Source organism: Melozone crissalis, unplaced genomic scaffold (genome assembly GCF_028551555.1).
Source record: "Melozone crissalis strain CALT ecotype California unplaced genomic scaffold, PUWL_Pcris_2 ptg000013l_1, whole genome shotgun sequence".
NCBI lineage: Eukaryota > Metazoa > Chordata > Aves > Passeriformes > Passerellidae > Melozone > Melozone crissalis.
The window spans coordinates 1312060-1600417 of NW_026535791.1; the positions used below are offsets into that span (position 1 = coordinate 1312060).

Here is a 288358-nt window from a genome sequence, read left to right on the forward strand (position 1 = left end):
AATACACAGCACAAAGTCATTAATTTTGTTTTCAAAATTTGATCAGAAACTGTAAATTGCACAGAGGATAATTTGTGGTAGAAATTGTCAGCCAAGATTAAAATGCATTTGAATGAAGAATAGGGACATGCAATCAAGTATGTTCTTAAGGAATACACAAATATCTTGAATTTTGTATGCAAATGCTGTCACAATTCTGAGCCTTTTTTATAAATATACAATTATAATTGTGACAGTGAACATCTTGCATTTCACTGTTATTCCCAAACGCAAAATCTCGGCGCTCAGGAAAACTGTTATGAATTTATAACTCTGCCTAAAAAACTTCAAGTCTGTGAATAAATAAATGGAGCTTTTTAAAGAATCCATAATTTTGCAAAAGGATTTTTCTTAAAAAGTAGATTTTTATGCATTTCTACCAGGTACCTTCAAGCAGAGAATGAGCCTTCTTATTTCTTTGACAGTAAAAATTTGTAGCCTTCCACTTGGTGTCACAGACCCACCAAAACTCACAAATAATCTTTATGGAGCTATTTATCCTTCATTGTTGTACCTTGTAGTGATTTTCACTCCATCTCACAGTCAGTCCCTGAGCAGCAGAGTTCCTGTATGTGTCCCAGGACATAGGAGGACCCTAATATAAGGGGCATCCCAAAAATAAACATCATAGTTTATTGGTGGTTAGATTACTATTTCATACTTATACAAACAGCTATAAGTCCAAATCTACCCAAACCCAGCAAGCAATAGAAAATTTTTCTTCATTCCTAAGTGCTCTGTTTAGTAATAAATGTATTGGTAAGATTATGAGTGGCTTATTGAATATTTGTGTCTGTCGTATTTTGGCTAGATTGTTTGAAATCCAGAATTACAGCTGAACAGTCTTCCTCTGCGTTTGAGACAGCTCCTGTACTCCTTTTGCATGAAGATAAAGGGTGTTTTAGGCTGTTTACTTGCCTGTATGACCCTGGGCTTTGTCACACTGTCTCAGAAAAGACAGCTCTTCTGTAAGCAGTAAAAAAGTGTATTTTCCCCAGCAGTGTGTTGTTCATGACCACAATAAAGTCATCTCTGTGGGATCACATCAGTGGGATCATATGGAAGTGCCTGTCTCTCATCCTCACCTTCACCCCCTGGTCATGGCTGATGGCTGATTCATCAGCCATCTAGATATGGCTCTGCCCTCAGTTCTTCAAGAAGGGTGTGTTGGAGTCTGGCCAGCAGGTCTGGCTGCCCTGTGCTCCGCTGCCGTGCCAAGTAATTCCCATATCATCACGGGCTCGTACAGGTTTGCGTTGTTCCTTGTCTGCTGAGAAAAACTGAACTGAAGTGGCTCATGTCTCATAAAACTGGTGTAATGGAGTAGCTAAGCAGGTTGGTCAACTCCCAGAGATCTTGTGTGACTAAACAACTCTTTACAAACAATCATTCCAGAAAAACTTCACAGCACAGTGACAAGAGCAAATGGAGGTATCTGGAGAAAATGGTACTGAGGGCAGTTTACTCCAGAAGATGAAATGAGAAGTATGGTCTCTACCAGGAATTATTTCCAGGGGACTGTGAGCAGCACTGAGACCCAGACAGGGAATGTGAAGCAAAACCTCTCTTAGTAGAGATTAACCACCTCAGGAAAGCATGGCAGTGAATAAATACCTCATCTCCATGACAGGGACTCGGGTATATGAAATGCGACATTTAAATTTGACATTTTGGTCAAATAGAAATGGTCAATATAAGTTGACATGCTCGGAAACATTTGAGGAAATCTGAGGAAAGAGGTAACAGCACTTTTGGCTGGGCTGTGCCTGGTTGCGCCTGTTTTGAGGACAGAAATCACCACTCAGCCCCTCTGGGCAGGGACTGGGGCAACATGCTGAGAGGAGTCCAGGAGAAGACTGTGACACAGACACCAGCAACGGGGTGCAACAGGGGTGAGGGTTGGGTCAGGCACGTTCTGCCAGGGCCACTGCTGGAATATTGTGTTTGTTTTGTAGCCTATAAAAGTCACTGTTCTCTCTTGCTCTTCACCTACAAAATGAGGTAAAAAAGAGCACTAAGGGTCAACTATTGATTTTCCTGTCACTGAAAATTGCCTCTATTCTAGGGCTTTGCCTAGATGTCTAAAGACAATCTGTGAAATTAAGAGTTGAAGCATTCTTCAGCAACAGGACAAATAGGAAGCATAAATACAAAATCTCATTTCTGCACACAAAGAGCACTGTTCCATATTTTCCACTTTAGAACTTGTATTTTTTAAGACTTACTTTTAAAAGAAGTATTTTAAATGTATTACTTTTTTTTATAAGTAAGTTATATTTAATTTATATAATCACCTAAATGTAATTGATGGGAAACTGCAAATTTTCATTAAAATAATGGGAAACTTTTAATGAAGAAACAGAATTTCTATTATTTTCATAATATTTGAACTTAAACTTGTTATACTTTGATTAATATAATAACAAAATTTCTGTTATTTGTTTAACTTTAACATAAAACTGAATGTGCAAAGAATGGTTGGGCTTTTTTACTTTTTTTAGACCATACTGCAGTCAAGTATCATTTTCTTGAAAGCCGGTTCATTTAATTCCACCATTTTTTCTATCACATCTAGGTACCTTTCCAAGTATTCTTCTTAGCAACTTTGTCAAACAATGTTTCCCACAACTTTAAATTTAAACATTGTATGCTTTTAGACATTGGTTTCTCAACAGTTTTCTGCAAATTTGTCTCGTTCTTCTGCAGTCTCTGGTTTCTTCTACACAGATATATTGTAATTATTTTTCTCAGTGAAACCCATTAGCACTTTTTTTTTCTTTTTGTTTTTCATTCTCCCTAATCAGTTCTTTCTCTTAGTTCTGAGCAGGTAAAAACAGGATGAGCAGAAAATATTGAGCTCTGTTTGCTCAGAATTTGCTATCTCAGAGCTTTAACAGAATTAATTCACCTGTGTATTCCTTGAGGGAATTAACATCCCCTTAGCTATGCTCTCTCACTTGCACTGTAACTGGACCTGTTTCATAATTCATAAATGACTCAATATTAACTGGTCTAGAAGCTGACTACAGTGTCAGTTCTCATGGCATAACTTCTGACAGAGCAATTGCTGCTAGACCCCACATTCACAGAGCTTATGTTGCGGTGGCTTTGGGTACCCTCACTGCAAGGGGGTTGGGCTGGATGAGCTTTGAAGGTCCCTTCCAACCCAAGCTATTCCATGACTCAATGATAATGCTGATCCATCTGAAATTTCTACTGTTTTGTGCGGAAGGGTCACGTAAAACTACACTCTGTTGTCAGTTTCTGCTACTCAAGATCTAAACAGTGAAGCTGCCTCTGGTATTCCAAAGGGCAGGCTGGTGATTCTGACTTTAGTTCTGGGATTTTTTAGAAGAATATAGTTTTAGGTATTCTCACCACCAAAAGTGCTTTTGAATGTGCTCATTAAGGAAAGGAACACAAGGCCCCAGATGCTTCTTAGGACAATATTTGAGAGCATAATGTGTCTCTCCTGCACTGCCTGCTCTCAGTATCTGATCTCAATAACAGAAACAGGAGATCTCAGTATCCCTATAACAGAAACAAGAACGCATGAAAACACAGATGGTGCATATTTAAAATAGCCATTACTCCTGACGCAGTCATTCCAATGTGTGCTCAGATATGGAACATTATAACACTATTGATGCATCCAGATGCATTTTACCTTGGCTTTGAAGGAGCTTTTCCCCACATCCCTGAACAACTATAATGCTTTGAGAGCTCCAAAGCTCAGCTAATAATGAGATTACCCAAGATTTTTTTTTAATTGTCTGCCCTCCCAGACATGTCAGGGTGGGTATAAGCCCGTGTGTGAGAGGCAATCCATACCCAAGCATCCATGAGGGTGATGGGTCTGAGGTGATGGCACAGGCACTGGCTGATGCTGTCTGCTGTGAGACAATCTGCACAACAGTGGAAGCACTGAGCTGTGGCTCCCCAAAAACTGCTTCACATGCCCTGCTCCTGTTCCTCTTCCTGTGCAGAGAAATGAAAAATGGGTAGGCACTTCTTCAAGAAGAGAAGTCAAGAACACCCATGTGAACTTCACTGAATACCTCAGACACCATGAAAGACAAGCAGTGAAGGCTGTACAGATGCAAAGCATTTCACCAGAATCAGTGGGGCTCTAGTTAGTGCAGTGATGTGGGCCAGCAATATAAACTGCAGGCTCAGCACCTTGCTTAGGCAATATTACCATGGATTTGTCCATGCTACCGCAGGTTTTCAAAGCAGGTGATGAATGAATCTGTTCAGCAGGGCTCAAAAATTAGCAAAATGAAGCCTAATTAAGATATGGGACACATTTTCGCAGGAAAACATGAACGCTGTAAGTTTAGTTGGGAAATGTGATTATCCAGGATTATAAAAAGCAAAAAATAACATCTCTAGTTTAGGAAGTCCCAAAGCTTCAGATTGTTCAAATGTGGATGCTTTCACTAGTCCTGGTAGCTGTTAGCTGTGCTGATAGCTGTTAGCTGTGCTGATAGCTGTTCTTAGAGCAGGAGATTTGCTGAGATGTATCTTTGGTTTGAGCCAATACAAATGTCCTAATGTGTATATGCAGAATATACCGAAATGCAGCATATACAGAAATATGCAAAAAGTTAATCAAAGAATAAAAGTAAAATTCTGTTTTTCAAGACATTACTATCCAAGACAAAGGGCAGATGGAAAGAGGCAGATGGAAACAAAAAGGAATCAGTAACACAACATCAGTCAAGATGAGTGTCATTAGATCATTGCAGCAGCAGTTTTGCCACTGTAAGTTTGTTCCTGGCAATAGGGCAAGAAATGTTTTGAGAGGAGGTTTGGAGAAGATAATGAGGCATTTCTACCAGTGTTTACAAAAAAGCCCTCCAGAATGTGAAGATTAAAATCCTCATTTTCTCTAAATTAGGAGTTAGGGATTTCACTTTATATTTTCATATTTTAAATTCCTGACAAAAATTCCAATTACTTTCCATTATCAGTGTTCTATTAGTCAAGATTATGAAAAAATCTAAGTAAATGCCTTTTCCTCGCCATTACAACTGTGTATATTTACAGGTCTGAAGGCCTTTCAAAGCCTTGCATGCTTTAGTGTATATTCTATGACATGTGGGCTCCAGAAAAATTTGGTGTGACAGTTTCCAGCCTGGGAATCAGGGACAAAGATGCATCTCTAATAGTTACTTAATGCACTATTAAAATATGCTTGAGAGAGTTGAAAACTAAAAATCCAATGCAACAGAAGAGGGAACAGATGATATAACAGTCAAAACCACAGGAGGTGAGAAAGAAGAGTTGATGTGGCAAAGCCTTCACTGGACTCAGGGATTCCTGAGTCCCTGTCTCAGGGGACCTTGAGACAGGGACTGTCCTGTCCTTGCCCACTTGCTTTTCCAGAGTGGCTTGTGAGGAGATTTACATCTCCCCTCCAGTGAGTCTTCTGTGTGTCTGTCTTGGTTTGGAAAGATGGGTGCCTGCTAAGGGAGGCAGGAGCCTCCCCTGAAATGGGGAATGTTAACTCTCTCCCTCTGCATTGCTATAAATTTGAAATTAAGGGGCTCTCAGGCAAAAAATATGGGAGCAGGAATAACAGTTCTTTATTAGGGAAGAAAAAAAAAAGATAAAATAAACAATGCAGTAAACCAAAACAACACTGACAGAGTCAGAACATGACCTGACACCCTGTGGATCAGGGTGTTGGCAGCAGTCCAATTGGAACTGTGGCTGCAGCCCTCCTGGAGTGTCAGGTCTGGTTCTGTTGGATCAGGGATCCTGTAGAAGGGTGCAGTTTTCCTCTGAAGATCCAGTGGAAGAAAACAGATGTTCCTCTGGGGAATCCAGTGGAGAAAGTCATGCTGGTGTTCCAGAAACTCAAGATTATAACTGGGTAGGAATGCTTGGCTCCTCCCTCCGGGCAGAGCATCTCACAATGGGATGCTGTAGTTCTGATCAGTCATGCAGTGACATTCAACAGCCTGTTATCAACAGATGTCTCCTCAGAGGGAGAAGTGGTTGTGCAAGAGATAAGGAAAACTGCCCACTTAACAGAAGACAACTGCCGTACAGATGGCAAATAGAATACCGTTTGCTTGGCAAACCAGGATAGTATCACATGGAGATTAGATTGCTCCCCAGACAGTGACCTCAGCTGGGTACCTGCAGTGGCCCACCACCTGCAAACAAAGTCCTATTTTACTCTTCTAATGTCTGTATGCTGGAGGGTAGTGGAGAAACAGTGGCCTGTGTGACCGGTACATAGGCAAGCAGGACTCCTCTGTCATCTTCCTGGACTCAGGAAAGCTGAAAGAGGTGGGGAAAGCAATTCAGAAATACCTCACCTTCAGCACTCAAGGATCCCACTCCCACCCACGGCTGCAGAGGAGACTCAGCCAGGCTTTGCTGTACTTTCCATCTGTACTCTCCACACGCAGCTTTCCAACCTCTGCTGCTTCCTCCCCAAGTCCACAGTAGGCTTAGCTCTGTGTACAAAGTGTACTTCTATTTCTGGTTCATCTTCCAAATATCCTCATTAGCAGATTAAGAATCATCTCATTCTAACTTGCTCTTTATGAAAGTGAATCGCTACTTTAGCTGGATGTTATTCATACTGGAATCAAGTTTATGTCTTTTTAAAGGGAAAAGTTCTAGCCACCCACTGAGTTACCATATTTCATGCCTAGAGGATTCATCAAACACCTGGTGATTTTTCAGAAAGGGAATGAAACCTATGTGCATTTTCATCAATTTGGAAGGAAAAAATCCTAACCCCAAACAGTTGAAAATCTGAGTGCCAAGAAAAAAAAAGTCTCAAACCATGAGGAAGTTCTTAAAATACATGTTTTTGCAAGATTCTGGTTTTAGACTTCTGAAAAAATTTTAGAGACATATTCCAAATATTTCTCCTAACTTGAAAGGTAAGAAATCCTAACCCATTTCACCTTGTAAGTGAATTCACACCTTTGCTTGTGTTACTAATGTTACTATTTAACAGTATTAATGTGACCTTCCAGGAAGCAGGTGTACACTTGCTTCACTTAGAAGAAAGAAACAGAATAAAACCCATCTTGCTTTATTTCACTCCTTCAGTTTTACAGCCAGGATATTATGCAGCCCAGTAGTCTATGATCTGACCAGTAGTGAAATTCAGAGCTAAAACCCACCAGTTATACCCAGAGAGACTTTTGGGGGCTGTTCTGTCCCATTAAGCAGGATGCTTTAGCAGAGCTTCTCTTCACACCTGAAAGCTGTCCAAGCCTCCATGCTTCAGTCCCTGCATGGAGCTGTCACTCACTGCTGGCAACAGATCCAACAGGGCACATTGCATGGATAAAGCTTCTTGATATTTCTCCTTGATCTGGCAACAGATCCAACAGGGCACATTGGATAAAGCCTCTTGATATTTCTACTTGGTCCCATGAACCTTTCTCATGTGGTTTGTAGAGTCCGTTTTCTTTTCCTGTCTCATGATGAACGGCAGCAGTGATTGTGATCTGTGATCCCTTAATGATCTGAATTTATGTTGACTGCCTCTTACAGACAGGAGGGTTTTCTGTGAATGTAAAGATACTTTATGAGTAATATTTGAAAGTATCTTGTTACTTCATTTTTACTCCAGTGTTTCCCACAAGTTAAACATTAGATAAACTCCACCTTGTTATGTGCTAACTCATCAGCAAATTAATGCCTCTCCAGTGGTTGACAGGGTTTATCAGTCATCTTTTCCTATGATTTGTGGTTTTGAATGTCAGAAATGATTGATTTTGGTGCTTTTCCATTAAGGTGTTCCAAACATTTTGCATATTAATTAGGACAGGTAATCTTGAGAAAGATGGAGTCACTCCTCTTTTAAATGACTTTAATGGACAACTGAAAAACAACTGGACAATCCACTGCACTTCTACATAGTGGCTCCAGTCATTAGTAATCCTCCCTGTTAAAGATGTGTATCTCATTTTGACTCCAAATGCATTTGCTACAGCACCTAGCTATTTCATTTCATAATATGGGCAAGACTGGAACCCTCACAACCCTTAGCTCCTATTTTGCCTGCTAAGGTATTTAGAGATAAGGCTTAGTCGCAATCTCTTTTCCCTGTTTGATAACCAAAATTTACATTTCTTAATTTACATTCTAATGCAGCTTAAGGTCAAAAAGTTGAGGCAGCAGGAAAGGCTCTAAGCTGCAGGGAGTCATTTTCCCCTCAGGCCAAGAAAGGGAACAGGTCCATCTCATTTTGCCTAATGGCTGTGCAGGTCTATCTATTTCACAGGGAAGATAACCATTGCAGTGCTGCCCTCAGTTCGGAAGAGGATGGGATGGATCACAAAGCAAATACTTGGGATTCTAAAGGCACAGTGGTGCTACTGAGTTTTTACTATTATGACAGCAAATGATAAGAAGGGCAAGAAATTATTTTATTCTGGCATAGTATTAGCAGTATTAAGGAAAAAAGTTAACTGACAGTAGTATTAACTTTCCCTTTTCACATCAGGGAAATAACAAGAAGAAGCATCTTGGGACTGAGGTCATCACACTCAACCTTTAAATTAGCTGTAATTTTCTATCAGTAAACTTCCAGTTGCAGAGATTATGTAAAAAGTGCAATGTTTTCCATTGCACTGAAGTCTTTAAAATGAGATTAGGTGTCTGGAAAAGAACACAGAATTCTTTAATTTGACTTCTGTGAAAAAAATACATACACAGATTACATGTAGAGGAAATGAGATAAGATATTTGGAACAATAACTTGGTGTCAGACTCAAGAAGTACAAATAAGTCATTCCACGGCATTTACAATTTTTTAAGAAGTCAGGAGCATGGTAAAGGATGTGGTACTGTAAGCAGCATCCAAGAGACAGTCCAGCAGTGTGGAGGAAGCAGTGCTTGGAGCTGTTAAGATATCTTTATTTATTCTTAATTCAGATTGCAGTGATGTTGGAGATATCTGTACAAAAAAAATTTGTTTTGACTTTAGTGCTTGTGATACCATAAAAGACTCAACTACTTTTTAAAGAAAAATACCGTAATTATTATTTACAATTCATTTTCCTTGTTATTACTTTAGATGATATACTTAGATTCCTCTAATTGCTCAAATTCATACACATTATTATGCTAAATTTTACATTAAAAAATAATCACTGCTTAGGAAAATTACTGTATTCTTGACTCCTGTCATATACCTGACATTACTGGTACATATTCTCAACTTCTTAAGGGTTTTTTCCTGCACTGGTTTCTTTTTCTCGGTTACATCTTATGGCAGACATACAGTAAGAGTAGGCTGTGAAAATTTCTGTATCTGATCTAGTAGTTTTCATTTCAAATAAATAAAATATAGAATAAACATTGTTGTGGTGCAGTTCTTGGTATTCAGAACTGATCCATGAAGGCAGTGCAGTCAAATTTTAATTGCTATTTAAGAAGAAAACAGAACAGTTGCTCTGTTTCAGGAGTCTAATTCCAGGGCCTAATTAGTAGTCAGTTAGTTTGCCCAAGTCCCACTGAAATGCAATTTCTCTTTTACAAATCCATTGTCCTCCTCAGTTAATGTCAGAGGCATGGAAGCCCTTCTTGCTTCTCAGTGATCCCTAAATAACAATGTTCTGTGTAAGAAAAAATAAATCTGTCTCAGTTCCCTAAATTTCATGTTAAGCTTTTTAATTTCTCTCTTTTCCCCCTCTTTACTCAGAAGTGCACTGTGGCCTGTGCTTGATCTACAAGTTAAAGATTCAAATCCCTCAAAGTTTCTTTTGCCTCTTGAAAACCAGACATCCAGTCTTTGGCAGAATCATCTGTCTGCAAGGTAAAACATCTTCAGCAAGCCCTCAATTTTCAAAATACTATACAGCCTTTTAAACATAGCATATCCATTAAAATAAATTCCTGAACCAAAAACATGCTCTTATTGTCAGGAAACCTATCTCCTTGAGTGATTATTCTGCTACACCAACCTGCTACTCTAATTCTGCTATTTGATGCATCAGAATCACCTGTAAATGATAATGCACTCACTGAATGTATTATTTTCCTGTCTCCTTTCTGTCAACACAAAGTGTTTCTTACTTAGTTTCATCTATGCCTTTTAAGACTGCTGCTAATATTTGATACTATTTTGTTATGCATTATAAATAAATTAAAAATATACGGTGGTAAAAATCACACACACACATACTCAGATACGTGCATGCCAAAATGTGACCTGAATTAAAAACCAAAAGGCTAACTCTCCTGGCCTGTGACTGCTTAAGGGCTTTGGGTGCTCAGTGCAACACTTGTTTGGAGAAACCTTGGTGTTTAGTGCCTGCTGTGCCAGCACTGAAATTTAACACTCCAAAATGTCAGATCCTGCACGTAGAACAGAGTAACACTGGGTTCATGTGGAGCTGGGAGAGGAGTGTCTGGAGAGCCCTTTGGAGAGGGGCTGGGGGTGCTGGGGGGCAGCAGCTCAGTGTGAGCCAGCAGGGAGCCCTGGCAGCCCGGAGGGCACAGCCCAGCCTGGGGCACAGCCCAGCAGCAGGCACAGCATGTCCGGCCATGGGACAGTCCCAGAGGATGGGATTGTCCCCCTGTGCTCAGCACTGCTGTGGCCTCACCTCCAGGACCATGTGCAGCTCCGTGCCCACAATTTCAGGATGTGAGAGCCCCTGGATGCCTCTGAAGGGGGGCAACAAGGCAGGTGAGAGGGCTGCAAGGAATGGCCTGTCAGGAGCAGCTCACCTGGGGCTTGTCTAGTTGGAGAAAAGGGCTCTGAGAGGAAACCTCATTGCTCTCCACAGCTTCCTGAGGAGGGGACTTGGAGAGGGAGGTGCTGAGCTCCTCTCCCTGATATACAGTGGAAGGATGTGTGGGAATGGTTCAAAGCTGCAGCAAGGGAGGTTCAGGACAGACGTTAGTGAGAATTTCTGTACCAAGAGGATGGTCAAATACCAGAACAGATTTTCTGGAGGTTGAGTCCCTAAACCTGTCAGTGTTTAAAAGGTATTTGGACAATGCCCTTTATGCCTTAATGCTTTATTGTTTGGTCATCCCTGAAGTGTTGAGGCAGTTGGATTAGAAGTTGTAGGTCACTTCCAATCTCCTCTCCTCTCCTCTCCTCTCCCTCTCCCTCTCCCTCTCCCTCTCCCTCTCCCTCTCCCTCTCCCTCTCCTGTAACATGTTGTCATGTAACCAGTGTGAGGTCTGCATCCTGCACTGTCCCTATGGACACTTTTTCTCCCTGTGACTTTCCTGTGGGACACTTTGCCACATTCACTTGAGGTAAACCTGCCATAGGAGGAGACATGGCCATAAAGGGTGTGACAGAAGCATCACTGATGTTCAGGCAGAAAATTCAGCAGCAATATTTGCTAGGCACTGACTTACTGTAACAAGCGAGACAATCCTCTATCCTGAATTTGTATTATCAAGCTCAGCCTTTTTTTACTGTTCAGAAAATCCAAGCACTTTGATGATGTCACTCCCACCTTCCAGATCATGACAGCAATTAAGAGAAATTCCATGACATGAGACCCACTTCTCCCTTAGGGCATATGAGGGCACCTGGTGTGCAGGTGAAAGTGAGGCGGGAATTTAAAGACTAATAAGAATGTAGAATCTTACAGACTGTAAGAATGCCATCCTTCACCTGCATTGGCCAAAGCCTGAAATTAAAAGAGCATTGAAAATGAAAATGCTGAAAGGAATAAATTTGCTTTTTGTGTTTTGCCAGGCACAGGCTCAAAGCAAAATGAATGCACACTTGTGAAAGAACAATTGCTAAAATCAACAGCAAGACTCTGATTGTCTTCATTGAGCCCCCAGTAATGCCCTTTCTGCTTAAAGATTTGTTATAAAAATAAGATCTCTGCAAATGCATACAAATAAGGTACTTGCATTGTATTGACTTAAAGCTGTCTCAGAAAGATTTTCTTTTGAATCTGAGTCCTGATTATAATTACACTATACTTTCACACTGCATTTATTTCTGGTATAGCATCATTGTCATGACAACCCCAAATTATGTCAATATATATGCATGTTTAAGCTAATTCTTTATTAATGAATAAAAAAGAGGAAAAAATTAATCAAGAACAGGGCTAGAGAGCACTGTCTATGCCATATACACAACAGAACATTTGTACAAATCTCAGGGCATTTTTTCCCAAAGTTGCAATAAAGGGGGAAAAAAATCATTATTTTTCTTTTTTTTATTCAGTCTTCTTGTTTGATTTATCTGTAGTCCTAGAAGGAAGCTTGGCTGATGTCAGCTGTTTTACAGCAGGTCTGGACTTCACTCATGGGGAACATAATTTTTCCTTTACACTGAGCAATCAAATTTGCTCCATTTGTCTCCTGCAGCCAGACTTGACCAAGTGCCCTTGCTGCAGTGCCCTTGGTCAGGAAGAGGTACAGAAAGACAAGGTCCGAACTCAGCATTTATGGCTCAGCAGAGATCCAGGAGCTGTCACAAGGAGATGAGAAGGAGCCCCCTTTCACCTTTTTGTTCATGTCTTGCTCCCCTCCACCACCAAGGAGGCGCTTCTGTCCCCAGAGATGTCCACAATTCTCCACTGTAAGCATTGAGACTGACAGACCTTCCCTGCCTCTTTGTGCTGATTAGATGAGATGTTATTGACCATCAATGCCCTTAAGAGCACTCTAGAAAATGAAATGGTATCACCATTCAACTCCTTGTAGGACTAGCTGTGAGAAGGGCCCTTCTGCAAAACTGGATGAAGCAAAATTTTAATCTTGGTGTAGGTTTCTGGGGGCTATCTAGCAGTCTTGCAGACCTTTCTGACTCTTAACAGAACAGAGAAAAACATATATTTCATTATTATGATTATTATAGTGATAATAAATAATAGCAGTTAATAATAATGATGCAGTCAAAATATTATAAAAGTTGCTTTTATTGATTTGTGAAAATTAAAACATTGACCATTTACCCAGTCCGATTTTGTAAAAGCCAGTTTTATTTGCCTCAATAAAGTGGCTAAAACAGCAAGTAGGGGATAGTAACTACAAAAAACTGGGAGGAAAAATCAAATGTCAGATAAGAATTGCCTGAGCAAAAGAATGTAAAACCATCTTTTAAGTCGTGGAAAGAGTCAAAGTAAGGTTACAAAGGAAATCTTAACATTAATTTTCCTATTTTTGTTGGTTTTTGATTATGAACTAAGCCTCCTCATTGCGTCAAAATCAATGGGAATTTTGAGTCCTACCAATTAGTCTGTGGGTTTTCTCTTCTTTTTTCTTTGTCTCTGTTCATTTGTCATATGATACAATAGAATGTGAGCATACTTTTCTGAACATCATTTATGCCTAATAGAGGGAAAAGGATAAGGCTAAAGCAAAAAGACCTCTCAACAGTTATTTAAGGGTAGAGAAGCTCATAAAATAGGGAAGCATGACAGCCTTTCTCTACGGCTCTGAATAACACCCTTGCCAAGATAAACCCATATGGATTGGACTGATTGCAGATAGCTGGCTTTTCAGCACCATCTGCATGCTGCGGCAGTCTATGGTTCTAATTATTTAGGGCTGTTATTCAGGCTGATAAATTGTATGAAGGATTTTGTTTTCCATCAAGTCATTCTTCCTTCAGCACTGATAGCATCATAATTAAGTAGCAGTCAGTGGCTCTGAATGTGGATAATTCATATTAATTATTTCTAATGAACAAAACACATAGAAGGTGTTAAAAATCATCCTTAAAACAGAATCTTTTGCTCTGTGTGCTGCATCCACTCCCTCTGACACACCCTAATCAGACAAAAAGCGGAGAAGGTTTTGCATGTTTCAGCTTTCCTGCTCTGTGAGCTTTGAGCCTGTACTCTCTTAACAAAGTTAAGTGTTCCAGGAGCACATGGACAGAAGAAAACCTGGACAGAAGGAAACAAAGACGTGTCAGGGCCGTAAACCAGCAGTACTTACTAAGTAGTCAATTTATCATGAACTGCACCATGCACTGAAAATCAGCATTTACTTTGTGATAGAGTACTTACTGCAAAAATTATTAGGTTATTCAATGCCAAATACACAGAGGACTATTAGTTCCATTCAGCCTTCAAGGGCACAACACAATAAAGAACTGGGAAGTCCAGAGCTGACCAGTTGCCATCTCCCAGTCATGAAAGTACCAGGCATGAGGAGTTTAAAGCTATAAAAGACTTTCCACATGCATCATGTCACAATAATTTCACTCAGCTTTCAAGGGCCATTTAACAATCCTTCCTTATGAGGTAAATATTGGTGTTTTCTTCAAACCTAAACAGACAGACACTATGAGATGTCACAAAAGGGTCTGTTTGGCCTATAGGATCTATGAACTCTAGAACTGGATGGTAACATTTTTCTGCAGGGGGGTTGTTTATACAAAATTGCACTTTAGGAGCAATATGTGCAAGATTGCCTTTTAGGAACTTTATAGAAATAGTGGATTTACTGACTTTTTCAATCTCGAATAATTCCTGGTTTTAAAATCTATCACTCACTAAGAAGAAGACAATATGCCTTTGGAGAATGTATGGCCTAGGCTCCTGTACCCTTTTAGTCTAAGTAAACATAATGCTTCTAAATTTTGCTCTGCTTATAAGTATTCGACTCAGAAGAACATATGCATAGGCTGTTTCTGTCCCTGATTCAATCTAGAAAGCAGCTCAGGGCAGTGAGTTGTATCCATATTTGTCATATTTACATTTATTCAGTTAATTCCACTGGAGAAAATGTTGTCTGTATTTAGCCCTTCTATTTAAATTTGATCAAACTGAATAATGCTGGATATTATGTGGTTATATGGGCTCATACTCTAAGGCCATTAAATATAATGTATTAGATTACTGAACAACTGCAGCAAACAGATTTGAAGCTTACCATTGTAAATTGTGTACAGTTTTTTTTCTACATTGTATTGAATGACAGTACCTTCTTTCTTTATGTAGGTGTGAATCTTGTGTTTCTGCTATTTTTGTACCTGATGCTTATCTTATCCCCTGCCCTGACTGAAAAAAAAAAAAAAGGAGTTTAATTTCTTTCTTATTTGTATCTTTTCCTCCACACAGGTAGTTTGGGACTTTAAACCACAGACTGTGTCATCAACTAACCTTCATCTCATTAAGCACGTTCCCAAAGGATTGCTTTGTTCTGCAAAACACATTCCATTTTCCACCTTCATTAGCAAGCTGCTAAATATTCTACTTTATCACAAGACTGGAATGTATAAACAGATGCATCTTCCTTTCTTCCTGACTGTCTCTTCCAAACCTGTTCTGGTACTCCTCAAGAAAAAGATGGATTTCATCCATTTGTTGCTGATGGTTGGCAGAGATATAAGACAATAAGAAAAATAGAAAATGAATTCTTTTAAAGCAAGAGCTTGTATGTGTGTAAATATTGCATCTAGGGCAGTGGGAAAAAGCAAACCACAGTGGCAGTTCACCATGACTGTAGTAGTGTCAGAGGTCTGCAAGAGTTTCTCTGAATCATCATGCAGAAGGTTTCTCTTCTTCCTGCGGGACATTCAACATATTCTCCTGCACTGTGACACTTTCCCCTGCAGTACATAACATCCCCTGACAAGTTTCAGTACTGCAGGTAAACAAAAGTTGTGCCAGACTTACTTTACATAGGAAATGAAGTGATGAAAAAAGCCCGGTCATCTTCCATTTTTAAGTTAAGGGAAGCACTTCCATTTATTTTTAATGGAATATAGATCAGACTTCTTTTTTTTTTAAAACAAAAAGATTTTTCCTCTCATTGAAAGTCAAAATTACCGTATCTATTGTGATTAATGCTAAAGTCTGTGTCTGCTGGAAGGAATTCGATGTCTGACAAAGCATAGTACTTGACTGAAGGATAGATCTTTGCTGATGGGTTTGGGTGGATGATGTGTTCCATCTCCCAGTTCACAGGCAGGACCCACTATCAACTCCTGGTCTGGTGGCACTGGGAAAAGGGCAGCACTTAAAGGATGCCATTTTAAACAAAGAATTGTTGAATATAATAAAATAATAAGAAAAATATCTTGTTTGCATTGTTCAGTAACCCTCCAAATCTTGTGGCCTGAGAGACAACTTGAAGGATCTGTAAAATAAAGATGGCACTTATGCCTTTTGATCTTTTCCTTATACTTTTTTTTATAGCCTAAGTTTCTCATAGCCCTATGTCCTTTGGATGCACATCACTCACATTGCACATCTAACTGCACATTGCCCTGCACTTGCAATTATTGCCCAATAACCTCTGTAGATGAAACTCCTGACACTTAGAACGGACAGAAGCAAGGCTTGATCCTTATCTCTCTCTTCTTGCTTAACTAGAAGGTTACTGAAGCTTCTCCTGGACATCTGATGAACAGAGGTGGTTTCTGGTCTTGCAGCCCAAACAGCTTGTATGTCTGTGAGCAGCCTGCCTGGACAAAGGGGTGCTGGACACTATCACTCACTCCACTGGGGGACTGGAAGGCATCACTAAGGGTCCCAAGCACAAACAGAGTTAACCACAGAAGATAAGGAGAATGAGCTGTGTGAAGTATAATAAATGTTTCCATTTATTCCTTTATTAAGAAAGCTCTTGGGAAATTCTTTTTGATTGCTTGAGGCTGCCACTTGATTCAAGGAAGCCCACTGAGCCTTTTGCTATCAGGTTCATTTTAAAAAGCATTTTGCTTCAACAGTACTTCAAATGCTTTATTATCCATTTGCATTAAGCATTACAATGAGAAGGTAAAGCTGATTACGCCTCTCCCGTGCACTGCAGATTGGCTTGGCCTTGTGCATTTTAATGGGCTCATTGTGCTGGCCTCCCGTGGTGGCCACAGCTCCACCAGCGAGGGGAGCAGGGGTCTGCAAGTTTTCCTTCTATTTGCAGATTAATCTGTCTTGTTACCAAAAACTGGGAAAATGCTTGCTGGGAAAAGGAGACATCATTCAGGAGATGGGTATCTAAGTACAAGCAAAATTTGTTAAGTCTCAGGCTACCATCCTGACAGCAGGGGATATGAAATATTACTGCCTGTGAGTTAAAAAACAGTGGGGCTGGCTCTCCACTGATAGTCATAGCACTTGTGACCCTCCGGATAAAACATGCTTTTACTGCAAGGAGAACCCACCCCACAGTCACATCATGTGCCCCCTTATTCCATCAGTTTCAAAGCAATGAAAGCCAAAAACCAAAAGAACCTTCAGTGAATGTGTTTAATACTTGGAATAACTTTCTCAATAGTGAGTTTTGACAAGTTTTATCTTCAAATCCTGCCTCTTTTTGTCCGCCATAGATGATCTGCAAATGGTCAAACCAAGAGATTTGGGGATTTCCTAGCTGCAGCCCAGGCATATTTAATGGGAAGCTGACCTTCTCAGGCTGCAGGGAAAGGGATCTCAGGTCTGTCTGCAAGGGCCTTATGTGTGTGTAGCTGCACTGCAGCCTGCAATGCAGCTCAGAGGAGGGGAGATTTGGTAAAATTTGTGAACAGGAAAATATCCTCTGTGAGTGCAGAAAGAATGCACACAGCTATTACACAGGCTGCACTGATTGCTGTGCTAACAGTGTACCAAACTTTCTTCATCTCCTTTTTTATTTAGAAATAAAATTGCTGCATTCATGACTACAAGATTGTAATTTCTCAAAGCAATCACAAGAGGGTTTTTTTCTTTTGTTTCTGCATTTTCTGTAGCTGCTAATACAGTTCTTTTTTCTTAGGTAAACTCATATATCCTTTGCAATGTTAAAAAAATATTTTCAAAAAGCTTTTTGATCAGAATCAAGTGAATGAGGTAGTATCTTTTCACCATATTGCTCATTGTTCTTTGGTGCAATGTGATTGGATCAAATTTTTGTAATAAATCATAGTCTTAGTTCACCACATTTAGTCTTCATTTGCATGCATTCTCTGAGACTTTTCTTCTCAAAAGACCAGAATTTTTTCCCATAAGTATCTTAATAGTTTATAGATGTGACATACCTGATAGGCCTTCATGTTACACTTGTTCCTTTGTATCCATCAGAGAGTATTTTCTTCCCTTCTGTGAAATTTGCCTTAGCTCATACCACTCTCTTCACCTGCTGAATGATGTCAGTGTTTCACTGCCACACACTCAGACCAGTATTTATCATCTCTAATTTGGTATTCCCTCCTTCCATACAGTATGACTGCTCCCATTTCACCATGACATCTCATTTAATTTTGTGTATTCAATTTATCAAATGCCATTTGATTTTAATCACATTTTGTGCTCCAGTCTAATACATTCTGATTTCTTTTTATCTGCTGTTCAAAAACCAATTTTGAATATATTTTGTTTCAAAACATTGTGTGCTATACAATGTCTTGCATGTAGTGCTTTCATATTTTTTCAGAAAATTCAATATAAAGCAATGTGTTTTAAAACACAGTCTCTCAAGTTCTCTTTAACTGTGTCTGAGTGCAGATGTCTTTTGAAATTAAACATGCAGTATGAGCTAAAAGGCTAAACAAATATCTCATATTCTAACACCAGACATTTTCCTATTGTTTTAGTAAGAAACAGAGGAGGAGAGTATATTCCAGTGTGTCTGACTTTGTTGGGGGGGATAATAGTACTGGGAACATAATGAGACCTGGTGACCAGTAGTAGGGGAATATCTACTGCTCTTGTTGGCTTCTGTTCACACCACTGTGGTCAGAGTCTTCTCACCTGTGAGTAGTACAGGAAAGAAAAAACAAAATTTTCTGTTCCAATCTGTAGTTTGCTGGCAGCATCTTAACACATAAGCTAAATTATTCTTATTATTTCTTCTGCTATGTGAGCTGGGGTTCAACTTTGGTTAATCTGAAGTAATTTTGGTCTTTCTTTTCACAGAGAACCATAATAGAGTTGCAGTTGCTCACACACCTGGAGCCATCAGCTGAAGCCATTCAGCTCTCCCTCTGCTCTGCCATGCACCCTGAGGCCAGTCCTTGCTGCCAGGTTTTGGAAAGCACTCAGGTGCAGCGAGGTGTGGTCTTAGGTTGAGAGTCCAGCCAGCAGGAGGGGCAACCAACAGCCCACTGCAACAGAACGAGCACCCCTTGGCGTCAGTGGCCTCGGGCTGTGCTCACAGCGGACGGAATCGCTGCTATGCCGACAAGATAGAAGAGTCTGGACACTCGCTGGGGACTGTCAGATTTACTGTAGAAACCAAGTGTCAACCAGGGAGTGACCCCAAACAAGGGGCGTAACAGGGTTATAAAGGGGGGAGGTATTCAAGGGAGGGGTTTACAGAGGACCAATAGGGGAAGGTAAGGGAGTGAACCTAAAATAATAGACATTAAGGGAAAACCAATAGATACAATCTAAGGGAGGGGCCCCGGAGCCCTAGCCAATCATGCCTCCCCGAGAAGAGAAGATTCTGGTAAACTAGGAGGAGTGAGGAGTGATTGACTGGGTCCAGGGAGGAGAAACAAGTCTGCTTAAAAGGGAATGAGGGGAGGGGAAATTATATAACTTAAGGGATTGACAGTAACAGTGGTGGGAGTTACTAGGGCAACCGAATAACTGACAACATAATGGCGGGAAAAACTGGTGAGGGCAGAACCATTACAGAAAATGGGGGAATAATACAGAAAATAGGGGAGCAATTAAACAAACTAAAAGAACACACTACAACACTCAGGGTAGGCAGCTCACACTTATTCAAGTAAGTCTAGCACTGGAGGACTCCAAATATGTTCAACTTGCGATGTATACTAAAGTGCTTTTCCTTGAAACTTTGGACATCTGTTATTCTTGGTGGAAGGACCTAGGTTAGGATATGTGCTGAACAGAATTAGTTTTTTTCCAAAGCTAGGTTTATAGGAAAAAAATATACTAAGAGTAAATTTCCATAATATTTTCAGGTAAAAGAGCTGAAACAAAAATTTTCTTGAATTATGGTGAAATTTCACCTGAGGCACAATGAAGAAGCAGAATTGAGAAGAGGGAGTCTGAACAATAGGAAAATATAATCTATCAAAAGTGCGGAACAATCTGTCAGGAAAACATTAGTCCTGGTACATCCATTATGGAAATGAAATTTGACAAATAATCATTAGAACTACACTGTGTAGATCAATCCTTCTCTGGCCTTGTGGGATGTGGTAAACCTCAGACCACGGGTAAGTTCTGTTTTCAATTCTCCTTTATTGCCTTCCTTCTAACTTAGCATGAGGGATGTGGGGAGAGATGGATTCTTTTGCTGTTTGGTATTTCCCTCAAACCCTTTCATTTTGTGAACAGTTCACATTGAGGTGGGAAACAGTAATGTTATTTTACATTGACACAATACTTTCTAAACTGAAGAATGTTTCAAGCTTTGAATAGCCATGCACCACAGTTCTATCTCAACAAGATGCAGTAACCTTGAGCACTACTGATGTGGGAAGCCACATACAAAAGGTTTCCTCTAATATTCTGCACAGCAATAAGAGATAGAAAGTTACTGCAGCCTGTGACAAAAGGACAGTTCATAGCTATTGGGGCAGTCTTGTGGCTAGGTACAATCCCTTCAAAGTTTAAAAGGACACTCATGTATGAATGTCTTCAGTCTTTAAGACAGACACATTACTGTGGTACATGCTAATCCATTTCTCCATTCTGCAACTCATTTCTCTGCTTTGTTATCTCATATATAATTTAGTTGGGGTTGTTTTTTTTTTTTTTTAACTCGTTATTGAAAGACCAGTGGAGTTAATATATGACAACAAAAACCTTTCAGAAAGGTCATATCTTTCCTCTACAATATTAGTCTTGTTAAAGGGGCAGGGAAGCATCTAGATGAAAGATGGCCTTTCCCACAGAGCTTAAAAACAATTATGATAAACACCATATAGGTATTGGATTTTGTAAATACTTATTCAAACGGAAGCTTTTACTTAGGGTAAGGCATGAACGAAAGGGCCGCGTTAGGACCTTACCTAGCTGTGCAGTAGAGTGTGTAGTCGAGACAGAGGAAAGGAGGAGTCTGAGAAGCCAAAGGAAACTCCAGGGACTTTCAGTGTCGCCAAGATCGGGTAGGATAGATGCCCCCTCTAGTGGATTTCACTTTAGAAGAGAGGAAATCTGTCTTCTGGAGGCATGGTGCAGGGACAACAGGAATGCTTCATGAGTTATAAAGGGGAAAAAGCATCTGAGAAAAATAAGTTGTTCTTGGACATACCTGAGTAATATAGAAAGGGAAAATACATTTTGAGTGAATCAAAAAATAAAACTCCAAGCTCCCAAACTCTGCCTCTTCTGTAACTTGGCTGTTGTCCTGAAGTGTTTAGCAGCACATGGATGAAACAAATGGGGAACAACTGGGAAATACTTGGTCTGTTGCAAGGCTAGAGAGATTTCCAGAAGGCCTGAATGTGACTTTGTTGTGCTGTTGAGGGAGGTGTTAGTAAATCACCTTTCCAGCAGTTTCCCCTCCTCTCAGGCTGAAAAGATAACTGCATTAAGTAGCCTAATCCTGCCTCTGTAGAAATCCCATTTTAGCCAGGTTCTCTATGTGTATTCTTACAGTCAAAGGAAAGGATGTGGGATAGGAACCATCCTGCATCTGTTCCCCTCATATGTTTGCTGAAGGGCTGGAGAATATGGGAACATTGTCACTGAATGGCAGAGGCTAAGCTGGGCACTGGACAGGTCAGTCTGTGGAGACCTAGCAGTAAAGTCATAAACTTTTCCTAGAGCTGTCCCAAAAGATAAGGAAGCAACAGTCAGCAGCTGAGAATAAAATTCTTTAGTTCTTAACTCATCTCCAAGTACTTGCCTTATCCTCAGGCTTCATCCTTGTCAGTCTCCATTAGACTCCTCTCTCAGTCTTTGGATTCTCCTTGAGTCTCCAAAGGACCTCACCTTTCCTTCCCCAGCTATTTCTGGCTTTCAGTCCAATCATTCTATCCATCACAGATCTGCTGTGTGACCAGTTCCTCTTTCCAGCAGCACAGTTTCCTGATGCCTTTATCCACCTTTAATATCCCCTTTTCAACTCCTAAGTTTCTTAACCAAAATTCAAATACCAGTTTATCTCTTCTTTTTATTAGATCCCACTTCTTCCTCCCTTTTCCCAGTGCCTGGGCAGTCTCCATTTCAGTCTCCCCAACACCACAAAACCAGAACCAGTTTTCTTACCACTTCTCCTACAGATATTGATAAGCTTTCTGCTGCATACACCCCATTTATACAAAATGTCTGAAGAGTTTAGAAACCAGCTCTAGGTTTCATCAGCTGAGAAGATGCATATTGCAGGCTTGAAAAGTGCAGAGTATGGCCAAATGTGAGTTGATACTGGCAGCACAGAGTGAAGCACTTAGCTGAACAAGGCAGGTCTGCTTCAAACTGCAAGTTGAGAGAATTTCAAAGTCAAGCTCATCTGATGTATTTCTGTTGATTTCAGGTAAGCTTCAATGACAGGCAGAAGCCTCCTTCAAAATTTCAGCTCCAGTGGTTGAAGGGTTGAAAAACTCCATGTACTAGAAAACGCAGCAAAGAAGTAATGTGAAGAGTTGCAAGCCTTGAAGTAGAATCTCTGAAGAGGAGCTGCTATCCCAGGCTGCTTGATCTCACAGGACAGGAAATATGAACACCTCTCTTGACATGTGGAAGTTTTTACACTAAGTCATGCAATGCCACAGAAAGCATCATGCAAGTCACTTCCACTCCAACCAGTCTGGAAAATCTATTTAGTGTGCTTTTTCCTAAAGTCCAGGCATTGAGACTGTCAGGCCACATGCTAGTTGATAAAATTCTGCCTTTTACTATGTTTTTTAAAAAAAGGTAGAAAATGTTAGATGATAAATAGAACTTTTTGACACACGAGGAAGGTCACCTCTTCATACTCTGAAAATGTTTATTGATCTGTTGATTTACTGATATTGCATGTTGGCAAATACATTTTGTTTTGAACTGTGTTTTTCTGATATTTTTTCTGTATTTAACCTGTCACACATACACATTACTTGAAAACATCAAATGCAATTTCAGATTGAATGTAATTTTGATTGATTCCAGGTAATCAATCATTTCTGGCCTGGTAAGTTTTATTTAGGAATAAGTTTATCCCTCTAAGGAAGATGAAAACATTGAGGAGAAAGAGGTGAAGAGTCTGAAAACTGGACTGGTTTAAAGGCCAGCATTTCCCATGCTTCCCATCCCTCAGTGAGAGTAGGCAGGAAGCAGGAAAAAGGGTCAGTATATTGCCTCTGGATGCAGCTGGAGAGGGCAGTGGTGGAGCTCTTTTGGCACCAAAGTTCTCTTTGCAGCCACTTTGGCTCAGCAAGAGCCCCATCTTCTGGCTCCAGATCAGGGATTCTGCCTGATTTCACCACTTCTCTGCTTCCCCTGTCACATGTGAACTTGCAAGCCCCAAGCAGCTACACTGATCAAAGACCATTTTCCTTGGGTATCAAACCAAAACTCACATTCTAAGATTATTGTCGCCCTGGTTTTTTAAGATTTTCCAAGCCTTCCGATGTTGACATTCTTGTAGCGAACTTTCTCACACACTTTCTGTAAATAACTCATTGTTTTGCGTTCCTTTATGGAAGAAGAGAAAGTTGATAGACTGTTGGACTGTCCAGTGTCATTGGAGATGTGGCACTGTCACCCTCCAATCCACTGTCACTCTTAGAAAACTGTAATGTTAGAGTCAGAAAATAAACTTCCTTTTTTTTCTTCACCTTGAGAACAGCAGTGTGTGCTTGTGTTCTTTCGTGTCCTGTAGCACAGATTATTATATCTGTTATTTTTGAAAACTGTAGATCAGATCCTTCAGCCCATCTGTTAACCTTCCAAACTGTGAGCTACATTAATGCATTTCTTTGACTTTGAAGAACTCCACAATAATCATCCACTGTGAAGGCTGAGCACTGCTGGCCCCTGAGTTCTTCGTCTCCCTGTGCGGAGGATGGGAAGGATTGGGAACTGAAGATTGGTGCTCTCAGGAGCTGCCAAGCAGGAAGGGTCTGTAAGGGTATTGTCCAGAAATGCCACAGGCAGCAGATCTGCAATGATTATCTTAATGACAGGCTCTGTTATCCAATTATCCTTCAGCTCAAAGGGGAATTAATTCCTCAAATTTTTAAGGTTTCTCTCACAGGCAGAACAAAACATGAATTATATCTGTCTGGACTCCCACACAATGAGCCACATTGCTCCAGACTCAGGACAAAATATCATTAGGCTGCCAATTAGACAAAAATACTTTTTATGTGGTTACTCCAAACCTCCTTGGACAGTTCAGTCAGAAGCCACTGGCTAACTCCTAAATAACCATGAGTCCCAAAGGGCAAATCCAAGACAGACATCCCTCGTGAGGCCATTCCCCCTCAGAGGGGCTCTGACAAGACTGAAGCCCTGCTGTTCCCAGCCTGGCTTGCCTCACAGGCTCATGGCTCTTTTGTCACCCCTCTCCTGACTGCCTCAACAAGTGCCCTGCTAACCTGGATCATCCTTTGGCCTTCTTGTCAACCTGATGCTTAATGCAGGGTCCATAAGGCAGGTCTGAGAGAATCCAGCCCTTTGTAACTCTTTTCCAGATGTGTTGTCTTTCCACATCAGCCAGGAGAAGTTATTTCAACTAGTATTCTTCATCCCCTACTGCATTTCAGAAAACTGAGTGCCAGGTAATGGGGAGGAAAGCGAGAAAATTGAGATGCTTGGGTTTTGTTCATGGAATTAAGCTTCTGCAGAGGGACTAGAGTGAGTGGTTTTTAAGGAAAAGAAAAGAAAATGTCTCTAGAGCTCACCTCACACTGAACTGCTTTTCTAAGGCTGACTTTGCTCTCTCCCGAGGGATGATTTTTCGCACTAGATAGCCAGTCATGCTTTTTCTTGATGTGCATTGCTAGCAATGGCTTCCAAAAACACTTTCTGAGGCATCAGAAAAAGCTTTTTTTTATGGCTGTAGTAGACCAGTTATTCAGTGGACTCTCTTTAGCTCCTCCAGAGAGCAGGCATCTGCTGCATGCTAAAAGCAGTGTACAGATATTGGGAATGAACAGAGAACAAGAAGTCCCAGTAAAGACACTCAAAGAGAAACCTGTCACAGACTCGTGGGTATGGCTGCCACTGTGTCTTACCATCTCCAGGTGGAAAATATTTCCCCCCCAGGCAATGAAAGGCCCAGAAACAGAAGTGGTCATACTGCTGATGCTCTTCTATATGTAGCTGTGGATACCATTCACAGGTTTTGTATCAAATGAATCTGCAGTGGCAAGAAAAAAAATTCAGATGCTGGCAGAAAAAGTCCGTAAACAACTTGTCTAATAAATCACAGCTGAAATGCTGCTCTCCAGGGGTGTAGCCATGGTCCCAATAAAGGATCTTGCCTCATGCAACCCTTTGAAGGAAACTTTTTCTTTCCAGAAACTTTTCTCACTAGAAGCTCAGTTCAGAGTTAAAGGAATGTTTCCTCAATTTTCCACAAATTATCAGGGAATCTTTGCTGTCTTTCATCAGCACAGCATAAGTAGTTTTTTCCCTTTTTGTTCCCTATTGCTCTCTATTGCATAGGGGAAATAGAGAAGCACACCAGTTTCTCTGGAATTCTTGAAATATTTCACAAAGTTCCACAAAAACAACAGAACAGGAATGTCAGTCTATTATTGCTCTGTATATCAAAACATCACACAGTTTATCAATGCATGAAGACATATATATATATGAAAAATATAAGTGTAAAATATATAAAAAAGGACCTTTGAATTTCCACTCTAAAATCCATTGGTTTTACTTTCCTAATTTAATGATAATGAGTTTCTATTCAAGACAGTTGTAGTTGGAAGCTTAGAAAATTCAGGATCTAGCTACATTTTGCAAACAAAATATGTGACGAGAAAAGAAAAAAAAAGGCAAAACAAAATACCACCTCCTCCAAAAAAACCCCAAATGACTTAAAGCTAAGGATTTTTTATAAATTGTCTTACTTTTTTTTTTCCTCAGAAAATATTCTGTAAATATAAAACTGAGCTGATTCCTTCTGATCCCTTTCTAGTTATCTGCCCAGCCATGGAGTTACTCTACTATTGTCTGCTCAGATGAAAATATTCTCTGCAGCTGCCTGTTTGTGCTTTGTTGGCTGTACTATGTCTAAGGAAAACCCACAGTACCCAGGGTTAGAAAATGCAGGACAGTTATCTCCTTCTGCCCTCTGGCCACTTATGTTACCCTTTTTCAGGGGAAAAAAGTCCAATCTCATGATTTGGCTAATTTGAGTTCCCTTTAAATGGTTCAGTCTCTAATGACTGAATGACACCTGCCTGCCAGTGTGCTGAGTGAGGAGCACCAAAAGCCAGGAGTCCTTTCCCTAAGGCAAATAAATGACCCCCAAATACAAATGGGCTTCTCACAATTCCCTCAAGCTGCCATACTTGCAGCAGAAGAGGAGGACCTTTCCACATCCCTGTACACCTTCTTTGTGCAGAAAAGCCACACCTGCTCTGTGCCAGGGCAGACTTGGGTGAAATTGCTTCCACACCCATGATGCATATCCTTCATGGGTTCAGATGCTGAGAACCCCCAAAACCCATTAGGCTTCAGCATTCTGTGCAGCCTGCCTCTAAGAGGGGCTGAGATTCCGTAGTGTGAGTGGGGATAGCACTGTAAATTCTTCACTCTGTGAAGAAACAACACTCCCTTGAGGGAATTAGTAGGATTTTCTGTTGTTAATAATGTGCTCTTTACTTGCGTTTGTACTTTGGTACGAACTACAGAAAGCACAGCTCTGCTTTTACATTTTTACAGAAAGAGTTTGGGCAATATCCACCTGCCTCCCACCATCTAAGTTTTTATAAGTTTTTAATAAGGAACTTCGGCAAAACTCTTTCTTGTCAAAAATCTCACTTTGCCTGGATCAGCAGGTGAAATATAATATAATTTCTACAGCCTCATGGTGTGTTGCATCCCCCACCACCACACCTCACACCTCCCCCTTCCCAACCACACTATGTTCTCAGGAATGCTTGTTAGGACTCAACTTTTATTAATTGATGAAACCTGGGCAGCTCCCTTTGAGCAGAAACACTGTTGCCAGAACTTCTTTTGCCTAATGAGCTTCTTTTCTAATAATTGCCTTGAGACTTTTTATTTTTCTGTCTGAACAACAGAGTAAGATAACTTCATTATTGAGCTTTTTGAGAAAAAACTCAGTAGTTACTGACCCAGATTGTGGCCAGGATGGAAATTTACTGACAACTCAAGCATCTTGAGACCCTACAAAGAGTGGTCCTAAGTGAGGCCCTTTAACCTGAACCACTGTGGGTACCATACTCCGAGTGGGCTCCTCCTGGAGCTCACCAAATCTCCAGTTTGCTACATGCAGATGACTGCTGCTGAAAGCTGATGATGAAGCCTGAGCCCAAGTCTCCACTCCGTGGGGTCAACTCTGCCCGTCGAGAAGATGCAAAGGCTTCCAACATAAGAATTTCACTGAGCTCAAGGGGAATTTTTCATAGGTACCTTTGTACACACTTCTTTATGTCTGTGTGCATGCACATTAAGAATGTTGCATTTTTAGATTAATAATTAAATTTATAAGTAAATATTAAAAACTGTGTTAAACTTATGGTTAAGTTAGATTTATGGTTAAATTACTGTTACACTTATAGAAAAATCTATTGAATCATTTCGCAAGTGGTAGATTATTTAATTGATTAAGTGCTGCTGTTATGGTGTGGATTGGATATTGTTATGATTTAGTGTTGTTGAATCCTTTAGACCTAAACTGCTGATCCAGTCTAAGTTTGGTAGGGGGGGTCTATTCTAAACCTTGTGACTCAATGGAAGAGCCTCCCTTATTCTTTTCTTTCCTTACCCTTTTTATTTCTGGTGTCCACATAAACCATTGTAGACTGGTTTTAATCTGGTTTCTCTTTGTGTGCTTTATCTACACAGTAAGCAATAGAGTGAACCTTGCCATTGAAGTTCCTCAAATTTGTATTAAACTTGCTTTTGCTGATACCCCACCAGTAATACTTTTAAAGTGACCTAAACCACTCATTTGCAGCTTCTCACCTCCAGACTCTCATGTCCCCCCAAGGCTAAAGGAGAGCTCTGTAGAGGCCTGGGGACATGGACACGAATAAATTTACACAGGGGTTTGTAAACAGATTCTCCTGGCTGGTCAGTAAGCATTGAAGCCACCCCTGACTTGCAAGGCCTTCTTTCAATGAGAAAAACTCAAAATCTTCCCTTAGATCTCGGTCTTATTTTTATAATAGATTCTTGAACTGGGATAATCAACCCTCAAAGAAGTTCTCAAGTGAACAAATTTTCTTCAAAGCTGTTCTTTCTTAAACATGGCACATACTCCAGCTCTTTGGACTGGAACACTCCAGTTCTTGGGGCTGGTTTCAAGGAGAACTGAAGCTGTCTTTTGTTCCAACTCTGCATGGGAATATCTCAGCTCTGTGACCTCCTTAGTCATCAGTCCGATCCCCATAAATTTTTTGTTTGTCCTATTTATATGATCTGGTTTTCATTGGTGTACTTTGTCTGCCTTTTCAAACTTTGCACATCCACAGCATACGTGTCAACATAATGCTGGCTTTCAGATAGGTTATAATGTGTTATTTTCAGCCCATGGGAGACTTCACTGGTGGAAAACCCAGTCTAGGTTAACTGCTGCAGCACGTTTTGTCTTCTCTATTTCTCTGCAGTTCTGAGCAGACTAATGTGACAGTCTACAGGTAAGCACAGGACAAGTAACCAAAGTTTCTTGATGGGACAGAAGAACTGGGAATTTAGAAAATTTAGTCAATTTTGGACCTTGCAGAGGATTTGCAGATAAGGTCTGACAGGACACCAAAAATGGTATGATTTTTAAAAGCTGGCAGCAACTTGAGTGTACAGACTGTATTTCTGTCAGGCCTCATAAGCCCTGTCCAAGAAGATGACAACACCTTCAGTCCTGAGTTCCTATCTGAAAGCCAGCTCCAACGCTATCTGTGAAGGTTTTTTTGGGTTTATTTTGGTTTCAAAACTGATTGTGTTTTCACACAAGTAGCAGCTCCTGGTGTACTTATGTTATCTGACAGTTTTTCATCTTTCTTTTCACTGGTAAAAAGTAAGTCTTAGCCTTTCAAGGTAACAGCTGCAAGTTTAAAACTAATGGAGCCAGAAGGTCAATACAATGATCAATTATTTATAGGTTCTTTGAGTTTATCAAACTGGAAGGTTACATCAATGAGTTTTAGTTTATGACCAACATTTTTATTTTCTCTGAACACTTTTGTTCCACCCTTTTTATACTGAAGCTATGAAAGCTGTATCAAAAATCACATCACTTTAGGAAATAATTTTATGGGATTATTTCATTCTTGTGCAGGGTCCATTCCACGTTTTTATAAAAATGCTGGCTTTGAAACAGTAAGGAGAAATACTTAATTACTTTAAAATACTTTGTTACTTTTCTGGAAACAGCTTTCTTTTATCCCCTGAGGGTAGTGCTTTGAGAAAGGAGGAACTTGTAGGGCGATTTAAGCTAACAAAGTCTTCTTATCCTTTCCAATAATGCAGGCAGAAGAGGGACTTTTGTTGCCACTGTTGTTCCTTTGGAGGAAAAAAAGGCGCACAGAAAATGAAGAGTAAACATCCAGATTCTCTGCACTGTAGATAAAAATGAATTCATCAATCCGTTCATCAAAGAGCTCTGACTCCACATTTGAAGGAAATCAGCCTTGCTCCCTAGCAATTACCCAGAAAGTGACACAGTGACATTTTCTTCCAGCAATGACATCCTCCATTACTGTGTAATGCATGCAGTGTGGGGCTGGATTTGCATATCATCAAACATTCCAAGAGGAAGAGTGTTATCTGCCACGCTGTCACAGTTGCCTGTGTTTTGAGGCATTCAGAGGCTATCTTTTTTTTGAGGTCCTAATCATGGACTAAATATGGGAATATTCCCTCATGGTTATTGTCTAAATGTTCCAAGACAAGCATAAATAAATGCATCTTCTGGACCAAACATCAGGCCTTACACATTTTGTGATCTAAAAAAAAAAGCCATAGCGGACATTCCTGGAGCCTGCAGTACAAGGTTTAAAAACTGAGATTAAGCTTAAAATAAACAATTAAAATATTTTCCATATGAATTTCTTACTCTTATATCAAGTACTAAAGTTTTAAGAAGTACTGCCAAACTCTGTGAACATTTAAAAACTAGAATTCTACTTTCAAGTCAAATTACAGGAAAAAATTTAGTGAGCTTTGGTGACAGCTCCACTGCAATGATAGCTGTTCCCAGTATGGTGTTATAAGAGCTACTCACCAAATTTTGTTGCTGTTGACAAACCCAAATTTCGGCAGCAATTTTCCTAAAGCTCCCTCATCTCTTCACAAAAACATCAATGTCAGTAAGATAGCTAATAATTTCACCAGTCCTTACACGTTTTTATACCCAACAGCAACACTCTCTGAGTTATATTCCACATATCTTCATGTAGAGTAAAAAAGCAGGAAGACAGAGGAGAATGAGAGAATATTTATTGATGGTGTGTACACAACAACAACAACACCCTCTGAGTTACTTTCCAGTCAACCAGTGAAGGAGAAACATCTTTCCAACTCTTTATCTAGACTTGCAAGAGCTGCTCATTCCTGCACCTCACTCTGCTGTGTGTTCTCCCTGAGATGACCTCTATCACACCCCCTCCCACCCACTCTTCCAATCTCATTTAAAAGCTATTTAGCTATGTCTCTGCCTAGTTACTCAAGTCTCTTTCCATTATCTGCAACTACATGACATCTGCTGCCCCCTGGGCTGCTTGCCTGAAAGGCAAGCTAATGAAATACATAGCTTTTAAGGGTCAGCAAACATTTTTTGTCATAATAAGCCAATTTATTTAATGGAAGTTGATGAATCCATCCATACATTGAGCAGCCCCTGCAAGGTTTTGTAGGGAAAATACCATCTTTCAACACAATGTTAATAAGTGACACTTCCATCAAGTATTAAAACTACATTTGCTGAGACTACTCTACATGTCATAGTCAGTGAAAGCAGTGTTTGTTCTTAGATTTTTCATATTGTTCCTGCTTTCAGCCTATTGTAAAAAAATCCCCATCACATTCTCTGGTTTTTGCATCTCTGTATTGATCAGTATTCTGTTATTTGACATTATCTACTATGCACTTACTGCCATTATGTGTCTGCCAGCAATGACACCATGCTTATCTAAAATGTTACTTGCAATCTGGATTAATGACAGTTCTAGCATCAAAACTGACTGAAAATTATTTTCAAGAATGCCTTTTATATCTTGGGTCCCTCATTTAGAGGTGTTTGAAATTCAATGTCCGTGGTGTAGGTCCCACTGTGTTCGCTTGCCTAGTGCCGACAGCTGTGTTCAGGTTGGGCAGCAGGAAGGTGAGACTGCTTTTCATCTGCTTCCACTTCAGCATCTGTGAGTTGGACATGTTAGTCAGAAAATGCTGCTCTAGGAAAAACACAGGTACCAACAGGAGGATGCCTGAACAAGTGAATAGGCACATAATGAGCTGTACTCTTGTACTCCTTGTTCTTTCTCCAGCTGTGGTGGTGGTTTTGCACCAGTAAAGTGAATAGAGGTAGAATGTGGGTGTGAGCACTAGCCTGTTGTCATCCATATGACTTAATTACTACTGCAGTACCTGAAATTAATTTTTGCATTTATGGAAAGAAGAGGGAATAGTGACTGATAGGAAATTGATAGGGAGAGAAGGCATGAAATATGACAATAAGGAAATACATGATTTTGTTAAATGTGTAAGGACAACTACAAAGTTCTCTTTTCTCTAAAGGCCTTAAGCACTTCTACACAGTGCTCTATATTTATGACAATAAAATAATTTTTAGAAGAAGCATTAGAAACGTCACCTATCTCCCTGTATATGCAGATATTTACACTGAATAGTCCTTAGATTATTTTTTGAAGATTTGTCAGTAGTTTTTAACAGTGGATAGAAGCCCACTGGAGTTCTGTCCTTTGAAGATAATCTGAAAATAAAATTTGTATTTTTCGTGTTTTGCCTTTTAAGTAGAAAAAATTACTCTTAGCTCCCTGAGTTCTTATCCATATTTTAGTGCCTTAGCTGCCTCATCTCTGCAGTTTTGCAAAAATAATTTTAGCAACAGCTGGACCCAAGATCTCACCGGAGTTGTCTCTTTTAGAGGAGATATCCCACTCTCTTCTCCCAGGCCTGCCAATACATGTTACCAGTTACTAGTGTCACTTGCCAGAGTGCCAGTGATCAGGGTCAGGGTAAAAAGCAAGCTTAATTTGTTGCCTCTGAGTTGATATCTGAAAGAGAGTAGGAAACAGCCCATGTCCTTGAAGTGTAACTTCCTCACTACAAGGTGTGCAAAAAGCTCAGTGCTATCACACGTGCCAACATGTCCATTGCAGGCACTCACAGCTATATGAGCTGAATCCCAGCATGACTGATTTGTGGATCTGCTATTGTTAGCTGTCAACAGAGGCCCAAGTATGTTATCTCAAAATATTTTCCTTATGCCAAGATCGCGAAATGTACTGCATTCTGCCAATATTCAAAATTAATTTTGCTTCTGGGAAACTTGAGCATATGAGATGCTTACCAATTAAATTGGTTTTTTCCTCTTTGGAGGTTCCCATGAAATCTGGAGCTGTTTAGATTTGACACTAATTCTAGCACCTGAGACATTCCTGCCTGTGAAGTCGAATTAGATGGTGTTTATAATTCATCACTGTCTTCCTGAAGATGGAATCTCATAAACATTTGATGGTAGTCTTGGAAGTCACCAGGTATATATGACTAGCATAACAGGAGTGGAGAAATCAGGCTTCTGAAATCACTTAGCATTACTATCTTTATCTAAAACAAAAGCAAACTTTGAAGAAGTAATGGATGAGATTCCAAGTACTTCTGGGCAAGAACTATGCTTTTTTAACCGTTACTATGAGATGAGAACATCATTGTAAAAGTTTTGGTTCTTTTATCACGGTGGGCAGCCAGGATCTAATGGGAGATCCAGGACTGTGTTTGACACCATTCAAGTGCATAAACAGAAATGATTCACAGAGACTAAGCTGCCTGTCATTTAGTATATTTTAGGCATAATTCTGTTGCCATATAAGACTACACCATAGAATTTCAAATATGATTAATTTAATAGGTTGCCTTGTGACATTTGTATGTTGTTTGAGAAGGTATTATTCCCCTGTTTTGGTGAGCTGGCCAGCCAGTGTTTCTACCCTTGAATGCTTCTTACTGCGACCTTTGAAAATCTGCAATCAGGGCTGTAATGGGAGATGATCACTTGGCAGGGAGCAAGAAAGGTACTGATGAAATGCTAGAGGATTTAAGGTCAAAGAGAACAACCAGTTTCTTCCAAAAGTGGAACAAGAGGAAATGCAAAGATCTATAGGCCAGTTAATTATGCAATTAATAGACAGATACAAAGAGAGAAGAGCCTGAACACTTAACATTAGTCGTTAAACAAAACCAGAGAAACTGCTGTAATTGTTGCTCAGATAAAAACTCTGCTTGGTGATGGGGACATAATGGCAATTTCCATTACATGTGAAAGGTCAGTAATAGCAACCAAGGGCCAAATTCCACAGTGCTCTATATTTATCATTGCCCTTTTTGTTCCTGCAATACGAGTGAATTTTGCATAAATTTGTCTCATTACTCTAGACCCCATTAGGAAGAAACTCAGCTTTGGTTAGAATAATAGAAGGGGATATTTAGATTTGATTGCCACCTTTTAGAGTCACTGCAAACTGGTAGGTATCCATTTAAGCTGAGAGAGGGTAAAAGCCATTTATTTGCTTGCTCAGTCCTGCACTTTGGGTTAGAAACAAAGCCATTGTATTGGGGTTGATTGACTCAGATTCAGAGAAGGCTTGCAGAGGGCTCTCCAGGAGATAACTCCAAATTCAGCAATACTTCCTATCCTTTGGAACAAACCTAGGAAAAAAACCCAAAAAACCCCCATTCATTGATCAGAACTGAAATGAAGAATATTCTCAAAGACATTAAATTAAGGGATGAAATACATTATAAAACTGGGACCTGGTCTTACTTTCTCCAGGAATTTAACAAGCTAAGGCCAATACTGAGGATAAATGTACTGAAACTGTCCCTTTCCCTGTTGTCAAGTTGCTGTCATACAACAGCAGCCAAAAAATCCAATTTAATGAGCTTATGGGAGAAAACTAACCCTTATCTAAATTTTTTATTTGGACACTCTCCTGCCTCCCCCCATTCATTTCTGGACGTCTTTCAAATTTATGAGTCACTTTGTTATCTGTGGCACAGTAACTATCATGAGAACATCTTTTTGGGGCTTAATATCATCAGGAATGTTGATGTGACATTTGGAGTTTTTTTCAGACCATCCAATCTACTATGATTAATAGTCTTGCAACTGCCTTTATTCAGGACTTTTTTCCCCTGGGTTTTTTGTTCAGTTTGCTTGTTTTTTTCTTTTAAATAGAAGGTACTCCTTCAACTAATATAAGCTTCAGATGTTTAAGTGTTTCAACCCACCCTGATGCCTGATGTTCTTCCTCCTCAGGTGAGGAGGAATAACTCAAGAAGTTCTTGTCATTTCCCTTTGTTGAACTTCTTGAGGACTCATGTCTTCAGGAACACGGTTTTCAAATCAACAGGTCCCACACCTTGTGCAAAATGGAGTATAGAAGTATCCCCAAAACTGCTTAGGAAAGCAAGTGGCTGCTGAGCAACAGGGAACATAGTCCAGTTCATAAACTGGGTAAACTATTTCTGGAGAATCAGGGATCTTCAGAGGGAGGATATGGCCAGCCAAGACTTGGGCCATAGGAAGTGTCTGGTGCTGCTGAGACTGGGAGTAAGGGTGTCCTACCTGCTGGGAGCACACTGTGGCTGAGGAGCTGACTAGCCACCTGCAGCAGCTGCCAGAGGAGATGAGCAGGTTTAGCTGCATCCAGGAGGATTAACAGGATCTGTACAGAGACCCCAGAGAGGCAAGAGGCTGAACCTGCATCGCACCACAGGAGGGATGTCCAGAAGCTCTGAAGGTTCAGGAGTGGATGACAGAGATAGAGGAGGGTGGAGATATGAGACTTGGAAACAGAGGAAGGCTCCTACTCCATGTGCAGACTGGCAAGGACAGGTTCAGTGTCCTGGGAAGTGACAGAGAGCCCCTTCAGCATGAGGGGCTTCAGATTTGGCCAGACTTGAACCAAGCATTTGCACTAGGAAGCAGCAACAGGTGAGAGTGGTTGGAGATTTCCTTTTGAGGAGGACAGAAGCATTCATCTACCATCCACATATATGTGATCTATGGGTGATCATAGATCAACGCAGCACAACAAAACCCCTGATCAGCAGAGGAGCAAGAGTTTGCATAGAAGAATTTTAGAGGAAACAGGCAGCAGTGATGTCTTAGGCACCTAAGCAGTCTAGGGGCTGTGTCTGTAGACTGTAGAATAAGGAATCTGTGTTTTACTGAGGTGAGTTTCATGCAGCTGGTATCCATTTAAACACCCAGCAGCACAGGTCGCAGTATGCTGTCCTTCAGATGCCTTTTTCCCATGTGTCATCAAAGTAAGTGGTCATGCCTGTGGTGTGGGCTGTGCAGCCACGCTTCCTGGAAGGAGCTGTGGGCTTCTCCAACACACAAATTTAAAGATGTTCTCAGAATAAGAAGGCTATATGCTAAAGGTCACATCATGTCCTCTTTCTTGGCTCTCCAATGCACACCAGACAAATCTCACAAAACAGCACAATGTATTTTTTGGATTTTTAGAGCTGAGGAATGTGACTTGGTTATCAGTGCAGCCACAAGCAGAATGTACAAAAGCCCTGGGAACATCTTGGAGAAATTAATTTATCAAGGGAATATTGAAGTCATAACAGCTCCCAAGGGACTACCAGTCAACATTTAAGACTTTATACTGTGATTAGCTGGTAGTGAGGATGGAGTTTAAGCTTTTGCTCTTCCATCCAAAGTGCACAGCCCTTTTAAGCAAAATTGGTCTTCATATATGTCACAGGAGTATTTTCTTTAACTTACTTTTTTTAACTTTCCATTCTTTCTTGGAATGGTGCACGTTGCATAGTTTCTCTGTAACCATGTTAGCTTTGTTCACTTGAAATTGATAAGGAAAATTGCTCAGATGGTTTATCCCTTCCTGGCAAATACCTTTCACAGGATGACGCTAAATAGTAAAAACTGATTGATTCCTCTTCTACCCTATCTGGGTAGGGTATTCCTCTCCCAACCTATTCACATTTCTGTGAAGTGCCTGGAAAGATTCCCATCATTTTTCAGGGAACCTGGGCTCCTAAAGAGCTGTAAGGAAGGGGAATCGCTTTCAGACTTCTCCTGTTCTCATAGCTAATGCAGAGACAGATTTCTACAGCTGCTGAACACACTGCGCAGAGTCTGTGAGCCTCATCGAGTCCATTGCTATTTATAATAGCTGTTGATTATACTCCATGTTTCTCCCTCAAGGTCCCAGAGGACATTGCAAACATCTGGTTGAACAACAATCCCTAGATCAGTGACTGTTTCAATCCAGCTGCTACCAAGCTGAGGCATGACAACTGCTTAGTGCTTGGAGGCAGGGAAAAATGGCATCTTTAATGCTCAGGAGGAGACCTGCTGCTGTCTCCTGCGCATTTTGAAAAATCTGCAATATATTTTCCAGGATTCCATATAGCAAATACTTCAGATGGAAGAGCATTTCTTAAAATCAAAGTGTTCATAAATCATAGAAGAATGACTGAAGTCTATCAAGAACCTGAAATAAGGCACCTACACTACCCATGGGCAGTGAATTCATGACTGATTATCTGTTCACCTGTGACATTCTAGTGAGAAAGCACTGACCCTGAAGTATGCACTCAGATGAACCTGCCTAAGTATGCACTCAGATGAACCTGCCTCTCCTTGTTGGGGTGGCCTTGTATGCAACACTAAAACTCTCATCTTTTACATGGCTCAGGATTCTATCCAGTAACTCCTATATTCTTCTTAGAGTCCTTGGTTGAGGTCTTACTTTTCGAAAGTTCTCTTGTGCCACTTTCAAGTTTTCCAGTAACAAAAACCACCCCACTGCAGCTGATGCATTGTCCCAATAATTTATTGCACTACCTTTACAAGGCATAGTTCATTCTTGCACTAAATTTGGTTAATGTCTCAGCCATGAGTGCACTGAGTATGCAATTTTGAGACACTGCATTTATGTGCATAAATTTGTTCCAATAATAAACTTTTTGTATCTGGCTTGCTTTATCTAGGGAAGATATTACAAATCTGGTTTTTTTTGTTCTAATTTATAATGTGTTCTTGGAGTCCTGGTGTTTAATGAATGTAACACTTTGAAAGAAAATCTTTCCTAGATAATGTGATTTGTCTAGATTAACTTGTGTCCATGACTAAAGCTCCTTCCTTTCCTAACATATTTGAACAGATTTATGGCAAGTTTACTATGTCTTTATAAGTAAACTGACGAGAGTCCAACCTTGGTCTCAAGCACATTGCATGACCATGTGTGCTGTTAAATATTTAGCACTCTCAATGGCGTGAGTTTGGCGTGAGCAAATTGGTCCCCTGCCACTGCCCCTCAAAAAAAAAAAAAATCAGGGAATATTGATATTTCAGAAATCTGAGGGTGGGCAGGCAGGAGTGGGATGCCCACAGTGCATATTTGTTTTCAAAGTCCCTGAGATGCACTCAGTGAGGCCTCCCTAGCTGGGTGTGCAGTGTCAGCTGTGTGAGGACAGGCAATGCCTTGTTGTTTCATTCGCAGACTGTAAACACAGCTTCTATGGAAGCCTAAGTAGGCATTATGGAAGAAGTCATTAGGAAGATATTCTTCACTGTGAAGGCACTGGAGGAGGTTGCCCAGAGAAGCCATGGATGGCCCATCCCTGGAAGTGTCCAAGGCCCAGCTGGGTGGGGCTTTGAGCAGCTTGGTCAAGTGGAAGCTGTCCATGCCCATGGTGGGAAGGGTTGAACTAGAGTGACAACTAGGGTCTCTTCCAACACAAATCCTTCTACAGTCCTGTGATTATGGCAGATGACAGATGTTTATTCACAAAACTATTAGGTTTGTTCAGAAGGAAGGGGAAGGTCCTGACATCCTCAAGGGGCTGAGTACCTGCAGGCGATCCAGAAGAGCTGGGGAACACCTGTCTGGAGCTGTTGGGTGGCTGGTACGGAGCTGTAGATGCATAGATTATTTGTCCACTGAATGAGCAGTTGTCATATGCCTAGAGGACAGCTCCAGCTCCCTCCCTGTGTGCTCAGAGTGCCTCACATGCTCTCAGTGGCTGGGGAATCCCAGCTGTGTACGCAGCAGCCACAGGGACACGTGCGATTCTTGCCCTCTATAATGCATGTTGACAGGATGAGTCAAAACACCCATTCTGCTTCAGCGCTGTGCTTTATATATAACACCCCATCAGCTGTGTGCAGGAGACATATCCACAGAGGTATGTAGGTGCCTCACCATTTTTAGAAGCCAGACTCCCCCAGTTTCACAGGGAATACATATCTAAATGTCTTTGTAATATGAGTAAAAAGGTCTGGAGAGAAAGTGGCTAATATTTTAAAACTCTTCCTACTCTCTCGTTGTTCTTTCTCTCCTTATTTCTATTGCATTTTTCTTACATTACACAACATTATTTTTTTCTGAATTTGAATGAGTGTATATATTATGTTACTGTTTTATAATATTATTGCTAGAGGGATTATTTTGGCAAATGAAATTGTCCCCTACGTACCAAGATGAAAATATAGCACATTTTAGAATTCATCTGAGTCAGATTTAATTTCTTGACAAGTTGTATGTTTAAAAAAAGTTATTTCATAAAAATTAAACATAGTGCTTATTCAATCATCTGTTGCAACCATCTGCTGCTCATATATTATTTTGATTTATCATCCCAAGCCTGATAGGACCCCATCCTGTCCCCAGAGAAGTCAACTGCAATTTTATTATTCCCTTCACTCAAAGCAGGATAGAATCTTCATTTAACTTACTACTCAAGGTGAATTATAATGTAATCTTCTTTCACTACTCCGTGGTTAAGAGATTATAGATTCTACAGTAGTGGCATTGTCATACTGGAATTTTTCACAAGTTCTCTTCAAACATAGCATCCCTGTCACAAACATTTTTGCAATTGCCTATAGGTTAATAATATCTTAAAATTCACAAGAAAATGTAGCATTTATGTACAAAGATTTTGAAGTGTACTGAGTTACAGCCACTGATCCCCTTAAGATGCTACTTATTTGGCACATCAGCCACCAGACTAATTAATGTTTCTTGAATAGGTATAGTTGGTTTGCATTACATTCAGTTTCCCTGAAGTATATTATCTTTCCTATTCTTATATCAAATAAACCAACTACATATGACATAGTAATAGGAGTTTCTAGCTGCTGCCTTAAAAATTTATCTCTAATGTCTATACAAACTATTTTCCTTAAATCCTGTTATTGCCGGCTGCACTCTAAAATTAGAAATGAACACCTTGTGCTTGCAAGTGCAACCTGTTCAAATATTTCAGATAAGACACTTCAAGACTAGCTGCTGATTTTCCTAATAAAACAGCAGCAGGATGTTTTCTATTTATAATTTTTTTTAAAACTCTCAGTCATATGTACATATGGTCTTTCTATACAAAGAAGGATTCTTTTTGAAACGAATGAAGCAGTACTTCAACTATCCTTTGTATGTATGAAATACAACCATGTTACAGACATACATACACACACTCCTGCCTGAACAGATGTGACAATTTGATGTCCATATAAATATTTTTATTTTGACAGCTGTACAACATACTTTTCCATGAAGCACAAATATTTGGCATTTCCTGCATTGTGAGACAGCTTTTTGAGGAAACAAGGCACTTTTAATCGCAAATATAGTTTCAGCCATGAATTCTTAACAGCTAGAGGAGCTTGATTATTCACAGAAATATTTATGGAAGTGACCAAGGTTAACTGTGAAGAGGCAACTTTTAAAGCACTGGGCCTAGATAAAATCAAAGATAAGTATATAAAAAAATGAACACATTAAAGCACTTCTATGCCCCTTAAGATATTAAAAATTACTCAGACATCGGTACTTTGTACCTTCCTACAGCTGGAAAAATGAAGTTGACAGCTCTGTATAAATTAATGGCTATTCAAAAAGTTATTGCAAAGTACACACAGACAGGTTGTGGTTAATGCTCTGAAGTCTAAGGGTATGTGGCTAAAGCTGATGTGGTGTCAAGTGAAATTCTGTTTATCTACCCTAGGGCAGATAACACTAATAATTGTCATCAAGTGGTTGTGACCAAATTATGGATCTCATCTTGAATGACAGGAGCTGAATTCAGCAGGTTGCATATAGTATTTGTAAAATCCTCAGAAAGAAGATAGCCTAAAACAAAGCAGATGCATCCCAGTTAGGAGAAGGAGAGTCATTATCTAACAGTGTGGTTTGGGGATCCCATGGAACCAGCTCAGTAGCTGCATTTATCATGCTCAATCAGATATTCCATCTGCATTTCCAACTCCCTGACCTCTCCCTGGGCAAACTGTATCTATAAGTGAAGTAATTGAAAATTAAATGAAAAAGAACTCAAATGGAAGTAAAAATCATAATGATTTCTGAGTTTGTTGACAAATCCAGACAAAGGTCACTGGGCAGAGAAAGGGGGAACTTTTTCATTCTATACAAGTCTTTGATCCTTTATGGCCTCTATCTAAAAAAAGAGAGTTTTATTTACTGTTCCAAGCAAGCACTTTAAAATAAAAAAATCTTTTGAAAAAAAACCCAACACAATCAAAGCAAACAAGCTTGTTCCTCCTACTTAGGATCCTGCTTCTCATCATTGAATGTAAAGAGAAGACTGATGATTGGAAGTCTCTGGACCTGCAAAGTGAGGCATCTACATCTTCACAGAGCACAAAATTAAAGGTTGACACTTTCATAGGTTGTTGGAGATGCTACCTGTTTAATTAGGTTGGAATTAGAGGTATTAATGGGAGATAATGTACTTTATTGTTCCCTAATACAAAGATACCAATTTCGATTCAGTAAGCCTCTACCCTGAAGTGTGCTGGAAATAGGGAATGCATACTGCAAAGGTAGTTAAGACTCCCTGCATTCCCAGCTCTGCATGTTTCCCTGAGCACAAGTTTTTATGCCCTTGAAGCACATTTCTGACAACAGAGAGGAAAGGAAAGTGACTGAGAGAGCATGTGTTTGCCAAGATAAATCATGTCAGACCAACCTGGTTGTCTTCTACAGTAACGTGGCTGCGTTTGTGAGCAAGGAGAGAGCAGGAATACCAATCACATCAACCTTGGCAAGAGTTTCAGAAACATCACCCCCAGTGTTCCAGCATTCATGTTTGGACACCACAGCCAAGCTAGGTGGGTAACTATATGGGTAAGAAACTGGATAGGCAAGCTAATCAAAAGAAACATAAATACACACTGCAACAAAAGCTAGGGCTGTTTTTAACTCAAAAATAGTGTTTTTTTCTTCAGGTCTTCCCTTTTTTTTCTACTGGGACATGAAGGTGTGTCTGAAGCAGTATTTTTCTGAGGAGAGGTTGAGGGAGCTGGACTTCTACAGCTTGGAGCTATAGATGGCTATGGGGGGAATTTAACATCAGGCACAGTACCTATGTGGAGACCATGAAGGATATGTAGCTGGGCTCATCCCAGCCGTGCAGGGTGGGAGGACAAGGGACAGCAGCAGTAACTGAAGCAGGAAAGGCTTGCCCTCAATATAAGGAGAAACTTTTCCCATGAGAGGGCAGTCAGGCAAAGGCACAGGTGTTGCAGCCTTTGTCCTTGGAGGTGTGCAAGCACTGGCTAGGAGAAGCTCTGAGCAGCTTGGACTGGCCCCAGAGCTGAGCCAGCTGCAAGCAGGAGGTTGGACCAGGGACCTCCTGAGGCATTATCCCTGCTGGAATTATCCAGTGATACCATCATCCTCCACTGTTTGACATACAGAGCAAGGCTAAAAGGACTTTTTCTCTGATGTGGTATCACCATTCCACTATTCTTCACTAACAAATTATTAAGAAATATAAGGATAAAGGTGTTTTTTTAAAGTATTTTCTTCTCTTCCTTGGTTACCCAATCCATGTATCTTATTCCATATCTTTCTACCAAAATGCAGAAAAATATAGCAATTAAATGTATTTTGCATCAATCACTTTTCTAGGCAATCCCAAAACAAAAGTTAGTTGTTGTAATGCGGTTTTCTTACACATCCTGCCAGGTGCTTGCTATTTACCCTAAGAAACTGTGTTAATAAGAATACGTATAGAATATTGAGAATATGTTTTTATTTCTATCAAGAAAATAATTATATGCATTGCTACCAAACTATTTGAGTAGCAACAGGTATACATAAAAGGCCAGAATAAAGTGTCTGATGGTACCATGCTACCAATGGCTGAGAATTAGATACAAGCAACACATTCTTCTGATACCTTTACTCAAAAGTTTTAAGCTTTTTGAGATCTCCTTACTCCATCTTTAAAAAACCAACCAAACAAAAAAACCCACCAACAAACAACAACACAGAAAACAAAACAAAAAACTGAAAGGAAAAATCCTTCAGGCAAGAGAGTCACTGGCCTGCTGCTTGCTTTAAAAAAGCGTAATTAGAATTTAGCAACTGTGAATGAAGAAAGAATTGAAGCCTCAAATTGCTATTCAAATGTCAAGAAAGGCTGGGTGAATCTGAACTTTGGGCACATTAGGTAAATGAGACCTGGGGGTTGTTTAATCTAGGACAGTGGGAGCTATAATCATTTCTGTGTAAGTGGATGCAACTTCATTTCCATAAATGAAGCCAGAGCTATGCTCCTCCCAATCACCCTCTACATTACAGCCTATGTTAAATTGATGTGCTGCTTTTTATTTCCTGTTTTCTCTATGGTCTTGGAGAAAGATTTCATTTTTATGGGTGACACACATTTCACCTAATTTTGTCTTTTAAAAGTTGGGCATCTGTCATAAAATGCATTCATTTTATAGACAACAGAGATTATAAATAGAGCAATTACTTTTTTCCTCCTGCAGTGTAATGTAATTGTGGGACTGTTGGGGAGCAGCAAGGACTCAAGCAAGCTGCTGTGGACCCTCCAGTCTGACCTCCTTCCACCAGACACTCCCACTACAGTTCTTGGGTGACCTGGCCTCACTGTCAGTTGTTCCCAACATTGATTTTCCAGCTCTCAGCAAGAAAGCTGTGCACTAAAAATTAAATTTTTTTCCAGCTTTTTCTGTCTCAGCCCACAGAAGATGTTTTAACAGCTTTCCCATCACCTTTCCAGATGGATTCTCCTGCTCTTAGTGCCCAAACTCCAGATTTTCCTTTCCAAAAGGGTTATCTTACTCCAGACACTTTTAGAGATAGGTTTAAATTTCAAAACATCATGTCAATCAGATTTTTTTGCTTTCACTTCAGCAAAAAATCATAGAATTAAAAAATAGTTTGGGTTAGAAGGGAACTTTAAGGTCATCTAGTCCAACCTTCCTGCCATGAGAACACCTTCAACTAGATCAGGTTATCCTGAGCCTTATCCAACCCAACCTTGACTATTTCCAGGGATGGGCATCTTAACTGCTCTCTTGGACACTGTTTTAGGGCTCCACCACCCTCATTGTAAAAAATTTTCTCCTCTTATGCAAACTAAATCAACTGTCCTTCAGTTTAAAGCCATTGCCCTTTGTCCTGTAGCAACAGGCCCTGCTAAAAGGTCTGTCCCCATCTTTCTTGTAAGTCCCCTTTACATATATGCTATTCCTAATTTAATGGGAAAACGTGTCTGAAGTGCATCAAAACTCTCACAGAATAAATATTTATCAGGCCTGGCCACTGATCCTTCAGATTTCTCTCCCTTCCTCTGTATTAGACATTAACAAAGGAGAAAAATTTATGTCCTCCTTTTCCTGCTGAGAACCTGACAGTCCTCAACAGAAGGCAAAGAAACACTGGGGACAATCTGTTGGGAATCTATTACAGAGTCCCTCATATAAAGAATGAAGTGGATGAAGCTTTTCCATGAGCCACTTGGAGAAGTTTCCCAGTGCCAGGCTCTGTTCCTCAGGGTGGAGTTCAACAACACGGACATCTACAAGTGAGAAAATGCAGGACTGTGCAAGCAGCACAGGAGACATCTATTACTTCCTTATGCAAATCCCAGAGGGAACAGTCAGGATAATGGTCTACCTGACCCCTGCTCCTAAGCAAGGGATAGCAGCTGAGCCTGGTGGTGGCCAATGGCACAGCATGAAACTGAACTGGAGAAATGCACTAACAAGGCTGAAGTCTGGCTTGGAAAAGACACAGAGTTGGTTCCTACCAGCCACTTCAAAGTGGAACCACTTTTCCAGGATTAGTCAGTGCATGAGATACTCCAAGGCAGTCATGTCACTGAAAATCACTGCATGTTTTCCACCAGCAGGCATTTATCCAGGCTAAGTGGCACTGGCCTGTCTCTGAGTTGGGTGCAGTACTTTTCTCCTTGCTGTGTGAGGCAGCCATGCAGGGGTGCAGTTATTAATGTCACAAACATTTCTCTGAGGCACAGACTGCCTTTCTCTCCATGATTGTACCATCACTAGCCAGATAATAATATTGTCGGGCACCAGCTTGTTTGCACCTAAGGAACATCAGAGATGTGTGCTACATATATGTACCATGCCATGTCAAACAGTTATCCCTCTAAAGCTTTTTTAAAAAAACCTTTTCAAGCATTTTTTTCTTTCATGATATTTTTATAAATCTATATCTAGATAGATATCTAGATATATTTAAAAGCAGCATACCATTAGGCCATTACCTTTTGTGCATCACAATTTTCTCCTCTTAAGTGTACTTTCACAGTGATTGAAGTTAATGATTGAATCTTCTGCTTTAATTACATGTGTCAGAAGTAATTTATCAACAGAGAAGTAATTAATCTGAGCTTTAATAAGCAATAGCTCATGTGATCTGTAAAGGAATTTTTAATCTGCTTTTCTGGCCCTTGGAATTCCCAAGGATATTTTAGACGAGATTGAATGAGAGCCATATTTTCTTAAGTTATTCATTACAAGTTGGTTTTTTTTGATGTAGCTTATTAAAAGTGGTAATAAATTAAGATATTTGCATAAAACTCAGATATAGATACTTTTTCTCAAAACACACTTACTCACACAAAGTGTTTTAGACTGCTGAACACCTATCAACTGAAAAACTTTTCAGCAGAACAATTTTACCTGCAAAACAACCAACAATACTGCTTAGTGTTATAGTAATTTTTATTTGCAGAAGTGAAATAAGAAAGTCATCCCTTCAAATTTGAGATAGCTATTCCAAGCTGTAAGGTGGTCTGATTCACTAATAAAGTTAATGATAACATTGCAATGAAGACACAAGGCATTCAAAGAAAGCCAATAAAATGACAAAGTTTAGCAGGATTACAGCTTTGTTTCACCAAAAACAAATAGGGCTTTTGGATTGTAAAAGACTAATAAATCAAGTGTCGCTATAACTCACATATGCCTTTAAAATAAATGTCATCCTGCTAGGAAATTCAATAAATTTATAATAAATTTATTGAATTTCCTATATTCAATAAATAAATAAGTGCAATGAATATAACAGGGATAATTAGTAATGCTTTGCCAGTGAGTAGATGCATTTCTTAGAACAGTGGCCTACGTGTTTAAACATTTCAGTGTCACCTTAAAGTAAAACCTTAGATTTGGCTGAAGGAGTATTTTGACAAAGAATTTCTAACACTCAGCCAAACTATAGAACATAGTTTTATATCGGTTGTTTGCTAAAAACACTTATAAAACATGCCTTCCTTGAAACTGCTTGTCAAAATATGATATTGAAATTAAAAGGACACCCACTCTATGGAAATATATGAAAGAAAGATGATGATGGAAAACATAATTTTGTAAACGTGCTCTTCAAATTTATGGAATACCCATTTAGATTAAATCAGACATTACAAATGTAGTTGTTCTAATGTCCTCTTAAGTGGGACATTAGAGCATAGAACTCAGCATACTGAGTTCTATACATAGTTTTTCATGGTGTAATAATATCTTTTTTTTTCTGCATGGTCAGATGACAATGAACTAGTTGATAATTGCTTGCATAACTACTAAACATTTAATGAAGCTTAACATTAACAGTTATTTACACTGAGATAGGGCTGTAAGTAATTCACTGTTTTCCATACACTAGTCTCATCTTTTAAAAATGCCAGTCACCAACCATAAGCAGACATTCCATGCAATTCAGAAAGCAAAACACAGTGAGTAGACAGCAAGTAGTCACTATTTCTACAGAAGTGGAAAAAGCAAAAAATTAAAGGAAATTTATCTGTGAATAAGAAAATCAAATATGAAAGAATGACCAGACCCTCCCTCAGAGAAAACTACCGCAGGTGAGAAGGGGGTAAAATCAGATTGCAGTGCAGAAATGCAGAAAATACTGGGGTGCAAATCCAGGCTCAGCAGGGTGGTGAGTTCTGCTGTGAGAGCAGGCTTGACTGCTGTAGGATTTGTCCCATGCATTCCAGCCTATCCTCATGTTATGGCAGATCACACCACATCGTGTCTCCTTGTCAAAATATCACCTGATGTTTATAGCAGACACTGTTGTGACAAACTCCTGTGCACAGTTTGCTGCATAACCATCCTTGCCTTTTTATTACGCGCTGCCATGTGTTGTGGCATGCATGGCCCAGGCTGTTCCCTCATCATGGAGACCACTCTAACCAAGACTGAAGAGTCAGGGAAAGCACTTTCACCACATGTGGGGTTTTAAACAGGATTCAGAGATCCACAGCATGCTCAGTTTGGCTTCTAGAGCAAGTTGCTTCTTGGGAAAGGACAGAGGAAAAATTGTTTCCCTCTGAGGAATCTAACATTGGGATTGTTCCTCTCTTCTGCTTTTGCCGGCCAGGCTGTGCCACATGCAGCCACCAAATTTTAGAATAAACAAGTTGATTGTCCTCCACAGCAGAGTTGAAACTGTATTCTGCACAGACACATCAGTCATTCCTATTGCTTAAACACTGAGTCTGACTGCCTTCAAAACAAAAGATGGATGTCCAGAGGAAGCATGGTCTGTCAGAAACTTCAATTGATTCCTTCATGATGCAAGGCAGCCTTTGTCTAGCCTGCCCCAGCCCTGTCTGTGCACGCCCTCACACAGATAACAAGGCAGCATTTGACTCTGGGTTTCTCCCAATTTGTAGACACTGAGGCTGTATCTCCTCAGATACTCCTCAAATCCTACCCAACACCCTCATTTGCTCCAGGATTTTCCTTTCTTGTCACACAGAAGCACTGAAATCAACGACTTCTTGAAGCATTGGCAAATATCACCCATTATGAAACCTTGCTGAAAGATCCAAGGATTTCAATGTCCTTTTAAGGTTGTCTTGAAACAACCTTATCTTAATCTAAGGACAGTCCTGGCCAGGGGGGTGAACCATACAATAGCCAGGTTCCTTTGGACACAGATTTTCCTTTGGTCCTGTCAAGACCAGTTTTCCTAGCAGTCCTCAATATCATTTTCATGTGTATTTCTCTGCTATTTTAGCCTCTTCTCCTCTGTGATATTTCACTAGGATTTTCAAAAACATGCACAATATATTTGCCTTCACGGCCTTTTATTGTGCCTGGATGGGGTGGAAAGGGAAAGCTCAGAACTCATTTCATTTAAAAATTCAAGCCAAGAGAAATGGCAACATACCGTGGAAGGTGCTGAAACGGAGGATACTTTCTGCTCAAGTTTACACATTTCTAATATTTAATGCTATTCTTCAGTAGTTTAGCAGGACATTTTAATGTGTTCACTGCCTAAATTGGGGTATTATTTAGATGCCTGAAGAATGCTGCTGTTCAGCTTGGTGCCAGGTGGCAAAAGTACTTTATTATTATAATACCAATAATATGCTTCAGTTTTTCACACTTATGCATTGAAAAAGAAAGAACACGTAAGATGAAAAACAATATAAAACTTCACACATATTTAAGATAAAGCAAACAGTGCTTGGTTAAACTGCCTTTTCCCACTTACTGCCTATGACTTTAGTACCACAAGACTGCAAATTGCTGCTTTGGGAGAAGATGATGTCATTCAAATCTGTACAAATACATGTATATATATATATATATATATATATATATATACAAACGGACCATCTTTCAAAAATCTTGTTATCTTGTTGATTTTTTTCCCTTTATCTCTTTTTCTTTCCACCATATTTTGATGGACTACACATCTTCAGCCATCCCCTCTTGATGAAACTATCTGAGAATACTACTCAGAGGAAAGATGTCTCCTTTTCTAGACCATTAGGAATTTTAAAAAATGCTGGAAGGAGGAAAGAGATTGTACTGTCACAGGCAGAGTAGGGATAATGAAAATAGAAAGAGAAGTAGAGGACAAGGGGTTCTGGGATCATGAATGGAAAGAGAGATTAGGAAGAAATGAAATTTTAAAAATGTCAGGAAAATTGGATTTTAATTGTCAGTTCAGATAAAAATAGGCTTTGGGGTAAAGGCAACTCAAGCGAATAAGTTAGATGGAAAAGGGGTAAAAGTTAAATTTTCTGTCCTGAGAAGAAAGGAAGGAATAGGGCAAGGGAGAAGGTTTGCCATGTTGAAAACAGGGAGGATAACTAGAAAAGGAATAGACAAGAAGGTGGAACTTGAGTAAGAATCCTGAGATGGTGAAGGGACCAGGAAACACTTTGGACAGGGGGAAAGGGTAGGGGTACAATGGTAGGGGAGCTGCATAGCAAAAGTGATGAGCTGGGAAGAGGTATGGAGGTGAAAAGAGCAATATACTGACAATGTCAGCCAGAAGAGGGGGGATCAAGACTGGCTGACAAGGCAGCCATAGACATCTGTTTAATTAATGCACATTGCAGTCCTGTCCCTTACACACAGGGTATGTTTGGATATTCTGGATGCTGCTTTTTTTGGTGCCAGTGGTCTCACTTGTCTTTATTTCTTTTCATGGTAGTTAAAATAAATTTGTAATTTCACATAATTAATGAGAGAAAATAGATCTGTGGTTTACAAGACACAATGTTTTCTAAAAATAGAAAGAATATAAATAAAGACTATCTCTCTTGCTTAGACATTGTTCTGTAATTCAGAGCTGGTTGCTCTGGTAACTTCCAAAGATACTTTTTCCTCCTGAGCTGAGAAATGAGCTGACTTGTAAAGCCACACAGCCAAATAGTTCAAACAGATGGTGAGTGACCTCAGAAAACAGGGAAAGAGAAGGGATTACCAAAATTGTCCCATATTAGGGTAACAGCATCTGTCTTCCAAGGGAAATTTCTGAAATACTTCTTTTACACAATCCACTTAACACTTTTTCTCCTAAGTCTCTTATTTAGGTCGGGGAAAAAAGGATCCTTCAACATCTTGAAATGGTCTGATCTCAAACATCTGACACAGTCATATTGCAATTTCCTTGCACAGTACAAACTATAGTTATTTTCACATTTGTGAATAGAAATTTTTTGGAGAGGAGAGGAGAGGAGAGGAGAGGAGAGGAGAGGAGAGGAGAGGAGAGGAGAGGAGAGGAGAGGAAAGGAGAATTTAAATGTACTTTGAAGAAGATAGAAGACAAAATGATTCCTCATGTAGCTCCAGTGAGTTCATGAGAGATATATCAAGGAAGAAAGATAATATGCAGTTCATTTTATTCTCATGTTAATGAACACTGCAATCCCATAAAAGATAAAAATTATAAAAATATTTTTGTTTACTGTAATGGAATTGGAAAATTACAAAAAATTACACAATATTTATATGGTACTTATTTATTAAAACTGCAGAAAATTAGAAAAGTATGCATATTCAGCTTTGGAAGACGGTCATGTTTCCCTCATAATTTTGTATTTGGGGTAGAAGTAATTACAGTTAAGTCTAAGACTTCTCCCTTCTATAAAGATTTTATAGGAATAAGAAAAAGTAACAAGATGCTAAATCAAAATTAAGACTTATCTTTGGGTAGGGCAACCACATCATGAAAACTGCAGAGAATTCTGATGGATAGGAAGTTAATTTATACCAGTGTGTGCATGCATATATAGGTACTTGCATATAAATACATACCTATTTATAGCTACAACTTATCAGTTCATCCAGAGCCTTGTAATGTGCATGAACTTCTCAGTTTGCACAATCCAAGGATGTGTCCTTTGCCAAGGTTGAATTTTGTCTGTTCTCAGTCACCACTCTTGGTGATTTTCCTTCTCTTTCTATTCTTCTCTGTCTCCACAGACAGAGTTCAATCTGTGGCTGAACACGGCTACCCCATGACTATTCAATGTCCTTAAGAGTCTCTTTCGGGGCTTTTGATTTTTCTTTTTTCTGTGTTTAAATAAAGTGTGAGCTTAAACAACTTACAATGGTTCACTCCAGACATTGGGCAGAATAAATTGGCAGAGTAATTCCATGGACTAGCTTCTGTTCTAGAAGTCATTCTGACTTGGCTCCATCCCCAAAAGATCTAAGAGTCTTCCATTCTTGTGTTTAATGTAATCTAAGATTCTATCAACAAGGCTGAAGAACCTTTATAATTGATTGGTACAATTGCCAGTCTGGCTACTGATTCCATTTAATGTTGGAGGAAGTCAGAGGTCTCACACCTTGTGAGGTCCCAGCTGTTCCAATCCTTAGGAAAGCCATGCTTAAACTTCGCAAAAGCATCTCTTCTCCTTTCCATTTGGTGACCTGGAGAAGGGCTGAGTTTTTACAGAAAATCCCATCTGTCCCTGTCCAGTGAGATAGAGAAAAATATCTTGCTCAAACTGAAAGCCATTTGTTCTTAAAAAACATATGAAGTCATGCTTTTGGTAACTCTGTGATTGTTGTTTCATTTTTCATAAACTTCCATCTTTTGCAGCTTTCTAATTATTTCTGAATAATTAATTTCTGAACATTTAATACCTGGTTCATGATAACAAGCATTTTTAGAATCTTGCATTATGTCAACAAAAACTCCAGTGAGTTTGCTATATTTGCTGAGGTTTTACTGACTAAAACTGAAAATACAGAAAAAAACAGGTAAACAGTTTGCTCAACAGGACTTGTTTTCTGTAATTCCATGCCTTATTTTCCCCATACAGGAGATGAAGTTTATTGAAAACCTTATCACAGTTTTTCATTACTTCCATTACTTTGGAAGTAGCTCCAGCTAGCAGAAGAATCAGAGAGTATTTCAGGCTTGTGACTGTGGATGTGAAAGAAATAGCATTGCCCACATCAGATGATTGCAATGGATTAAGCATGTTAGATTTAATTTCTCCCACAGCTAATGGCTCAACTGCAATGGAAGCACTATCAAGAGCCCTTGTATGAAAATGGACTACACAGCAAGGACTGTGTCAAGTCAACTGAATCTATTAAATTATTATGAGTTTTTAAGGCCATGGAGAACAAGAGACCACCTGAAATGGCAATTTTACATGAACTGCTCTTGAAACCTGAGAGTAGATGGAAACTGGAAAGATGATAAAGGCTAATTCAGAAAAGCTGGACACTGATCAATCTTGCTGTACCCATTTAAGCTGTATTGGTTCTGGCTGATATGGACTGTATTTTCCCCAAAGCAGCCCCCCACAGTGCTGTGCTGTGCACTGGTGCTAGAAAGGTGCTGACACCAATGCTCTGGCTGCTGCTGAGCAGTGCTGGCACAGCATCAGGGCTGTCTCTACATCATCCCCCCTCACCAGTACACCTGGGAGAGTCAAGATCTTAGGAGGGGACATGGCTGGGAATGCTGACCAGAATGGATTGAAGGGAAATTCTATATCATATTACATCTGTTCAGCAATAACAGCAAGGATAATGGGGGGATTTGTTGTTATATTTCTCTCCTGGAGCAAGCCCTATGTGTACTGAAGCCCCACTTCCAGGGAAGTGGCTGGACATCACATGCTGATGGGGAGTAGAGGATAAACCTTTTGTTTTCCTCTTTTTCTGCACACAGCCTTAGCTTTTGCTTTATTAGACTGCCTTTTTCTTGACCCATGAAGTAGTTTTTCATTTTATTTTCTCCCTCACCATCCAGCTGAGGAGGTGAGTGATAGAGCAGTGTGGTGAGTACCTGGCATCCTCCAGCCTGGGTCAACCTACCACAACAGCCAAAAGATCAGTAAAGCAGAAGAGGGGAAATTCTTCTTTATATATTTTCCCAGCCTGTCACTGGATCCTTTTCTTCCTCACCACCAAACCAACACCTCTTCTGTCCCAAGCATTCAAAAGCACACCAGGTATATCCCTACAAGTGGGGGATAGTTATGGCACCTTGATAGCCACAAGAATTAAAGGGATGTTCCTTTTAGGAGCATCTGAGGCCCTCTGGATCAGGAGCAGCCTATCAACCTCCAGAAATGTGCAGTACTTTATTTGACCGACTAAATACTTCCCTGCAGAGAATGACCGTTTTATTAATTCTTCCTCACTATAGGGAGTTGCAATATTTTTCTGGTGTTTACTTAAACCTCAGGCAGTTTATTAACATTCAGCTTTCTGGCATCTGACTTATTATAGCTTTTGAGTTTATTCACAGGATTTCATTTATGTCTCAAATATGCATTGGCTATAAAAGTTGAAAAATTGAAAAAATATAAAATTGAAAGCACACTCTGTTTTCTTGAAGAATATTACTCTGACTAGATAGCTCCACAGATTATTGATGGTGAGTAATATTTCCCTTGAAAAGAAGGGAAAAAAGAAGGGTAAAATGCCTGTTTCTCACCATTGTCTAAATTTCTCCTAGCTTGCAGTCACAGCTGGCATATGTATCTGATGATATTAGATACTATTCACATTTAACTGTCTCACCAGAAATGCTTCAAAGTGATCTGATGGTCTCAGAATGGTAGTTAGTTTACTTCTAGGTTACCCCAGTGGACTCTGAAATACTATGTAACTTTAAGTGCCTGTAGTTTGGATCAAAAGTGTGGTTTGGAGGCAAATAGCTCCATGTGGTGACCTCACAGAACATAAATGGGTTGTTCTAGATGAAGCTAAACGTGAAGAGGACCCCACTGTGGTGCTCTGGCCAGTGGTGTGCCCTGAACTCAAAGGGTTCTAACTAACAAGATCCAGTTAGTCCAGCTGAAACTGCCTTGGGAGTAGAGACTTTGGGTCCTCAAATCTGTTTGTTTCTCCAAATGGTTGCCATTATGCTACACTACTTTATAGTCTCAGTTTGACATTTGACAACTTCCAGATCCTTAAAAAGCTTGAAGGAATACTCTTCTTGGAAGGCAGGGGAAGAAAAGTTTAAAACCAAGGGGAGTAGATTGCCGAGAGAGACTTATTTTAGTTTTGTCGCTTAGGCATTGTCAGGCTCAGTTCTCTAAAGGCTAACTAAAGTCTGAGAGGGCATGGAGCAACTCCCATCTCTCTGTGACTGTGTGCCTTGGTGACAGCCATCACTCATGTCACTGGGAGGCTTAGATGTGCCCTGCCAGGCAGAAGGGTAGCAGCAGTGCACTCACACACGCCACCCTGTTTGTTTGCCTGGGTGCACCACCACAGTGGGACACACACAGCCTTCAGACACACTGTCAGAAAGACACAGCCTCTAGAGGACATGTGTACATTTCCCACTGACACCAGCATATTAACATTTCACTACAGTCAGCTTGATGGGACACCCAAGTGTGAATGTGCTGTCAGTGGTGATTAACCACATCTTGCGAGCAGGCATTTGGCTTCTTGTTAAGTACCAGCAGCAGTTCCACTGAAGGGATTCAAGCACTGCCAATGTTATTGGTGCTGCTCTGATGTCAGTGAGAACAGGCAGCTCACCCTTAAATGAATTGTACCCCCAAGGAGCCCTTGAAGGTTTTTGTAGTGTAGTGCAATCTCAGCCCAATGTGACCTAACCATGGCCGTGTGACTCTTCCACAGACAGGGCCAACCTCCTGCACACCTATCCTAGGGAATTATCTCCTCCTTGCAGAGGTTTGTGCTGTTCTCTGGATATTCCTGTTTGGGCTTTGTTGGCAAGAAAAATAATGGTTGTTATGTTGTCAACTAAAAGGTCAATATTCATAAGTGCTGTAAATTATACTGCTGTAAATCAGTCCAAAAGAGTGTCAGATGTGTTTTGATAGAAATTGCATGTTAGAGAAGCAAAATGGCAGGACTGAAGAAGAAAAGGAATTGAGCCAAGTAAGATAAGGGAGCTGTCATCCTAGAGAAGATCAGGGTGTAAAGACTACCACATGTAGTCAGTGAATTATATGTGTCCTATCCAATCACTTGATTATTAATAAAAAAATAGGTGATCTTTATTAAGTTAGATCTTTCTCCCATCCAACTTTTCTTTGTCTTCTTCAAGGAACAACTTTCAACTAATTAACATATTCCATATAAAATTCCTTATTTACCTCAACTGACCTCTCTTTATTCAATATTAATTTTCTAATGTCCTTATAAAGCACATACTGGCTCATGTCTACATTGCAATGTAGCATTTTCCTTTACAGAAGAGAATAATAAAATTAATTTTTCTACAAAATGTATGAAGACAGGAGTATCTGGTATAGGCAGTTTTCCTCTGAAGAGTTTGTTCTGAGCTAATATTTATCCCACCCCATCAATAGCATCAAATTAAAAGAGACTGTGAGAGCTATTTGTATGTACCTTCCTCATTGTATAGAATAAAGAAAGGAAAAGAGAACTTGGGGTGTCTCATTAGACTGAAGAGTCAAATCCAAACATTCATCACAGCCTTGCCTTTTTTTCTCTGCATCTTCTGAGTGAGAACAAGTGCACTTTGGAGTGGACTAATTAAAATTTCAGAGCCACATGTGTGCACATTTGGATATGTCACATAGAAACTCAGCTGCTGGCACACAGTACCCAGGGTTTCCAGCAATGTTTGTTGGTACTTTGAAGGGAAAAAAATAATCCTCTCTTTAGCACCTCACAACATATATTTAGCTTAGCTCAGTACCCCAGACCTGGCAGCCCTGGTTGCTGGTTTCCTCCAATGCAATTCTGTCAAATTCTGGTTAGCAGAAAAAGTGAAATCCTGACAAAAAAGCATCAAAAAACTCTGAGTTAATATTTTACAGAATTCATAAATATTATTTTCAACAGTGAGAGCTCATCGCAAGATTATTTTATGCACAGAGACAAAGCAGATCTTAATCAATGAGCTTCATTTCCTATTCTAGATGATACAGACTATTTCTCTCTTCAATGTAAACAGGAAAGCTGGACACTACACAGGTTTACAGTTTTTAATCAAGTAAAAATGGAAGGAATAAATCTTATTTAAATGTTATTACATTTGTTGCATAAATTATATTATACATAGTTAATTCTTGTTAATTAACATTTGTAACTAAAATAGATGTCTATGATTATGTTTAGCTGTACACTTTTAAGAAGGAAAGTTGTTAGTCGTTTGCAAGTGCCTTTCCTAAGGATTTCCTGGCTTCAGAAGGCATTTTATCAATACCAAATGTAACACTGTGCAGGGAATTTCCATACAAAGATTTCTTTGTTGATCTCATTTATATTGGTAAGGGTGTCTTATGTATACAGGGTGTCTTATTTATTGATCTTGTCAAGAATCATGACAAGCAGAATTTTATGCTATTGTACTAATCCATGTCTGAGAAGTTGGGTTTGTTAATATGCCTGCCGGCACGTCAATTTAAACTCATGTAGCGGTTATGCTTCCAAAATTTTCCTGCAAACAAACAAAAAAAGACGCAGCATATTTTGTCTCCAGACTGTACAGGCACTTTTGAATCCCAGGCTTCATTAAAGCTGCCCAAAGTCCAGATGATTCTTTCATTTTACCTGTGAAGGGGCAGATAAATGTTTGATCACCTATCTTGACTTGATCTCTTTCCTGTAATGTTGTTAGACAAGCTTACTTTAATGTTTTAACCATGACATATGGACAGAAGGGGATGAATCTTATATTGCCTTTCAATTCCTTTTGACTTTCAGAAACTAGATGAACAAACACAAATGCCTGGTCAGAAAATTCTTCCATGTCAGATGTGACTGAGGACATGGCAGAGGAGTTTGTCATTCCTTTAGTCTGGCAATTGCTTCATCAGGGAGCAGCAGAAACCTGGAGATGAGCTGAGCTTTGGGGTTATGTCTGGGATACTTCTGTGCATGAGACTGTGGGCTGTTTGGGTCACCTTTATTTTTATTTCTCGTCACACCTAGCCAGTTCAAGTGGCCACAAATAGAGTTTTCAAACCAGCAGGTGATGAGTGTTATACTGCAATGTACCAGAGTGGGGAGAAATTGCTCTAAAATTTGCTTTGAAGTTGCCATGGAAACCATCTGCCTCCTATCATCTTGGTTCAGTGTAGTAAATACAGTTTTAATTGCCAGATGTCTATATGAGAAACTTCTCAGTGTCAAGAGAAGAACAGAAGAGAAAGAAGAAAAGGTTTATCTACCACCACCATCTAAATGATAACTGTTCCTGGGTGACTTAAAAGTTTAAGTTGGTGTGTACATCACCAGGCTCTACTCTTGGATTAGACACATATCTATTGCTTGACCCATGCTTTTAGTTCCAGCTCACCTGAAAATATTCATGAACTGGAAGCCTGGAAGGTTCTTTGGTTGCTTTTTAGTCTCTTCCAGGCCTGCAAGGAGCTTTCTGTTTCAAAACACAATAAATGTTCATCGGTTTAGAGTTTCACTTCTGTGAGTTTCACTTCTGCAAGTTTCTGCCTGAATTTGGCAACTGGAGATGACAGGGTAATTTCCACAGTCCCTTCAGTTTCTCTACAGGACAAGTGCAGAGAAATAGAAAAGGACAATCAAAGGAGAGTCATCTCAGGCTCTTCTAATAATCTACAGACTTATTCTAGCTGAAGAGCTGGATCCTTTCAGAAGTACCTATGTTAGCTATAAAAAAAGCAGGCTTTTAGGAACTCACCAGAAAAGCTGAGAACTGGAAAAGTCAGATTTCTTTTTAGATGGGAGTAAAAGAGAATGCAAAGCCAAAGGCCTGCTTGCTGTTAAAAAACATTTCTTCTGGAAGTTGACCTCGATACCAGTGAATGTGCAAAATAATTTCATGACCCATAAAAGACAGGAGAAAATCCAAACCTAGAATGAGATACAGAAAGCTAGAAGCATGGCTCTGAGCAGAGCCCTGGGGCTGCATTGCACCCTCAGAGAAGCATAGGTCCTGCAATGTTCACTTTCCAGGTATCACATGCCATCTCCTAGCTGTCACATGCTGACCCCCCTGCCCTGGCAATACTGATCAGATTCAGGAAAGTGTAATTAGTTCTTTAGCAGACCTGCCTGGCACATTCATAACACTGCGATCCAGGAGGGAAGAAGAATTCATGTGATGAATTTGTCCTATGAAAAACATATCTCTATATCTGAACAGCAGTGAAAAAATCCACCAGATTTAGACTTGTTGTTTATGTATTGGCCCAACAAATATTCAGAGCCTTTTTTTCCCCCTCACACTTGAATGCCTGTATCTCCACATTGTAGCTTGTCAGGGCATGAAGTGTTTAGTTCAGTGACTGGCCAAAATGAAATACTACTACTATTCAAGATTCCAACCTTTTATAAATAATGCATTACTCTTTCTATTTTTAGTGGTAGCTAGGAATTTTTAACAATGGCTACTGTACTAGACAAACAAGAGCTACTTGACTAGACACCAGGGGAAAAAAGCCACAGTGAGTCCTGCTCTCTATGCTGCTGGAAGGTGGTAAGGTCAGGCAGCAAGAAACAGATAAATGCTGGACAGAAGGTGGGAAGACTTGCATGTATCAGTTCCAACACAGAGTACAGAAGACATGTTCTACAAATATCACACTGCTTTCCTCTAGGAAATCCTACCTCTTCACACTGGTGAGTCTCCTCCTTTGGTGGTACCATTTGGCCTGTAGGATCAAGGAAATGCTAGAAGAAACTGCTTCTTATTTCACAAACTGTGTAGTTGTGAGGAGTCTTCATTCATTAGAAATACGCTGGCTTTCCTCCCTCCTTCTATTCCACTCTCCTACACAAATTATTTTCATTTCTGCAGTGTGGAAGTACAAAGTTGACTCCATGCAAGGAAAGATGCAAGCATTTTGCCAAGGCCATTTTTGCTGCAAAGCTGACAAAAGAAACAAAGAAATGCAAATGAGCAAGTATATACAGAAATGTCCCCCGAGGCTTCTGATCTCCTTTCCTGAAATCAAAGCAAAAAAAGCTTTGCTGATTATTAGAAAAATTGCAGTTTTGATTAAGTGAAAACAAAGCCCCAGGCTGGCCAAAAAATTTTAAACAAACCTTGCCAAATCAGTACACACCCTCTGACCTATTATTAGTAATAGCAGTACTATATTAGTAAGCCATGGGAGTAGAGATGAGAAAATTATGCTGTGACTTCAGGGTGGGTCTCTGAGCCTTTATTCATTTGGCATTTCAGATAATTCCACTGCTCTCTATTTCACCTGTTAATTCTCCAGCTGTTTTTTTCCATTGATCCAATTGTTTGGGGTTTTTACTTTCATGGCATTGAACACATGTACAGATATAAAAGGAATACCTGAATAATAGAAGAGTTTTTGAAGTGGGAACAAAATAATCCATTGCCAATGAAAGAGTTGCAATGGGAAAGAATTCTTCTGCAGAGGTTTAAATTTTAGAATAATTTCTTTCATATTAGGTCCCACTGAAAACCATATTAAAGTGAAAATGGAGTAATGGGTCATGTAGAAAGATCTAAGGGGAAAATATAATAGAATTAAGGACAAATTGGTTGGTCCAGTTTTGATGAACACACAGACTTAATGTGATCAGCAAAGATCAGGGGCTTAATTCAGTGCTTTCATTTGAGAATTAGAGAAAGGCTTCAAGCTGCTTTACACATAAGTCAATCCCATCTGCTTATAGGAAAAAGAAGTTATCCCGTTATGACCATTTCCCTGAAGGAATCAAAAATGTTTAGATTATGTGTACATCTGAATCATAAGACTCAAGAAATGGGAAATGAAGATAAGCAATTTACCTGGGTTTAGGTTAGGTATGTTAGTTTATATGAGGTGGAAGAAGAGAGGATGAGTAGAAAAGTTTTGTTTCTGCTTCCAAGCCTTTGCTGGAGAGATGAGAGCTCAGTCTCTTGTGGGTGTGTGAGGAGGCACTATGAAGAGCAGCAGATCTACTGGGCATAGACAATGGCAATTTGCTCCTCAGCTGCTGTTCCTAGCACTGACTGATCATCAACTCAGGTTGCAATGCTTTCTACTCCCAAAAATACCAAACAAAAACCAAAACCAAAACAAACAAACAAAACCACAAAAAAAAACAAAATAAAAAAAAAACCACAAAAAAACAAAACAAAAAAGTGGTAGTCAAGCTATACCAGCATACTTAGAATTCAGCACAAAAGAACTCAAGCACTTTCTATTATTAAAAAAAAAACAAAACAACCAAAGCAAAAAAAAAAAAATCAAAAACCAGCAAACAAAACATAGATGTGCTCCAACAAGTGTTTCCTAATAGACAAGATCTTCATTAGCTTCCTCCTTATTTCAGCTGCCATTTGTCAAAAAAAATCATCAGAATCTCTGTTTCATTATCACTGACGGAGCAGGCTTTCCTGTTATCTTGTCACATCACAGAACCATTTTATTTTGGCAATCCTTGAATGGTTTGGGTTGGAAAGGACCTCCAAGACCATTTAGTTCCAATCCCCACTACCAGGTGCAAGGGCACCTTCCACTAGACCAAGTTGCTCAGGGCTCCATCCAAACTGGTCTTGGACACTTCCAGGCATGAAGCATCCGCAGCTGGTTCAAGACCTGTTCCAGTGTCTTGCCATCCTCACAGTCAGACTGGTTATCCTTGGCAAATCAATGCTGACTGTTCCCAGTATCTCCTTGTCCTCCATGTGCCCAGCAGTGCCTTCCAGGAGGAATCACTGTGATTTTCCCACAGACTGAAACAAGGCAGAACAACCTGTAGTTCCTGAGGGTGATCTGTTGGCCCATTCTGAATAGGAGTGCAATGTACACTTTCCTCTGGTCATTGGAAACCCTTCTCCTACAGGTATGATTTTTAGGGATGATAGAGAGCAGACTTGCAAGGACTTTATTCACTCTCTAAGCACCCTTGGATGCAGCCAGAGTCAAATTAACCCATGCAGGCCAAGTCCTTGCAAGCATTTCCAGTGTTCATGGGTGTGTGAACAGTGTTTACTGCTGGTCATACCCGTCCTCCTTGAACCCCTTCACAGGAGAACTCGAACAAACTAAGGGAAAGAAAACAATGAGTGCTTCAGATTTAAAATGTTGGTTAAACATCTCCTGTAAGGATGTCGTGTGCTCCACTCCTGATAGTTGTGAAAACACTCAGGAAATCTTCAGTAAACATCATCTTTTCAAGACAAACAACTTTGCATGACATTAGTTCAGCATACAAATCATAATAGATCTCTCAGTGCCTAAGCAGTGAGACTGGCAGGAGAATAAATAATGAATTTGAAAGAAGCATTGCAAGGTGCAGGCGCATCTGTCCTGTGATTGAATAAAATTAATCTTCTTTCAAAATCCACCTTTTCACCTATTATGAAATGACATAGACAAGTAAATTTAAGCATATAAGACATGAATCCTACCAATGGTAAATTTTCTTTCATAGCACCAAAGTCAAAAATGAAACAGAAAACAGACTTCTCTGCTTTGAAAAAATGAAACAAATTTCTCTGCTTTGAAAAGAGCGATTTCTAGTATTCTTCTTTGCTTTGCTATGCTTTGCTTATCCTGTCTGCTGATGAAAACTGTATTTATGGTATTCATTCCATATAGGAACACAATATCTCCACTCCACTTGTAACCTCTAAACCTGTTGGTTAACTTCAACTACTGTTAAACTGGGAATGCACCACATGAGACCCCAGAGCCAACAAGCCTTGTGAAAATCAACAAATGGTTAAAAATTATGAAAAGGAAAGTAGAATTGAATGCTTATCTATTTTGAGAGTTGATATGACCTGACACGAGTACCAGATGACCAGTCAGTGCACTTGTAATTCCTCTAGCTACAGGACTTGTTTTTTTCTTGCCTTGAAAACATAAAACATACAGGGAACACAGTAGCTAGGGAATGATTTGGGAGTAGGGGAAGCAAGAGAGATATTGGACATGAGATAATCTAGATAGTTTCATGGGAATTCAGGAAGCACAGAGAACCTGGGGATGCTGCAGAGAGAGCAAATGGGGGATGGATATAAAATATAATCTACTAGAAGTGAGTTTCGGTAGCTCTTAATCCACACAGTACCTCATACAGTCAGGAACTGGAATGCAATTGGACAGCAAATGCCCTAACAGCCAGTTTCTGCCCTCAGTTATAGAGCTATAAAACTAGGATAACACCCCCATTTATTTTGTTCCTAGTTATCACAAGGTGACCCATCTGTTTATATTTTCCGATACAATGCATAGTGATGGCAAATTGAAATTCCCATTAAATGACAATATTTTGCATATACTTAGCAGCATCTAAGAAACCAAGAGCTTCACAATGTCATATCCTGACTTGTCAAATAGAAAACTACCATCTGACTAACATTTTAAGTGTCAGAGTTTCTTGGATGACACATTTACCAAGACACAAAATAACTTCAGCCATATGCTTTAAAATACGACAAGAGAGTAAAGAGAACTAAGCATAAGCAGAAGCCCAATCCATGGCCCAGGCTAAAATGATGACAGCCTACATTTAGGCTCTGAAAAGTCTAACTAATCATTTTCTCAAATGAGTCAGTTTTCAAAAGAGCTGGCAAATCCAAACTACTCCAGATCCTCATGTCTGCAAACTTAATGCAAGGAAAGCAATCTGATTTGGGACCAGAAACCTTCCTTGAGATAATTTGGCAGGTGTTGACACATTCAACTCAAGTGTCACCCCTTTGCTTTTCATCAGGTGAGAGAGAAAAGTCTTAGAACTTTTACTAGCCCGTGAAGGAAGTGGGAACACATCCAGTGAGAAGTGCATAAGGCAAATTCTGTTCCCTAAATGCCCAAAACTATCTGCTCCATATATACCACAGACTCAGTTGGTCCGTGAGGATGTTATGGTAAAGAGCAAAAGCCTTGCTAATGTCAAAGCCATGTCCAATTTTTTCCCCTCTTGTACTAAGGTACTAATTTCATTGTAGCAGATGACGGTGCTCCTAGGGCCCAATCTATCCTGTGTCTCCATGATGACTACTCCCAACCACCTTCCTGTCTTTCATAAGCCTGGAAACGGTTTCCAAGAATGTCCCGGGATTGAGGAGAGACTGGCCAGTCTGCAGTTCCCAGGATAGTCTTTCTTGCCTTTCTTGAATGTCAGAGTGGTATTTGCTTTCTGCCCGTTCCAAAAACCCTCCTGTGATAATACAATCTTTCAAAGGTAGTTGAGAGCAGCCTCACATTGGCCAGCTCCCACAGCACTTTTGAGCGTATCCCACCAGATCCCAATAACTCACATATGTCGGATTTGGTTTAAATCTTCCCCAACTTAATTTCTTGCTTCAGACTTCCCCACTGATTTCAGGGGTCTGGGATTCTCGAAGGCAAATACTACCAATAAAGGCCAAAGCAAACAAGGCATTGAGTGTCTTGGCATTTTCCATGTGCTGTGGCATCAGGCCTTCTGCTCCTTTCAACATCAGGCTCATATTTTACCTCATCTTCCTTTTGCTACTGAGGTACTTGTAGAAACTTTTCTCATAAATCTTCACACTTTCATTGTGCCTTGCAGTTTCAGTTCCAGGTGGGCTTGGGCTTTCCTAACTGCACACTTTTGACCAGCGCCTCTATATCCCTTTTGGGTCAACTCTTCCTGCTTCCAAATCTTTCATACTTTTTTTTTTGTGTTCGAGTTTTGCCAAGAGACTCCCTGCTCCTGTGGGCAGAGCTGCTGCTGTCTTTGCTTGACTTTGTGCACATTGGGATGGAGACACTGCATCCAAGATTCCTAAGATAGCTTGTCTAGCTTGATGCCCACTGTAACATCATTCCCCTCCACCTCTATTCTGCTAGAGAAGGGCACAGTGATACAATCATTCTTCCCTGTGTTACAGCTGGAGCAGCTGAGCAAAAACCTGAATGCAGGGAGCCACAATTTCCTAGGTTTTTTGCAATCCAGTCATGTACAATCAGGTTTATTGAGCTCTTTGAAAAACAAATACATAAATCTCACCATGTACTAGTGTAATACCCAGGAAAATGTTCTGGTGTTTCAGGGTAAGTCAGATAGCATATTTTAGAATGTTATTTCTGCAGATGTGTAATACAATGTGCTTCTCAGGCATTGGAGCAATAATATCCTTTACAGTGTTCTTCAGATTTTTAAAAGGCTGCAATTTTTCTTTTTGTTGTCATGTATTTAAGCATCCTTAAATATCACGGACATGTTGTATCATATTACCAACATTTCACATTAATACTTAATAAGAAGCCAAAAGAGAAATGTCAGCAGGATGATTATACTTTCACTTTTCACTGTACCAGTGAGGAACAATTACACTGCAACCCAATAGAAAAGAGGTGCTACAATGTGGAGTTGAAAATAAAAGGTGACAGCCTAGAGGAAAAAAAACCTCTGTATTGTCTTTATGCAGATAGCACCATGAAAATTTCTAGTTCTCTTTAAAAAAATAAATTAGATGTATCATAAATCTGAAAGAGAAAGTTAAATTGATGAGCAAAATTGGAATTCAAACTGATGGGCCTCTGCTTTTTGGAGAATCAAAGTGAGTCTTGTGAATAGATGGGGAAAAAAAGAGACCAAGGGACACACTAGTAAGGATTAGATTAAAAAGGAAGCAAAAAATGCTCTACAACTGGAAGGGAGAAAGGATGAAAATAAGAAATGAGCAAGTAAAGACATAATTTATTCACGTGTGGAAGAAGAATTCCAGGGGAAGAACAGATGCAAAGCAGGATATTGCTACAAATATACATGGTCCCAGCTTTTAAAAGTATCAAGACAGTAGACTGTTCACATAAATGCAAGTGTAAAGAATTAATAAAATCTTGCAAGTGTGAAAAAAATATTTAATATTTGTTCCACTCATCCACTTCCTTTTTTTTTGTTTCCATTTGTTCCTTCCTTGGCTTTTCATATATAAAGACCTACTTATATCTCAGGTTTATGTAAGTGATAGCTGCTTGAGACTGGGACTCTTCTCTAAGTTTACAGACATTTCCGAGCACAATAGCCATTCTCTGCCTGGGACTTTCCTCTGCTACTACCTCCTTAGCTTTTGCTCAGAAAAAAATGGTGCACACTGCAGGGAAAAGTGATTTTTAGAGTGATTTATGTCAGCATTGTGTAAATAAATGTCAGACACACTGCAGGTTACCAGATTCAGACAGTGTATCTGAAGATTTAGGCACTTACATGTAGGTGTCTCTTCGAGCTGGAAATTTAACCTTTGCTGGTAGCCAGTGGGGATCTGGCTGGTGCAGATATGGACTCTGGAGAGCCATTTGTCTCCTCTAAAAGCAAACACCTACATTTGCACAGGTAAATAGCTCTCTGCACTCCATTGGCTGACTTGACTAAATCTCCCTTGATTTTAATGGCAGCTTAAATGCCTGGCTCAGAAGTTAAAGGAGTGTTTGCATTATAATTAGAGGGCAGCATTCATATGTGGCAGAACTGGAAAATCCTCAATTGCTTTGATGGCTTTTCTAAAATAGTCTGGCATTGTGTTAGATATCTGTAGATGTCAGAACTTTTATCTAAATCCTACCCTTAAATCCAGAATGCTCAGCACTCTGTTAAAAAAGAATTATTTAAGACTTTCAAAAATAAATCAAAGCCACATCTCCAATTCATTATGGCCAAAACTAGCAGTGTAGACTTCTGGAGAAAGGAATAGCGGAAAGGGAAAATGAACTGTGAAAAAAAAAGACCTTCCTAGATCCAAAGTTATTATCAGTACTGGTGAGGCAAAAGCATTCTTCTGTGTGGATTTTGGGGGAAGAAGGTGTGTTGATTCTCCAGTTTCATCCATTTTCGTATGTCTCAATTGACTATGATGCTGATATGATGCTGTCAATACTACAAGATTCTAGTACCTGGCACCATTTTGTTGATTAGCCACAGGTTTGCTATTTACACAGTTTGAATAGTGCTCAAGAAAATCATACTTTAGTTAGACACAAAAACCACAGACTCTTTAGCTCAGCCACAGATCACTTCAGAAGAACTAATAAAGAAATTCAGAACAGTCCATTTTTACCTTGCTGTAGTGCCTCCTTCCCTCATTGTCATGCAAAGACTGCAGTGAATTTCTTTCAAGTTACTCTGAGTCAACCGGAAGACTTTTTGAAAGCAATCTATGCTTTAAAGAACCTTCAATAAGTTGCTGTAATTATTTTTCTAGCTGAAACAATTAGTAAATAATTGAATTTCTTTTTTTTGTTGTTGGTGCCTTTCATAATTTAAATTATAAACTCATAAGTGCATTGTTAGTTCTGGCAGCTCATGATTTTTTTTGCCCTGAAAGGGTTAGTGCTCCAGTAGGCACTGCATGTTAACTAGGTGTGGGCAATCGAGAATATTAATTTGTCAAAAAGAGAATATATGAGAGCGGTGAGCTACGAGTGTTAATGAGTGGTGTAGAAACACAAGGATCTGAGTGTCGCTCTCCTCCCTGGCCCATCACAAACTGGGTGCTGTTTGAGCCAGGCCCAGTTTCACCAGAAGACCTGCTGGTCACTGGGGCATTGTCACAGAGAGAAAAGTGACCAGGCATGGGAATGAAACCCCATGATGGGATACCACGGCAAGGTGACACATGGTATATCACAGCTGTGACATACTGACAGGGGAAATGTTATCTGAGGGAAAGGACCTCCTGGTATGTCAAGTTGAATAGTGTCAAGTTATTTTCACTAACCAGAATACTTTTCTTCTTTGCAGTTCCATACATAACCTAAGAAGATTCAGAAACTATTTCTAATATTTTTTTTGACATACAGGATAGGTACGTGATGAGGCAGCCACTCATCTCGGAAGCAAGTTTTCATTCATAGTTAAAGAACCCCAAAAAGTCATCCCTTTACACCCTGAAAAAGCATTTTAAACTCAGTCTTGAAACAGAACTGTAGTGACTCAGCAAATTATTTATTGATTTAAGGTATTTGTTTTAATAAGAAGACAGTGAGATCAAGGTCCAGCTTTCATACCAAAGGTTTGAAAGTCAGTATTGTGGCAGAACTATCTCTGCTCAGAAATAAATCTGCCTACTGTATTTTATGGTTTATTCCATAAGAGCCAGTATCCATAAATTAGTCCCTGAAAGGGGTTTCTTTCCTGGTTTCATGCAGCAAACTAGAATCATAGCGGATTTCAGAAATATTTAGCCTTCCTGATTGATACTTCTGGATATAAGGATACCCTACATTGAAATTCAAAGGAAATACTTCAGAGAAAATCCCTATTAAGAATTGAATTGCAAGCATAACTGTTATAATGAAAACTCAGTTCAAAGGGGATTTTACTGTTTTACTTTATATGTCTGTCTTCTGTGCTCTCTCAGTTATGGAAGAACTCTCATAAATAAAGAAAAAGCTTTCACGTAATTGTCAAGTAAGACAGAAAAGAATATACTTGGAAACAAAGGGAAAAAAGGCCTCTCAGTTCAGCAGATCCATAAGTTTCAAACCATTGGAGTAATCGCTGAGAAGACATCAACATCCAAACCCAAATGGATAAGGTTCCTCACCTCCATGTTACTGAGCCATTGGCATATTTATTTATTTTATTTTCACAGCCTCCTAATCCAGCCTAAGTAAGGCCAATATCAACACCCAACTTAGCTTGAAGTAACACTTTCAGAGAAAAATCAGGTAAATTAACTAAAAATGCTTCATTATTGAAGAAAAATTGATTTCTCAGCTGGTGTAGGTGGACCTCTGTCTCCCAATGTCCTTTCCACAGCAGAGGTTTTGCCACTTTCCAAACAATCCATTCACATTATTCTGGGGTAACCTCAGTGTCTGGTCAGCTGGCGTTTCCCTCTCAGTAAACCCTCAGCCAAGCAGCCTCACAAGTGTGCAGCTCATGTCTCCAGTGGGTGAGGTACAGAGACAGCAGCTCTGTCTGGTAGCCAACTCAAAAGATTCCAAAAGTATGACTCATTAGTTCCTCTTTCCAATTTTTAGGGAAAAAAATCTCCAACTTTTTTGGTTGCCTTTCCATATGTAAAAACGAGTATCTTCCAATCCATGCTGCGAACATTTCCACAGGTTGCTTGTTTGGTAGGGAGTCTTAGGAGGAAATCAGAAGTATCTGAAGAGCAAAGAATTACAACAAAATGGGCTGCAACTTCCTTAATAGCTATAAAAGAGGTTTTCACTGATTCTCTGCTGTTTACAAGGTTTCCAAGAGAAAATAGGGCATAGCGGGGCACCAGAGAGAGACCAGTTCAGAAGGCATCCTCAGAAGGCATTGGAGAGAGGTGTCCACTGGTGCCTGCAGTAACTTCTACCCTGACCCAAGGAAAAGAGTCTTGAGGGCTCACAGAGGGAGCACCTTGCAGAGCAGTACAGTGCTGATGGACACAGCTTGTTGTGAGGGCCATGCCTCTGGTGGGAAGGCTGTCCTTGTCAGCTCCACTCTGGCTGGTGCCTGCTCCTCCTTGGAAATTCTGCCGCATTGTGGAGAGCAGGCACGGTGCCACCCAACAGATGGACATGCATGTAGGCATGTTGGAAACCTGGTAGGTACAGATCTAAAGCCAGATTTCTCCTCCAAATAGGAAAAACGTGTAGAGCTTCTGCATGCTTTGTTGCCTGAAGTTGTCTCTACTTTTAGTACTCCCAGATACTTTCCAGCATGGTGAGAGTGGCTTTTGGTCTCTAGTACAGAAAGATAAATTATGCCTGAGGGTGAGGAAAGGGATTGCGAGGGATGTGTCTGTGCAACAAAATTGATCTCTACAAAATGTAGGGTGTTGAGTTGAAAATGAATGGGTTTAAAGCCCCTCCAGAGGATAAGTATACCTAGAGTGGATAAAAAGATATATTCTTCACATGTGGGAAACGTCTCAATTATCTCCAGGTTTCGTCCCTGCTGTTATTATAGATTCCAAGTCTCCTTCTTGCTATAAAATATGGCAGGAGGCTTGCTCCTCTCAGATTGAATATGATATTAAACAGGATTTTGCTTCTCATGGCTCAGTAGCTGGAATCTAATTTATGCAATGCACGCAAAAGAGAAAAAATAATGTTATTTTCCAGAGACAACCCAATAAAATCTACACACCAGGTTTTTTTCAATACAAACAGCCATTGCAGGGCAATTCATATATCTGTTCCACTGTTTAACATTTCACTTAGAAAGATATATTTTCTAGGAAACTAAACTAAACTAAATTAAACTCTTTCCTTCTTTCCTTGGCCTTGCTTTCAGTTTTTCCTCAGCAACTCATAGCAGAGAAAGTGATTTTCCTGTTCATTGCTTACTGCCATCAGCCTTAGCTGTTTTGTTGCTCTTTTTACCTCCTTATCTGAGTACCAGTATAACATAGCTGCTTCAAAAGCAATCCCAGTCCTACATGCCTGTTTTGTCTTCAGCTGGAATTCCCTTTTTGTTCTGTTAGCTCTCTGTGCTTCGCAGTACATATTGCCTCTTCCTCACAGGATCTCTGTGATTTTATTCCCTCTGCTTTACTCCTCTTCTTTGAAACTGGTCTAATCTAACGTCAGGTTCTCTTGGTGCTGAATAAATTCTGTCAGGCTGCTTTCAAGAGGTTTTGAGGAAACTGATATGAGCAAAAATTGCAGTAGGGAAAGTCAGGACCTCCAAATATTTGGATCCTAAATTGCTGTTTCATATCATTTTAAGGCAAAAGAAATGGAGCCTCTGCTTCTAATAGGAGAATCAAGACCCCATACTCCAGTTTTAATATTTGTTACTGAAAGTATGCTTTCAGCTTGGTCAGCTTATCTACATAAATGAGAACAAGGCAAAGACACTCTTCTGTATTCCTTGATCACCATTTCCAGTTCCCTGACCTGTTCAGTACCTGGAGCTTCTAAACAGTTTGAACATGGTGAGAAAAACAAGAACAAAACAAACACACAAAAAAACACAAAACAAAACCCAACCAACCAAAAACAAACAAAACCCAAACAAACATAAAAATACATTAAACCAACCCAAAAACTCAAACAAACAAACCAACAAAAAACTGTTTTAAAAGTGTACTTACAGAAGGTGTTAAAAATCCTAAACTGAGTAGCTGCAAGTGGGTCTAGGAGCAGCCAATTTCAGTGGTATTTCATCTACCTGAACAGCTAAAGAAAATTTCTTCCATCATTTTTATATTAAAAGAGTCATATCCAGGGTCCTTGGAAGTTAAGTTTCTTTCAGAGCGACTAATGGGCTCAATCATCCAGTCCCTCTGCTTCTGTTATTTGGGTTAGCAATTTCTGGTACAATTGCAACTTCAAAACAGAAATGGCTGCACAGCTGCACATGACACACCAGTGGTGTCAAAAGACAAAGTCCTTTTCCCTCCTGCAGTGTAGCCATGATAGAAACATTTCAGAATATCTCTACAGAAAGACCTGTGCTAGCCAACACCAAGTATAGGCATGAAGATGCAAAGTACAATATAGGGAAGATTATTCCTTTAGTTGTGGAAAAATGATGATTTTTCATTTGAATATAATAATGAAGTTGGTAGGTCTGCTTACTTAGGGAGAAATAGAATGTCCCCAACAAAAGAAAACCAAAAATTGAAATTTCACATTGCGCAAGAAAAAAGCATCATGACAGAACAAGAAGAATGGTCAGAACTCTACCTACAAAATCTGTCCACAAAATATGAAACCTGATAAAGTTATTTATTCTATTCAGAACATGACAATAGGACAAAGAACTTTAGAATGCAAGACAGACTATATAAGCAAGTGAAATGTGAAGTTGGTAAGTACAAAAAATCCCCCTAAACTATTTGTTCTTCAACAGCTGAATTATACATCTGTTGATTTTGCCACTTGAGGAAATAAATATATATACCATCACAGGTAAATCACTGGAACACCTACTTAATGCATCACTGTGACAGAAAAAAGCAAATTATGTCAGAATGCACACAAAAATGGGCTGAGGAGAATAGTGCAAAACTAATGCAATTATGTTGCTAGTTATACAACCCCAGCCACCATTTCCTGAGAAAAATTGGGCAGAATAATAGAGGGCTTGAGAGAAGGGCATAATTATTAAGGATATAGAAAAACACTTAAGGGGAGATTGAAAAGAGTGTAATTGTTTCCTTTAGAAATGAGATTAATAGGAGGAGATGAGAAATAACCATACTAAATAAAAGAATGTGATAGAAAAGATAGATGGAGAATTTCTGTTCCCTCTGTCTTGTGATGCAAGAATATGGAGATATGCTAGCAAATGTGAAAGCTGGCAGAATGAAAACTGATAAAATCCATTCCCTACAGGAGATAATTCTCAGTGTGGTATGAATGCATTGATAGAGGTGCAATTGAGGTCAAAGATTCTGCAAGGTTGAATGCCAGAAATAATATCAGAAAGAAGATAAAGCCTCAGTTTTCAGACCTAACCAAGTGTCTAACTTCTAGGAACAGGTAGAAGGCTGTCAGTACCGGGCTTCTTTATGTTTCATATAAACTGCATTTCTCACTGCTATTAGTAAAATTCCCACAGTATGGCCAATGGAATTTCTCACATCAGTCTATTTTACAGTGTTGTTCCGATTGCATTTTGCATCTGCTCACAGTAACATGACAGCATTGCAGATGGTGTAAAAGCCTGTCTTCAGAAAACAATTCAGTCATCACATCCATTTTCAAAACCCAGAGATGAGTCATTCCCCTCCCACAGGTAAATGTATTTGTATGAACATCAAGCTCTAAAAACTTGTATGTATGTCCTCACAGTGGGTAAAAAAAATTACAGCAGAGTCCTTCTCTGTATTGATAAAAGGCAGGTTTCAGCCCACCCTTTAACACTCTCCAATTTAGCAAGTGCTCTTCAAGCAAATGTAATTCAAAGTACCCAAATGGATACAGCAGTGACACACTGGACTGTGGCAAAGGCAGTGTAAAAAGTACAGGTTGTTAAGTGGAGGAGTGTGAAAAGTGTTCTTGGAGAGAGCAGGAATGCAGTGGTCAGCCACAGTTCTTAGAAGACCACAGAATCACAAGATGATTCAATAACTTCCCTAATGATGGGGCAAAATGTGCCACCAGCAAGTTTCTGGTGACACAAAGGTGGGAGAATTTGCTGATATGCCAGAGGGTTTTGCTGTCTTGGAGAGAGACCTCAACAGGCTGAAGGAATGGGGGATCCTTCCCCTTTTATTCAGCACAGGTGAGGCTGTATCTGTAGAACTGGACTTTTTGGTACAAGAGAGATGTGGATGTACTTGAGAGAGTCCAATGAAGGGCTTCTAAGATGATAAAGAAAGTGGAGTATCTGAAATATGGGGAAAGTCTGAGAGAGGTGGGAATGTTCAGCCTGGAGAAGAGAAGGCGCAGGAGGATCTCATCGTTATTTGTCAGGGTCACCTGCCTTGGAGATACTCCAAATCCATCTGGATATGGTCATGGGCCATTGGCTCTGGGTGGCCCTGCTTGCTCATGAGGGTTTGACCAAATGACCCTCAGAGGTCCCTTGGACCTCAACCATTGAGTGTTTCTGTGGCTTGTTACTGGCTCATGTCCTGCATTACTGCAGCAGACTCTTCCTGCTCTGGAGCATGGATGACATTTGGCTTTGATGCATTTCATGGGGATCCCACTGTCCTCTTCCTCTAGGCTGTCCATGATCCTCTGAATAGAAGCCCTGACCTCATGCAAACTGTCTTGTCCCCCAGTTTGGTGATATCAGCAAACTTGATGAGATTTCACCATCTGAAGGAAATAACTACACGGATTCCATTAGTAGTAGCATGTTATCTGTCACTTACTGAGGATCTGTTGTGAATGAGGGGAATCTCCACTTTGCATAAAGCAGGACCTCTCATACTCAGGTAAGGAATCTTAAACCTTGAGATTTTCATCCTAATTAGCAAACAGACAGCTCTCCATCTACATTCACTCAATAGAAAATAGGAAAGACCCTGAATTAACAAAATTAATCCTCACTTGTAGAGAAATGGTTAATCATTACTGTAGCTAAACCCCATACTTCTGCATTTACAGCTAATTCTGCATGGTCCTGCTCTGTTGATCCCTGAGGTTTCTTTATTTTGTTTGTGCAACAATAGGTATCTCTGTCAAGTTGAGGAATATGTTGGATAGCAAGTGTCCTTAGTACCACAATGTTTTGAAACCCACACAGATTTCACAGCAGCAAAGATGACTGTCAAGACAAGAACCAGGAATAGGAAAATTCAAATATCCTTTTCTGTTGTTTGAGCTGTCAGAAACCTGTGATGCACTTCCAACTCTGGCTCTCCTGGTTAATCTGGTCATTGACTGCCCATAAGTACGTCCTTTGTGGGTGGCTTTTCCAAACCTGTGTTCCTGTGCATGCTTTGCTCAGATGAGGACAAGAACACAGGCTGTCTTCCCACTCCAGGCTGCACCATCAAGCTGTACCTATGCCATACCTGCAGGTGGGAGAGACTGAAAAGGCTGTGCCCGCTGCTTGTGTGCAGAAGTGGTTTTCAATAACCGCATTGTAGAGAGAATAAAATGAGAGAAAGGACAAGACAAGCTGCAACATGGTGCTTTGTGTGAAGTAGAGTGGTGGATTTGGCATGTCACCCAAGCAGCAAGAGGGGGTAGGTGAAGGGCAGTGTCACTAGTCCCTCACACACCTCTCACATTCCCCACTGCCACTGCACCTGTGTCACACACAGCCTCTCCCTGGGTGGTGCATCAAGCACTGGATTATTTGACCACAAGAAGAGTGCTGTATCAAAACACTTGGGCTGGGAGCAATACACAGAAAACCTGTGTGCATGCACAAAAGGGCAAGTCAAATACCCAGATCCCAAGTTCTAGAATGCAGATTTTCTCTCATCACCTGAAATATCAGTATAACTCACCAAAATGTGCCAGAAAAAAACCCCAAAACAACAGTGTCCATTATTAAAGTCTTTTCAATGACTATGTCGCCAACAGTCAGTACCAGTGATTCAAGCTTGCTCACAGACTGATGATTTCAAAGTGTCATAGAGTTGCAGAATGGTTTATGTTGGAAGGAACCTTAAACATCATCTAGTTCCACGCTGCTGTGAGCAGGGACACCTTCTTCTAGACTATTTGGCTCAAAGCTGCACCCAACCATTGGCCTTGGACTATTTGAGAAAAATCACATATTTTTTACCTAGCCAACATAGGAAGGGTCTCCCTTTCTGTAATGCTTTTCCTCAGGCTACAGATTTGACCCACAGGACACTGATCAGCCACGCTGTTTGAGGTCATCAGGTTAGGGCAGGGAATTGGGGTGAAGTTAGTGTAGGTTTGGCTAAATAGTATTTTGTCTTAACATGATATTACAGGAATTTTCTTATTGATTGGGAAGCCTCTGAGGCAACTGAAATGCAATGGTGACTCTGTAAATAAAAGGCTGACTTGGTAACCAACCTTATATTTCTCACCAAGCCACAAGAAGCTGTGAGAGAAACAGAAGAAAGCTGACAGTAAACTCAAAACTTTAAAGAAAAATTTAAAGAAGCTTTGGATGTCCTTTCTTGAAGACATTAAAGTTCATTGAAATTCCCAACAAACTCCACAGCAGCTGTGGATAACCTGGACTAACAGGTGAGAGAGGTGTCTCCAGTTCTCCCTCTCAGCCGAGGCAGTGGCAGCACAGCACTATGGGCTGTTGTGGGTTCTTTTTCACAGAAAACACCTGAAAAGCTTCTTCAAATCTATCAGGTTGTCCATACATTAAAATTATGCAGATAAGAAAATTTTCACATTGATTCTCTGCCAATTTTCTCTCTTTCATTTCCTTCTTCTTCCAAATTGAAAGCTATATGATTGTGTATTTTTAAATCCTTTAGCATTGTTCCAGCTGGTGAGATTCTAGGACACTGGTGCAGTATGCCAACCTTTATTGCTAATACAGAACTAAACAAAGCCAATTTACATCTATGGCACAACTGCTAACATCTCTGATACTATTTTCATACATACTCATTTTGTCCATTATGGTCAATCTCCCTTTCTTCAGCTGGAAGGGAGATAAATTTCATAGTAGCAGTCTCCTGGGAGCTGAGCTTATGAATTTCACCCCAACTTTATGAGAAATACTGTGACATTTAATGTGGGAAGAAAATATAAAGAAGTATCATTAATAGTTGGACTTAATAAGGAACTGTCTTCACCATTGCTTAAGAGCCTGTGGGGAAGTAAACCATCTTCTGTTGTTCACCAAGGCTTTTAAATAAGTTATTTTAAGTTTATTACTGTGTTTCTGAGAGATACCAGTTATTTTATATTTATTTATAATGGTTTCATTTGTTTTCTAAATGTGAAGATAAGGCTTCTGCCATAGTAGTGCAGACAATGACGGAGAATTTTTTTTCAGATAGACTGATTTGTGGAGATCTCTTCATAGGATAATACCCAGAAGGGAAATGGAATGTCTCAGAAAGACGACAAGTTGCTGTCTGGTTGGTGATGGACTCTGTGAGGATCATTGCAGCAGCACCCTTCTAAGGGGGATTTTTTCATATCCAGATGAACCCATGGTCCTACACAACAACACCCACAGAAGCAAGGTCCACTGACACTGATTTTCTTCAGCTGTGCAAAAGCTTTTCCTATCTCCAGTAGGTACAAAGCACTTTCCTATGTGACCATTCCTGCACCTGCAGAATCAGTTTCTACTGCCCCTACAGGTGCCCTGTTTGTGTTCAGTTTGTCAATTCTGCTGCAGGAACGGCCTCAGGACATCTTTGGCACTGCAGCACTGCCTGTCCATTGTCTGTGCTCAGCAGCAGCTGCCCAGGAGAGCCTGCAGGGCTGCTCAAACTCCCTGGAGAGCAGCTGTCAAAACTGGTCAAATGCTTCCTAGTGAAGCCAGTGGCTCAGCTGAGCGCTGTGTCACATATTAGAGCACTGAACCAAACCAGTCCTGTGCCTCCTGGATGCTGGGGAGTCCCTGGAGTCCCCAGGGAACAGTGACTAAGCTCACTGGGTGTGCACGCAGGCAAATCATTGCCATCACTCAACTACTGTGCAAGATTCACTTTCGTTTTTTTAATCAGGCTTACAAGTTAAATCTCATAACTCTTGCCAGGGTAGATATATTTGGTAACCAGAACTTCAGAATAAGGACTGAGATTCGTATTTTGAGTCTTTTGTCAGACAGAGCCTACTAAATTTCTGATGCAAAAGAAAATCAAATAAATATTTCAGTGTTTTAATGATAATGTAAAATGCCATTTATTTCCCTGTATAGTAAAGTGCTGCTTCTTCCCCCTTCAATTTTATTTGCCGGGTTTCTTTTGTTATGTAGTTCATGCATAATTTCACACCTGCAAAATTTCTGAAGAGCTAGGATTTTGCTTATCAATTTAAACAATAAAGGCAGACCACTCTGAGAAACATGCAGACAACCATTTCACAGGCTGAACCAAAGGTGCCTGGGCTGCTTATGCCAGTGGAAATTTTAATTTTTGCAGCCAGCAGAGAAGCCTTGTGCTCTTAATATAATGTTAAACTACTCACAAAGCAAAAATCAAATGTTTAAAACCCCATGCTAAGAGGAGGAGTACAAACACTGTAGTTTGCTACAGAAGCACACACTGTGACCATGTTCTGTGGTGAATAACAGGCAGTTTCAAGCAAATGGCTCTTCTTAGAAATCCTCCAAGGGCAAGTGTGATGTCTTCTCTAGCCAGGTCTGCGCACTCTACAGAGGTGGTGCCCAGTCAGGCACAGCATGGGTTGCATCCAAACCTTCCTGATCAAATCCTGCCAAGAAGTTCTTCAGGTAGGCAGCCAAAAGATATGGGAAAACAAGCTCTCTCTGTGTTTCATGCCAGTGGCAAGTAAGTCCTGGGAGGCACTCAGTGACACTGGTAGGACATAGATAGTTGTCAGAGTGGAGACTGAAAGGAGACAGATCACTAACAGAGAATGATCAAGACAGCCCTGCCATCTCTCTGAAGACTGAATACTACAGAGATAGAAAGGCAGACAGATATGTGCCGTTACCCATCTTATCAGAAACAAAGATTATGTTGCTTAGAACCAGGCTTTGCTCCAGACTGGATACAGGGTACATCTGTGTGTCTCAGCTCTGGAAAATGGTGTTGCTGCTGGTCCTTGGTGACAAGGGATCTGAAGAAGGAGAGTTACACTAGGAAGAAGGAAGAAAGGATGCTGCAAAAAGCAGTTATGCTTCCAGAGATTAGCTAACCTGACATTTGTCTAACAGCTTGTTGATATTATGCATTGTGTGCAAGACAGTTTCCAGCTGAGTATGTTTGATGCAGTGCTGGTTCTCCAAGGGTTTGTGCCATCTCAAAGAACTGCTTTTACTCCCCCACATTCAGGGCTACTGCCAAAAGGTGTTAAATATCCAAGCAGCTTTGGACAGAAAAGTGCAGCCTTCATGATACTTTTCTGTCTATCAATCTTGTAAAGCTGTCTAGACTGTCCCAGGAGAGGGGGTGGAAGTGCAAATCAGATATATGTGCAAACCTAGAAGTGTAAATCAGATTCTATAAGCATGCCTTTTCAACAGGGTGTAGGGAAAAAAATTGCCCAACATTCTCAAGATGAATACCCAAGGACACTCTTGAAGCACTGGTAATAAATTAATCTTTTCTTCTCTGGAATTAAGTGAATGGCCAAAATCCTCTAGGAGCTGTGCTCAACAACTCCACGTCTCTGATACAGTGCAGCTAATAACCTGCTGAAATGGGATCATGACATACCATAGCAGCAGAGCACACCACATGGGCGTGGGTCACAGTGCTGCAAAATAATTTATGTGAGCAGATGCACTGGCTGGTACCATGGAGGTAATTATGTTTATTATCTGTGAGCCCATGGTGACAGCAAATGTGCCCAGCAGTAGCTGTATCTCACCAACACAGTAGTCACCCACACTGCTAATGTAGTCATGGTCATTTTACGAATTACAACAAGGTAATATCTGCAGAAAGTTATTAAACCTGCTAATGTAACAGTGCCTGGTACATGGTTTTAATATCCACTATTTATTATTTTAGTTCTTTGCAATAAAAAGCCTGAAATATCATTTCCCTTCCAGGGTTTCTGGCTGTGCCTGGGTTTACTCTGGTCCCACAGGGAAGGACAATTAAATGTTCCAGTTTGAACAGCTGACAAACCTGAGTTCTGTACCCTGTCCTGAGACCACAGACTTGCCACATTTTTTGTGTTTGTTTTGTTGTTTTGGTATTTTCTCAAAGATCCAGTGTCATCTTGCAGTTAAGTTGATGCAGAAAATATCCAGCAGAGCTACAGGTCTTGTGTTTATACATCTTCTTTCTAGAGAAATTATCTTGACCCTGCAGACGCCTTTGCTAGTGGCTTTCAATGAAACCAGTGCGTTTTCTGTAAGACCTTTTCTACTGAGAGAGAAATGAGGTGTGGATGATAAATTATTATATAAATTTTTTTTTATATATAAAAGGAAGGCCAGACTCAGTGATATGGATTCTCTTGGGCAAGAACCAAAGAGGATGTCAAAGCATGTCTTTGGGTTGTGTTCAAATCACCTGCTGCTGCAGCCACCCACCCACCCAGCCAGGGCTGCTGCTCTCGCTCCTGGTGATGAGCAAGCAATGAACAGTCAGGGGAAGGAATTGCAAAAAACCCAGATATGTTTCTACCACAGCCAAATTCCCTGCTGGTCTACAGGCAAAGCTAGAGGGAAAAACAAGTCTGTTCCCAAGGCACTAAAATTTCTGACACTTCTTGCTATATGTTAGCAAGTCAATTTGTATTTTGGACCTTATTTTGCTAAAGATAATTTGCCATTAGGCAAATCAAGTCTTCGGACAAGGCTTGATGAAATGCTGCACTAAATTCTACAAATTGCATGCAAAGCCTTTAAACCGATTTCCTCCTTGGCACTTCCCAACTTGCAATGCCATTTTGAAAGCAGCCAGTTTTGATGGGAATTCTCTTGTCTTTGTTATCTCTTTACATACAGATGTGGTTTGTTCCTCAGTGCTTTATTGTCCACGAGGGCTCTTGGCATACTACAGCGATATCTCTCACTGGTTGAAGCCATATCTGTTTGAATCTTATTCTCTACTTCTTCTTTTTTCACTTCACCCAAGTAATTCCCCACAATTTTCTCAGTTCCTGGGGATGCCAAGAAATGAATCTTTGTATTTTCACCACAGTGAAAGTGAATTATGTACAGCATTCTTCATAGCAAATGTGCAAAACTGAAAAAAAATGCAGTTATGAGTCATGTTCAGCAAATAATCAGGAAGCAAACATTTAAATAAAAATAATTTATATATATTTGATGGGTGTTGCTACAAAGAAATTCGAAGAAAATTCAGCTCAACCAAATCAGGACTACATAGAGAAAAGCAAAGCTAAATTATGAACAGCAGTTTTCTTTTTGAAATGGCAAATGAAGCTGAATTAAAAAATAATAAGCCTGTACAAAAGATAAAAGCATGTTTCACCAGGAGGACAGCATTCCCTGTCTTTGTGTCATCCTCCCTACCAATTTTCCTCAGTCTGATGAGACTATGGAAAAGTCTTTCTGCAGAATAGGCTTTTCCTGACTTGCTGTCTGTACTTGTCCTTTTCACCTGCCTGCTTTCTTAACCTCTGGAGCAGATGCTATTAAAATAGCTCTGAACAGTTCTGTGTACTTTAACTTTGGTTAATTTGAGCCTTCTCTCTTCTTTTTCAGAACTGGGTTTTTGGGTTTTTTTCCCTAGCCTATACATTAATATTTCCTTCCTACCACATTTCTTTTTCTAAGACCATTTTCTTCTAGGTCCGTTTCTTCATTTACACCACACCATCTACTGGGGCGTGTGGGGAGGGAGTAGGAATTCACAAGTATGCCTAAAGTGAGTCACTTCACTCAACTATTCACTCCTGAGCGAGATGCCACATTTTTCAAAATTGACTACATCGGAGCCTAATTAAGGAATTAAGTCCTAAAGGTACAGAGTGACACTGCTGCACAGAGATTAAAGGAGAATTGCATTTTAATGGCATTAATTATTTACATAAGGGAGGAAAGTGAGCAGGGTCACTGCTATGAGTCAGGCAGAGAAGTTCTCGTGGGGCAGTGACCTGGGCAGTGAGCTGAGCTGCCTGCACTCTCTAACAGAAGTTGTAAAGAATATCTTGCACTTTTCATGCATGCATAGTAGAGAAATCCACCACAGTATTTTGGCCTCTGAGAAGTAGTTCTTCAAACAAATTCTATAGCATTAGCCATTTATTAGAGAGGAAGGACAGTGGAATGAGAAGAGGCATTCAGGAAGAAGAGTTTTGGCTTTATCTCAGTGTTTATTTTAAGTGACTGCTTTTGTACCCTGGAGGAGCCCCACAGCAGAGACCTGCCTAGGAGCAGGTGAGCCACCAGGCTGCCTCTGCTCCTCCTGCATTGCTCCTGTTGGTGACTGGGTACTTTTAAGATTCAACAAGCATTTTCTCTTGCAGGCATTGTCCTGCAAGGAAGTTGTGCTGTCCTCAGGGATGGAGATCAGCGCTGCCAGGTGTTGCAAAGCCAGAATAGCCTTGGCATCCATCACCTGTGCTGGGAAAGGCAACGTGGCACCACAGCAGCACTTCAGCACAGTGACCCGTGGTCTGAACAGCACCCATGACACCGTCTCCACCAGGAATGCCCTGGGTACAGGAGTACTATGGGAAGGCCTCAGTTGATTTTGGAGTTTCTTAATGACTTGTAGACAATGAATTTACTGATTAACTAGTCAAGCTCTCTTAACTAAAACTAAGTATAACATCCTTCTCTGACTACTATATATTTGCCTCAAGAAAATGCAATTAAGACAATATTGATTTACCACACTCTTCCAGTGTCACTGATCAGTTATGCCACTGACATTTACACAAGCTCCTTTTGACCTGGAGCACACGGCAAATACTCAGTCAAGTAGTAATTTGTATTACACTTCCTGGATGTAATAATTGGCTATACATAATTAAAATTGATTAGCTCTTGATTTTCCCGAGTATCTGAGAAATTCATAGCTTTTTCTGAGACAGAAGAGAATTTTCCTTGATTCTAATACATAATAAATCTGAACCTAAAGTGAAGAGTAAGCCTACTTTTTTTCTAACAGTAATCTTCCCCTTACTGCAAGAAAAAATTGTCTTCCTCCCTTGGATGCCACACAGACATTAAGAATTAATTCTTTTCTCCTTATAAACTACACTCTTCAATGTTCAAACTAATTTTAAACTCACGCTTATAGTGAAATTCAAGATTACTGGTATTACAGTTATTGATGGGTTTTCAGCAGTAGACTTAGATAATATAATGGTCTGCAAAATTATTATTTCATGACTTAAACAGAAGCTCAGCATCCCCTCATAATAGATTTCTGAAGTTTTCTACTGGCGACAGCATAATCTCTTTTCTTCTTTTGCCCTTAGCAAGTCCTACCCAGCTTATAGTACATCTTCTTCTACCTTCCATTTTTCCCCAGACTATTTCAGATGGTACTCATTTCAATATTTGAGCTCTGTTCTAGATTCTAATTTAACTCTGATTTCATGCATGTCAGGAAGTTCTCTTACTCTCACTCCAGGAACCTCCTGGTCAGTTTCCTCTTGGATGTGCTGTATTTCCAGCAGATGAGAGGAAGATATGGCTCTCACTCCAAACTAGGCACTCATGCCTCATTTGTCTGTGTTTCTGCTGTTGGACAATCATAGAATCATAGAATATTCACAAGGATCACTGAGTCCCACACAGGACATCCCCAAGACTCACACCATGGGCCTGGGCACATCTTTTAATGCTTCTATGTGTTGGTAAGAGAGCAAGAGAAATTCTGTGTCCATTTGGAGGAAGGACCCATTAAGATCTTGGATATCTAGCACAAGATGGCTTATTAGAATTCTGATAACAAAGTGCTTTGAAATGTACATGAAAAATCAAAATAATTTCTCTGACACTCTGATGTCTTCAGACCTGAAAGGACTGGAAGGGTCAGAAACTGTATATGCATCTGGACACAAAGGGAGGTGAAAAGTGAAGCTAAGCATTTTGTCATATTTCATTATCCAGGACAGCATTTCCCAAGGCAGGTACCTGAAAGGAAACGAAGATTGAAGAAAGGAATGTATAACAGTCAGTCCTTAAACTGGGAAGTTTTCATAGGCGTATTTGAACAAGGAATTTATATCAGTAACAAGCTGTATGACCTGCCCTGTAATGACTCACGTGTGTGACCACAGGTCTCTCTCTTACCTGACTCACCACCAGGCCGCTGTCACTGTGGAGGGACCATCTGGGGTCTATAAACCCAGAGCTGAGCAGCCCCATCCTGCCAGCCATGGGACTTTGTGACAGGGAATTGTAGATTGCCAGTTACACAATCAGGAGTCCTTTCGGGTGAAGAGCAATGCACTCAGCTTCCCATAGTGTGCAAAGTTCTCAATACCATCATTTTCATGTGCAGCATTATAACCTGTCAGCTCCAGACAGACAACTGAAATAAAAGTGGTATTTGTTCTTTCACACCACCATAGGACAAGCAGTCTAGCTGGATTTGTGCACTGTAGGATTATATTGATTTTTCTGAAAGCAATTACAATAAAGCATATTATACAAGACATAGCAGCCAGACCAAAGAAGGTCTATTTGCAGAAATAACAATGGGAGGAAAAATGCAAATTATACAATACTATGTCTATTTCCATGGATGTAAAGAGATGTCTTAAGGGACAAATTAAATAAATCATATCACAGTTATGTTTCACTTGCTTGTTAAAGCATTCAGATCATTAAGTTACCATGTTAGGAGTATTGTTTAACCCTCTTTTAATATATTCTGGCCTATATGCAAAGCTTTGTTTCATCATTTGTGAATGTACTCCACTAAAAGTAATCACATACACTGATAGATGAATGACCTGTGATCTTCGTCTGGCTAGCTAGTTTTTCCTTCAAGCAGTGTGATGTTTTTATTTAGGAAATAAATTATAAAAACTCAGCACCATGTAATTAATTTAGCTGTCTGAATACATTGCTATTTTATGGCACCTAAGAGGCCAATGTGGCAGTGGTGAATATGGCCCAGGACATTCAAAAGGCCTTCAGCCATGTAGAAGCTACATAGAAAGCAAGGTGAATGAGGGCATTTCAAGTGCAGGAGAGATCTGTGTTTAGGAAGCTGACCAAGATGCCTTGCAGAAAAATTGCTATTTAACTTTCTTGCTCACATTTTTAAGCAAAGTCAGGAGCGCAGGCAATGGCTGAAAACCCTTCACCTGTTCATTCCAGCCCCACATAAAACAAGAAAAACTGCTTTAAAGACCACAACTTAGACCCGTCAAGAAATACACCAGATGGTAACTCAGCCACCTCTATTTCTTGGCTATTTTATCAAGCTATCACTTTGTACCTCCTTAGCCTACTGAACAGGAAGAAATGTGAGTATTTTGAACATTTTTGATGCCACATTCTCTACCTAAAGACATACAAATATATCAGGCACACTTTATGGGTAGGCCCTTTAAAAGATGCATGGTTTACTCAAAAAGAAACCAGCTAATTAAATAATTATACTTCCCTTGGGCTTTATGTTGCTGCCAGTCACAAAAATACCCTGAATTTGAATAACCAGAGTTACACACAGTATTCCAGATATGATCACATAAGTACCTTATGCAACATCACTGATATCTCCTGGTATCTATCAGAAACAGTTCTCTCTCTTTTTCACATGACTTTAGTGGGTATAATCATACACTTCTCCCTCAGTACCCTTCCATCTCTTTTTCTTCTACTGTCACTTCTAAATTACAAGTTTCCAGTTATTACACAAATACCTGCAATTAATCCTGGCAGACATTACTTATCCTTTCAGCCTACCTCTATTTTATGTGGTCTGGAGGCTGCTCTATTCTTCCCTTCTTTCATTTGGCTCTTGTTGTGCTGCTAACAGAACAGCTCCCTGTTTTGTGCCATCAACAGATGTAATTTCTTCTCCTCTGTGCTAAGATCTTCAATGAAACTCCTGAATCAAAGTGGTCCTCAACTTCAGTTTCTGTTCTCCTTAGCCAGTGCATCTCACCCATGCCCACAAAACAGATTTAAAGTCTGTGATCTGCTCATACATAAGGGGTGTGCAGACCTACAGGAATAGCTTCTTTATTTGGTATATTTATCAATTGTCTCTCCCTCTGTACTGAAATTAAGGAGGAATATTACATGTGAGGAAACTTAAGCAGTCCTTTCCACTCAAAGCTGTTACTCAGATTTCATCCTACAAGGTCTGTGCCCCAGGTACTCACGTAGAGTCAACACACAAGAATGTTTTTCCTATCAAGAGAATGACAACTCTCCAAGTCTTTCTTGCAAAACTGATCTTGGCTCATTGCTGGGTATTTTTTTATTGCCTTGGTCCATATTTTTGGGGCTTTTTCCCAGGCATAGGGAAAGTGCTGTGAAAGATCACAGGTAACTTGTTTGTGCTGAGTCATTTCAGCAAAAATCTAATCTTCTTTTCTGATTTGTCTCCCAATGAAAATCACCTCTTTTCCCCCAGACCAGCGTTGATGTCCAGACTGCACATTAGCAGCAAGTTCCCAGTGCATTATACTACCTCCAGATGCTGGTATGGCTTCCAAATTCCCTTCCCCCCATTCTTCCCCCAGCCTGCAGATCATCTTGGACTCTCTTCATCCGGTCTTTCCCATATCAAAATACAAATCCAGGGTTTTTCTTGAAAGCTCCATCTCTCCAGAAAATTTTCTGGAATGATATCCACAGGGAATGGTATGCAAAGAGGAGATAAAAAAGTATTACAAGACCTCTGGCTGGGATACTGTCCCAGGTTCCTGCAACAAAGGATTAGTGGCTTTCTGAGCTGACAATAGCATGCAGTTCAACATGTTTGAAATCAGTTGATGAATCTACCCTCCATCAGCTTTTCTAATTGCTTCTATTTTAGTCTTTTAAATGTTCTGTTGGCACTGAGAGCCAGAATTTGATTAAACACTCTAAGGAAAAAAAAAGTGCTTTCTCTTGCATTACTTGTTTTTAATCTGCTGCCTGTAACCTCATTTAATGCCCTCTAATTCTTCCATTATAAGAAACAGAGAATAATAATTTTCTATCCCTTTTCAACAGAGAATTCAGAGATTTTTATCAGTCATATCTTTTCAAACCTGAGAAATTCTTTCCTGTATCATTTCTGGAATATAAACAATAGCTTTCATAAGTGCTGTTGTCCTTGTCTACACAAATTTTTATTCCTATTATATACTTCTCTCCTGGAATTATCTTTAATGCACATGGGTGTTAAGCTGAATGCACTTCTTATATTCCTTGCATTTATACAGTCACACAAAAGGACTTTATTGGAGTAAGTGAAATCTCAAAATGTAGTGTTATATTCATAAGAGACTAACACTCACGGTAAGTCTCTGATAATTGTCTTTATCATAATTTCCTGGCTAACACACATGATGCTCAAATATGAGGACAAGAACTGACTTCCATATACTGGAGTTATTAAACTTCCCATCTAAAAATTTCAGAATAATTTTCTGAAGTAATTTTCAAGACAGGAATAGGCAAATTATCAGTCTGCTTCCTAGAAAATATTCACTACACTTTAAGCCAGCAAAAGCCCTGAAATTTCAGGACAGGTTAGACCTTCCTTAGCTTTAGCTTTAGCCATGTAAGAGCGAAGCACATTTAGAACAAAAATGTCAGAATCAACTCCCCAACAACACATAGAATTGATTGAAATTCCATTTTCTCCCAGTAGCACATTCCTGAAGAAAAATATTGCAACCAATTCTAGTTAATGGTCTTCTGTAAAAAATAGCAGAGCAGAATGAGTCATTTTCTCACTTGGGGATATAGGAAAGATTAAGAAGGAATGAAAAAGTGGGCAACATGAGCAGCATTTGACAAGCTCATGGCACTAGAGCATGCCAGCTCCCTTTGCTCCTGCACTGGCAGCAAGGAGCTGGTACTGGGGTTCCCCTGCCATGTCACCTGTTCTCTCACTCTGCTCTCCAGGAAGGAAATCTGATCTGCTCTGTTGCTCTACAGAACCAAGAACTGAACAATCACTGAAATCAGCTGTTGTAGCATCACCCACACCAGACTTTTTTTTTTCCAACAATCTGTTAAATTTCCTGAGAAGCTCTGCCTCAAAATGCCAGAAGTTCAGTTGAGAACAAAGGCTTTAATAAGGTTTTAGCATGGCCATGGCCATGAAAACCAAAGATTACATATCAAGGAAAATACACAAAATATATTCAAGCGTTTAGCATTTTGTTATAACATATTTTACAGGTTTATTGTTTGAAAATAAATTTGGATTTGGGCTAAAAGGTGAGGTTTGAGGAAAAAAAGTTCTTTTCCACAAATACCTTCACTGACTTCTTGGACTGTTCTCACTGAATTGGATTTTAGTATATTTAAATTCTGCTCTCCATAGGTAAACCATAAACAGAAAAAAAAAGAAAATTTCAATGATTCTTCATGACTTTTAATAGACTTTTGCATGATTTATTGATGTAAATATACTTCAAATTACTGGTTGGACATTAAAAGGCAAATAAAATGTTTTTTCTTTAACAGACATCTTGGAAATGAACAGTAAAAATAGAACATAGTCATCACCACTTTATTTTATGTCATTTCAATCTACTATCAATTTCTTTTCATATACAAACTTTTTTGTAGTCTTGAATACCTAGAAAACTTGCATAATGAAACATGTTATTTACACTGTGTATGAGTCACAAATAATTACAAATAAAAAGAATACAAAATGATTAAAATGTATTATTACATGAAAAGCAAGGAAGATATAATAGATGTTCTGATTAACTATAAATGCTTACATATTTGTACATACATTTCTAATCTGAAATTGCTAGATGATATATCTGATGATTTTAATCAGGAATACTAGTTCTTATGCTTGCACTACTGGAGAGGAAGCAATCTTTTCAGACATAATGAGCCACTTAAGAAACATTTCTGGAACTGCATAGGATGAAATGTATCCATTTTAAAAAACAAAAATAAAATATTTGACATTGCAAAATATAAGCATTTTCACTCATGCCATTGAGATAAATTGTATATTAAATCAATACTGTATTATGGCATCGCAAATAAATCATAACAGAGCTATATAACATTTTAAAAATAAGCAAATCACATGGCATTTGTATAATAAAATAGGAGATGTACAGTATTATTTACAGTGCAAACCAAGAGAGAATAACCCCATGAAACTGCAGCAAACGAACTGTTCAAAACATTGATCACAGACCTGATTCATAAAATCCGCAGGCATGTGTGTAGGATGTGTGTAAAACTGGTCCTGGACGTGTGTTGTGAAGGCTTGGGACCACCCCTGGTCAGTCCTGATTCACAAGAACATTCAAAGTTCCTGCCACAAAACCTTGCTGGAAACTGAATTCCACTTGCCAAGACCCAGCAGGGTATTTGGGTATTGAGCACTCCAGCAACCAATCTCTACCCAATCTTTTAGTGGTTATTGAAAAGCCAAACACCTCCTGCCCGTGGCAGTATTAAAGCTGCTCAGTATGAAATTTACATATAGAAACTGAGATGGAACTCCTATGAGATGGCTGATCAGCATTGACCACTGAATTTGAATGGTTTTAGTTCCACCTCTGGAACGTGAAATTTGATAAATGAGCTCTGCCTCACAATTGCCCTCATTTGTTTCTTTTTTCTTTCCTACTTATTTTCCTATATTTCTAGATAGTTTCCATGACACAAGAGAGAGCAGGTGGTACAAATCATGTACTCCTGCCAACATCTGAAATTCCAATTGCTGCAAATTCCATTTTCTCAGGATTTGCCATGCTGAACTGCATTGACCATGTGGCTGCATGGCTGTGTCTGCATGTGCCTTTACACATCAGCTCTAGAGCATAAGGTGAGCCCAATGAACTTGGAAAGTTGGTCTGCCCCTAGCAATAAACCTAAAATATCCTTACAAAACTTCTCACCTGAGATACAGAATTGTTCTGCGTATGTTTAGCATGACCTTTCATCCAGGATTTCCAGGCATTGAGGAGCCCAAAAAAAGTTACTGACATGGTTGAAGAGATGTCAAAAAATTCCTGACAGGGAAACAAAAAAAGTAGCACAAAAGAGATAAACCATCTTCTCTGTCATAGGAAAGCAAGTCTGCAATGTACTATCAGATGCAGTCGGCACATATGAGAACTCGAGTAATCCAGAGACACAGACCTAAGCTTTTTTCTCCTTTTTTTTTCCTCCTTTCCAAGCAATGGGAGAAGAATAATAAATACAGTCTGGGTGGAATCTTGAGCAGCCAACAATGTAAGTGAACTGGTGCCTTTCATACTGTGTCATTACAGTGTTCATAAGAACAAGCTCTGTCAATGATTTCCGGTGAATTAGCTGCCTTGGGGACTACTAAAGTCTGGATGGATTTGGTGTCTGGATTGCATTTGCTACGTAATTTGTACAAAGTCACCAGGTAACTTTTTTGCTTTGGAAATCTTTTGATTGCAAAAGAAAGACAGTGAAGGAAGAAATAAATATTTTATGAGCAGCTGTAATGTGTATAAGCAAATTTGAATGAGGAAAAAAATCAACTCAATTTCTTCTCCATCATATCACTTTTTTTAACCATATACACAAAAATTTCTTGATTTTTCCTAATATTCTGTCTTCTTTGACCACCTCTTCAGTGACTGAACTCTGAAATAAAGGCATCCTGGTCACAATCAGGATCAAAATATTTTTGAGTGAGGTTTCACTGCAGAAACATTTTTATGGACACTGTACTACTATTATGACAAGAATTAATTAAAGTGAGCTACCTACCAGAGGATGAGGTCAAATAAAGCAAGAAATAACTGGAAGCAGAAATTAGAACAGCTTCTGTGAAGATGCCAGTGTTATGGCAAAGGCTTCATCAAATATATCCATTACAACGACTCAAAAACCTGCAAAACTCAATAAGCAATACAAGAACTTCAGAATTTCCTCAGCTGAACTTAAAAGGATTTTTGTTGTTTTGTTGATCTCTAGTAACTCATAAATGAAATTTTGGATCTATTTATCTTTATGAATCAGGTACTGAGCAAAGGTCATGCACTGAAATAGCCCATTACTTTTCCCTTTCAAATGCATTAATGGGGAATCAGTAGGATGGAGCCCATCACAAGAAAACTAGAAGCATGAGAAAAGAGTATTTGTTGAATAGAAATGTTACTGTTAGTATTAAGACAAGGCAAAACTTTGCTTGGTCCTGTGAAGAATGAGAAAAACCTGTATTTTGATTATAAACACTGATATGAATACTAGGCTAAAACTGGAGGCATTGAAATAGAAGATGTATAGTATATTGTATATTGCTTTTCTTATAGAGTGTACATTATGTTTCTAATATGGTGACAAACAAGTAAAATCTTTTCGGACAAACTAAAAGGATCTCATTGCAACAAACACCATTAATAGCAGGTCACACTATGAAAGCGAGATGTCAATTCACAGCACAGTGCAGGCATGCTGCTAAAAGATAGTCTGGGCTACTCTGAGAAGGCTGTTTATCCTTCTGCTATCTGTTAACAACATACCTGCATGAGCTTTGTAAAGTTTCTTCTTCTTGTTTGAGGCCTTCAGTGGCTTTGAAAAAAGAGGGGTAAAAAAGGCAAACTGTCCTCAGTTACGCTTTGGAAGAATTGTATCACCAAAGCCTACTCAAAAGGAGGCAAAAAGATTAAAATAAGAAGCATCTATAGAAGTGGAACAGAAAAAGGCTGTTTTGTTTCCTCTAAAGAAGGCCCAGGCTATTGGCACTGTTTGCATTTGCCAGTAAATAGAAGTGGCTTATCAGGAGGAGATTCAGGAAAGGCATTCACTGATCTCTCTAAGCCTGCAAGATTTACAAATAGCATCTGCTTTTCCATTTCCCAGCAACATACAGAGAAAGACCCTTTGCTGTATGCAGGTCTGTGTAAACAGTTAGACACAAAACAGTAATTTTAAGACAAGAAGAATAAACTTTAGATTACATTTTTTTTCATAAGCTCATAGGATCAACAGCTATCAAGACATACATTCTGTTATAGGAAGAGCCATACAAATGTTAAAGCTTTTAAGACCGTGTATAGTTCACTGCACACACAATTTTCCCATGGCCTACACATATGGCACATCAAGTCTTTTTACATAGACTCATGGTCCCAAGGAGGGATTAATACTGAATTCTAAATGTGTTATACTGGTGCTGCAGCCCTGAATAACTTGTTCAATGCCACAGCACAGGCCTGGTTAGTACATACATCATGCACTTCAACTGCTCACAGTCAAAGACACAAATGACAGAACCAAATTTACTGTTTTGTTTTTGTTTTTTTTCTTCAAGTAGGTAAGTCTTTGGTTAGTAATAAATTCAGTTGGTTTGGGGAAGGAATCATAACTGAAATAGCAACTTTCAACCAGAGGTACTTACTGGAACTTAAAGACCACTAAGTCTGCCAAACAAATCCCAATAAAAAAATTTAAATGCAGCATGTGATAGTTTGTATGGAGTCTGCTTCTGTTGGCAGGTGGATTCCTTTGCTGAACAGCTAGTTACAGGACAAGTAATCAGATGCAATTTTGCAATTAATCCCTTGATTTCAGTGTGGGAAGATCCCGGCTTATATGTTTTCTGAGATTTTCTGTTCATGCCCTCTGACAGCAAAACTCTAACCAGCCCCATCCCCTCCCAATTGATCGCAGGCTGATGTTTCAAAATAATGTTCAAATTTACAGAGTACTAAAATTAATCTCTTCATCATTAAGTTGACAGAAGTCTCTAGGGACACTGCCTTACCTCCTCTGTGTGTTACTAAACTGGAAATACTGTCATTAATTAGATAATTCTTTGTCTGTAAGAAATTTCATACAAACAGGTTCAGGTCCACAAACATCTCAGTGCGCTAAACCCTGACAGAACTCCAGTACTCTTTAATGGCATCCAAGATTCTTTTAACGCTAAGCAACCATTGTTGATAGTGCAAGGTTGTAATCTTATTAGTGCAGAATGCTTGTACAAGTCTCTTCAAATAAGCTCTGTAAGACAACACTAAAATAGTACTACAGAACTACGCAAAAAGCATTTGCACCCAGGGGATGGACATTTGTCCATTTCCACAGGAGTGCAGGCTTGGAGGTGGTCACTCTTCACATTTTAGGAGGACCAAATACTTTTATCCAGCATCCAGAACAGAGAAGATTGAAACAAGACAAGCAGCAATGCTCAGCATTCATACAGCTGAAACTGAAACTGTACTCCACTGAACAGTTCTGTCCCTTTGGTCTGCTCTCAGTAATTGACACACCAGCAATGGTGGTTCATAACCCTTCCTAAAATTCCCACTCCCAGAACTGAGCATCATGAACTCAAGTGAAATCCATCTTTCTACAATTATCCAAGTCATCTTCACAAATGTCTGGTTCTGCTACTACAGATGTTTGTGACCATCTTAGATAGGAATTAGCCCTCAGATTTTACTTTGGCAACACAGAAATTAACGGGAAAAGTTGAAAGATACAACTCTAAGGCAGCAAAGTTAATTGTCCTCTAGCATTCCTTTCAGAGGAAATGAAGATGAGCCTGAATGAATCACCAGTTAAATCACCAATTTCACCTGGTTGCTGGAAAAATTGTTCAACAAAGTACCATCAATTACTTTCCATTCTCACTTTCTTGAATTTCTTGACTCCTGATTAGAAGGGAGAGTCAGTATCACAGTCCCAGACAACTGGAAAACTGTTATCTCTTCTTCTAGGCGAGATACTGCAAAGTTCAATTTGTTCTCAAAGGTTTTGGGAAGAGACTGAACTATGACTTGGTAGGCCCAGGCTGTGAATTTCATGCCAATAATACAAGCTTGTTTTGCAAAAGTTTCTGCTTATTGCAAACTAATCCCACTGAAATATATAAATATAAACCAGTAGATTATTTTTAGTAGCATTCAGTTCCTTCTCTAAGGTTGGCCATAGAGGCAGAGCAAAGTGGCAAAGAGAGTTAGAGGATTATTTGTGGCTGTGAAATAATTGGTTGGACTCTGCAGGATGGTGATCTGAGGACACCTTAATATTTATGTGTTGCACCTGTGACTTGCACAAACAGAATACACACAGCCTCCTCAAAACACCATGGGATCCTGCAAAGAAGAACTTTAGCAAATTTTAGTAAACTGGGAAAGGTCAAGCTTATATCCAGCAGGAATGTAGTCAGTGCTAGCAGTGGAGGACATCATATTCAGGGGGGAATAAAACCAACAAAAAACCCCCAGTTACTGTTCTCTTGTAATACTTTGCTGGAAAATAATTGAGTCATTGATCTCTGGGCTTTAAAGAAACTGAAGTTTAAAAAGTAAAGGGATGAAGATGGCCAAGCTTTTCACTGAAGTAAGGATGGATGCTAAAGGTGCATGATTTGGTTTAGAGTAATCCCAAGGGTAGGTGACACTATATCCATAATATCTCAAGACAGCTATCAGACAATGTCCACATATTTGTATTATTTATCTCTAACTATATTTCTGCAAATTTAAGCAGTCACATCATGTTCTATAAAATTCAAAGTATGCCATGGAATGCCTAGATAATGTGTAGGACATGCGATGCAGATAACTGCTCGTGCTGCTTGTCCTGACATTTCTGTTCCACCACTGAACCTCATCACCCTGATAATAATGGGACACACTGAATGCCAGATAAACTGCAGTGATGCTAATTAATTCCCAAAATCAAGATTACTCTTGACCTCTTATACAATGAGGACTTGTGCAAGAACAAAAATTTGCAAAGAGAACTTCAGCTGATAAGATATCCAAAAGACAATGAGCAGAAATACTTTACAAATATTTTTTACAGTGATTTGCTTCACTGACATAAGTTATTATTTATACCCTGTACTTGTCAGTGCCCCAGATCTGAAATGCAGAGATTTTATAACAGGTGTGCAGGAAAGACACATACTACAGGAAGAGTTTGTAAAGAAAGTGGTGAAGGTTATTCCTGAGCCATGCATAGGTCAGCTTTTGAATATATAATAAAAAGAATTACTTAAGTCATAGTAGAAACAGCATGCAACTCCTGCCAGCCCTGTCTTAGCTGAGTCCCAGCCTGTTCCTTTAAGAATTTTTCACCTTGACTAAACAGGTTGAGGTTCTCTGTCTGCAGTGGATTGCTGCTCCTTCAGGGTCATACACAGTATGGTGGAATTGCCCTGCTGCAGAAAATAGGTAATTGAAGAAGAATTAAGAATAAGTAAGTGGTTTGTTTTGTTTAGTTTGTTAAATCCAAGCAAGAAGCAATATGAACTTGCAAAATTATGGCACAGAAGAGAATTCTTTAAAATGTGAATGTTTGAGGCAATGAAAAATAATTACCGCCTTTTTAGTAAAGATTTGCTGAGGTTTGGAAATTTTCTTTCACTATAGCTCTGTTATTAGATTTGGGTTTTGGGAGTTTAGCTTTTATTTTTCAGTTGAATAAATTTAGCAATAAATTATCTTCTCCTCCCTCCTGCGAAGAAGATGGAAATGTCAAGCCAAAAACTTATTTTCAGTATTCAAATAATGGCTTTAACATGACTTTCAGTGCTTAACTTGTGGTACTTAACTTTGGAGGGACTGTGGCCAAACTGATTCAGCAGATAAAACAGAAACTGCAAGCAGATTTAGAAGGTGAATAAGAATTAAAAGCAAACCATGTCATTCTCCTTCTTTATGATTACAATTCTTTGTAATGTAATTTTATGGCTAACTTGATTTCAGTTGAGCATTTTTGATGCTTTTTCTCCAGATGCTATGATATTTTGATGGACCTTCACCTCTGTCACTGATTTCACCCCTCCCTGGCAAGCTCATAGTGTCCATTTTTAGCTCCATGAGCTACTAATCCAGTTTCTCTGACAACTGCAATTTGTTGGAAGAAATGACTAGTGTTACGTTGTCTCAGAGCTATGAGCCCATTTGAGAAATCAGCTTTTTAGCTGACCTTTAAAGCAAGTGAGAATAATGTGTCTGCAATTCCACAGGGTTTGGATTTCATTATCACAGCAGTGTGTATGAGATGGGCTGGCCCTGCTGCACAGCTCTGCCTCTCTGTTTTGTTTTCATGGTAATTATAGAAACTGTTTACTGTACATGGAAAATCTGCGAGTTTTCTCAGCTCTTGAGGACAATACTATTTCTAATCCTTTTCTCTGGAGAGCAACAGTTCACAGTGTGGAGGAGTACATACTATTGATTCCTCTCAAGAAGAACTTTCCCACGGACCATGACAGCAATGAAAATCACCACAGATGTCTAAGGATCAGAATGGCAACTGCACACAGAAGAGAGACGTATGGGAGCAGTGTAGCAGAGGGGCAGCTCTGGTTCTTCCCACTCCTCTCTGGCTCAGAGCCTGACACATGTTCCTGACTCCTGAGAATCTGGGTACTCCAAGTTCCAAGTGCATCACAACACAAGTGTGACTCAGAAGGGTCAGATAGAAGCTTCAGTAACTATGATCAGTGTGAGAGAACATCCAGCCAGCACCTCACCCTCAGTTCTCCTTTCTTTCCCAAGTGACTGCAGACACTGACCTGTATACAATATTGCAGTGTCTGCAATTTTTTTTCAAGAAAACAAAACAGAGAAAAAATTGATGAGGAAAATTTATATTTCAGTGGTAAAAAAAATATACATTTCTGGGATGGATGGATGGATGGATGGATGGATGGATGGATGAATGGATGGATAGATTTATTAAGTAACTATTTCCAGACAGAATCGAGCAGTAAAGATGATGGTTTGGAGAGAGGGCTCTTGGTGAATACATCAGATAATACACTAATGCTATCTTAGAGCAAAATTGGGGAGTTAACAACAATCACAGATTGTTAGTTTTAAACTGAAATGAATTTACTTATAACTAGAATAAACTCCTAGTCAGACTTCTAAAATCTTATATATTAATAATTTTACTGTCATGTCCCTTTGAATCTCTGGCTGAAGCCTAGCCCTTGCCCCAGTGTTTTTGTCTCCATATGTATTTGATGTTCTATTTTTTTCACCTTCTTATTCTTAACAGCAGTGGGATTTATCTCACCTACAGCATGGCAGCTTATCTGAACCAGTCCTCCACAGTGGTCACTGGGGAGGAAAGGGAAGAGCATAGCTAAGGCAGTGGTTTATCTCATCCCTAAGACTTTCTCCAGGACAGCTCAATCTTTAAAATGCCAGGATGCCTGCACTGACTGTGGAGGGAACTGACCTGACTAGCTCTAGACCAGACATAAGTTTTAGATGCTTAAATGCAGATCAGCTGAATTTCACTCATATTTACAGCAACTCCCCAAAACCTTGGTTCTCTAGAGGACCCCAGTGCAACTTGGGCACAGTGAGACATAGGAATAATAAGGAATATTCTCACATCAAAGACATTAATGTCTGCAACTTAGTGAAGCCCTAATTTTCAGCAAGGCAGTATAAATGTCACGTGTTAGGATGGGAGTTTTGTCTAGAATGGGTTTTGTTTAGACTTCAGTAAAGGGCACAATGCTGTCCTGACGGTGAGCATATTTAAAGCTTGGTTTTGGGATGCTCTGTATCTCTTACTAAACTCTAAACAACGGAATTAAATTTTGGCCTTACTCAACATAATCTGCATGATATTTCTGCAGAAGCTACTGGGTAAAATACCACTTCCTTGGAAATTTACTACAGACAACTCTTGGTTGAATGTGCATTTGAAAACTCAATATATTCCTGTTTCTAAAGGAAAGGGTGTCAACTGCAGATTATCTCACAGATTATCTCACAAATTTGTACCTTTTTATTATGATACAAGAATATTTAAAGCTTTCTTTCTGTTTAGATATTTATAAACAATATTTACTTACAGAGCAAAGCAGTCTCCATTTTTTAAAAAAGTGTCAACATTTATCCCTATATACTTTTTAAAAGACATTCTTACTACCACCTCCAAATTTCCAGTTGGCAAAGTATCTCGCTTGCCCTGTTTCACATCTAGTGTTGCATTCAGTATTGAAACTCATGGAGGAATTCTTAGTCCTACCTGCAGAAAAGCCAAATAATACAAAACAGCAGGACACTCTTTGCATTTTGCATTTAGGCTTTCTAGATTTTCTTTTACCCCCACAATTTTTCTCTGTAAGTAGAGATTCAACTCTTGCTCAAAATAAAAAACTCCAACATCATGCATTTCTCATGCAATTCCACTTAAAATTTAAGGATTATAGACTCTAAAATTCAACTACCCTCAGAGTTCATGACACTATGTGCAATACTTTCTTGCACTTTGTATGAACAATTTCTGTGTCATCCAGCTTCCAAATAGATAAAAGCTAACATCAGCACCACATCTACATACAGCTGCCCTCTCCTACACATAGACTTCACTTTCTTCAGATGCTTCTTATTTATATACTTGCAGGACCTACAAGAAGTTTCCAGAGAAGAATGTTTGTACACTTGAACACTGACAAGCACATGGGAATTAATTTAGAGGGGGGATTTCCAACCCACATTTCCAAAACTTATTTAGGCATCCAGAACGTCAGGGTCACTCAGCAAAGATTCAACTTTCAGAAAAATGTTGCATTCAAGCAGAGAAAATGGGATTGAGAACTATGACCCTTAATGTGAATTTAAAAATTACCTTCTTCTTCTTAGGAAATGCAAATAATCTGAATTGAGACGCCAGGCTTTCAGTGTACAGTTTCAGAATTATTTCAATCAACCAGAAGTGCCATAGAAACTTCTAAAATAAATATATCTGTCAGTACCTCCTTTTTCTTTTCCATGTGATCTGTTCTCTCATGCAATGGCTCACATCTAAAAAAATCTCTCCTTGATGTTTATTTATTCCTAAGCTTGTTTTTTGCAGTAAGTTCAGAAACTCTGATATTGATTTAACAGTATGTTCCAATCTCATTAAGAAAGGAAAAAATAATACCTTAGGGATGTACTGGTAATAGACAAATGCTACAATGGATTAAACAGTATTTTCCCTCTGTGGGTATTAATCGGTTTAAGCATCTATTTACTCTTGTGTATAAAACAGAAACAATCCATTGTATATACCTGCCTGGTTTACTACTCCTATTTATCATTCCTGGGTGTGTCTTACATCTATTACCCCTATTGTTTATCTAGAATGTGAGACTAGTCTTACTTAGTAGACAGTCTTTTAAAATACTTTTTACATCCAAAACTCTTTTCTAATTCTGGTCCATAGTTCTGATTTTGCTCTTAATTATTTAAGTGAGTAGCAACATATACTTTCAGAAAACTAAAAAAAAAAAAACCACCATTTTAATGTCCTGCTGAAAAGTGGTTTGTTAAGGTGATAGGTGTTGCACAGGAGCCTACACAGAAGAGATTAACATGGCTTTACTTATTGCTTCAAGAGTAGTCATTAGAGAGTATTGCTAAGGAATAATTACCTAGAAAACAAGAAGCTCAGTGTGACACCTTCTGCTAATAGAAAGTTAATTTTGGGCCAACAAATTCACAAAAGCACAAAAAAATGTATGTTAATGATAACCTGGAAGCTATCCCTCTGTTCTTTAGAATCTGTGTGTGTTATTATCATCAGGCTAAGGTTTACACAGGCATTCTGGAATACAGTTCAGATGAATGTGGCACACAGGTTTTGCATAACTGGGCTAGGGACTCAAAGCTCAAAACCTGTTGTAAACCACACTCCTAATGGCATGCCAGAGTTGTGCTGGCAGTGCTGGCACCACGCGCAAAGGGCTCAGACACTAGGAGGGATCTGCACAAGTGCAGTAGCCCATGTTCGCAACAGTCACCATGGCTACAGTGGTAACACTTCACTTATCTTGGAATATGCTTGTCTATCCCTCTGACACTTAGTTCGATTCTATTTATTCTGGCCAGTGCAAGATGCTGAAAAGCAGCACAACAGAAGATCAGAGACACAGCACTTGGGCTGAAAAGAATGTAATTCAGTGGGATCAGTCTCCCTTATCTTGGTCATCTTAAAAAACAGATGTCTAGTCCAAGTTTTCCATCTGTGGTCACTGAGAAAGTTAAGCACACTCAAGGATTTAGGCAGCCTCATACTCTTTCTAAAGCAGAGGGGACAAGTGCCTGACAGGAAAAGCGCCTGTCCTCCAGTTTTCAAAAGAAACTTTGATTGTTGGAATGCCAAAGAGGGCCAGACACTGAAGGCACTGCTGCAGCCAAGATAATCAGCATGTCCCTCTTGATTCATGTAATTCCACTGCCTCCTTGCTAGCCAAGGAAGACACTTGTTTCTCTGAAATCCTCTCTTTTCTTTTTCTCCGAATTAAAACACATTCAGCCTCACTCTGCCTTTGGAAACTAAAATCCCTGGAGCAAACAGCTGGTTTAACATCTGCTTCCACTGATTCTTTTGTTAAGGCTGCCAGCAAAGTTGCCACTTTGCATCACATGTTGTATTGGGCTCTCTAATGTGAACCCTAGCCCAGAGGGAAGCAGACTGAGATGCCTCATGCTGTTTTCAGAGGCCATTCTGTTGCTACAGTGACACAGTGACACTAACCTGGACCACAGACAACTGGAGGTCAACCTTTCTAAGCCACAGGAGCAAGGTAGCAACTGCAGAGGTGAATGATCTGTTGCCTGTGACTGAATTGCTGCATTCCTCAGTTTCACTGTCTCTCTTGCTTTCAAGCAAGATTAACAGCCAAGCCACAAAAGATCAATCATGTGTATGAGGTTAAACACTTCGCAGATTTTTGTTGTAAGCCTGCTCATGCATTGCAAACGAATAACATCGTTAAGGAGTAACTCCTATCTGCACAGATAAATTTGGTGCTTGTGAAAGCTAAAAAACATGCCATGGGCTGTTCATGCAATGACTTCACCCAAATCCACCAGTGGAAACTTGCACTGCATTCTTTTTCCTCTCTAAGGATGTGAGTGCCTGCTGTGCCACCGTAGCAGTTTTGTCTCTGCTGCCAGAAGAGTAAGATCAGCCCTTTAACACCAGTTATTCTTTAGATGTAAGCAGCCATGTCAACAATATATGCTAATTAGAACAACAAGAGGGATTATTCACTATGTCACATACAGTGTGCTAAGGGAAGGTAAGTGGAAATCTTTTGGAGAGCAGAACCCTGACAAGAGCAGGACACAGCATGCAAGAAGATGGAATTATTAACAGTAGCACAAGCCAATCAACTCCTACTTGTTGAGTCTACTGCACACTCAGCATCTTTAATTCATCCATAGCCTCTCCTGTCACTGGCACCCTCAATCCTGTACAGCATTATGAATAATGTATCACCTCAAGGGAAAGGAACCAACTGTCTCTGAGTTTGACAAGCTTTTTTTAGCTTCTTGTTTTGTTGCTAATTTAAGCACGCTGCTATTTCCAATACTACACATGCACAATTTTGCAAAAGATCGCCAGAATCCAGAAAGGAAGCCAGAAGCTCTGAGACTGCATTAGAACAGGGAATTAGCTCTCCTCAGTGAGCTCTGTGCACTCAGCAGAGGTGAAATAGCGGCCTCAGACTAGAAGAGGAAAACTCACATGTCCCTGCTGCTGGATTACAGATTCCTTGACAGGACTGTCTGCATGAAGCACGTACATGTGACAGCTTGTGGCAGCTCAAGAACCAGAAAGTTGTCCAGCAATTCAGCTTGCCCCAACAACCAATGCAGCTCTCAGACTCATTTGCAATGCAACATAGCAGTTTTGGGTGCTATTTTTTTTTCCATTCATTTTTAAATTGCCTGAGAGAAGGATCAATTCAGAGCAAGAAATATACAATACGAAACTGGTTACCAGAGATTACATCTTAGTGCAGTGCTGATACTTTTAAATGCATGCAGCATGTCATGGTTTTGCACTGCTTGCTTTATATAGGAAAAATGTAAGATGGATGTTAAATATGCCCAATCCTGCTGTTGGGCTTGGTAGGGAACACTGTAAGCACAAGAGGAGACAGCACTGTGAAATGGCATGTGCACACACATGAACTGCCATGGACTGTTAATGACTCAATCACAAGCATTTCTTCAAAACAGGCAATTCCCATACAAGATTTCCAAGGTTTTAAGAGCTTTGGTTTTCTGTTTGCAGAGGCATGTTTCCAGGCTTCAAAACAGACTCAGATCTGAAACAGAATGTGGGAATGAGCAGAGAAGCCAAAACCACAATCACAGTTAATGACTATTGGCTCTCTGAAATTAAAACTGAAATATCCTTTGGGATCCTGCAAGAAAACCACAATTTGAGAGTCCTGGCTTAGTAGCAATTCTCCCATGCAGAGGCTTTTTTCTTTGAATGGCAAATTTTACCAGAGGGATGCAAAACAAAATTTATCCACCACCCTACCACTTCATCACTATTTCCCTTTTGCCCTGAGTTCATGATCTCTATGAACTGCATCACAGAAAGGCCTGTGTGATGGAGAGCTTCAAACAGATGGAAGAATCTGACACAAGATCTGTAAAAAGTGATCTGGGGAAATGGCTGTGGACTCTCTTTACTTTGGCCTTTGTACAAGCAACTGGCCACAAAGAGATTGATGAACCCAGTAGGGGGATCCTCACATCACCTTCCCTTCGAATTGTACATGCAATACAAAATAGATCTCCGCCTTCTCTTTTCAGAGAGGGGAGATTTGCTCTGCACAGAAACTCAAGAGAGCAGATGTGGCTTCTTGCAGCTACGTGAAGAAACACAAGAATGCAAATTCTTACTCAGAGGAGCCAAAGATCCTCTGTTTCATAGGAAGTAAAAAGTTGAAAGAAAATTCCAACTAGAGTATATTATTTCTGTAACCATTTCAGCACCTCTAACCTCTTCACCTCATCATCTCAAGGTACAGAATTCTGAGAACCTTTCTATTTATAAGACAATGCCAGGAAAATGAGAGCCTTTTCTCTATCACTAAAAGTAAGCGTTGTTGGAGAAATGCTGAGGCTGACTACCACCTAATTGACATGACAACATCAATCTTGATAAAAAGGTTCATTTCACTTTGTAAAGGTATCCAAAAAAATAAGCTTGCAACCGAATGTGAAAGGCAGCAGATGAAACTACTAATTTATAAAGTGCTGAGAGTTTGTTTTACACCTTCCTCATATTGACATAGAAAAATGTCCCCAGAGAGCCCACACTTTTTTCATTAGCATCCCTCATCATAACACAAATAACGTAATACCTAGCATCTGCAGTTCCAGATATGTTACCTTTACATAAGCTTATGAAAAACAAAGACTGCATATTTTTATACAGTCAGTGTAGTCTCATTTGGGGAGCTAGATGATTTATTTGCAAACGCTATCAATGGTGGTACCAGTTCTCACACAGATCTCTCTGATTTTAAGTCTCCTTATACAACAAAAAGTCTCTGAGAGGATGAGGATGGTGATACAAACTGGTTTTGATTGCTTCTCCAATTTGTCAGTAAAACTAGCATTTATCCATCATTTGCTATGAAAATGTTTCCATTATCAAGATCAGGTGCAGAATTAACCTAGACATTTCTTACTAACAACTGTAAGAGACAAGATATTGAACTACAAGCTTTTGGTCTAAACCTCTAAATCTGTACTCTTCACATAGGAGTGTGGGTGGGGAGAAGAGAAAAAGAGAGCTTGGCTAGATAGGTTGGGACTCTGACACCAGCAACTACTGAACAATGAAGAGGTGCCAGAGAAGTCAGACTGAAATCTAAATCTACTAATGACTATTTGAAAAAAAAAATCACTCTAGGGAGCTAAGTAATGACATCAGAACTATGGATTTATTAGCTGGGACATAGGATCCTCTTTCAGTGGTGAAACATGAACTTTGATCCATTTCTGATTCTTACACATCTCACTGGTGTTCCCAGGGTAAAAAAATGCATGCTACATCCTGTCTATGTGCAAACTAATGGCTATAGGCTAAAACTTGTCATCCTGTGCAGGAAATTCTCAGATCTGTAATTTGGATGGAAATTTCACAATCTCAAATTGAACAGTTTTCTAAAGTAATTTTTTAGATAGACCACAAAACTCCATATGCTGTTTATCAAGGTAGATGAAAAAATAACAACTCTAATCCCAACAATGCTCTAATACCAATGGAAGAAATCTTTAACATCAGTATCCCACTAGAAAGTGAGGAAATTTGCATTAAAATAGATTTTGGGGCTAATTCCCATGCATCTACCCTCCTTACACAAGGAAGAACTCACCCCTGCACAATAAGTTCAGACATTGTCTGTCTGCTGAAGTCGGTGACGGTTCAAGACAGTCCTTTCTCATCCAGAAAGGCTTCATGGAAAAGGATCTTGAAACATTCTCAGCACAGGCTAGCAGTGCCATGCTGACTCACAGGGGCTACTGGTCAAAGGGGAGAAATAGAGAACTGTCATTCCCTTCACAGAAAGATCCAGCTGGACAATCTTGAAATGTGGTGAAAGTTATTTACTTATTTTCAAGAGGTGTCTCATGTTGTGACTACTAAATCCATAAGCAAACTAATTTCTGTTCTGAATTAGAGAAATGCAGAGTATCTTATGCCTCCTAGTTGCTGCTGAGTCTTATCTTTGATTGAAGTGATTAAAGGCCCACGTGCAGCTAAGCCACTTTGGAACCATGGCACAGATTTTAACTAACAATCTGCAAGCTCACAACAACATCACCCACCCCAGCAGGATCCAAAGGCAGCACACCCACACAGGAAAACTGACCACCACTACTTGTGAAAAAGAAACCCTGAGAAATAAAAAATGCCTGAAAATGTTCCAGATACACATCTTGCTTGAACTGGATTAATTGAAGACAATAATACTGTATTAATTTTCAACAGCAAAGAATTGGCCTTTTTTTGATTTTTTTTTTGTTTGGTTTTGGTTTTGTTTGTTTTTTGGTTTTGTTTTCTTTTTTTTTTTTTAATTGTCTTGGACTAACAAAAATCTTGAACTGCCATTTGCATTAAACCTGGAAAAGTACTGCCTTTCCCTTTTTGAAGTTCTTTTGATCTCAGCTAGATAAAGTAGGGGACTTTCAGCCAATCCAACAATAGAGGAAGTTTCCAAATGAACAATCATTATCAACAGAATGGATTTTCAATTATCAATCTGGACTAGGAGCACAAGTCCTATTAAAAAAATGTGGAAAACCATCCAGAGATCTTCCAGTGTCCTCTGGAATTCCTCAGAATAAGTTTTCACAAGATCAAAATTTTAGAGAAGTTCAGGGCTTCTGCTGAAGATCAGTTTGGCTAATAATTTAGAGGGAAAACAAGAGAACTTTTCTGTTTGTCCATATATTGATCTTCTGAACTTTGTTTACATTGTCCTGGAAGGGCTGGACATACAACACTGTAGGACAAATACTGAACATTATTCTATATAAGAAGACAGTGCTCATCTAAAGCTTTAGCATAAAAACCAGATAAAGTGATCTATCAAAGTGGGGGTTTTATTCTGTAAATATTGATTCTTTTTTTTTGTTGCCAAAAAAGTCAAGAAATGCCTTCTTCCCACTTGTATAACAATAAGGTTTGATAGGTAGAATGTATGAAATATACAGTAACTTCTTCTGAAAAGCTATCTAAGCTCACTCAGCTTACAGTATGTGGAATGTAATTATCCAGAAAGTGAAATATGTATAAAAATAGGTAAAATTCCTACAATATTTGTATTGAGTCATAATTCCTCCTGCCAGGAAGGTTACAATAGCTCTACAGTATATGTATGAAATGCTTGTTCATAAAGTTAAAAAACATCATTACCTTACTGAAGAACACATTAAATATAGGAATGCATAATCAGAACTGACTCTCAATTCTGCTTAGCTGGTGCAAATCTACAGAGAACCATCATCCTTTCTGCACAAAACAAGACCAACCTCTAATTTGAGAGTTGGGGTTTTGTTTCGTTGTTTTGTTTGCCATAGAGGGGCCAGACTGAAGTTTATGAAAGAAATTCCTCTGGAAGTGGAAGTACATTGTTTAATATTTTTCCCTATCTCCATTTTGTTTCCCGACAGCAGTTACCCACCTTTTAAAATGATTATTGCCTGACATTACATGGAGCTTTTACTGCCTGTTCAGAAGAAGGCAGCGAAACACAAAGAACCTCCAACTCCCCTGTCATGACCCAGTTCTGGGCTTGTGCTTTTTTGACAAGTCTTTGATCTGCAGCAGGCCTCATAGGCTGGTCTCCCGGAGGAACATGGTGCCGATGTTGTAAGACACCTTTCTCACTCTGGCAGATGGGATGGAAGGTTTTGGCGGCTTCTGACCACTTCTGACCTCCAGGAAGTAACAGATCCCAGGAATTTCCTTTGGAAAGTTTTCTGGAAGCTCTTCACGGGAACGAGGGATAAAAATAAAATTTTCTTCCTTTTTCAAAAGCCTGGAGAAAAACAAAACACAGGGATATAAAACACTGTAAAACACGTTCCAGAAATGCCTCTTTGGAAAAGGTGGATCCTATGTGCAACCTAGTAAAAAATATGTTTACACTGTTGTGTAGCATATAAAGAAATTGTAAATCAGGATCCTCAGCTGATCTGTATGAACTTATCATCATTAACTTCAAAGCTTCAAGGAGCTCTGTTGACTGAGATCAGCTGAAGGGATGGCTCAAAAAAACATTGTCTGAAAATCAGTGTCAGCATTCAGAAAATAATGTACCAGAAAGAGAACCAAATTCATAATGAAAGTTGTTCAGAACACATCATTTGGCTTAATTAAAACACGTTGGTCTGGCAGAAATTAACATTTCAGAGCAATGGCTACCACCAGGTTTCCCACTGGAAGGCTGGTATGAAGGTAGCAGTGCTTGAGAGCTCTCCCAGATAAAAGCAGGGAGGTCAGTTTGTGCATTTACACTCAGTAGTACCTTCTTCATAAACTGGGTTCAAATACAGCAAATCCAACTTCAACAGCAGAACTAAATCTGACACTATTCATCAACAGTACCCATGGGTTTAATCTAGGCTATTTGGTTGGGTCAGAAAGGGATCCAGGTTCCCTGGATCCACAAAGCCCTCTCCTGGCGTGCCTGCTCAGCTGGTACAACACCACAGACCCCACTATGCTGCCTTCTGCCATTTCCCACCTTAGAAATCTCTGTCTGGTTAGACCTGAAAATTTAGGGCATCTTTATCAAGTATCTTCCCCAGGACTAGCTGGATTTGTAAAATAAAGGAAGTAACTCTAGACATTTTCTTTTTGTTTCCAAAGTAAATTAAGTTAGTGGTATTCAATCCCTTGCAGCATTGAAAAGAGAAGTTTTGAGACAATGGCAAATTCAGAGCACAGTTGGATATATAAAAGCATTCTTCCTCTTTTCCCTTCAACATTTATTATTTCTCTCAATCAGTTTGATCCTCAAAAACATAATTGGGAAGAATGTTATAAGTTTCCATGGAATTTTGTAATAGGTAGATTACTTAATGCCTGTAAAGTTGATTTCTGGAAAGCAAATGAATTAATGAATCCTCTTGCCAGGAGAATTTTGCAGGATTATCAGTATATGCAATGGCACTTCCTTTACAGAGTATTTTTTCATGAGTTTTGCTTGAGACAAAAGTGGGTAAGCTCATTGACATATAAAGGCAATTTCTTTCCAGCTTTTAAGTAATCACTTGGTTATAAATCCAACAAAGTTTGAGCCTTTGGACTTCTGTGGAGAACTCTATTTAGCATGTGGTTTGAAAGTCCACATTGTGGATTTTATGATCAAAATACTGAATCTTTTCTAAACTGCATGAATGTTTGTGGAGGCCTCTACAGAGAAGCTTCTCTTTTAATCTCTGCAATGTTTGCAGTAAATATTTTGTGTGCCCAAACTACAGGCTTAATATACTGAAATAAGTCTTCACAGCTTCCCAAATTAGATTTCTGCATGTAACAGCTGAAATCTTAGAACTCTCTGAGCTAAATCTGTAAGCTTGCACTGTAGCCACTCTTCCTCACACTGACTATTCGCCATGGAGCATCCAGCCTTCCTAAAAATCAATGGTTTCTTCATCAGAGTATAACATCAGGTAATTTTAATGACAGTTACACAAATCCAAAACTGTAAAGGTCAAGGCCAAGACTAAGATTAGTTGATATTTTATACTATTTCCTCATAGAAAAAAAGAAGTACAATATATTAATTACCCATCTTATTTTCACTTGTTTTGTGAATTGTAACTTGGTGACAATTAAATGCTCCAGGACTGATAGACAATTAGTCTTTTGAAGATTCCTCCACTGCTGGGGCTTGTGATAGGCTCCACATCCTGTATTAGATGCTTGAATCAGCCTCTAAACCTCAGAAATTGTCCAGCTGGCCTTCATTGGGTTTACATTTCAGCTCTCAAGCAAGCATGGCAGGAAACCTTTGTTACCAAATGTTAATGGAAGTTACTTATGATGACATTCTATCTTACTTACTTTACACTGCCAAGAGTAAAAAAAAAAAATAGAAAAAAGAAAAGAAAATTCTGGCTCATGGAATAATCCTATTAAAAAGATTTTCATCATGAAGAAAATGACCTCTTGTTAGCTTTCTCCTAAAGAACAGGTTCTTCAAATTCCTTAAAAATATGGACATATTATGTTGGTCCTGATACTTGGCTTCCCAATCTGAGAGTAAGATCAAAATTCAGAAATTACCTCTGATTTCTTAAATCTTTTTGCATATACTAAAGAAACAAGTTATCTGCAAATTCTCAGTGCATATCAGCAAAGATATTTTTCTGCAAAATCTTCCCTCTTACTTTTAGGCCCCCTGTGATGTTAAAAAGAAATCAATAGCAGTTGATTACCATGGCCATTTCTAAGTTTACTGAATTCCTTTTTATGGGAAAAATGAACCCCAAAAGATCCTTGTGCCAAGCAGGTGAATGAGTAGTGCACATCCTTAGGGATGTGTGCTGAACTGCACTGTGGTGGGCTGACCTTGGCGGGACACCAAGCCACTCTGTTCCATGCAATCCATTTTTTGCACTTCCTCTCTGGTTCAGGAGAAGATCCAGTGTAAACCCTTCTGCTCTGGAACATTTCCTGGGTGCTGGCACCAGTTCAGGTTGGTTGCCTCACCTCACAGACTGCTCTCAGAGCACCCCTTTGTGAATAGGACAGGCTGCCAGCTGTGAAAAGAACAATCTACCCTGAGAGCACAATCTTCTCCTTCACCTTCAGGAAATTATGCTGCAGCTTTAACTGTATAAAAAATGTCCCCAGATTGTCCCATATTCTGAGAGCTTAAGCTGAAGTTACACAACCTCCGCAGTTCAGGAATATTCATATAACAACCAGGCTGAAAATATCCCGAAGCATTTATCTTAGCTGTATTTTCTGAATCACTTCTGTGAATTTCCCTGCAGGGCACTATTGCAAAGGATATCTTTATAGCAGGTTTTTCACAGGTTCAAAATTCTGGGTTCCACTCAAGTAGCTGGATACACAATTTACAATTCAGAGCTCAAATTGTGAGGGTCAAGGTACTCAGGCATTCCTATAAATTGCCTGGAATTAGGTCTGCCCTCAGCTTGTCTTCTTCAATGATGTTTCAGGGGAGGAAGAATTTCTTAAACAGTGATTTGCAGTTGATTAACTTTGACACCTTCTCCTCCTAACCTGAAATCTTTCAGAGCTTTTAAAATTCTTGTTCTGTCCCTTCCTTGCTGGGAATGCTCTTGCTTTCAGACAAAAAGAGAGAGTATCTGAGAATTATCCTATTTTTTTTTCTCTTCTGCTCATTCATTTAAGAAAAAAAATCAGGATGTCCGTGTGTGAATGAAAATTGGGATCGTACTTAGGGGGAATCTTGCAGAAGCTTTTAAAAGCTGCAGCTCTTTCTTCACATAGATGAAATGATACAGTAATTATATTTCAAACTATCTTGGCAAGAAACAGTCACATCTTCATCATGGTTTCTATATTCAGAAAACCATAGAATCACTGAATATGCTGAGTTGGAAGAGACCCATGATGAATATGAAGTCCAACTCTGGCTCTGCACAGGACCATCCCCAAGCTTCTCACCATGAGCCTGAGTGTGCTGTTCAAACTTCTTGAACTCTCTCAGGCTCAGTGCTGCAATCACTTCCCTGAGGAGCCTGTTCCAGTCCCCAGCCACCCTATGGGTGTAGCACCTTTCCCTGATATCCAGACTAAACCTCTCCCAACACAGCTTTGTGCCTTTTTCTTGACTTCAGTCACAAGACTGAGGAGATCAGTGCCTGTCCCTCTGCTTCCCCTCATGAGGAAGTTGCACACTGCAATGAGGTCTCCCCTCAGTCTCCTCTTCTCCAGGTGGAACAAACTAAGTGACCTCAGCCACTCCTCATACAGCTTCCCCTCCAGACCCTTCACCCTCCTTTGGACCGTCTCCCACAGTTTAATGTCTTTTTTATGTTGTGGCACCCAGAACTGCCCCCAGCACTGGAGGTGAGGCTGCCCCAGAGCAGAGCAGAGCAGAACAATCCTCTCCCTTGCCCAGCTGGCCATGCTGTGCCTGATGCCCCCACAGCTCCTGGCTGCCAGGGCACTGCTGGCTCATGTCCAACTTGGCACAGACCAGGACCCCTAGGTCCCTTTCCACAGTGCTTTTCTGCAGCCTCTCACTCCCCAGTCTACACAAGCAGGGTTGCCAGGTCCCATGTGCAGAATCTGGCACTTTCCCTTATTAAACTTCATTTGGTTCTTATGGCCTAGCCCTCCAATTTGAAGTAAGAAATGGTGATTGCTCATCTCTCCCATTTGAACTAACAGAGACTTGCTATTGGAGAATTATTTGTTACAAAGCTCTCTATACTGAGTGCATGTTGCCCATGAAGATTCTTAACTCCCTCCATGCCCACAGTTTTCCCCTCTGTCTCTCAGAGATGTCAGGCTTTTGTATTTTTTACTGGATTGCTGAATCAGAGCACGAAAGCACCCACTCAGAACTAAACTTCAATGTGAATTTTTCTTTAGGAAAATTGGTCTGTATAGACCAAAACTGAACAAAAGTCCTAAGAGAAATAAAGTGCTCTACAACAAAGGAAACTATGCTCTGCACTCCTAAACACAGTATGCACCATTGGCCAGGTCAATCTTCCATAAATCCTATCTATCACAGGGAGAGAAACAACAAAAGAAAAAGATTCTTTCTGCCTTAACTCTAAAAGTACTGTAAAACCTTTAGTAAACCTTGTTCACATCTGCCCATTAACTGTTATAATTAGGAAAACCTAATTTTAATGGCTTTCCAAACAGGCTATGAGAAGACTGTCTCCTGTTGGACTGCTGCTCCCTTCCTCAGTGGCAACAAGTTTCTTCCTTCACCAACCAGGTATCTTCTTGATAACATAAAACAGCTCATTTGTTTCCATATGAATACAGATAATCAATTATTACAGCACTCACTAGAAATTTTGGAAGGCTGCTCTTAAAATACTCTGTATTCGCTCTTGTAATGCTAAAAAATCAGTGCACTTGGTTCTAAACTTTAGCAGGTTTGAATTTCTCCCTCAGTTTCAGTGCATGCTACAAACATAGCAAGAATGGAAAAAAAACCCCTGATTACATCTCTACCTAATTAATATCACATTGCATTTATTATTTTTTAAACTATGGAAGTTAGTGTACTGATGTCCCTTCTTCAGACAGGTAAACTCTGGAAAGGTTATCAAAGGGCCAGTCATGATTTTTAATGGAATATATATATATAAAATGGAATATATATAAACCACATGCAGCTAAGCATGGTGATTGTTCATCTCTGACCTTAAACACTTTTTTCCTCACTCACCTAAGCAAAAAGAATATTGGTTTTCTGCTCTCTGTTTGGGACATCAGAGGCTCAGTGCACAGGTTTGCTACTAAAAGGCCTCAGGCTTTACGCTGATGGAACAGTGCTGGCCTCAGGACCTGCCTGGATTTTTGCAGGCCTGACTTTTTGTAGTTTCAACAGCTGTGTAGCCAACAGATGACTTTTTCCTAAAGATGTTTTAGCTTTAGATCAGCTGTGTGAAACTGTGGGGTAACATACGCAGTTAACTACTGAACAGTGATCTAGCACAGCTATTCTGTGTAGAGAGAACCTTGAACAAAAATACAGTGTCACAAAGCACAGCACAGACAGACACCAGAGGCCCAAGGACCAGCATCACAAAACACAGTGATCGCGGAGGTGCAGCCTCACAGAAGCAGGTGACACTAGGAGTAGAAACCCAAGAAAAAACAGTGTGTTTTGACTATGCTTCTAAAATTAGACTAGCAATAATTTTTTGTGCCCGTGAATAAGTTGTGTTACCAATCTGTCCAAAACTAAATTGTCTGTCCACCAACATCTCTTGAAAACATACATGGTAAATCGATCAACATAAAAACAAACAGTTTTTTTAAAGGATGCTGAGAAATAAAATCTGAAATAAGGGTCTTGGGAGAGCAAGCCCATTGGTTTGACCATAGGAGGCAGAAAAATATAGATGTAGAGATAGCTATAACCTGTAGAAGAAATAATACATATAAATAGATATAACTTGTAGGAAAAAGAATTTGATAAAAATAAAAATCAATAAGGAGTTTAAAGAAAAGCCTAATTTTAATTTAAAATCCCTGTAAAGAGGGAAGTATAGAAATATTTCTTAATTACACAAAAATTCTTTCATACAACTTTCTGTGAAATAACAATTAAAAACCTACATCAGTTTTAATCAATTTTAAAGGCTGAGGAGCAATTTATGCAGATGAACATACAATGACCTCACCCAGCTCAACAGTGAGGCACACACACTCTCTCCTAAATCAAGATAAAGATGTGGGATACAGGCTGTTCATCTTTGTCTAAGCTCACGTCCCAGATGCATTGCCCAACATGTGATAATGGAAAGTATCTGTACCCAGCACTGAGTGCCAGAAGCACATTCTCCAAAAGAGAAATACATGCTGCAAAAGACTAGAGGTAGAAAGAGGAAAAAAAGAATTAATTCTTAAATAGGAGTTACTTGACAAACAGAAGCAACTATGTTTACCTGCTTTTGATAACCTTTTAGAAATCCCAAAGCACTACACTGCAACACTACTAGGAAAACAAGACAAATGTGGGCATATTATATTAATATCTCATAAAAATAATTTTTAAAGGCTGAAACAAAAAACTAAAAAATATTTTATTTCTTTCCTGTGCTGAAGAGTCTCATAAATCTTACTGTGCTTTTTTTCTGACTATGGAAAATAGGGTAATTCTATTCAATTCAGGATAATGATGAATCAAGTACACTTATTTTCCTATTCTTTTCTGTCCATATGTTTGTATAGCGACCAGTCTGGGATGCTCAACTTCCTCTTCAGTTTCCACATTTTTCACTGGGCGTTTTACCAATGCTATTCCAGGGATTTAATTTCACAATGCTCAGTGATTCAAAGCAAACGGGGATCTGTGACCCTTGTATCCAAAGACCTGTCTGAGTCAAGAGAAAAGGATATTTCAAACAGAAGTGATGTTTCAGATTCAAAAAGTGCCAAGTCCACCTTTGAAAAAGTTGTTGTTTCACACCTAGCAGAGCTCTGCCCAGGCAGGTGTAACTGGAGCAAGATTGCCCCAGGCTCACTGCTGCTGCTAAGCAACAAACATCACACCTTGTACTTATCATTTTAGACTCTGATTCTTACTTAGGCAGATTACAGGCTTGAAGGGAAGTGTCTGTAACCAATAATAGGTATTCCGAGGTGTGATTATTATTTGAATGCTGATGACACTTTAGGATGCATAATCTTTACTGTAAAATGAAAGCTGGTAAGTATTGGACGTGTTTCAAGCTTTATAAAAGTTTGCTTGCTTTATAAAAGTTGAATCACAACTTCCATCAGGGGTGTGATGATAAATGCCAGTAGTTTCATATAATTGAAAATTCTGTTGTTTTCATAATGACTGCAAAATCATCTACTTTGGAAAACACTTATTCTTAGATAATAGAAATATTAACAATAGCAGTATTAACAAAGTGCACAGCAGCAGAGTGTGATCAAATAGAAGAATTTAACAGAATATGAAGTCAAAGAATATAAAGTCAAATACAAATACATTTTCAGTTTGTGATGAATTACTTTATTTCTACACAATAAATATATACTCATACAAATTATATTTAAGAAAAGTTATATATGGATGCATCAGATCACTACTTTTTGGTTTGGACACCACAAGGATATTATGTTAAATCTCACAGATCACTATCAGAAACTCTGGATAAATCTTTCCCTTTGAGTATTTTGTAACTGCAGTCTCTTCTGGCCACGGTTTCAACAGTGCTATTTCTTGACATCTTCCCTGTTTGTTTTCAAGCTTTCAACTATGACAGAAGGTATAGTTTGAAATCAACTTTTCAAGTTGCTCCATGCACATCAATTTTATCATTTCACATATTTTCCAAAGCCTGTAATATAAAATTTTTCCTAGCTTCATCATCACTACTTTTAGCCACTCATTTTGAATGATACCTGCATTTCATTCAAACATATATTTTCTTTCCATTTCTACTAGACACCTGTAACCATGTGTCTAGTCTGTTACTTCCACTGCAAGTTCTCTGAATCAAGAACTGAATTTGTTTAGCATGTTAACAGCAGATTATTTACTGAGTACAATAACACACATTAAAAATGCCAATAATTTCGTATTTTGTTGTGTATTGTTTTGCAATTTTATGTTACAGCATTACTACAAAATTAGTTACTTTTCTATCTTCCCTTTTTGAAGCAACAGTCTACACTGGTAACTGTCTGCAAGGTAAGTACAGACATGAGGGTCTTATAAGGTGAAAGTGCAGCAATCATGAAAAAAATAGTCCTATTCATACTGGATTTCTAGGATTAAAGGGAAGAAAACCAGTTTTGATGCAACCTGAGAGATATGCAGGGTGAGAAGATCTGACTCAAGTTTTGGTGCCTAGGACTTAGTAAGAGCGCTCTCCAAGGTGACTCACATTTGACCTGCCATGGTACAAAATGCCCAGTGGCAGCCGGGCAGAGATGAGACACAGGTGAAGAGAAGCCATCTTCTCTGTGCCAGAATGTACTAAGAGTCAGAAAATGGGCAGCACAAACCCAGAGATTTCTAACAAGCTCCATACACAGGCCCTCAAACTAACTTCCAGAACAGTCTTTTAATCAGCACTGTGATTAAAAGAAAATACAGTCACAGAACCACAGAATCAATGGGGTTGAAGAGGACCTTTAAAGCCCTTCTAGTCCAACCCTTTTGCAATGAACAGAAACAAATTCAGCTAGATCAGGCTTTTCAATGACCACAAATTTGTGTCTCACAGAGGAGATGCTGTATCACTCATAACCAAATTCAACACAACTGGCACTGTGCACTGGTACATGGAAGGTGACTCTGGCCCCAGCATAAAGAGAGTTCTGTGCACCATGGGTCCCACAGCTGCTCTCTAGTTATATTTCCATAAAGTTGTTTAGCTGACCAGTTTCTGCTCTCAGGGACACAAACATGAGCAAGCAACACCATAGCCCCAAGTGAAATCAGTCTCCTGAACCACAATTGTGAAGTGGTAAGATCTCTTTTCTGAAAAAGTATGGACAGAACTTTCAGAGTATCTGGAAAACTATCTGAGGCTGGAGAACAGCATTTTATAAGAACTGATCCTACTCAAGAGAAGTCCAGCTCCCTGTCACAGGGCCTTGGTCACCTTTTGCCAGACCACAAATCACACATGGAAGGTCCTGCTACTGTGTAATTTTTGTAACTGGAGCACAAATGGTAAACAAAATTATGGTGAGTGTTCAAACCAGGTTTTAGAGGCTTCCTTCTATCCCATACTGGATGACCAAGAGTCAAACACTGTAGAATGCTGGGTATGGATGGTCCCAAAACCAATTTATTTTCAAATTATACCAAGCTCCAAACAGAAATTTCCTATATATTTATTTACTTGGTTTTTATTTAAATGAAAATGTCTTCTGCAAACAATAATAGATTGGATTCAGATAGATTTGGAAAACAATAGGTTGACCTTCTCTTGCATGTTACCAGACAGCTGTATGAATCAATTTCTGTTCACTTTAGATACAAACCCTATTCAGTTATTCTACCTCTTGTTCAATTTCTTACACTTGCTTCATTCTCAAAATATGGTCTCAAGTGAATGGACATTCTTCAGAAGAATGTCACTTTATGTACTAGTTTAATTACTTTTAACTTTAATTTGTAACTGATTCACATTTTAGCATAGCAGACACTTCAATACTCGGTTGAAGAAATCCCATTTAAAATTTTTATTTACATAGATAGCTATGGAGGAAAAGATTTGAGATTCTGAACAGGAAAAAATAAAGAAAGAAAAGTGATATTGTTTGAGCAACTATGTAGAGATTTACCATACAGTCTCAAAACCTTACTCCAGAAAATTACTTCAGATACAGAACACTGGAAGATTGAGATATCCTGCCAAAAAAAGTGAGTGCATCAGCTGTACTCTAAGCAGTAGAAATTCTAATAGTCAAACTGTCAAATCTGAACAATAAGGAACACCTTTTTTATTTAGGAGCTGTTCCTCATAACCAGATTTAATCAAGCCTTCTCTCCATTTGCATAATTTCTTCAAAACGCTAGGGATAATGCTTTGCCATTTTCAATATTTTTTCCTACATTATGAGCATGCTTCTATCAAGTGCGTTTTTACAGTGCTAAACAAGAAATTTTGTCTTCAAGAAAGCATTAAATCTCTTTGTAATCTCTTGGCCTTACTGGCAAAATACTGGCATTTGACTTTCTTCTGAGACAATGGGAGTGTGCTTTCTTTCATGAAAACTGTGTTTAATGGGTGGAACCCAAATCCCCAGTCAAAAGCTGTAATAGTGCATAAAACTACCTCACTTTGGGAGATATCTCCCACTTCTTCTGTTACATATTATTTTTAGTAGGAATGGCTGGCTTTTCTGTTGTGCTTTCTTGCCTCCAATGCCTGACTTCTTTGCACATTCTGATACAAACGTGCAAACAGAAGACAGACATCCCCACACAATGCCTCCTTCCTCTGTCCCAATGCCCTACCAACTTTCTGTTGAATTCCGTGTGTTGAGGACAGAGCATGTTACAGGAGCTGGAACTGGAAACAGGCTGAAACAAAAACAACAGGAAAGAAAGGGTGAAGAGGACTTACTGGTACGTGGTGGGACTGACGTTGATGCGGCGTGGGTGACTCCCTGACTCGAACTTGCTCGCCAGGGTGACGTTGTTCCCAAAGAGGCAATAGCGCGGCATTCTCACACCGACGACGCCAGCCAGCACTGAACCTGAGTGAATGCCTATCCTCATCTGGAAAAACACATGAGACACACGTCAGGCTGCCTCTCCTGGGCCACCAAGGGCAATGTCATTAGCACTCAGCTACAAGCAACCCTTTCAAATAAAGAGTAAACTAAAAAAGAAAGAGTGAAGTGGAAAAAAAACCAGACTCTATTCTATTCTTCTAGCTTAGATCAGATGCACTTAAAAGAAAGAAGAACAAAAAGATTATTATCTTTTCACTAAAACAATTTTCTTCTGTGCACATTTGCTGGAGACTGTGACAGTCAAAATAGAGATCATGAACAGAATAGGTTGGGATCATCCAGAGCTACTGCAACATCAGCCATCTAATTACACAAATATATACATTACAAAGGTTATTTTTGCCACCACTTCTAACACAGGCTTTGAAGTAACAGCCAGTTTTTCTCAAACTGGCAGGAAGAGTAGTTAAGGTTTATCTCCTCCATATTTTTCTTCCAAACTCTTCAAGGTCTAAGGTCTTTATCACTTTGTCAGACAGAGAGATATTGCAGTGGTGAGAATGCTGAAGACTGAGGCACCAATGATTTTAAAGGTAATTGTATCCTCCTCAAAATAAGGAGGAATAAATCCCCAACAAATTAAAAAAACCAAGCGACTATTTCAGCAATCATTCCCTGTAACTGTCTGAGATCTGGCAATTGCATCGACCTGTATAGCTCAGTTACCATCCAAGTTTCCTTCAGAATGAATAATCAGAGATTTATTCTGCACACATTTTAGCTAACAATTGTGTTTGCCAAGAAAATGATTTTTACAGATAGGGAAGTCTTTTTCTCTTGTTAACTTTATAACAGTTAAAAATTAAAAAGAAGATATTTATATCTTCTGAGGATACTCTTGCTCATAGCAACTGGATTGCTGCAAAACTTTAGGTGAAGGAAATAAATAGCAGCTACTAAGAGGGTCTGATGGGGTAAGAATGAGTGACTTACCTAACACTGTACTCAATATGGTCCTTTTATTTACTTAATTCACAGTTATTGCACTGTCCTTTTGTCCATCAGTCCCTATTTTTTTAATAAAAATATACACATGGACTCAAACACAAATTTTAAAAAAAATCATTGTTACTCCTTTTTTATGTAAAGAAAATGCCAGCATTTGATAACATTGGTGTCCATGAAGTTCTAGGAACATGTGGGACCCCACATTTTTTCACTGACTATGGTTCTTCCCACATGTCCAAGACTTCCATCATGCAGCTAAGCACTCTTCTAATTTTGTTCCTCTCTTAAGTGTCACAGACAATGTGTTCAGAATTATATCTGTTATACAGTAAGCTCCTGCATAATCTAAGGACATGTTCTGCATTTGATACTACTTACAACATTCTCACAGGAAGCCTAAAACCCTCAATTGTCACAATAAGACTGTTAATTACAGACTAGGTTGTTTGGTTTGTTTGTTTCTCTCTCCTTCTTTTGTCTTTTTTAAATCTGTGAATAAGAATCACTTGAGTGATTCTTTAAGTTAAGAAGTTCACTCTAATTGAACTTTCAAACCTTTACTATGGTTTGGAAGGCAGACACAGAAATCCTTCAAATCCTCTCTTCCATAGGGCTGGGAAGCAGCCACTAGCTTAGTTTGCCTGCTAACATTTGTGCAAATTCATAACACTTGGGTTATTTTGGTCATCTTTTGGAGCAATAAGATTTCCTGCTTTTGCTACAACATGCATTTAAACTCCACTTTCCATTACCAGTGGAAAAAAGTGCTCCTGCAGTCATGAGTTGGGTGAACAGCTGTTCTCCCTGTAGGTGAGGTCAGCACCTGCCCTCAGTGAAAGACTATGAGCAGGAAGTTTTGCTCACACAACAATGAGCATGCTTTCAATAAATAATAAACAACCTATTTACAATGTCTTGTTCTTGTGAGATGGGAGGTGACATAGTAATTTTGCACATAATTTTAGGAACAGAGCTAATGAAACTCATTTGTTCCATTGCTACTCTGCATGTTTATTTAAAAATCACAAATTAACTGTGTGCTGTGACCTCTTCGACAGTACATTCAATCACATGTAAAGGCCAGATTGAAACTGTAAGGAAAAGTATCAGCCTTGTTTTCCTCTAAAAACACAGGAATAAGAGTATACACTAGAGAGGATGGAAAATATGACAGTAAAAAAACATACTAAGAAAATAAAATTTGCTTTTGCAATATATGCAGTGAAAGCTGAAGTTATTGTTGGTTGTTTTGTTACTTTCATTCTTTCCTTTTCATTGCTTCCTTTTATATGGCCACATATTTTTTTATTACTCAGTGCTTCAGTGACAGACATGAGGGTTCTTCTGTACTATCTTAAGAGATTTTTAAAAAACACTTGCTGCTACAATTGAAAAAAGTAGATACTGTCTCACAAATACAGGTTAAACTGTGTAGGGAGAGACAAAAGCTGAAGTTTTCATTTGGTGGAAGAAAGTTGATGTAGGCTTTCTCAATAAAACTTAGACATAAATTACACTAAGAATGGTTCATAATAAAGCTCCACATCTGCTTTATTATGTAGCTCTCTACAAGAAAAGAGCCTGCAAACACTGATGCTCTTGCCATAAAGTATTCCTTCATGTGCCTTATTATACCAAGAATAACCATTATATTGGTCCTATAGTACTTTTTAGAGAAATATGTTTACTTAAAAGTGTCTTTTCAAGATTTTACTTCATTTGCAGATTCTTTGTTCTGGTCTTTTCCTCACAGAGTTGAAAACTGTTGTGTTAACAGCTTCAGGCTCTTTTTTACAAAGGAAAAAACCAATGTGATCAAATTATTAATAAGAAGGCACTTACAGGGGCACATCAACCTTTCACATTACCTTTGCAGTAAAGAAAATCTGCCTAGACCACATAACTTAGAACAATACCAACAACAGTTACACAAATAAAGTTATAGTTCCCAGGCTATATTGTACATGTAGCCCTTATCAGCGCTCTCTCAGAACAGTCACCATTAAATATTAAAAATAGCACAGAAAGTGAAAATGAGGTGACAACACTAGGATTCAATTTTTGTCTACCATAACTCTGTTTATTCCTTTAAATATATGTGTACTACAAATTACACATCTATTAACTGGCTCAAATGGAGCGTTTTTAATAAAATGTATGGTTTTCATCTGTACCAACTGTTCCTTTGTATGTCCTTAATTATTTGGCTAAAGATAATAAGGAAGTCTTAGCCGACCCAAATTCAGATGCATTATGCACACAAATGGAAAGGTGACTCTTTGGAAACTATCACAAAGAGAAGACAGCTGTGAAAAAAAAACAACCAGTAAATATCATTCCTCCAAGAGGTGAGGAACAGTGAAGAGATCCACAAAAGCCAAAGACATTTCTAAAGCATTATCCTGGAAGGCACAATGGCAAAACAGACATGAACAGGTGGGGAAAATACTGAGAGACCTGTGAGAGATGTTTTAGATGAACAGGGACAACTTGAACTGAGTGCAATGAAAAACAAGAAAAAAAGATTAACAGATCTGATCTCTGCAAGAGCTGTGGTAATAGTGAAGTGGAGAAAAGCTGATGAGTCAGAGGTGTAAAAGAAAAGCAGCCTGCACTGACCAATGCAATGTGAGAGGAAAGACGCGGCTATGTGCAAAGCAAAAGAAGCTTCCAAAGCTTGTATTAAGAAAGTAGCAGTGTTTGAATATTTCTTACTGATAAGGCACAAAGAGCAGAAATGTCTAATACCTGAGTGACCAGAAGGATAGTGATTTTGTTTAGTAGAGATAAAGAAGAAGATTCATAAAGAAAGATGAGAAAGATGAGAAGCACTGGTCACCATCTAAAATGAGCAGTGGAAGTGTGCCAGAAGTGGTATCAGTGAGAGCTGATAGTGCAGACTAGACCGCAAGAGGAAAGTCAAGAACAGACAGGAACAAGGATGAACAACACAAAAATATTTGCTCTTTTTCTGAACTGAACATTCTGTTACTAAATTCTTCTGATGTCCCAAATCTTAAAAAAATGTATGTTACTTCTTTACACCTCCTCATTGCCAAAGCATTATTTTCCTCTTTTATATCTAAAAGAACTGGGGTTTTTGCTTTGTTTAGTTTTGTTTCTTTTTTTATCTGCTCTTCAATTTCAATTACTTGCAATTGCCTGAATGCCTTCTTAGGCACGATACTGAAAACTACACTCTTACATCAAAATAAAGCCTGTTCCAACTGAGATGAGAGTAAATGCAACACTGAAAATTCACAACTCATCTAAAATTAACCTTATAGGCAAGTGGCAAAAATATTTTAATAACAGTAAATGAATGCAGTGGCATGCCTGAAGTAAATTTCATCATTGCTAATTTGCTTCTTAATAGCTTTTTCTGTTCATCAGTACTCTCAAAAAAAAAAAAAAAAAAGAAAATTCAGTCATTTTCATTATGGTCAAAGCTCTTGAGTTTTTTCTCTTTTGAAACCTTTTCAAAAAATGTATTCTCCTTCCTCTTTCTGTATTTCTCCACATAATATTCAAGACAAAAATTAAATGCAAGTGGAAAGACAGTCTGAGACGTAGCACTTGCCTACTCAATAATGTTTTTGAAAACCTCCTCAAATCCAGAATTTTTTGACCAATATATGTTTGTGTATTGATAAGCAATAGAATACATTAACCTTATTTCTCTTCAGTCAAAACTGAGACATTGCACTACAAGATTTAAAACAATTCTTTATTAATTAGACCACAGAAAAATCGTTCAAACTGTAATGATTTCTGAAAGGAAAATTAAGCAGGTTTCAAATTATTCCTCAAGCTTCATATGTACATGGTACTGTGCAAAAATATTTGCAATTTTTGGTATGGGCTTACAAATCTATTTTAAAAAGCATAATTCATGCTTTATTCAGAAAAAAAGACTAATAGGCAATAGCATAGAGAATTGCATAAGGGTATGACTGTGAAGAATGATTTCTGAGTTGAAAAGAAAAGGACTGCAAATATTTTTGCACAGCACCATGTACATAAGAAGCTTGAGGAATAATTTAAAACCGGCTTACTTTTCCTTTCAGGAAACATTACAGCTTGAACCATTTTTCTGTGGTCTAATTAATAAAGGGATTATTTAATAAACTGAAGGGAAAAGTAGGAAGAAGAAGAGGCTGTGGGTACCTTTCTTTTTGTCTTCCAGTAAAGAGTAGTTGATACTAAAACATGCAAGCAGACTTTCCAACTCACACTAAAGGTAACTACGCAACCTGTCTTCTGATAAGCACAGGACAAAAAAACATGCTCATTTCCAAAGTTCTCTCTCTGCAACCAGAAACTTTTAGTTCAGGGATTTCCTGAGCCAAAATAAATTCTTTTTGTAGAGAAAAGGTGTTTGATGTTCAGTTCCTCCTCAAATATGAATTACAGTAACATTTCAGCATACATTCTTTCTTTGCACCACACACTGAAAGAAGGACCTTAATAAACAGCTCTCACACTCTGAAAAACACACTGCCATGCTAGAAAGAGAAGTCTCAGGTTGTCTCACAGGTTAACTGCATCCAGAAGGACACACAATCCATTTTCTCAGAACTGTCTGCCTTGCACAGACACAGATGATGGAGAGAGGGCAGGCTGGGAAGTAGGTGACACAGCCTAGAAAACAACCACAGGCAGAGGTGATCCCCCACTCTGCCAACCTGGAGCTTTTCAAGCCGCAATAACGTGACTGACTGACAGCTGCTCAAGACTTTGTGCTAAGCTGAGCAGAGCTCAGGGCTGGCACAAGGCAGTAGCTGCATGAAAAGAGTTCCAGGCACATGGATGGCCCAAGCCAGAAAAGCAATTAAATACAATAGAAAGCATTCTGCTGGATCAGGACTTTTGGTCTCTGCCTCAACAATGTACATTGGTATCTGTACAGTAGCATTTCTTAGACAAAAGCACTCCTCACTTTCTGGCCTAATATACTGATTGATACTCTGTGTTTCAGCATGGACCTTCTCCTTTCTGTCCTTGCAGTGTCCTTCAGAAAGGAAAAATTCACCTCTTGCATGGTGTCTTAGCTATTAGTCCATGACACAGAGCCAGATTATTCCAAACACAGTCTGCCAAATTCTGTGGGGTGTTTTCTGCTCTAATATTTTCTAGCAGCTTCTACAGCAGCGCTATCTGTAAATCCCAACAAATGCCATACACAGGGAGATTTACTTGTAAAATGTCTTAATGTAAAACAGACTCTCCAGAGCCCAGAGGTCTAAAATCAGGGCCCCACACCAGTGAGTCAATGTGCATTTCTGCTCCTTCAGAGGACTGCAGGTGGATAGGACTGACAGCTATGTCCTGACATATGCTTTAGTGTGTGGGTTATCTGCATTCTTAGATAGATTTATAAATATCACAGTGCCTTTCTGGAAAGGGACATATGACAGTACAGCTCACTACAGAATTGTTGCCAAGGAACAGACCTGCTCAGAGGAAAATTTAGATCACTTGAATTTCACAAGGTGTTCTATAGAACCAAACTACAGGATACATTCCCCCCCGCCCCTCCCTCCCATTTGAATATCATTTGGAGAAATAAACACTTAACTTCTTTTCTAATCAGAATTTCCTAGATTTTTCAAATCTCAAAGAATTATTCAACCCATCTGAAGCAAATCCCACAGCAAATTATATGAGGACAAAGAAAAATAAGGTCATAAACTAATAAGAGTGAATGCCTTGGGATCAATAAATCCATTTTAAGTAGTTTTTGGGTAAGGCAATCATGTTGTTTGTGCAAGAAAGATGCAATTAAATTATAACCAATGTGATGCACTTTGCATATGTACATCCCTGGGCTATGGTCTTGGCATACAGTCACTTCTACTGAATGTGGGAAAAGGAGCTATGAATCATTTCTACATAAAGAAGCCCCAGACTTGAGGGATGGAATTAGTTCTCTGTTTCCCTTGAAGTTCTTCTGCCATGAGCTAAGCTAGTCCTGCTTTGAATAGTGGTTGGATTAGTTAACCTCCAGAGGCTCCTTGCAGCTTCCTTTATTTCACAACTCCGTATTTCATAACCTGTGTTGAAAAATTATACACCTGTGAGTCTCCATCAGCAGTATGAGGTAGAATTAAATGAAGTAAAAACAAAAATGAAGACTCAGACTAGTTTTGGGAGCTCATTAGTTCTAGCATCAAAGGAAAATTTACACTGGGGCAAGCTATTTTTGAGCCAAATGGGATCATGTGAATTCAGTATGGCACTGCTCAGTGTCTAGGTTAGAAGAAGATTTGGGTCATCTGTAAGGAAACTTCTGACCTGAAATTATTTACTGGAGGGAGTTTTGCGTGGAGAGGTGGGTGTTAAATGACGTAAATGAGAATTTTTAGAGCTGCTAAACAGAAAAATAAAACCTGTATCCTTCCTCTACAGTTCCAAAGAAAAAACATTAAAGTTAATGTGCCTTTTCATGAGCTGCTTCTCACTCACCAATAAAACATTGCATTTCATTGTTGATGGGGCATTTAATCAAAACCAACTTTTATTGTTTTCTTTAAATAGTAATTTCCACAGCAGGAATTTAATTACTATGTGAACCTGTGTGTTCAGGCACTTAAAAAAGAGCTAATCACTCACACAAGCCCACATAACAGTGGAGGATTTTTCCCAGCCTCCCCACCACTGACACCCAAAAAAGAAAAATATTCATCAGAAAGTTCTCTTTGATCCCTGGTGTAGGAGGACATCTTTGTCTCACAGTGCCATCATATGACATATACTGAATGGATTGGGTGATACTTTAACAAGGATAAATGACACATGCTCAAAATATTTAAGGGAACAAAAAAACTCTATTTAAAAAAAAAGTCTGACCTAAGTGTTTTAACCTCAAGAATCAACATTTGATACTTTTCCTAATTTAGTAATTTAAGGTAAATTTCACCTAATTGCAGTGACCTAGAAGTTAGTCAGCCTCATTTAAGTTAGGTTTTTAGACTCCTGCTAAACAGGAGGTAAATAACCTCAGGGCTGCAATTCTTCATATTTTAAAATTGGCACACAGGAGAGGTTGAATCACCCACTCCTGAACCTGTCTTAATTCTCCTGGTGGAAGAGAGAGGGACATTTAATTTTAAGTTTAACCTGGACACCTCATAAACAGACAGCTGAAGAAAGGTGAGATGAAATCAACTCTCAGCCTGGCAAAGTTGACAGACTTTCACCTTTATGTAAAATGAACTACACTCTTGTGCATAAATCATCAAAAATACTGGTTTTGATGGATGGGACCCCATCAGAAGATCATTCTATTTGCAGAACTGCAGAAATTTCTTCAGATGTTTTAATGTAATGGTCTTGGAATCTAGCCTGCAATCTTTGAAATTACCTTTCCATGGCAGAGTCATGCTTCATCTTTTGACCACAGTACATGTTCTTATACATCAATGAAAGCCAGACTGATCTGCTTTGGGAAGAGCTTGGAACCAATCAACAAGGATCATAGCATCTTCTAAACAGAACCACTGATCTGTAACAATCTTATATAGTTTTACTACTAGAAGCAACCTTATCTAGCCTCTACAATAATGATGTATCAGAGTCTTCCCAATGGCTCCCACACTATTAACGAAATTCAATAGTTGCCCACATAATTTAAACCTCTACCACCACAAGGTATGTTGATACTTTTTGCACGAAGACGAGATACATTTTAAGTCTGTAGTTTCTACTGGATGCACCAGCTTCTTGCAATCAGCACCAAGGCAGATATAATCAAAATAAAAAATTGATAAACTCCCTGCTCCATATGGACACAGTAGACATGATAAAAAAATCCCAAAAAAACAGTGGGTCAGGTTTTAAAAATGTACCTTTTCTTAAGTTGGGAAAAGCAGACAGACTGCTTCTTTCATCACTTCTCAGTCTAACAGTCATTTATGTTGGAAAAGACCTCTCAGACTGTTGAGCCCAACCAACCTTTGGCTGATCACCACCGTGTCAACTAGCCACATCCAGTCATTTCTTGAACAATTTAATTGGCTGTATTGTCTGTTAGACTGAGAAGTGTGTGATTCTGTGACTCTGTGATATAGACAAATACCTCAAAAAAGTCAATTTATGCCCTCTTTTGAAACAGTAAATCAAGGAATGACCACATGAAAGATAAAAGGCTAAGGAAACACCAAGCTTTGTATAAAGACTGTGTAGAATTGCAGGCTTTAATAGCTAAAAAATAGCTTGCTTCTTTGTGAAGAAACTTAAGGCACTGCTACAATCACAGAGACTTGAATACTAAATGCAAATACTAAATGAATACTAAATGTGCAACATTACAACTTGTTCTCATGCTCAAATCTAAAACAAGTATAAATCTGCCTGTAAAGTAAAGAAAGTTTCCACATGACATGACAGCTGGGACATACAGATATTTTATACCTTATAGGTTCCAATGTTTGAACAGCTCACTGTATTAGATAACCATTAGCACCTTACTCTATAATGATATTATAGAGATGCTGTGTTCCTTTGCTTGTTCATGAGTTTGATTTTAAGAACTGCAATTTCTACAGACTGAACACAAGACAATGTAAGATGATGACAATAATTTTTGCAAAACTTACCCAACTCTTATGCCAGGAGCAAACCTCCACAGCCGGCAGTGGGGATTGCATACAAAGGGAAATGAGGCTCTGTGATTGCACAGATCTATAAACAAGGGACTAAAAGACTTCACCTTGGCTATAATTGGGAAGGGGTTTATTAATACTCCTTCTTGCCCTTTGTACTTCACCATCACAAAGCTGCAGATCTTTGCAGGGAAAGTGAATTCCTCCTCAGTGAGCTCAAAATACACATTCACATAAAATGATTTTCCTGAAGTCTTTCAGACAGCAAATCCAGACAGTTGCGAATAACTTCTGCATACAACAAAAGCAATTAGCACAAAGAGAAAGGCAGCTGGTTTGCACTGAACTGAGGATTTTAGCAAATTATCTAAGCATTTAGTGAGTCTCCTGATTCCTGTATAGACAGCATTTCAGCAAGTCAATCAAACTTTCTTGACACTACAAAACAAATCATAACAAAAGCTAGGATCAGAACTCAAAAGCATTCTGTACAGCTTTGTTACCTTCACTGAAAATCTAGGTTTAAAAAAGGACTTTTGTAAATAAAATGGTTAATGAAATGAATGAAAAACCACTCTTTTGTATGCAACTCATACAAAATGTAGCATTTTCTATTCCTAGATTTACAGTGGAAATCTACAAGCAATACCTGATTGTTATTCAATATCAGATGTACCATGAATAGGAATGAGATACTATTTCACTTTTTAAATTGCTTCAGAGAAAATTCTTAACTGCACTGCAATTTAAAGAAGACGATTCAGGATAAATTTGAATTTCTGGTGTTTTCATGACTAGAAAGACTTTGATATTATTTTCAAAAAATTAGCAAATGAATGCCTGATGGTGTCAAGAATATGATAAAACCCAAACAAAGACTAATTGCTCTCAGATGAAGGTGAATCACTTACGGGAAGGAAAGATTTCAATGTTCAGTCTAATGACTTTCCTTCATTTCATTCAATGATCTCTCCCACTGTGTCTAACACTCATCCCTCTTTCAGAGACACACTGACAAAGAACAAAGCATGGCAACACATACAGTGGTTTTTGGCTTGTAATTTCTATAAAAAATAGCAATCTTAATGCAATTATTATAATAATTTCTTTTCTGCAGGTTATGCAGTTTGCAATTGAAAAATTTAAACATTAATATGCATAGCCAAGATTATCTCTGCCCATCTTCATCAGCTTTTATCAATTAATTTCTATTTCTATAATCCACAAACATACAGAAAAAAAATTAAGCATACTTATGCTATTATTTGTGTGAGTAAGACCAGAAAAGAAAGCCGGAGACTTTAAATCTCAGTAATCCTTGCATGTTCTTTTGAAAATGTAAGACTAATGCAGTTTGGGAGGCAGTAGAACATGGTAGCATGGCATATCTATAACTTCCTTGTTTGTCACTGCTCTCCAGCCAACCTTTGATGACACCAACTGGGTGCATTTGGCTGCTGAGGGGCACAGACCCTCAGCCCTGGATTTTGCTTATCCAGCATTCTCATTGCTTGCTTCTTTCCTGCTGTTGCTCCCAACTGATTATGCTTTATTTGAAACTTTTCCAGTCAAATTCTTCAACCAAGAAGTGGGCAAAGAATCTCTCTCGGTGCAACCTTTTCTGACAAGTCCCTTAGCTCTAAGTCTCATTTTTTACTCCTTTCTTCCCAAATGATGCAAGATGTGTTTTCGTTAAAAAGAATTCCTTTATTTTTTTGGTGCCTTGTTCTTTTTCAGTGTGTCTGAGAGGAAGACAACTGTGAATATTATATCATGAAAACTTGATAATTTTTATTTGTATTTAACATGAGTTGAAATTTGTGGATAAATAAAATAAAGTAGATGAAATCTCACTCCTAGTTGTGTGTAATAAATAAAATTCAGCACAACCTATTTTTATTTATTGTTAATGATCTGCAATAAACAACACACAATGCAAGAAAATGGATCCTGCAAACTGAATGCATCTAGAAACATACTCTGAATTAAATATACACAATTTCAGAGAGAAAGCTGGGAAATTCTGAGTGAAGATAAAAATGAACTTGAGATAGCCTGCAATCTTATCACATGAAAGAAGTAATCTGGGGTTATGAACATCATCTGACACCTATAGTTCCTTCCTACATAATTCTAGTCAACCTCACTAAGCCTATTAAGTTAAAACCTAGGTACTGTCAACAGCTGTGATTTCTGAAAAGATCAAGAATCTCTTCAGAAAGGATTTAATTAGAGGGAAACTAAAAATCTGTAAATGCTTACAGCTTGGTTAATTATTCCTCAATAGAGGAAGTGTGATAATCATCTACCAGTATGTGCAAGATGTTCATATCAAAGAAGGATGTAGAAAAATAATACAATTGAAATGAAGACATAGGTGAATATCCAGCTTATCTAGGCCTATATAGACCGTACTGTATGACAGTGACAAGTTTTTGAGGTAAATGTGCTAAGTTACATCATTTTATTATGGCACTACTGAAACACTGGAAAACACATTGTGAGGATGTTGACAGGAAGATGGACAGGATGTATTAACATATGTGTGTCTTTTTTAACTCTAACATCAAACTGCATTGAAGGACAACTAATTAAAAAGTGGTGTTACATTTGAGGGTTTCAAATGACGGCTGCAAAGTCTGTTTTCCTGTCATCCTCAAGAACAGATGGGGTGGGAGAAATATTTTTTAATCTTCTGAAACTGCTTTAAAAAACCAGAATTTTGAATTTCAGCTCAAAGAGAAATTGTGTACCTTCACTCACATTGTCTTTAGAATTTTACTAAAGCTAAAAAAAATGTAGACAGCAGCAGTGTTGAACCCATTTTACTCATGCTATAAACTCAGATATTTAACATCCTTTCTGTGATAATCATACAATGATCAATGTCAACAACATACTTTGCAGTAACAAGCACACCCATGAATAGCAAAACAGTGCAAGCTTGACAGAAAACATTTGTATTAGAAAACGAAAGTTTTCGACAGTCATCCTTTCATGATGAACTCTCAGTTCTGTTACTACACTGCAATCATATCAAGTCATGTTATTTTGGCATTGGTCTGCTCCTCATGATCACAGCTAAGCTTCCTGTGGATAACTAACAAAACAAACCCTTTCACAGGAAACACTTTGGCAGCTGCACATTCAGCCTCCATGAGAATGACAGGAAGAATCACCTCACTAAAGGGCAGCAACCTCCAAAGTACAACTTAGTGGTTGTGCTTTTAAACCATTCCACATGGTTTTGAAGCACCTGCCGCAACTGCCCCTATTTACTTTACATTGCTTCACTTCACAAAATGGTTTGTTCTGCATAAACTAAAACACTGTTAAGGGAAATTAAAGCAGTAGCTCTTCTCGAGATGTACACCAAAGTTAAGACACATCTTTACAGGTATATCAGTTTGTAAATCAACATTTGATCTTTCAGATCTGTGGAGGCATTTAGTATGGTAGAGACATTTAGTATGAGGAACAAAATCACTTCAAGTAAAAATCTCAAAAACATTAAGTATAGATGGAAGGGCCTCAGCACAAACTCCATTAATCCACCAATCCTTTTCTGTTGCAGTGATCTACTTGAAGAGCTGGCACACTTATTGTGCCATGAGTGACAGTGGCAACAGCAAAACTAACTACTTTCCATTGACTTTTCAAGCCTGTGATCATGAATTTAAAAATTTAGGTGCTAAAATTCTGGTCAGTAACTGACATGCTACAACAATAAATATATTACCAAGTAAAAAAGTTATGGGTCTCTTAGAAATGTTCTAAGGACTGAAATGTAACTTTTAATAAGAACGATAAGGCTCATGAAATTAAGAGATTCACTTACATAAAAATGCTGTAGATGATCCTTGAATGAAATTAGTCAAAACATATTTAAGATTTCCTCATTGCAAAAGTGTTTAAATCCCAGAAGCTTCCCACATTAAGGGTTTGGCTTCATATACTTCAAAGCTGTAGCATGTTAAATTCCAATTAATTCATAAAAGGTAGGCAGTGTGTGTACAAAAGATATTTGCAACAAAAGACTGCATTATGGTGTGTCTCAAAGCTCATTATAAAGCAGCTACTACAGTGGACTGTGTCTGATAAATCACCACGATTTTTCTTCATTTAGTGTTACTTAGAAATTGATCTTGGTTTGTAAGCAAATTCAGAGAATCCTAATTTACTTCTAGTAATCCCCATGGGAAAGATGAATAATGTTCAGACTACATTTTACACAGACACCATTCCCTATTGTAGAATTGTGGGAAGAGTAATGACAACTCTTTTCCTTTTCTCTGAAATAAATAAATTAATTTCTATAGAAATAAAGAGAAGCTTTCTTCAAATCAAAAACCATCCAAATTCATGCAGCTGAACTTAATAAGCAAATTTGAGCAAACAGAAGCATTAAAGTGTGCGTTTTATTAATGTCTGTCTAAATCATAGAATAATGTATCTGAATAGACATGCAGATTTTTTTACAAATTATGCTTATGTGTGAAGAGCCTGCTAACAAGGAAGTACACTTCCGCATTATTCACAAGGAAATGTTGCCAAGCAAACACAAGTTCTTTGTATCTCTAATTTCTGCCACACTGAGAAAGGCTATTTTTAAATTTGAATACCTTTAAAGCTATCACCTGCACTGCACATTTCAGTGAGGCACACAGACTCCAAGCTGTGCTAAGATCAACTTGTTCAGATCTGACCCAATATAGCCACAGAATCACAGCACTGCTGCTGGGTCAGTCCAAGGAGGACTGTCCTGACACAAACCATGGCAGTGCTCAACACCCATAAAACATTGTCAGAACATGGCAAATGAAGAGTAATAGCTTTCCAGCCTTCCTTGCTTCCAACCAGCTCTGAGTCTTCTGAGGTAAGAATACATCACCTTCTGCTGAGTTCCACTTTCTGTGATGCCCTCATTATATTGTTATGGCTGCTGAAACTACCTGGAGCAAACCAGAACAGGTAACTGATATTTGCCTGTCCCTGAATTCCAGCATATTTCTGGTCATCTTTCTTTGCAGCACATTTTTCAAAGCTATGCACTGAGTGGACTCCTCAGATGTTCACGGGACTGAAGGGAGGCTTTGTTGTAACCTTTGTTCAGGCACTAATTGATGGCAGCTTATTTGACTGCATCTCCTCTTTCCTTGGTCTGCCCTCCTGGCTCTAAGTATGAGGTGATGATAAACCCAACCCCTAACTCCACAGTAAGAGCCCCTTTTTCCCTCTACATCTCCGTGATTTTATTTAAATGAAGCAATTCATTACACAATTAGCATACAATGAATTTTTAAATATTTTTCATAAGAATGGAATCAGTTCTGCTCAACCGGGAGACATCTGGAAAGCCTCCCCAAAAATGATTTCTAAAAGTAACAGTTTTGAAAATGTGCCATTTCTGTGGGTCACAAGTGGTGCTTCTGACGTCACCTCAGTGCAGTCCTAGAGAGTTTAAAACAGAAGGTAGCATCAAAGCACATGATTTATCTCCCTGCTTTCCCACCCAGTTAGCCCTGTGCTGACACCCACGGCTGACAGCACGCTGCAGCAGACCTGCATTACACAGAGCAGTGTTCAAACCTTGTTACTGAACTCTCACTGACTCAAAAGGTGCCTGGGAAAGGATTTGGGCCAAAGGCAGTGTAGGACAGCAGAGAGCAATGCAAGCTGGTGAGTGGACAGTATGCTTAGGATGCCTGGGTTTAAGGAGAACAGCAATTGGGAAGGGAAGAGGGACCAGTGGATTAAGGCTGTGACACAAGGTAAAACATAGGCCTTCCTCAAGGCATTCATGGCAAGGACAACAATACATGTTCATCCATAATAAGTCAGAGTGATCCTAAATGCTGTAGCTACCAAATCCTAAAGGCCATAACTAATATGTCTGAGCATAACCACACGGAACAAAAGAGAATCTCACTTACAGAAAATTACTTAAAAGCAAAATTCAAGGCAAGACAAAATGAATGGGAGAGGAGGAGCGTGGAGCAAGGGGACCAGTGACAGTCAAGTTTTGGTATGCTAAGCCCAGATTGAAACATGGCAGTAACAGAAAAATATGCACATCTGTTTTTTATGCAACAGTAAGAATTCCAGATGTGTCACAACATCCATGAGAAAACTGTAATTCCTCCAATGGTACTGGGCTATAAAGGTATCAACTTCTGATAACCCAAACTAATGAGAGACCACAAGTCACGCTGTCATTTTGGAACCTTGTCCAACTTAATTGTCAATATGCTCAAGAAGAGGTTGCATCTTGATTATTTGTAACACTGTCATGAGAGTCTATGACACATCAGGAGATGGGCTTAGCAATGTTTGCAAGCAGAATGAATCCAAGAGAATGCTTTACAGAGAGGGTTATATGCCCTCTCTCTATGTATTCACAAATGCACGGACACACATCCTACTGAGGAAGACACAATTCCAGTTAACATTTGCTCTTTGCTGGTGTTCTTGGAAAGGAAGCAACAGAAAAACTGGTATTACAGGCCTCTCAGAAAATTCCTCAAATTTTAGTGCTTTCTACAGTCTGTAAACTTGCTATTCAGTTCTTATAAATGCAGATTTGCTGTTCAGAGTTGTTTTTCCTATTGGCTTTTTGTTCCTTTTTCCATTTCTGTGGAGGAGAGAAGGAATGTATACACAGAAGAATTTTTAGGAAGCCATTAGGGTTCCATATTGCTTTGTGATCTCCAGAAGACAAAACTAAAAGCAGTCATCTGGTGCAATTTGGTCATAGCTCCAAACAGAGGCATTTACAGTGTAATTTTTTGGGATACAGATGCCCACTAAGCATACAAGAGATTCTAAAACATGCATTTATTTCTCACTTTCCAATTTCTCAAGAACACTTTTTGATTCCTCTTGCAAAACATTGTTTAAAGCTTAGATTTCATTTTAATATTAGTGTTACGTGGGCTGTGCATTGATGATTCTTGCTATTAGGGTTAGCAAGAAAAACATTCAGTTTCACACACATTGCACTTCTTAAACATCTTTTCTGAGAAACAAAACTGAAATGACAAAACAATGACAGGCTCAAGAACAGCCATTACTCTATTCGGGGCTTAACAGTACTCCCTCATATGGGGTGTGGGATATTTACCTTTTCCTAATGTAAGCCATACAGGCTAAGCTTTGTTTTCCCCACTCCCCTTAAACACTGGCTACTCCTAATAACATTTTCTCTTACCAGAAATCTTAATCTGTTTTAAAAACTGATAAAGGAATGCATTTACAATAAATCTTGGTTAAATGTGAGCAAAATATTTCACCAAAAACAAATTTTAAAAAGAAACCCCAGGTGGCTATTATTACAGAACTGTTAAAACCAGCAACAAGTATGACATACACCTACCTCACACTTCTAGGTGAAGGGAAGTGGAACCCTACAGTACCACTATCCAGGATACAATGCTTAGCCCCACTGAAAACCAGACTGGAAACTCTGGGCTGTCTTATAGATTGCTGTTTGTAGAGTGTGGCTCCCTAAATTTGTGAAGACATAACAGGAGAGACAGTTCTACTGTGGGAACAGCCTTCCTCCATTCTGCAAAAGGTACATTTGCAAACAATCCCACTGATTCTGAATGGCTGTTCATTTCTTTTCAGTCATCAACAGTCAGACCAAAAAACTTAGGGAACAGATCTTAGCAGAATTAATCTCATCTCCTGTAAACAATAGCCTTCGTGTGTGAACAAGAGTAGGCTTCATTATTTAGCTATTTGCCATTCATTCTCATGCCTCTAAAGCTTTTCTTCTGTCCAGACAGCAGAACATCACATAATTTAGGTATCCAATATACACAATGCAACAAATGGCAAACATCAAGGAAGAGCTCATGAAAAACAAAAAGCCTAAGAATTCTTTGGCAAATGCTCAAAAGTAATGAAAGCTCTGAGAACAGAAGAAGAATGTTATAGTGTCCTCAATATTTTTATGACTAGCAATTTCATAAGCTTCCTATGAGTCTGTTGAGGAGGAAATGGGAATGTATAAACAAACCACAAGAACATGGTCTAGTGGTGGACTTGCTGTGATAATGGTTGGATTTGATGATCTTAAAGGTCTTTCCCTAGCTAAACAATTCCATAATTCCATGATTCTATTCTATAAAAATCTGTAGGGTAACCACACTGAAATAGATGCCATGATCTCAGTCATAGGAAACAGAATTTTTGTAGCTTTTGTTATCTGAGCTATCCTAGCTATTAAATATGTCATTCCTTCAGAAAAAGGAGTTGACATTTAGCTGCAGAGATCTGTGACTAGGAACAGGCAATAAATTAGATAAGAATGTAAGAACAACTGTACTGAATCAGACCAAAGGAGCATCTAGTGCAGTAGTGTGGCCTTGGAAGCAGACATAACAGAGAGCCCAGTATGCAACGGATGGTACCCTGGAGACAAATGGGGTTAAATGAAGGACTCACTGAAGCCTTTGAAGGTTTTTTTTCCTAGTTATGATAGAGAAAAGGTTCCAGGGAGTGCTAAACAGGACACAATCATGCTTTTTTCTCATTGAATTTTAAGAAAAGTGAGACTGTAAATTTGAACATCAAATAATTTTCTAAGAGATGTGAAGTTTTGTGATAAACACATACAGAAATAAACCCCCTAAGTTTGAACTCCATGTCGTCTTTAATTTTACCTTTGAAAAACTCATTATTCAAAGTGAAAGGAGACTAATATTTTGGAGTTAAAAATAATGAAACAGTCAGTCTGCATCTTACAAAAATACTTTGTCCATGCTAAAATTAGCATGTAATGAAATTAAATTAATTAGTCTTTCAGAGTTTATGTAGGAAAAGGGTCACTAATTTTCATGTTGTCTTGGTGAATATAACCTAAGAATAGCCACCATGAGCAAATTCTTGAAGAGAAATAGACTTGTAACATAGAGAAGAAACTGTTCATTCTTTCTATATTTATATCCCTTTCAGTATCTGTGAACTGAAATGACAGTTTATCCTCAGAAAATCCAAGTCTGAACAAAGGCAGCTAAATGCAAAAGATTTTCTACTCAAATAAAAGGACCTGAGTTCAGCTCCCAAAGCACTTACATTTACAAATGTATAGTTAGCTAAACCAGGTTTGAAATTACCCATAAACACCGGACCATATCTGATTAAATAAATAGGCATTTTGGTCAAAAAGACATCTGAATGAAGCTCTTCTCTAAGTTCAAGCAACCAGTGTGCTATGAGATGATCACATTTTCAAAACATTTTAAGTAAGCAAGATGGGCTGTAAACTGGGAAAGATGAAAAAACATACACAGATGCAAACTGAAATAACAAATAAAATATCAAAGTTCTATAAACAGGGACTATAAATACAAATTTTTGAGTGTACGATCTACTTTAAAGTTTGGATTTTATAGTGGTTTTCATTGTCCTACCTGAAATGCCCCCAGATGCCTGATTTTCAAACCACAAAGCTCAATTATTTTCTGACTATCATAACACCTTGAGATGATAGCATTTATTAAAAAACTCACAGAAACACTTACTGGAATAACAGGGAAATATATGTGTCATTTCATACTATATATTTGTTGTCACTGTCATACATCAGTCAGGAAAAAAAAAGACTTCTTCAATTTAAGGTTTTGTAAAAGTCTGCTTCTTTTAACTAAAGCATATTGATGCTCCCAAAAGACACAATAACTCTAATTCTGCAAAGTGTTGTTTGTGGCTACAGAGTGGGCGCCACTATGCAGAAATGACAGTAGTAAAGCAGTAACAACAGCAGTTAGTTCCTTTCCCAAAGAACTGTATGGCAGTTTAAAAAATCTCCCTATTTTTACGACTCTTTTTCTTCTGGTAAAGGTTTTTACTAATTTTTTTCATCCAATTTTTAAAATGCAGCACAAATGGACCTACTACTATAAAGTAAGTTGTCACAGAAAGAAAAACAGGTACTCTAAAGAGAGATGATAGAAAAGACAAATTTTCAGAAAGGCACATAGGGATTTAATTACTCACTTTCCATTTAAATTTTTGTAAGACGTGTTACTATGTCTACAGAAAAGTGAAAATACACACTGTTGTAAAGAACATGCTCTGTCTCCCAGATGAATATCAAATTTTACCAATGTAAACCTATCATCCCGTTACCTGGGCCAGAATAACTAAAGAGCTCAGTCAGGTCTGGATCTGCATGGCTGGCTGGGAACAGCCTTGCTGAAAGGGATCTGGGGGTCCTGGTGGACAAGCTGGCAGGGCCAGCAGTGCCCTGCTGCAGCAGCAAAGGCACGCTGGATCCTGGGCTGCATCCGCAGGGGCATCACTGCACAGATGGAGACGTGAACATCCCACTCTGCTCATCCTTTGTCACCGCGCCCAGCGCTGGCCCCGCTGCTCAGGAAGGACACAGACAAACTGGAGTGTCCAAGGGAAAAACACAAAGATGGTCATGAGGCTGGAGAGTGTGCCCTGTGAGGGACGCCTGAAGGAGTGGGGCCTTTCCTCCCTGCAGAAGAGACACCTAAGGGAGGAAACTCATCACAGTATTCCAGTACTTAAAGGGCAGCTACAAACAAGACAGAATGTCACAGAGGACTCATGGACATGACAAGAGGTGACAGGTACAACTTGCACCAGAAGAAGCTTCATCTCAACATAAGAAATAATTTTTTTTTACAGTGAGAACAATCAATCATTGGAACAACATCCCTAGGGATGTGGTAAAGTCCCCATCAGTGGAGGTGTTCAAGCTGTCCTTGGACAGGGTGCTCAATAATGTCATCTGGGCACAAAAAGTTGCACCAGCTGATCTTCTGAAATCCTTTCCAACCTTAAAGGTTGTTCTATGATTTTGTGATTTTTGATAAATTTGTTATAATCAGTTTTTTTCATTTTAGATATCAAAATAATGGTGAAAGTATTAGAATATTTGCTAAATGTCAAGAAATGTCTTATTCATCTAGGAAAACTATATCTCAGCAATAAAATATACAGAGCTTTTGCTTTATGGAGATTTTGCAGGAGAGTAAAATGAGATCTCAGAAATACATCTCTTCCCATCTTCCTTTTCAGGGTTGATTCTTTTCCTGGAATGAAGCTCCAAAGCTAAACAAAAATCAGGTTTTCCTTCAGGATAGTGATCACTTTGACCCCTCCAAGTTCTGCCAGGTAGAGAAATGCTTGTACATTCTAATCCACTTTTCCTTATACCACTTTCCCCATTCTTTTCATTGCTGCAATCAAATAGGTCACATGGTAGGACTGAACATCCTCAGATTATTTGTGCTTTGTTTTCCCTCCTCCTCCATTCAAAACTAATGCTTTTGCCTCTCATGTCCTCTCTCTTTAAAATACTAAAGCAAAACCAAAATCCAATATAAATATGGAGATTTTTATGCTAAAAAAATCAAATTATTCAACAGAAAGTTTCTGAAGAGGATTATTTGCATTGAATTACTTTTACCCTAGTTTAGATTTAAATGAGGTATTTGAACAGAAAAGGCTGTCACAAATCCCTTGGAAATACTGGCTTTTTTTTCCAAAACACTCCATGTCTCATATGAAAGGAAGCTGAAATACCATGAAACATTTAGTTTATGGATTTATTTATGACAGGAAATGCATTCTTCCTTAGGGAACTAAACTATTCTGAAACTGTTGAACAATGTTGCTGAACTTGTCAGTTCCAAACAGAAGGCCAAGTACAATCCTCCAGCATCCACCCCTCATCTGAACTGTTCACTCAAATATAGCACAGTGCAATGACTCACTGTTTAGCTCAGAATAATGACAACAGTTATGCCATAGGGTTTTTTAACTGGTGCTTTAAACTGCAGACTTTGACTTTTCCTCTCTGAACTGTGCATGTTGGAGAGAATGGGAGAAGCCAAGTGCAGCCATTAACAAATGCACTTTCTTCTTCTTAAACTTGCAGAGCAGATGCTGCCAGCTGCTTCTAAAAATGCTTTAGCTGTGGATGGATAAAGTATTTTTTTTTAACATTTCTACAGGATTACCCAGTGGGGCTGACAGAGACACTGATTTCCATGAGACAACCCACAGGCAGCTCCTCTGGGACTCAGGGCAAGGCTCTGCTTGTAATCCAGGGTAAGGAAAGAGAAAGACAACCAAGGTGCTCTTCCTTGCAATACAAAAAAGCTTTGTCTCTTTCTACCAGTGAGATAATCCTCCCAGAAAAATTGCATTAAAGGGACAAGAGTACTAATAGGTTATGGAGAGGAGAACAACGCCCTTCAAATGTGTAACAGAAGTCATACAGTATGAAACGCTGCAGGCAGCTCAATTATTTTTTTTTTTTCTTTTTGTATTTCCAGCTGCACCTTATCCAAAACTACTCATGCAGTAGCAGACAAGGAAGAGGGGAGAAGGTGTAGATGGGACAAGGCTCTTTCTTGAATCTTTTTCTCCAGGCTGCATCTGGATGAAAGGAGGAGCTAAGTTAGCATTGTCATCTATCCCACAGATGCCCACGCTGCATTATCCAGGAGGATGTGTTACTTTTGCACACTCTAAGGGTACAGCAGGTATAACACCATCTCTTTCTTCTAGGGGAGGGTCAGGATGAAGTAGATTTGCCCCATTCACTGCCAAAACTTACAATTTATGGTACTCCAGATAAAGAAAACCATTTGGATTAGGTGACTAAACTGTTGGGACCCTTGGAAGAGACAGAAACTGGGTTTCGAGTGATTTACTGGTAGTTCTAAAGCAACATATTGTCCAGTTTAGAAAAGAGAATGTACATAACTGAGATTACAACAGCAAATAAATACCACCAGCATTGGACAGAATAGGCTTCCTTATTTTCAAGCAGGCAGACCACAAAGACTGCTGACAGCTCAGTCACTGAAGGGAGAGGCAGATGCTCGAGCTATGCAGCACAGGGCAGCAGCTGCCTGACAGCATCTCAGCAGCTGGAAACAGACACTGAGGGAGCAACCACCTCTACAGCTTTAAAGGGATGGCATTTGCATCCCTGCATCTCCCTCTGAGGCCTCTGGGATCACCCGTGCCTATTAACCCAGTGAGGCAGCAATTCAAGGCTAGCATTTTCTGGGCATGCTTACTGCATAAAAGCCAATCAAGCACTATTTTTATGCATAGTCTGTGCTGTTTCTCAGTGTATTACTGCTTATCTTCTGTGAGTCCTTGCTGGTTTGTGTATTTTCATATCACTGCCTTTTTCAACTTTTGTGTAATGTTTTTCATCTCTTCTCCATCTCAGGAGATAAGAAAAAATACTCTTGCTGTATAGTGGAAACCAGACCTTTTAATTTTTATTTGACAGGAAACATAATGGAAGAAGAGAACATACATTTAGGACTTAGGAGAAATAAAATTTCAGCTCTCTGCTACCCTAGATTCCCTAGCTCGATTCTTTAAATATTCATTAATTATTTCAAATTTTATATCTCTATTATATATAAACATATAACATCATTGTACATGCTGCAATTTTAAATTTAGATTTTTGTCTATTCTTCCCTTCACAAAGATGCAACAATATCAACCTTTTGAAATGCTATATGCAGCACAGATTTAATTATTTATTCACCTGGAGGGTTGCATTTCTATTGTTATTATTGCTTGGTTTTGGCTGAATAAAGAGTCAATGTACAATATCAAAACCAGAAAATTTCAGCTTCAGCATGGGAGTCCTCCACTGATTGTAACAGTCAAAGCCAGAATGTGAAGTTCTGGCAGCTGCAAAAAATGTCCCAACCCAAGCCCAGGGGCAAAACTGTATCACAGGGTATCTTCCATCCTAGATAAATGAGAATTCAGAGGTCTTTTTCCTCATAAAGAATACAAGTTTAATGCTTTACTCTCTTTAAAGTTATGGGGTTTTTTCTCCCCAGGTCATTGTCCCAGTAACTATTGTTATTTAGTACTATGAAGTGAGTTTTGATCAGTGATTTAACAAAAGCTGGTAGATATGCCTGGTAATTTGTTTTTTTTACCATAAAGTGTTCTCAGCCAAAAAGTGTTTTCTATGGAAAATTCCCAACCAGTTCTACTACTAGCCAGACATCTGGAGTGTTAGTTGGAGGCGTCTGTGTCTGGAATGACTGCTGAACCGTGAGAGATGTCACACCGTGACCTCAAAGCTGACCCCACAACCCAGCTGCATTTCCTGTGCTCCCTGCAGGGATCTAAACCTTGACATCCTTGCTGGTTTTCCCTGTGCACGTAGTTATAGCACCTAGAGAAGAAAATGAAAGTATCTGCTCACTGTGAGGCACCAGGACAAAGCCACAAGCTAGGTGCAGCCATCACAGCAAGGTTTAGTCTCCCTTGAGGAACAGGAAGCATGGCTGAGTTACAGCGGCGTTTCCACACGCAGTCAGATCTGCATACTGTGAGTCAGAGAGCTGTGAACATGTGGTAATCACTGTGAACTAATAAACAGTGGGAAAGTTCACAAGGTGCCCTGGGTAACTGCCCTGGTTTCTACAAACATGCTTTATCTCTGCCACAGGGTCAAGTAGAGATGGAATGGCACTTGTGCTTCCTACGTGCCAGAGGCGAAATGTCAGAGAACACATGGCATGAGAGGAGAACGGCCAGGTCTAATGACAAAACCTCTTCTCAGCTGATGCTCACGTTATTAATTAGCCCCTTGCTTGTCTTTTAGGTCTCTCTCTCCCAGGAGTCATTAAAAAAAAAAAAAAAAGACCTCCATAGCTTTCTAGTTTACTCAAATTTGGCTTACACTAGGTTGCCAATCCCAATATGATGCCTCTGCCTGAGCAGGTGGATCATTATGTTGTGTAGAATCAACTCCTCGTAGCTCTGAAAATCTACCTTCAGCACCTACAGCAGACTTTACTTAAGAACCGAAATGTTTGCCATCTGAAAGAATGAACAACCCTTTGGGAACCTCCCCTCTTCAGCAGACTAAGTGCCAGTCTAATTTTTCAGACCAGATTCTTCATTATAAATCCCACTTTGCCTTGTTACTGCAACATATGCAGTAACACTGTCCTACAATGCATCTAAAATACAACTGTATTTGACAAGGTCACTTCCAAAGAAAAAAAGCTGCAAATAATGGGTGCAGTTTGGGATTTTTAAAGATCATTACTAAAATCATGCAAAAGGAAGCAGTTGAGTGAAACTGACTGTACGGCTGAGGAAAGTGAATTTTCCCTTAGAGCAGTCTAACAAAACTTGCCATTTCCCACATTCCTGGGGAAATGTGCTTCAATCAGCTCCTCTCTTTTTACATTTCCAAAGGCAGTGGGCCAAACTGAGGAAGTGCAATCATGAACTCTCCCACATCCAGGGAATCATCACCAGGGCTGACTTTGTCTCACCATCTCCCAAGCATGATGTAAAGAAAAGGTACCAAGCTTCCCTGATGTGCAGCTCTGAATGGCCCCCAAAACTGCCATGATGCTCTAATGCTGGTAAACCTGTGAAACTACAAGCTCTTGAAAGTCTCTTACTGCAAAGGTTTCTTTTGTGGAACTGTTTCTGATTTTTTTTCCTTTCAACACAAGGATATTTCTTATTTTCAGTTCTGCAGGCTGAAGTAGGATATTCTATACTTTCCAGAGTCTGATGTAGACATTAGGTACAAGGCAAAGTTGCTAGGAGACCATGGATGGAGCAAGGAGCATTGCAGGAACGCAGCAGCTTTTCACACAGGGCTGATGAGAATGCCTGCATCAGCACTCAGCCCTTCACAACTTAAACCAAACCAGACAACCTTTTGCTGCTTACATAAAGATGTACTTTTGGATAGAATCATTAAATTGTTATAAAACCAGCACACCACAACCTGAATAATAAGCAAGGAAGGACCATTGAAAAGGATAACATAGACAACACATGCTGCCCTCTCTCACTGTTTTTGGGAATGGCCCCTTCACTTAAAAAAAATAGAAATCCCATTTATACAAACAAATGTTGGCACTTCTACGTGGGTCCTGGACCCAAGTGGCATATCACTGAAATACAAAGGGAAATACTTAATGAACCAGCAGAAGATGGTATGCACTCTAAAATTCATTGCCCATCTCCATGTTATTTAGGAAAGCGTGTCGCTCACTGTGGCCATAAGCCATTACAATCTACAGAGCCTTTTTGACTCTTCTGTGCCCTTACTCACAAGTCAGAGTTCATGCTAAAATTTACCACTTGGCAAGCAGAGATTAGAGGTTTATCAAACCTCAGGCTTTCATTGTTTCAGTCACCATGATCACAGGTATTAAAATAGACAACACAAACCAAAACTATTGCAGCTGCATGACTGTAAGGTGATACATCTTAGACATGCTAAACTAATGGTTCTACCCGTAAAGATTTGTCTGTCTCCTATATATGGAAAGGTGAAGTATGGAAAGTCTGGATCACATCTAAAATTCAAATGGAAAAGCTGTCACAGATCAAAGCTGTGAACCTCTGTTTCAGTTCAGCTCTTTTCAGCGGGATCATCCATCCTGAGAGGTCATTAACCTGTTCACTCCTGAGGCAGGACTTACCTGACAAATATTAATTCATATATTTCATTATACATTAGACACTGCAAGCATTTCAGATGAATACAGACTAAATTTATTCTCTTCATTTAAGAGGGATCTACAGTAACAATTTTAGCCATACCTGTTCACACTGTTAGTTTGAAATTAGATGAGGTTAATGCCTACACTGTTTGAGTGCAGCCTACAAATCCAATAATAAAATAGCTTTGGCACATCTGAAGGTTAGAAGCTTCAAGTGGTAATAAAGAAACAACTGATCCTAGTACCAGATTATGTGCCATGCAAATGCAAGGTCCCATCTACCTCACCTGAGAAGAAATTAATCACATTGAAGCCAGCATCAGCTAGAAATCTTCTGCACTATTCTATTTAGAGTATTTCACAAACTAGTCATGAGAAAGTGAGCAAAAAGAAAGGTAGGGGCATGTATTTGCTTTGGCTTGGGATTACAGTATTTACAGGTCTAATTCTCATGTTATGGTAACATAAATAATTTTAAATACAGATTAAATTTTTCTGCTGTAGCAAAACATCTTGCAATGTGTTTTGAATTGCTGTGGTAGGCCTCAATCATTATGCTTTAGACAAGAACACCTGCACACAATTAATCTAAATAATTGTAGTTAATTTTAGCAGCTTCATGTAAATAGTTTACTTTTCCTCCGAGTTCCCAGTTCTTATCTCTTTATGACCCTATTACATAAACCTTCATATACCACAAAATGAAGCAGATAATTTTCTCTCAGGAAATCTCATTAGAGGAAACTAGGTATGTTCTGTCACAGCAGCCCTTTTGAAAAGAAAAACTGAAAACAAGGTCTTTCTCTTTCTTTGGGATATACACCACACATTGATTAATTAGGTAAGCTTTTAAGCACAATAAAAAGTTATCCAAGTAATAATATTCTCTAGGAATTCCATATCTGCACTGCAACCTTTCACTGAATGTCAATGCCACAGATAATTCCTCTTACAGTATTATCTCCAGTTATTAAAATTAATATAATTCCACTTTAGCTAAAAAAATAAATGTAGTAAAGTAAAAAGCACATCCTATACTCAAGTAACACTCACTTAAATGCAGGAGGCAATTTTAAATCAATATTTTCAGACTAAAGTCATAAAGCGCTACTTATAAATAGTTGTACAGAATATAAATCAAAAGACTGCTTCCAAAATAAAATTTTATGCTGAAAGGACAAAAATATATATCAAATTCTACATGCAGTATCTGAAGCAAAAGTCTCTCTCTTGTACTAAGGCCTTAGCTCATTCTAAAGTAACAGGATTTTGGATCTAGTAGAACTGAGTTTTAAAAAATCACACAGGGACCTGAAGCCTCCTCCATCACTCACAGGGGAATGATCAGCCCATTTTCTGTTACAAATATTTCTTTCCAAGAGGGCAGGCTGGGTTACAACACTGATGATAGGATTTGTGTGCTGTGCTGTAATACAGCTCACTCGCTCTTTCTGCAAAACAGCAGTTTCTCATTACCCTTCAAGTGCCAGGCTGCTCACACAGGTTTAAGGAGTGCTGGCACAGAGTTCCCATCCTGCTCATGCAATTGTGCTGCCTCTGGCTCTGCTGGAAGTGCCAAATGCTTGAGTAGGTGTGAGCTGCACACCACAGTTCTCTCTCATCAGCATGCTATGAGCTCTGACTCAGAGCAGGGAGCATCATCTGGATACAAACCAGAGCTGCTTGGTACACCTGGCCACTATCCTGAGGTCCATCATGTCAGTTCTCTGCTCGTTTTTTCTATCTCTGTCGGGCTCAGGACTGAAGGCACTTGGGACGATAGCTCACATTCAGACTCAGGTGTTTATTGTTATCAGTGAAACAGCCTCCCAACCATGAGTTCTGCAGCCTTTCATTAACAAGGCACAAAATGGCTAACTATCTCTTGTTACAAGGTCATTTAAGACTAAACTATCCAATTAAGAAATGACACCTAAGATTGTTTGCCTTTTCAACCCAATAACTGATCCCTTGAAGCCCACAATGAGGACTTTTCTGTCCAATTACAAAACATCACCCAAACCCATGAAGAAGAAAGAAGAAGAAGGTGAAGAATAACCTGCCTCCACCCTAAAACCTCCATCTTGCTTCATATTTATTACTATGTTCTAAAACCCCAAACTCTAAGTTTTCCACCCTGTGATATTACACACTTCTAACCAACTATACACCCATAATCCCAGTGCTATTAATAAATTCTGGAAGCCTTCTCCACAGCCTCAGGTCAAACGCAGTGCTCTCTTGTGGGTCTGTGCCTTTCAGCACAGAAAGTTTAAAATTCTCAGCATCCAGGGTTCCATCCAACACATCACTGCTCACTGCCCACACTAGCATTGCTCTAAGGGGCAGATTTTTCATAGTCTAAATGGTTGTACAAAGAAGTTATTTTTGTGATCACTACAATGAACACCTTCATATGATAACAGTGTACCCAGATAACAAGCCTCATTTCATCATCTACTAATGCACTTGATAGATGAAAATCTTACCCTATATTCCTGTTTATGTGATATGGTATTTTTTAATTTATTAGTTTACTTTTTCATCCTGACTTTTTGAGACTTGAAGCGTCACTTAAGACATTCACTGCTATCACAGGGATGAACATTTCAAGAACCACAAAAAGTAAATCCTTGCATTCTGGTGAATTCGGCCTTGAGATGATAACAAAATACATTCATCAAAGTAATTTAGAAAATACATATATTCCATAAACCTTCACATCAGGCAACCTAAAAGTTAAGTCATGTATTTAAGAGCTGTCCAAGCACTTAACCACATACACACTTGAGGCCATGATGACCTTCCTGAAAACCTTGTTCGAGTGCTTGACCACATCTCCCTTATATCCAATCTGAACTTCCCCTGCTGCTGCTTAATGCACATGGAACATTTGCTAATGGGAATGTGTGGCACAATAATGGTCCCTTAATGTTTTTTTTTTAAGTGAAAAACTGCTGACTAACAAAAATAGGGGTCACTCTAGCCAATTTAACATTGTCTGGAAGGCAAAAGTCATGCCAACTGAATTTAGAAATTATGAGTATGTTTTTAATTATGATGATCATTGAAATACCCACTAGGAAAAATTATGCATTCCTTGCCACTTGTAGGAGGACACATGTGACAGAGTGTAGAAGCTCACAGCATAGACATCCACATTTAGGTTAAGTACATAAATCTCCCTTACAGACAACTAAAAAAGCACACATTTTTAGGGAGTGATTCATCTTGTCCTAGAGTAGACAGCTAAACTAGGACAAACTAAAGTAGACTTCTTCAAAAGTCCTTATTGCAGTAGTTTACAGGGTAAAGGTAGCCACATGAGAGGAACCCTAATCTTAATAAACTTTAAAACAAATCAGAATATCCTTCTATGAAAGATAAGCTTTATTTTTAAGCACAGCTTCCAGATAAGGTACAAAGGTAGCAACATTCTACAATATCACCATCCCTCCTGCCCTGAAATCTATTACACCTAAAATGGAAAACAGAACAATTAAGAAATTATGATGAACTTCTCAGCACCTCTACTTTCAGTTTAAGTATGATGAACTTTTTTCTTCTGAATTCTAATGGAGGTTTATTAGCACTTTTGGAAAATATTTGGTTATTCCCAGCATTTTATTCCATACATATTTCCTCTACAATGTCTTTTTGTTTTTCTTTAACAGGTTTTGTCATGCAGACAGTGAAAAAAGGAGGATTTTTCTGAAAAATAATGTGTCACAAAAAGTGAGTCTCAGAGTAAAACATACACCTTCAAAATTTCCCTACAATTGAAGCAATGACTCAAAAGAAAGTGAAAATATGAAGAGGCTATGGAAGACAGCTCTCCCAGCACATACCAGTGTAGTTAGCACACATAACTGCCTTTAATTATTGGAAAAGCAAATAAAATCAATCAAAAATATATATTTTAGTAGGATTAAATTAACATCTGCTTGAAATAGTTTTATATAAAAACTGAAAATGCTATGTCTTCTGGTATCTTCAGTCTTTTAATGCTTATTTTGTGTTCAATGAATGTTCACATGAAGTTTTAATAGAATTTTCTTCAAGATGCACAGTCCAACTTATTTTTTCAGAATGGTATTCTTTTGAATATTATGGTATAGGACCAAATGAAGCAGAACAGCAGAGGAGCTTGAAAATGTTACAAAACGACATCTGGCTTTTCCCCCACTGTAACAAAGTAGGGAACAGAAATGGCATAGCATGGGAAGGAAGCACATTAACACTGAGAAGGAGCAGGCAGTCCATAGATTCTTCTTTCACGCAGGTTTACACCAATTTGGAGAAGGGGCCTGTGGCCCATCAGAGCTGCAGACATAGTGATGCAAGTGTAAACACTCTGGCACAGAACATAACGAAATAAATCAGGTCTGTGTATCACTGACCAGCTGAGAGTAAAGAGCAAAGGGGTTACCTTAATCGGGCTTCCATCTGGAGTAAGAACCTCTTCTGAAAGCTCCATCATCTTCAGTGCCATCAGGGCAATGGCTTTGGCATGACTAAGGCTTTTCTTATGGAGCCCTGCTGCAACGCAGTACGCATCACCTATTGTTTCCACCTGCAGCAATCAGACAAACCCGGAGTTATGGTGTGATAATGAGGGGAACCCTGCCATTAGGGCTGCAATCAAACAGTTGCTTAAAACGTGTGAGCAAAACACCCATAAATAAGCAATTAGATAAAAGAGCATAATTACCTGAGTCTGCAAACAGGTACAGTGAAAACCCAACAAGCAACAGCACAGTGGTTTATCACCTAATAACCAAAGAAGATTGTCTAGAACAGTGTATGGCATGGGCTGAGATATGACAACATTCTCCCACAGCAGTAACACAGAAAATTGCATTTTCCTAAATAAGAAATCACTTGCAGCTTCATTTTATACTATCCTGGCTGAGTTTGCTGAAGGGTAAGAGTAGCGCCACATAATTATAACTCATAATTAGTATTTGATATGCTAGAAAATTATATCAGGAAGAGAATTAGAAAAAGCAAAACATCACCATAAAAAACAGTGAAGACTATCTAACTTCTCATTAGTGGGTAGCTCTTCCTGGTATAATTTAAGAAGAGATGCTACTGCTACAGACTTTTGCCTGCACATTTATCCCTTATTTTCAAATAAGAATTGATGTCTCTCTCTCTACCATGCAGGATGTCTTACTCTGCATTCCCGACCTCCAGCCATGAAGTTCAGCAGACAGAGCCCTCTGGTTTCTTCAGGCAGGCCTTACTGCTCTCTTATCCTGATCTGCTTTAAAAAGAGCTGGCCCCCAGGAGGAAGTGGGAGCAAAATGAATTGCAGCAGCCCTCTGGCTCTGGATAAAGGCAGCCTGAGAAACACTGCAGCCCTCTAGGCCTGCAGCTTTATTTACAGCATTGTGTCTTGCAGTCTGTTTGCTCACACATCTGTAAGATTCTCACACAAAATCCATTACCATGAGCCCAAGCAGACCTCAAGGATTAGTTTAGTTTTGGTGACATAACTAATCTGGCTTTCATTCTGCACACAACACTATAGGAATGCCAGAAATGCTTCAGCAAAGACTAGGGTGAGAAGAAAGCAAGCAGTGAGAAAGCATTTATTTGGAGAATAAATATAGCTGATTCATCTCTCTGCAGAGAATCTACTAAGTAGTAGGCCTGGATTTTCTCAGATTAATCTCCTGTGATAAACTGATAAACTGGAAACAGTATCTCAATATAAATAATACCTGAAATAGTAAGCATCACATGTAAACGTACTGCTGTCTGCCTGTTTGCAATATCTTAGGATGACTGTCCACAAGCAGCAGACACTACCAAAGCCCTGCAGTTTAGGAGTTTGTTTTTCCAAAGATAAATGGGTGGGCAATAATATATCCATGGCTGGTGAAAAATGTAGAAACAGAGCAAAAAGACAAACAAGCACAGTGAGAAGTATCAGAAGTTAAAAAGACAGTATGGAAGAAATAGATATTTAAAAATACTCTGAATTGGAAGGAAACATTAGCAGAAATCCATTGTCATTCTTTAAAATCATGAATAAACATCAGTAGGAATAGACTCAAAGAGCTTACTACAGAAAGAGCTGAGTCTGTGATGTCAAATACAAAAATTAAATACAAATTCTGCTCCTTGTTGAATGTCCCAATTTCAGAATTGCTTTTCCACTAAAGCTGGTTGCATAGATGTGGGATCATATACTGTTCTTGCAGTGTTCAGACAAAGCTACTTATTTTGTTAGCTTCTTCCCCCTTGGAAATTTCCATAGCTGTAATTTAACAGCTAAATTCCACACACTGAATGTACTGTACTACCAGAAAAACGGGACTGAAGCTGCCTCATATTCATCTTAATACAAAAATAAAAACTCTAATAATGCCATTACTCTTTAAAGTGCTTGTCCCTATGGAGTTCATCTGACAGCAATACTGGAGAAGCAGGGGAAGGACTATGACTGCTTAGACTGACCTGGTAGTTTAAACTGGATGTGATGAGTACTGACAGGTCTGTCTAATGATTTATCATTCTGTAACCCTGTTTTCAGTCACTTCTAGGGTCTTCCTCAACTAAGCATTTAAGCTGAAACTTTCATTACAAGTACCTCCACGAAACTTTAACCTTGGTTCCATCCTTCTTCAAAACCAGATTTGACAAATCTGAAAGTTCCAGGAGTTCTTGTAATTCAGGTTGTCCATGGCATTGCATTTGGTCCACTTGTATGGAGTCATAAAATTATTGAATGCTTTTGGCTGGGACACTTCAGGATTATCTAGTTTCAACTCCCCTGCCATGGACAGAGACACCTTCCACTAGACCAGGTTGCTCAGAGCCCCATCCAACCTGGCCTTGAACACTTCCAGGGATGAGGCACCCACAGTTCCTCTGGGCCTGTTACAGTGTCTCAACACCTTCATTGTGAAGAATTTCTTCCTTATATCAAATACCGTCACTTTTGGTTCACAACCAATGACTGTTCTGTTGTAACAATAGGCCTTGGTAAAATGTCTCTCTCCATCTTTCTTATAAGCCCCATGTATACATCAAAGGTCACAAGATCTTTTCTTTTCTAGGTGGAACAACACAACTCTCTCAGCCTGTCTTCACAGGAGACGTGCTCTAGCCCTCTGGTCATTTTTGTGGCCCTCCTCTGGACTGGCTCCAAGACATCCATGTCCCTTTTTTGCTTAGGGCACCAGAGCTGGATGCAGCACTGCAGGTGGGGTCTCACCAGAGCAGAGCAGGAATCACCTGCCTTGACCTGCTGGCCACATTTTCTTTTGATACATCCCAGAGTATGGTTGGCTGTCTTTGGTTGCAAGTACACACTGCCAGCTCATGTCTAAGTTTTCATCTACCAATATTCCGAAGTCCTTCTTCAGAGGGATGGTCTCAATCCATTCATCCACCAGTCTGTACAAATACCGGAGATTGCCCTGAGCCAGATGCAGAACCTTCACTTGGCCTAGCTGAGCTTCACAAGGGTATACGAGGGCATTAAAATAGAGACTATAACAAGAGTGATACATCACACTTCAGAATTTCAGGCTGGGCCCTTGAGTGGGTCAGATGCACACAGGGAAGAAGGGAATTTCTCTTGTCTCAGCTGAGGAGTAGCAAAGGACTAGAAATACAAAGTACTGCTCATAGCTTGCTCCAAAGTATTGCCTGGGTAGATCATGAAACTGTGCACACCAGAGAGCAACCTACTCCATAAATACGCAATGCCAATAGGATTAAAAGAAAAGGCAGGCACTACTCAAAGTGTCTAAAAATTGCTGCACTCAGATCTATTTGATGCACTTCGAGAGGATGACACACAGCAATAAAAGTCCAGAGGAAATCTCTACCATGTGATAAACTAGATTCTGAGTTTTTGACTTTGTAATGTGACTTTTAAGATGCATTAGTAGTAGTATATTCGATTTTTATATTCTTCCTAGATACATATGCAGGAAAAGATATTCTGCTTTCAATCGTTTAAGACTGGAATGCCTTATGCTGCTAGTTTAAAAAAGTGAAATATATTCTCTTCTGAATATTAAAGCTGTTTTTGCAGATGACTGACAGTTTACCATTAATAAGACATAGGGTTTTGGGGTTTTTTTGTAATTAAACTATAGTTTCTTACTGCTCCTAATAATTCTAGCTACAAACTGATTGCCTGGCCAACTGTTACCAACTTTTCATCCCTTTTCACTGATTTACACTAACCATAACAAGCTTCAATAGAGTTTTCATTCATTGGGAATTAATACACAGTACCATAGAAAAGAAGTTGAACTTGGATTTCAAGAAAAATGCAGTTTCTAAAAACTGCATTAACAGAATTTTTATTCTTAACTAACAAATGAAGAATCCAGGAAACTTTGCAGCTACTTACACCGCTATACAAAAGCCTCCTCTAAAGCCTTCTTTAACTCTCAAGTCACTGGAACTGTCCACATGTTTTCCACTCAGGCCCTCAAAGAATCTTATATTAAAATTAATAATTAGTTGAAGTGCTGTGTACTCTACAGTTCAGGAAAACTTTCTAGACCAGTATCCCAACACTGCTGAATACTGAAGAGTGATAATGCATCCAATTGCAGCAGGAAGCAAACACCTCCTGCTTTCAAGAAGTCATTTTCCATATGGCCAGCTTCTGTTAGTCATCAGTAGATACTGTATGCCTGCTTTAGATGTGAACAGCAATTTTTACAGAGGGTGAACCCTATAGTAATTGTCTTACAGTCACTTACCCTTAATTCATAACCATTTGAGATGGAATGTGATTTGCAGATCAATTCAGTAGCACAGAAGTCAAAATGTAATTCCTCTAATTCTAAAGTGCCAGAGAAAAGAGATTAACAACCTGATCCCTGGGCAGCTCCAACAGGTCTCTTCCAACTATCAGCAGCTAAAACTTATGCTGTCTTTTGTTATTAAACTGAGAAACTGAAAGTTTTAGCCAAATGATGTTCATGCATATAAAGTCAGGGTGTTGTTTCAGCGACAGTTTTTAAGGGAAAATGTGGTGCACTGATGTAATATCCCTGCTTTGCATCCTTCATCCTGAATTCATGAATATGCACCAGCCATTAACTTTCTGAACTTCTAGAGGTAACAAAAAAACTGAAGTGTCACACTTCATTTCACAGAGTGTCATACATGGGGCAGAAATACCATTTTTATAAGTGAAACCTGAAATAGCAGGCTGAAGATTTTTCACCTAAAGTACTCAGGAATTCAAACATTCAATTCTAATGAGTCCTACTCAGAACCTTTTTCAAAGCACAGCTTGGAAATAAACATAAAAAACGTAATTGCACGGGTCACTCTGAGGTCAGAAATATTAAGTACATTGAAAGAAGTAGCTGGAGGGAGAATAGGCTGTAGTTTTAGTCCTGTCTCTCTCAGCAGGTTTCCTGTGAAACCCTAATACATAATTTGTATCAGAACTATTACAATGGAGTACTCACTACTATTTTTTTCAGGTAAGAGACATAAATAAGTCTGAGTGCAGTTTGTGTGTTTTTTAATTTAATGGGTTAAATTATACTCATATCAATCAGACTTCTTTGTTTACAATCAAAATGAAATACATACCAAAAATGGGTCTGAAAATTCAAAAGCTTCTGTCTTTTTTCAGGAAGAAAACCTACCTTTAACAGCATGTCTTTTGTAGATCCTTCACCTTCCTCTGAAGGGTACTTATGTACTATTGTTTTCATCTCTAAAATACTCACAGGGCTGCATACAGATTTATTATCTCACTTGTAAGGGTTGTAATATCTAGTACCCATCAACCTAAAATAATTTATGTCACTGTCCTTTATAGCCTAATGGTGTTTTTTTGAAAAAATAAATTGGAAATAAAAAGTGAGACTGCTTTCCAGTTCAGGATAAAGAACCACAGGATATTCCTGCTACACACAGATGACCAGAATATAGGATTACTTTGGAAAGCAAATATGTAAGAATTTCATATCAAATGTTTGTTAAAGTTTTCTCTTCGTTGAAAAAAGGGTCATGTTTGAGGAAAAATATAATTTTTATATATATATATATATATATATACACACATATATGGGTAATCTATATAAGTGTATCATACACATAAAGTTTAGATCGAATAACCAGACTTAGATATTCTTTAGCCATGTCTTGATTTCTTACCCTTCTTTTTATAGAGTAACAGATGTTTCTTCCAATTGAATAGAGTTTCCATATGCATCAAATCCTGCTTGTGGTCTCCCCCCTTTCTGCTATTTTAATCACCAGAAATATTTATTTCTGCTTAAGTAAGTATGTGTTCATGATCACTGTAATTTTAAGTTGGCAAGGAAACTTGGAATATTAAACAATTTTTCTATGCTCCACACCCTGTTTACAGACACAGTGTACAAAGTATATGCTATGTTTAGCTGAAGAGAAGATCATCACTAAATTGTTTCTTATCACATATGAGTAATCTGCCAATAGCCTGAAACTATCCTACTGCTGGGAGATAGTCTATAAAACTTTATTTTGTAAAACTGAAATAATAACAAACAGCAGTTGCAATTATATCAGTTTCCTCTTAAAGAGCTTGAAAATGAGGAAAACAGAAATAATGAGCAGGGAAAGGGGCAATGCTTTAGCTAATTGCAGTTTAATGTTCTTCTGTTCATCACTTAACTAATCTCTCTGTGAAAACTAACTTTTCTATTTTGTGGTCCTTTTTTAACCTGCACTGAAGAGCATTATTCTCCACCTTAACCTGCCTCTCCTTCTGCCTGTTTCCTATGCATGTTTACCTTCTCCCACAAAAATACAGACACACTGTTCTCAGTGCATAAAATGTTTACTGAGCAGTTAACACTTTTCAAAACACAGTATATTAAAAAAAAATCTAGAATTTTAAAATATATCTGTCTTTTATAAGAAAATCTGTGGGGTGTTTTTCCTGAAATTAACATTATTTGCACCTGCATCAACCTACAGTTGATACCAAACAGGGGAGACAGGTGAATTGTCAATTTGCTCTAGGGCTGGGCTGCCATCCTGAGTGACTTTAACAGGCAGGGTGAAGCTTATGAAATTCAGTAAGGACATGTGCAAAGTCCTGTCCCTGGGAAAGAATTTATCTGGAACTGATACAGCCAACTTCCTGAAGAGTGGCTCTTTGGGAGAGACCCCAGGGGTCTTGCTGGGCAGTCAATGTCACATGGGCCAGGAACCAGTGCTGGGAACAAAGAGGGCCAGTGACATTCTGGATGTATGAACAGAGGCCAGGGAAGTGCCAATCAGCCCCCACTCTGCACTTGTTAGATACCACATCCACTTTGGGGGTCCTCAGTGCAAGACAGAGATTGATAAACTGGATCCAACTCTTTGGGGCCAGCAAGATGGGGGCTGGAGCACCTGGGAAAATGGGCTGGGAGAGCTGAGCTTGTCCAGACTGCAGCAGACATGGTTTCATGGCACTTGAGGGGATACAAGTAGGCTTTCCACAGTGGTGGAGGGTGAGAGAGCAAGAGAAAAAATGAAATCAGCATCCTTATGAATTTAGGAAACAGGGAAACCTGTGAAACTTACTGACAAAAAGGTCTTACTCAGATAAAAAGAAGCTTTTTAAAGCAATCAAGCATCTGCAGACAGTGAAGATTTCCACAGATACTTCAGCAAACATGGGGATAAGGAATATAATCTTTTTATTTTAAGTGGTAAATCTCAAAATGAAAATGCTATAAAGAAGTTTGCTGTATGAGCCTGACATTTCATAAGTAGCTCACAAAGCATCTTTTATTTCTTCAAGCAACCACATTCAGTACAAGTGCAGACCATTATAATGCATTATTTTGGCAGATTCTAAGATAATCCAAGCTATCACTATATGGTATTCCCTGTTCTCAAATACAGCCATTAATTATGTTACTAATTTTTTCAGTGGGACTGAGCAATGACGAGGTGTTTTGACAACAATCAGCACATTGATTCATATAATGCATAGAAATTCAGGCTTTGAATTAATCACTTAAGTGTTCTAAGGGACCCTAGTGAGAGACAACAGAATATCTATGCCAGTGGCGATGGGAGTTACTCCAGTGGCACTATAACAAAAATTAAGGAAGGTAGGAAGAAATGCCTTGAGTGGATACTGATTGTATGAGAGAAATTAAAATGCAGAAAAAGTTCCTTTAGCCCAATTAAAATACACTCTGTGCATTAACTATAACATGGCATCAAACTATAACATTATTAAATAACCATAAAACACATGAAAAGTAGATGGCACTAGCAGAAAGAAGCAGTATTTCAGCTGCAGCTGCATCTTACAGACCGTAAGCTGCCAAGATGTAGCAGCTGTAATCTACACAGGTGGGATTCAGTTCACCTATCCAGAAATATGTGTAATATAGCAATTTGAATATGAGCTATTCACTCGCAATTCTCTTCATAATCAATGAACCCAATGGGAACTCTTGCAGTTACCTGACCTGTGCTAAGAACCTCCTTCATAAACAAAAGTCTAACACTTAAAAACATTCACACTTACCCTATAAAATCAAACATTCCTCTGTTGACTGTGAGAACAAGTCTAATTATTAATTCTATGCTAAAAGTAGCATATTTTCACCTCTACCTCAGAACTGTAGAAAAGGAAGAATTAGCAAGACTATGTGAAGAGGCAGAAGGGCAGATTGAACCTCTGAAGGTCACAGAGGCAGGTCAATTTTAAAAGGAGGACATGGCAAGTTCTGCAAAATCAAATAGTCCTTTAGGAAAGGTGATCTCTAGATTGTCAGAGGAACCAGTGGAAAAACCTTCTACACTCCACAGATCAGTTTCCTTTCCAGTCTTCGATACTAATCCAGAAAAGCATTTATTAAAGGTATAAACCTTAAGTGATTCTTATGATGACCTTAACAGCAAAATCAAAGCCTTCTAGCATATTATTTTGATTTGAAGACCTGGATTGGTTTCTTAATGAGCAAAGTCAAAGTTCTATTTGTACTCCTCAGCCTAGACTCACTGGAGCACATCTTAGCTTCCTGCACACCCAGGCTGCACTTCCATGGTAGCATATAAATATTAAAGGCGATGGTTTTATAAATTTCATCCCAGCATGAGGCCAAAATTCAGGATATGAATGAACACTGGAAATTATCAGAGCCTACAGTAAAGACCTATGCTTTCACACAATATTCATTATCCTGTTTATCCATATTTCATTCCATCTGCAAGACTGAACTACACAGTACCTCAAAACTATGTACTTCTTTTATGAAAGCTGAAATGTCTTCCTTCTAAAGGAATACAGTCAAATGCAGCTTCAAGATGAAATTCTTGCAAGTCTAACTGTAAAGGAAACCTTTGAAGTTATTAGTATCTCCCTGTGGCTTTTCTTTCATCTGTTTTCTGCCCTAAGTTGTACAGCAGGAGAATACCGAAAAGGCTGTGGTATGTGGCAACATGGTGCTTCAGACTTTTCATTTGGGCTTCATTATTCCTGTCCATGACTTCTAGTCCAGCAGCAAACAGGACAGCTTTTAACTGGTATGGGACAAAAACTGAAGAAAATGGAGATTCTGTCCTTTTTTTGTTTTAAGTCAGCAATCTCAGCACTCATCACAGGAACAATTTATTTGATATTCATATTCTACCTCAAGATGTCATTGACATCTCCCATGTTTCCTTCTACCCAAATCATTCTCACAGTATCTCTGCAGATCAGTCATAACCTTACAATGTTCTAATTCATGATGGAGCTCACATTACCAAGTGTCAGTCATACAAAAATGAAGCTTTAATTCAGTATACTCATCTATATTCTTTCTATAGTAACTGAAGAGAAAAATGAATTTTCAAGGCATGACGCATTCCATCCTGAATTCTGTAAACCTCTTTTTTTCCCATTTCCTACAGCAGGATGCAAATGTGTGTGTCTTTGCTTAATTGCCTGCATCCATGCCCAGACTGTCATTTGATATGCAAGACCCCTCCCATGCTGTCACCAGCATGCTTTTCTGGGCATTGCCTGAAAAACAGGTTTATGTGGGCCACAGGCTTAGTTTGTGAGACTCCCAGAAGATTCTAGGGGAGCTCTGTGCCTTTGACAGTGCAGCACAGTGGGCATGTTCCTGCTCCCACAGCATACCCCAAGCCAGGAGAAGGACTGCATGAGTGTGCTGACTGCTAGTGCCACGATACCATTGCTCAGCATAACAGCAAGATCCTGCTTAGCTCAGAAAGTCCTGGGTCTGGCCACGCATATTTTGGCATGCAGGTCAGGGGATGTTATTAGTCACTAAGTGCAGGGAGAGCAGATGTGAAGTATTTTGGGCAGCTTATGGTACAAAGACTTGAACAAGTCATTTAATCTAAAACACAGATTCTAAGGAAAGAAGTAACAAATAAACATGCCGGAGGGAAACCAGATAAGGTTATTTCCCTGTGACATTAAGTGTGTGTGCTCTTTCTCCGGAGGTGGTGTAAGTGCAGTTCAGAAAAGCCTCCTCTGAGCTTGGATAAGGTATTCTTGATCCTGAGGTAGGTCTAGATCCACATTTCTGTCTACATTGCAATGAGTGAATACTGTCCTTTTTCAAATGAAACAAAATCTATTTGGTTTTGTGCTGTTTCTGAATACAAATTAAGGCCTAATTCTGTTTACATTTTGAAGTTTTCTCTAAGTTTTTTCTACTGCAAAGATTTGTCAGCAAAGCTTTGAAACAGTTGAATTTTGCAACACTGCTTAAGTTTAACAATATCCGTCAGCATACAGCACTATTTATAGATTTCCAAATCTCTGGTATATTATAAAAAACTTTTTGCTTTGGAAAGGATTATAAAGTTTTCAAGATAGGATCTGAGAACACAATTGCTTTCAAAGAATGTCCTTCAGTTTTTACTTAGTGTTTCACTCTCTTAGCTTCTGTCTCTAATGTTTTTAAAATCAATTCCTAGGCAGTGAAATCTTGTGCCCAAGTTTCAAGGTAACTTTGCAACACTTTTATGACATGACATTCCGCTTTTGGAAATTCTTCAGGAAAACTCCTGTGTGAGAAGGGAAGGATTACAGGCATTCACCTATGAAGTTCAGAACTCTGTTATTCTTGTAAAGCTCATTTTTCAAAAGAAGTGACTTCCTATAAAACCAAGCTGCTTTCCCAGGAGCCTAATTAAGAAGCAATTGCTCTTACCAGGCCTGAGGGCATCTTATTTTTAGTGAATTTAATGATGTTACACACTGGCAAGTTCAGGAGCATTTTGCAGGAAGAGCTGTGTTTGAACTCTTTCTAAAGCACCTACTTAGCAGTCTTAAGCACAGATCTTTCAGTATGCAATATACGGAGAAACTCTTTCATCTACACTGTAATTCAGAGGGCTACTTCCTTTACAGAAGAAAAAAGGCAAACAGTACTTGCCATGTAGAATTACTACCTAGTATCTTAAAAGAGGGTTTTTTTTCAGTAGTTAAAAGAGTCATGCCAGAAGACTTGCAGTCTACATGACACCAGCATCAGGTTTGCACACAACAGCCACGGAATACAAAATTCATAGTGTATAAATGATTTCTCTCTTCTGTAGGAAAATATGAAACTGCAAAAATCAGACCAATTATCTCTGATGAACAGAAAACTTCCTGGCTGGCATTCTGCATACTGCAATATCAAAGTGCAGAACTACTTAACAAAACAAGAAAATTTTAAAATAATAATGTACGACCCAAGACACACATTTCAGTTTAATGTGATTGTCTTTCTCTCAGTGTAAGTGTGGTCTTAATTTGCCAGAGGTATCCCCAGTATTTAAACTCCTAGTGAACCAGAACACCCTCCTCAAGGTTATGCAGGCTTTAATTTATGTGTCCTGAAATTCCTATGTCATCCAGTTTCTATAAACTTACTTAAGTATCCTCCATGTTAATTTAAATAATTTAATAAATTAAGGTACAGTTATGAAAGCTATTTGCATGAATGAAAATGTTGCATCTTGGTACATGATAGTCCAGCCAGAGTGCTAAAAAATGAAAAGGGACAAAGCAGATGGAAAGTGAAATTAATTTTCTCCAGTCCCTCAGAGGTACTAAAATTTAGAAGGTGGAAAAACTGGACAGAATAAAACAAAGGACATAGCATCAGGGACATAGCATCTGTGTGCTGCAAGAGGGAATGCCCTTGGCCATGCCTCCTGTCTGGCCACAGTATGTGGGCTGGCTCCTCAGTTTGGAGCAGGGAGAACACCCTTCTCGGTCCTATTCAAGTTAAAGCTTATAGCCAGGCTTCACATACAAACTGAGGACTTGGAAAGTGCTCACAGGACCTGTAAGCTGGACACAGACTCTAAGGCTCCCATGCAACTTGAGAGAAATGGACCAGGGCAGTTACAAACAAAAGTGTGCATTCCAGATGAGAGAAAAGTGAAAGGAGAGAGACCAAAAAAAGAAAAAAAAGAGAAGGAACTATATACAAGTATGGTATTAGTGAAGAAGTAGAGAAGTAGTTGTATACAGAAACAGAAGTCCCAGGCTCTTTAGAGGATTCTTGGGTGATGTATTGCAGGAGAACATGCACAGATGTTTTAGTGCTTTGTGCCGGGCTGTGTGTTTATAAAGCAAAGAATAACTCTTCTGGAGCCTGAGTGTCTGTTTGCTTCATTTGCAGATCTCCCTGAAGACAGAAAGTGTAAATCGTCCACAAGGCTGGAGAAAAATATATGCTTAAAGGAATGGGAAGTCTTAAAATATTCTTGAGTTCTTGGGTGGTGTTACACCAGATCTGCAGGGAAAATCCGTGGAACATTTTGTGTTTCTTCTTTTTTTCCTTAGAGTTTTTTTTCCCCTTAACCCAAGAACACTTCTGAGTCCCCCAAAGAGAGAGCTGCCCTGGCTTTGCTCTAACTTCATACTGGAGTGAGACATGCCAGCGTGCCAGCAAGTCCAGGTACAGGCAAAGACTTCAAGGAGGAGAAAGTGTCATATCCAGCTCAGAGACAGGAGAAAGAAGGTTCAGGAACCCTCCACGGTGGGACCAAAAGAGAGCAGTGTGCTGAAGGCAGCTCTACCAGGCTGGATGGCACTGCAGGGAAAGCGAGCTTCTGGGCTATGGAATCTTTTTCTATTGCCCATTTTCATCTATTACACATTCAAAACCCACTGACGTTAAGCTATCGGGAAGAAGCAACACCTGGTTCACTGGTAATCCTCAGAACTTCACCATTCCATTTTTATATAAAGGTATCTTGTAATATTTTATGTGTTCTGTATTGCTCATGTAAGAGTATCACTATCATTTTATGTAAGAGTATCACTATCATTTTATATAACTTAATTGCACTTCCTGCATTTTGCAAATGCCTAAGCTGAAGTTTAGAATTTTAAAACTTCTCAAAATGGCCATGTATTTGCACAGAACTTAAAAGATTAAAGCTGGATGGAAAGATGGCAACAATAGTGGCCATAGATTTTACATGAAAACTTGGAGACTAAGTTTTTTTACTTATGAAACATAAGGCATGGAAAACTTCAGAATAATCTGAAGCTCATGACTCTGCTTACTGAAGTATTCTTTAGTCATTATAGCATTGATAGTAAGGTTGAGAACATTTATTTGAGTACAAGTATGTACAACTATACTTGTATTTGAGTACAAGATGTATTAGTTCTCAAGAGGGGACGGTCATGGCACTGAGAATGTAATGGTATTTTCTGCAAAATGAGCACAGATTTCTGCAACTTAAACTACCAGAACAGAAATGCGAAGTTATATTCTTAGAAAATGGGAGTTTAAAATTACATTTGAAATATAAACATTTTTACATATAAACATTTTTCAAACTGGTGAGTATCAGTCTTGAATGATTGCAGGAAAATCCAGATTTCCCATCATTTTTTAGTCTTGAGTCTTTACAATGAGCAAACATTAAGGCCGTATACAGTGTTAGGCATATAAAATCAGAAAATAAAGATGTAACATACTAAGTGTATCATGTTGCCAGGAATAAAAACCCATGGAAGCTGCATGTGGTACTGCTCAGAGAGAGTGCCAGTTCAGTCAAATAATGAAACCAAAAAGAAAGCAGCAATCCACACAGCGAAGCTGTGGATTCTGACTGTAAAATGAATGTATGTAAATAATCAATAAACTTTCAATTAAAATGTTTATGATGAAGATGTATAGCAAAGAAATTCTGGCAGCTGACCACAGCTCATTTTCAAAAAACATTCAGGACTCTCTGCTTAGACATGGACTTAGGACTTCAGAGAAAGTGAAGTATAGCATCAGAGAAAATGTATTATGTCTTCAAGGACAAATTCTGCTCTGTTTAGAGAAAGGACAAAGAAACTAAAACCTACAGGATCAGGCCTGGTTCTGCTCTGTTTGGCTTGACACTACCCTGCTATGCAGCCAAAAAAACATGCACAATAAATGCTGCCTTTAAATAAATGCTGCCTTTACACAGTTAAAGGGTGCAAGAGGGAAATGCTTCGGAAAGGAAACTGAGGGGGAAAGAGCTGAGAAAGTAAGCCTACAAAGGCAGAAGGACTCAACAAGAAACAAATATTGTACATGAGCCAATGTCAAATACATATTACATGAAGGAGAAACAGAAGCTGTGGGAATCTTAAGCAGGGAAGATTTCAGACTGCAGGGTTAAGTCTAAATGCCAGAAGACATGGCTGCAGCATATCTAAATAGCTTGTTTGATAAAGAGATGGCTTAACTGAAGCACCATTTCCCAGTCCTTGGCTGATAAACAACAGGAACTCAGAGGCAGAGAAAAACAGGTCAAAAGAGGCCAACAAGTACATATTTTACCCAAAGCCACAGCTTTCAAAATGTACTGAGATATCTCTCCCATGACTTCTGCTCCTGGAGTCCATGCTTTTACTTGCATGTCCACAAACACCAGCTTGCCAAGCATCTGCAGCTACACTGACCTGGACTGCACTCCCTGGTTGACTTTTTCTCCCACTCCTCAACCTCAAGCCAAATAAAATTAGCTCTGATAGTCAGCAGCCCCAGATTCCAAATGCAACACCAGGTCTCAGTTCTTTCACCTTCTTGTTCTTCTGTGATTATCATGAGCATGTCCCTCCTAATCTTTTCAACAAGGCTATATGTCAGCAGATTCTTTCCCAAGTTTCACTCCCTAAAACACAGATTCTTCTAGACTGCTAAAACTGTCACCCAGGCTCATAGCACTGTGCCTCTCAATTACAGCAATACTCTCCCTCAGCCTGGACAAATGCAATCTGTCATCGTTGCTATCCATTCAAAATGCTGCTGTGAAATTCATCTCCTGAGCCCATCATCTGTCTGTGTCATTCTCACCTGTGCCTCCATCCATTGGATAAGCTTTCCCTACCTCATCAGTTATAGCTACTTACTTTAATTTCCAAGAAATTTCAAAGTCTAACTCATCACCCTTCAGCTCTCTCCAAGCATTTTCAGTGTGTATCCAAGAGCTTATTATGCTTGCCCTCTATGTCTGATTAGTTAAATGTGAGGATCTTTGTTCTTTCTGTGCCATATTTCTCTATAAACATCCCTGGATGAACAGCATGAGACAAATGAAAATACTACATTCATTGCAGGATTAGAAGCAGTGAGGTTCTGAACACAAAATTCTGTAACAGTAAAGCAGGGTAAATAATTTATAGCATGGGATTTATTTATCGTATTTTACTTAATTTTCTGTTTACAAAATGGTGCATTTGGTATTCAGATGTGTCCACCAAATAATCTTTGCAAATTATTCTTGCCATGCTGCTTAAAAACAACCAAATTTAAAAATGTATGTATTTAGGTCACATGATAAATGTCTGTACCCTAGTTACACAAATATATCTTTGAGGTGGCCTGGGTACAAGTAGTGGTGATTAAGTATCTAAAATTCACTACCTGACAATAACTTATAAAATCATAATTGTTGTGGTGGTGATTATTCCTATGCATAAATATTCCTTCTTTGTGTTCTCAGAGGACTCAACCAACCTTCTCTGCAGTCAGATTATAGAGTTTTGCATACTTTATATCCTATTCCCATGCAGCCATAATTTTCAACAAAGGATATTCTGAATGCTTCAAAACAGCTGAAATGAATCACCTGGGAACACAGTGAGTGAACACACAGCATGTGAAGCAGGGTCACCAGGGTTAGACTCTGGGTTAGAAGTTCCTCAAGTCCTCTTCCTGAAGCTGGGTCATAAATCCAGTGCAGCAACATTAGATTAACACACACTGAGATCACACTCACCATCTTTTCTGACAGCATCACCACAACAGTTTTCAAATTAGGGCTGGTACCTTCCACTGCATTCATGTCCCAAGATGGCATTTGGCTTCTGAGCATTAGGAGAACAAACCCCTAAACCATGAGCTGAAAACTTCTTTACAGTGTACTTGTTTATTTTGGTAAACAGCCCTACCAACCTTTAGCTATACCATTTTCAGTTTTATCTGTGATACATGCTGTAGCTTTTCAGCCATGATTATTATTTGGATGGGTAGTAATTATTTTTCAATTCCTTTTAAAGTGCATTAAGGGCTAGAAATGAAAGGAGCAGGACATTTTTGAAACCTTTTTCTCTACAGCCTATCAACAAATACTACATTAAATAGTTTGAAAAATGTTCGTTTGCAAACCTCAGGCATGTAATAAAGTCAATATGTAATTTTACAACCACATCTCTTTTCTCTTGTGCATTAACATATAAAAAGAGACTTGCTCTATTTCTTCTATCAGAATATTAAAGGCATTCCATATACAAAACAGTCTGTAGGTTTCACAAGATAATTACACTGCTAATATCTTCAGTGCATTTATTAAATTCTACCTCCCTCTTTTTTTCACTCATATACATACCGGACACCAAATCCACTTAAGAGAAGTGGAGATGAGCTCTCTAAGAGTTCTCTAATGGGACCAGCATGTGTGACATTTCCTTTGGAGCATGGCACACCAGCACTATGTCCCATTCATTACGTTTACTATGCATAGACATCTGCTGTCCTCTTCCTGTTTTTCAGTGGAAGTTGAAACTCCTTATAATAACATTTTTTAGTGAATGCTCTGCTCCTCATGGAAAATTTATTTCTTTCAAGGGAAAGATAAATGCCTAAACCCTAAACCATTCAAGTCAAAGGTGAATGCCTCCGAGGAGCTGAAGCCTGGCTTAGGATTCGTCACTGTGCACTTCTTCATTGTTAGAACACTGTGGCTGATGTGTCATCTAAAGGAAACCAGGCTATAATACAGGAGATGTGTATTTCTACAAGAAAATGGGAATATGAGACCAATATTCCCATGGGAGTATCACGATGACCATTTCATATTCAAGCATTTGAGTTTCAATGGTCATATTTCAGATCTGGGTTTTTTTACATATAAAACAAAAATATTGCCCCCATATTTTTCTGAGGAAGGTCTGCAATTTATGAAAAAAGCAACTGAGATTTTTTTTCTGCCTTCATTTCAGTTATGTTTTGCTAGGTTAGGACTTGAGCTGTTACCTTGTAGATGTCAAGGAATCCACACTGGTGGTCGAAGCGCGTGTAGAGCTCATTGAGCATGCTGATGACCTGCATGGGCGTGCACTGGGCACAGATGGCAGTGAAGCCAACAATGTCCGAGAAGAGCATGGTCACATCATCAAACTTCCTGGCCTGAACCTGCTGCCCCTGCCACAACTGCTGAGCCACCTCTTCGGGGAAAATAGAAATAAGGAGATCTACTGTCTTCTTTTTCTCCTCTTCCAGGGCTTGGTGTGTACATTCTAGTGTTGCCTTGAGCTTATCCATTCGCTTTTTCAAGCCGTCCTGTGCCTTTGCTTGCTCCCCAACCAGTATGACATCACGAGTAGCATCATGGATTGGTATGTCTGAAAGATGGAGGCCTCGGCCCATCAGCTCATCCAGCTTGTCCACACAGGGGGAACCCAGAAACAATATAGAGTTTGATTCTGGCACATGAATCATTTGTCCTTTAATTTCCATCACCTGTAAAACAAAAAGAAAGAGTTTAGACAAGGGGGAAAATCAACTTATAGATGTGGATCCTCATTCTACTTCCTCTGTCTTTTCAGCTAAAACAATTAACTGTAGCCTTTTATACAGAAGCCTTTTGCACTCACCTACTCAAGTAATGAGACTCACAGTCTGCTCACCAAATTGAGTCAGAAAACAAACTAAATTGACACAAAAGTATTCCCAAATCAGATGTTGGATTTTGTTTGTACCCAATTAAATAAGAAAGCAATAATATGTATTCTCAGAGTGTTGTCTAAATAATGCTCCTGGATGTACCTGGACTTAACAAGCAAATTTCTGAGTTGTTCTTTCTCTGTTACTTAGCTATTAATTACAAAAAGCAAAAAAGGGAAGAGAAATTGCAACTGTCTGAAAGCAGGTTAGTGAAATGAAGTGCCTTCTGTTCTTTTTCAGCAAAATATCTAATATAAGTCAATTGTGGTCATTTTATGGAGGAATCAAATAAAAATAGATGTGAAAAACAGCTCTATAAAATAACAAATGGCATGGAAATATCGTACTAGTCCTCCTGTTTCCTGTTTTCCTTCTCATACATGCCGACTCAGTTAGAATCTACAGATTTCTTGGTAACAGAGCTTCATCCAATTTGTATTTGTGGGATAGCAGAAGGTACAGTATGGAAGGAGCATCAGGTGGTTCATCACACTGGTTGATAGCTTTTGCATTAGCCTGTTAGATGTCTAGATGTTTTGAGCACTGTCCAAGGGTGGATATCACTGAGGCCGTGGATTGTCACCTCTTGCTCCATGATGGCAGTCAAGCACAAAACTGCCAGACTGAAATGGACACTGAAAACTAAATTAAATCAGACAAAGTGTATCTCTTTGTAAACACAGCTTGCCATAGCCTCTGTCATGAAAAACAACTCCATTAATGTTTCCCTTCCAGGACTGCGCAAAGACCAGGGCAATAATGTGCAAGATGATCTAGAAAAACCCACAGACCTTACCCTGAGGATCTCACAATCAATACAGGCACAACACACAAACCTTGTGCACCTAAGCAGTGTTAGGCACCATAATGCCTTGTATCTGTGTTTTTCTATTCCACATAGTATCTTAAAATGAAAAGGCCTCCTCCGGTCACCATTTCTTTCATCATGTAGCCATTTGCTTGCTGTCACATTATTCACTTATCATTTAATCCTCCTTCCATCCATAATCCTACCAAGCAAAATAGAAAAACCTCCATCAGGGAATCCAGAGGTGTTTGTAATAATGATGTGATTTAAGTGTCCAGTGGTCTGAAAGCTCCTGCTGAGGTGATAGGTAATCCTACATGGTACTTCCATGTCTGGGGGAGATTTAAGGAAGCACCTCTTTCTATCAGTTGTTTTTACATAAGGTTTACATAATATTTTTATACATAATGCTGTCATTGTAAACTCTATGGCAACATGAGAACTGAGCCTATCCTGTCCCTATTGCCCTCTGCCTTCTCTGCCAGCAACCTAACATTCAGCTCCTGATGTCAGCCAGGGAACTCAGCAAGTGAAAACAATAAATGCAAGTCATTAAAATTGTCAAATTTTCTAATTTATTTTCCTGCACACCTACTAATATTTACATTCCTAAGCCTTGCTTCCTCAGCTTCACTCTGGGACATTCATCTCAGTGAGAAAGCCAGTCAGCTAACTGCATGAGCTGATTTAATGCTCCATGGCTAAGTGTTCTTTTTCTACTTTTGAAACATGGCTCCCTGGGAAATAGGATGCTTTCTGCATGCATGCAGCCTCATGCTTCCAAAAGGGCACATGCAAAATTGTTTTAACTCCGAAGTACAAGTTGCCAAATATGAAATACATGGTACAGCATTTCTAAATTCTCTTCCTATTTTGTTCCCCTGTGCCAGAGAGTTTTCTGTTTGTTGATTTTCATTCTTGTGCAAAATAAAAGTATCTCATATTGCCTCTTCCATCACTTCCTCACTTGAATCTTCCATCTCCAGGTGAAAACAGGGTGTTTTCAGCTCAGGAGGATAAGAGAGAGTGTGACCACAGAGCCTGGCTGAGCCAGCCTAGCCTGGGCTTGAGCTGCATGTCAGCAAGGCAAGGCACCTGGCTTGGAGGTGTGTTTCTCCTGTTAACCTGCTGCGAGACTAGAAGAAAATCAATGCATCCTCCTGTGCTCCCACTTTGCCTCTGTCAATTTGAGGTGTTAAACTCTTTGATGTGATCACTGTCTGTGTTAATATATTGTGCCAACTTTCCCCAGGTGGACTTTTCTCAGGAAACACTGACTGTGTAAATAATGTACGAAATAGGCACTCTGGAGTCCTCTGCTCTGCTTCTGGGTAACCTCAGGCAGATTATCAATCCTGACTTCTTATGTGGCCTTTCAGCACAGCAGGAACAATGCTATTGACCACCCTGTAAGACACTTGGAGACTTATGTGTGAAAAGCAATAAAAGACATACCATCCTGTAAAATGCCTAACTAATAATAACCAAGTGAGCTGCCCTCTGCTTCAACAAGGTTGTTTCCAGAGCATTCTGAGAAATTTCTGCGAAGATATTCTCTGTACAAAATTTATTAGCTTCCTAAAACTGTCAAAGGTTCAGTGATATTTCAGCTTTATCCCCTAAATTATCACGTGTTCTGTTTAATAGGAATCGTTGATGTTTCCTATCATTTCTTTCATGTTACATTAGTGACTTTGTCATCCTGCTCCCTCTTGATGACTGATGAATGTTTTAGAAAATAGCCTGCCAGTCTCTTCAAGTTGCCAAATCAGGGAACAGGACAGCAGAAAAAAAACCTGCCCCAGATTTCCTGGGGCAAAACACTAAGGTCTTGTAAAGAACAACAGTAGAGAAGAGTTAAGACTGCATCACTCTTATCAGCTTTTGCAAAGCCCTTTCCTTTCCAAAGAAGTTTCAGATATGATTCAGACATTTTCTAGCAGACTTCAGTATGCAACTGTGATCCAGCAGGACCTCCATCTATTTTCTTTGATTTTTCATGCTTCTTATATTCTTCTTTTTTATCTAAAAACATAGCTGATGTTACACGGTATCAGGTTTGCCTGAAGCTTGCCATAGTAAGTCACACTTCTGGGCACCTCCCCAAAGCTGGACAGCTTTACACCTGGACCATAAGCCTACAGGCAAGCAGGATGGCATCATCCATCTTCCTTGTAAGCAGGGAAAGATAGAAACATTTCTGTCATCAGTTTTATTTCATTACTGCTACATTTCATTGCCTTCCTGTCTCTTTAATTACATTCTCACTGAATAAAATGAGACTAATTCTACCATTTTCAGAGGACATTCCACTGATTTACAGTGGTGCAAGAGAACATTTTGAAAAGAGCAATTATATATATCATATTTTACAGTCTTATGTTGCAGTGAAATGACAGCACAGCCTAAGTAGCTTTGGGATGAAAAACAAAAACCCTGTCACTGAAAGAAAGGGAGCAAATGGTTCCTGATTCCAGGGAACTCTTTCAGTGTCTCTCCCCAAAGACCCAGCTCAGAAATACTCACAGATTCTAAAGCTGCTTTTTGGGAACATGGAGAATCTCCCACTGAGCAGCGCACCACCAGCTCCTTCATTAGGTACACAATACCCAACCCTCTGCACAACCTCTGCATACTCTGGATGCAAACCACCCCAGGAACAAAAAGCTTATGAATCAAATGCTAAATCCACTGCCTAATTTTTAAGGAAAAGCACAGGGAAAAGTTTCATGGGTTGCACTGAGGGATGACAGTACTCCGTACAAAGATGTGTGTTTCGGAATAGTGATTGAGAGAAGGTGTACACATCTCCTCAAAAAGATTAAGGAAATACAGGATGGCATCCCTGAGAAATAACTGGGGGATTAAAAAGGATTTTCCTTCTAATTGGCCAGACCTTTTCTGCAGCCTCTGCAATCCACAAATTTCAATGAAGCTGCTCCTTTGATTTTGATCAGTGCATAAACCCTCCCAAACTGTGACTATAGTCTTCTCTTTTTTTAGTTTTATTAATTGGGATTAGGTTAGAAACTTACAGTGCTAGGCCACACTTTCATACACAGTTGCACATCCATGCTTGATTTCATACAATGGACAAGTTCAGTAAGAGAAAACAAAGCTGCTTCTTTATCAAGGTCATAGCTATTTAGAGAATGGAAAGACTGGGGCAAAATCAGCTTGAACCTGAACACCATCACCATCATAATTTCCAGGTACAAAGAGTTTAGGGTGACTTTCAGAAAGGAGGTCCAGCTGTTAACCTAAATTTTAAAACAACTGGACTTCTCTGAATATCCTACAGGATACATGGCAGTGCCTCAGGAACATTTACAGGAAGGTATTTCATAACATCTGAGCAGTTAGAGGCTTAGCGGATTTTGTGAACACAGACAAAACAGTACAGTTACAACAGTACACTTGCAGAAAGAAATGCAATGACTTTCTTGCTACGTTTCCATGACATATCTAGAAGGGCTGAAAGTATGACACACAACACTGGAATTAAAAAAAAATGTCTTAAATTGGAAAAATGGGCTAAAGGTGGAATTCAAAATAAGGGCAATAAATATATTTAGATAGAAATAAATGCAAAAAGTACAGGCAGGCTAACTGTTCCTGAGAAGATGGCCCAGAGTGCACAGAGTGGAACAATAGAATGTAAGCCAACATGGCATGCTGTCATGTAGAAATAAAACACCATACAGGACTAGGTAAACAAAAAATACAGTTTGCAAAACACCAGAAGTTATCCTTATACTGTGACCACCAATTTTCAGACCCCAGAAGGGCAAATCTGTCCCTTTTAAAGTATAACAAAAAGGTGGATTGATTGGAGAGTCTGGTGAAAAGCAATGAAGGTAATGGAAGGTCTAAAAAATATGACCTACAAAAAAATTTGAAAACATTTGATGGTTTGCCCCAAAGAAGAAAAATGTGAGTGTGGGCATATGAAAAAAACACTTTGTGCCAATGTAAAGAGGTCAAACACAAATCCTGTGGCAAAAGCTTTGAAGGAAAGGCCCTGGTGATCCTGGTGGACAGCAAATTGAACATGGTCCATCAAAGACTAGAAGTACTCTGGGCTCTGGAAGGAGGAGTGCTGCAGCTGGTGGAGGGAAGTGATCCTTCCCTTCTGCTCAGAACTGGTGAGGCCACACCTGGAGTCCTGTGCCCAGTTCTGGGATCCACAGTACAGGAGACACATGGACATGCTGGACAGCGTCCAGAAAAGGTCAACAAAGATGACAGGAACCTGGGACATTCTTCCCTATGAAGAAAGGCTGAGAGAGCTGGGACTGTTTAACCTGGAGATGGGAAGGCTCAGGATGATCTTATCCATGTACATAAGTACTCAAAGGGATCAGGGATGACAGAGCAAGATCTTTCCAGTGGTGCCCAGGACCAGAGGCCATAGACATAAACTAGCCAAAGGAGGCTCCCTCTGAACAGCAAAGAACACTTGTTTTATACACCAATCAGTGCTACAGGCTGGCTGCAGAGATTGTGGAGTTTCCATCCTTGAAGATACTCAAAAGCCACATGGATGTGGTCCTGGGAAACTGACTCTAGGTGACTCTGCTTGAGCAGATTGAACCAGATGACCTCCAGTGGTTCCTTCCAACCTCGGTCAATGAAATGAACAAAAAGTAAAAAGCTCAAATTGGAAAAAAATAGTTTAATGTGGGATGTTCTTGTATTCATAGGGAGAGTGAGAAAGGAAACATCATTGGTGAGGAGTTGGATTATGGTGAGGAGTTGGATTGTGCATTTGATTTGTGAGACCTGTCAAAGGTGATCAATCTGTCTGGAAAGCAGAGGAACAAACCAGTGACTTAATAGAAATTTAGGTGGAAACAGGAAAGGGAGACATAGTAGGGTATCATTTTGTATTCAAACAAAAACTACACAAGTTAGTTCTGGGATAATTAATGTAGTGTCAGTGTGGAATTCATTGCTTCAGTCAGTTTAAGATTCTTTCTACAGGCAACAACAGAAACATGTGCTTCTGGAATAAAAGTTGCATGATCTATGCGACACATCTAAGTCATGGTCAAATGAGTCATGCCCCATGTGTAGACATACATTTCTCTGCTGTGAAGGGAGCACAAGGCTTGGACATACATGCCTGTAGTGGTTAAGTCTACCTCCTATCAGAATAAACTTAATTCATAGGAGTGAATGTACTGCTGTGCATTGAAAGATACTGAAATGCCAATATGTTAAGCGCATTAAGGGAAATACAAGTTCTCTATTAGTCTAACAAATTTCTATTTTAAATGCTTCAAAACTCAATTCAATAAACTGAAGACTTGGTAAGCCTGTAAAATCAGTGCTGCTCTGTGGCTGGCTGACCACCAGATAGGCAAAGCATGACTTTGACCCTTAAGACTGAAAAAGAAACAGCTATTAAAACCTCTCCAATACTCCTGCTCTGCTTGTAGAGTGGGGTAAGTCAAAGCCACAGCCAGCAGAACTAGCTGTGGAGAAAGATTCATAAAAATAAGAAAAAAATCTTATTCTAATGAAACCCTGATTTGCTATTTTTTCTGCAGACAAAAATAACAAAATATCATCTTCCATTACACCCATGTTTTATTTAAAAAGAGAAATACATATCATCTCCACAGAAATGAAAAATAACTTTTCAGTCGATGCCTGATACAATTGAATAAACTAGATAAGGTTTGCTCAGCACAACTCAGGATGTGCTTGGCTTCTTGTGAAATTGCAACTCTCAGCATTTGCTTACAAGTTTGTATTTCCAGCTCACTGCATTGTCAGAAGACTATTATTCCACACAGCAACAAAGTGACTGTTAAAAATTTCTCGCTATTTATAGCAGACCCTGGAGTGTTTCATAACATGCAACAGCCTTCACAGCAAAGTGACCCAATATAAGATTTTCTGTATGTCATAGATACCTCATAAACCCAGACTGGCAGCAAAATATTGTACCTTTAGGAAATCCAAAATTTCAGTGGGAATACATTCATTTTCTATAATGTAAAAGAGAGAGAAACTGATAATGAGAGACACATTCATATCTTTCAGTTGTAAACTTGGATCTCTAAAATAATTTCTTGGTATGAAAAGAGTAAGTGGGGCAGATTAAAAGCAAACAAGTTAAGGTTAGATAGGATCTGCTTCACAAGAAGCATTACATATCAAAAGCATGGAGCCACCTGTAAGGACATGTGAAAGGGGGAAAGGAGAAGAGGTAAAGGAGATGACTCTATCCTTAACACATTAGTCTGCTAAACCAACTAGAGAAACAAAAGGCAACAGTGGATTCCACTTGAAACAGGTCAAGACAATTTACAGTTTATCTTTTCCTGCTTCAAGACACAGAAATTGCTTTTAAGAAGGTACTCCTGCTACATGGATAAGTGCAAGATAAATCTAGCCCTGTGGAATAAAAACAATGGGAAAAGAATTTCTTCAAAGGAACATGTATCTACACAAGACAGCAAAGAGTCAGAATTCAACCCTATGTGCTCCTTGGTCAGCTTCCCTTACAGATGCTCTCAAGCAGGGGGAGTGGGTGAACTCAACAGGGCAGACAGGCAGAATATGGCATGGGCAACACCACAAGAAGAAACTCACCAGTGTTCCCAAGAGAATTTCAAAATCCCTTTGAATATCAACAGACCGAGAACAGACTGAATGTTTTTTCCATGAATAAATAACTTCATATACTGAAACACAACCTGTGTGAGTCCCAGAGGCCCCACTGGCCTGTCAGTCCCTGTCCAGCTTCCAGGACACCCGTGGCCCTGCCCAGGGCCCTGCACTCCACATGAGCCCCCTGGGCCATCAGTCCTGCCTTAGCCATGCTCTCACAGCCCTGCCCTGCCCTCCCTGGCCATGGGCCCATCCAAGGGCCTGAGTTCCAGCCCAATATCAGTCTTTCCCCATCCCCAGCCCCAGGGAGGTCCCAGTGCTGGTGCTGGGCTGCCCCCACATTCCCAGTCTGGGTGCCTGGGACACGTCCTGGCTGCAGGTGCTGCCCCTCCACCCTGCAGAATCCCACAGCTCCTGGCACACTGAGTACCCTGAGAGCATCCAGAAAACATTTTACCTGAAATACCTATCAACCAATTAGCATCTGGACAATGGTCTTGGCCATACGGTTTAGTTTTAGGTAGTCCTGTGAGAAGCAGGGAGTAGGACTTGAGGAACCTTATGGGTCCCTTTCAACTCAAGATATTCTATGATTTTGTGGTTTTCATTTTACTGCAAAATCTATTTCATTCCCTAAGATTGCTTTCCGGTTGCATACACCTTGATTAGCATGCTAGAGTTTTACATTTCAACAATACATGTCTCTCTATTAAAAGCCAGGATACTCGTGCAGATATTCAGCTGCCCATCTTACTCCAACAACTCAGAGCTAAAAATATGCAGTATCAGTGTTTAAAAAGTCTGCTTTGGTGAGGAGCAGAGGAGTGGAAACAATTTTCAGAGACACGCTCATTTGTTTAGAATTACAGAATCCTAGAATAGCTTAGGCTGGAGGGGGCAGTAAAGATCATCAAGTTCCAACCCCCCGACCACCACAGGCAGGGACATCTTCCTCTAGACCATCTTATTCAGGGCCCCTTCCAGCCTGGCCTTGGGGAATTCCAGGGCCGGGGCATCCACAGTCACTCTGGGCAACAAGCTCAAAATCTGTGAACTGTGAAAGTGGTGGTAGCAATAACATGCTCCAAGCCACACACTTGCATTAATTTCATATTTCAACCAAAGCAAAATGCGTTTTTGCACTTAGGATCCCATCACAGTTTAATTACAACAGATCAATCAAAGTAGAAGGGAAATTTCCCATATTCAATATTCTCTATGAAATATATTAATTTCCAATTAATTTTTGTTAAACACCTGGTTAAAAAAAAAATGTTATATACATTTACAAAATGAAATCTCTAATTATCTCATGCCTGGGAAAACCTTTATAAATGACAAATATTATGTGTCAGCTTGTTAAAGACAGATATTTTTTATTTATTTCTATCAATGTCAACCAAGCAAAATTATGGAGGAATATGTCAGTACACCGAAGGGAGTGGGGATGTTGCCATTTTCCACAGTGTTGTTACTTTCTGAATTAGTTCTTAGTGACTTTGGCCCAAGATTTGTGTGGGTGCATGAATCAGTCTTTCCCCTAATCCTTCCCCTAGTACTCTTCACCTCCTATCAAGAGCTTTTCCTCCGAACGAGACCTGTCCCAGCTGCCTGAGATGTCCTACTAGCAGGAAGTACTCTTACTTATGTGATATTTCTTGCTAAGTGCTTTTCTCTCTCAGATTCAGGCTCACTTGTTTCTTTGTGGAAATTGGTTCTTCGCAAAAAGCAGTGAAATGGTTAAATAAGTGCACATGTTTATTCATGAAAACAGTAGGCAAGGAGCAGCAGAAGCAGCATTCCCCTTTGATCTGTAAGAACAGATATATAGCAACCATTAGGAGATATCACATTTCACCACCAACCTAGGTATTTTAAAATTCCTGTGATTAAAAGATCTCTTAGCCCATGCACTAGCTAGTCTGCAGAATTTTTCAACTTTAGGACTTACAGAATCCGACTCTTTCCCTAATTCATCTTAAGTATATAAATCTGCTCGAAATTCCTGCCAGCACCACACCAAGGAAGCTGATGAGAATTGGAGTCCTCTGTTGGTATTTTTACTTTGCTTTGATTTTTATTACCCCATATATCAAGTACTTTTGCAGCTTTGATAAAAGGCTTTATCATTAGAATTTGATATTGGGATTAATCAATTCTGCTCTCCTGGCGCAGTATAAATTTTCAGAACACGAGAAGAAATTTCTTCTTTTCCCAGTCCAATAATTCTTAACTTAGTTATAATAAGAAAAAGCCATTCTACCCCTCACTGAAGTCACTGTAAATATATCAAGCGGATTTTAGTGAGAACTGCATCAGGCCTTTAAAATTATATTTTCTCTGTATTTCTTAAAAAGGTTGAATTTCTTTTAAGAGTGTTCAACATAATCCACCAGATCATTAAGAGACCTTTCATCCATAACCTGCTGTCAGTAGCATATTTGAGAGGTACCAGTAAAAGACAGTCTCCTTGTGGAGTTCTCTTACACGCTGCATTAATGAATTTGGGAAGAATTCATCGGCCTGGTTTAGTAGCCCCCGGTTAAGGATGTCATGTTCCACAAAGCACTTATTTTACAACACATCAAGAAATGAAAAGCAAGTGAAAACACTAAAATGCCTTTGATTTAACAATAAATAGGACATAGTGTGAGAAGGAACAGTCAGATGTAATGAATATTCACATTTCTGTGCATATTAAAATATCTGTTTAGCTTCAATTTTCTTCACTACATCTAACTGACTTTTCCTTGATATGGTAGTAAAGAAAATAAAAAAAATGTTGAAGGTGATATTTTGAAACCAACGCACAGTCATTTTCTATTGCTTTGACTCTTCTAGTACAAATTGAAGAATGCATTTAAGCAAGTTGCTGCTCCCCAGTGCTGCATGGGAGCCACCAAAGCCTGGAGGGAGTGTGGTGGGATGGGGCAAATGTGAGTGTGGATGGAACTGGGAGACCCAGCCTTTACAGCAAAGAAGGACAACAGAAGTGATCTGTTGTCTAAAAATACTGAGAACTGCTGCCTCATGAAGCTCCCCACTCAGCTTGCAGATTCCTGCCTCTGGACACCCCAAGGGAGCTTTGCACAGCTTCTCAGGACTGTCTGTGTTGGGCAGATGACAGCCAGGCAGCCCCAGAAATGGCAGGGCTGCCCCAGCAGTGCTCTGCCCCAGCTGAAGCACCCTGCCGAGGAGCAGAAAATATTTGCTCAGGCACCGCACGAGGCTAACGCAGCCACCTTGCTGCTGGAACATGGCCAGCTCACCCAGGACAGGCTGAGAGGCTCAGTGGAGCTAATGAAAAGCTGTCTGTACACACATCCACAGGATCAACTCTAACCAATTCATATCCAATGCAAATACTGACCTGCAGCTAATTTGGAGATGGGAATTCCCTAAAGAGCAGAGCATTTGATGAGCCTTCCCATTTTCAGCATTTTGACTCCAACAATTCTTTTGAGAATTAAAGCCTTTAAGCCTAAAATCTGTACCTCAAAAGTCAGTTTTAAGATCTAGAAGCCTTTCAAAATTTCACATTTCAGATATTTACTCCCTTTGCAAGAGTCAGAAGGAGAGGAAGAGGCAGGGAATTCAAGAGTGGTTAAGCCCAAGAAGAAGCAGCAGGGAAGGGTTTAAGATTTGGTTATACTTATCATTATCGTACTCTGATTTGATTGCTAATAAATTAAACTAATTTCCCCAAGTCAAGTCTGTTTTGGCCCTGGCAGTAACTGATGAGTGATCTCTCCCTGTCTCCTCATCTTGACCCACAACTTTCTCTCCCCTGTGCAGCTGAGGAGGGGGCACTGCCTAAAGTCTCCCATGAAAATGGTCTTATGAGAAGAGCCAAAAAGAAAACATTCTCTTTGTGGAAATTAGTCCACCTTATTTTCTTCAGGTTTTATCTGTAAATCTTCATCCATTTCAGCTAAAACTGTGGACTAAGTTTTATTGAGCGTCTGTAATACATGTGTCTGCAGTAGCTGTTCTGCATTTTCATTTATTTGGGTTTACATGGCCTGTCATTGACTCCTGTACTTCATTTACAAGGACAGGCTCTCATAAATGCTCTCTTTCTTCTGCACAAGTCAGGATCTACTTGGATTCAACAAGCAGTAAGAACTGGTGCAATCACACACAGCTGTGTATTTCATGGAAATTATTTTGCACTGATACCAGATATGGGTAGAGTGCTGTAATATCCTATAACATGTAGATTTTTCCAACACATTTACACTGGAAATCCTCTATTCTCTGAATATTAGCAGTTTACATTTTGCAGTACTCAACACAAACACAAAATCAAGGAATCTCTCCCTAGTTTTCATATATAACTTGCAATATTTGGCTAGACATGGTGTCCTCCAGAATGCTTAATTTTTGCAATTGCATTATTTTTCATAAAATTTTAATAAAGTATTAACACTATAGAGAACAATTAAAGGAATATTAAATGTTATTGCATTATCAGGCTGATGATTCTATGAAATAAAACACTGGTTGATGTATTGAGAATACAGAATATTGGACTTCTCAAGTGTGATCATATGATTTTTTTATAAAGTTAAAATAAATTAAACTAATTCTCCCAAATACTGTGTTCTTGCACAATATTCCATAATAATAATAATAATAATTTTTTTAAAAGACAGTAAAATTTAGCAGTCCTTAATCACACTGCAACAGTCTTGATTTAAATCAATGGCATTATACACAGATAGTTGATTCCTTAAAAACAAGAAACTATTCTTATATCTGTCGAGGAAGTAAGAGAAAATGATGATGATTACCGAGATTCAGGTAAGAAGAAATGACACAGAAAAGCAGACTGATGATTGCCTATTTCTCTGCTAAGAGACAAATTTTCTCTAAAGATGGTATGAGATCTTTTGTTTAAGCAAATTTTCCAATTGCTTTCAAAACACATGGCTCTCCAGAAGGGATGCTCTTCAGCTGGAGCAATGAAAAGGCCTAGTCTGAAATCATTTGGAATTAATGGAGAGGCTGTTTTTGACAGCAGCACACTCCAGGACACAGGGTCACAAATAAGTGGAAAATCCCTCCTTTCTCAAATGATCAAAATAGGTTCACCTTTTATTGCAGCACACAAAACATTCTAGCTTATATCTATCAGTACATACAAGTGTATGTTGCATCAGTGGAAATAAATGGAAAGTCTGGCACAAACAACTCTCTGATGACATTTGTGATTTTTCAGTCATAGCTAAACAGTGTAACTAGCCATTTTCCCCAATTTCTTCCCACACATGTTTGTGAAAGGAAATAACACCCTTTGCTCAACAGGCAAGAAAGTAAGATATTGTTTATGAAAAGTCATTATGATGTATTAGTGAGTTGTGAAAAGATGGAAGAATTAAACTTCTTTCTTTCCTTTCTGCTTTGGTTAATGGCCCCTCAGTCAATTGAAAACACCATTGTATTTCATACACAATAACCTAACTGAAGTATGTTAAATGAACACAGATTACCAAGGCATTTCATTGTTTTGAAGCGCCCAGAGTAAAAATCCTGACACGGTGAAATAAATGGATAAACAGCCAACTTAACTACGTAGAGATCTCCACTGCAGCTTTGTCCCATGCTCTGAAATTATACACTATTTGAACATGGATGACCATATATATAAAATATATTGACCATATATATAAAATATATTCTCTAGTGATTGCAAAGTTTCACAACATTTTAATGCTCATATTTCACAAGAGCAGATAATGACTGAAGTCAGGAGAAAAATTAAATCAAAGCTCATTCTAGAAAAGCTTTCCAGACATCAGTTTCCATATGTTGTCTTGCTCACTTCACATCACCACATGCCTAAATTCTGCAAAGATCAATGAAATCTCAGTTTCATGTGTGTAAATCAACAACATCAGGAAAACTGTCTCTGACTGACACAAAAAAAATTACAACAACATTTGCTGTCTCACAGTGCCTTAACATTTAATCTGTTATATCAGGACATTCTCATTACAGAACTTAAAATTTCTGATTTTGTATTAAAATCAGATCACACAGTAAATGAAACATTTTGGATAAGCAAGATTGTTCCAAATATTTTAGTTTCTAACAGAATAAATCTTCCAGAAATAAACCTAGCAGTAAAATTATTCAGTGAAACAACCTGCATTTTTTTTTTCTTCTGGAGTGAGACTTCAAACTGGCAATATATCTGAGGAATGTATATTAAACATTAATGTTTTTCCTAGTTGGTGACAGTTTCATATGCAGAGCTGTTGCAGGCACACAGTTCCAATGAAGCTGACTTTAGCAAGCTCTTCAGCCACCCTCAAAACCAGTCCCTCCCTAAGGTAAGATTGGGAGATGCACTCGTAATCCCTACAGAAGACACTGACAGTAGCTGATCAAAAACACCCTAGCAAAATATCTTTTTGTGTCAGGAAATGAAAATTCAAGGAAAGAGACATATTTCACAGGTATACATTACTTAAGCCAAACGATAAAACAAAATATGTATCCATGTGGACTCAAATTCAAAACTCCTCAATCCTACAATGACTAAATAAAGTGATTAAATATAGAAGTTATGGTTTTATTGAAACAGGCACTTTCAATCAAAAAAGATGGTAAGGCTGCATAACTTGCAGGAATATCTCTTACTATAAACAGATGAAAAAATTATATTTTCAGATATATCCAATACTATCAGATTTGGGACAAGAAGAATAGAAAAATCTCTGTCCTGATGCAACCCAGCAGATGTCTAAAAATGCATTTCAGATGAATAGTGGGCATACCTTTCCACTGAATATTCATTATCAAACCCAGCTGGCATTCCGCTAACAGAGACTGATTCCTTTGCTTAGGCTAAGTAATGCCAAAGTGATTTCCCCCTCTTTGTCTTCGTTTTGACTTCTGTACACCTCCCCAGGTAACATCAGAGCATATTTTTCTTAGTTAGACCAGCAAACACGACATGCTGTGTTTTCTCACGCTGATGCAGCTGTGCTATTACTCTCATTAAACAACCAATTCCATGAACAGCCTGTATTTGGCAAACAGCATCAGCTTCACACATTTCCTGATTAGCCAGGCTCAATTCCTTGCACAGAAGTAATGATTTACCTATGCTTATTCATACATTAGCCTTGGAATAGAAGGGGTTCTTTTCAGAAGGAAGTTAATAATGTACTTTTTCCTGGCACTGTGATAACACTACAATTACAGCACTAGATTTGCTGTGTTAGTCTAATCTATGGTCCTCTATTCTCCTGCCCTCTGCCTGCTGTCGACCAGCGCTAGACAGAATGACCAGGGCTGCTGATGTACTTTGTGCCCAGGAGACCTGGTTGCTTTTATGGGGGTTTTTCAAGTGATTTTGGGGGTTTGTTAGGTTTTGCTGTTGTGGGGCTTTTTTTTCCCTGAGAGCTATCTTAAAGAAGTCTGAGCAGCTGCTGCTTGAGGTGAGGAGGAGGAGATCAGGATTCCAAACTGACCTAGCTAGAAAGCCAAATAGCCCCACATGGGAGGCTAACACCAAAGTCACCCTGGGAGCTCAGAGTCAGCAAAAGCAGAACTTCTCTCCTATTTTAGCAGCTTTGCTGTGAGAACTTCTAGGCTTTGTTCCAACACAGCCAATTTTTGGTGTTCTGTAATCTGTTTTTTACTTAGCCACTAATTCCTTTCTCTTTCTTACAAATAGAGACAGAAAACTCTTTGATGGGATGACTGGCATTAGTCTTTGTTCTACAGTGGGAGTAAAAAGTTTTAATGCCTCCAGATAATGTGGTTTCATCTCTTTGCTTACTGAATTTTCCAGGTGATCTGGGGCAAATTTCCAAGCATCTTTTCTCTCATCATACTTACTGGTAATCAACAACAATCTGCCATTTGCTTATTTCTGGAAAAAACATCTTTAATCTGGAAAGGGAGCTTGCTTTTCTAACACAGTTAGACATCATACTTGTCTCTAGCCTATTTCAATACTTGTTCTCCTTCTTCCACATCATACAAAACAAATGGTAGCTCTTAAACCTAACAAAGTAAGACTAAGAACTAAGTAAGAACACAAGGCTATTTATTGTAATCTCTTAAAATCTGATTTTAACATTGATTTTTTTTTCCTCTTCTTTATTTCTTCTCCTTAGTAAATTCTGTCTTTTGTCATAAGCTTTGGCTAGTGATTTCAGGAAACATCATGTTCTCATTTTCAGGAGTACAAATGTAAAATAATTCCCACTGCAGTAATCCAGCTTATTCAAAATGTGCAGCAATACAATAAAGCAGTACTTGATTTACAGCTGCTTCCACAAATTGACAGTTTACTGGCATCAAACTTGATGCTTTTTCATTTCTTCATGCAAAAGCCAGAACAAACTGCTTTTTTTCATAGGTGTCCATTTGATTTTCCTAAGTCATTCTTCATGTTAAGTAGTCCAATAAATATACATCTGTTTGAGAACTCTAACATTTTACAGGTTTCTGCTACTTCTTTCTAATTCCAACTACAGAACATAAAAAGTCCTTTAACTGGATGTATCAGAAACTAAAACACACAGGATCAGCTGAATCTACTGTATGTCTAGCCAGAGATTCTGTTTTGATTTTCTCTAAACAAGCCCCTTCTGTCTCTCAAAGAATACAAGCTTCTAAAGAAAGGTGGGTATATATACTAGGAAAAAAAAAAAACAAAAAAAAAAAAAAAAACCCCACAAAAAACCAAAAAAAACCAAACCACAGGCAAACAAATGAACAAAGTGAGGAAATTATCAAAATTCTCAAAAGCTTCTGCCAACCAAGATTTGAATATTTAAGAGAAATAAAATGATGGGATGAAAAATACCTTTCAAATAGCACCCCCCATCACACCTGCATGTCTTAGTTCTCATATCCATTTTTTTTTTAAATTATCAAACACAACTGAGATGCAACATTACCCACAGTGTTGTCCCTTTAGTGGATTCAGGCTGTCTCAAAGCTATAACTTTTTTTATGATGGAACAGACTGTGATGCAGTGTTACATTATGAAATGTTCATAATAAGGTATATGAATGCAAACAATAGAAATGAAGTCTGCTTCATTCTTCCTTTTCTTCCACCCACTCTTAAAGGGTGCAGTGACAGCCTTACTGATTTACAAAAAAGAAGAAAAACTTAGCAGAACATATTACTATAGTAAATATATTGAGAGTAAATATTTTTGTGTTTTGAATTCTATAAACTGCAATGTAATTTGGGGTCAGTAGCGTTCATTTTCAGCAGGTATGAGTGTTTGTTTTATTCTGTTTTGTATGGAGGGGGAGCAGGTTCTACAAAGGAAAGAGCATATATTGTCTTTAAAAGAAATCAAAGTAAAAAATGATTCAATACAACAGAAGTTTCATCCTCATACAGCCAGGAGTCATTCCTTTCAATCTTGAATGATTCAAAACTATATTTAATTTGTTTTCCTTATCTTGCAGCATAATTCCTCCTTTTCTGGAACCTATGCAACACCAAGTGTAAACAGATACACTACTAAAATGTAGTTTCTGACGCACATGTACAACCACATTACAAATCTAAACTTGGCTTGATCATCTTTTCTTGCCGTGTCTTTGCGTATCTTCCTAAAGCAGCCTCAGTAATTACTGACATCACGTGGAACAATTATGGACATTGAATCAAAACAAAAGACAGCAGATTGCAATAATTTTAGATGGTAATGAATCTAACATTAGATTATCAGAACCCTAATGAGAACCAAGGTGGTTTGAAATAGTATGCTCGAGTCAGAATTTAATTTTGTATTCCTTCTGTAAAGATGAATAATTTAAACTTCCTGAATGTGTTATAATCTCTAAATGACATAGTGTAATGGCTCTTGCCTCACAGACAACATATCAGACAGGACATACATACTAATTTATGTTGCATGAATTCTTGCAACACATACACAAGTGCAAAAGAGATAGTTAGAATATATATACACATATAGAAATCTGCCAAAACATAAAGGAAGTACAAAACACATTAATCAATGACCCCTTTAGCTATTTTTTATATCAGAACTTATAAGAACAAAATTATCTTTTTTCCCTCTTTTATTGCTTGAACATATTCCAGATTTCTAAGCACAATCTAAGCATGGTCCCTGCTGGTTTGGAAAAACTGCAGCAAAAATAAATATGTCAAAGGCCATATAAAAATCCATGCCAAAGAAATCTTGGCTCTAAAATATAATAACTGAGATTGCCTAAGAACTCCCAGATTATCAAAGCAACCACTCAAAACTGTTTTTCCACAAAGTTAAACAATATAAGCCTCCTTCTAAGATTTTGTATTAAGGCTCTCCCATCTGTCTGGAAAAGACCCTCTTCTTCCGGTTTTCTTATAGCTATATTAGAGAACATTTTTTATCTCAAGTATAACTTTTTCAAGCTTAAAGCCAATTCTCAATGAAGCTATGAGCATGTGAGTTTTGTCAGATTTTGTTGCTATCTTCATAGTCTTCTCTTTCATTAACTTTGAATTGACTAACATTCAAATTTTGTGTTTTCTGATATTCTATCCCTAGCACCTTGTGGGTGCTATAAATAATAAGTAGCACCTTGTGCACTTCCTGCTTTCGGATCCAACCCTTCAAACAGTTACAATTCTGTCAGCGACTTCTAGGAAAGTTGAACAACACAAAATGAGCAATGGATAATAATACATGTCACTTTGTTGCTATTTTAAAATCTCAGGATGAAAGATTAAAAGCCCCAGCCAAATAAAAACTCTCTTTTTTTTTTTTTTTTGCAAGATACTGTACATTCATATCAGTTAGACCCTATGATATATTCCATCTGTTTCCATACTGAATTATATAGTACATTGACTCACTAACAAGAAGCATGAATCCAACTGGGATAAATCCTTTTCTCACTTATACTGATCTCTACAAAAATAAGCCCATTGAATCAATGTAGTTAGACCACATTTACAGCACTCTGACTGAAAGCAGAACTCTTTGCTGTCTTGGATGAGTGAAAGAGGATTTGGCAGGAGAAGAGAGACAATCATGAAGCAAATTCCAACTTTCTTCCTACTGAAGAAGTCGCCCTGACTTCCACAGAAACAGGATCAAGCCAGCATTTAAGCTTGATCAAATTGCTCTTTTTTTTTAATCTAGCAATTATTGTCATGTTGTCAAGGAAAAAAGCCAGCTATTAAAAGATTATAAATGTTTGAGGGATAATTGTACAATACAATCTCTGGAGCCATATAAAAGAACTAGTTATATTTTCTTAAAATAAGTCTCTTGAAAAACAAAAGACTAATGAAGAAAAAGAACTGCTAAAATTTAAAAAAAGCCTTTTCTGTAGGATGCTAATATTTTTTGATATTTTTTCCTCTTGATCAAACTCTGCAGGCAAATTTGTACATGGCATTGATAATAAAGCAAAAATAAGGAATTATATCATTACTGTAAGCCAACCATGTCCAATTTCACACATAGTTGTCATCCAGCAATGTGTGCCTCTTAAATTAAAGAAATGAAGTTAGTTTGGCATACCCTCTAGCATGCCTTTTTGTCATAGGCAATGATGAAGCCATCTATTCCATTAGTCAAGAGGTCTGAAAATCCAGAGACTTGTAGTCTCTCTAGAGTTAAAAATCCAGGCACTTGTAGTTCAAACTGAATAGCCAAATTAAGGAGCTAAAATGCATGACAACATGGAGAATGTCTTCCAGTAGCCTGCCATTGCAGACCAGAGTGCATGAAGAGTCTACATTAAAGTGTACATTCTGATTTTATTGCAAACTCCCCTAGTTGTTTTGTTGTTACTGATTTACAGAACTAAACCAGGAGGCTGTTTTTCATCAACACACATTTTTCCTCCTTTCCTCAAAATGTGCAGCTTGAGAAGTGAGCTACACAAAATTGTTATTTCTGTTATCTCAATTATTACTTCTGGCTAGCCAGAAGGAACCAAGAAGCAGCTCTAAAAAGAAAGGATTTAGACAACTTAAACAGCTCTGCAGCAGCTTTTCTGCACAAGTGCTAAACAGTGCAAGGCCTCACATGGCAGTGTGGGACCTGCAGGTTCCCGGAGCATCTCCCTGCTGACCCTAAACCAGATGCAGGGCTCTGTGCCCATGTCCAGAGGTGTCCCAGCGGAGTCTGCAGCAGCCAGACCCCTGCTTGGTTCTCTTTCCAGACCAGGCCTGTGATTTCAGTCCTCTCCAGCAGCTAGGAGCAGGTCAGGGCTGGCAGAGCTCACTTTGCCATCTCCTGGCATGTGCTGCCTGCCCACTCCCATGAGAGACTTGCTGGCACTGTTCCCGTGCCGGCCGAGGAAACCTTCCATGGGTCCGGGATACACCACAACACAGGGAGGTCTGGGCCAGTGCATGGGTCAGGCAATGATACTCTGCTTCTGAATTCACTAATGAACCAGTTAGCATGATCCTGGGTGTGAGGTAAACAAAACAAACTGAATAAATGTGCCTCTTCCCAGCTGACACGTCTAATTCTTCATGTGATTCAGTCTGTGATGACTCCCAGGCATGTCACTATTTTTCTCCTTTTAGTCCCACCTAATTTTAAAATTAATTTCCTCAGAGCTAATCAAGACAATTCATCAAACTGGACTGCTAAAAAGGAAAATTAAAAACTTTGGGTAACTCTGCTTTAATGGTACATTTAACAAATGTATTCCAGTTTTCTCCTCCAGAAGAAATCTGATATTTCAACAGAAAACAATAACCTCTGCTACTCATATGAAGCCTAAATGGCTTTGTAATGGTATTATTGCAAAAATATATTTTTTTAAATGTCACTATCATTAGGATTTGCTCTGAAAGTGAAGTATGCTGCAAATTAGTGTCTAATTCCAGTTGCTCTTCACAGAAAATGAAACATGCTGGGCAGACAGTTTCCAAACATGCAGCAGTATTTGATTCTGTCATTAATAACTAAGATTGACTAGGAATTTAAGCTTATCATTTGCTACTCAAAACAAAAATTGTATTATCTTTTCTGCAGGAAATAATTTAAACGTGTTCTGATCTGTCCAGTTGAGGAAAGAGTCAATACACCTCCTTTCTGTCCCAAATACATCTTTTGACAGGAACTAGCATTATTTGTGGTCAAACCCTTGAAATCTGGTGTATTTTTGGCAGTTTATCTCTTTTCAAAGAACCATTTCAAGCATATTCCAACCTTCAAGAATGCACATAAATTGTTAAATCTAACTGGGCTACTGATGGGTAGCAGTACTTTACTAAAATCAATACTAGATTGAGAGAAAGCCAACTGAAGTTAATGAATGGACATTCTTCTCTTAGAAAGCACATTTAAAGATCCAGCATGTTTTAAAAATTTCTAAAAAGCTCAACATTTTATCAAACGATCACAGAATCATTAAGTTTGGAATAGATCTCCAAGATCATGAAGTCCATTGGTTGAATTAGGACACAAATGTGTTAGAAAGGGAACGTACATCATCTAATTTTAAAGGAATAGTAATGTTATTTTATCAAAACATAGACTTATCATGGAATAAATACTCTCTTAAAACACTAAACTGCTGACAGCCAGACAAAAAAAAAGATGGAACAGAAGATGTAGATGAGATTCAGAATCTTGCACTGCAACTGTGCTGCTGTGCAGAAGACTTTGTAAACTTACAACTTAGAAAATGTGGAACAAACTAACAGAAAAGAATTTTCTTTAAAAAAAACCCAAACCACAACAAAGACCATAACAACACAAATGAAAACCAGCTACTATCCACTAATAGTAAATGGAACAGGACACTTCTATAGTCATGAATATGACAAATCCCTGCTAACTACTCATTCAAATGCATGGTGAGCCGTCATCATCATAAGGTGTTATTTTATGATACAATCACATGTCTTACCATTTCACAGTGGAGCATCACTGCTTTTGGCATTGCTAATTGTATGAATTTGGGGGTTATACTCAAATAACATTTTCTACATTGAATAAGCATAGTGCAACAAAGCATAAAATGTATGTATTAAATTTACTGGCTGATATATTTGCATTAATAGCATTTGACGTGTTCTGTGGTATTGCTCTTGGCTTCCTACTGCTGCTCCAAAAGAGCACAGGTCTCCCACACTTCCACCAGCCCTACAAGACCTTCTTATGTGCTGTAGGGCATCTCAGGCACACAATTAATTCAGAGCAGAAAACTGAATTGAGCCCCAGGTATCTGTTTTCCTGTGCACTGCCTGGGGAGATGTGTGTGTCTCAAGAAGGTAACTGAAAAGCCTGTATGTTTAGCAGACAGACAGACTGTCTAGAACAGTAATAGAACAATGGTAAATCTGAGATTTAAGATTTTTCCTATTTGTAGATACTCCAACGAGTTGTTTTCAGGATGCAAAACTATCTACTCAAAGGTCTTTAAAGATCAGGGTTCATTTGAACTAACTAGCTGCAACTTTCAAATTCCCCTTGGAGGCTGCACAGAAAAGAATGAATAGTTTATGTAGGTCATAGCACAATAATTATGATTGAAACACCTAATTGTTTCAGTAAATTTGTAGATTCAGATGCTGCTTATCTACCATAGTGTTTTAATTTTGATCAAGATCTCACTTCAGAAGCAAAGCCTGGCAGAGCAGGCTTAGAGCACAGACTGTTCTCTAGGAGTTTCCCTTCTGAACTCCACATTCCAAAGGGCAGCCAGCCCACAGGACCAGATGAGTGCCCATCCACAGTAAAACCCACAGAAATACACATAATGTCAGTGCTGAATAGTCAACAGTTGCTGTTTTGCCCTCCAGGTCTGTTCCTAGCAGTCAACAATGTAGTGATACAGTGTATCACTAGTGTAGATACAGTCAGCTGTCATGACTATGTTTATATCAAGTAAAATTCTTGAATAATTTTGGGAGCTAATTGCATGTAGGCTAATCTGTCTAACATGCCCTTTCTGACATGCAGTTCAGGCCTCTTGCATTATGCCAGTTCAAATTTATGCCAACTTGCTAGCATACATATGTAAAGCTAAACTTGGAAACCAGCTATGAAATTGTCATGACCCCAATTCCTCCTTGCCTAGAAACTCAAGCAGTCATCTTGCAAAGAGTAAATGAATGCAGCACACTCCTGATAGACTGAATGTCACTTCACCCAGGTTTAAATGTCCATGAACCTGAGATCAGCCATAGCAGAAGATCAGGCCCTGAGTCATTTCTGTTTCTCAAATAAACACACTGCCAGTTGCCACTAGCAGGTGCTGCTTATCTATCACAAATATGTAACTGCTTCAGAAAACATTACATTTCTGTGGTGATCCTGGATTTCTATTTGTTTTACTACCTAAGACTACACATAGGATTTTCAAAACCATCCAAAGTGCTCTGGAGTCATATTAAGTTTCAGTGTGGTCGTTATTCTCAACAGCTACTGAAAATGCTATTGCCATTGCACTTAAAGTTTGGTCTTACCTCAGCTATCAATTTGTCACACCCATGTCATGTGGTTGCAAATAATAAACAGAGTTGGTATTATGTCCTCAAAGCCAGCTGGCTCTTCCTGAATCACAATAAAATCCATTATAAAACTGATATTCAAAATTTAATATGTCAGCCCTTTAGCAAGGCATTGTGACACAAAAAAGTATTTTTCCAGCCCACATACAGGTGTATTTCATGATAAACATAAAGTATCTAAGTTTTTTAAAAATTATTTCTAGAACAGAACTTACAGTCTGTCATCAGTCTCATATGCTTTTTTTGCATGGTTATGAAGTCTCAGACTTAAACCAAGAAAGTGTCACCATGCATTTCACTAAAGCAAAGTGAATATAAAATGCTCATGGCATTCTGTGAACACTTCTCTATCCCTTTCATTAGCTTGCTTCAGAGGTCATTACAGATCTGCCACTTGATTTTGCAGAGCTCCCTGCGGGAGACAATCCCATCACATAGTTAATTTTCCTAAATGTATGAATTGCCATTTTTGAGCACATGCTGCACGTCAGTTCCACCTGCTGCAGCCCTACAGGAGACCCAGGGAAGCTTAGACATGATAAGGCTTCCTGCCACCATCATACCAACAGCAAGGTAGGTCCAGATGGTAGGCAGCTTTCCAAATCACTCAGGAGAGTTTCTTTACCCTCTCACACTTCTATTTGTGGAAGAAGCAATGAATTTACAGGTCAACCACACCAACACATGGTGTTCAAATATATAAAACTCTTCACTAAGGAGACTAAGGACATTTTCATAGAGGTAAGATGATGCCTTTATCATAATTCTCCTCGCTAAGAGGATGCTAAGAAGCTCTGATTAAGGAGGAATAGTCTGAGAAAGATGTCAAAAGAGCTGGTACCAGAAAAAAATGGGTTTAATCACCACATAGTCACAGCCACCAGCCTGGAAGGTACCGAATAAGGGGGTCTGTGAGCTCTTACGACACCAGTGTTCAGCTGAGTTCATGAAGACATTGCATTGTTTTCTTCCTGCTTTCCTAGTAGCTCAGTCAGCTAAAAAGCTTCATGCTTGACTATGTGAACTGTAGGCAAGTAGAACATTTGCTCAGTCCTAACTAGTTTGTTCATCATGAAATTACTGAAATAGAACTATTTCACACCTTGATACACATACAAGAATGCAAATAGGACGATTTTCCAAAGTATTTCATTCTGAAGAATGGAATCCTATTGAAAGGAACACTCAGCAAAAGGTGAAAGCATGTACAACACTTGGAAGCTCGTGGCAAAGGCTTTCATAAGAAGATAGAAAGGAAATACATCCGTTGGGTTAGCTGGTATTCTCTCATTTCAGAGGCAGGGTAAGGGAAGGAATGGGGAACACAGAGTGACCAGTTTTTCAGAGGAGGTACGTTAAGATGATGATATTTAAAGAAACTGCATTTGGTTTTTCCTCAATTATCTAAAAACCACCAAAAACCTCCCACAGCGATATTGGGATGGCAAAACTTAAGAGTTAACAACTATAAAGCCAGCAGCCAGAAAGGCTGGAGGAGATCTGTAATATAGACATTAAAGGTACTGACTTTAAGTTTAATGATCCTGTTGTAATGAATGAGAACGGTGATATTCAATGAAAGAAGAGAGAGAGTTAAAAGCAGGATAGGGAATATTCTTTTTAATTAACACTGAAAAAATAACCTTGTTCAACTATTGGAAATATTCGTCCAAGCAAAGGATTTTGTAACCACTAGAAGTACATTTAGTACTTTACATGGGTAATAAAACATCCCAAGTTAATCCATAAAAGACTGCCTTCACACCTCACACTAGACAGAAAGTCAGAAAAAATTCCCCACCAAATAAGTTAGTGTGCATTCTTCCTTTTAACTGCCTCCAGTTATATCCTGCCAGTCACTGAGAGAGGCAACATCCTGGGTTAAATCAGCCAGTCATGGTACAGACAAATGATTCAGAAATACACGTCTTGCTGTTCTTCATACCATTATATTCTCCTGAAAAATGGTAATGCAAGCTGAAAATACAAATGCCTGGTAATCTTTATGTCTCAGTAACTCAGGCATCTTCAGGCATCTTCCTGGTAGAAGAGATTTAAGGCAATTTTGACATTAACCTCACTGGAAGGAGAGGAATCCCAGGAACCTCATAGTGGTTCAAGACTGCCAGGAATATCGATCTCACAACTACAGAGACTTGTGTGATAGCTGCATAATTCAAAGGGTCCCAAAGGACCCAACTCAAACCCCACAATATTACTTAGCATCAGACAACACACTTATTGCCCCTGGGTCTTGGGTATTTCCTAAAATCCACAATCCTACAAGTAAAGAGCAATAGAGATATAGAGATGGAGTCATCATCACCTCTGGCCTCTGTTTGCCTTCTTTTCAGCATCATCTTCTAACTCATGTTTCCTATCCCAGAGACACACAAAGCTCAGAGCACTGACAAAGCCACCCTTGGCTCAGGCATGGGGCTCACTGAGTATCTTCAGAGAATTCACGCATCTCAGTGAATACATTACATACACATGACACATGCATACCTATGATGTTTTGTGGCTGCTGAGGGTTCTTTTGGGAGGTAGAGTGTGGGGGCTGAGTGAAGAATTTTTAGTATAAATGTTCACAAGTAATCAAGTTGCCAACACATAATGACCTGTGTCCTTACACTGTGGAGAAAGTGTTTTTCTCTTAAACCTAACTTAAGCAGATGGCAAAGGCCATCATCTATTTTATTAATGACACCTGTAATGAATTGTTGACTGTCATGAGCTAAAACCAACTAATCATTTCAAATGCATTACTCTTCACATGCTGAGAAGGTTAAAAAACAGTGACTAAAAGCTGCTCTATCTGCATCATAAGCAATATTATGAGCCTGTTTTACTACTAAAGGTGACAAACATTTCCCATTAACAGATCTCATTTTCCATTGCTCATAAATTTGTCATATTTGAACCATTCAGGCTGAAATTTTCCATTTCTAGCATATCCCTCAGGTTGTCATGACATTAGAGAATTTGCACCAAAATGGTTTGGACCATCAAAAAAACCCCACCAAACAAACAGAAAGTCCTCATGGTTACAGCAAATCAATCCTAATGCAGTAGGAAATAACAACCCTTACATTGGTGATTTCCAGTACTTTTGCACATAATAGCATGAATTTAGAATTTACCGTCTGTATCAGGCGTGTGGTTATGCCATTGTGTCAGCTCATCCAAATTAACAGATGCAGAGACTCTTTAAAAACAGGTTTATCAGACAGCTGGTAGCACATTTCATCAGATATATGGCCTGTGTTGCTATTGTCTGGACAGACAATTCCAGACCACAGATACTATGTGCACTGCTGGGTGAAAACACAGGAACTGAGTGTGAAGAGATGGCTCAGAACATACTACAATTACCCACCCTTCTGGAACAAAACAAAACAAAAAAAACCAAAAAAAAAAAAAAAACACCCAAAAATAAACCAAAAAACCAAACTAAAAGATAAAACACATAATATATTGATATAGATCGAGAGAGAGACAGAGAGCTAGATGTATGGACAGATAAGAGAAAATCTACTTTTTCCCAAGAATGTATTTTCAGCCATATTTCTCACTTTTTGGGGGCACAGTTATCTTGTATTTGCTCAACAGTAAGTTACTGAGCTATTTTTCTTAAAATGCAGAAACATTATTCATATTTTTGGTAGTTAATGCAAAGCTCTAGCTTTCCAATTCCTACCATATCATAAAAAAAAAAAAGCACTCAGACCTGAGCAATTTATTGACAACCTTTATAAGCAAGAATCCCCAAGACTTACTAGAAGTACAAAGTTAAAAACTGAGAACTGTTAAGCATATTACTGAAGATGCAGTAAGGACCTATGTGACTTTCAAGCTTTTAACTCCAATTTGCAAAGAAGATAGGTTAATAGATTTTGTTTCCAGCAAAGATCCTGCTGAAAATACCAAAATCAATGACAATCTTTCAGAATTTTGAAAACTCTGCAGTATTTCTGGAGATTTCTCCTATGCTTACTTCTGAATCATGGAAATGATAAAAAATATCAGACTTCCACTGATTGCATAAATAAAGATATCTTGCCAGAATATTTTGCTCTAAAAATAACAATTGAAAAAAAATTTAAAATCTCAAATTGGGGTAAATACAGCAAAGGTGAACTTTTCCATGCAAGAAACCAAAGTATCATGTAATAATTCCCAGGGCTACAGCATATTTGTATTTAAAAAGCTATAGGCAGAAAAAACTGGCATGCTGCTGGAGGAATATTCACAAAATGCATTCAAAGTCACAGAAACACTAGATTTGGAACCAAGTCAGGTATAGGAATGGCTACAGTAAAAATACACCATGAAGAAAGCAGCTGTAATCTACTATAACCTGTGCTGCAGGGCATGCTTTATTTCACAATAATACTAAGGCATCACACTCAGCAAAAGCTGTCCAAGCTCCTTTGCATCTCCCAAAGGGTGTGCAGGTGAACTGTTAGGCTGGCTTGGTGCATGCCCTGTAAACAATACTGGTGCCCTTATGGAAATGTTCCCATGAAGCTGATCCCGAACATCTTGCAGCTGATCCATGCACCTTTTAATACTGTGGTCTCTAAAGTAACATAAATATGCATCAGTGCAACATTCACAAACATGAAGCCATTCACAGAAATTGTAATAAAGCCTTTGAAGCACTTTAAAAGTCAAGAGCATGGCCATGTCCTGGAGGGTGCCCTTTGCATTAGAGATGTCAGGCGTTGCAGGCAGAGAGCAATTATGAAAGTAAGTTCTACAGAGGTGAAGAAATATAGGCAAAGCCACAGAGAGTGAAGAAGAACTGAAAGTTCATGCATACTGCTATTTAATTAAGAACCTCTATGAATAAAAAATGCTACTGAAAATGCTCTGTAGAAAAAAAATACCAAAAAGGTTAATTTAGCTTTGTAATAAAAGCATGCTTTTATTACACAGCAAAATTTAGCTGTGTAATAAAAGCATGGGATGTCATGATGCCACCTTTTCTCCTGAAGGCAAAGATGACAGAGGGCAATGCAAGGCACACAGAGAGGTATTTAGCCGTGTCACCATAGGAACCGTTTTGCAGAAGTGTGTAGGAGCAAAAGAGCTTGAGTGATGGGGGAAAAAAACCAACCAACCAGTAACAAAATCCCAAAATGTAAGATCAGCTACAATGTACTGTGGCTGGAAGACAGCTGAATCTGTGTGGTGCCTGAGTAAATCAAGATTAGAATAGAAACCTGGTTCAATTCAATTCAAAGACGCTGCAGATGCAGAGTGAAATATGCAGTAATCACAGAAGGGAATTTTAAAGCAATCCAGAGAAGTATAAGATGAGAAAAAAATACATATCTTCCACACATGGCATTGGAAGCAAGCTGTGTTTCCTTGGAAACACCAAAACAAAAGTTATATGACATTCAGTCAGCAGTATTTCCTGAGACAGAATTAGGAGCTGCATTAAAAGTGTGACCTTAGTATTACGTACATTTTATGTAAACCACAGTAATTGCTCTGAAATGAGTAGAAAAATTCTGGTACAAAATTAGGAATTTGTTTTTCAAATATGGAGTTAGTTTTATTCACAAAGATTTGGTTTCATTATTATTTGAAAATGAGTCTACTCCGATTCTTACATTTTGCTGATCATTTGTGACACAAATCCTATGTGGGGTTTTCAGCACACATTCAAAGCACATCAAATCAAATATTTTTGGTTCTCAGCCACCCTGAATGTCATACATTTAAGATGGCAGGGCAAAATGTTTAAGCTAATTATTATTAATAAAAAGCCCTATGGATGGAACATGGCTTTCAAAAAATACAGCATCTGGAGAACCAACATAATCATCACACAATTAAAATAAAGCACCAAGAAATGCCAACTCATGCAGTGAGCATCAGCTTTCCATACATGCCACCTCAAACCTCAGAGCTTTCTACAGGCTTACTGGGTTGAGACAGAAGAGTATTATAAGCTAAGCTATGATTAAGCTGAAGAGGAGCAAGAACATGAAGAACATGACTGTTCCCACTGGTCTCATATGTCACCCCAGAGTCTTTTACATTAATGAAATCTTCCTCTGCCTAAGGCATGGTCATCTATATTGTGCATCTTGTAAGAAGCCATCAGGACCTAGATTACTGTGTATTAGCAGTACCTTCAACACTGTACAACAATAAACACGCACAAGATAACAACAAATACATTTAAACAGGAAGAGAATGACTCCAACCATCAGGGGAGTAACATATTGGAACATTCCTGTAAGTAGAAGAACTGGCGAAAAAATAAAATCTGAACAATTTAAAATAGCACTTGTTCATTTTATGAAAAATTTAGCTGCAATCACAGGAAACTGTAGCCTTTAGGGTGCTAAAAATATGCAGTTACTGGGATTACAATGAAAAACAGTCAACACAATAAAAATTTGGTTTAGTAAAGTCAGAAGAACTGGAAAAACCCCAAAAAGAATTGTTACAGATGATGAAATGGAAAATGGAACTACCTAGAATATTGAAAAAGGAGTAAACTACAGATTGGTGTATTAGGAAGACTAGACAGAGGTATTAAAACAATTGAATATAGCTAAAACAATGAAGAAATTAGATGAACATAACTACAATTCTTTAGATAGTTTACTTACCTAATAGCTGTGAGCAATTAATTTATTCTTTCCAAATTATGGCCTTGTTAATTACAAATGGGACAAATGCCCATTTTACTAGACAGAACTTATCTGAAACATACCTAATGTCTCTAATATGTCCCGTCAGTCTCTTATTTGCTACAGAGTGACTCTAAGCCAAAACTCTAGACTTGAAAAGGAAGCATTCTTTGTTATGAATTTTTTAAAGAGCTGGTTTGATTTTTTTTAAAAGAGAAATATAGTGACATTACCAAACATTAAATACAACCTAAGTAATAAAGATTTCCATATAAAGATTGCTGTGTGTTTTACCTCCTAGAAGGGAGGTAAAACACTTATTAAATTAACTGATTTATTAAAAGCAAAGTAGTACTCTAAAAATGTGAAGTGATAAGGAAGAAAACAGAGATTTTTAAAATTTTTTTCAAGGCTGTAAAGCCCCCTAAGATGAGGCTGTGAGGGAGTCATAACTAGTCTTATAAAAGAAGATTCAAATGCAGTTGAGGGTGTGGTGAAATGAAATCAGAATAGGCACGTTCAGCAGAGCAGCACCACCCTCACAGCCCTCCCCAGAGGGAGCCACCTCACTGAGCACCCAGGAACGCTGCTTCCTGACCCAGCAGCCTAGAAACAGCTTGTGTGCCTATTATTTACAAACTTTGGGATGTGCCTATAAATTATAAATTTTGTTATGTTGACATAAATTCTGAAGAACAAAGTTGATGAATTAGACATTCCTTGATTCTGTGGTTTTATCAGTTAAGTTTATTTTTTAACATTTTAGTGTGCCTAGGAAACTAATTGGTTCGACTGGTACTTGGTTGTCCTATATTACAGACAAAAAAGATGATCCTGCCTCAAGCAGTATGAAGTCCATATTAAGTTAGAGGGTTTTTTTCTCTGTCAGATATGAAGGTCAAACTTTTATCTTAAATACAATTTCTTCCTTTGTACTCTCTTTGAAATGGATAGCACTTCATGCAGTCATTAATTATCACTCATAAATATTCTTTATTTCATTAAAGCAATTAAAATTGAACAAAGAATTAGAGGATAGATTTTGGTTGCAGCACTGCATACTTATCCTGCTAATAGCCACAAAGCAGAATTCTTTTTGTGTGCCTCAAACAACCATGAAAACAACACAGATCCACCTGAGGAGGAATACATGGGGGCTATATCCCTTTCCATAAATCCTGGAAGGAGTTAAAATTAGCCCAGACCCTTTGCATCCTCAGTGTAACCTGAAATTTAAACCACCTTAATCCATTAAGAAAAAAGGTATTTCTTTTTCCTTGTCTCCTTCATCCCCATAAAAAGATATTAAATTCTAAGAAAACTCCAAGATCCAATCTAAATGTGCTAAGGTGTTAATAGTTTCATACTGGTAATATGTGATAATAGTTTTATACTGCAGAAGTGGTAAATCTAAACAGCAGTATATGTAGACAGTGGATTCTAAGCTAAATTTTAAAAGGGGCAGGAAAAAACAAGATGCACACACGCGTCCCTCCATGCATTTAGTGTCTCAGAGCAGAGCAAGAGCACGGCATGGCACACAGGCTGCTGTGCTGACCAGGGCTCCAGATGCCCTTTCTGGCTCTAAAGGCTCACCCTTGCACACAGACCTCCAAATGCAGAATACAGAGGCCGTTTTTGCTTGGTTTCAAAAGATAGTCAACTTTAATAACTTTATAATGGTTTTGTTGAGTTCTCTATTGCTTTTTCTCCTGACAGATTCAGCTCTAAAGACTCTGAAGAGCTGCCATTGCTACCCTGACTGTCCAGAACGTGTCCTGCACTGCCATGTCTTCCTTAGGCTGAAGCACTTTTCTCTTTCTTACTGCTTTTGGCTTGTGCTTCCCAGCATTCTAGTACTGTCTTACAACAGCTTTTTACCTGATACTCATTTGATATTAAATCTTTCTTATTAAAAAAAAAAAAAAAACTTGGCTTAATATGGTATAATTTTCTTAGATATTCTTAAGGGCTTTTAATTGGAAGAGCTTTCTGTTGTCTGTGCAGATGGATTCAGCTCAAGTTTGTTGACTGGGTCTGAGAACAAACTATAAATGGTTTGGACTGTGAAAATGATATTGGGACTGCTGGTTGGCCTTGTATCAACACATAGCATGGCTTATCATGTGATGTTGTATTTAGCCAACAACATTTCATACCAAAACAAAGAAAACATTTTGTTCTTATTGGATATTTGAAATGGCCAAATACATCAACTCTCTCGAATCTCAGTATCGTATTTATTACTATAGCTTATCTCTCCTCTGAAAGAGCCCATTAATAAACAAATAATATTTAGACAGTCACATCATAACTGAAAAAAGCCACAGAAAATGTCAAATGTTATAACTACACTCTAGTCATCAAGTTATATGAGAAAAATTTAGACCTTTTAAAATATTTTTTCTCTGTTCCTCTGTCCCTTCCTAATTCTAGCATTGAGAACTTCTTTAAAAAAAGAGACAGTGAAACTGCTAAGTTACATAGTACAATGAGGTGGTTTGTGGCAGACCAGCCTCTTTATGGACATCAGGTATAGAAAAGAAAATATTTCACATTAAAACAGCTCATCACACCTGCTGCCTTACAGAACAAGGAGCCTGGGTGCTGAGCTTCATGAGTGAGCCCAAAAGCACAGGGCTTTTCTCCCTCCAGTCCTGGAGCAGATGGCAAGATTGCCAGATGCATAAAAAGGATTCAGAACTTTCTTTTCATACAAACCGTATTTGTTCATTTGTTGGTTCAGATTTGGAGACAGAGCTGTAATAGCTCCACTCTATTTAGTCCTGTGCAGTGTCTAATGTATACAGACTCTTACTGATTTACACAGAATGCTGTACAGACTTTGAACACTTAATTTTACAAGAAAATCACACACTAACTGGACTATTTATGATTCAAGACATCTGTATTCTCAAAAATAAGAGAGAAAAAAAATTTTATAAAAGCTACTTAGTAAAAGCATTAGGGGAATTTCCCAGCCAGTACCAGTGTCATCACAAACCAGTGATGCCATATAAGTAATGAGGGCAATTCAAGGGCAATTCTACCCCTCATGGGGTACAATGCCTACTGTCCTGAACAAAAATCTAAATTACTGAGAGGTAATACTATCTTTCATCTAAGAAGACTTTCAATGCAGTCCATATCAAATTGCTTTCCGTTTCCTACATGAATAGGAAATAAATAAGATTTTATTTGGTAAGATAGAGGAAAGAACTGTTCCATTTGACACTGATAGGAAACTCTTCAAAAGAAAATTTTGCAAATGCCTGACAGGACAAAGGTACACTACACACTGTTGCAATTTGAACTCCTAAAATCTATGTTCACTTTTCATCTCTCAGTGTTATTCCCAATACAAGCATGTGTAAATAATGATATATATATATGGCCTCAATACTGTTTTCCCATCTACTGCCAGAGTGTCTACAGAAGGTGCACTGTGTTAAAAGGTACACCTTGTGATCAACTAAAGCCCACAGTATAAAAAAGGATGCTTTTCTGAATGCAGACATGGATACATGCCATATTTTAAATCAATGAAGGTACCATTTTGAAATATTATGTTATTAACACATTCAGAAGTAAGAAAATTCTGAATTTTTAAATATCAACAGTGATATAGCCAAAATATGTGCTAGTAATTTTACTCATGTGTTCCTATTTACTTAGCAGAAATCTTTAAATAGAAAATGAAAACTCTTCAATGAGAAATGAAAAAAAAAAGAAATTGAGCAAACTGGTACTCTTAAAAGTAAGTACATTGATGGATTGTCAACTACATCAAATTGCATAAGTAAAAAGATATTTCTTCACCTCTTCTTTTCAGACACCAATGTCAAGCAGATAAGAAAGGCTGGTATAGAGCTGCTCATTCTCTCTTAAACAAAATGCAAGGTAACAGAAAATCAGACTTTGTGACTTACAATTTGATTTTAGTTGCACAGCATGATGGTCTGTAATTCCAACAAAAGGGTACTTGAAGGAATATATTTTTGTTTGTTTTCATCTTAGCTAAAATCCTGCCTGTCTCTTTTTCAGTAATTTGAACAAATCCTGTTGAATTCAGTGGAGACAGGACATTTCTTCCAACAAAGATCAGCACTTCTACGTTCTTCTGTACCAAGCTCACATACAAGTGCAGTGTCAAGTGCAAGACTCTCTCTGGCTGTCTCAGGTTATTGTTTGCCTGTGTAACAACTAATGTTTTTCCTACAGCTTTTTGGCTTTTTTCCAACTCCCTATGTTTTGCAAAAATATTTCTGTAACAAATTTATTAACAGTAAATGGGTCCCAGTAACTAGGGCACTCAGGTAAACTTTTCAAGATGTTTCTGACCCCAGTTTAAAACAAACCTTCCACTCCCACTCCTCTGGGAGAGGTTATTTTAAATCTAGATCACTTTCATGAACAAGAACAGAGAGTTATATTATTAGGTTCTTCTCACAGATCTGCAGTAGCAGATTGACAAATACCCTTTACTGTTACATTTCTTCAAAGGGAATAAACCTATAAATTAAATTAATTTCTCAGTCTTAATTCTGCTAAGGGGAAGATGGATTTACTCATGGCCTTTTTAATCTGCTGTGGGATATGAGTCCTGTTCAGCAGAATGCCTTATTTCTGTTAATTTTCTCTAACTCAAGTGGGAAAGCACCAGGCAGCCTTTTGGTAGATGACTACATACAAATACAAATGCTTCAGGAATTATGCAGGAAAAAATCTGTTAAGCTTGAACACCCAAGGCTTTTTTTTTTTTGTGATTCACACATCACTTCTTTCAAAGAAATAAGCCTCATGCTTTTTAATCTATGCAGGGATCAAAAACTATCTCTTTTTTTCTAATTCCACAACACATTATCAAACACTGATCATCTGTACAACTTTCACTTCAGCAGACACAATTCAGAAACACATGCAGATTCTCTAAAAATGCTAATAACTCTGCAGCCTGTTAGAAAATGGAATCTGTTTTTCCTTTGCATGTAATCCCTCTGCTTCCCCAGTCATGTGCGAAAGCTCTGCTTGAGCATAAGCCACTATCACTGCCTGCACAAGCCACCAGATAAAGCAATTAACAGGGGGAAGCTTAAGGCCATCTAAGATCTGGCAACTGGCTATTTCTGTCATGAATTTGAATATTGCACAGCTGGGGAAAGTGTTACAAAGAAGCCTCCTTTCAGGAAAGGACCCTCAGCAGGAAAATACTCCTGCATCTGCTTAAAGAAGACTCCTGAGTATCAGCTCCTGTGAAGACTATTCAAGGGCGTGAAAATTTGTAGTGGTGTTTCCATTACTTTGGATCACTCACTGGCACAATTATTTTCAAATAACAGGGCTATCAGAGCTAAAGGGTTGAGGCTTCCCACCAGGCAAGGACCTGGAAACCCTGAAGAACCTCTTTGTTCAAGGAGAAGCATATTGCACATGTAAGCCTTGCCCACAGAGAGGGGACAAGGATTCCCTCTGCTCCAAGCTGCTCATGAAACACAGATAAACTGAAGGGAGTAACAGAAAAAGGGATTAGAAGGTAGTCAAACAGAGAGGTAAACATCCCAAAATACTTTTTCAAAAACATCCACTCTTCACAGCAAGTGAAGAGCCAGGGTCCTGGTTTAGAGAGCTGGTCATGCACAGTGGAGAGCATGAAAATGAGTGAAAGGGTCAGAGAAGAAGACAGACATGCTCTTTGCTTTGCATATAGTCAGCTCATTTAACTACTAATTTATATAGTTAATGTGTAACATAATTTTAAAACACATTATTCTTCATCACAGCTCTTTCTTTTGACAGAAAGTAGTGTTAGCTGTCTGCTAAACCAGAATTCAACTGCTCTGACTCAGTGATGCTCACCTGCAAGGAGACTGGGATGGGCTGAACAAAAGGATATCTGTAACAATTTCAAAAAGCAACAGCAATTCTGCAGGACTTAGGCGTGCAGCAGTGGTCATCAGTCAGCTGAGATATGGAAGAAGCCTGAGGTGTGAAATGGAGCTTCCAGCTGAGAAACAAGAGCTCACCCAGATGTACAACATCCCTTCCTCAACAGAATCAGTCTGGAGGCAGATGCACTTCTGTAAGATCATTAGCTCCTAAGCAGCCCCTCACACTCTGGGAGAAATCTGGACAATTTCCATGCCCAAGGACCTCCTGAGGCTGCTTTCCCAGTGATACTGATTAGGCTGCTGACCTGCTCTTGGGGAAGGCTGCAGCAGTGCTCCGTCACCAACCCCTGGCATCAGCATGGCTGGGGTATCACGCACCACACTGCCAGCCATGACCTGGCTCCTCATTCACTGGCCACATGACAACAGTGCAGAGGTGGATGGAGCTCACCCACAGATTCCATCACAATACCACAGGGCGTATTTTAGAGCTCTTGGTGTGCCCACTATACTCCTGGCCAGCCCTGCCAATGGCGAGTTCCATGTGCTGGGGCAATGGACTAACACATCGTTCCAAGTGTCACCCAACAAGACTGTTCCCACAGAGGTGCCACCTTTGAGTGAAGATTCAATGCCAAGAGCCTTGCTGATAGGATATTTCGTAGAGAACATTTTTATCTGTGCAACAAAAAAGCCAACAGATGAAACTTTTCATTTCATCATCTCAAACACCTCACTCAGGTGTTGCTTCCATTAGCAGATTGCATGTTAATTCCTTGTATATTATGAATTTGCAAAATAACTCCTGCTTATTAAAGTATATTAAGATATTTCCATGAAAACATCTTAAAACAGTATCTTGGATCTGCCCTATTTTCTTAGATATTCTTTGGTCAAATTCTACTTGACTTCATATGTAACTTATATCCTCACCTAGTAATCCATCAGAGCAACATTTTCCAACATCACTGCAAGATCTCTTAGTGAAAGAAGCCTTTGGTTTAGCCTACAAAAGTCATTTGTAGCTTAAAAAAAATTCAGAAATAAACATTTGGGTGGGTGATCAAACAGTTCTTTCACCTCAATTTTGTAGAGCTGTACTTGGCATACATGCAAAACAACATATTAGTCACTTCTGATTATTAATTGGTGATTTTTTGGACATTTCCCGTAATTAATGCTACAATCTCTACTTTTACAGTGACTATAGAAAGAAGTCTTAAAATGTCAATCAAATTAACACATTCAAAAATACAAAGCTTATACAACATTTTAAGTCACAATTTGTTGAATAGAAAATTCTTTTTTTAGACAAAAAGGCTTTTTTTCTAAAAAAGAAAAGAGGAGGATTATTTATGATTGCATCTCTCTTAAAATAAAAAATCAGCAATACAGTATTGACGACGTTAATGACTCCTATTTAGAAACAAAAGTCTAGTTCCCAGAACATGCCATATGGATCACTTCTGTTACCAAAAGTCTTGTACTCAAGGCATTTGTAGGAGCAGTCACCAAATGTATTTTCTGCACTTCATCATCATCATCATCATCATCATCATCACCATCATCATCATCATCATCGAAAGCCTTGGGTTGGAAGGAGCCCTAAAGATTATCCAATTATCTGCCATGGACAGGGACACCTTCACTAGACCAAGTTGCTCAGAGCCCCATCCAACCTGGGTAGGAATGGAGCATCCACAGCTTCCCTGGGAAACCTGTGCCCCACTACCCTCACAGGAATGAACACCTATTCTAAATCTATTCTCTTTTTATTTTAAAAAATATCCTTGTCCTATCTCGACATGTAAAAAGTCCCTCTCCACCTCTTTTGTAATCCCCTTTAGGTATTGAAAGGTGTTATAAGGTCTCCCTGGAGCCTTCTCTTTTTCAGGCTGAACATCCCCAGCTCTCTCAATGCCAAATGAGACTTTTCTTCTCCTTACTCAAAATAAATACCTTCTTCCACAGCAATCCTGTTGCAACTGGGCTAATGATAACTAGTAAGGCAAATCAAGATGTGACATCTTACTTACCCTGAGCAAAGGTACCAGATTTTGGTCCCACAGTAGCAGCACAATAAACTTAGTTTAGAACTATAATTTGATTTCACTTATCAGTTAGGGGTCAGGAGGTCCTGACCACAGCCACTGGTACTTCTCTTTGGTTTTATGCTGTCATTTTTATATTCTTTGTTTTTACCCAACTGCACACCTGACTACACCAACATTCACATAACACCTGACTAAAAAAATTTGTAATTTCTGGACAGTGCAAACAGGGGGGTGCTAGGATGATCCTTCAAGTCCTGCTAGGATGATCCTTCAAGTCCTGCTAGTCCAGTGTGCACCCTGGTGTGTTCAACACATTCCATGAGCCCCAATATAATTATATAACACCATGGGAAAAAAACAGAATTGGAACAGTAAGTCAGTTATTTTTAAATACTGTTTATGTATTTGTTAGTGTTATTCCCATGTCCTTGGAATTCTCTGTGGAGTTCCCCATCACCCAAAATGGTTCCAACAGCCTTTCAGGACCCTCTGATGCTGCTGAACATAGCTAGGAAACCTCTCAGAGGTCTCTGCATTTTTGGCTGACAGAAAATATTCTCTGTTATTTTATGCTCCTATTCCCAGGAACAAATGCCAGAAACTGAATGTTCAAGACACAGAACAGAAGTTATCCAATAACTGAATTTGAAGCCTTCCTGAGCAAAGAGGAAATAGACTGAATCAGCAGTCCTCTGAGATGAGTGAGAAAATTTGATGCTCTTTTAATGATATGTTCCATGCTTCTTTCACATGGAAATTAAACAACACCACTTGTCTGCACAGCGCTCACATCACTGCTTTAGACAATATTTTTATAGCAATTTTTCCTTTAAAAGGAAAAACTAAATACAATTCAGTGAAGCTGAAAAATCAAAGTTCTTTCAGTATGAAGTATCTCCTTTAATACCTGCCAAGCACTGGTATTTTTCCCCTTGGATCTCAGTGGAGCTAGAATTAACACAGCTTCATCTGTTCTTTTCTTGGTAGTTCTCCTTTACTGGCAGTAAAAGAACTCTGAGAATACAGGAGCTCTTCATTACTTTTGCCTGACTTCTACCAGGTGCAATGACCATGGAGGCAGAATCTACTTCCACAGGGGAGTCATCCAAAAGTCTGCGCAGCAAAGGACTCTGAGCTTGCCACAGCAAGCACAGCCAAAACAATCCCCAGGCTCTGTTAATCCATTCAAACATTCCCTCTGCTGGGTGCCTTTAAGGTAACCAAGCAGAAAATACCAACAGTTTTATCCAAAAAAAGTATAACAATTCTATTAAGTGAAACACTTAAAATATAATTAATTTAGCATTCACTGGAAAGTGTTACTCTAATACAAGAAATCAGCCTGTGCTGTATTGTATGAAATCAGTTTTAATACCATCCCTTTCTAAGCAAGGTTGTCCTGATAAGGAGAAGCTAGTTGACAACTGAAATAATACAACACTCCTTCTGGGGGGGAGGGTGGGATCAAAAGGAGAATTTAAGCTGCCAAGGCCCCTAACACCAGTGGAAGGAGGGGACATGAGTGCATCCCCTGATGCACACCTGGTGCCCATCCTGCAGCCCATGTCTCACCATCACTGAACTTCCCTGCTCAAACTGAGCCAGAACAGCACCACGTGCCGAGGTGCTGAGAGGCCCTACCTCATCACAGGCAGAACAAAAAACAACTCTGCCCCATTTTACTTTCTTCCTCTAGCCATGGGGCATGACTTCACTGCTGTTTTGGGACAGGCATATCTCCCTTCAACAGCCAAGAATGAGGACTCTGAAGTTATCCCAGTTTTGAGTATCTCTGTCCATTAAAATACCTGCTTAAGAAATTGATTTATTAATAGACTGTTTGCAAATTTCAGGACATTCTTTAGACTCTTCCAAACACATCACAGGCCAAATATTTTTATGCTCTCAGCTTTTATTTTATGAATTTTCAAAGGCAGTTATCTTTGCAACCTGTCAATGTAAGTGTTTTTTTTAAACACTTCAATATTATTATTTGTACTGTCTCAAGCAGGATCCTTTTGACCTGCATCTTCATCAGAACAGACATTTTTAAAGCTACCTGTTCAACATTTGAGGAGGGAAGTACATGACTGAAGTACTGAGACAGGACATGATCAGATCCTAGCAACTCCAGTGTTGAGAGAAATCCACTACAGCCACTCCACTGGAATATTCCTATGAAGATGCTGTCAGATAGACACAGAAAATAATAGCTGAAATTGTTTTTATGAAGATCACATAATAACTACAGAACAGCCCTTTCTAAGAAAGGGAAAAAAGATTAAAGTGCCAAAGAAAAAGAAAGGTAATGGGAAAATGAAAATGAAATATGTTTTCATTCCTGTGATGGTTGCATAAATGCTGCTCTTGAGTGAGCCCACAGCAGAATGAGAATCATTATAGAAAAAGCTTCTGTCTAATGTGAACAAAAAGATTGATTTCTGTTCTTAGAAAGAAAGAAAGAAAAACAGTAAACCCTAATACATAAAACTCACAAGGCAGACAAAAATCACATTATTCAAAATGTTGAAAATTATATTTCAGTATCCTTCATCCAGGACCAAATTTTAAAATGAAACCTCATCTTCCTGAGGTATCGAAGTACAAAATGTTTATTAATTGTTTGCAATCTGCAAAGAGGAAAAAAAATTTTTTTAAGAGGAAAATTATGTGTTAGAAATATCTTGCATGCCTGTCCTGTGCCTGTGGAAAAAGAACATTTAATTCTATTCTCAGATACTCAGTCCTTACTTATAAAAGCCAAGGGTTAGTGACAGGAACAAATAGTATAAATATTATTTTATGGGTTAAGTTCTTTCACTCTCTTTAATCATGACAATATGAGGGAGGTACTATACGATTTTTTAAAGAAAATGCATCTTATATGTTCTAGCTGGAGAGAATGTCAATATATATAGTTATAAAAGGCATATACAAAAAAATGAAGAATGAAAAAAACTACAGAATTTGGGGAATCTTCACAACGCCACATTACAAATCTTTTTTTTTTCTTTGTGATTATTTAGCACAAGCAAAAGAATTTGGGTTCATCCCTGCGTTCCCTCTAAGCAGTACCTTTGTGGTTTATGTAACTTCGGCATCTAACATATCGCTTAGTGAGGTAACTTCTGCCTCAGCATGCCCTAAAAACCCTCAAGTGGCAAAGGAATATTCCCAGAGGAGCAAATCCAGTTACCCAGTCACTGGGTCTGCCTGGCTGGTATATACACTTGAACTGTGACTCCATCCTCAACACAGTAAAGAGTTGCAAAGGAAAGGCTCATCCTTTCTGACTGAGTGCTCTGGCCTCCTCAGCCATTTCATCACTGCAAAACACAAATGAAACAAAGATTAGCACCACTGGCATGGGCCACCTGCCTGACCTCAGGTGATCTGCGGCTACTGATACTGTCAGTCTCTTGAAAGACCTTGGAGCAGAGCAGGGTGAATATCACACATCCTTGGCAAGAGTAAAGGCAGCAAAATGTTATCTAGTCAAACTTATCTCCAGTACTGCTCAGAGACAGCAGAAATACCTGGCTGGGTATCAGCAAATCAGCATCTGCTTTGGAGTCCTGACTTTTGCAAATCACTCTTATCTCGCTCTTTCATACTAATTATTCCTAAGGCAAAACCAGCTAAGTGTTATTTCCTAGTAGTATTCCCCTTGATTAGAGTTTTATGACCTTCACAGTCTACAATGTCTGATTCAGCTACATTCCCAGAATATAAATAGCTCCAATGCAGGTACAAGTCTCAGGCAAAGTAAATTTCTTTTAACTGCCTATTCCACCTGGGTCCATGGCCCCACAAAACATCAGCAAAGCTTTTGTTTCATACACAGTCTCACAACTTCAGAGCTTTGCTTCCATGGAAATAAAGCATGAAAAATTCACAACAAGATGCATGCCCAGTGAGCATGAATAAATTAATATTTAGAGTCAAACCATGCTGTCAACTACAATTTAAATTCAAAAGACTAGATATTTATGAGACATGATTGGAGGAAACAAGCTAAGTAGTCAAAAACTGGTCCGAAACTACTAAGCTACACTCAAAACCAGACAGGAAGGGAATCCCATGGTCCTAATTTGAGGTTTGAAGACAAAATTTAAGGTGGAGGAAGAAAGTGATAAGCTTCCTCTTTTGAGTGGGCTCTTTGGCCATGCAGGACAGTTCTGCAAGTGACCTGGGGTAACTCAGGCTTGCTTTCAGGCACGGAGCATGTTCCAGGAGTAGGGCTGGCATGAGGTTTGGCAATTGCTGGGTAGAAGTGGCCTTACAACCCAAAGCTGACAATGCAAGTAGTGCCACACTTGCATTCACTGCTCCTCAGAGCAATAAACCCAATGTTTATGCTCAGAGGCACACTCAGGTGTTCTCACAGGCTCTGCCTTCCCACCCATGCACTTGGGAGAGCTCCTGCACGAAGCCCACTCAATCCACAGGGAGACACTCCAGCTTTCCCCCTTCCTTCTAAGTCCATTCAGCCTCTGCAAAGAGACACATCCATAAAACCTTAGCCTGACTTCATGCATTGTCACATTGCAAGCGCCAGGACAGGAAGGAACAAGGCAAAGAGTGACTGGATGCATCTGCTTTCATTCAACCACCCCAAGGAAAAGGGCTTTTCACTGACATCACACCCCTTCAGATCAGATACATGAAAAGCACAGTCATTTAGGAACTCAAACAAGCAAATGAGGAAAAGCATGAAAATGTATTTTGAATAACCAACAATTAATTTTAGTCAGTGGAACAAAGAGGTAGGGAAAAAAACCATTCCTGAAAATCAAACTGAGTTGTGTCTAAGTATTCCCATCATGTAATGCAAAAATTCATTAAATGCATTTTGTTCCAGTTATGACATAGTATAGTTTAGTAACCCATGCAAAAATCTTGCAGCAAAAGGAGATATATGGACATTTTCATGTCCAACCAGCTTCCTTACCAAAACATTATACAAATCATAAGAAGGAAGAGTTTACATGGAGTCACATTGTTTTAACAACCACTTCACTTGACAAAACAATTTCCAAACAGCTTCTTTGTTTTTCAGCTAATGTAAATGAGAAGGATGTATTTTAACTTTAGATTGCTAAACTTTTTCAGTCCTATCACTGAAAACACTTTCAAAATGGCATTTTTATTGGCCTGTCCTAAAGTAGAATTACTAACAATTCTGGGCCCATTTCACAACGCTATTAAAGTTCTCCAATGCACAACTGTTGGTGAGATAAGAAAGTCATGTCATCTATTGTTTCTCATAACCCACCACAATCTCTAGAAGCAGTCAAACCAGCCAACCCAATTCATCTTGAAAACCATCAAAGTCCATACACATTTTGACAAACAAATGGGTGGGATAATAGCATTATCAGAAACAGAAGACACAAATTTGATTCCAAGAGCTCCACGAGCCTGCCAAGCAACGGGAGCTTAGTGTCAAAAGCTGACTGACTGTGAATAAATCAGCTCTAGGAAAAAAATTAGAATTCCTAGATCATGATTGACATATGTCCCTTATGCCGGAATGACTTGCAGGCCATTTCATTTTAATTTTATTAGAAGAGGAAAAACAGTTTACAGAGCAAAAGAAAAATATAAGATTGTGTACAGTGGGTTTTAAATTAATCTGCTAGTGTCAGGAATGCTTGTCTCATTCAGTTGGTCCAGACTAAAAATACAGAAGGAGATAAAGAATTGACTCTCAATATAAAAAGGGGGACAGCATCCTTCCAGCACTTAAAAAGCACTACTTTTTTACAGTTTCCAGTGATCAACAAACACACTTGGGAAAACACACTGGGAAAGTGCTTTGCTGAAGCAAGGGGCAAGCAGGCTTCTTTGCCAGCTGTTTTACTCCATGTTCAATGTGCACACCTGGCTGAGAGTTGCCAGAGGGGTCTCACATTCACAGCTGCTAATAAACAGCAGACCTTATGTCCACAGGATGCCACAGAAGCTAACAGTGTGAACTTCTCCTGGTTCAAAAGGTGCTAGAGAAAATTATGGAGGCTGGTCCTGAGGGGGCTATCCCCTGCCACATCCTGGATACCACTGCAAGAGGATGCGCTTTCTTCCCCTGAGAGCTAAAAAAGAGGAACACTGCAGGCTTGAACTTTGTCTTACCTGTTTCACAAAGGGGTGTCTCTTGGTCACTGTGAAAGTCAGTGTGCTGGTCTGGATGGACTTTTTATCATTGAATCACTGAATATGTTAAGTTGGAAGAGACCCACAAGGATCATCAAGTCCAACTCCTGGCTCTGCACAGGGCAGTCCCAAGAGTCACACCATGTGCCCGAGAGTGTTGTACGAGTGCTTCTTGAACTCTGTCAGGCCGGTGCTGTGATCACTCCTGGGGAATCTGTTCCAGTGCCCAACCACCCTCTGCGTGAAGAACCTTTTCCCAAGGTCCAACCTAAACCTCCCCTGACAGAGTTTCAATCCATTCATAAATCTGAATTATATGTGGCATTTGGAATTTATGCCAACATAAAAATTTCAGAGGGTCATTTTTGTCAAATCCAGTGTTTCATATTTTAGGCATATTATAATTTGTAAGATAAACTTTCTTCCCTAATAAAAGTATTTTATGTCTAAAATTACGGAAAAAAAAATTTTACTCACGTATATAAATACAATTAATTTTTTGCCAGAAGACATTTTGCTGAACTGTTAACTGGGAAGTTATGCTTTCAATAAAATCTTCAAAACAAATACATTCCATCAGAAAAAAAAATGTCTGGGCATCTCCAGTAATACAGTTTAAGGTGCCAGCTTTATTCTTAGATAATTTCTAAAGTGCCCAGAGGCCTAAGTCAAAGGCCAGTGAGTATCCTTAAAAAACTGATTTATTTCAAATGTGGAAAAGGCCTGTTAGTTTGAGCTGAAGCGCAGCACTACAAGGAAAATACAGATGCACAGCATATGACAGGGAACCTGAAACCCAGTTTCAGAAATGTGGGCCCATGATGAACTGGTGGGCACCAAAAGTGCTGGCAGGGCTCATCCTGCCAATCCAGGAGGGCTGGGTCTGGATGGAGGTCTTGGGGATAATGGGTCCCTGAGAGGGCAGCCCCATCTCCTCTCAATCTGCCCAGCACTGAGGGCTCACAAGGGGCACGTGAGGAGAACGTGCCAGAAGAGTGAAAGCAGTTCCAGAGACACAATTCCTTGTGCTCCCATTCAGCTAAAAATTGAAGCAGCTCCAGGCACCTCAGTGTACTGTCAAGGAGACGAGTATTTATATCATGTCACAGATGGCCTTGTTCATCACTACAGTCTGAAAATGGCTGCACTCAGGATGTACCTGTGGGAGCTTCCAGCCCCTGTCTGGGCAGACAGTGGTGGGGGACACCAACCTGCCCTGCATGCACAACTCACTGCTGGGGGGGTTATCAGCCCCCTCCCGTGCCAGCACCTCACCTCAGTGGATGGGCTTGACATGGATTTCAGAACACTCCATCACACGAGTTCAGACTCAGCCCTCTTGATTTAATTTCTTATCCCACATGTGACTCCACTAACATTCACTGAACTTCTCCACAGTACAATTGCCTTAACCATGCGTGAAGTTGTAAGAGATCAATCCCAAATGGTTAATTGTGACAATACATTTATTTTTTATTGCTGCAATAAATAACTGCTCCCATAAAGAAGTGTAGAACAAGTTTCCTTAGAGAGGCTAAACAGCAAACATTGTCTTGATATTTTGGGACAATATCCAAAATTTGGAAAATCTAACTGGATGCTAGTGAAGCTCCCTGGTTGAAAACACAAACATACACGAAACCAAAAATTAGAGTGAAATGTGAAAAGCAACAGAATGTTTATATAAGAAGTGGCAGCAACGGGGCCCTTCAATATCTGGGTAGTACCATACCATAAGAAAAAAACCAATAACAAGCATTTAGCTGCATGGGAAAACAGGAAACATGGTGTTGGAAATCATGTTTAAAACTAGGTATCCATGTTCTTCAGGTGGAGAGTCCTTCTTTCCTGCTTGGTCCCTAGAACAATGGGATCCCGTAAATACTCTGAGCTCCAAGGAACAGGTGGTGACATACCAAATTAACAAAATTCTGCTGAGATATTAATGCATGAGGTGAGGTTGTGCTTCTGCAAAGGTGCAATACAGCTCTGCAGGAAGCTCTGCACCCAGACCTCACAGGACTTATACCAGAAACTTAGGATAGTATTATCTATTCCAATTATTCAAATACCAGTAAAGTGAAACACACAAATGATTCTTTAAATAAACTGGACAAGCACTCAACACCCTGAAAGCCAGGACAGGTGCTGTTTTTTGGGTTGGTTTTTTTTATTTTTTTCAATTTTACTTGTAGGTGTTTAGTTAGGGAAAGATCATGGTTTATGACTTACTTTCATCTGAACACAGAGCTAGTGTCAGGACTAAATGAAAACTGTTTTCTGATTCTGTCTTTCTCACTGCTAGTCTGAAAAAAGTGTATGATTTATGCATTGAAATGAAAATAAACATCTTTTGAAGAGAGGCTGGAACAGCATCTGTTCATTGCAAAGCCTTTTGAGTTTTTGTTTTTTTTAATGCAATAAGACATCTGATCAGGTTCAACACTGCAGCAAAGCTGTCTGGGTCACATGCCTACAGCTGCCATTGAAGGTAACCAAGCCTGCAAAGTGTCAGTTATTGCAGACTCAGATTTATTTATTATTTTTTAAAAATAAATAGCTCTAAGTGGGATGTGATTCCACTATGAACTGAAGAGAGGTGTGTGGCAGAGAAATAGGGAAATGTCTAAGTCAGTTACTGGCAACTTTTAAGCAGGGTCATGCTTACAGCTACTCATCTACCTGCCTAATATTCAACTTCCAAACAAGTGCTGGCAAACTGAAAAGAATTCCAAAATGAGTGGCATGAGCTATAGGAAAATAATACAGCATGCAGTTCCCAAGGTCCAGTCTACTTTTTTTTATCCATGAAGGACTTTTATGGATAATGACATGACATAAACTGTATTGCTATGTCCTCCTCTCAAAATCTATGTAAGCAAGTCAACCATAGCCTACGAATCTATGCAACTTTTTTTTTTTTTTTTAAAGCAAATATCTAGCAAAATGCTTCATATGATGAGCTTTTTTAACCTATTCACAAGCAAAAAATATTTTGGAAGTGCTTATCAAATGGGTGAGACAGAAGAAAACACCTCTTCAGATAAACTGATGTTCCCAAATTAATTCCCATGCCTTCAGTACAACAGCTCCCCTGCACCTCACCATCACCCTTTTCCCTCTAATTCAGACCTCACTCTTCAAGATACAATTTTTCTCCCAGCTGCCGGCAGGCAAAGGATGTCCTGTGCTGCCATCCCCTTCCACCTGTGTCCCTAGTGTTAGTAGTGCCTAATCTAAAATCCTGCTTCCAACCAGCCCCACTCCTGCCACTGCTCCTGAGCGCAAGCCACAGCCATATGAAATCTGTCCAGGTACGAGAGTATTTTGTGTGTTTAACTTAAATAGGGGAAAAGGCTTTGAAAGTCTCCTTCCTCCACCTAAACCTTCTTCTTCTTCAGAGTGATGTACAGCAAATTCATGAAGAGCAGAAGACAGTCAAAGGGCTGTGACTGTCCTGGGAGAGGGGAAGGGTTCTGAGAAGGATAGGTGCATTCTGCCTGAAGCGTCGTGAAACCAGACTCTTCCAAAGGAGAAACAAGTGTATCATAAGGTAGCTCAGAGCCAACTCCTCCACTCCTTTCACACCTCATTTCCTTCTTGTAATTAAAGGCTAGGGTGACACTGAGGACTGGTTCTGAAAAATAAACTCCCTTTTGGCTTCAAGAAGGTTGAATGACATCAAATAATACAAAATGAAAAGCACCAGTTTGTTTCTCTTGGGGGAACATATTAATTCCAGAGGAAAATGCAGCAGACATATGCTTTATGGTGCCAAAGTATAGTGCCAAAGAGGAGCTGGAAATACTGCTGCTGTAAGAAGTAACTATATTTTGAATTATCATAGAATCATAGAACCATAGCATGGTTTGGGTTGGAAGGGACCTTAAAGATCATCCAGTTCCACTTTGGGCAGCAGTATTTCCAGGGCACCCACACACAGACTTTCAAGCCTTTAAGCAAGTTTTAATTAAGTACAAGTACTTTGGTGCATAAAACCCAGAACCCTACTTCACACCAAAAAACTTCCTTGTAATTCCAGGATAGGCATTGAGACAAATTCCATCCAACCATTGGAGAACTCCACACTAAAGACATGTTCTCAGTCTACTCAGCTGAATGCACTGAACTCAACACAGGGCTCGCTGGTTAAGGTAGCTCTCTCCTAAAACATGGAGGAAAGATGCAGTGTGGGAGGACAAGTGCCTGTTTGAATGACTGGAACACAATAAAACTGGCTTAAGTGACACTCAGTACCACTTACAGCCCTGGTTTTCTTGAGTGCAGGGTGAGAGGTAAGAAGAAACCAATAGGAAAGCAGCATCCAAAACAGGGAAATAAGATACATTAAGGTAACAATGTGAAACCAGCGGTGAGAAACTTTCAAAATAAGTACTCCAAGCTAGGTCCTAGTAAATGGCTTAAAAACTATTCTTATCATAACATGCCCAGAGTGAAATTAAGGATAAGATACGGGTATTTTGTAAAATTCCTCACCCTTTTATTCAAGCTGTACTATTCAATCTCACTGTGAAGAATTTTCTGAATGGAAATGTCAGGATTTGCTACAACTTCACAGACAAAGCTTATAAATAATCTAGGAAAATATTCACTTGGCTGGGGAATATCACTTAGCCCCTGTTTGCAAGGCATGAGTGGGCATTCCAGAACACACAGGACTTGAGCTGCCTTTCTCTGAGCAAAAAAATCCTCTCCCACCACACACATATAAGCACATCCACTTCCAAATTAATATTCTTACCTTATCTTTACTTTCAGAATCAGAATCCTCAAGTTTGGTCCGGATGACAAAGGGTGTAGATAACCTCAGGAGAACTCGTTCAAATGTGGCACTGATTTTAGGAGAGACTATGTCAAAGCACTCTTGGAATTTCAGCGTTTTATGATTGTCACATCTCAGCTGCTTCCTAAGACCTTCTCCAAGCTGGAGAACCAGCATGTTTGGATCAAACATCAGGTGAAAGGGGAAAGCTCTGCAGAAGGTGCTGATACTAATCCTCAGGTCTAAGGGGGACTGGGAGGTTCCTGGTGGAAGTGCTTTTGTGGTATTTGCATTTGCATGTTCTTTGATAAGGAAAGTCAAACAACTGCAGTTACCTGGGTTTGTCCCCTCTGAACACAACTTATCATTTGTGACCTGTTCTACTTCCACTTCCAAGCGGTAAATCTTCTTTGCTGCCGCTTTTATCATTCCTGTCATTGCAAATCCCACAATCTGATGCGGGTGAAAATAATGAAGCATGAGATTGCCTTCAGGGAGTTCTTTGCATAGGAAAGAAGGAGATTCCAGGGTGGCCTGTCTTCCAAATGAAGTTCTAATATGCTCCAGCAAAGCGTCAAAGCCATTGAAGAAGTCTTGAAGGGTCCCACCTACAGCTCGAAGAACTCTTTCATTCTCGTCAAAGCAGATATTGAAGAATTCCTCCCCAAACTTTTCCTGCATTTCCTCAAACTTCAGACCTATAGGACAATGAGACACCAATATCAACAAAATAGCATTGCTACTGTGTCACATTTTCCCTTTTTGCCTCTATTTGCCCCAAAGAGTGATAGCAGCTTTTTCACTAGATGCCAATCCATAGGTTTATGTGGTGGTTGGGAGTAACCCTAGAAACCATTTTTTTTAAGTCCTCATTGTTTCAGCTTGCTGTCTCAGCCAGTTATTAGTGGGCCTGTTTCCTTTTCCTCACTGTTACAAAATTAACCAGGTGTTTGTATTGTTTTAAGATGTAACAGAATAAAAGGAAGTATATATCAGCTGTCTGAGAACTACAAATATCCAGAGTTTTCAAAGGAAATTAATCTGGGAATTAACAACATAGTTTCTTCACTACATTGAAATAATACAGAATTACCTGTCAGTCAACTAGTGAAACACCTTAAAATTTCCCTTGAATTTGAACAGAAATGAAGAGCAGTTATTTCTTTCCTGAGAGCACAACAGGCCCTTTATTTTAATGTGTATTCAGCATGCTTTATATCCACTGGTAATATCCCAGTGGATCACTGAACTTCTTATTGTTTAGACTGCTTCTAGGCCTTCAATTTGGGAAGAACAGAGTGATTAGTGACTTTTATACCTGAAGTATAACAGGGAATAGAAGTCATGTTGTTTGCAGACAATAACCTTTTATAAACTCAAGGCAGTGTCTGAACTACCTATGTACACAGGCATAGTTAATACAAACAATATTCACAAGGGATTTCAGAGTTTCCCAGCTTTACAGTCTGCAATGATGCATGATTAATAGCAAATTAAAATGCAGAAAATTACATATATAAATATGACAGCATAAGAACATGACAAAGCATATTTTATAAAAGAAGTAATAGCTATAATTTGGGAAAGTTCATTCAAATGCCATTACTCATAAAGAAATCTGGTCACTAAACTAGGTTATTACAAAAACATTCCCAGGATCTTTTATGACCACAGATGGTCAGCTCCACAGCTAAGCCAAAAGAAAGCACCTCTGGTACACAATGCCCCCTAATATCCTGACTCAGAAGACTGTGTGCCAACTCCTGACTCATTACCATTACGCCTGCATAACATGGTATTGTAACATCTTACCAAAAAATACTCACTATAGTCCCAAAAGAATTAAATTATAACCCATACTAATAATGTCATAACTGGATATTAATAGCAAATAGCTAAGAAATCATCATATTCATATGTATACACAAACAGATAATCATACTTTTAAATATCATTGTATAGTGAGCAACATTAGAAGTCTGTGTGTAAAAGTGAGCAGTCTAGCAGGGACACCCAAGGCTGTAAGACTGCAGAGGGGAACAGAACATCACCAGAAACCCCTGGGCTATTGCTACAAATGGCCAAATACATCCCACAAAGCCACCCAGAGAACAGCACAGGTGAAGTGCCTTTCAAATGTATTGTACAAATACAGTGCAGCAGCTGCCCTGGCACCACTGACTGCAAATGAGGTTTGCAGAACTGATCACTCCCGGACTCTGCTGCTACACATGCAACCTCACCTCATTATCACTGCTGGGAACTCTATCTCAGTATTTGGCCTGAGGTTTTGCTGCTTGTCTTAGATTGGTCTTGTTGTCCATCCTGGAGAACTGGCTGTTCAGTCTGGATGCAACATACTGACTCCAAGCAACAGGAATTATACCTGGCTTGAGGACGTCCCACTACTTTTAAGAACATTTCAGCTTTGAATTGAGTTACACAGAGTACCAGCAGAAAATCAGATCCGCTCTAATAGAAAAATGGATATGACCAAACTCAACCAAACTGCTGGTCCATGTTGGTCATGAATTTTCTCTACAAGAACAGACACTATGATATACTAAGGAAATTAAACTAAGTTAAGCAACCTTCAGAACCAAAAATCATAATGTTCCTTTCAAGGAAGCTTCTTCCTTAGCTTTACCAACAAGCCAATAATTTTTGCATGAAGCATGATGTTTATCTTTGAATTAAAAATATTAATTTAATAAATTCCTTGTTACACAAACACACAGATTAATTTTTTCTGTATTTCTCTGCAAAGCTATTGGCTCCAGTGATGTCTTTGTGTAAAGTTGCAAAAAATATTTGATATGTATTTTTTACTGAATTATTTCTGCCCCTCTTATTGAAACAAATGATGAACAGATGCTCACCTATATATACAGTATATAATTCTGTATATACTTCAGTATAACCTTTTTACTTGCTACCATATAAATGATCCTAACCTTTTGCAAATCTTTTGTAGATTTTCTCCCTACCCATATTTCTACACATAGCTGTTGTGGTTAAGCCCAGCTGGCAAGTAAACACCACACAGCCACTTGCTCAGCCCTCCACTCTAGTGGAATGGGGAGGAGAATCAGAAGTAAAACTTGTAGGTTGAGATAATAACAGTTTAATAATTGAAACAAAATGAAAATATAATAATAATATTAATAATAATAATAATGATGATGATAAAAAAAAAATTAAAACCCATACAGTAAGACAAGCAATGCCCAATGCAATTGCTCACCACCAGTGCCAGTCCCTGTCCTTGTTCAGGTCACTCCCCCAGTTTATAAACTGGGCATGACATTCTAATGGTGTGGAATGTCCCTTTGGCCAGTTTGGGTCTCAGTTGTGCTCCCTCCCAGCTTTTTTGTCCCCCTCCTCATTGGCAGAGCATGAGACACAAAAAACGTCCTAGGCTTAGGATAAACACTACTTAGCAACAACCAAAACATGAGTACGTTATCAACATTATTCTCATACTGAATCCAAAACACAGCAAAGTACCAGCTACTGAGGAGAAATGAACTCTATCCCAGATAAATCCAGGACAATACCAGACTGGGAGATAGTTTTATTACAAGTAGAAAAACCTTCATGCTAAAAAAAAATCTCAGAACTCATTGTGTCTACAGTGCACACTTTATTACATTTAGAGACTTCCATGGGCTAGCTGTTATCTTTAAATATTACATTCAGTATGATTTCCAATTTCAACATATATGGTATTTCCTGTTTTTTGATTTTATGCTGAGAAAATACAAAACAAATTCAAATTATCTTCTTATAACCTTCAGATTATGCATCTACATAAAAAGTCCAATCTTTTAAAACTCATCTTACATTCAATTGCTGAACAATTGTTTTTCTGTTTGATTTTGCCCTGGACTAATTCAAACTGAATATGGCATTGAAAATGTGAGTCAACTTCTGTTCATCAAAACTGACCATTTGCTATTCCATTCTGAAAAGCCAGCATCTCCATTCTTTCTTTTTCACTGTGAACCTCTAAGCAAAATTTTCATTCAGCTTCCCAGGAAAAAAATATATATATTTGATATCTGTAGGACAGCCCAGCACTTCCAAATGCAGTGGCCACTGCACTCCCATTATCACCTCATGTATGACCCCAACACAGCTTCCTAATGAGCACTGGCTTGCAATTAATACAGAGGAAAAGGTCTTCCCTGGTTTCACCAAGACACTCCACTGAGTGGTAAAAATCATCCCAACACTCTCTGCTGCTCCCCAGCTGAAGTAACTCGTTATTTGGAGCTTCTACTCTTTACAAACCTTCTACTGATATTGTAAATGAAGTCCTAAAAATGCATTAGTCTCAATTTGTTTTCCTCCTGGAGAGGGATCTACTGTGTTCCTACTACTTAAATTGACATCAGGAGGACATATCACGTCTTAACTTTATTGGTTTTTCCTTAGTAGTTTCTTTTTGTTGCTTTTCCTTACAATGTCACTTTTATTCTAGTCCATATTGGAGAGAAATTAAATATGCACATTGGAAATTGAGGCAAAGCAACCATAGAAGGAAAATATTGCTACAGACCTCCACTAAAAAGCACTTTTGGATCTGTGAAAAATTATTATCCTTTGAAATTGTGTCTCAAAGACATTAAGAGAAGGGATCCTATATTTGCTATCCAGATCCAAAATTACCAAAGTCTTTAAGCACAGGTTCAAAGTACAAATTAAGTATTTCACTGAACTGGAGCAGAAATAGATGACTTCATCCTATAATAACATACTAGCAAAAGATTTTCACTTTCTTTTCAGCAGTTAATGTAAACCGAAAACACACTACAAAATGTCAAGGAATTAATGCACTATTTTTAAGTATTTTGTACATTATGAAGTGGAGAAATTAGGTAAGATTCTGTTCCCATAAAGAAAATTGCAAATCATAGGCTCTTGAGAAGCAATCAGAAGATAAAAACCCTAATGTGATAAAAAAACTATTATGTGATGTGATAAAAAAAATCAATGTAATTCATTAACTGGTGCAGCATGCAGAAGCAGTCACAAGCCATCCAGTTTTTCCTCAAAGTAAATAATGAAGACAATGGCTGCAGAATGGCCAGCATCTGACTCATTTGGCATTGAAAAATACTTTTTTTTTCTGAGATACCATTCAGAATCTGTAAGTATCAAACCTTAAGGGGTTGGAACAATTAAATATGCAATTCCAGACCTCATACTGTGAACAGAAGCAGAATTTGCCACCCTCAGTTATAGCAAGTGTCTCTTAAATGTTTTTGGATTATCAAATTTTTGGCATCAATAACATCTTTTCCTTAAACAGACCTGCGGACAGAAAGACAGGTGGCAGCTCAGAATTTTAAAGAATTATTTCAGATGGTAGGGAAAGCAACATTTAGTCTCTGAATAAAAAAAGGTTTTCTTGTGTACAGACTAATGCTGAAGGTACAGTAGATGAATCATTTGGCTTGTAAGTGAACCTAGTACCAGTATCTAATTACTGTATAACTGACTTAGATTTTACTTCATTATTATTGTGTATTTATATCATCCTGGGAATCCAGATAGCACCTTTTTGATGCTTTTTATATAAATACAGTAACACCATTTTATGCTTTTACATGTGGTTGTGACACAACTGAAAAATCTATACACCTCTCTTACAGTGACATGCAGGGCCTGCATATCTTTCACAGAATATAAATGAGAACTACTGTTAAAAAAAGAACTCCTGACACTTGTTCACCTATAATATTTCTTTTATCCACTTTTAATGAGGTGGTTTCTTTCCTTGTCCTTTGACCAGTGATAGAAATACCACTGTAATTATTGCCTCTTGCTGAGGAGCTGATCACCAGTTCTTTACATAAATATAAAAGATTCTGCTCAAAATTGTTGACAGAGGAAGCTCACATGAGAGATTAAGAACAGGCAGTGGAAGAGGGTTTTGCCCCCATATAGTGCTCTCAGTAGCAGCCAATTCTGAAGCAAAGCCAAGATATGTGAAGCAAGACTATCATGATTTTATGTACCCCACCACCACCTGGGAGGCTCCCTTCTTATATTTGCACAGGGCTCATTAAATGAAAACTGCAGTCATTAGATTGGTAGTTCCTAAAAATTAGGCAGACCAGGTTTGTTTCATGCTAACTCTAAAGATTAAACAGCAATAAGGATTTTTTTAATTTGCTTTTTTTTCATTAAAGTAAATATACATGTCTTTGAATTAACACAGGGAGCAGAACTGCACTTCCTGGAACGAATAAAATTGCAATGAAATCTAAAAGCTCTTCCCATGAAATGCAAAATTATCTCTCATAACTCCTCACATATATAAAGGGCTCAACTCATCTGACTAAATATAGAAATCTAATGTTCCTTGATTCTTCATAAGGCATCCAAGACATCTAAAAAAGAACCAATAGATAGTTACTGTATCTGCCAAGATGAGGGACCTAAGGGAGACCTACACATTTCTGAAGGTTTGACAGAGGCCACAAGGTACCTCACAGCACCTCAGATAATGACAAACACCTACATTCAGTCAATGAATCATGGCCAGAAAATGTTCTTTATAAATAGACTTCCACAAGATGCTATTGTACATCATAATTCCAAACCGCTCATTATCTGCTGGAAGTTCATCTGCTTTCTAACAATAAATAGCTCTGATTTGAGGAGAGTGGGATGTCTAAGGTCATTTGGTATAAACATTTGTCCTTTTCTAATTGAGATGTACTCATCTCAGTTTTGAAATCACATGAATTATGTGCTTTTTGTTTAGATTACCTTTGTGTTGCCAGTGCACTGTATCATCTGCTAAATAACAGGAGCCCTGTGAGTATAGCTGAGACCCCCCAGGATAAAGTATTATTAGAATCCATTAGTATTGTAAATCCTCTGGGCCGTGTAACATTTCCTTTTACGCCATTTGTAAACCAACAACTTTAATTATAAATCAGGCTGCGTATCCTAAATTAGTTGCATCCTAATGACTAGTTGCAGTTCTTAGTGCAAAGGGAAGTGATAAAAATTTATATACTTTCAATATCTAAGCATTTACAGTTCTCAGACACCTCCCAAGCAGTCAGTCTACTGACTTTGTTTGTCCCAAACCTTTGTTTACCTTTTCCAAACACTACACTTAGTCTAAGGTGGTTAGAAGGTAGGCTAAGATATGTCCTGGCACCTCCTTTTCAATGATTTCCTGCCTTTTTAAATACAGTATTTCTCAGCAGTTATTTAATAGTTACCAGAATGATCCCAAATATATTCCTCTTTAACAATAGAGGATCACAGAAGCATAGAATATTCTGAGTTGGAAGGGACCTAAAAGGATCATTAAAATCCAATTTCTGGCCCTGCACAAGACATCCCCAAGAATCACACCATATACCTGAGAACACTGTTCACGCACTTCTTGAATTCTGTCAGGTTTGGTGCTGTGACCACTTCCCAAGTGCTCAGCAGTGCAGCAATAAAAACTGAACAGCCTTCACCTCAGTGAAGCTCTCAGCCACCCTCTGGGTGATTAACCTTTTCCTAATATTCAGACTAAACTTGCCCTGACACAGCTTCATGCCATTGTCTCATATAAGAGCTAAGATTTTCTTAGTTTCATAAAGGAAACACAGATCTTTAACTCTGACAAATGTACAGAGAACAAATGACTTTTATAGAATTATGCCCTTTGTACTAAATGAAGGATCAGCCCTGCAAGATATATTTAGTCATGAAGTGATCTGCCCTATATAAAGCAGCCTGCAGCACATGTTCTCTTTGGTAGTGACAAGCAAATGTCACCCAGAGCAAGAACTCTCTAAAACCTTACACTAACAATGGATTCCACCTCCTCCTCGGTGACTTGGGGAAGCTGAATCCAGAAACACAATTTATCTCCCTGACAGGACAGGGCTCTGGGCCAGGATTCCATACACCTTATCACCAGGGTATTAGGGGATCCCTGGGGAATTGCCACTGCACCACATCATCCTCCAAACAGAAGATGCCCAGATAGATAGACAGACAAGCAAATTCTTCATGCCACTCTCTGAAGCAAAATCTAAAGAAAGAGCATTATTATCCCACAAGATACAAATGCCTAATAGGAACAATTCTTGCAATACACTTGAGTCCACATACAGAGCTGACTTAGCCGTTGATTTGTACTGTGCATTTTTAAGCCAAATTTTTATGAGACAAAAAATAATTCTGTTGTATAAATTATTTGCTTGAGTTACAAAAATGGAGGAGAATTTTTTTCAGTACCTTAAGCAATGGAAAGTCAGATAGGTAAAATTACTTCTTCAGGCCTCTCTGCTGAAACCATGATCTGATACAAGTGTATTTGTAACTTCAGACTGTGTGACCAAGTGTAATTAATAGAGTTTATCTAACATGGTGCTGCAGTACATGCAATTTAGATACTGCAGTTTAAAATACACAAATGGGCTTTCAAAGACAACACTTCTTCCATGTCGTCAGAGACTGGGTGTGAACAGTTACTGCTGCTTTACAGATTTTGCACAACAGCTCTTTTTATATGACTTTATGAATTTAGGTTACTTTTCATTAGTTTTACTATCAAAGTGAGGACAGATTACATATTCCTCAGCAAGATGCAAAGAGGCTCCAGAGGAAATACCAGTGCCATTTAAAAGACAGATAACTGCCTTAATGAAGTTGCCTTTCTTTTTTTCCCTGTGAAGGACTGAAGAGTGAAAAATAGTTCTCATTCACAAAGGCTACACTAATTGTTTGCAGTGTCTGAAAAGAGTGTTTGGATGAGGTGAGGTGAAGGCTGTACAGTTTTTATCTGACTTGTGCATTTGGGATGTAAGAAATATCATGTGATATATTGGAAGTACTGAGTGGGGTTCAAAAAGGAAAATCGAGCATTTCTCTACTGCTTTGTACAACTCAGTAGCACAGACCTTCTTTGAATGTCTGCCAAAGAAATAAACAGGAGATGGGTCATGGAGGCTTTATGTCCCAGAATAAATTCCTTAAAAGCAGTTACAAAACAACAAAAAAGTTTTCATCCGTAATTTCCTGTTACCAAAGTTTTAATTTGCAGCTACATGAAGGTCTGCTTTATTCTGGAAGCATTTAAGTAAAAATGCACACTCTAATCTTATATGAAATCAAATTATTTTAAATCATGAGGACAAAAGCAGTCCCAAACGAGATTTGCTGTCATTGTTCAAAATGCTGAATGTACAAAGGGTATGAAAACGTCTTTACTTCAAGAAGGTTGAAATCTGAATAGCACTGACATGTGGTTTAAAGGATTACAAAAATCCTGTTATCTCCATTATACAGATGGGAAATTGAGGCACAGAAAGAATAAAAACTTGCCCAAGGTCAAATAAGGAATCTCCTCAGATACAACTTTTCTCTCTAACATACCTCAGTATAAGTTTATAGTCACCTAAGAAAGAAATGTGGTAGTAATCCACATAACATACTTCATCATGGACATCTTTCTCTTATCATTTATTTCTAAAATAGGTTCAAACCAACACTGCCAATCTCCTCTGAACACAGTTTAGTGGTGTACTCGGCAGCGCTGCACTAACAATTGGACTTGATCTTAAAGGTCTTTTTCAACCTAAAGGACTCTCTGTTTCTACATGCTTATGAAGGACACTGTAAAAGTATGCATGCACTAATTAATGAAAGCTGAGTCCATCATGAAGCTGTCTGGACTATTTTTGAAAGGACGGAAAGTTAAATAAAATACTCCAGCCTCAGAAGCTGTCCTTGTAAAGGAAAACAGTGGGACTGATCTGGTACCACACACAGTTTACAGCATGTGAATCTGATGGACGTGGGTTCCTTCCATTACAGTGGTTTAAAGCAGGGAGACTTCTACTGATGTCTAGACTTGTAGCAGAGCAACTCAGCAAGGAGACAAGGAGAACCAGGTCCTTGCACTGCAGGAAGATGGTGACACACTTTAGGGCTGACTTGACAGGAGGAAAATTGCAGCATTCATACATGATAAATCACATGCACCGAGCTGAGTGAACAGCTTGCAGTCAGCACTTCCCTGTGAGCAGCGCAAGCACCAGGACCACAGTGTGAAGCATCTGCTCAGAGTCCTCCAAGCTTACCAGAGATCTCAGCATTTGCACTCTTCTGATGAATAAGGAATGCCAAATTACTTTTTTAGAGGTGGTTAGGAGACTGGAAGAGGTGAATCATGTGGGCAGTATCTAAGGTCAGAGAGCAGGAAGATGCTTCTAAGCATCTTTAAGGAAACATTTTCTTCCAGCCCTAGACAGCAAGTGTCTCTTACTGCTCATATAAATGAACTAAGAGCCAGATTTGGTTCAACAGTTTCTCTAGCCTTCATCACAGTCAGATTCATGCTTGCCTCCTGTCTCAGCAATGCCACTTGCTCCAGGTACACACCCCAGTGGTTACATCCCTCTTTCACAGAGGCCGATCTTCCCAATCCTTATTCAACAAGAAAAATAACTGTGTATGTGAGAATTAATTACACACCCTCCATTAATTTGTTCCCTGTTGTGATAGGAGATACAATTAAAATAAAGAAGTTGGGTATACTGTTCATTCCCTTATGTTCTTATACCAGATAGGGAGAAGGATTGCTTTTAAATTATCACAGTGTCTTGCTCATACTGAAGTGGGTTTTTTTGCTAAGAACTCTTTCTTTAAGAGGCAAACTTGTCCAAGAAAAAGTCTCTGCTAATTTTCAACAAAGCCCACTTTAATAGTTCCCCATGGCAGTAATGCTTAGATGTTATCCCTATACTTTGGTCCCAATCTGCCCCTAATAAACATGCATTTTGAGGATACCACTGAAGAAACAGGTTGCACATTACTCAGCCATGCTGAGGTACTGGGACTGATATACTGCTTTAAAAGCACTATGAAGGTGAAAAACTATTCATAACTTTTTCATATAACTCATATTTTGTGTCATGGTGAAACAAGTACTGAATGATTAGTCTGGCTTTTTATAATATTAATATGCACCTGCTAACATGAAAAGTCTCTGCTTTGCATGAGTCCTGCCTTATCACTCATAGCATTTGTTTTAGAGAACTAGCATGCAAATATTTTAGAATTAAAAAAAAAAAAGGTAAATAACACTAGACACATTTAGAATTTGATTTGTTCTAAATTCTCTCCATGACCACACATGCAAAATACAAAACACCACCTCTTTCTAGCAGCAGCTAAAGGCACACAGAACATCCCTGACAGCATTTAGCATTTTACAGAATAAGGCATTGGATAGCAAAAAAAAAAAGACAAAACATCTTGAATGTCAGTGAAACACAGTCATCCCTAAACTAGATCAGGTTTGCTGTTTCACAGAGCACACCAAGTCTGCTTAACAGTTGGCAGTAAGAAAGACAGATACACAATGCACATCCTCCAAAAGTATTTTAAGTCGGCAGGATACAATGGTAAAGACCACAATGTGAGCAGACTATCACCTCACCATATTCCCCTGACATGGAAAGTTAAAACTTGTCTTCAATTATCATACACAGTCACATTTCAGTGTTGCGCCTCTTGCTGAAGAAAATCTAAGTTTCCAGAATGTTTCATGTCTCAGGTACACCCTGCTGCTGTTTCTCAGGCCCTCTATCCACCAGGCCCACAGATGACAAAAGTCTCTGTTGTTCTGCAGAACCCCTATAAAAACACTAGAGATAATTCCAAGGCCTGCACAGAAGCAAGTCCACTTGCCAAAAGCCTTTGAAACTTCTCAAATCACTGGGTATTGCACAATACACATTCATTGCCTCCACTGACAATCACGTCTGGATTGTCTTAAAAGTTCAAAATGTATGTAGAAAAAGAAACAAATGTAGTAACAGTGCAGTGGTATGTTGCTGCCTATATTCTAAATTTCTGTGGTTGGAGCAAAAATTTCTTGTTTCATTGTTGGCATTAGGATGGTCAGTAAAACTTCCTTGCAACTAAAGGAAACAAATTCCCTTGAAAAAACACATACCAAGCACATTAGCCGTACACTGGAGAATTCCTGAGACATCCTCAGTTTCTTCATTGCCAGAGCAGTCTGTATAGGAGCATCTGTTTGATATATTGTGAAAATTCTTCTCTGCATCTCTGTAACTACAGGAAAAAAAAAATTTATCACAACTCCTTATACAAATGCAAAGTCAACAAACGTCTTTCAGAAGTGGTGGCAAAGGATTAAGGATTAATTGTCCCATGATGGGCAATTTCAAGATTCAGCTGGACAGAGTGCTGAGCCATCCTGTCTAGACCATGCTTCTGTCAAGAAAGGTTGGACTAGATGAGCTTTGAGGTCCCTTGCCAACCTGATATTCTATGACTGAAAAGGTGTTGCTATTCTCTTTTTATAAGAAACGTTCCAGTTCATTAAGCAGTCGCCATCTGATGGGATTGTACAGAAGCAGGATTGAACAGCAGTTTACCATTTACATCCAGGTTATGTATTGCTATTCCTAAGCAACTCTAAGAATTTGAGAGAAAAAGTTAAAAATTAAATTTAAAAGCTTATCATGGAGGGCTGGGAATTGGAAAGCACAGAGCAAAGCATTATCATGCACCTTTCCCCACCTCAAATTAACACTTACCCAATAACTTGATGCTCAAAGTACTGCAGTGTCTTTTGAAGAGTCTGCCGAATGGTCTGAGGCTACGGAAGAATAATTTTAAAAATTGTGAGATTAGGGAATTGGAGCACAGTTCAATTAACAGATCGTTTCACGCACTATTTTTCTTCAGTTTTACTCCTCTTTATCTTCTACCTGCCATGTGCCCATTGCAACAACAGATATTAAATATTATTATTCATTCCTTGTATCTTACTTCACCATTTAAATAGGAAGAATTTTACAATGTGGCATAATTAATACTGCTTATAAGGCTAGTTGCACATAACAAAGGAGCCACTTCACTCTCAAAAACAGCTCTCAAAAACTATCACCCACCAACTATCTCAGTAATTTAAAATAATTAATTTGAAATAGTCTGCAAGAAAATGCCATTATTTTGTGATGAAAGTATCACCAGGAAAAGGCATTGAATTTTTAAACTCTATATGCTCCCTAGAGCATTTTCTAATAAAGAATATTATAAATATGCAATTTATTTTGGCTTATTTTCCTACAAGCTATAACTCTTCAGTCATCTTTCAGATTACCAGGAAAGTCAAGTTCATCAGAAGAAAATCATGGCATGCTTCAAGCACTTCTATACTATTTCACTTTAATAGGTGTTCACCAAACTACACAGGTATATAATTGTCTTTATTTGCATTATTACCACTACTACAGAGTTCACCAAAATACTTATGTATATAAATGTTTATTTTCTTACTATTACTGCTGCTGAGGCTGCTATTATTTGAATGAATTCATGAGAGATTTTTGGCAAATAAAGGACATGTAATATCCATGTAATTTTCTCTCTTGAATCTTCCAAGTCATTTACGACAAAATGTTATTCCTCAGAAATTACTAGCTTGTATCAAATCCGAGGTTCTTCACCTGTCTATTTTGACCTGGTGCCAGAATTCAGACACAGATACACAAATGAGAGTTATAAGCTTTTCTTCTGTATCAAAAGCACACATGGACATTTTGATCAGACTCACAACAACACACACTGAAATTTTAGAGATGTTTGGTCTTTTCTTGCCTTTTGGAATAGACATCTAATTGTTTTAGAAAGTAATAGTCAAAATGCTCCTTAATTAGAGGAATATCATTCTAAAACCACAATCACCTTTGAAAGTCTCAAATTTTGCTTACTGACCTACAGATTCAGCAGTTCAAGAGCTGAGCTTCCCACCTTGCTCAAACTCTTGCTCATGAGTTTGCAGAAGGAGTCATCTGTCCTAATGACAGCAGGAAGAAAAAACTGTATACCAGGCTACACTAGGTTTGTACAACTGCAAAAAATTTATTTTCTAATACCAAACTGTAAGAATGTGTCTACACTTTTGTATTTAAAAATTAAATTAATTAAATTGTAAAAATTAAAATTTAAATATATGCAGTCAAAAAGAGCATAAGAGGGCTTATAGGAAAGATGGGGACAAGCTTTTAAGCAGGACCTGTTGCAGTAGGACAAGGGCAATGTTTTAGAACTAGAAGAGGATAGAATTAGACTAGACATGAGAAAGAAGATATTTATAGCAACGGTGGTGAAACACTGGAACAGATTGTCCAGGGAAGTGGTAGGTGACTCATTCAAGGTCAAGTTGGATGGGGCTCTCTCTGGGCTGAAGATGCCCCTGCTCATTCTAGGGAGGCTGGACAGAGGACCTTCAAAGGTCCCTTCCGACCCAAACTATTCTGTGATCTCATTAAAAAAAAAAAAAAAAAAAAAAAAAAAAAAAAAAAAAAAAAAAAAAAAAAAAAAAAAAAAAAAACAAAAACCCTCAACATAGATGGAAACCTTGGAAAAGGTTTTTCTTGTTAACTATCAGGTAATCACTTTACATCTCTGTGGGAACTAACTAATTACCTGTGCCAAAAGGCTTTAAAAGTTGCATGTTCTCTTGTAAAACACGATGGAAGCACCATATGAGTGAAACCATCACATATCAAAAAAACATCTCCTTCTCAGTGGTACAGCGCATTTTGAAGTCTTCAGGCCTAATGGGCTGCAAACATATTTAATGGCATGTTCTCACTGAGACTCAGAAGCTTTCCTCTGCTCAGAAGGCAGAAAAATCCACTCTTTACGTCTAGAAGAGATGTATTTTCTCACAGCAGCAACAAAGCAAAGCAGAATAGCTTTAAGCGAAGAAGTGAGACCTGTCATTTCCCATCTCCACAGAGCATTTCCCTCAGCCCCACTCTCTACACACAGAATATCAGTGTTCCACCAGCAACTCCTCTGACATGAAATAGAGAATAATAGAAGTGTTTGATTGCTAAATTAAATCTCCATTCTCGTTGTCCCAAAGTGCTTTTACAGCAAGAATATGGAATGCAGCAATGCTTGGTATCACAACAGAGAGGAAGAAAAACTGCTTCTTGTCTGCTCAAGAAGTTTTGCAGCTTAGAACACCTGAGCAATCGTCCACAGATTGTCTTTGTGCTTCTCATGCCTGGACACATACTACCCTCCTTAAGCAGGGAAAAATCATTTTGACTACCTCAAGATTTGACAATACAAGCAATCTCCTAGTCCCGAACTTACTTCAATGGTAAACATCCCTTCTCCTGCAGTGCTGAATGGAAAAAAAAAATTCCCACGTTAACTTTCTCTCCTGAAAGCTAAATCAGTTCCCTAGCTGTTGTCAGACAATTCTAAACAACCCCATGAACTCATCACTTTTCACCGGCAACTCCTATTGAATCTTAGAAATTTAATACAGACAAAACCAGGATTTACTATTAAAACATGGGTCATAAACAGAGCTCGACGTAATGTGCTCAGAGCCAGAATGGAAACTGATCCAAGGACTCACAAAGTCTTTCTTCATCTCAGACAAGAATTATGATGGCATGTTGCTGTGCATCGTTAGAGTCACTATGCTCACCTTCTCAGTTTGCTGTATTTCATCACTGGTGAATGTCATTTTGCTATAAATGTCATTCTGTAACCAGGGCCATGTCTAAACAAAACAGTGAGAAGAGATATGACACCTGTTTGCCTACAAGGGCAGTTTGGGGCACTGCTTCTTCCACTACTGATAATGCATTGCTCATGAGACAGAGAATGAGCAGGAAAACATCTCCACCTCTTTTCTTTTTCTTTTTCTTTAATTCAGTAGCAAGAATGGATGGAGGCAAAATAGCTAAACCTTCTCCTAGCAGCATAGCACACATGACCTCTCCCAGAAACAGAGTTCCATCACTCAAGGAGGTAAAAGACAGCCTTTAACCATCCACCTCCTCCACTGTTATGCCATTTAGGTGCTCAATACCAGTAATTTACTGAAGATACTGTAAAGTTTCATAGCTACTTAAAATTATAGGATTTAATGTAAATATAAGCCAGGGACTATTACCTAAACAATTATATGTCAACAATTCCTTTTGATTATGATGATTAACTAACATTTGTATGCATCACAAGAGGAGTAGTCACATCTGTTCATGTGCCTAAGGACAAATCAAAGTAAAACAAATTCTTGTTATTCCTAACTGTAAATTAATCCAAGGATTGCCATACCAGATCACATCCAAGCTCCATATGGTACGATGACATGTAAGGTATAAGGAAACACTGGAGATACTCAGATTGATCTCTTGCGTGGCAAAGAATAGAGGACTTCACTAAAATAACTCTGAATTCAGACATCAGGCCATGGCTAACCATAATGTGTCAGAATAATTTGTAAAAAATTACTGGATCAATGAGTCATATAGGTTTGAAAGAACGTCTGGAGGTCTCCTAGACCAACATCCTCCTCAAAGTAATTTGAGTTAAAACTGGTTGCTCAGGTCATTCTTCAGACAAGTTTTGAGTTTCTCCAAGGATGGTGATCTCACAACTTCTCTGGGAAACCTGTGCCAGCATCTGGACACCCCCATGACATCCCATTTCTTTCCATAATTCTGATTTTAAACTCCCATCTTTTTTGCCTCTCATCCTTCCTCCATTTTGTACCGCCAAGGAAAGCCTGGCTCCATCTTCCCTACACACCCTGCTCAGTTTAGCTGTAGACTGCATCTTTCTGCTCACCCTCTTCTTCAGAGAATGAACCCCCTTCCCCAATAAGCATCATTTAAAGCCACCTTCACAAGGTTGTGCAGCCAATTAGAGATGACCTCAGCTCACTTTGTCAGATTCTTGCTCAGCAGTCCTTGCTCCTCAGAGCATCCCCCATGTCCCTGGAGATCACAGCCTGGCTAACAACACCACCATCACTGCCTGCAAGATGTGCCTGCACCAGCCAGAGCCTTCTCCCCTCGACCAGCAGGACTGAGGAGACCCCAGCTGGGCACCTGCACCTTCCACCCCTGCACTCAGAGCTGTGTGGTCACTCCTGACTCCTCGAGGTCTTCCCTGGCTGCATCATGGGTGCCCACATGGATGAGCAGCAGCAGTCATAGTCCAGGAGACAAACAAGCTCTGGCAGCCTCTTTGCAAGGCTCATGTGTGAGCTCTTGGCAAGCAGCAAACCTCCTGTGACAGCACGGCAGGCTGGCACACAATGGCTTCTGTCTCCTCAGGAGAGAGCTTCTGATACCTACCACACCCTCCTCTTCTGGAATCTTCTAAGGGTTGAGGCTCTGCTGGATCTGCTGCCCCATCTGAAGGGAGGGAGGTCATCTCTCCCACCTCTTCACAGGCACTTTACCTTCTCTGTACCTGATGAATCACAGGTGGAACAGGGGCCTTAGTTATGCTGTCAGCAGTAACCAACCTCCAGCCCTCGCCATCTTGAAAGTTTCCACCCTTGATTTTCAAAGCTTATCTCTATTTTTCTCTCCTTCCTTTCAACATGGAGCTCAGGTTCTTGGCTCTGCAGGGCCTTTGGAAAGATCTGTCCATCCTCCATCACTACCTGTGACAGCTCTTCCCCCTGGCACCTCACTGCTCCCTGACCAGAGTGCCCAGCCTTTGGCACCACCAGGCCGCAATGCCGGCCATGGCAGCCCTGCCACAACAGCCACTGTCACTCTGCCGGCCACCATTGGTTACAAGATGCACTCCTAGAGAAATGTGCCCTTCCTGCTGGATCTCATCCTGCTCCCCAGTAGTGCAAAACTTGTTCAAGTCCTGAAGATAGAGGAGTAATAGTTCCTCAAAAACTCCTTTTATGACAAACTGGAGAAAATCTTTATGAAGACATTTGTCTCAATGAACTTGAAATATTTCTGGTTTTTAAACTCAGCCAACTTCTTTTGGAAAAGGATTCTCGTTTAAACTGTGGCGCTTTTTTCTTTGTCTGAGTTCAGTTTTCTCTTCTTGCAGCTTCATTGCCTCAGTTTTCAAGGCAAAAGGGAAAGAACTTCCCCTTTAACCGCATCCCTTCTTACTGCATCCCTTCTTACAAATGTCTTTCCTAAGGCAATCAAACATAAACTTTCCAATCTTCTCAGAATACAGAGATTTCAGCCTATTCTCTAGCCATTTTCTGTTGCCTCTGAAATGTCTTTCATTTGATTGCAACACCTTTGGAAATAAACGGTAGGGCTCATCTGCCCAACTGCAGGCACCCACAGTGATTCATTTAATCCTCTGGTTGGCATCCAATACGTGCCTGAGGACTCAGTCTTTATAAATACCCATTTCTTTCTTTTGTCTAGAAGAGACATTGATTGATTGCTACAGACTTCGACATCTTAAAATGTTTAGGTAAGGACAGACAAACCCCACACTGAGGTAACAGAACTGCACACAGTATCCCAGATGACTCAGTCTCAATTTACATAAATGCAGTTTCAAAATCTCCATGCCATTCCTTTTGCATCCTAAGATACCCAGATGGAATTAGGGAAGAAAGGGGCTGTACGGAACACTGCCAAGAGAGCAGCCAGGTACACAGACAGCTCCTCCTTAACCCTAACAAAGTTTCAAGTATTTTTTCCTCAGAAAAGCTAAGTGGCTCCTAGCTGAGCTTCACAAAGGCTTCAGCAGTCATGCTGTTAAAACCTGAGTGCTTAAAATTTTAAACATGGAAACTGAAGCACTGAAGAGCATAACAGGCTCTGCTAGAAACCACTTTGCTTCTATCAGAATTTCTTCAAGTATGTCCATTGGGTCAGGGGGCCCTCCCACAGTGTTGTGCCGTGGGGAGTTGCAAAGTCCTTCCCAGAGGAATCTGCACCCCTGCATGCAGGAGAGCCTGTGGACCTCTGCCAAATCAGCACTGTGACACTGAAAGTTTTAAATGCTTGAAATTTCAAGTGTTCAATCATAAACTGAGCAGATGTGTATGATTTTAGTCACCAGATTCACTGCTGGTGATCATTCATTAATGAAAAACATTTCCTTTTTCATATTTCAAAACCAATTTTAGTCAGGCCTTTGTGCTTAGGTGACTGCAGATCTCTAAGCACACATGAGCAGGTGTGCATCTGGCCCATCCGAAAGAAGATAAATGGCAAAACAGTCATTTTCAGTCTGCGTATTTTTAATATTTACCCCATGATCATGTAAGCAGTGAAAAACTGTTCCCTCCCTGTCCTTCTGGTCTGCAAAATATTGAATTAAAGAGGTTGTAAACAAAGAATCAAGGCTCCAGTTGAAGACAAACATTTATCAACACTCCCAAGTGCCAGGAGTGGAGAGATAAGCACTGAAATTGCTGCAGCTAGGGAAAAGCAGAACTGAAAAATAAAAGGAAGGCTCCTTTGGCATCCAGCAATGTTCTGATGATGCAGAATGGAAGAAAACTCCCTAGCAGGTCCTGCACAGCCAGCACTCTCTCTGTCCCATTCCAATAGCTGAAGAATGGAATCATAGGGGACAGAAATCAGAAATGGAGAAACAGTTTCACATCATAAGCAATCATCTGAAATTTTAAAAAAGAAATAATATTTAGGGGTTTAATAGTGTTTTTGATAATATAACCAGGAAAAAAAAAAGGTCAGCTCTCTAGATTCTGAACATTTTAAGTTGCACCTATTTTTTTAACTGCTTCTATTTGAGCTAAAAAATATATCTTCTTCATGAAGACCAGGTTCCCAATTCCAGATGAAAGCACGCCCTGCTTGCAGACCTCCATGACTAGCAGCAGATTCGGTATCAAGAGAGGGAGATGCATAATCCCCAGGAGTGGACTGTCTGGGGATCCAGGGCAGGGTGAGTGACAGCTGGAGGCAAACAAGCTGCCTGCAACAGCTCACCATGATCCAGACGGGACCGTGCGAGGGGCAGCGCCCGAGCTCAGCGCGACTGGCAGGCAAACCTGAGACATTTCTGCTCCTTGGTTCATACAAACCGGGGTCCTCTTCACAGAGAAATGCTGGTGCACATCAGAGAATTGCCTTAATTTAATAAACATCATTGAGATTAAGAATTTTGCCCAATACTATTTCATGGCAACAATGCAAACACTGTGAAGAAATAAAGCAGAGCTAAATAATGACTAGAAATTGTAAATTCTGCATCCCCAGCTGCCTTTCAGCTAGAAGAACCACAGATATTAGGGATGGAAATTGCCTATTAGATCATCTAGCCTAACTCCTTGACAGTGAAGGATAAATATCTCAGGGTGCTATCCCTTATAACACCAGCTGCAATCACTTTGTTAATCTCTGAATTTCAGCCTGGTCTGAAATGGACAGAAAAACTGTTCTGTGCTGCAGAGAGAACGTGCTCAGTAAGATTATAATAGATGATCTATCGCTAATGCTACCTGTTCATCTTTTAATGCAACTGATATCTACTACATAAAATCATCAGTGCTACTCCAGCAGACTGATAGGAGATAAAAAGCTTTATAGGTCGGTCCTTCTCAAGGATTTTTTTTTCTGCTGAGATAGAAGAAGAACCAATTTCCCCAGTGTAACTGGACCTAATTTCATATGCAGCTCTGCTAAGGTATTTATCCCTTTGAAACCTATGGACAAACCCCAGATGTTTTTAATCTTCATCCTGAAACTTAGTTTGAGAGTTCACAAAGCAACACATACAGAAAAATCTGGATACAAGACAAACTTCTTTTACTCAGAGCACTTCCTAGCAGCCTTTAACATTAGCACAAGAGGTAGAAGGCAAGAGAAGGCTTTCCTCTGTATTAACATTTTGCATTTTATCAGAGCACTACCAACTGCTGTGAGGTGGTAAATGGCTCTGCTCAAACAGTTTCAAATGAAGGACATTAATGCTCACTGTGATGCAGCCATGAGGGCTCACTGCTTTTGTAGGGGCATTTATTAATGATCGCGACATTCTCGTCTCCCTTACACCTTCCTCTATTTGCACCTGCACACTCTGGCCAGTGGAGAGGCAGAGAAGTGCACAGCAATTTAGATCAGTTTTGTGGGATCACCACTAGGGCTGCCATGCTCTGCTCTGCCAGCCAGCAGGTCTGATCTGCCTGTGGGCAAAGCCTATTCCCCAGCAGGGATATGCTCACTACTTCCAGGCAGCAAACGTGTCTGCAACCTGTGAATGCTTCCGAGACACATTTTCTCCAAGCACTGAAGGGAAGTTAAGATTCAGCCTGGAACAGCACAAATATTAAGAAAGCCAATATTACTATGACTGGTCTAAGCATTAGATGTCAAATACTTAAACTCACACTCAATAAAATTTCATCAAGGTCAATACAATGCTGCAGGCCCTTGGCCAGATAATTTTTTCAGTATTTTATTTGCTGAAGCTGAACTTTCTTTGCATCAGATGTTAAACTGCTGAAGAAGAAAAACAACTAAAACCCACTGTGATGCTCATATTGATGATATTTTCCTGAATTTTCCTGTTTAAGACATCACAGCTCCATTTCAGGCTGATGATGAAATAACAGATTGACTGACTACAGACTGCTTGTGTGACCTTCTGTATAACTGACTTTTGTCTATGCTGAGTTAAAAGACACTCACAAAAAGTCTGGTTTTATTATACTTTCCAAAAAATCATTCTGTTTGCCTGCTGAAATGAGAAATTAAAAGTTTCACATAGACTGTGCCTCTCTTCACCATTTTCATGCTTCACACCCACATTCTTGAGAAGGATGTTACTCATGTAAGAAGCTCATCCAGCCTGGGCTACTAAGTAAGATCATCACAGCACTGATATGCGTATCATTTGCCATAACCTTATTTCATTCAGAAAGACAGGCAGAAGTCATTTCTACAACAGCAGAGCTTAGCTATACACAACGTGTTAATGTAAGTGACAGGGAGCTCAGAATACTTGTGCAAATTTTTTCCAAAATCTTATGCAAAAATCAATTTGCTACCTCTCCTGATAGTGGCAGCAGCTTGTTAAGGGGGTAGAAGTAAAAAGCTAGTACAAGGAGTAGTACTCATGGACACTAAGTGGTAGAGGTTTATGATGGAGCCACGTTTGATATAAGCTGCTACACTGCAACTTCTCTGCCAAAACCCCACCTCCGCTCACTGGAGGATCCACTTGCAATTAAGCAAGCTGAAGTTACAGTAGTTCTGTGACATAAGTCATAGCCTACACACCAACATAAATGACTGCCTTTACATTCACTTTTCTTCCACTGGCAGGGAAAGGGCTGCATTCAGAAAGCCAGTTCTTAAATTCAAACTATTTGGCGGCAGCCAGTAGTAGCTTCCTAAATAACACAGAAAAAAAAAAATAGGGTTCTTACATTAATGTGTTTTGAACTGGGCGTTTAAAGAATAGCAGAAATAATTCTAAGTGAACAGAAAAGTACAACAGAAGTGATTTTCACTTAACAGTTTTGTAAGCAATGCGTTACATTGGCCTTTCAGAAAATAAAATCAAATGGAAGTGTTAGTCAGTTTAATGCTGTGTTGTGCTGTAATTTGTGTTTCAGAAAGATCAGTGCAGTGCTCAGGGGTACACAGATTCCTCTGAATGCACACCCAGTCACTCTCAGCTCCTTTAGGGACAGCCTATGCCTCTTAGATGGGAGCAGAGTATTTGACTTTTCAAATCAGTGACAAATTATGTTTTTCTGATTTAGATTCTATTTTCAGCCTGGTATTGGATACAAGTCAAAATAAAACTGGAGCAAAAGTAAAATTGCTGCAAGGAACTAGAATTCAGCCACATACTAAACTGCACTTTGAAAGACTCAAGCTATGTCAACTGGTGCCAGGATACTGTTCTCCTATAGTAGAGCTTCTAAGGGAAGAAAAATTTTTTTAATAATGAATATCATATAGCATCATGTTCTCTACTTATAATTAATCAAAATATATGTCTCTGTGGGTGTAAAATCCATCCTTTAAAACGGAACTCAATATCAAAGCTGGAATCAAAAGGAGAATGCATCATTAAATTTGCTTGTGATGCGCATATAATTACCAAGTTATTTCTTTAAAACAAGGTCAATAAATCGATGTCCCTATTAAGTTCCCAACATTTTATTTTTTATCTCCAATAAAATGAACTCAGCCTGGTGACAAGGGCAACTGTTTGTTTTGGGAGCAGCTGGATCTGGCTCCAGATTTCTCTGATCAGAGTGCATAACCAAAGACCATTCGACAGCGGTTCAGATGAAGGAGGACAGAGGGACATCTGTGTTCTGTCAGGAACATGATTTAGGAACATGTTAGAACGGATAGGAGCTGCCTTCACAATTACTCAGCGCTGTGGGAACATCACAGGGATCAAAGGCTGTGAGAGGGCAGGGACAGTCATGGGGCAATCTGCAGTGAGCACTGCTGCCAGGACCCCATGAGCCGATGGAGCCACAAGAGCTGTGTGCAGAGCGTGGGGTTTATTGCACTGGGCAGCAAAGTTTGGTCCCACCAACCATCATCGTCACACCCAGGTGCTGAGCACAGCTCCCCAGCCCCACAGAAGGCTGTGCCTCCACCCTTCTGATGCCAGGGCACTTGGCTACACAGCAAACTGGTACTGGGGGAGGCAGCAGGGCAGCAGCCTGGTGAGATGCTCAGCACATGCACAGTTAGTTTGCTGAGTGAAGCTAAGACAAAAGAGCTGCCTCTCCTTCCATTGTTGCTGCTCTGCCTCCCTGCCTGTGCACCCTGCTTCCCCAGCACAGCTTACTCACAAATGCCAGCGGTGGGATGTAGATGGAAGTCTCACTGCACACTTTCCCCCAAAATACAGAGATGTTATGGTGGGACGTGAGCCCTATCATCCTTCTAGTTCTGGGGCTCAGAAAAGAGGGGGCTTGCAGTTAGCACATTCCAGACAAACAGCAGCAATCCTTCACCCATCCAGGCATGTCAGGGAACATTTACAAACCCACAGGAACATAAAATGAACCTGTGCTGAAAGAGGGATCAGGTCCCTACATTCTCCAGGGTAACTACTGCAGGAAAAAAATCTCCAATAATCAATATAAGAGAAAAGGTGGAATATCACGCCTGCTGGAAAGTGCTAGAAGCTGTTGTCCGGGAGCAAGGAGAATGGGGTGGATTCAATGCCGCAACACAGTAAGGCTCACTTTTTGATATTTTTCCATAGTTCCACAAAAAGTATTGTTTGTGCAAAGTCATACTCAGCTAAAACTGAGACCAAGATTACAAAAAAAAAAAGCAGTAACTTGTTTTCACTGTATTTTAGTGTAATATATCTTGAATATCTCATTACTGCATTTCTTTGTACAGAATCTCATACAATTGACAGTACAGCTGTACTAACTCACGAATGAATTGCACAGGAGAAACCTTTTGTACACATTTTTCCACCACCACTCCTAAGATGAAGCCTTCTTGCTGCTCTGCCCTACAGACACCCCTCTTGGGTGCCCAAAGCTCTTTTTCCCCTTGGATGCTCCTTCCTATTCTGTTCAATGTTCTCCACCTCCCCAGAGCAGCTCTCAGTAGCTTCTGCTACTACTCAGAACTCTCTGCATGGTAAAGTAGTATTAAATACACACACAGAATTTTTCTTCAGTGAAAACACAAAACAATGTTTCACTGAGTATTCAATCCTAGTCACTGCTGAAGGAAAGCACAAAAATCTACAGCTAAGTATAAACATCAGGAACCTGTAGCATCCTTCAACTTTTAAAGTTGGAATGAGGACAAAGAACTGCTGCATTCATGTCTGAAGAGACAACATTAAACCTTGCAGGCTAGATATACAGTATAAACATCTGTATGCACACAGATATATTTATATACTTATCAGAGACCCCTATCTATAGTAGAATGGAATGAAGATCTGTCTACATCTATAAAAAAGTATTAGAGCTTTTTATTTAGAAAGAACATCTGCCAGTGCTCCCTTCAGACTTGCCTTCTAATTTAACAAACAACATAAATGAATCCTATTAAATCAAAGTGGGTTTTTTTTTTACTTCTAATTAAAGTTATTCCTGATTTATATCAGTAGATGTGAAAAAATAATCCGATCCAAAGTGCTAGACATATGGCAACTTGACTTGTTGCATGAAGGCACATATTCAGTACCACAGAGCTCAGTAAGAAAGCACCAAAATAACAAAGCATCTGAACAGTGGTTTCTCTGGGTGAAAAATAAAAAGGCAGGGGACTTGGTTCTTTCCCTAAACCAAGACTAGGACAAGAAGACTTCTTTGACTTAATGACATTAATTTATGCCAAAATGAGTAAGATGGGAATGAAGCTGTAGTTAGGATGCCAAGATAAAAAGGGAAATTTTAAGTAATGTATATAACATTAAAATTCTTAAATAACCTATTTTTTAGCAACAAGGGTTGCTATAATTACCTCCCAGGGAAACCATGAATGTTGTTGCTTGGGACATCAAAACCATGTTAGATGAAATTTTTGCATTCTTAAACAAAATTTCTCTGCGAGCAGGGAAGAAAGAGGACTTGGATCTATCAGAGTTTTATTAATGTCTTAATTCAAGGAATGTGTTTATTTTGAAAACAAATTCAACAACTTATATGTAAAACTGTAATTGTCTCTTATAGCAACATAACACAGGAAATAACAGTCAAAGCTTAGAAAACACAAATACTAAGGTTATCTCAAAATGCTGCGCTGAACTACTTCTGAATACTTCAAATATTTGGGGTAACATATGCTCTAATTATACCATTGCATTGCTATTAAATTAAATAGCTCCTCTCTTTTTTTAATATACTAAAACAAGACAGGTCACCTGAAATAATCATCTATTAATATCAGCATTACAAGACCAGATTCCCAGTGGAGAGGGAAAAAAAAATCAATGGGAAAGTCTTAACTGCAGCTGGATGACTATTAGCTGTTTAATGCACTAAAACTTCTCCCATTAAACACCCTGTCTACTCCTGTCCAGCACTTGAACTCCAAACAGAAAAGAGTATATTAAAACCAATACAAACTGAGAGTTGATGGTGACGAGACTCATGAGGAATTTCCAGAGCTGCCTAGTAATATGAAAAAGGATGATCTGATGCCACAATAGCAGATACAGCTGCCCTGCACATTACGACTACTTGTTGCCATTAATGTTTAATTCTTTAATACATTAAACTATCTCAGAGCTCAAACAAACATTCAGTTGCAGCTGAAACTTCAGGAGGAAATTTCAGCAGTGATCACAGATGTATGTACAGGAGCATAGCGCAATCATAACACAAAGGCTGGAGAAAAACCTTTTTTACACTAATCTACGAGAACTCCTCAGACACTGATTTCAGTCTTACAAAATTATACCAGCATATGTTACAGGCTCTACCTGAATTCGCTCCTGATGTTAACAGCGTACAGACAATGGGTCCCCGACTCTCAACTACAGGTGCAGCTATCTAGGCAATCACTAAGTCGCGGATTTCAAAGTCAGCTTTAAAGAAACTGACCTGTCAGTAATGTCTGCGCATCCAGGAGGCACAGGGAAATCTGTTGCTGAAATATTTCCGAACAGATAGCTGGAACTTTGTTTTGTTTTACCCTATTCAGTACAGAGAAGCCCTACAAATGTAAGAAGTTCACATCCCCTCATTGTTCAGGAACAATGTGCACCCCATGCATCATACAGATGTAACTTTTTATATATTAAAAAATTAAGAAAAAAACCGGTCGCTAGTACCACTGATAAGCACTTTATTGCCCTGTTTTCATTCAGAGAGGGACTCGGCAGAAACGATAAACCCAGCCAAAGCGGCAGCTGCGCCTAAGCGTGACTCCCGACCCGATTTCCAGCACTGGGCTGCCGGGAGCTGCACTCCCGCAGATCTGCGTGGCTGGCAGCCGGCAGCCGGAGCGGGCACGGAGAGGCAGCGGGCTCCAGCGGGCTCCAGCGACCCGGCGGGACCACCCGGGAGAGGGGCGCGGGCTCCGCCGCCTCTATCCCGACAGGGACCCGAGCCCCGGGGCAGTGCCGGGCGCGGGCGGGGGCGGGGGCCGGGCGCGGGGCACTCACTCACTCACTCACCGCGGGGGCCGTCAGCCGGCGGATGCTCTCGCCCAGCGAGTCCAGGTTGACCCGCCGGCGGCGCGGAGCGCGGCGCGCCCCGGCACTGGCCGCGGCGGCGGCGGCGAAGGGGATGTCAGCGGGGCCGGGGGGGCTGCGGCTGCCGTTCCAGCAGAGGCGGGACAGGGGACACTCGCCCTCCTCCTCGGGGCTCGTCTCCGGGCAGTCCGAGCCCAGCGAGCTGAAGGACTCTGACGAGATCTTGCGGCGGGACATGGTGCCGCGGGCGGGCCGGGCGCGGGGCGGCGGCGGGCTCAGCGCGGGGCGGCGGGCAGCCGCGGCGGGCAGCGCCGAGCTGGGCGGGCGCGGGGGCGGCCGCCTCGCATGGCCGCGGGTGCCCCTGAGCGGGCGGGAGGCAGCGGCGGAGCCGCCGCGCCGGAGCGGCGCAGACCGTGGCGCTGCCCCGCTCCGCGGCTCTCCGCGCCGGGCCGGGAGCGCGGGTGCCGCGCCGCTCCGCGCCGGGAGCCTTTAAAGCGGCGGCGGCGGCGACCGCGGTGGCTGCTGCCCTCCTCTGCCTCGGCCGCCCGCCCCGCTCTCCCCTCCCCCGGCTCCCTCGCTGCTCCGCGGGGATCACGTGTTGTTTGGAGCCCTTTCCCCCTCCTCCTCCTCCACCTCCTCCCGCCTCCCCCGCCCCGCTCGCCGCCTGTCGCGCTCGGCCCCGCTCCCCGTCGGCCCCGCTGCCCTGCGCCGCGGAGATGCCCCCGGCGGGGTGGGCCGAGGGCAGGGCCGAGGGCAGGGCCGGCGCGCAGCCGCTGCCGGTGCCGGGAGGGCGGCAAGGCGCTCCGCTCTGCGCTTTGGAGCTCTGGAGCTGGGCTGGGGGAAGCGGGGAGGTGGCCCGGTACCCGCGCACGGCTCCGCGGGGAGCGGCGGTGCCAGCGCGGGGAATGGGGACGGTCCCGGGGCCCTCCCGTGGCTGCCGCCCCGCTGCCTCCGCCTCCAGTCCCGCCGCGGTGCTGGACAGCTCCCTGGCAGCTCCAGCGGCCGGGAAAGCCGGTGCGCGCTCCCTGCCAGCCCTCCCCGCCTGCGAACTTTTGAAATTACAATAGGGAAGCTGAAGCTTAAAAAATAAATCATTTTTAAAACTGGGGAGATAGGATGCCGGCCATCAGCTTTCAGAATCAAAAGCTGTCGTCTTTGTGCAAGCACTGCTCCCTTTAACACTGTAGGTTGTGTCCAAAACTGCAAAGAAAGTAAATTCATTCCCACGCTACAGCCCTGGCAATGCGAGAAAGGACTGGGCTAAGAGAGATGACCAAAGCAGAGGAGCTTCGATCCCGGATGGCACACAAGGTGTCTTCTTCCCAACTTTCCCGACCCATGCTATCAGTTTAAAGACACCTTTTGAGATTCTTTACAATAGTGATAACCCCATGTAGTTCTCCTCAGCAAAAATGCTCCAAAGAAATGTGATCTCAGCAGAAGTGGTTCGTCCTACCATCAATGAAGACAGCTTGTCATTACTTTCCCTTTGTTCAAAAAAAACCTTATTTTAAAAGGAAATTATTTTAAGGGAGTTTTTACTCTACCTTTTCACTGTACTATGACATGTTTTACAACCTTATCCTTTTAAATGTCTGAATGCAGCCTAAACAAGGACTTACTGAAGATATGAGGGAGATTTCCCCAGGTGTGAAGGAGCTTTTGAGCATGGCCCCAGGCAGCACAAGCCGATGTCTGCTCTCAGAGGGGGCACAGGTCTATGCCTGAACATGCTGCTTTGTTGTGCATGTTGTGCATGAGCACAACAACCTTTGCCAGGACATTGCTTTCAGTGTGTCATACTTGTTTCCCTTGACTTGCATAGTGTCTTTTCTTTTTCTTTTTTTTAATAAAAATAGATATGGAGTCTGGTGATTGAAGCCTGTGGCTTGAAAGGATGTCCTGTAAAGCCAGAGTGTTCCATAGTACCTTCTGTTGCCATCGGAAATGTCGCACTTGGGATGCACAGACTTTTTTTTTTGCAGTCCTGGTGATTCCCTCAGCAGCCCTAGGACATGAATCAGGCATGACTTCGCATTCAAGTAATTCCCACATGAACCTTCAGATCTGTTATCCTTCTCTGTGTTTCCTTTTCACAGATTCTTTGAGATCAGCTGCACAAGCCCTTGCTGGCCTGCAGGCCAAGCTCCCACCATTGCAGGGACTCAGGAACTAAGGGGTCTGAAAGGTGCCCTTTGGTGCTAAGCCTCACCCCTAGCACAGGGTGCTCTGTGTTAAGATGTTAACATCCTTCACATGCTCCAGTTTCCATTAAATTTACTTCCTTCTCACAGACCATTTCGTACAGTCCTCAGTGAAGTAAAATACCACTGGTTTCCTGGCTGATGCAGTGACAGTGACAACTGTGTAAGAGCCACATGGTTTAGCACAGAAAATGCAAATACATATTTATAAGTTCTAAACTGCAAAAATACCAAAGTGTCAACTGGTTCCATGTGCAGCACTTCAGCTGTAGGGTAAGCAACTTGCTTGGAGGCATTTTGCATTTTATTCAGCACTAAGGAAGAGGGTTTCAACATGACAAAAATTACGCCTTTTAGGTCTTCAGTTTTCTCTTTTTCTTGAAGTTTAAAGGAGCACTTCCCAATGCAACTTATTGGTAGCATTTGACAGTGCTTGAGTTACCTTTGCAGCTTTAAAAATTACTTTCCTAATGCTCCTCATGGCCATATTCCTTTTATGTCTATAATATAGTGATCCTGAAGTGGAAAAGAAAATTCTCTGCCTCAGTGACTATTCCTGAGGTCAGGACATCATAACCAAATGTACTTGTACCAAACCAACTCTTTTGAAGAACATGAAGGACATTTTCCTTCAATGTCTAGATAGTGAAGTTCACAACTCAGCAAAAAAATGCCATTAGGTTCTTCAAGTATATTTTTCTTCAGATGAAGCAGACCTTTGAGTAAACCCAGACCATGTTGGCTAGTCTGATTAGATACAACCTTTAAAGCTTGTGAAATTAAGCCTCATACCTGCCCAATACAGTTACTAAAGATATCAGTAGTGTGCATACTGCAACTCTGTTTGGGATTCATGATATGAAGTGCACAGAGCTGAATAGAGCAACCAGCTGGAAAAATACCAAACACCATCATAAGTTGTCTCTAGCTAAATAGAAATAGACAGCAGAAGACTCAAGATGATGCAGATCCCAGAGGTGAGTCTGGTGAGCAAACAAGTCATTCAGTCCCCAGTTAATTATTCTCATTTCATTTTTCTTGATCCAGACGCAGCCTTGGCAAAAGCTAAATACCACAGGGGTTGCTTCATCTGGCAGTCAAATGCCTTTGAGAGCCCATACATAGACATTTACAGCATATAAGAGAACAAATATTCTTCTTTTATACACGTCTCATCAGCCCCAACCTGTAGTTGGCACATTATTGGGTGAATAGCAGAATGTCTGTAAAATGAATAAGGTTCACTAAAAATGCCAATGCAACTTTTCTCTCATACTACAACAGAGTGTGATGTATGTGTCGCACATTACAGACACTTTGGAAAAAAATTTTACTACTTTTAATTCTTTTACAATTTCTAATGCATAATTACTCTTCTCATTAGACAGCTGGCTGAACACGATCCAGGGTGTGCCCAGGCGGCCCAGAAGGCCGATGGCATCCTGGCCTGGATCAGCCAGGTGTGGCCAGCAGGAGCAGGGCAGGGACCGTCCCCCTGTACCCAGCACTGCTGAGGCCACAGCTCCAATCCTGTGCTCAGTTCTGGGCCCCTCAGTGCCAGAGAGACATTGAGGGGCTGGAGCGTGTCCAGGGAAGGGCAACGGAGCTGGGGAAGGGTCTGGAGTACAAGTGCTGTGAGGGGCAGCTGAGGGAGCTGGGGGTGTTCAGCCTGGAGAGAAGGAGGCTCAGGGGGCCCTCATCACTCTCTGCAGCTGCCTGAAGGGAGGGTGCAGCCGGGTGGGGTCAGCCTCTTCTCCCAGGAAACAAGTGACAGGACAGGAGGAAACAGCCTCAAGTTGTGCCAGGACAGATGCAGGCTGGACATCAGGAAGATTGTTTTCCACAGAAAGGGGGTTCAGTATTGGATTGGAGGTGATGGAGTAGTGCTGTGGTTTAGTTGACAAGGTTATGATCAGTCAAAGGTCAGACTTAATCATCTTAGAGGTCTTTCCCAACCTAAATGATTCTGTGTCTCTGTGATTCTGAGGAAAAGATTATGAAAATCACAAACGTTTTCTCATTTTTTATCTATTTTCACATTTTTGTCTTAGTGCTAATGAGCAAAATTCACAAGACTGACTTCAGTCCTGACAGAAAATACATGGTCTTTAATTTCCATTATTTAGAGTGTGTTAGATTATTGTTAATTATTCATGATTTTTTATTTATTTGATATTAACTATGCATTTCTCATATCAGACATATGCTGGAGTTTTGATATTATTTTTATTCACAAATGCTGTTTTTCTACAGCTCACACAGCCTTGGAAGATTAAAATAACAAAAACAACTCCATCATAGTGCATTGCATTGTCCTATCTGCCTTTGTTGAGAAAATGTTGGCTGTAAAGCTGCTAAAAGAAAGTATTTTAACTAATCCCTCAATTAGTTGCACATATCACATATATCGTATATATAGTTCATATCATTTCACCTATTACATTATATGGCTTTTTATAATAATCTTTTTTATGGTGCTGCTGAACCTATAAGTACTTAATTTTCCTTTAATAGAAAAGATTGTTGTCATGGGATCAATGTGTCCCCACAGAGAAAGTAAACACCTGTTTTGCAAATCATTTCTAAAGCAGCAGGAGACTGTTATCCTGTGACAACATTGTGTTACAATTACTTTATTGCAGTCGGGCAAAATGAATGATGTGCAACGAATTTATTCTTCATTCACATTCTGCCAAATCTTCCTGTTCTTTATCCAATGACTTCCATCTGGAGTAGTGCCTGGAAGGATGGCTGGGGCGTTCTGCCGTTCGTCATTAATGATCTGTTGAATTACAGCTGGCTTGAAGAACAAATCAATTCTATATTTCAACTACTCAGAAATATAGTTTATGTGCAAAGTGCAGCAAATTCACATTGGTCCAAGTTGTTGTTCTAGTCATCAGGTTATGTTAGAGTCCAGCATGTTACTGAAGCAGTAATGAATCTGTTTTACACTGCAAGATGACGTATTGTGTAATGAAAGCAGAAGAATCAGTGTCCTAATGCTCATAAAATATCTTTAATCTGTGACCCTCAGCACACTATTAGGGCTTCTTTCTTGTGGGTGAGAAAAGCAAACAAAGCACTGGTGACATACCACAAGAGTCACACCACCCAGCAGATCAATAGCAGAATCAGGAATTCCTTGTTGCCTAATCCAACTTCAAGACAACTTTATTCAGGATCAGTTGGCTGGAAACATGAATGGACAGCATCAGATCCATTTGTAAATTCAGGGATTTCACTATACTGACTTGCCAAAATAGGATCAAAAATAGATGTCAGGGCGATGGAAAGAGCTAAGGTATATTGACATCATCAATATTTCACACAGAAAGAAAAAAAGGTGAAGGAAATGCCTGATGAAGTGAGAAAAATACAAATGCCCAAATAGCAGTGCTTTGACCCAGATGAGTAGGTCAAACTGAGATTGCAAATCTCAGGGAGAAGTGATGGCATACAATTGTAGCTAATTGTTTAGAATGAACACTCAACTGGCTAAACATCCAGACCTAAAAACTTACAAAGTGCAAAATAAAAACTGTAGCTGAGAACTCAAAATCTCCTATTTCCATTCCACTTGCACAGAAAAGCAGATGTGCTGAATTCAGCCCTGGGTGAGGTAAACTGAACCTTTTCTTGATCAGTGTTTCTTCTGTGGGCTGAGTATTTTACCCTGAGGACACCAAGTAGCAGGGGCAGCATAAGTCCTGCCTCAGAGTTACCTCTAAACCCCACTGAAATTCATTTAAAACACTAAAACAGGAAGATGCTGATTAGCATCTTTTATGGTCTAGAGCTACCTCACCCCAGCAGTCTTTGCAGCTTTGTCAAGCCACTGTTTATAGAACAGCTCCTACAGAAAGCCAGTTTGTTTCCACTCTTGCAAACATATTTATCCCAGACATACTTGCTGCTATAGGCAGTTTTTTTGTAAGGATATCAATGTCATCAGCAAGTCTAAGCCAAAGAAAATACAGTGGTTTCTAGGCATGTACATATGAAATTAAACCAAATTTGCTTTCAAGCACCCTCTGTATCATAGCAGGAATTCAAATAGACATGTTTTCCAGACTTCTGGAGAAGCTCCTTCCACTCTTCATACAACATGAGGATCCAAAATGGAAAGAGCTTTAAGAGCTTCTTATGCTCTGGACAGAGGCTGAATTAAGCCAGGACTCTCAAATTTCCTGAGCTATCTGCTAGGACTGCCTTTTCTCCTGAGGAGAGGCAGAGTGGATGCCCATGAGGCAAGGTGCCCCTCATGTCTCTCCCAGTCCTCTGGCTTGCCTGTAGAAATTCCCTTTGGTGGTCTCTGACTGCACACTCCAGGCAGCCCTGTGATCCCAGAAGCACCAGGAAAGCACGTAGCAGCTCTGGAAGCAAAAGCAAGGAGTTAGCAGGCAGGTCCTGGAAAATTGGGGTAATCACAAAGTACTGACCAGGTTTGACTAGGTTTGAACCTGAGCAGTTTTGTAGGCCAGCAGTGCTGCACAGCATCTGGGAAGGGACGAGCCTGCAGCAGAGCTGGTGTAAGGAGGTGTAAGGAGGCTTTCTACAGCAGCTCAGCAGGACCTGGCTGGGAGCAGGACCAGAGGAGGCCAAGCACAGTGTCCTACTGCAGCTCCTTTTCTCTTCTCTGGGCAAGCTGGTTCTTCCACAAACACTGCACACACTTGTTACTTCTCAAACTGACACTTTCCACCAGATATTTTCCTATTTAAAAGTTCCAAAATGTAAATTATTGCCACCTATGTGGCAATGCCACCTTACCAACTGGTCTAAGATTAATTCACACTGACATCTTGTCTGATTAGATTACCTTTTTCGATTTTATCTTAATGACAGGAAATCCCACTATATTTTACCCAGACTTGTTGAAAAGTGAAACTTTCTGTCATATAAGGACTGGGAAGATTTTGTCTTGGAAACTTCTTTGAATTCTTTTATTTGTCCCAAAGACTTGCTTCCATGAAGGGCAAAAAGGAATAGAGAGGTTTTACTTTTATATAGTTTCAGCAACAGGAGAGGGAGAGAAAGAACATGCTTATAGATGTAGATGATAATAAACCATTAAGATAGTGTCTGAGTAAATGAAAAATTATCTACCATGTCTACCTACAGGATATTGTTCACGAACAGTGAGTCAGCCAAAATGCTGTCCAAATGAAAGATCCTACTGAGCATCCAGATAAAATCTACTGTAATAAAATCTACTCTATTTCTCCAAGAGGTGGCAAAGGATCTTGTTGTCAAAGCAACTTCTTCAAGAAGTGAAATGTAATGTGTGTGGCTGCTTACAATGGCTGTTCCAGCCTCTTTCATCACGTGTACCTTCAACATGAACTTCAGTCTGTCTGTGCCTAGTAGTGCACAGCACTTTTATGTACTTAATAGTGTTCAGATCCCTTTCCCTTTTAGATGTTCAGCTGTCTAACCTGCTGTGGATACTTGTGTTAAAACATTCCTAATATTCTAGAGAAATATTTGAAAGCATTGCAAAATATGGTGACTTAAGTTTTAGCACTTGAAACTTAATTGATCATTTAACCTCATTCTTCACTTTCACTTGGCTCCTTAAAACAAGGCTACAGGCAAATATAAAGGTAAAGTATTTTCCTGTCAAGTTAGTTTTGGTGAAGGAACACAACTTTCAGATATGAGTGCCTCTGCTGCTCAGCACTGTCGCTCTTGCTGATGTTACTGAGCATCAGGATACCACCATTTCTTATTCCACGGATTTTTGTGCTCTTTGCAAAACAGACATTCAGTCCCCAGAGGAATGTTTCTATGCAGAGATTAGTGTGAATACTAATAGGGAAGTTCTGCGCTAGGAGTTTTTAAATAAATGTATTTTGTAATGGTGACATAACTAGAAACATATATGTGTGTGTGTGTGTATAATTTCAGCTTCACAATCTGATTTGGAATCTTTATAAATGTTCTGTTGAGGGGGAGTGGAAGGAGATGAAGAAACAAAAGATGGAAAATATAGGAAGGAAAGACTAATCTTTTTCTCTATGGAAGACTCTTAGTGGACTCTCAAGCTCTCTTTCATATCAACATATTTTATGCAAAAAAAGGTCAGAAAAAGGTAGGCTACTTTGAGGGAATCACACACCTTGGGAAGGGGCAGGGGGTGGGGGGAGTTGCAACGTGCTTGCCATAACATGAATGTTTCACTTTTGCAGCGTGTTTCATTCGAAACTTCTCAAAATTACTTGCAAACAATTGCAAAGCAAATATGTAATGTAAATAAGCTCAAACAAAGAATGGTTTCAGTGGGGAGTTGAGAGCAGTGTAGGCCAAATCCTATAGTTTTCATCCCTGCTGATATAGGCTGAGGTGGTCAGCACCTTGTAGAAATCCTCAAGACTTCTTTGAATACAGCTCTGGGTGAATCAATCCCAAAATCTTTTACAGGAAAAACAAATCCACAAGCAAGGCACATACTGACATAATGGGAATTTGGCTGCTTGTAGCAATGCAGAAATAAATTTTATCTACCAACAGTTGCTGCTAGTAATGTTGAAAAAACCTTTTCTCTGTGGATAGATAAATATGAAATTATTTTTACAGAAAAGTACCATTAAAATCCTGAAAGAATATAACATTTTGCTAGTAAGACCAATAAGTAAACCATATTTTTGGAATATTTCTTCTAAAAAGACAAAAAAATCTTAGCTCTCTTTGCAGTGGTGCAGCCAAGTGCCTGGTTTGTAAAGAGAGTGCTGTAGTTCAGGTCACTGGTATGGTTTTCTATACAATCAGTTTTTCCCTTTATTCTTCAATAATAAGATTCAGCTAAAGCTAAACTCCAGATGCTTCTGCAAAGCAATGAGAATTTGATTCCAGAGAGGTGAGAGTGCTAACCCAGTTGGTTCAAACTATTTTTAGTACTAATCTGTGCACAATACCAAGTTTCTGCAAAGTATCTTGTCCTGATTTTTACCATGAAGTAAAATGTACTCCTGCTGTACAATCTCAAATTGATGTCATGGTTTTTCCCTCATGCCCTCATGTTTTATCTTCAAGTGTGATCTTTTCCATCCCCTGACAACAGTTTAATGCTTCACATGACTCAACATGAATAAGGTGTCAAAAAAGTTAAAGAGCAATTGTTTTGTTGGTTGGGCACAAAGGCAACACAAAGCAAATGCTCTGCAGCAGAAAGAAGCAGCTTAACATTAAAACATCCATACTACCTCAAATGCCAAACACTTCCCTGGATTTTAAGAAGCATCTTGAACTCCTTGCAGGTGAAAACTCAGAGGAAGTGCATAGCATTAGAATGTTACCCCATTCACTTAATCATATAGCAGAATTTTTAATTTTTTAGAAATGAATTTTAAGATAATTTTAATTAATTAAAAATTAATTTTTAAATTTAATTTTTACTTGCTACAAAAGCATTAAAATTACTTAATGCAGACAAGATTTGAAAATGAAAGAGTCAGATTCAAAAAATTATGGAGACATGAAAAAGAAGCATGGAATTATTCTGACTGGTATGAAAACCAAGAATCTGAAGAATAGTTCAACAGTAAGTTCCTAAATAAACAACTTCTTTGAGCAAGTCTGAGAAGAAGAAACAGAAAGCACAGTGCTACTCTCTGTGGTAGCTTCCCCCTTCTCCACAGCTGCCAGTAATTCTTAAATATTTTATGTTTCAAAATTATTTGTTCTCGTCTTCCTTCCCATCTTCTCCTGTCCTATTCTGTTCACTGTTATTTATATTAAAAAATACAGCTCATTAAATATTAAAAACAGTAACATTTTGGTTCAAGCAGACTTGTGTAAGTGTACAGATATATAAAACACAAGCAAAAACTCTTATTAGTAAGGTAAGTGCACCTGTTACAATCAAGCAGAGCAATTTCATCAGAACCTGAACACTTGAGACATAGCTGGGAAGAGAAGGATTTTCAGGGTAATTGGATTTTAAATAGTGTGAAAGGTCTGTACTGAGCAAAGCCTCATCTCTGGTAGATCAGAAATATAAGTGTGAGAGACAGGCAGAGAGGCAGGTTTGATGTTGCAAAGGACAAATTAGAAACAGATAGGTAAAATACTCATCTATAATTTATCAAAGAAAAAGTTCCACCAATTTAAACTTGTAAATCTTGAGTCAACTTCTCTTTTCCTCTTTGAATTTTATTCAAAGATTCCAGTTCTGGCTTTCCATGAAACGAGAAGCCACTCCAAGGAAATCTCTATTTCCTGTCGACAGCCCATTATCTTCTATGAGCCTAACCAGAAGCTGAGTATCTGTCAATAATTCCACATTAAAAAATATAGCAATGTAAAATTAATTTTGCTAGCAAATTCTGGAACAGAAATGAGTTCACTGTAAACTTCAACCAACTTTGCAATTCTTCCATAATTTTCTTTAACTTTAAAGAGAGGTTATAAAGGGCTGCAACATTTGTATTCTTAATTCCTTCTTCTGAAATACTTTGGGTTCCTTTACTGTTTATGAGAGAGCAACGTGCATAATGTGTGTGTATGACTCTGCATCAAAGACAACACAAATAATAGAGCTTTATTATTTTAGAGGACTGGAATTTATGACGTTTGAGTGCTTTTTTTCCAGCTAAGAAAACAAAGATGACTAACAGGGAAGAAAACCAGGCACTAAAGGGATCAACTGAACCATAGACATAAAAGAAACAGAATTTTGTAAAGATGAGGTAATCTTTACAAAAAGTCTTTACATAAAAATCTTTTTATGCTAGGTTTTGCATAATTTGGTTGGAAATGAGAAAAGCAGAAAGCCACTATGCTTGCAGGAAAAAAATCAGAGGCAGAAATAGTCATCTTCCATCCTGGACAAGTGAGTAGAGTTAGTGGAGACAGAAGATCCCACTCCAAAAATATCAGGGGGCACCACAGCCCTGGGCATCACAGCCCAGGGCTGGGAATGCAGTTTGGAGCCAGGACTGGGTGGGACAGGTAGAGCTGTCCCTGCTTTCATGGGCTGCTGGAGTGCAAGCACACCAATGCCAGCCCCAGCACCCATTACTCCTACTGGCATACTACCTTAAAAGTCTTCATAATATTATAAGGAATTGTATTCATTATTTCATTTAACACAGTTTCAGGGAACAAGAAAGGACTAGAAACTGCTGCAGGGAAAAGGAAGAGATACAGAAAGACAACAAAGAGAAAAGAAACAGAAAATGAAAATATGAAAGGCAGGGACAAAAGGACCAAAAAAAGAGCAGTCCTTGGTGTGATTACATTGCCCCAAAACTACCCATTACTATAACATTAGGGCCTGAGCCAAGAATAAGTAAAGAAAAAATCTAAAGATCCACTAATTTGTTTGGCCAAAAGCAAAAACCTGCAATGTTTTACCCTTCAGCTGGTGCCTTCACTGCTCTTTACAGTCAATGCACAGAAATAGGCACTTGGGGGGGGGGGGGGGGGGACGGACAATCATTTTGTCCTAAAATAGATGGCTACAAATAGGTCAAGTGAATCGCTTCTTGAAAATACCTACTTGTCTCAATTGACTCTGAAAGGAACCTAGGGTGACTTACACCAGAGACATCTGTAATTGTATGAGATGATCCTACTCCCCAGCCACAATGCAAAGAAAAGGTGCTTCACTTCATCTTTACATGCATCTTTCATAAAGACAGGGGAAGTTCCTCTGCAAACTGTTATTGCAGCTCACAGACTGGATTTTTGTTCCCTCCATCAAATAGATTTTAATAAGTATGTTTATTAGGTACTACAAAATTATATTTTCTGCACTAACATACTAAATAAGAACCTGAAAAAATTAGTATAATGCCTCCAAAAAGGTTAAATAACATTACAAATATAACTACTCAACCCTCCACACATAAGGAGTTTAATACAACAAACACACACAGAATTTTTGTGATTGGTATTGAGAGAAGATAAGATTTGGGATCTTAATAGATCTGGAGGTATTTCCTGTGTGACAGAAACCCTACCTACAAGTCAAATATATTTTAGGGCCAGATGTGCTGCATGATTGTGCCATATCTGCTGTCATCTTCCTGTGCTGCAGAGCTGCTGGAGTAAGACTCAGGCACAGAGAGTCATGGGACAGTCATAATGGTGGGTGAACTCAGCAACTGGCCCCTGCCAGGGAGGTCACATCTTTAGTGCTGCCATACCAAAGGGATCTGTCTCCTGCAGCATTCAGATGACCACAGCCCATTGACTCCAAGCCCTAGGGCGCAGATATCTCACCTTTCCCCAAGTGTCACCTGTGGGCAAACTCTGTAAGAGCAAGATTGCTCTTGAACAATGACAGCATGAAGAACTAATTAAGGTCATTACATCTGGGTCAGAAGGAAATCAGATTGACTTTCACACTGTAGGATTAGGGTGTAAAAAATATTCTGCTGATGTTTGTCGAATTTTGAAGACAAAGATCAGTTTTTCACTTCATAAATTCCTGCAGCAATGGCAGAATTTTAATTTGTCCTAGCCAGCTGAGATTTCCTGGAAGAACAGGAGGTACGGTTCACATGTGCCAAAATCCTGTAGGGATTTCCTCCATCCCTCAGTCAGGCAGATAACATGTTTTAGTCTCCAAGGAGTATTCAGGTGTAAAATGGTAACTCCTTGTGCAGAAAAGTGCTCCAAAATTCAAATGATAGCATGCTTGTGGATATTTATGCCTGGCAGAGACCTGACAGACCCTAATCATATGGAAAATGTGGGTACTGTGATTTATGATGGCCTTTCTGGTTGGCAGTTCCTCTCAGTGTTGAATTGCACACCCCCATCTGGCACAGCAAAAATTGCCATCATCTGTTTGTCTCTGGGAGAGTGTCCCTTGCCTTTGTGACTGACAGCGCCGAATAACAATGAAGCAAACACCTAAAACAGATTGATCTGGCTTCTGCCTGCAGCAGTTAAAAAGCCAGCAGAGAGCTGTGAGCTCAGCAGCAGCACAGTGAATCACAGAGAAGCTCCCTGCCGCTGAGGAGAGATGTGGTTTTTCCTGCTTTGTGCTTGGCTGCTCTTTGCACAGCAGCTTTCACCTGTATCTGGGTTTTGTCACAAAGCTACCGAGAAAAAAATCCAAACAGTGACCAAGAGAAAACAGAAAACTGTACTGGCAATGAGCTAAAAAGGGAAATGTACTAATACTGAGGGAAGCATTAATAGTGAGGGAGACACCATGCAGATCACAATCAGGCTGATGTCATGCTTTTGAGAAAGAGGATGCCAGGTGAAAGCAGATGTCCTCTGCATGCAGTAAATCCAATTGAGTGTGAAAAGTCCCCAGGTAGCCTTTAACAATTCACTGCCTTGCTGTAAACATCTGAAACACTTTTTGCCAGGGTATGAGACCAGTGGGAAGTGGTCACAGCCCCACCACAGTCTGGGTCAGCCTTACTGGCCAGTGCACATGAGCTGCCATTCATTACAATCTGGTTTCACTCTCTGCTGGGGGAATTCTTCTTCCCTGAACAAAAATTGATGAAATAATCTCTCCACCATGGTTTTTCCTTCTCACTGTTCCTTTTTTCTTCCTCTAGTTTTCATAGTTGGCTCCCCTCAGGATACCCTGTGCTCATTTTCTGTCCCTCTTGTGCCTGTGTGCAGTTTTGGGCACCCCAATATAAAAAAGATATTAATCCATTAGAGGGTATACAAAGGATGATTAAAGGTGTGGCGGGGAAGCCTTATGAGGAGCTGTTGAGGTCACTTGGCTTGCTCAGCCTGGAGAAGAGGACTGGCTGAGGAGAGACCTCATTGTAGTCTGCAACTCCCTCACCAGGGGAAGAGCAGGGGCAGGCACTGATCTCTGCTCTGTGGTGACAGTGACAGGACTTGAGGGAATGGCCTGAAGCTGTGCCAGGGGAGGTTTAGGTTGGTTACTGGGGAAAGGTTCTTCACCCAGAAAGGGGATGAGCACTGGATCAGGCTCCCCAGGGAACTGGTCACAGGACCAGCCTGACAGAGTTCAATGAGCATTTGGAAAACACTCTCAGGCACCTGGTGTGAGATTCCTCTAGGAGGACTCCACACGGAAAACACATTTTGTGAGCATATGGCAGCAGGCACCCAAGCCCCAGCATTCACCTCTCACTCTCATTTTCCTTTTATGGACTCCACAGCCATGGACTAGTCTCCACAATAACACTTTTCTCTGTCTCTTGGGTGTGTTAATGCCCCAAGAGACAGAGAAAATATGCTGTTACTTGGCTTCTTTGCTGACACATAAATAAAATATGGATGACATCAAGGGGGATATTCCTTATCTGCTGTGGGAGAAGCCTCCCATAGTACACAGGGCTGTGCCTGCCCTGAACTGTGGTACCAGTGAGGAAATTGCTCTGCAGCCAATCCACCCAGCAGTAGCACTTTATGAAGGAAATGTTGGGTCAGGAGATGTTGGAGAGAGGAGCAAAGAAGGCACAGACCATGGTGGAGGTGTGACAAGGGTTACCTGATCACACAGACAGGCTGGCTCTGGCTTTTCAAGTTAATTAATGAGACCAGATTAGAAGGCAAATACTATGGATTTCAAAGTGGAGGCATCTACCAACTAACTGCTAGCCACATATGACCAAAGTATTGTTAATTTGAGCACTAAGGAAGAAAAACTCCTAAACTGAAATCTTCCATCTGGAAACCTCCCTGAGACCTTTGCTTGATATAGCAATAGTATTTTTTATTCTGATTTTCAAGGAAGATGGCATAGAAGTTGAATGCATGCACACTTTGAATGCATAACGGTTCCTAAAAATAGAATACATATACCATTTTCAAATTAATCTCCAAACTCCAGTTAGCTTTAACTTACAGTCAAATAATTGATCAGTGCTATTCTACTTTACAGTTTAAAAAAGTCCTCATCTGTCATTCATGTCATTGCAACTTATGATGATGTTCTCCATAAGAAATTTAATGCATCTAAATGTAAATAGAAAAATGGCCTTTCCAGAAAAATCCAAGTGTATTTGTTAAGAATCACTCTTACTCCATTCTTAAAAATTATTGCATGCCTCACATGAAAATAATTTCTATCCTCTTCAGTAAATTAAACATCTCTACACTAATAAAAATCAACGTAACGAGAATGATGGAGGCTGCTGAAGAGGAACACGTAAGATATACTGGACTCCTTTCTCACCCCAGCTGAAGCAAAGTAACCTTGGAACACCCCTGTTGGAACCAGTGGGTTTGACTGGCATGACTGGGCGGCTTCTGTAGCCCACAGGCTTCCCCTGTCTGTGGCTGCACACATTTTGCAGGCAAGGGACAGTGAGCACTGTCAGACTTAGCTCTGCCAGCCTCATGCTCTGTTATTCGTCTCCTGCAGCTCAGAGCAATGCTGAAGGAGCTCTCAGGAGACACATTGCTCACAGTCAGGGGGTGAGGGGCTGTCAGCCAAACCAGCATCCTTAAAGAACTGTAGGATTCAATATCTAGATCAGGCTTTGTGTTTGCAGCCAGTAATTCACCTGCCTGCTCTTGGAATTCCTGCAAACTCAAGGGTAGGTAGCCGTGCATGACTTGAGCAAGGTTCTTTTCTAGTGGGTCTGTGTTGGATTTCTCACAGACACAAAGTGAAACTCAAGCTGCAGTAGCTGCAGTTAAGTGGTTGCATAAATGTGGACTATTTTCAGAACCCCATTCAATATTTTTACAACTCTTCACACTTTTACACACATACAGACATACATATGCAGCCACTATCCACTTCAGAGGATTTAATAGTGGCTTTTTGTCTTGGGTACTGGCAAGATAATGACTATAATAATATAGAAATACCAATATAATTATAGCACAAAAAATACAGATCTCTGCAAGCTTTCTTTTTGTCAAACTTTCTTACAACCTCACATGCTTTATTTGTGTTAAATGAGAACTTAATTAGTAATCAGAATGCTAGTTCTTTCTTTTCGGTTTTACACCTCTGATATAAAATATTTTAATATTCTTCTTTTCCTTCTTTTAAGCATGCTAAATGAGGCATTGAAAATTCAACTTTCTACTTCCTAGCTCTTTCTTTAAAATATCCGGAGAAGACTATAATTATTTAAATTTTAATTTATAAGTATTTAAACTATTCGGAATCAAAAGAACTCAACCCTAATTAATCATATTTTGACTAACATAATACTTTAAAAGGTCATTTTTGTTGTCTGGGCTTAAACAGATTTAGTGGTAATTTGGGATGAGGGAATGGCTTTCTGTAAGGATCAAGTTTAAGGAGAACAAGCAGCTGAGGAAAGGCAAAAGGTAATGCTTTGCAGTAATGCTTCACCAATAAGCCTTGTGTTAGTCAGATGCTCAGCCCACGAGAGGTAGGGCATCTGTCACAAAACCTGCACGCCATTCCCATGCAAACCCAGAAATGAAGGACCACAGGAAATAACAGTGCCAGTGTGCCTTGACCCAATGTGAGCAGCTGCTCACAGGCTGGAAATCACAGTGTGCTCATGCCTAAATTAGGGTAGAAATATGTTCTAATATTTTAAACTTTTGCCATACTCCTTCCTTAGTCATCCATGCTGGAATGAGGTGACAGAGCTCACAGCAGTTAAGCAATTCACTTGGACTACTCATTTGTTCAGAGAGGAGGATTAGGGCTCTTTTAGGTGTAATTTTAAACAACTTATTCTCCTGCATTGCCAAGCCATGGGTGCCACCATACCTGTGTGGTGAGTGGGTAGACCCCATGGTTGCAGCAAGGCAAGAAATGTCTGTCTCTAGTTAGGGACCAAAACAGGCTCTGTAGGGAGACACCAGGGTCTCCATCAGGGAAGATTTTTAAGAGTAGGCTGAAAGTCCAGAAGCCAGGCAAGGTTTTAGGCACAGCAAGACACTCTCACTGGGGCAGGAGCAAGGAGAAGACTTCTTAGCTTTCCTTAGAGCAGTATTTTTTCCTGAATATGTCACAATGCTGGTGCTGCACAGAAAACATGAGTGGTATTGCACTGGGTCTTACCCTTTGGCCACAACAACCCCCTGCAGCACTGCAGGGTGAGACAGGGCGGCTGGATAGAACCTGTGACTCTCCTCAGTACCCCTCTAACCCAAACTTCTCCATGAAGGTTTGATCAAAGCTTGATGAAAATCAAGTCACACAAGAAACTTGTTATTAATGAATGCTTCTGGTGGCTCCACGGTGAAAAATAATTGGAAAATATCACCAGCTCAGGGGCTATTTGCAGGTGCAGTAGGTTTGGGTAGACCCTGGTTATTTTCACAAGCCAGGAAGAAGACTGTGTGCAGTGGGAGAAGGGATACAGTCAGGGATTTGGGGGAAGCTGTAGATGTATCAGCCCTCCAGACTGGCAGTCATGGAGGTAACTGTTATGGGACACAATTGGTCATTTCTCTCAGATCTTTGCATCTCACTGGACAACCTCACACCCACCTTTCTCACATTTACTAAGTTAACACATTAATGTAAGTTTTCATTACTGGATTCCTCTGATATGGAAATTGCCTAGTTTAGTCCTTTTCTTTGGAAGACATTCAGTCCTTTCCTTAGGGCAATTGTGTTGAAACAATTCATCCCTACTGATCTACAGCCATCTAGCCCATCTCCTCCTGCCTTCCCTTGGAAAGCAGAGACATTGCCACCCTCCTGTCTGTAAGATTCAAATTTCCCTCTATCCTCACTCCCGCGTTGACACTGCTCACTGATAACCCACCTTGCACGCAGGCACAGCCATAACCAGTGATTCCCCAAGACTCTCTGTCAGACCAGTGAAAACCCAAGACTTTTTGAGAGAAATTATGCGAAAGACTAAGCAGTCTGTCCTGTGCTATTCTTGTCCTCATATGGTTAAATCCCTGATAAAAATAAATCATATTGCTCTTGAAGCTGACAAATGATTAATAGTCATTTCACCAGTGTTCATCACCATGGTATTTTGAGAGAAATAATGAAAATTCTCCATTAGTTTAAGTGTTGGGGTTTCTCTAATGGAATCTGAGGAGCCATTGGTCAACTCGTTTTCAGCAAAGTTCTTTTCAAAGAAACCCACAAAAGAAAAACCAAAGGCAAATAAAAGGAGCCCATTAATCATTAATTGCAACTCCTGTCATTGTTTTTAAGTCTAGTTTGGCATTCCTGATTACAGTCTTCTAACATTATCCATGAGTTTGTGGAATTCTTAACTTTGGGGAAAGGGAGGAAAGGAGGAGAGGCTATCAGTAAGTTATTTACCAAAATTGTGCTTTTTGGTTTTATCAATGTGATTTTTTTTGAGAAGAATATCTTTACTATCTCTACACTGCTACAGGTGGTGAGGCACTGGAACAAGTTGCCCAGAAAACTTGTAATGCCCTACCCCTGGGAATGCTCAAGGCCAGGCTGGATGGGTGGATGGGGCAATCTGGTCTAGTGTCCTCACCCATGACAGAAGAGTTAGAACTAGATGATCTTTAAGGTCCCTCCCAACCGAAATCATTCTATGATTCCATGAATTATATTTAAACTGATGTGCAGTGTGATTATAGTGGAATTTCTTCACATTTCCCTCATTCTCTCTCTTCTCCAGGAGAAGGAAAATGTTTTGGAAATATCCATATTTTGTACATGGCATTTTAAAATAAAAATGTAATTGAGCACTTGTTGAAATTCAACAATAAAGAAGAAAAAAAACAAAACTTTTTATAATCCCTTTTCTTTCCCAAACACCCTGACATTTCAGGGCCTTTGGTATCTAAAATACACAGGAAGTTTGGGATATAATCATCTGAATACCACATTACTGATCTCTTTTTTATTGTCTGAGATTAGCACCAGACTTCTTCCTTTATGAACTATGAGAAACAGCTGTGCTGAGAATCAGCTTTCTGAAGACAGATATTATGGAATGTTCAACCACAGATGTTACAGGATGTTTTGTCTTGTGTATAGACATATCCCTCGAAAACAGGGTGAATACAAATCATCATTCCCTTTCCCTCATCTGAGTGCCCAGTGTATGAAGTTTAGTTAATTTTATGTTCTCATTTGTTCTCTGGCCCCAGAGGATTTAAATTCTGACAAAGATTGGAACAGTTTCAACAAGACAGATGAGAAAAATCCACCCCAATCCTGACATGTCTTAAAGATGTGGTTGGCCTTCACTGCAACAGTATTCTGGCTCAAACAGAAAGGAGACTTGATCCCAGACTTCCTCACTCAGAGCTGTGGCTATCCTTGTCAAATGAGGGCACTCCATCTTTAAAAGATAGATGATTGATTAGAATTTCTAAATTTTATTTCCACGACTCCATGGGACTTCACCTAGGACTGAAAGAATGCCTGGTCTTTGCACCACGGAGCTCTCAGTTTATATTCCATTATCACACATTTACCTAGCTACTGGGTTAATAATAAGTACCCAATCACTGGATAAATCACAAACACAACTTAGTTTAAAAAAAGTATAATTTATCACTCCTCTCTATGTTAATGATCTGACTATTCAGCAACAAAGCCATCCTCACTTTCATGCTCCAAGGTTTTGTTCCAATTAGGCTGCAGTGCATTCTTACAGAGAGGTACACATCTGCAGGGGAGCAATGCAAAGTAATTTCCACAACTGAGCTGCTGGTTTGCTACTTAGAGCACATATTTCATGGTAAGATAGTATCTCTGAAAGAGGCATGAAAAAAAAGGTGTAGGGCTAAAAGAAGCATCACAAAGTACATTTAAACCTGTAATATCTTCCAGTGACTGAATGGCTGCTCATATTATTCAGGCTGGCAAGCAACATTTCCATTTTCCAGTATCTATACCCCATTTATCATTTTCACTCAGCACTATGCCATAAATCTAAAGAGCATCAAAAACTAAAGGGCAAACATGAGAAAAGATATACAACTTCAGTCTACTTTATAGCAATAAAAGGGTATTTTAAATTCAGTTTTTCCTCTTGTATTTTGATTTTACACTTTGTCATACATTAAGTCAAATACTTCAACCGCAAGGAACTCATCTTGGCCTTTATTATGACAAAGATCACACATAAAAGGTGCAAGAATTTTTAACCCAGTAGAAATGCAGCTTGTAGCTACTCACAGAGGGGCTGAAAAAGTCCTCTCTCAGTTATTTGCTCTTTCTTTCCTATTTCATAAATTTTCAGCCCAGTTTGTACAAATATGTACTTCAGAAAGTGGGATGCTAGTTACAGGAGCTCTTCCTTCTCTCTGCTGTCTACTGAATGCAACACATGTTCCCAGTAATTTGAACATATCATCCCTTACCAGCACAGCATGAGTCAAGGAATGTGATTTCTCTTTCCTTAGGGACCAGTAAGATTCCCCAAACGGAACAGAATGACAGTCAGACTGATAACACCTACTCTGTTCCACCTGTTTTAAATAATTTCCCACTCAAGTACTACTCTCAGTGGGGAATCATACGCCGGTTAATTCACTGCTAGAGCTTCCACAATCTCTTTTAAGATTTTCTCCAATTCTAAAGCTTGGTGTAGCAGGAGCGCTCATACTCTTGTATACTATGACTTCACATACTGCTGTTTTCAATTATTCCTCTTTAGATGTAATTTGTTTTCCCAGGGCTTTCCCATCATACACACCAGAGGCAGGCAAATGTCCTTGGGACAGGTACCCAGGACTCCAATACAAGAAGACTAACTCCAGGATGTGGTATGCACCAGGGGAGAGCAAGTAAAGATAAACCAGAGCTTACCTCTTTCCCAGCACCTGGCCTGACCTGGAACAAGAAGCAATTACTGTTGTCTCACCATACATATAGCACATAATTGCTGTGCAATTACCTGTGTGTAAGTTTTCACTGAAAACAGTCATTGTGAGAACAGGTCTGAAACTGAAATCATTCTCTAACATTCATCACCCTATCTCTTTACCACTTGATACAAAAATAACTGGTCACACAAGGGATTAATATGCATTTCCTGTTGGTGATGCCACTGGGTTTCTCAAACTCAGTTGATGAATCTCTGTATTTCTCACAGTGATCTTCAATTCTGCAAGCATAAATTACCACAAGAGGAATCCAGAGGAGTATGGAGTCCAAATTTCCCCATATTGTTCTGTTTACTTGTCTTCATTTATATATTAACCCTCAAGAAAAGAAAACATTCCAGAAGGTCTCTTCATCTCAATATATTATTTGAATAGCTCTGTTTGTAACAGCTTTCATTTTGTGCCAATGACAGGTCTCACTCCTTCAAGGTATAGGCTGGTGCCTGAAGCTTTTGTCATGAATGTCCTTTAGACTGTAGCTCTAGAATACAGCTCTCCAGGTGCACATATCATCTCTTTACACATATTGCTACGCATAATCCTATCCTACACATAGGATTCCATTCATAAAAAGTGCATTTTCATTTTTGGAAACAGGTGTAATAATCACATTTGGTTTATTTTTAATAAAAATATCCTTCAATGTGAAAACTAGATTCCACAATTTCAGGCCTAATAAGTTACATATTTTCCTATGTCATTCAATGTCCACACATCTCTCTCAGGGCTCATCTTTTTCTTAATGTTTCAGATCTTTCTTCCTTCCACTTGAAATTGAGTTCAATTTTATTCTACTTTCCAGGGTAGGAATATCCTCATCACAGGCTAGATTAAAGGGAGATGCTTAAAAATACCCTGTTGCATTGTGTAATTGCCCACTTGAAAATCTTTGGTAATTTAACACCTAAAGTTTGTGAAACTTCTGTTTCACAATTTCTTCGTAATGTTAAATGAAATTGAGAGAAAGGAGTGAGAGGCAATCCAATTCATCATCCAGTGGAAGTGCTGATTCTGTAGGTGGCACTATGAACCAATGCTTGCACACAGCCTTGGTTACAGTGCCGCCCCTCACAAGAGATGCACAGCCGAGGTCCTGACAACTTTGTGGGTGTCAACAGCCTCAGAGCACTTGCTGCAGGAAGAAAGTTGTTTACACAAGTGTGTTGTCCAAAGTGCATCAGCCAATATCCACTGGCAGACGTCCAAGGGAGTCCAAGCCTCTTGTTCATCTTCTATTGGGTGACCATGACCTCTCTCACATTTTTCTCAGAGCTACATCTGACAGGAACAAAACATAACTCACACCGCTTCAATTCAATTTTTACATTGTGCAGATACTAACAAAGCAGGAATTCTAAATATACAGATGTAGAAATAACATTAGATAGTACAGAAAATATGTGGCACCTTCTGGTCTTTTTGCTATATCTGGATTAGCGACTTAGAGTATACTCTATTTCCTTGGAGAACATCAAGAACTGAGCTTTTGCAGAATACAAGGTTTCCAATTTCTTTGAGAGTGCTGCTTTTATAACTTCTGTGTCAAAAAGAAGAGATCTGTAGGAAACATCAGAGGTTACTGGGGCATCTGTCTGAAATAGTTCTGGAAAAAAAAGACAAGAAAGCCTGTGCAGTATGAAAATTGCTGGGAAACATTGCCCATTCTTATGCCGGTTACTTTTCTGTGTAGTTTTTTTTTATTGATTATTAATTTATTTATTATTAGTAGCTTGTTAATGGATGACACTGAAGCATGACAGAATTATGCCTGTATAGAAAAAGGAACTTGTATTCTGTTGGGATTTTGAAGCAAAGTCATGGATGTATAGCAAGTTAACCTGGCATATACAAAACAAGCAGATATTTGGTGACCAAGCTTGCCAATGGGAATGTATACAAGGGCATCATTTGGCCAGATCTTGCCTTTTGCAGAGTGAAAGTCAGCAGTCATGTGCAAAACAAGGATGTTACAGCAGTCAGTCCTGTTAGAGGTAAATGAAGAAAAGTGAATGTTGTACCAAACACAGCCTCAGCTGCCTTTGGTGCCTGTTTACTAAAGGAGGATTGAAGGCAGACTGAGGAAGAGTCAGAAATATAGTCACACTTATTTCACTGAAAACTGTCACAAAGATTAAAAATTGCTGTCATTCCTCCTCAGCAAGACAAGCTTCAAAGAAAGAGACAAAGGACTGGTGTGAGCTAGCTGCTTAAAACACACTGGGCTTTATACACAGAGCACTTAAGTTACCAAAACTGAGGAATTTTTCAATTCTTGGCATTTTGCATGGTAGTATTTTCAGGGGATGCTGTGTGTTCTCAGTGGGGTGCCTCGCACAGAGGAAAGTCCCCAGAAGATGGCAGGAGTATTCTTGCGACCAGTAGAGAAAAGCTAATGAAATTTGGAGACTGACCATTAAAGAGACCCCTACATTTTGGGGGAGTGGGGGCAGGTGGGGGTGGAACTCATGGTTATATAATAACCATATAATGTATATAATTTGCTAAGAATTGGATTTTCACTAACTAGTCACTAATTGACTCTTCTGGTAGGGGATGAGTCGCTTGATGAGGGATATTCAACAAGTGGTAGCTGAGCAGGAGAGAAGAGCTGGGGGATCCACTTTTGCAGAAATGAGGTTGTTTCCTTTGTGGAAACAGCAAAGGAGGGAGGAGATGGGGTGCAGGACACATGCTGAGGAGGAAGCCATCTGCAGAAATGCACTGTATTCCCCAGAGGACTCATGAAAGAGGAGGGAAATGAGGCATTGAATTGTGTACACACATTCTATAGCTGAGCCACAATCTGTACAACTCAGAGCTGAAAGCAAGACCAGCTTTTTGAAAGAGTCTACAAAGCTTGGGCACAGTTTGCTCTTATGAATCTGACCCTGGAGACTAAATTGTAAATTCCATCTGCTTGTAGTACAATTTATTGGGGAAAAATGGTATTTAAACATTTGGCAATCTGGACACAGCTTCGGTGCAGGTAGTCTGGGGCTGCTGGGCTGCAAACCTTCATCTCTTGAGAAGGAGAGAAGCAAAGACCCTGTTCTGGGCAGAGAAACCAAAAAGGAGCAAACAAACCACGATCCATTCAAATGAGGAAATACTAAGGGAATATGGATCCAGCCTACTGTAACCCAAATGCAGCAGCTGAGGAAGATTTCCCCAGGAAAAATCATTTTTCACCACCAAAAATTAAATGTTCATAATGAATCTGGGCCTTATCTTAGAAGTTTTGTGAAACAATTCATAGAATCTATTTCTTCCAAGTCACTTTTAGCCAGCTGATCGTCTGTGATGTGTGCCCATGGATTTTTGGACTGTGTGATGGACTATGTAGGTCCTGCGAAGCCAAACATGCTCTGCATGACACAAGGGGAAGGAGAAGAGTGAATATTGACTTATGCATACAAAACAAGCAAATATTCTTCAAGAATAGATTTTCTTACTTTCATAAAATGTACAAAGGACATACACATATGTTCTTTTATAGCATGCTACAGCAATTTATTATATTTCATGGAAGATTATAAAGACCTAACAGCTGGGACCTACATTTCTTTGTCTGCAAAAATACAGTAAAACCACCCACAATTATTGATCTGTTCAATGCAACTTTAGATTAAATAAAAGTACAAAAACTTCCACTCTAGGCTAGATCAAAGTGGGACCTTCTGGTCCCAATAACTTGACAGAAATAGCAATATGCTTTCAATAGCCTTTATATACTCTTCTGACTTCTAGTAGGAGCTGAAGAATTTCTCTTCTGAATGACAGGTGATAACAGAAGTTTTGTCTTTGGTTTCAATGAGAATTGTTAACTAAATGCTTTCATTTTGGAGAAGAAAAAAAAAAAAAACCAATGCTGAAGGCAAATATCTCTTTACTTGGAATTATTTTGACTTTTATTTAGTTCTGCTCCTGGGTGCACTTAGGAAATTATCAGGAGTGAGGAGCCAGACAGACCATGGTGAGATGGATATTCCAGAATTACAAGACATGAAATAATACATGGAAATTTCTGTTCTGATTTTCTGTTAGAAGCGTTCTTAAAAATGTTCTGTATCAGTGACTGTTTTCTTCTCATGTGTCATATTATGCAGATCATTAAATGTCCAGTTGTACTGCTTGGAAAGTAAAGGCAGTACTCAAGAATATCTAAACTTCCCCATCCAAAGAGGAAAACAGCACAAAACTTGCAGGAACTAAATAGATTTTACTTCAAGTCAGTCAAGTCCTTACAAGCAATCCCATTTACAAGAGACATGTTTTCACCTGGGTTTGGTAACCAGCCCCAGTGCCCTTTCACAGTTGTAGGTAACAGTGCAGGCTGCTTTGAACTAATTAATTCAATGCAGACTCATTTTAGATTTTCATTGAGAAGACCTTGGCTGAGTCAGAAATGTGTATAACACTAGAAAATGCTTCTAAAAGAGAGACAGGGAACCAGTGTTTTATGGTGATATTGATATTAACTGCCTAGATTTAAAAAAATAATCATAGAACTGTAAGGGGAAGGCAATCAAAAGTTGCCCAGCACCCAAAGAAAAGGCCTTCCTATTGAACTTCTCTTAATTCAAAAAATTTGCACCCACAGCTGATACCTGCTGTATTTACATCCTGTGATCTGGGAATCAAGTTTGCATTATCTTTGTTTCCTTTTTTCATTAAATACAGCTCCTAAACTTCAGAGCTCTGTTACATTACACAATCAAATTATAAAACAAAGCTATTTTAAGCAAAAGGCACACAACACAAAGGTTCATCTTTCAGGGTTTGCTGTGAGCTGACTTAGCCTTCTATCCAAATGGATAGAATGTGTTTATGAGACATGTCAGTGTGCACAGTATTATATTTTAATGCATGAATGCTTGAATTCTGAGTGCTATTGGCTATTATTTATTCAATCATGTGTCCTTCCATTTTCCCTATTGGAGCAGTTGCCTGTTTCTCAACAAAAAGATCAAAGAAGACATTTCAAATCCAAGATCCAATAACTATGGCCAAAATTTTGTACATTTACAGCATTGAACTACCTTCTCCTCAGATGTGATGCTGATGCCCACAAGAGAAGAATTTTGTGTTGGGTTTGCAATTATATTTACCATTAATTAGGGATTTATCATCGCTAACAGTTGTGTTAAGTGAGAAAATGCTTACTATTTGGGTGAATTTAATTTAATATCACAATGAAATGTTCTCCATTTAAAAATAAAATCTTCTTTAAAAAAGCATAATTGGCACTCACTGTATGCACAGCTCAGGTCCTTCAATACCACATTCTTTTGGGGTGTGATAAACATGGGATCTTGATTCCAGCTGTATGATAGGGCTTAAATAGCACCTCTGGCCACCCAGCTAAGGATTTCAAAGCTGCACTAGCCTCCTGAGATTCAAATGTTAAGGTCTGGTCTGGAACATATTGCAGTTTATTGCCTTTCTACCATTGTATCTAAGGGAGCCTGAGATGCCTCTTCTGAACCACACTTCTGCTCCCAAGTTGTTGCCTTTCTGCTGGGTACACAACACCGCCTCCTTCCTTGTTTTTATGCTGAAGGTGTTAGAAAAGGCTGATGATCAGAGCAATCACCCAGGGAGGGGGAGACACAAATTCCAGTCCTCCTCAAGCTGGATGAATTGGGAATGATCGCCCTCTTGTCAAGGGAATGCCGAAACCCCTGGGATAGCACCAGGGCTCCCACAAAATCATTTCTCACTCCTCTCGATGGCTCTGACCTTCCAGTTGTGAGGGTACATTTGAGGAATCAGGAAGCAAATGAACAACGAGGAGCCTTTGTAGCCCACTGATGAAAGTAGAGAACACAGAGAGAAATCCAGATTTCAAGGTCTGATTCTTCAGAGGTTGATCTGGCTTTACCTTAAACTACAGCAACTGAAACTCAAAATTAAGTGTTGGGAACAGTCAAACATCAAGCTCTGTATCTAGGGCAAGAGATGCAGCATCCATGGTTTTTAAAACACCAGGGACAAAGGGTCAAAATGGACAAGCCTGAGAACTGTGAGGTCTCACTGGGGATGGCAGGAGCAGCTCAAAGAAGCAGGCAGTGTCTGGCAGCTCAGATCATTCCTGTTTACAGAAATTGTTACTGGAATAATTTGCTCAACTCAAGGATCTGACCAAAAAATTGAGATTTTTTTAAAATATTAAATTAAAATTATTTGAGGACTATGGAAAATACCTCATAAGGCTAAAGCACTCATTGTGGTTGCTTTACCAAAGAGGAAGCTAGAGGGTGACCTGACTGCAGACACGTTCAGCACCACATTCCTTCTTCATCTTGCAGAGAATAAAACTAGTTGCAGCAGCTAGAAACTGAAGTCAGATGTATTTAAATTAGAAATAAGGCATGCAGCTGTGAGAACAAAGATGGTTAACCAACAGAACACATGACCATGGAAAATGGCATGTTCTCTCCCCTTTTGTAGTGTCACATGAAGGCTGGATGGCTTTTTTGAACACTATGTATGGCAAAAGACAAGTCCTACTGTGATCAAACACAAACTGCTGGGTGCAAAGCAGAATGATGAGTCCTGTGGTTTGCAGGAGGTTGGATGATGTATCAGTAGCACCTCTTGAACAGCAAATCCTGCTAAGCGTAGATGTTGTTAAAGGTATGTAAGGAGATTTTCTCCAATCGCCTCCTTATCTAAGAGCACACAGCACTGTGCCCTGCTGCTGTGGTCAGGCTTTCAACATAGGAAAATCGGGATGCAGTTGTGCTCTCCCACCCCTGCCCCTGACAAGGAGTTGGGGTGCAGCCCAAGCAAATGCCAGCACCTAGCAGTGTGCAAGTTAAACTACAAACATCCATGACACAGTGAATTTGCAGCACATCTCAGGAGCTCCAGCCCTCTTTATTTTTGTGTTTAATTACAACTCTTTGAAAGAAGAAAAGGAAAACCAAGCAGGTTTCTACACAGGGAATGAGTGGTCCTGTGGAATATTAATTTCTACATTTTCTCGGTCAGCTTTCATGTGGAAATGTCCTTTCTGTGGGGAGTGACACAGTAAGTCTGTTTGCATATCTGTAGGCTAGTCAGAGTAGATGGGCTGACAGCAGGGAGAAGTGGTGCCCAAATCAGGTAACATGGCATGGTAACATGGTAACATAACTCCTCCCCTATCCCAGTTCTCTTTCTTTATAAAGGCTGTGCTGTCACAGACAGAATGATGCCCACAGCTCTTGGGGTTGAGGGGAAGAAAGGGCTGTGCAGGCCCAAGGTTGTATCACAGTGACTCTGGCAGCACACACCCCACCTGCCCCTGATGAGAAGAGCATGGACAATACGTCCTTGTAGGCACCTCTGGGACAAGTTGTCATGCAGCTAGACCCTGGAACAAGTGTTTCAAGACTATTGCACATCCTCACAGTGACATCAAAACCGGTGACAGAAAACAAGAAACAGAAAAGGAAGATCCCACCTGGGTGTCTTCACAGCAAGAGCAGGAGAAAGGAGATGCTTAGCCATGGCTGTCATGTACAATGTAAGTTCTCCTTTGAGTATTCATAACATTATCTTTGGTCCCCATGAACTAAAAGCAATTAGTACATGCCGCAGTTGTTAAAATATAATCGAAGTAATCCATATGGGATATGCTGGCTTCTACAGTGGTTCTGCTGCTTCTTAGCAAGCAGGAAGAAATAACTCATCATTATAATATTTACACCCCACTTTACAGTCTGTCTTAATGCAGGCTCCCAGAACCATAAAAAATCCTCAAGGCTCTCAAGACAAAACTTCATATCATTGCTCTAATTTGCCTTGTTGAGAAATATAATGATGTGTCAACACGCTAAAAAAAATTGTAATGCCTGCATTGCATAAAAGAGAGCTGCTTAGTGTCACTATCCACAGGGTTTTATGAGTAGTTTGAAGAGACAACTTTGCATCCATGTTGGCAGCTGGTAGTCAAAGTTACGTGCATGCTTAGTCTCAGGGGCACATTTTCATCCCACGCTATACTGGATTAATGCAGGTAATACAGACAGAGAGTATGATGGAAATAATCTACAGCACATACAGTCAGTTTGCAAAGAAAGGAAGGTATTTCTTCCTCCTTGCTCAGAAAAGAAACTAGCACAGCAAGCTGATATGGGCTTCATCCTGTGCAGGCTGTGCCTTGCCGGGGGACGTGCTGTGGTGGCTGCAGTGTCACCTCCTGTGACAGGAGCACACAGGGAGGATGGGAAGCTGTCAGCCAGCTGGGAGTCTCTAGCAGGGCACGGCCCACTGCCCCTCAGCACACGCACAGGCTTCATCTCAGGCAGGGAAGGGGTATGGGCCACTTCTCACTTGTTGCAGGTAACAACAGCTGGAAGTAGATCACCAGGTAAATGAGAACTTATCATAAGGCTCAAGTAGCAGGTGCAGTACAGGCTGCCCACAGTCTCAGTCAGGTCAGGCTCAAGGCAATGAGAGCACTATGGAATCAAAAGCACCTTCTCAGTGGGAAAAGAGGAATAGCAACCACTCTGTGTAAATCTTTATAGATCTTTGAACTTTCAGATTATGATATTCTCCCAAGTGGGGCATGCAAAGAGAGTTTGATATGTTTAGACCCATCAATTTGGAGTGAAGCCAAGTGATCCAACATGTAGAAATCTCTTGCTCTGAAGCTGGATCTGAAACTACCAGCTTGAGTCCCATGGGAGAAGGGAGCCATTCTAGTGAAGTCTTGGACAGTCTCACAGATTTCTGTGCTCTGCATTACATGTACCTCACAACAACTGAAAACATGGTGACTGACATCCAGATGGGACATGCCAGTGACCTCACACACGGCCTGTGAGTGCAGCCATAGCTGGCATAGACATTTTCTCACTGGAACTGGGCAGCCAGGAGGGCCAACCCTGTGCTGGGGGCATCAGGCACAGCATGGCCAGCTGGGCAAGGGAGGGGATTGTCCTGCTCTGCTCTGCTCTGGGGCAGCCTCACCTCCAGTGCTGGGGGCAGTTCTGGGTGCCACCACATAAAAAAAGACATTAAACTGTGGGAGAGTGTCCAAAGGAGGGCAATGAGGATGGTGAAGGGCCTTGAGAGGAAGCCTTATGAGGAGCTGCTGAGGTCACTTTTTCTGTTCAGTCTGGAGAGGAGGAGACTGAGGAGAGACCTCCTGGCAGGCTGTAGATTCCTCATGGGGGGAGAGGAGGGGCAGGCACTGATCTCTTCACTCTCATGTCCAGTGACAGGACCTGGGGGAATGGCCTCAGAGTGTGTCAGGGAAGGTGTAGATTAGACATCAGGAGAAGGTTCTCCATCCAGAAAGGGGATGAGCACTGGAACAGGCTCCCCAGGGAAGTGGTCACAGCACCAAGCCTGACAGAGTTCAAGGAACATTTGGGCAGTGTGCTCAGGCACTGGGTGTGAGATCAGTCCTCCTGTGCAGGGCCAGAAGTTGGACTTAGGGGATACTGATGGGTCCAGCTCAGCATGTTCTGTGATTCTGTGAACTCAGAGAGGGATATTTCACACTTTCCACTCCCAGTGGTCCTGCAGTTCAGAGGGGCTGACAGCCACCAAGCCCTCTCACAACAGGCTTTATTCCAGGATGTCACCAGATGAGTCACAGCCATAATTCTGCCTGCTCTGCCACCTCTGACTTGCAGGGGTAAGAGCACAGCTGACCTTCAGGTGTATAGACTTGCTCCCAGCCAACACTTTCCAACTGATCTTCTAAGAAGGAGATATAGTTTGGGGGGTATATTAATCATGCTGCAGCAGGATAGAAAGGAGCTTTTCTCCACTGGCAAAGACAGACCTCCTCACCAACTCAAATAGTTCCCAGATACAGGGAACTAAAACAGAGCTAAAATTTTCTGGTTCCAATGTGTGCTGAAATTATTATGGCTGATAGATTACAGTTGTCATCTAATTTATTCTGGATTTTAGTAGTGAGGTTTTTCTTTGGAGAATTCAACCAGTCCACTATGCTGGAGAAATTAACATGACTGAGATAAGTCCATGCTCAGCAGCCCTTCCGTTCTTAATCAGTGAAAGCAAAGCTCTCCCAGAATAATTTCATTTCCTCAAAATGTCATTTGTCAGTATTATTCTCCTGCCTTTCTACCCTGTAATCAATCAAATTGGTCACCTGCCCTTGATGAGTGCTCTGTCCTTGGCTCAGGTGGTGAGGCTCAATGCCTTTACTGCATCCCTCACACCAAAGCAGCTTCAAAAGTCAAATAGGCAACCCCTCTCCTGACTGTGCTTTGTGACACCTCATTTACTGATTTGCCTTGCAGGAACTGTACCTATTTCTGTGGCTAGGCTTTTTTTTTTTCCCAGTCTAATGGCTGAGGCCCCTGGTGATAAACACCCTGTAAATAGGAAATAGAAGCATTTGCCCTCTTGAGATTGGAAAGAGAGGTCATATCAGCTTGACAGGTTCTAAAAATGGCCTCAGAAAAGATGCTAGCTGGAAATTAGTTTCCATTTCTACTGACCAGGGTGAATTTTGAAGTGCTAAGCTCTTCAAGGCAGCCTCCAAACACTTGGCCATAGCTTGAGCCATTCAGTTCCCTCTGAGTATCGATTTTTTCACCCTGCAATATTTCTGTTCTGCACAAACATGTTATCCAGAAGCTGTTCCATACAAAGAGTTTTTATTCTTACTTACAAACATTGAATTTCAGAATAAGTTACAGAAATATTTAAATCGGGAAGAAGAACTTTATATAACTGCGAATGTCTCCCTCGACATTTTTCCCTATTTTCAGATTTATTTTTCCTCCTTGCTCTTTCTAAGACAAGAGTTTTCACATCTGTATCTCAGCAAGTTTGTGGGCTGTGCTAGTACAATAAAGAATTTTTTCCCCCCCTCAAACTGTAGCAGGCAGGAAAGAAAACATTGTCAAGAGCTACAGACCCCCAAGGAGATTTAAGTACCACTGCGGGTAATTTTGCCTGAAGAAATGTATTGAGAAGAAAAGGTAGTGCCTAAATACCATTTTATTTGTTCATTGCTTATTTGAATAACATCAGCATAAACATCCCTCTGATGTGAGCCTTTTCTCCCTTCTGGGAGATTGAGGGGGGTCTGGGAGAGGCAGGAGGGAGCACAGTGCTGCTTTGCACTGTGCAGCATTCAGGCACACCACGAGACCCTTCCCTCTCACACAGTGTGCAGCAAAAAATAGCACTATGGTTACCCCAGGGGAATGAACAAGAGGGAGCTGCCCCAGCCAGGCTTTGAAAATGTGCATCCCCCACAATGGGCTTGTGGGAATCTCACAGCACAAACAGCTCAAATGGCACTTGTGGGTCCTGGTGAGAATGAGCCACGTGGAGTCTTTTCCTGAAGAGATTGCTGGGACTGAGCATGCAGCAGGAGAGCATTTGCTAGGCACAGAGCTGGGCTGCCACAGCATGCCTGCTGCTCATGTCCACCAAAGGCTTTACAGGTGGATATAAGAAGAAAATGGATTTGGAATGATTTCACCTCTCTCTGAACCCAGCATGTTCAGCTATGTCCCTGAAGTTTCACACCCATCTTTTCCACCAAATTCCATGGCACAAAGAATCTCTTTGTTCCTAGAAAAGTTGTTATCATGTAGGGGGTAAAACCTAATACATCTGCACTTATTCTTCTCTGCTGCTAGCAGCAGCAATCATCTCCCACTGTTGCCTTTTCAATTCTTCTCATCCTAGGTGCAAAACGAATCCAAGCCTGCAAGACAGCAAAAGTGTCCCTAAAGGGTTTGAGTGCTTCCATTACTCATCCAACTGATCTAGATAGATATTTTGTATATTTATTAAACAGAAGAAACCACTTTGTGTCATTCAGCTGCGAGGATTCTCTTTGCTACTTGTTCAAATTGCATGTTCAAACAAGAACTTCCTCCCATATAGCCAGATTCTTATGATTTCACCTTGTAAAGAAGTCATAATCCTTTGTTACAGTGGCTGTACCTTACTTCTACCTTACATTCAGCTCAATTATAAGAAAAAGCAACCTTCAGTGCACCTCAGAGGAGTAAAAGGTCACTGCACTGCTCTAGGAGGAAAAGGCATGGCACAGACTCCTGCTCAGAGTGGTCACTTTACTGCAGCATGCATTTGACTCTGGAAATTAAGGGTAGGTTCTGGGCAAAATTTGAGGGATGAACAATTTACCAAAGATTCTTTTCAGAAAAGAGGCTGCTTTTGTTTTGTGCAAATCATCATCGTCCCTCAGCATAATAATTATAAGATCGATAGTGTCGCAGAAGCCAGCAATGGGAAATGTTCACACTGCAGTCTGTCAAATGCTCTTAAGGTACATCCCCACCAGTGCTGCAGCTCAGATCAAGAATGCACACTGCCGCCAGCCGCACACTTTTTCTGCACACCATAAAGTGTGTCTCAGGGGATACAAACTGGATCCTTTCAAATAAGAGTTAGCTAGAGGGCCATGCCTGTCCCTCCCCACCACCGTCAGCACCAAAAGAACAACACTGGTGTCCATAAATGTCCTTAGCCTGCTGAGAGGAGCAAGGAATTGGGACCACAATTGTGTTTCTGCTCCACAGTTACTGGGATCAAAGTGCGCTCCAGTAAGCATAGGGAGGGATAGGACTGTCCTTTGTCCTTGACATGGCCACAGTAGGGAAAGGTCTCTAAGGCCACTAACCTGTCCAAACTGCTGTGTCTGTATTAGGAGAGACAAATCCCACTTTCTTCCTCTGTCCTTGAGTTGCAGGAACAAACTGGCTCTCATACAGACACCAAAAACTAGACCAGATCATTTCCACTGTTCATAGCCAGGCACATGCAAAGAGCAGAGGACAACTTGACTTTAAGAGTCAGGCATACCTAGGAAAAACATGTTTCTCTGGAAAAGGCAGAGGGTCTGATAGACAGAGAGAACCTCAGCCATGGAACCAGTGCAGCTGGGGGTGCTCAGGGCCCCTGAGAGCCTGGGGCTCCCTACATCACAGGATGGATAGTGCCTGTGACTCGGGTGTTGTGGGGCAAGGGATAGGGAGGCACCTGACTGCAGGCCAGCAGTACCATGTGAGCAGGAGGCTTCTGGCAGGAACAGGCTTCAAGACAGGAATAGGCTGCTGACAGGAACAGGCTTCAAGACAATCCAGAGAAGTTCTTTTGAGTGGAAAGGGCAGATTGATTCAGCAGTATTGAAAAGCGTGTGCATCCGGTGAGTGTAAGTTAGCACAGAAGCTGTGAGCTGGGCTCTGTCTGCCTCCAGTCATTAAATGAAATAGGCTTGATTTTAAAAAACAGCAGTGTGATGCAGCAGAAACCTTGGGCTGCTGGGCAGGAGGGCTCTTTGTGTTACTTTGAGCCTCTCAGTCAGACAGAGGTGCATCCTGGGAAAATCCCTTATTGTTCTGTATTGCTTAGGATGACATGTTTAAATAGCAGAAAACGAAGTGGTTTTCATTTAAAGAAAACTGTGAGCATCTGCCACAAATCCTCCCAGCAATGCAGCGCCACTCAGAAATGGCAAATTTACCCCTGGATGTACTGGAGCAATTTTTTCCACTTTCCAATTATTTCCCTTTCACATGTGTCACCGCTGGTCTGTGCTCACCTGTCCCTCTGCAGATGGCACCCACAAGGTGTGTCAGGCTTCCCTCCCGAATGCAGGACCATGCTGTGACAGTCTGGGGCAGCTGGAGGGGCTGCCACCAGCCAGGCTGCCTGCACAGGGACAGGGCAGAGCATCTCTGCTGCCATGGAGAGCTGTGACACAGCTGCATGTATCACCCACTTGTGTTTCACCTAGTGCAAAAGGCTGTCACATACTTGTCCCAAGGTCACCGGTGTCCCACTCCACCTGATGCTTCTCATCAGAGGAGAGAGCTGAGGAATTCTGCTGTGATTAATAACCTTATCTATCCCCTTGAGCTTATTTTTCCCTCCATTTTTAATTTTATGTTCTGCTTACCAGCTGCTCTTGCTCATTAAAAAAACAAACCCTCTCTCGTTCTCATTAGCACCATATGTCTGCTGGTTATTTGAGAAATGAACGCAAAATATATTTAAAAGATTAGTCAAACCATGATAGGCAAAAAGACTGAAAGGCAAAAAGCTAAGGAGATGCTGTTAGACTCTGTCTTCTTGCTGCTTCTTGCTGTCCCCAGCTAAACCAAATAAAACACCCCAGCACAATCCTGCCTCCCTGCTCTACCACAGCCACAAGGAAGCTACAGCCATGTCTCTGGCTCTCATTTAATCCCCAACAGAGGGGTTTTTTTCTCCTCTCTCCTTCTTCAGCGAAGTTACCAGTGACCCAAAACCAGCTTTCAAATAGAGCCAAGAACTAGTGGAGACAGTTGTTTCTAAAACTTGCAAAATTTCTCAGGGCTGCTCTGAAGCATTCAGAAACCTGTGCAGCACAAAACACAGCTGGCTGCTGTTCTCTGCTTCCCCCGACAGCCTTCAGCACATGCTGTCTGAAGCACTCTTCTCCTGAAATCTCTCTATCACTCCACAACCAAACATATTTATTTAATTTAAACTGCGAACGCAGATAATCACTTTTCTTTGAGGCATAATAAGGCAAAAGGTCTAACCTATATGTCACTCTCCAAGAGCTTCTGTCATGCCACAAATCCCACTCCAGTAGTTATAAATTCAGTCTGCATCCTGATATCTTGATTGGTAAAGAAGAGTATAAACAGCCGAGAATTTGGCTTGTCTTAACGCCTCCGCACTTCTTCTGAGAGTGTGACATCTCATCTGATGTGCATTACCTCCAGCAACACACGATCCCTTGGCAAAATGAACGTGTCCAGATTTCTTAGACAATCTATTACCATCAGACCCAGAAGCAGCAGAGCTGCTGAGTGACGCTTTTACAGCGCTGGCATTGACATTCTTTGCTGAATGCAGACCTGCAAATGGCTGCGCTGACAGCAATGAAAAACTGTATGCTTATGTATAGATTCACAGAAAAATCTTAGTATACCTAACTATATATTTCCTCTGGCAATTTAATCTGTAATATGAGCAGCATTACCAATGAGGATCCTTTGGTTTTTTGTTTATTGTTTTTCCATAGGAAAAAAATAGCAAGCAATTATTAGCCTGAGAAGAGACTTCCTGCCCAGAGGATACAGGGAACAGTAATGACTCTAACTGGATCTTCTGAAACAGAAAATCTTGTTTATAGTAATAACAAAAAACTTGCAGTTTCTCCTAAGAGGCTGAGCCTATGCTAGAGGTGGGTTATTTTCATTTTTCCCTAAAGCACACCTGGAAAAAACTGAACCATATGAGTCACTGAAGATAATGCATGAAAATTTTGAAAAGGAAGGAAAAAAATCCAATTCTTCTGATCACTCAGTCAGCGTGCTGCACAGAGGACTTCTTACAATTCATTACAGGAAATTCATGTAGTAGATGGATGGTAATAGTTTAGGGGACTGGACAAAAGCAGCACGGTAGAAATAGCTTGCAGTGGGTGCTGCATGATTAATACAATGTTCATACTGGCCATGGGGGAAATTATAATATCTGGGTTTAATGGTTTAAAGCATCAAATCTTCCTAAGGTTCACATAAAAAATATTTAATAGCTGGCTTGATTGATGTCAGGGAAAACTCTAAGTGCAATTTAATTATATTCAAAATATTTCAGACCATGTATTTAATTTCTTAGATGTATGATTTTTTCCTTATTGTTTCTATTACTCTCTGCAAGGTTTCACTAACCCTGTTTCAACTCAAGGGTGGAGACCTCTGACTTCTGCAGCTGACAGTGGGTGCCAGACCCATGCAAATATAGGGAAGCTGCACCCAGGCTCCCCTCGGCACTGCACCGGGGCCAGGTTTGCCTGGAGTGGGTCCAGGGGGCAAGAAGCACCCCAGGACTGTGCTGCACATCCAATCACCCACCCCTGCTCCTGACTTCCTACTGATCCTGGGGCTCTCTCCATCCTGGGGAGCCAAACTCACCTGAACATCAAGCTCACCAGTCCAAAACCCAGCATCACCCATGGCTCCAGTAGAGCTCTGTGGGTGCTCTGGACTAACTAAGAATTTCATCATGGGCAGAAAGGCCATGTATACTTTACCTTCTTGATCCTCTTTATGAAAGGATTGTTGCTTGTAAGAAGGAAAGCAATGCTATGTGTTGATGGTTGATAGTTTTTTAAAAATAAGTCTATTTGGGGACTGAATTTTGGAGATTGTAATTTGATCTGTTTTGGGAAAACTAATAGTTTGAAGAGTGTATTGAATAATTGCAGCATCAAGAAAAGAAGTAGATGACTTATGGCTCTCAGTACCAAGAGATCTGTCTGCACTCTGTTGCTAACTAAAATGCATCTGTTGGTTCCTCCATGGGCAAACTGTGATGAAAAGAGAGTACATTTTCAGTTTTTTCTTTCTCAAATCAGAATTTCAGGCTCAGATTCTCAAGGGTGTCTAAGAATGACTAACTGGTCTGGATCGCAGGGGACCAGGAGTCTGTGGTTTTTTATAGCTGAGACTCAGCATTGTATGACCAGTCTAAGTTTCTGAGCAGTTATCAATTAAGTGTCATTTCCCTTCCCTTCCCTTCCCTTCCCTTCCCTTCCCTTCCCTTCCCTTCCCTTCCCTTCCCTTCCCTTCCCTTTTGGCACAACTGTTTTATTCTCCCAGAACAAAAACCTGCACCATGGTGCATTTCCAGACACTCACAGTTTAGACAAATTTTTCCTTTACCCATCTTTGAAAAATGAAGGGCACTTGGGATGAAATTGGCAATGAAAGGCACTGAGTGTACCAAACCAGTATAAATCTGATATTAGAACAAAGATTAAATACCACTGTTAGCAAGTGTCAACAGATTTATAGGAGTTTGTAAATTAAGCTGGTGTAGCTGTAATTATGGAAAGAACTCTTCTGCCTTTTTAAAATGCTCTTTCAAATTGACATGAACCCTACCAAAAATAACATTATTGAACACAAATAATGCATTTTCCAGGGGTTGCTGTGCTCAAAGGCAGTTTGGGGTCTTTTCCCTGCCCACTTCTCAGGAGGGAAGGGTAAGGACTTACCAAGGATTTCTGCTGAGATTTTTGCACAATTGCAAGCACCCAGGCAAGATTGCAAGGTGCTGTTATGATTCCATGTGTAGGACACTGATGGAAGGAGAGTATTAGCATGTGAAGCCATTCCTTCCCAATGTAAACGAAGAGCAGAGTGCCTCTTGGTATCCATACTAATAGATCAGCTCAGCATAACACTGCCAGTTTGTTTTCTGTACTGGCTGGCCACCCAAAATACGTTTATTATTTTCTTAATGAAAACAGACAAAAATAGCTTCTCTTGAGAGAAAGACAGACCACTTCAAAAGGGGTTGTTCATTACTGTCCTGCAAATTTTAATATTTCTTTCACATGCTAAAATTATTGCATTTATCTTGTTAGTGTGAAAATTAAGGCAAGCACTAAATCCATGTCTGAATGCACAGATGTGTGTTTTTGCACAGGTAATTTAGTCCCTTTCCTGGATTTGGTATTGCAGGGGAACCTGTGGCATAAAGCTGAAACTAGTTCATTCTGCTAGGGCAGAGGTTAGTGCTGTGGTGAATCTCAGAATGCAAATGTAAGGTCTCAGATTCTCCTGTGCTGTTCCTGTAAATCCCTGATGACCTCCCTTGCAGGGCACAGGCAAGGACATGCCTTGTCTTTATGCAGCAGAGATCTCAGCACAGAGTGTCTCTGCAGCAGGAGATTGATTTCAGCCTGCCTCTGATTAGGCTGCCCTATTTTCTGCATCTTCCACTCAAACCACTCCTTGGTATTTGTTGTACAAGGCTTACTGGCACATAATGGTTAATTTTAAAGGAAAATGGTACCTCTGGCAGCAAATCATCCTTCTGGAAAACTGACCATTCTATCTATTGACACCTTAGTGGTACTAATTTAATTTAATAAATAGATTTTGCATTTCTGTAGCTCTCATAGGTGTCTAGCTCAGTGCAGCAGCAGGCAGTACTCCCAACCAGCCTTTCTGCACATGCAGAATTGATGGACCAATTGATGACTGCAGCAAGATGAAATGAGATCGCACTCCTTTTATTCACTGATCCAGAGTTTAAGTCCTTTTGGGAATAGTGGGTTCCCTCACCTCACCAGGGATGTCACAGTTCCTACAGGATATTCTTGTTCTCCTCCTCAAGCCCTGGCAATCTGTGTTCACTCAGTCTTCCAGAGGAATATCCTGCTGATGTTGGGAGTCCTCCAGAGGTGGAGACCCTGTTCTTTTCCTGTCTGCCTGCTCTAACAGCTCTTCATGTCAAGTTCATGTCAGCACCTTATTTTTTCCTACTCAAATTTTCCATCTTGAGCATCCAACTACTGTAACTCATCCAACCTTCCTCTGCCCTGAGCTTAACAAGCCAGTCACTAACTGATATTTTCTTCCTTTCCAGGTCACAATCAAACAATGTTTCAATTTTATTTCCAGCAGTCTGAACATCCCAAAACCTTTGAAGCTCACACATTTCAGCATTTCCTCTACATATTACATCCCTTTTTTGGGTGCTTTCTGTGTTTTCAGCAGCCTTTCTGCAACCTTTATAAAGCCCCTGCTTTAGGCTGCAGCATGTCCCTCCCCAAAAGCACATTCAGAGACTGAAAGGACAGCAGAAGATCCTGGCTCAGATGACTACCACCCTCATAGTGAAGAGATCTAGTCTAAATCTGCCCTCTTTCATTTTAAAACCATTGCTTGTTGTCTTCTCACTACATACCCTTGTAGAGTTCCTTTCCAGCTTTCTCGTAAGATTTTGCTGTATTTGTGCAGTTAAGTTCTTTGAGCCAAATATTTAACTTAAAACAAGATGAGTGCAATTGTTTACTTAGATAAATTGAAGTTTGAACTGTTAAAGGATACATATTCCTACATGCTATTACAATTCCTGGATGGGTAATGTCTGGTAGAACACCAGCAACTGAGGAGCAGGGCTGTGAAACACAGACAGAATATTCCCAAAGGTTTTGGTTGCTCCACATCTTCACCTTTGATATGGGGGCCATGCCTTGATATCTGATCTGTGGCAGGGATTTTCCTGCTGGCCTCGGTGTGCAGGGAAGTCTGAGCAGAGCTGTCTGTACTGACAGACAGCCATGGCAATCTGCAGCACGTCGTCCCTGATGGGAATCCCCTGCTGAACCTACACACAGTGTGGTAGTACACAGTGTAATATACAAAACTGAGGAGAAACTGCTGCAGCACTTCCCTAGCTAGTGTCCAGCTGGTGAGCCCAGCAGGATGGCTGCTGCAGGGATCATGCACCTTGTGCGTGGTCAGTGTCTGTGACAGCACATGGAAAGTGCTATCAGCTAAAACCCAGCAAACCACTTCAAGACAGGTCAGGGATTTTGAAGAACACTGTTTGCACATCCTCTTTCATGATCCCCCAGCCCTAGCTGGAATCTCAACAGAGAGGAATCTCACTCTGGGTTGGGAAGTTCAATGTTTGCTGCTTTTCTTCTGCCCCATTCAGACAGCCAGTGTTTGCACAGTGACAAGGCAGCTCACAGGTCACAACTGTGCTCCATAGTCAGAGTCACTGCTGGCAAATGGATCAATTCACAAGGGGACAGCTGTGCCATCAGGGATCCAATGCTCCTCTCCTCAAAATGCCACTTTGTGGGGGTGAAGGCAACAACCTGGCAGAGCCAAGATTTCACAGAGGTGCTCCTGCAGACAAGGCAGGTTTTCAGGAGGTTTCTTGCCCTTCCCAGCAATGCGTTCTCCTCCTTCCCTGCAACAGTATGAAGGAGACTTCTTCCTTTAGAGACCTTTTGCTGTACCTTGGTGAGTTCAGATGAATCTTACGGCCTCGGTGCTCCACAGGGTGACTAATGCCTGGAGTGCTGCCTGTGTTGGCACACAGCCACCATCTGCATGACTCAGGGCTCCAAGAGACAGAGTAAAGAGGGTGCAGGGTGAGTGACCACATGGATGGCATAATTCCATCTCCAGTGATAGGTAAATTATTCCTTTTCTGCAAGTGCTTAAAAGGATTGGGAATACATGAACCAGTACTTCTTTTGAAGATCACCTGGAGGTGATTCTCAGGGTCCACAAGAGAAAATGCTGTAGGAAGCACTTGGTACCCTCATGATGACTGACGGAAAGAGTTCATGGAAAGAGCTCTACTTCTCCTCAGTAGAAGTCCAGAAAAGGTATCCAGGCTTTAAAGCATCCCCAAATCAAGCTCTAACTCAAACTGGTCCTTGGCTCACAGGCATTTAGCAAAGAGGTACTTGGTGCCAAATCAAAATTTGGCCATAAAAGCAATATTCACTTCAGACTGCAACATCACAGTAAATAGTCATCTAAGCTGCTGTTATGGTGGCTCTAAACATTTCTTTCCGAAGATGCTGGATTCCTAGGGGCCTTTTTCCTTTAATCTAAGCAGAAATTGGACTTCTTTGTGGTTAATGTTGCTACAAAGAAGGAAGGTATGCATCCCTAGCACTCTGGAAGTTCTTGCTATGTTAGGCGTGCCTCAGTGTGTCTGAGGTCTTTAAGGAAGCTGACAAGTGCTGCAGGCAATGACTGCTCTGTTTTGTCATAGGGACAGTGAACTTTCCTCCTAAGGTGGACCAAAATTTTCCCTTGTTGCTCCACTCTTTTCACATCTGAAAAATCTGACTAGGACTCCTCACCAGATCTGGAATGTCTCTGCAATGCTATGTCTTGGGAGAGCTGGTGGCATTGCCTCACCTCAGATAAAATTGTCATCTTTGGCCATTTGGATCAGCCAAAGCATGAGATCTGACTTGCAGCTTACCTGATTAATAGCTTTATCTTCATAGGTAGCTCTAAAACTTTAAAGGGAAACATTGGCATTTGCATGCCTCTGGTCTTTAGTAAGGATTTAACTTCTGTTTGTGGAGTTTTGGGAAGTTTTTTTTCCCTTTCTCTCACAATCCCAGGAGGTGGCATGCACTTGCTAGAGAAGCACTTTCTATCCTGCTGAGCTCTGTTCCTTGTTCAATTGGGGTACATATCCTACATGACATGGCTCCTCTTATTTATGGTCTCTAGCAGAAGTTGGGAGAAAGGTTCATAAGAACATGTCTCAGAGACGCACTTTTCATCAGACATATCACAAAGCCATGAAATCCCATGGCTGTGGCCTGCATTTGCCTGCATCCAGAGGTGGTGCTGCCAGGCAGTGCCATTCCTAGCTGATGCATCCATCCCAGCACAGCAGAGAGCCTGGCTCTCCACATCACCACCAGTTTGATGCTGCTCCTGCAGCATCACTGTCAGTGCTGACATCAAGGACACAGCTTCCAGGGAGAATGGAAGCAGGACACTTGTCATGTTATTTTATGAAATAACACTCTAATAAATTACTTCATTGTATTACTGTTCTTTATTCATCTCACGAAGCTTAATCCCTCAAAGGACAATTATAATGCAGACTGCACACTATAAATATCTATGCAAAAAGACCACAGGTCTCTTTGGGAAGAGGAGTTTAAACTATAATTGCCTATTCACTCCTGGTTTTCCTGCAGCTTTTATGCTGTAATTTCTTCCACTGATTTTTTGGCCATCATCAAAGACACTGCCTCACTACCCACCATTGCCTGTCCATGTTTTTCCTCTATTGATTGACTCTAGGCTATTTGAGAACAGGATGGTTTCTCACAGTGGGAACACACATAACACATCTAAGAGCGCTACCCACTGATACCTGCAGCTCAGGGACATGCATCCTGATTAGCTTCTTCTTCGGAAAGCCCAGTGCAAAGGAGCAGAAGCAGAGCAGCAGGAAGCTTGTTGGAAGCAACAAACACCACTTCAGAGGCTCTCACTGCTCCAGAGTACGGATCAGGCTCAACCAGCCTGGGCTCCTACCCCAACAGAACCTCTGGTCTCACCCACTGAGGCCCTGCACAGGTGGTGAAGGAGCCTTTCTCCTGCTGCTATAGCTCACAAGCATCCAATGGGTCTCACCACAGGAATCCCCATCCTCTACTTGTTCAGGGATTGCTCTTTGCCATCCCTCCCTCCATGCAACACAGGGCTTGGGGTCTCACCTCAAGGGACAGCTTCCCTTCCTCCTACCTGGTGCTGTGTAGTGGGTCCAGCTCCTCCATCAGTCCCTTCACCTGGAAGTCCAACAGTTTGACTGGAACATAACCCTGGCAGAGATGTGTAGATCATCCCTGTAGAGTTCCCAACAAGCTCCTAGGATACCCTGGCCTTGCCAGAGCAAATCTGTATCAACTGCCAACCCACCTGGGACTTTCTAAAATTAAGCTATCTTGAACTACAATTTAAATTAATTGATTAAAAAAAAAACAAGTTTCAGGAAGTAATTCCTGGTAGTAAGTATGGGGACATGAAACAATAGCTCATCTCACAGCTGTTTCTCAAGACAGTGTTTGTGTCCCTTCTCAAGCGCCACTCACTCCCATTTTGCAGAGTCCTCATGAGCTGGGTGTCACCCCCAGGGTGAAGGAGGACAGCTCTAACCAGGGCTGCTCACCCCTCCTTCTCTCCCCATGCCAGGAGCATGGAAGGCACAGCCCTTCTCCCTGCCTGTCTGCTCTGCCCCAAGGAAAGCGTGCAGGACAGTTAGTGAACCAGGGAGGCATTTTGCCTCATGGAAGCTGAGAGTCCCCAGAGCAGCTGCCACTCCTTGGGTCTCCACCAGCCAGTCCTGCTTTAGCCCAGCTGGGAAGGCACTGAGTTCACTGACAGGGATGTAATGAGAGCTGACAACTGCTCCGTGCTCCCACACGAAGTGGAGATGATGCAGAGTCTGGGAATTTTGTGTCCAGCCCTCGCTACCCGCCTGGCTCCTGGCTGTGGACGAGGCCATCTGCTTTGCAGCAGAGACTGCATGCACAGAGAGCCCCCAGAGTCTGGGGGGCTGTGAACAAGCCATCAGTTGCCATTAATACCCATTGGTCATCCACAGCCAGCAGCCCTGAACCAGCTCCTTGGAAGATTTTTCTTTCTCTGCCTGGATTGTGCAACCTGACTACAAGCTGAAAGAACTGCATTTTACCCTTTAAGCAAAGAACAAACAGGGTTAGGTTATTGCTAAACATCAGACCTGTTTCCATAACAGAAGCAGAAGACAAGGACATTGTCACTGATGGACTATAAATGACAGGTGTCCATATTCACTCAGGTAAGTCCCACCTGAGGGCACTGCAGTTCATATATCTGTCATTCATAATAAATAATTCTAGCAAGCAAATTCAGCTCAACACCTGCTGCTGTTTAAGTGTTGAAAGTGACAAAACTATCCGTGCACCTGCATTAAACTTCTGTTCAGTTGCTTAAATGAATTGCAGCAGCACTGTATATTTAAACTTCAAAAAAATAAATAACTTCATACAGTGTTAATTAGATGAATCGTTATAGTTTTGTCCAGATTTTATTTCAACTTGCTCTGCTCACATTCTTGAAGACACTAAAAGAGGAGGCAGGGTTAAACACAGATCTGTAAGAAGTAATCATCCTAGTGGATTAGCAGAATCATTTAGGTTGGAAAAGACCTCCAAGATCCTCAAGACCAACCTTTGACCAAACATCCAAATAACCACAGTGTTAAGTGCCATGTCCAGTCATTTCTTGAGCACTTCCAGGGTTGGTGACTCCACCACCTCCCTGGGTAGCCTGTTCCAGTGCCTGACAACCCTTTGGAAAAAATTCTTCCTGATGTTCAAGCTGAACATCCCCTGGCACAAGATGAGGACATTTCCTCTTATCCTGTCCCTGGCTGCCTGGGAGAAATGGCTGATCCCTACTTGGCTACCTTCAGAGAGCAATAAGTTCCCTCCTGAGCCTCCTTTTCTCCAAACTAAAGGAAGTCTTCAGCCATGACCTAGGGGTCCTAAACTGCTAAGAGAAGTGGGGTGAAACTGCACAAGAGGAAACAGACTGTAAGGGGGAAATCCTTCAGCCCAGAGAATCCCTGCTGCATGCTGGCAGTCCCAGCTATGAAGGAGAACATTTAAAACTCATCATGAAGAACACTTGAAAATGTACAGCTGAAATCAATACAGGCCTGGGGAAGAGATCCTCAGCATAATTCTTGTTTCTGTTCTCGTGGGTTTTGCACTCACCAACATGCTTTGGGAAGCACAATTAAGGTCTTTCCCACCTATAGCTCACACAGTTCTGTAAAGTCTCTCTAGAGCTTTTTAAAACTGAACTTGCAGGGAAATGAGATTCCAGAAAATGTCTGAATGCTGCAAGGCAATTCTGCTGTGCGGGATTTAAACTTATTTTGCCCCATGTGAGAAACCTGACTGGGTGACAACTGTGGCATTCTTTTTGTCAGCATAAAAAATGATTTGACTGTTCACTGTGTATTTTCCAGGTCTGTGAAAGCTTTTGGGGATTATGCTGGAGGAAAGATTTAGTTATGTTTCTATGGGAACCATAACACTTATATAAAAGCCTGCTTAACAAGCAAGAGTGTGACACTGTATCTCATTCAAGGTGAGCCACCTCTGAGGTAACCCATTGATAAACTTCCAGCTGGGTTTTAAAGCCCAGGAGGACACCAGTGGATTTCTTACACCTCTAATAGGAGTGAGACTCAGCAGGTACTGCTGGATAACTACTTAGCACCGCAGCATGGGTGTTATAATCGCACATGGAAAGTTGCAGTCATTTGGTTGGACTTGAAAGGAAATTTTTCATCAGGTTGTTTACACAGTAATGATTCCTAAGTTTATGTCTTTCTTACTTCTCTCCTACTTCAGAGATGTGCAACTTCACTAGCATGACCCAGAGGAGAAACCCAGTTATGTTTTTTCCATAAACACTGATGTGTTCCCAGATACTTGTTTGAAAAAACCTGGACATAGAAGTAATATTTTCTTCATTAGGTAATACTTTTCCTGAGATGAAAGTGTCCTTTAAAAGTAGAAAAGCTTTGTCCCCTTGACACTGCTCTTGCCAGCAAGCACGCAGAAGTTGCTGCCACAGTGAAGTACAAACAATGTAGCTAGAAGGAGACAAAATTTATTTTTGTGTTTTCTCCTCAGAAAAGAACATGTTCAAATCAACTTTTAGAATCTATTTCATGTTTTGAATTGACAGCACTTCTAGCCATGTTGTGGATTCTATAGCAATAAACTAGAATTACTAAATGTGGTGTTATTTGATAAGTGGCAAAAGCTGAGACAGAAAGTTGCTTTTTAAATTACTTTTGGTTATCTCCCTATAAAAAGTTCACTGACATAAAAATTGGTACAAGGATTGAAGGCCATTCTAGGCACAACATCAGATTGGGGAATTAATCTTTTAATCTACTTTTACTACTTGCAAAAGTGAAATTGGTTAAATTATTTCTGAATGTATGAAGAGACTCCTTTAGGGTAAGAGTGGACCTTTCTGGATTTCAATGAGGCAGTGATGTACAGTTTTGTCCATGGACTTCTAAGTCATTCATGGACAGCAGCAGAATGCTCCCCCTGAGAAAGAGAACAGCAGTAACACAAAGGGGATGTCTTGGCCCTGATCCTGAAATGACTCCCACAGTAACCTGACCTCTCATACTGTCCTGTCCCCTCTGAAAATGTTCTTCTTCACAAACTGAATTAATAAGCTCCTGCACATGTTCCTGTGGCACTGTCACTTTTTCCCTGTTCTACACAGCACTGAAGATGTCATTGATGTCCATTTTGCTGGTTTATGTTCATTAAGAAGCGCATCAAACTGCCATTACCCCATTGCTACTGTTGAACTGGTTTTGAGTGATCAAAAAGAAATCTCTGTTGGGATTTCAAAAAAGCCTCTCTGTTGGAGAGGCCCAGGTGCTAGTGGAGCCAAATGTCGCCCAGATAGATGGCTTGTGCCAAAGCCACCAAGCCTTACCAAGCAGTGCAGAGTCAGTCTGTGTTGGAAGGGGTTATGAGATGACTGATGTCTACCAAGTTTTGCTCCAGTGGAACGTGGAAAGTTCAGGAAAAACACCAAATGCAAAAGTCTCTAATAAAGATTCCACATTATCTGCCCAGGAGCAATATGTTTTCCATATATCTGGTGTTGCTGCCCTGCTGCTAATCACGTTTATGCATTGCCAGACAGCTCATGCGTTCCCCCAGCCTTCACTGAGCCAGCTACTCCTTCTTCCTGCCAGGACAACAACTTCCAGCATTACTTTCTATAGCCTGGACTGCCTTGGGAAGGCTCCCTTTCTAGAGAGATGAAGACAGAGCGGGCAGGTACAAGCCACACAACAGCTCCTCAGACTAAAAGTCAGGGTTCAAGCCCAATACTATATATATTCAGTCCTGCAGGACCCAGGCATGCCCACAGTGTTGTGGGGAGCATGGAAGCCAGAATTCAATCCTTCATGAATCACCTCTCCAGAGTCCTGACGTTTTTCTTTTCATGATCCATAGGTTAATGTTCTTTCCTCCTCACATTCTGTAAAAACATTTCCAAGTAATGATACTCAGAAAATTCAAAACCAGATGGTTTTAGTTGTTTCTTCATTGGTATTCACACTAGTTAATGAGGGTTGGTTTTATGGGGCTGGAAAACTTGCTAACTATGACAGGTTGAGCATGAGCTGCATGATGCCATCATCTTGTATAATATTAACAATGAAATGCAGTTAAAGCATCTTCAGGTGTTTCCCCTGCATCTCACAAAAACTAACAACTTAAGCCTCAGAGCACTTTTGATGGATGGAATATCTATTTTCCTTGTGCAACAGGAACAATATGGCCATGAAGGCTAGGATTTCTATGGTCATCTTTCTCAGAGGCAGACTCAAAGCTTGGTTCAATGGAGCACCACTAACAGCAGGTCTGGTCTTGGTCTGATTCAGTCCTATTCAACAGAATTGGCTTTTAAAAATCACTTTGGGAAAGCTCCAGGCCTGCTGCTTCTGCCAATCTCCCTGGGAGCTGTACCATGTATGCATGGATCAATGGAAAACTCCTCCTTGCCATCCCCACGCCTACTCATGCTCCAGATCCAAAATTGCCACGTTATCAGTCGATTCAGGGATAATTCTTGCTTGGTACTTGGTGTTGCCACTAGTCCACCAACATTCCACAGGGACTATGTGTTAGTTCTTTGGCAACATATTCCTGACTTGCAGATGTGCCAGAGACACACAGTCACTTTCTTGAGTCATGCAGATGTAGCCACTCACAGATTCCAGCCCTGCACATTTTCTGCCACACCAGCTCCAGCACACTTAGATGATGGTTTTATACCTTCATTTCTGGTATAAGAGTGATTTCTCCGCTCTGAGTGAAGTAAATGCCTGAGACCTACTTTCTAGTTTGTGTATGATCCATGTTTTGCAAGTGGACCATCAGAGGAGACCCAGCTGGTTCATCAATATTCAGATGATTAAAAAAATAGCCATTCAATTTTCAAGTTGCTGATAAGTACATGAGAAAGCATGTGAGGAGAAGATGGTATTCTGTTTTCCAAACATTTCTTGGAACAGCTCTCATTTGGAGTGTCTATTCACACTCCATTAAGAAGCTGTGTCACACCTGGCACAGCAGGAAAGCATAGAAGGTCAGTTTTGCTGGCACTGTGAATAATTCTTCCCACAGCAAAACCTCAAAATTTAACTGAATCATTCATTTGCAAAGAAAGAGCAGATGATCAGAGTCTTCCAGCCTGAATTACCCTCTGGAGGAGAAATGCACAATATGAAGCTCCAGTTTTCCATCATGTACATTTACATGTGCATACACATATATAAGAATGCTTCTTGAACAAGTCGCTCAAAAGAAATGCTATTCCTTCTTTCAAGCACTTCAGCTCAGTGGCATACGTCATTCCAAAAATTAACTCTTGTAGAAACTTTCTCTATATGGAGATGATGAACTACCTGGCCCCTTTTCCCTCACGTAATCGGCTGCACAAATGACACAGGTTCACTCACTATATCTTTCCAAAAACCAGGACTTACTCTCATGCTAAAACAAAAGCACTTGGAATGTTCTGTTGCCAGATTTGCTGGTGACACTGATCCCAGAGTGTTGTAGTACTAATACTTGATGGTTTGTGCTTGTCCAACGTGCTCTGGTGGAAAGTGACCAGCAGTTGGCCCCCTAAGACTTCTGTGAAGTGCATGGAGCTGCCTCTGCCTCAGCAAGGGGATTCCCAAGCTTTGGAAGATGATGCAGATAATTGTATCACCACGATTTCTGCTCACTTTCATCAAATTAAGCCTGTTTTGCTTAGATCAGTGCAGCTATTTTTGCTTTTATGTCCCCAAATATTGCCTCACTAATTACACTGGATGTCAGCCTGCAAGCTGAAATTATTCCTGTTTCACAGGAAAATGAAAGCCAAGCAACTAGATGCAAACTAAAATATGTTCTCTTGTGGGGCTTGAAAATAGTAATTTTGGAAGTTAGGATATGGTGTGGGCACTGCTAACTCCAGTTAACTCTGATAGCATCACAATTTAGTTTTAGTTTAGGTTGGTTCCCCTTGTTAAAAAGAGGTTGTGATTTTGTGGTTGTTTTTGTTGGGCTTTTTTTTGGCGGCAGGGGGAGAGTTTGTTTTGCTTTTTTTTTGGCTAATTGCAAGAGCTGAGGGATTTATATGTTTAGAGAGAGCTGAATATATGATAAATAAGGATTTTTTCAGAAACTGCTAAATTGAGATGGAAGCTACAAAACAGTTCCTTGAAGCTAATAATCAGTATTTCAAGTGATGACTGGGCTGGTTTTACAAAGTAAGCATTTCTTTAATAAAGCATTTGCACACTTAAAATATCTGCAATCAAGAGGAAGAGAGACAGCAGTTAAAGGATCATTTAGAAATACCAAATGTTAAGAAATAAGTCAAATCCTGAGATTAAACAAATTTGAACTATGAAAATTTGCAGCAGGAGGTCTGATTAGAAAATTTCATATTAATTTTTTTTAAATAAAATCATTCAAATGCAAGAATTTTTCTGAGATTCTTCTTGCACTATGGAAGCTTTGCTGAAGTGCTTCAGTGGAAGGAAATACAGTTATTATTGAAGTACTTTTTGAGGTAAGCAACAGTAAGAAAAATTTGTGTGCCTCAAGAGCCAGAGTGGAGATGGCTGCTGTGTGTGTGCTGAGGAGAGGATGTGAACTGGCAGAAGGAACCTCCACCATCAGCTCTGAGCTGCTCCACGTGGCTGCGGTCCCAGACACAACATCCCACAGCCCAACCCCAGCAGTCACGTGGAGAATACCAACACCATGCCCCTACATTTTTTCCAAGCACACAAAGATGCATAATGCATTGCTTTGAGGAAAAAGCAACAACTACACTTTCTAGGAGGTGCCCAGAGAGGCAGCAAGTCTTCTC

At 39.8% G+C, this 288358-nt stretch overlaps 1 protein-coding gene across 1 annotated transcript; it reads right to left on the reverse strand.

Moving 5' to 3' along the window:
* Positions 1-102584: 102584 nt before the first annotated feature.
* Positions 102585-238380, reverse strand: GUCY1A2 (guanylate cyclase 1 soluble subunit alpha 2). Its single transcript, XM_054272339.1, has 8 exons — positions 238126-238380; positions 223803-223864; positions 223193-223314; positions 211186-211904; positions 162073-162558; positions 145023-145166; positions 114360-114514; positions 102585-103606 (listed from the first exon to the last, which is right to left on the reverse strand). Exons 1-8 carry the CDS (start codon positions 238378-238380, stop codon positions 103399-103401), a joined length of 2151 nt encoding a protein of 716 aa, XP_054128314.1. The 3' UTR covers positions 102585-103398.
* Positions 238381-288358: the final 49978 nt, after the last annotated feature.

What these genes read in the sequence shown, in the direction of transcription:
- GUCY1A2 (XM_054272339.1), bottom strand. Translation starts at nt 238,380, where the DNA reads ATGTCCCGCCGCAAGATCTCGTCAGAGTCCTTCAGCTCGCTGGGCTCG. An exon ending in GCCGGCTGACGGCCCCCGCG is followed by an intron (nt 223,865 to 238,125) that starts GTGAGTGAGTGA and finishes ATTCTTCCGTAG; the next exon opens with CCTCAGACCATTCGGCAGAC. An exon ending in TTTGAGCATCAAGTTATTGG is followed by an intron (nt 223,315 to 223,802) that starts GTAAGTGTTAAT and finishes TTTTTCCTGTAG; the next exon opens with TTACAGAGATGCAGAGAAGA.